Source organism: Zalophus californianus, chromosome 9 (genome assembly GCF_009762305.2).
Source record: "Zalophus californianus isolate mZalCal1 chromosome 9, mZalCal1.pri.v2, whole genome shotgun sequence".
Taxonomy (NCBI): domain Eukaryota; kingdom Metazoa; phylum Chordata; class Mammalia; order Carnivora; family Otariidae; genus Zalophus; species Zalophus californianus.
This window is the reverse complement of record NC_045603.1, coordinates 102,564,136-102,794,398: the sequence shown is the minus strand read 5'-3', so window position 1 is coordinate 102,794,398 and position 230,263 is coordinate 102,564,136. Positions and strand designations below refer to the sequence as shown.

The 230,263-nt window shown below is 45.9% G+C and overlaps 3 protein-coding genes across 10 annotated transcripts; 1 reads left to right on the top strand and 2 right to left on the bottom strand.

Moving 5' to 3' along the window:
* Positions 1-12,362: 12,362 nt before the first annotated feature.
* On the top strand, positions 12,363-89,032 carry NINJ2 (ninjurin 2). 4 transcript variants are annotated; one of them, XM_027593863.1, is made up of 5 exons: positions 12,512-12,551; positions 77,072-77,184; positions 87,179-87,410; positions 87,920-88,104; positions 88,634-89,032. In XM_027593863.1, the coding sequence occupies exons 2-4, from the start codon at positions 77,149-77,151 to the stop codon at positions 88,084-88,086; spliced, it is 435 nt and encodes a 144-aa protein (XP_027449664.1). In that variant the 5' UTR covers positions 12,512-12,551; positions 77,072-77,148; the 3' UTR covers positions 88,087-88,104; positions 88,634-89,032. The 4 variants fall into 4 exon arrangements, with proteins under 4 accessions (XP_027449662.1, XP_027449664.1, XP_027449663.1 ...); XM_027593861.1 differs by lacking the exon at positions 77,072-77,184 and having other exon boundaries at positions 12,363-12,551; XM_027593862.1 differs by lacking the exons at positions 12,512-12,551; positions 77,072-77,184 and adding an exon at positions 53,836-54,158.
* A 622-nt stretch (positions 89,033-89,654) lies between these two features.
* On the bottom strand, positions 89,655-186,175 carry B4GALNT3 (beta-1,4-N-acetyl-galactosaminyltransferase 3). Of its 3 annotated transcripts, none has more exons than XM_035721961.1 (20): positions 185,590-186,175; positions 115,098-115,201; positions 113,998-114,075; positions 106,971-107,066; positions 106,398-106,488; positions 105,881-105,981; positions 105,308-105,375; positions 103,589-103,688; positions 103,396-103,462; positions 101,589-101,732; positions 100,274-100,383; positions 99,202-99,302; positions 98,885-98,946; positions 97,418-98,207; positions 95,811-96,130; positions 94,983-95,136; positions 94,660-94,732; positions 94,108-94,261; positions 93,382-93,508; positions 89,655-91,937 (listed from the first exon to the last, which is right to left on the bottom strand). In XM_035721961.1, exons 1-20 carry the CDS (start codon positions 185,756-185,758, stop codon positions 91,829-91,831), a joined length of 3,018 nt encoding a protein of 1,005 aa, XP_035577854.1. In that variant the 5' UTR covers positions 185,759-186,175; the 3' UTR covers positions 89,655-91,828. The 3 variants fall into 3 exon arrangements, 2 of the variants coding, with proteins under 2 accessions (XP_035577854.1, XP_035577855.1); XM_035721962.1 differs by having other exon boundaries at positions 103,589-103,667; XR_003520194.2 differs by lacking the exons at positions 89,655-91,937; positions 93,382-93,508; positions 94,108-94,261 and having other exon boundaries at positions 94,659-94,732; positions 94,983-95,131.
* A 10,636-nt stretch (positions 186,176-196,811) lies between these two features.
* CCDC77 (coiled-coil domain containing 77) lies at positions 196,812-225,434 on the bottom strand. 3 transcript variants are annotated; one of them, XM_027595747.2, is made up of 14 exons: positions 225,351-225,380; positions 223,111-223,228; positions 221,779-221,833; positions 218,802-218,855; positions 217,081-217,324; positions 214,318-214,460; positions 208,971-209,067; positions 208,038-208,113; positions 206,778-206,869; positions 205,206-205,354; positions 200,336-200,555; positions 198,718-198,843; positions 198,464-198,616; positions 196,812-197,700 (listed from the first exon to the last, which is right to left on the bottom strand). In XM_027595747.2, exons 4-14 carry the CDS (start codon positions 218,837-218,839, stop codon positions 197,554-197,556), a joined length of 1,485 nt encoding a protein of 494 aa, XP_027451548.1. In that variant the 5' UTR covers positions 218,840-218,855; positions 221,779-221,833; positions 223,111-223,228; positions 225,351-225,380; the 3' UTR covers positions 196,812-197,553. The 3 variants fall into 3 exon arrangements, with proteins under 3 accessions (XP_027451548.1, XP_027451546.1, XP_027451549.1); XM_027595745.2 differs by lacking the exon at positions 223,111-223,228 and having other exon boundaries at positions 225,351-225,434; XM_027595748.2 differs by lacking the exons at positions 223,111-223,228; positions 225,351-225,380 and adding an exon at positions 225,272-225,327.
* Between the last annotated feature and the right edge of the window lie 4,829 nt (positions 225,435-230,263).

The window sequence follows — 230,263 nt, the reverse complement described above, 5'->3', positions numbered from 1 at the left end:
ATAATGCAAACACAGTATATAACGAATTAACTTCTCTCCTATGCTTCTAGTATGATACTAGTTATGTACCTTCCTTGGGAGAGTTGGTAAAATTGTTACTCAAATAATTATCTGTGCTCTGTAGTTCAGATGAAGGCTCTCATTTGAGAAAGGATGCTTGGAGTATAACCTAGAAGTAGATTGCAAGGTTTTAAAATATGGACATTTTCTACTTTTCTAGATATTGCTGAATTATTCTCTAAAACATATCTTGAAATTTCCATCAGATGTGTTTGAGAGTTCTCTTTTCCTTACATCTTCACAGCACTTGCTATTGTCAAACATTTTACTTTTGGCCAATCCCATGGGTGTGAAATAGTATCTTATTTTTGTTTTAAGTTGCATGTCCCTGATTATCAGTGAAATGGACTGTTTTTTTTTTCCATAGGTAGCAACTGACTTTCTTTTTTTTTTTAAGATTTTATTTATTTATTTGAGAGAGAGAGAGAGAGAGAACAAGAACAGAGGGAGAGTGACACCGAGAAGCAAGCAGAATCCCCGCTGAGCAGAAAGCCCGGCATGGGACTTGATCCCAGGACCCCTGGGATCACGACCTGAGCCAAAGGCAGATGCTTAACTGACTGAGCCACCCAGGTGCCCCAGCTACTGACTTTCTTTTCTTGTGTATCATCTCTTGAAATTCTTTGTCTATTTACTTTCTGGGTTGTTTGTGTTTTTCCTGTTCATTTATAGTAGTTCTTTATACGTTTTGAATCTAATGGTCTGGGGCACCTGGGTGGCTCAGTTGTTAAGAATCTGTCTTCCGCTCAGGTCATGATCCCAGGGTCCTGGGATCAGGCCCCGCATCGGGCTCCCTTTTCAATGGGAAGCCTGCTTCTCCCTCTCCCACTCCCCCTGCTTGTGTTCCCTCTCTCGCTGTGTCTCTCTCTGTCAAATAAATAAATAAATAAAATCTTTAAAAAAAATGAATCTAATGATCTGTTACACATGTAGCCATATGTAATCCAGATAACCCTGGTATATCTTCCACCTACATATCCCTCCCCACCACCAACACCACTAATGTCATTTCTATCTCTAACATTTTATGTATCCATGTCATGACTCCACACAAATATAAATACACATCCAAGCCTAGGAAATTTTAAACCAAGCTAGGAAGAGTTCTACTAAATATATAGATGCATTTTATACAGTCTTCTACCCCTAAGTAAACTCTTCCTTGAACAAAGGACATATTCTGAATTAGCCTAAACTGCAAAGAACTTTTGAATGGTAAGATCTGGACAATGCTATGTTTGGGTAAACACAGTTATTGTTACCCAAAGATCAGCCAGTCCAAATGGTCTCCTCAGAGAGACCTTCTTTGACCTAGTGGGCAACAGAACTGTTTAAAATAATCTGACCAGGGGCATCTGGGTGGCTCAGTCTTTAAGCACCTGCCTTCGGCTCAGGTCATGATCTCAGGGTCCTGGGATCGAGCCCCGCATCGGGTTCCATGCTCAGCGGGAGGCCTGCTTCTCCCTCTCCCACTCCCCCTGCTTGTGTTCCCTCTCTTGCTGTAAATAAATAAATAAACTCTTAAAAAAAATTAAAAAAAATAAGTTGACCAGTCCTTTATTTATTTATTTATTTATTAAGATTTTATTTATTTGACAGAAAGACAGCGAGAGAAGGAACACAAGCAGGGGGCATGGGAAAGGGAGAAGCAGACTCCTTACAGAGCAGGGACCCCGATGTGGGGCTCGATCCCAGGACCCTGGGATCATGACCTGACCCGAAGGCAGACACTTAACAACTGAGCCATCCAGGCGTCCTTAAAAGACATTCTAACTGCAAAAATAGAGTAATTACAGGAGTAAATGGAGAGTCAAATTTTTCCTAAAACATCATCATTTTTAAATTGCCTATGTGTAGGAGTGTGTTAAGATCATGAAGTTATGGGGCGCCTGGGTGGCTCAGATGGTTAAGCCTCTGCCTTTGGCTCAGGTCATGATCCCAGGGTCCTGGGATCGAGTCCCACATCCACTCCCTGCTCAGCGGGGAGCCTGCTTCCCCCCTCTCCTCTGCAACTCCCCCTGCTCATGCTCTCTCTCTCTCTCTCTCTGTATCTCTCTGTCTCAAATGAATAAATAAAAAAGATCTTAAAAAAAAAGATCATGAAGTTATTTATGGTATTTTCCCCTTCTCTCTAGTGCCTAAATATTCTATAATAGAATTATACTATATTAATAATTACAAAATCATAATGAGAACCAAAACCAAAATGTAACCACTGTGATTACAAGGATTCTCAGTTTCTCAAGTAGGCGTTCACCCTGAGTGGGGGGACACATCAAAGGCAGAAAAGTTTAAGGGTCTTTCCTATCTGCAAGCTTTTCAGAGTAAATTTGAAAGTGCTAGCAAACTGCAGACTTATCTAGGCTCAGGGGAGGAAGTGGCCAAATGCTTTGACGAATGTAGAGAGAAATAACTGGTGATGGAGTGGGGAACAGAATGGAGTAAGGAAGTAAAATGGTGGCTCAGCCAAGTTCAGAGGGATCCGCACATGGTCTTCCTTTTAACTACAGTTCACATGTGGGAAGAAGTATGTACAGTGATAGGCCTTACTCCTTCCCCAGTTCTTGATCCCAGGGACCACACACATGATTGAAGTTTTCATTGAGGAATTAAGGCCTCCAAAGAAATTTTAATTTGCAGTAACAGAAGGTTGGCTCTTGGCTTAGAAATCCCTGGCTCCGAGAAAGACCTACCTACTATGCCCTTTCTTTATTATGCTACCAAAGTAGCTCTTGAGCTCCATGTTACAGATGTGGCTATTGAGACTTAGTGAGATTAAGTAAATTTCCCAGAATATGGAGTGGTATATAGTAAGGCTGTTAATATTAAGTTCAGAACTGTAGCTCCATGATTGTTGAGGGGGAGAGGGTGAATGCACACTCTCTATAGGGATATTTGAGTGTGTGTGTATGTGTGTGTATGAGTGTGTGTGTCTAAGAGGGAGGTTCAAATATGCAAAGAAATCTTCTCTAAGGTGGAGGACATTCAGAGCAGGGGGAGTGAGGTGTTTATATTCCATTTATCAGATGGGGGTGGTTAAGTCTCTATGGCTACACGTTCCTGCTTTGGCCCGTTGGTGCTTTATATTTAATATAATCTTGCAATGGAATTATTCTCAGTTCTTTGTCATCTGGAACTTCACTATTTCTCACAAGTAGCTGCTATTTTTCTTCTATATTTAATGCCATAGTCTATGATCTGAATGTTTGTGTCCCCCACCAAATTCATATGTTGAAATCCTAACTCCCAAAGGTGATAGTATTAGTAGATGGGGCCTTTGTGGGGTGATTAGTTCATGATGATGGAGTCCTTATGGATGGGATTATTGCTCTTATAAAAGCACAAAGCTCCCTAGCCCCTTCTGCCATGTGAAGATACAAAGAAAACTCTGTGGCCCAGAAGAAAGGCCCTCACCCAACCCTGCTGGCACCCTGATCTCAGACTTCCTGCCTCCACAACTGTGTGCAAGAAATTTCTGTTGTTCGTAAGCTACCCAGTCTGTGGTGTTTCCTTATAGCAACCCAAATAAACTAAGACACAGAAGGGAAAAAAGCATTCATGATATAAAATGGAAAATAATGCAATATAAGATTTTATATATATTATAATCTCTATTTTATTTTTTTTAAATATTTTATTTATTTATTTGACAGAGACACAGCGAGACAAGGAACACAAGCAGCAGGGGTGGGAGAGGGAGAAGCAGGCTTCCTGCCGAGCAGGGAGCCTGATGCGGGGCTCGATCCCAGGACCCTGGGATCATGACCTGAGCCGAAGGCAGACGCTTAATGACTGAGCCACCCAGGCGCCCCTATAATCTCAATTTTATTAAAATTTTTTTTACTAGTTCATGTTAGTACCAGAAGCAGTGCACTGTAGTTGGAGAAAGCAAGGGCTTGCAATCAGAAAAACTAAGGTGTGAGTATGATCTCTGCACTAGCTATATAAATTCAGCGAGTCTCATCTGCAAAATGGAGGGGGATGGGGAAAAGAATTACATTTATTTTAGGGAAGCTGAATTAAATAAGAACTAATTCAAGTAAAATACTTGACACATGGAAAGCACTCAATAAATGATTTGATTACTATTTTGAGGAGGGAGTATAACGAGCCAGCTTCATGGTTGTATGACTGTGTAGTCACATAGGATATAAAGCAAATTGCTTGCCTGGTCCTTGGAAGGGCTCTGTACCTTGCTTGAATGCTCAGCTGTTGCCACCTTAAAATTTGTAATAACTTTTGAACAAGGGGATCTACATTTTCATTTGGCAATGGGCCCTGTAAATTATGTAGCTGGTTCAGGGAAAAGGCACACACACACACACACACACACACACACACGTGTGTGCACATGCACGCCCACGCACGCACACACACACAGAAGAGATTGAAAAGCAATAAAGCAAAATGTTAATAGTGTTTATCTTTGAGTGATTTTTTTTAAAAGATTTTATTTATTTATTTGACAGAGAGAGACACAGCGAGAGAGGGAACACAAGCAGGGGGAGTGTGATCGGGAGAAGCAGGCTTCCCGCGGAGCAGGGAGCCCGATGCGGGATGCGGGCTCCATCCCAGGACCCTGGGATCATGACCTGAGCCGAAGGCAGACGCTTAACGACTGAGCCACCCAGGCGCCCCTATCTTTGAGTGATTTTACAGGTTCTTTTTATTTCATCCTTTATTCTTCTGTATGTTCTACATTTTTCATACTTTAATCAGAAAAAAAAGTGAATACATGTTCCTTTAGAAACTGTTCTCCCCATTTTGCAGATGAGTGAAACCAGAGTAACAGATAGGAAATGAGTCACCGAAGATCACAAAGCAGTCGATGTCGCATTATGACCAGGGCTCAGGAAACTGCACTTCCAGTTCTGCACCCCACTGACGTGGGTCTGAGTTACCCAAAGTTTTTCTAACAAGAATCTCTTTGGGTGTCTGGGAACCCAACAACAAGCACACTCTGCAGAGAGGAGACCCCCTCCGAAGCCCGGAGTCACCCACTCTGTGCTCATCTGCATGGGCTGACTACCATGGGAGGTTCAGAAGTAGAAACCCCCATCCCTGTTCTCAAAGGGCTTATAGACTAGCTGTATAGGAAATAGTGGTATCAATACACTTGTGCGAACTCCAAATGTAAGAAGGTCGGGGGGGGGGGGGCAGGAACTGGCTGTCAGAGGGGAAACTGAGATCATTTAGCACAAAATCATTTCAGTACGGCTGTTTGTTCACAGAGCAAACATGAGGCGTGCTGGAGTTTTGCTCCTTTTGATTTCCCCCAGCTACTCTCTGCAGGGCTTTCCAGAGGCGAACAGTGTGAGGAGAGGATCTAAATGCACAGGATAATTTGGTTCACGTGTTTCATAGTTCACGGGATTAAAGGTCTCTTTGACAAACTCCCACTGAAAAGGACTCTTCATGTCCCCTTCACAGTAGCTCAAGCGACAGCTCACCCTGCACGTTGAGCTGATTTTTCCCTTCTGCGCTTTCTCTTGCCCTTCTGCTTCTCCCAGAGCCTTTTGTTCTGCGGCCCACCTTGAGGCTTCTGTGAACATCCACACGTTTTATCCCCGCTTCACCTATCCCTTCCTCCTCCAAGAACCAAACTTAGCACTTAAGTTCCTCTCAGCAGCACAGAACATCTTCATAGCTGAATGCCTTTTACCAGCCTCTAGAACTCACCTCTGGCCGAATTATGTAGTCCCAGACTAGAGGTTCTGGGCTGAGATAAAGGAACTCAAGAGAAAGACTCAGAAGTGTCATACAGCCAGGCTTATAATGACGATATTCATAGGAAATTTAATATTAGCTCCATTTTTAAAAAAGATTTTTCTTTTTAAGTAATCTCTCCATCCAACATGGGGCTCAAACTCACAACTCCAAGATCAAGAGTCGCATACTATACCAACTAAGCCAGCCAGGCACCCCAATATTAGCTCCACTGAATGAGTATTTCTTACTCTGCTCCAGACAGGCAATTTGCTTTACATCCATGATCTGACTTATTTTACTCCTCACATGATCTTTATAAATGAGATACTAAGATCCCCATTTTTACAGGGAGAAAGGAGGCCAAGTGACTTGCTCAAAAATACAGCTCGTCCAAAGCCATAGAGCAAATCCTAATGTACACTCTGGACTTTGGGTGATTGTAATGTATCTATGTAAGTTCCTGAATTATAACAAACATACCATTCTGGGCCCCCACACTGATAGGGGGGAAACTGTGCATGTTTAGGGGTATGGGGCATTTGGGAACTCTCTGTATTGTCTCCTCAATTTTGCTGTGAACCTAAAACTCCTCTATAAAATAAAGTCTGTATTATAAAACACACACAACTAGTAAATAGCAAGGCTGGGGTAAAAACTAGGTCTGTCTCCTTGGGTTGATGATGAATTTCTGTCATCAACAACATACTCAGCCCCACAGCATGGGCAGCAATAGCAATAGGGTGTGTGTGTGTGTGTGTGTGTGTGTGTGTGTGTGTGTGTGTGTGACATCTATCGTACATCACACTGGTGTATCACTGTGGGTGGCAGGGGTTGGGGGTGTGTGTTAAGTAGTACCATGTGGAGGAAAAAGAAAGGATTGGAAAAAAGAAATCTTGAATTGAGTCTTCACTCCATCACGTGGTGGCTGAGTGATCTTGGGCAAGTTATTTTGGTTTTAGTTTTGTCGATTGTAAATTGCAACTGGGTCATTGTGAGGGATAAATGAAATCAAATATGTACAGAGTTCCTTGAAATTCTAAGCCACTCTTCCCATGTTAGTTGTCATTCACACACTCCCACACTCACATGTATGCACCCCTGTGAATAAAAGGGTAACCAGGAAATTCAGTTTCTATTTCTCTAATTTCACCTTCACCACTAAGCTGCCTCTGTCATCGGTCAGGTAAAGTGCTGGGACCGCGACCTCCATCTCAGAGGGTTTGTTCCGTCCCTGAGCTCTGACTTTCACTCAGAACCCCCCTGCTGTGCCGCCGGAGCCTCCTGCCCCGCCCCCTCCTCCAGGCTTCAGAGCTGTGTGTGCCGTCCTCATGCCCCCTTCCCCCATGGCACCTTCCAGCCTTCATCCTCCCCACACACCCAAGCCAAAGTCCTTTGTGCTCTTTGGGAAATGGCGCAACAGCGACTCTCACTTCGCAGAACCCTGTTGGCCGAAAAGGCCCCATTGGCCAGCATCCCATGTGCTGCTAAGGTAAGCGGCCATAATTTTGACAGTGCTTTTTAAATCTTCTTCCTATGCTTTTATTTTTTTTAAATATGTCATTTCATGTGACCTAGGATTGCCCAGCCCTAATACACCCAAAGGCCTTTAGAGGCTTATAAACCAGCCCTAATACACCCAAAGGCCTTTAGAGGCTTATAAACTATGCCACCTGCCCGAAGATACCAGTGGTGTCCAAGAGGTCCCTTAAGGGATAACTTGAGAAATAGCGGGTGGGACAAAAGTGAATGTGACTCCAGGATCTGAGCAGCTTCATTTTAACCTGTCTTTTTTCTTTTTAGGGGTGGGGAGGGGTAGAGGGAGAGAGAGAATCTTAGGCAGACTCCACGCTTGATCTCCCATGACCTGAGCCGAAATCGGGAGTTGGATGCTTAACCGACTGAGCCACCTAGGCGCCCCTAACTTGCTTTATATTAACGTCCGCATAAGATTTCATTTTAAAAAGTGAAAAAAGAGTTCCTTGCTTTAAAAAGTTTGAAAACCATCGGTGTCTCTCTCCTGTTACTAAGAAGAGATCAGCTAATAGCCTCCCTTAAGCCACCAAGAAAGTGCGGGCACCTTTTAACTTCATCACAGAGGTGAGAGGTGGCCAGTGTTCCATATCAACATGAAGAGTCTCCGTTCTTAATCATTCATCAACGAGTGAGTCACAGTTAAAATCCCCCTACCCTGAATGCAAAAGAACAAAGGGAAATTTTACTCACCACAACCAAGAGCATCCCCGGGGCTCGTGGGGGCATTCCCATGAGAGCTGTGTGCCCTGAGTTCCTATTTATGTCAAATCAAGCTTTTGCTTAATGAACATCTATCAAGAGATGAGTGGCCAGAATGGGAGTGTTAAATATGTTATGGCCAATGTTAAGCAATGTGTTAAATATACTGTATTTTGGCCTCGAGCTCCATTGTCCAATATGGGAGCTGTTAGCTATTTAAATGTAAATCTATTAAAATTAAATGAAAGTTAAACTTTAGATCTTCAGCCACACCACCACATTTCATATGCTCCATACCTACATATGGTTGGCGGCTTCCAGGCTGAACAGTGAAGATGAAAATGTTCTTAACACTTGGGTCATTGCAGAAAGTTCCAGTAGACAGGGCTAACATCACCCAATCTAATTCTGAATTACCATTTGGCCAACCTGGGCCCCTCATCAATCCCTGAACTGGTAGCTCCCCAAAAGTTTCCCTTTCCATCCATCTTGGCTCTAGGGTTCCTGGAGCTGAGTCTGGAAGTGGGTGAAAGAATGTGTGAATGAGCATAAAGGATTTTGTAGGCATATTCTGAAGTGTGCCTTTAGTCTCACTTCTGTATCTTGTTTGTTCTATGTCTGCCCTGCCTGGTCTCATTAGCAGAGGTAACAGGGGTCATTTTTCCTAATAGTTTTCTTTTTTTCCTAATAATTTTCTAACTATATAAGTACTTCATTAGTGATCCTTAACTTTTACATATCAAAATTCAGACCAGGATCTGAGATGTTATATTGTCACGCAGGAAATGACTAATAGTATTAATAGAAACACACATTAGAAACAGACTTTTAAGAGCTAAAGGCATCTTAGGACGCATCTTTTTTGACAGCTTCACTTTTCACAAAGGAGAATATAAGACCCAGAGAAGTCGAGTGACTTGCCTAAGAACACACAGTGCCTCAGAGCACACAGAGGAACCTATGTCACCTGGGTTTCACCCTGGGGTTTTCCTCACTATTCACCATTGAGGATCTTCTTATTGCTGGTATCTTCAGTACACTGCCATTCTTTGCTCCTCCTACCTGGCAAGACACCCCTAGGGTCTCACTGTAGGCCACGCATTCCATGACTACTTTCTGAGTCGCTCTGCTCTGAGTGTTTATGCCTCTATCTGTTCAAACATACTCTAAAAAATATCCTCCCCAAGAGGCCGTTTCCCTAAAAATGTCCCCTGGGCTTCACACTGCAAAAGTCACCCTAGCAATAAAGAACAGCAGAAACCTTTCCTATCTAGATTGGATAACGTCCAGGTAGGGAGAGTTTCAGTACCACAGCCAAATGTCAGAGCACACTTCACAAAGGTTAACTTTCCATGCCTGTGTCTCACAAAGGCAGGCATTTTGTGATTTTATATCCCCATAGTTAGTGTTTAACATAGTATCCTTACAGTAACAGCTCAGCTTGACCTCTCAAGTGGGAATCAGGTTTAAAAAAAAAAAAAAAAGACATGGTCTGAAAGACTGGACATTGGTTGTGATAATTAGACCTCCAGATTCTCTTTCTGTTTATATTCTAGAACAGAAGTCAGCAGACTATGACCTGTGGGGCCAAATCTGGTCCACTATCTGTTTTTGTAAATAAAGTTTTATTGGAACACGGCCATACTCATTTGTTTATATACTGTCTATGGCTGCTTTCATGCTACAATTAGCAGAGCTGAGAAGTTGCAACAGAAACCATTTGGCCACCAAGGTTAAAAAATATTTGCTCTCTGGCCCTTTACAGAAAAAGTTTGCTGACCCCTCCTCCAGAGTCACAGTAGATCAACCACTTTCCAAATCCAAATTTACTTCCAAATGATACTTATGAGGTAGGGAAAGGTCCAAATCTGGAAAGGCCAAATCCAAGCCGTTTCCTTTTAAAATCAATAGGAAATTGGGGCGTGGGGGGTGGGATGGGAATATGTTCAGATGCTTTTCTGTTTGGCATTTTCTCCTTCTGATTTCCTCTCTATTTAGCCAGATGCATCCATATTATCTAAAGGATGATTGGGATTATCACAACGGGAATGCAAAGAGAAAGAAAGAATTGGTATTTTGCTTCTGACATCCAAAATGAGGTTTTCCAGCAAGATGATATTTTGGTTGTGTTTTGTCAAGAATGAGAATTTTGTCAGGTTTTGCTGAGAATGGGGATTTTCTAAATTTCTTTATTTCCTCTTAGAATTATTACCATAACGTTCCATATAAGGCATGTCCCAACCAAACAGGAAGGGAAGGAAGACAAAGGCCGCCTTTTCTGATTCTGGATTATGGGAATTATGGGAAGAACTAAAACAGAGAAAGAGAAAGCAGGTATTCAGACATGTGTCTCAGTCTCTCTTCTCTGAGCCAAAATCATGGATAAGAGCATGGGCTCTGAATACTAACTGCTTGGGTTTGAATCTCGGTTCAACCTCAGGCAACTTAACCTCGTTGTGCTACCGTTTCCTCATCTGTAAAACAGGGATAATAATATTACCTATCTCACAGAATTGTTATGGGAACTAAGAAAGTGATGTGTGTTAAAGTGCTTAGAATAGCACTTACCACATGCTGTAGTTTTGGGGGATGGGAGTGATGGTTATTACCCGTAGATCTTTGAAGGAATGCTGACAAGAGAGTTGGCTCCGTCTGTCACTCTTATTTTGGAGTCTAGAAAGAGATCACCTTAAAGGCTACGCTTGCACTAGCTGGAGCAGCCACATCAAAGCAAATTCTTTACCAGAAATGAGGTTGAGCTTGCCTCTCTCCAGTGTCAGTCAGCAGCTCTCAGTTCCCATGTACCTAAGGGAGAAGAAGAGTTGTAGCCCAGTGTCTGTCTGGTAGGAGAGTTTAGAGGGGATCGGCTTAGAGGGGTGCTCCACTGAGCTGGTACCACAGGGACGGGAACACATATGAGTCTTAGCAGATGTCGGGATGGTCCGCATCACCATGGGAGCTGAGATAGGGCCAAGTCAACAAGGGAGCCCACAGGGTCCTGACGAGCAGAGAGAGAACAGACCATGAGTTATCCTGGCCACAGACATCAGCCGCCAACAGGAGTGGGAGGCCCAGGAACAGGCCCAGGAACAGTGTCTCCCCAGCAGTCACCAACTCAGGGGCAGCCCAGCCCCATCCAGCAGCTCCATTGCAGAAATTAGCAGAGGCTCCAGGGTACATCGAAAAGCCATCACCCCTCCACCTCCAAGTCTATATAAACCATACCCCTGTTCCACACACCCTAGATGCCTTCTTTGGGGGAGAGGAGTGGAAATTGGAAAGGCTAAGCATTCTCTCTAAACTGGACTGTTTACCGTTTAAATTAAATCCAACTGTGTTTATCAGACTAGACTGAAATGTGATCCTCATCACATTTGGTTGGTCCGTTGACCAACCCTCCCACTCACCACATGTCTAGCAGGGAGGGGACATTACATCATTTAATAGAAACAAAGAATTGCACCCCCCCCAAAACACACATCTTGGGCAGCACATTTAAGTGTGGTGAGAGTCAATTTGTGACTCTGCTACTCTCCTTGCTCCCTTGAAACTCTGAATTGGATTATTCCCACTTAACACTGCCCCCACCCTGCCTCAGTCGCAGACATACCCACGCCCACACGTACACAAGCTCGTGTCTAAAACTAGCTTCAGGAACCAGCCAGAAGAGTTTTAGGCTCTAAGGTAAACAAGAGAAAGAAAACCTTTCCAAAAAAAGACTCACTCCTGGTAGCTTTATTTTAAAAGTAAGGAAAAATGCAAGGACTTGCATAAACAGAATTTGAAGGTATAACTTTTCCTGCTCTCTTTCTATTCAATCAAGGGAGAAAATGAGGACATCAAATAACCTGTCAATAAAAATGTATTGTTTACTCTGTAGAATAAGGCTTATGCTTCAGAGCCTATTAAGTCAACTACTTTTTTTTTTTTTTTTTTTTTAACTTTCAGGGATAAGGGGAACGAGAGGAAGAAGTCTCTAAGCCTCAGTCTTGGGAACAGGCTGGAGTCCACCCAACCTTGGAGACTGGCAACCTTATTCAGCTCCACCAGTGTGAAGTCGGACAGCATCCTCAGGCTGTTTTTCAATTTCCTTGATAAATCCACAGGGTTTCTATGCCATTAAGTAAAACTACTAACTCAAAGCAGGCTGAGTGACCTCGGCTGGCCCCTCTGGGGCTGGAGGGGCATTGGCACCACTAAAGAAAACAATGCTGTCACTACCAACTCAAAAGGCCACCTATCAATGTACCCCATGCCACCCCCAGGAGTGCACATGCATGCACGCGTGCACCCGCACGCACACGAGCACACAAGTGTATGCATGTGTATGCTTCCCTCAGGGGCTGAGGCTGGGACAGGCATCCCACATCCGATGAATGAATAGCAGGTCTGTCCCGCCAGCTGTGTGCTCTCTCCCACCCCAAGAAAGCAGGCGAGACTCAGACAGCAAAGCCGGGAGTAGCCCACGCAGTCTGTTAGCAGCGCCGGTGCGTGTGAAGGCACTTGAGGGCAGCAGGATGGAATCAGAAAGAGAAATCATCGACCTCCAAGTAAGTTCTCTCTGGGAGAGAGCAAGGAGAGGGTGGAGATGGGGAGCAGATGTAACGTTGAAGAAAGGAAGGATTAGTATTTTGGTCACTTGATATTCTCCCCCTACCCCCCCTTTCTTTCTTTCTTACTCACCCCCTTCTCCAAATGTTCCCTAGGCTTTGTCTCTTTATTCTCTTTCCGTTTCTCTGTCTGGTTCTTTGCTTTGTTTTGAAATATGTGAGAAAGGGATTGTTTAAATCCCTCTTGGCCTCTGCTTCCTCTTGTCAGTCAAAGAGCTAATTAGATTCGCGTTACCAGAAGATGATTTTACATTCGGCACAGATATTTCCTCCAAACCCCAGCACAGTCGAGACTTATTTGAGAGCTGCCGGGCGGTTCTCTGGAGACAAGGAAAGATATGAGTTTTAGAGTTAAGAAGAGAGGCAGCTGGCCAACTTTGCATTTTACAGGTTGGAAAAAACTGGAACCACTCCTCGGCTCTCTCCACAAAGCTCTGCTGTGTAGGACAGAGTGTCTTACTCGGCCAGGGCAAATAAAGGGAAGCCAGTATAATCGGCTAGGAGGAGGCAGAGATGTGTGTCCCTGGCTACCTGGGACAGGCTTGGAGGGCAGCAGATGTTCCGATCCATCATTGTAGGGGAAGGCAATGGGTGGTTCTGGTGAGAGAAGAGACAGGTCCCTGGAACTGGCATTCCCTGACTCTGTCTAGTGGATGAAGTCAACCCTTCTGTAGGAATCATAGAAGTTGTACGGTAAAGTTTCATAGAGTTGGACAATTACAGAGTGGAGAAGGACTTCTGAGACCAAGGTTTTTGATCATGGCATCTGTCCTTCAGGCAAAAGCTTCAACAACACCTCAGTGTATGCTTCAGGTGGAAAAGGAGATGCTGTGTGTTTTGGGCAGGGTGATGCGGGCCTGGCAGAGCCTCCGCCCCCAGCCCCACCACCCCTGAGACACGACCAGGGAAGTTCTAAGATCACCCGGAGTACTGTGTCAAAACCACTGGTCCAGGACAAGAGCAACACAGGGTCATTTTCCCTGACTGTCAGACAGCCCCAAACGTGGTCCCAACTCAGGGCTTGCTGGTCCTGCTGCCCAGGATACTCTTTCCCTTGGCTGGCTCCTTCTAGTACATTCAGATCTCAGCTCAAATGTTACTGTCTCAGGGAGACCTTCCCTTCACCCTCTGTAGAGGAACCCTCCTTTCAATTTGTCTTTATCACTTGCTTTATTTCTTCCATAGCCCTGCTCACTATTTGAAGTTACATTGTTTGATTACTTATCCAATCTAATCAATCTCAGAACAGAAATGCCATTAGAGCAGGACCTCCTCTGTTTTTTCCACTGCTATATCCCTAGTGCCCAGGGCAATGCTTGGTACACAGTAGTTGCTCAGAAAATAAGTGTAAGTGGTTGACTTAAGGAAACCATGAGTTAGAGGGGATCCCCAGAACCTCAACCCAGGTCTTCTGACCCTGGGGTGTATTTTTTTTTAAAGATTTTATTTATTTATTTGAGAGAAAGAGAGAGTGCGTGAGCTCACAAGCAGGGTGAGGGGCCGAGGGAGAGGGAGAAGCAGATTCCCCACTGAGCCGGGAGCCTGATGCCGGGCTCCGACTTGCTCCACAGTCCCAAGATCATGACCTGGGCCCAAGTCAGACGCTTAACTGACTGAACCACCCAGGCAACCCCCTGCGGTGTATTTTCTTTTTCCTTCCTCTAGTTCTTGTCTCCATTGGATCCTTAGTAGCTAAGGAAACAGTATTGCTCATTTTCAGTCTCTGAAGTACAAGTTTCTTGTGCACCATGAGTTAAACAATCCTGAGCTATTGGGCTAAGGACTCTACATTTGAAAGAACGGTTCAGAAAGAAAGAGGTAGGTGGAACTAAGGAGGAGACAATTACTGGCCAGGCCTTGATAAATGTCTCTATTTCTGGCAGGTAACTGAAGTGTTAGGGTGCCCTTCTCTTTGCTAGAGTTATGCTCTCTTCTCCTATTACACTCTTTTATTCTGGTATCTTATTCCCACCTTCCTTTGGTCGTTTATTTCTTTGGTTGGCCAGAAGGTCATCCATGAGTTTCCACATCTTCCTGTCCAGCTCTCTGGATCCGATTAGGTCTTGGACCCTTTTCAGGAACAGGCACTTCGATCTTCTGGGAAGAAGGCACGTGAGGATTAAGGAGAGGCGGCAGCACCTGTCCCCTAGTAGTATGATTTTACCCTCTCCTCACGTGGCAACTACCACAGGAAATCCAGAAGAAACACATATATAAAGACCCTAGAATATTATGTACAGAGTAAATACTAGTCCCTCTATTTCTGAGAAATGTTTTCCAGGGATGGTAAAGATATATTGACTGTAGCTAAGCCATTTCATTAACAGATATTTACTGATCAATGACTCTAGCTCCCTCTGTGCTGGCTAGGTATGGAAAAGTGTTCTTATTTCATGAGGTCATTATGGTGGGTTGAATTCTGCATGAGCTAAATAGTGTTACTCTCTTTTAAAGCCCCAAGACTAATTCTTAAACTTGCAAATGTATTTATTATTTACCCCAGGAAAGACAGCTAGAAAGTATGTGGATGATTTACTGTTTTCCACCCTGAACACCTCAAAACCCAAGTCAAAATAATGATGGCACAGTATTTAAACAGGGACAACTCTCTTTACCGTATAAATATCAATCTCCCTCTTATAATCCTGATCTTGGAGACTTCATTTATGTTTAGTATATAGATTAATTCCTATTCCTCACCATCCCATTACCCAGACAAACCAAACCAAAGGGAGAACAAATATTTATTGAGCTTCAACACTCTACGAAGCACCCAATAAACTATGATACCTGATCTTTGAAAGCTTATAATTAAGCGGAAGAAATATACACAACTTTAATATAGAGAAACTGTTCAGATAAAACAGTATTTCCCAAAAACGTGGTACAATACCACCAATGGGGACTACCACTGGCTGAGGATTTTTTATTGGAATGGCCATCTTTATAGTTTTCATGAGTATTACAAAAAAGGTAATGAATCCATCAAACCTGTGATTTCAAAATTTTTATTGCTCAGGTTGAGGCTAAAATAAGTGGCATGATAGGTTTTAAGACATTATTCAGACCTTATGAATGTCATGGGCACACCCTGAACATTTTAATAATTGTATCTGCCTTAACTGTTCAGAAGTGTCACTGGCCTGGATGATACGAATCCCAGGTGTGTGTGTGTGTGTGTGTGTGTGTGTGTGTGTGTGTACAACTGACATTTGGGAAACTCTAATCTAAAAAACAAAAACAAAAACAAAAACAGCAGTTGAACCCTTTATAATCAGTGTTGGAGGTGTTTCCGAGGTCCAAACCTGTGAGACTGGGATGGCTTCCTCTCCTTCCTCACCCTGAGGCTGTGGCCTCCAAACTTCTGCCCTCTCTCTACCCTGAGTGGCAGCCCTACCAGGGGGCTAAGGTGGCTCCTCTTCTAGGCTCTATACTTGACTAGCTTTCCATCTTTCCCCCACTCCCAGAGTCTGGATGTATAAAGGGTGGAAGACAATCGCTTTCTTCCCCTTCAACCAGTGTTGCAACCCCACCCCAAAGTATGGAGTTCAAGCCACTCTCCTTGCTCCTTCCCAAAATGGAGCTCTTCTTCTGCTGACAGATTTACCTAAGTAGATGCAGTCCGCTGGCCCTTTGCTTGCTGGATGTTGAGGGTCACATGAAGATGGTCAAAGATGGCCTCTTAGGAGGGGAACGAAGACTTGTACACACTGAATGCAAATTCAAGGTAGAAAGGGTTAAGTACAGCAAGAGACAATGCAATGGGAGTGGAGGTAAAAATTACGTATGAGTAGAAGGAGGGTGATAGAAAAAGTACTCTGGAGGTATTTCCAAATGGAAATTCCAGAAAACAGTTCGGTAGTGTATATCAAGAGACTTAAAAATGACCCAGAATGGGGCACCTGGCTGGCTCAGTCGGTGGAGCATGTGACTCTTGATCTCAGGGTTATGAGTTCGAGCCCCCATCGGGTGTAGAGGTTACTTAAAAAAATACAATCTTTAAAAAAGAAAAATGACCCAGTAATCCCACTTCTAGAATGGGCCTAATAATAAGACATGTGTTCAGATATATAAGGATGTTCACTGAAATATTGTTTATAGCAAAAACGAGTATCTAACAATGAGGGAATGATTAAATAAATTTTGGTACATCTGTAAGGGGATATCATGAAATAATTTTTTCCAGTGTTTGGCAATAATATTTAAAGGAATACCAAAATGTTAATCATATGTAAATCAAAAAAGTAGGATACAGAAGTATATAAACCTTTTATCCCAATTTCCTTTAAAAATTACATAGAGTAAATAATGTTCAGGAAAACTAGTTACAACAAAGACACCAAAACGTTAATACCGGTTATTTTTGGGTTATGAATGACTTACTTTCTTCTTTTACTTTACTTTTATTTTTACTTTTTATTTCCTTTACACATTTGCACCAACGCATATATTTAGAATAGGAAAAAAACCCTGTAGTTTAAAAAAGAAAATTAGAGAAGCAGATGTGCCTATATGCAAATGAGTAAATCTGTGACTATGAGCAGATATATACACACATATATATTTATTCCCGACTCTGATTACCATAGAAAATAAACAGCTGACTAGTCTTTTGTGTAAGTAGGCATCTCCTTGTAAGTGGCCATCCCTCTTTTTAAAAGTTTTACATAGTATCTCCACTTTTGTTTTTTATGTCTCAGCATGCTTCAAGAACAGACTTTAGGAATGTGAAATCCAGGGACAAACCTGCAGACCACTGAGTTTCTATGCAGCCCCTTCAGAGGGACAACATCAGATACAAGTAGGGGGTGAGGTGGTTGCATCCTGATTGAAGTAGATCTCATACCTGACAGCTGCAGTAACTTGTCCTTCTATCACCTGAAGAAAAATATACAATCATGTGTATTCAGTAGAGACACAGAATCAAAGATAATAGCTAGCTAACTAGCCGGATGGCAGAAGGATCTGGGATGACTTCTTGGAGGAGGTAGTCATTGCTTAAACTTTGAATAGGACTTTGACCAGTAGAAGATATTCTGGTGGTGAGAACAGCGACAACAAAGGCTGGAAGCAGAGCATCACAGGGTGTATTTGGGGAAGGACGAGTAGTCCAATTTGCTTAGGCTCCACAGTGAATGGAGGAAGAACAGTGGGAAATATGATTATAAAGGTAGGTGGGAACCAGATCATGATGGACGGTGAAGGCCACGTTACTCTCCTCAAGGATGAGCTGACCAGTGACTCTGGTGACTGATGTTCTTTGCTCCGCCGAAGCACCTGAGCTTGCAGGTGGGGGTCCTGGAAAGGGATGGGCAAGGAAAAGGAATGAGGCTATGCCTCCCAAGACCTAAGGTGCCTCCCAGTGTTGAGCTTCTTCCTCTGTGGGACCTGGAGGGGTCATTAGTCTAGTAGACCAAAGGCCTTATTTTATAGAAGAAAAAACTGAGTCCGGAGTTGTGATGTTTAACTAGGTCTTAGAATCCTCACATACAATCTGCCGAAAGTCGGCCATGACATTGGGCAGAATAGCCAATGGACAACAAAATCCTCAATCTATACTATATTTGTTGACTAATTCATAATTCAATTTGCCGTGAACAATGAGAGGCTCTTCCAAATACATGATGGAATCTAATCCTCCTAACAACCGTCCAGTGGTCCTTACTCCACCTTTAATGGAAGAGGAAATGAAGCTCAAAAAGGTCAAGTACAAGACAGCAGAGCAAGAAAGTGGCAGGGCGAGGACTCAAACCTAGTTTTTCCATTTGCTATACTCTAGCTCCGTGGTTTTCTTTTCTTTTTTTGAATTCTTGAATCATTTTTTTTAAATTCAATTAGACAACATGTAGTATATCATTAGTTTCAGATGTAGTGTTCAGTGATTCATCAGTTGCATATAACACCCAGTGCTCATCACATCATGTGCCCTCCTTAATGCCCATCCCCCTCCGTGGTTTTCCAACGTGGTCGCTGTAGCAGCAGTACCCCATCACGTGGGAACGGGTTAGAAATGCAAATTCTCGGTTCCCACTCCAGACCTACTAAGTCAGGAACCCTGGCGACCGGGGCCCAGCAATCTGTATATTAACCAGTCCCTTGGTAATTCTGATACTCTCTGAAGTTTCAGAACCACTGCCCAGAAACATTGCTGACTGGTGTGGGGGGTTGGGATGGAGGCTCCAAGCCTGGGCCTCCTTCCTCCCAGGCAATCCTAGATAAGCCAAAGAGTAGCACTTGTGCTGGACCTGGAGTAAGGCAGGGATCGGAATCAGGCAGGGTTGCCGGCAAAGCAAGAGGCCCAGGCTGGATGGGATGCCAGGCACGAGGAGCTCCCTGTCACTTTCTGAGAGCACAAAGGATCTGAGTCCCTTGTTTCAATATGGGGGCACCGCCACCCTGCCACATACCTGTGGGGATTTCTACCCACTTGATGAGAGATGGTGTGGGCTGACTCCAGCCTGGGGAAGAGCGTGTTAGACAAGCCTCGGGAGAGAGGAAGCGGAATGAAGGGCCCAGGTGAGGATGGATGTTTCTGTCCTGTCACCTGGCCTTGCCTCACACGGAGGGAGAAGAGCAACCGTGGGCAAGGGCGGGACTTGCGCACAGGGCACAGACACCCGGGGTGGAGGTGAGGGAGGACTCCCTTCCTGTAGGGGTGGAGCAAAGAGCGCACAAGAATGGGGGGGGTTGGGGAGGGGGCAGCCGCCAGGTGGGACCTAGCTGCATTCTGCAATCTGGAGCGTCGGGCGCGAAGGCTAACCCGAATCCTAAAGCCGTGAGCCTCAGAGCCGGCGGTCCACCAGCCTCCGCGCCAAGGGAACGGAAAATCCTGGGCCTCTGCAGAGGTGAATTCCGTTTCCAAAGCCCGGTGCAGGGAACTGGGACTGCTCAGCCCCAGGCGCAAGACTCAGGCCTTGTCTCCCAGGCACTGAGGCCCAGGGACCCATCTTCTGCCTGGGCACCCATTTTCCGTCCTCATCTGCACACAGCTGGGCTGGTGTCATTGCCGCAGTCACGACCTCCACTCCCACCGCCCTTCAGCGGCAGTTTCCTAGAGATGTGAGCCCCGTGATAGGATTCAAACAGGGCTGGGTCCCGTCCGAGGGAGAACAGGGCAGGGCAAGGCAGGGCGGGCAGTGTTGGGCCTTTAATGCCGAGTCCTGTCTGTGTCTGCTGCTTTCCACAGCTGTCTGTGTCCTTTAGTGCTCATCCACATGCCTTGCGCTGAACTCCCTTCGACAGGGTTTGGGGTGGGAGTGGGGAGCAGCTATCCTGCAAGGCCTGGGACTTGTCCTCGTTGCCACAGCAGAACCTCTGGGAACCGGATCCCGGGCTGCTCCCAGCAATCGCTGCCAAGCCAGCGCCTTCCCAGCCCCGTGGAAACTTCAAGCCGCAGAGCTCGGTGCTTTCAGGCCCTTGAGGAGCAGGAATTGGACAGGAGCCCCAAATCCTCTGTCCAAGCTGAGATCTCTCCTCTCTGCGTAGGAAGACATATCCCGCTGGTTGTGGGGGTACCTGAAGAGGAGGCCGGATGGGACCGAGGAGAACTAAGGGTGAGATGCGGTTTCCAGTGGCGTCCCAAACCCCAAGAGTTAAGTGTGGCCTGTGGGGTCCCCACGTGCTTTTCCCAAGAGTAGCCACTGAGACCTGGAGATGGAGAGATAGAGAGAAGCAGACAGATAGAGAGCAGCCCTGTTATTTTGTTTTCCACTCTCCACGTGATCTGCAGTACTTTTCCTCCTTCCCATTAGAAGTCGGCCTCCTCCCCTACCATCCTGATGTGACCTACTTATCTACTCCCTTTAAAGGGAGGTACTCTGGAAGGCATCCCAGTCTAGGGCGGTTCTGTCTGATTCGCAAAGAGACAAGCTGTCTCTTTAATAAGGGAAATCCAGAGGCGGTAAAATCAGGGGTGGGGGCGGGGTGGGGGTGGGGCAAGGTAGCAGGGAGGTTAGGGAAAGGGGAAGAAAGGCAATGGTGGAGCCCCAGGAGAGTGGCTCCGCGGTGTGGCTTTGGCATCATGACGGATTTGTGCCATGACTAAGGGAAATGGGTTCTGGACCGGTTAAAGACTGGTGGAAGCAGCAGATGTTGACGGCTGGAAAGAGTGCGCACAAAGAAGTAAAAATAAAACAAAATTCCAGCTCTTGCAGGTTTCCCACTTTCTGCTGCTAGTTCACTGAGCTATCTAATCTCTGAGCCCCAGTTTCCTTATCTGCAAAATGGGGATAATAATTTCTACCACAGAAAATGGATGAAAAGATGAAATTATTTATCCCAGCCTCTGTTCCTGCCTCAAGAAAACCCAACCAGGTCTCAGAATAATGGCACATATATGATTAACAGCTGCCTCTTGTTTAAAAGTACCTATTCTGTGGGAGGCACTGTATATAAAGTTTAAATTCCATGAGGAATGTGTTATACCCAATAGGGAATCTGAGGCTCAGAGAAGTTAAAGCACTTATGCAAGGTCACACAGCCAGAAAGTAGCAGAGCCGAGGCAGTCTGCTTCAAGTGTGTGCTCTTAACACACCTCCCCCAGACTGTAACAACCCTTAGTGAGAAGGGACTTGTCCCCAAATCTTAAGTAAATCTGGAATGCTGAGTCAGATAGGGGCTGGAGGAATCAAACAATAATTGGGTTGTATAAAGCTATCATTTTATGCTAATCTTGGCACCAAGCAGAGATTGTCTTGCAGTCTGGAAGTCTATAAACGCCTATCTGGTCTCCAGCCACTGGCCCTCCAGTCTGGCCTCCCTCGGATCCATTCTTCTTCACTGTAGCCACAGAGAACATTTTCCTGCTTCTATCAGTGGCTCCCAGCTGCCCCCAGGATTACATCCAAACCCAGTGTGGCCAGGGCTGTCTTGTCCTTAGTAGGCCCTAGGCTTGGGAGGCCCTACTCCATTTTTATCAAATGTATTAAAGTAGACCCCTATCGTTCACTAAATATGATTTTTTAATGTAAAAATTTTGAAAGGGTTTTTAATGATTTGAATGTTGAAATGACTCACTTAAACGCTCAGTTTTCGCATGTAGGTGCCAATACAGTTTTTTCAGTTCTCAAATATTTGGGGCCTTTGGAAAGCTCATGAGTACTACACACATGGTGTCTAACAGGTGAAGCAGCCCTCGCTGCAGCCCCTTGCCACTTTCCCTCCGTGCCAGGCTTTTGTAAATACTGTTTTCCTTGGCTTAGAATTGGGTTTCTTCTTCCACAACTATACCTGCTCACACCATTCCCCCCTCCCTCATTGCCCTGCAGTTTATTTGACCTTAGTTCATAAGTGCTTAACCTCTCAGCTTCCTTGTGTATAAAATAGGAATAGTGATACCTACTTTATAATGCCTTTAAGAGGGTAAAATCAATTAACACACCAAAGCCTTGCTATGCAAAGTATGATTCCTGCACCATCACAGGGGAGCTGGTTAGAAATGCAGAATCTCAGGCCCCACCCAGATGTACTGATCAGAATTCTCCAGGTAACAAGAGCCCCAGGTGACTGGAATGCACATTTAAGTTTGGGGAGCACTGGACTACAGCACTTAGAACGATGCCTGCTACATGATAAACAATACATACTAGCCATTGTTATTATTATTGCTGTGCTTCTTAAAGGTCAATTTTTTATAGTTGTCTCCAGTTTCCCTTCCGACCCTACTTTTAATAACCTCCAAACTCTAGTTCAGTACTTTTCAAATGGAGCCCCTGCTCCACACTTGCATCCTGGGAGCTGGACCATGCCTGGCATGTCAGCCAAATGCTGAGATTACAGTCAAGATCTCTTTCCTACTACACTCAGGTAGCTTCCCGCCATCTACAGAGGGAGATAGCTAAGGAAATTGCAACAGGCGGTGTCATAAGGACTACCAAAAAAGGGATACAGGGGTGCTGTCAGGGGCAGATGACCTACACTTACCTAAGACTTAAAAGGGGAGTTGGCCAGGGGTCTCCACAGTGGACTGACTGCTCCTACGGGGTAAAAGGGCCTGAAAAAGTTATCTTTGCTCTAGGGAATATCTACGGCCCTTGCCGTTTGCTCCCCCAAACAAACAAGGGAACCCATGGGGGTTTGAGTCTAGACACTACTTGGCGTCCTGGTATGAAGCCCAGTCACGTAGAAAAAAACTATGGTTTCGTTGCAAACCGGACCTTCAGAAGTTGTACAATCTCTCTCTCTCAGAAACTTGGTTTCCCCGTTTCCAGAACTAGAATAATGATACCACCCCGTCTAAGGGGGGTGGAGGGGGAGATTGTGAGGATTAGGCGAGAGGACAAAAGTCAAGTTGCGGGCACGTGGTCGGGGCGGGATCAAGTGTTCCTTCTCGAAGAGAAGGCGGATTTAGGCCTGAGGGCCGGAGCTTCCGAAAACCGTAAACAGTCCTGATACTTGCAAATAACCACCCTCCCTTCCCCTCCTCCAGCCCGGGCCTGGAGGCTGAGGTCCGCTGCGAGCGTGTTCCGTCTCCCGACTGCGGAGTTGGCCCGCAGCTGGAGGGGACGGGGTCAATTAGGGTCACAGGTGGGCTGGTTTGGGAGGGAAGAAAAGGCGCAGTGTTTCGGGGCAGCCCTCGGTGGATGCTCTGAAAGCTCCAGAACAGAGCCGGCACAGTGTGGCCACGGCGAGCCTCGGGGCAGCCGGCCTGCCCTTAAGAGGTGCGCTCACTGGCAGAGGCCGCCCTGGGAATGTGAATATTCCTTTCACGAGTAGGAGACCGCGTCCGTGAAGGGACCCCGGGAGAGCGCGCCGTCCCCTGCCCCAACTGGCCCGGGGGGGTGTGGGGGGGGGACGGCTGAAGAGGCCGCGCGGCCAGGCGGCCGCTCATTGGCCGCGGGGGGAGGCTCGCGCCGCGCGGGGCCGCGGGGCCGCGGCGTTGGAGGGGGCGGGGCCGGGGGCCGGGGGCGGGGCGGGCTGGCGGCGGCGACCGCAGGTCAGCTGACTCCCGCCGCGCCGGCGGAGAAGGGGGAAGCCGGTCGAAGGGCTCGCTTCCCCGTCCGGCCCCGGGGCCTGCTTGGGGGGACGGTTGGCCTTGAGCTTTTGTTACGTGGCTGTCCCTCTTCCTTCCCCTGCAGAAGGCCGAGGGCCGTCCGCACCCTTTGCTGAAGCAAAACACCCCCCTGCCCACCCCGGCTCGGCCCAGCCTCCGGCTCCGGTCCTGACGGTCCGGCTGGCTTCGGGTCCGGGGAAGGCCGAGGGGCCTCTTCCTGCTTCCCCCGCTCCCCGAGCGCACTTGCGGATCGCGGTGGGTGGAGCCGCGTCGGGGCTTTTTCGGTTCCTTCTTCGCCCGGAGTCCTCGGTTTCCTGCTGAGTTTCCCTTAGGCATCCCTTAGTTGCTAATAATAATAGCTACCGTTTTCTGAGCACTTTATATCAAGCAGGCACTTTACATACTTATTTTTCTATTTCAGAGCAACTTTGTAGTTCTCATTAACCCCAATTTACAGATGAAAAAACTTGAAGTTCAGAGAAGTTAATTTGCTGAAAGTCACAGCAAGCAAAGCGTTCTACGGGGATTCACATCCTAGGCTGTCTGACTCCATCGCTGGGCACTTACCCCCCACCCCCGTCATGCTCTCCGGGTGAGGCCTTTGGCAGGAGCATGTTGAAAACTGATGGTGGGCAGCCAAATTCTACCCTAAAGTCACATCGTCTTCAGAAACACTTTTGGGGGCTAGACTAGGAAATAACCTAGCTCTGGGGCAATATTAGAAAAGATTCCCCGAGAGCCTGTCTCTTCAGCACAGAGATCTAATCAAAACTAGTGATCTGGAATTCTTTCCTGACTTCCGTGAGAGGCATCCTGGCTTAGGGCACATTCCTCCTCCCTTGCGCTTACCCCTTCTCCCCTTCATCCTGCCGAGAGAGAACAAGCCATTGCCTTTGTCCAAAGCCTCTCCACTTGGAACTCACCCGTAAACCAAGCATAAACAAAAACAGTCTTGAGAAGGGGAAAGTGAGGCACCGGGAGCAACTCAATACAATCGTCTTCTGGTGCTCAGAGTGCTTGAGAAGGACAACAATCTCCCGGGTCCCATCCTCCTTGTGCTCCTCAGACTACAGACATCGCTTGTCCTCAGAACAACTCCTTCTCAGTGAGAGGGTAGGACTGTTTGAGAAGCAGCTTTGAAAGCCAGAGAGCATTATGAAAGACAAGGATTTTTGTTTTGATGAGACATCAGTAAGGCAAGGGCTGGTGTTTAGTATTTTAAGATAGAACAAGCAAATTGTCAAATAATTCCACCTCGTAAACATAATTACATAAGAGGGAAGCCTGAAACCCACCTGGAGGACCTATATCAGAAGATCCCTAGACACAGGGCATGCAAACAATTTATGAAGATCACTTCTCACCCCCATTTTCAACCTATAGCATCCATTCCTCTGCTACTGAAATTAGAACAAGTCTGCAGCAATGAAGCCACAGAGGGGGGCGGTGGGGATGATTTTTTTTTTTTTACATATGAGTAAACACAATACAAACAGGTCATTTAAAAATAAGGAATACCATTGAAAAGGGAGGAAGCGTTACTGACTGTAGCTGAGCACAGAAGGTTCTGGAACCATGAAAAGGGAGGTCTGAGCCAGCCAGCAGGGCTGTTTCTCTATAGTGTATTGTACTAGAAGAAATAAATACATTTTAACTTTTCTCCGGCCAGGAGCCCTGATATTTACCCTTTTTTAAAGCTTCAGTTTCCACATTTGGAAAATAAGGACTTTGGATGTGAGGGTTCCTAAGCTGCCCCCAAGTTTGGAAACTCCTGATTCTGCAATACCCAGATATTTTCATTAAGTGATGCTCAACTCCTCCATCTCAATAACATGTTAATCATCTGACTAACTGCTCAGCTTTCCGGCTTTATGAGATCATCACTGCCATTTCCAAGTGCATTTGGCTGCCAGAGAGCAAACATTCCATGTGTGAACTGGGGATACATATTGCTGTGATAATAGCTGGCAAATTTGAAGCATGCTGATTTAATCTGAAACAGCACTAAGCTCCAACACACACTGGGGACCTGGGCCTGGAGCAAAGCGTCCTAATTTGCTTTCAGGTAGCATCCGTCAGAATGCCTCACGGCTTTGAGAAGGTAAAATATGCCTACCTTCGATCCTCAAAAAGTTATCTGGTCCACGCCCCGCCTTCCATCAGGTAGGATTCCTTACACCTGGACCATCATCAGTCTTGCCTATGAGGCTGAGGTTCCGCCTGTGATGATCCAAAGTTGGGACTACCACCGTCCTCAGGAGGCACTTGCCAAGGAAACCTATGTATATCGCATGACTCAATACAGACATGGCAAATGGTCGTGATCTCTCAGTAACGGCCCACACATAGTTTCCAGAAGGCATCAGTACCTCCTTATAGGTACCTCGGAACTTCAAATCCATAGATGAGGCCATAGGTTAAGGTGGGGAAACGGGATTTTTTTTTTTTTCCTTTCCAGTTAATTCTCACACAGTGATCTGAGAGCCATCGTTGAGACATACCAAAGATGTAGAAACAGAGAAGGTAGGAGAGGGGTGGGGAAAGAGGCCATTGATCGGACACCTTTAGCATAGTGGTTAAGAATAGAGGCTCTAGAGCTGGACTGCTTGGGTTCGAATCCCGGGTCTTCCAGTTCCTCGGTGTGCTGTCTAACCTAAGGTAAATTCCTTAACCCCTCTGTGCCTCACGTTCTTACAGGACTATTAATTCCCGTAGAACACTAAGAACAATGTCTGCTTCGTGTCCGTGCTACATAAATGTGACATTATTGCAGCAAGTCCCATGTTAACTGCCTTATTAACATTAACAGCAGTTCTTTTTGAAAAGGAAATTGCTGAATTCTACTCCACTAGTTATAACAATGTCTTTGGCCAGGGGAAAAAACGAGGAAGGAAATAAACAGATATGTAAACCAAACGCTTGTTTCTTCTACTAGTCCCTTCTGCATAAAGGGTTTCATACTGTACCTGATAGCTTTTTCTCTTTTTGACACATTAATATGAATTGGAAGTCTCTCCATGTCGGAGAGATTCTTTTTAACTTCACTCTTTTTCACTGCTGTGTGGTAATATGGATATAGAACAGATTATTTACACAGTCCCATATATTTCTTGTGTATCTCGTGTTTACTGTGTCCAGTCCAAAATGTGGGAGGGACGCATAGGTGGTAAAGTAGAATAGACCGTAGTTCTCCAAGAGGCTGGTGGGGAAATTCGGGACTCAGACGAAATAATCACAGACCCAAACAAGAGGTTATGTAATAAAATACTAAATGGAATTCAGAACTAAGTGTCAATGCTTGTGATTTAATAGGAAATAACAATACATTGTATATCACAATGGAGCCTAGAGCCTGCCTCCTGGCTGGGATAGAGAGGAAATTCACCCATTAGTTCTCATTCTTCTAGCCTCATTGAAAAATGACTCAAGACGAGAAAGACAAGTCTACACTCCCTTAACAAGCTGCAACACAGTGGAACACGGGTGTCTCAGCTAGAGGTGGAATGCGGCAGGCCTACACGTTCTCTTGCAACTCGCTGGGCATGTGGGCAGAGCCTCCCTAGAGCAGTGCAGAGGTTTGTTCTCACCTCAGCCTCTGGTAGAGGCTCCTATTGTTCTCCTTGAATCCCAAGTGGTGCAGATAAGCTCTTTAAGGCACAGCGACTCTGCTCAAGGAACCCACGTGAAAACTTTTTTTTTTTTAAGTAGGCTCCACACCTGGTGTGGAGCCCAGTGTGGGGCTTGAACTCATAACCCTGAGATCAAGACCCGAGCTGAGATGAAGGGTCAGATGCTTAACCGACTGAGCCACGCCCGTGCCCCGAGAACTCCCTTTCTTGAGATCCTCAGTCCTTTGTTTGGCTCCGCTTCCTTTGGAAGAATTCACAGGGTTGTGAGAGCAGTTGCCCCATGGGGCCTAGTTAGGGACATTCTGTGCTTAGGTATTCATAAGCTTTAGCCAAGGCTGTATTTCTTTTACCCCACCCCTAAGCACCAATCACTACCTAAACCAGTAACACCTGGTTGCCACAGAGAATTAGATTGTGTCAAAGCCTATACTTGATATTCCTTCTGCAAGGCCCTACCCGGCATCATCTTAAGACCTTGGTTGGGATAAACCTTTTGCCTCTAGCCTTGACCACCTGTACTTCCATGCTTGCCTTTCTGTCTATATTGATGGGATAGTGGATAGTCAATTAATAGAAAAATATTTCTTAGGCGTTTTAGCTCCGTACAAAGCATGGGGTTGGGCATGCCGGCAGAGGGAGAGTTCTAAGAAAAGTGAGACGGGACACCTAGGTGGCTCAGTCCATTAAGCATCCAACTCTTGATCTCAGCTCAGGTCTTGATCTCAGGGTCAGGAGTTCAAGCCCTGCACTGGCCTCCACACCAGGCGTGGAGCCTACTAGGGAAAAAGAAAAAGAAAAAGAAAAAGTGAGACATGGCCTGGGCTTTGGGGGCTTAAAACACAAGAATGCAACACAGTAGATCCTGAAACGGTCAAGGAAGACAGCACAGATGCTATGTGCTTTGGGAGGGCGGAGAAGCAACCCCGGAAAGGAATGGAGGGCCCAGTCAAGAGTCACTGTTGTTGGGGCACCTGGGTGGTGCAGTCAGTTAAGCGTCTGCCTTTGTCTCAGGTCATGATCCCAGGGTCCTGGGATCGAGTCCTGCATCAGGCTCCCTCACCGGTGGGGAGCCTGCTTCTCCATCTGCCTGTCACTCCCCCTGCTTGTGCGATCTCTCTGTCAAATAAACAAATAAATAAAACTTAAAAAAAAAAAAGAGAGTGTTGCTGTTGCCAGGAGCATCTAGTCTCACCTCCCAAATACTCCATGCCAGCTTCTTCTGGCAACCCTGGGGAGTCAGTTCAGTAAAACGGAATAATCCACTGTGGCAAACAGATCAACATTTTGCTCACAGAGTCACAGAATGTCAGTGTTTCCCTGATCATTTGGGCACCACATGACTAGACTATATTTTTCCTGTAATATTTTATTTTCCAATAAAGAAAAGTAGAAAAACTGGACCAATGAATATTTGTAAACTCTTCCCCTACATTCATCAATTTTGCTATATTTACTTTATCTCTTTTTATAGATGCACCCTCTTCCCCATTAGAAAGGAAGTTGCAGACATCATCCTTAAATACTTTAGCATGTATCTTCCAAGAAGGGTATTCTCCCACCTAAGCCCAATGTTAATCATCACTCTAGAGAAATTTCACATTCATACACCATTTATATTCACTTTTCCCAATTGCCACACAACAATGCCCTCTAGAGCTCTTATACAATCAAGGATTAGTCATTGCATTGGGCGTCTTTAATCTGCCACAGCACCCTACTCCCTTTTTTTGTCCTCTCGTCATCTTGACATTTCTGAAGAGTGCAGCTGAGTCGTTTTGTACAATGACCCACATTTTTTTTCTTTTCAAATTTTTTATTTAAATTCTAGTTAGTACCCATCTTTCTATTATTATTATTTTTTAAAGATTTTATTTATTTATTTAACAGAGAGGTAGAGAGAGAGCACAAGTAGGCAGAGTGGCAGACAGAGGGAGAGGGAGAAACAGGCTCTCCACGGAGCAGGGAGCCCGACGCGGGGCTCGATCCCAGGACACCCGGGATCATGACCTGAGCCGAAGGCAGCCGCTCAATCGACTGAGCCACCCAGGCGCCCCACTACCCAACTTTCATCTAGCCCATCCCCCACCCACCTCCCTCCATCAACCCTCAGTTTGTTCTCTGTCATTAAGAGTCTCTAATGCTTTGTTTCCCTCTCTTTTTCTTTTTTCCCCCTTCCCCTATGTTCATCTATTTTGTTTCTTAAATTCCACATATAAGTGAAATCATACGGTCTTTGTCTTTCTCTGACCTATTTCATTTAGCATAATACACGCTAGCTCCATCATGGCATTGCAAATGGGAAGATATCATTCATTCTGATGGCTGAGTAATATTCCATTGTATATATACACCACATCTTCTTTATCCATTCATCAGTTGATGGACATTTGGGCTCTTTCCATCGTTTGGCTATTGTTGATAATGTTGCTATAAATATCGGGGTGCATGTACCCCTTTGAATCTGTATTTTTGTATCCTTTGAGTAAATACGTAGTAGTGCAATTGCTGGGTCATAGGGTAGCTCTATTTTTAACTTTTTGAGGAAACTCCATACTGTTTTCCAGAGTGACTGTACCAGTTTGCATTCCCACCAACAGTATGAGGGGGTTCACCTTTCTGTCACTCTTCGTTCTTGCCAACACCTGTTGTTTCTTGTGTTGTTAATTTTAGCGATTCTGACAGGTGTGAGATGGTAGCTCATGGTTTTGATTTGTATTTTTCTTTTCTTTTTTTTTTTTAGGATTTTGTTTATTTATTTGACAGAGAGACACCGCGAGAGAGAGGGAACACGAGCAGGGGGAGTGGGAGAGGGAGAAGCAGGTCTCCTGCCGAGCAGGGAGGCGGATGCGGGGCTCGATCCCAGCACCCTGGGATCATGACCTGAGCCGAAGGCAGACGCTTAACGACTGAGCCACTCAGGCGCCCCTTGATTTGTATTTTTCTGACAATGAGTGATGTTGAGTATCTTTTCATGTGTAAAGATTTTTTTTTTAAGTATTTTTAAATAATCTCTACACCCAACGCGGGACTCGAACTTACAACTCCAAGATCAGGAGTTGCATGCTCTACCAACTGAGCCAGCCAGGTGCTCCTGAATGACTCACAATTTGGGCTGATTATTTCCTCATGGTTGGATTCAGGTGCTATTTCTTTCTTTTTAAAAATTATTGTGGTAAAATATCTGTACCATGAAAGTTATCATTTTAACCACATTTAAGCATACAATTCAGTGGCATCGAATACTTTCATAATATGTACAACCATCACTACTACCTATTTCCAGAATGTTTTCATCATCCCAAACAGAAATCCCATACCCGTTAAACAATAATTTCCCGTGTCCCCTACCCTCAGCTCCTGGCAACCATCATTCTACTTTCTATCTCTCTGAATTTGCCTATTCTAGGTATCTCATATAGTAACATACAATACTTGTCCTTTTGTGACTGGCTTATTTCACTTAGTATAATGTCTTCAAGGTTCATCCATGTTGTAGCCTGTGTCAGAATTTCCTTCATTTCTAAAGCTGAATAAGATTCCTTTGCATGTATATACCACATTTTGTTTACCCATTCATCTTTTGACAGACAAATGGGTTTCCTCTAACCTTTGGTTATTGTGAATTCTGAATACTATGAACATTTGTGTACAATTATCTGTTTGAGTCCCTGCTTCCAATTATTTTGGGCATATACCTAGGACTGGAGTTGCTGGATCATATGGTAACTCTATGTTTAACTTTTTGAAGAACCATCATACTGTTTTCCATAGCGGCTGCATCATTTTACATTTTTACCAGCTTCCAATTCTCATGAGGTTTCCCATTTCTCCACATCCTCACCAATATTTTTTCTTTTTCTTTCTTTTTTTTAAAAGATTTTATTTATTTATGTGAGAGAGAGAGAGAGAGAGAACACATGAGAGGGGGGAGCGTCAGAGGGAGAAGCAGACTCCCTGCTGAGCAGGGAGCCCGACGCGGGACTCGATCCCGCGACTCCAGGATCATGACCTGAGCCGAAGGCAGTCGCTTAACCAACTGAGCCACCCAGGCACCCTTTTTTTTTTTAAATAATAGACATCCTAATGGGTGAGAAGTGGTATCTCAATGTGAGTTTGTTTGTTTTTAAAGATTTATTCATTTATTTATTTCAGAGAGAGAGAGAAAGAGGGAGCATGAGCATGAGGAGGGGGGAGATGGAAAGGGAGAAGCAGGCTCCCAGGAGCCCGATGCGGGGCTCGATCCCAGGACCCCGGGATCATGGCCTGAGCCGAAGGCAGACGCTTAACCTACTGAGCCACTCAGGTGCCCCCAATGTGATTTTGATTTGCATTTCCCTAATGACTAATAATATTGAGTATCTTTTTATGTGCTTCTTGGCCATTTGTGTATCTTCTTTGGAGCAATGTCTGTTCAAGTTGTTTGTCTGCATTTGAATTGGTTTTTGTTGTTGTTGTTCTTTAAGTTCCAGAAGTTCTTTCATTTTTTGTGTATTAATCCCTTATTAGATATATGATTTGCAAATATTTTCTCCCATTCTGTGGATTCTTTTTCACTCCCTTGGTAGTATCCTTTGCACAGAAGTTTTAATTTTGATGACGTCCAAATTGCGTATTTTTCTTTTGTTGTCTCTGCTTTTGGTGTCATATCCTAGAAGTCATTGCCAAATTCAATGTAAGAAGATTTTCCCTTTATGTTTTCTTCTAAGAGTTAGATAGTTTTAGCTCTTAAGTTTAGGTCTTTGATCCATTCTACCTTAATTTTTGTATATGATGTAGATAAGCATCCCATTTCATTCTTTTGCATATGGGAATATCCTGTTTTTCTAGCACCATTTGTTGAAAAGACTGCCTTCCCCCATTGAACAGTTTTGGTACCCTTGTCAAAAATCAATTATTTCCGGCTTATTATTTCTGACTCTATTCCATTGGTCTATATGTCTGCTCTATTCCATTTTAAGAAATATATGGTTTCTTCCAAACTCTTTCTTATCCTAGTACCCACTCCATCAAGGAGGGAATAAGGAGGAAAAGTCTTTTTTTTTTTTTTTAAGATTTTGTTTATTTACAGAGAGAGACACAGCGAGAAAGAACACAAGCTGGGGGAGTTGGAGAGGGAGAAGCAGGCTTCCCTGCAGAGCAGGGAGCCCGATGCCGGGTTGGATCCCAGGACCCTGGGATCATGACCTGAGCCGAAGGCAGACGCTTAATGACTGAGCCACCCAGTCACCACCAGGAGGGAAAGTCTTAAACGCAAAAGAATTAATTAATTAATTAATGTTATGGTGCCCTGGATTTGAATGCTAGGAAGAATGCAAACATTGTGGAGGTGCCCAATTTTCAGACTAGCATTCAAATTGTCAGTGTTGAACAAGCATTTTATTCTATTTTGAACCCATCCCTTGCTCTCTTAGGCACAACCATTCTTCACATTTTTTCCCCTGTGTTACAACCTAGAGGACCCAAAAATGTTTGCAAGTTATGCTGTCTTGAAATCCCATGTGATGGGAATGAGACTGATTCTGTGTGTGCATTCAGCCTTTAATTCATGAAAGAAGAATTGCTATTAATCAACAGTTATTCAGTGAGCACAATTTATGTGGGACACTGTAACATAAAATTTATATCCATTGTGGCTTTCAGTGTAATTGGGGAGGCAAAGAATATACCAATATAGATATAGATGATATAGATAGATAATCACCTAGAGATGGAAAAGATGAAAAAGGAAATCGCTGGCAAAATCTCCAAAAGTGGGGTCTTTCCGAGATATTTAAAGAGGAAGAGTAAGTTCAGATTCAGAGGTTGAAGGGGAAGAATACAGGTATTAAAACGAAGGCAGGAATGAATAAGCTATTTGGGGACAGTGAGAAGGCCAGCCCAAGTAGATCAGAGGGTGTGTGGGGGAGAGCACTAGTGGATAGGTGGGGTGGGGCTAAATTATGTAGGATTTTTAAATAACCAGGCAAAGGAGTGTGCGCTGGATTTAGTAAGACAATAGGATACCCTTAAAAGTTCTTAAATGACATGATTAATTTTTAAAATAAAGGATGGTGGTACTATTTTAGGTAGATTTGTCCAGGAGGGGATGTTTTTAGAGGAGAGGAATTGATTCAGTTATTATAAGACTTCCCTGGAAAGAAAAGTAGATCTTTGCCCCAAGTCCAATGTCAGATTGAGGTGTGTTTCAAAACCCTTGTTAATTGAAATTCACTGTTAGAAAATGCACTGGATCTAAAATCCTGTCAGGTCTTGCCTAAGTTCAAGTAGACCCACTAATCTTCCGTGTTAATGGCTTAAAATTTCCACTCTTGGTTCTGGTTTGGTTTGGCGCTCTACCCAGATTGCCTCACTGTGGTGCCATGTTTCCAAAACTACGAAGCTACAGGCAGGGCTGTAATTTAGTTTCCTCGTTTTTACAAAAGTCAAGTTTCCAGAGCTATGAGTGGATCAACTAGAATTTGTGTTGAAAAGGTACACAAGGGCGCCTGGGTGTGGCTCCGTTGGTTAAGCGACTGCCTTCGGCTCAGGTCATGATCCTGGAGTCCCGGGATATGGAGTCCCGCATGGGGCTCCCTGCTCGGCAGGGAGTCTGCTTCTCCCTCTGACCCTCCCCCCTCTCATGTGCTCTCTCTCTCTCTCATTCTGTCTCAAATAAATAAATAAAATCTTCGGAAAAAAAAAAAAGAAATGGTACCCAAAAACTGGGGACCCCTGCAGTTGACTTTTAGAGCTTTCACCCCACCTCCATTCCCCTAGATGCTCAGCAGGACCTAGCACTTTCTCTTCACTCAGCGCTCTCCCACAGCAGCTGAAGATGACCTGTGATGCGCACAAGTGGTTCAAGCTGCTCAGTCCCAGACAGGAATGTCGAGCCTTGCCAGTGGCCATATTGGGGGTCACAGGAAACGAGAGGATAAGCAAGAAGTGTCTCATGCGCTAGAATCATGGGATATGCAAGGACACCCCGTGAACATTCCAGAGCTCCGGGCTAGACAATGGCATCTGAGGAGCCATCAGGCTGATTTCCCCTGTGGTCAGAGGTTGGCTGCTTTTTTATCCTCCCTCCCCTGCCTGAACACTCCCGACACTGGAATTTCTTCAGATGGCTACTGTGTGCGGTTTTCAACCAGGACAAACAAACAACAAAAAAAAAAAAAAAAAAAAAGGAGAGAGAGAGAGAGAATTTGTTTTCCGTCTGCTTTTGCTGAATGGAATCTCTGATTCTACTTACTGGTCGTGCCTTGGATACCCTGGGGCCGGTGAGGACTTTAAACCCTGAGCACACAGAACTAGCTTTACTGACTGCTTTGCCACAGCCTGAGCCTGAGCACAAACTTCATGCTCCTCCTCCCCCACAGCGTCCCGTCAAACTATGGGTAATTCTGCAGCCAATTCCCAGCTAATATTCCACCCACAAATTGCTATTTCAGCTGAACTTCCCCAACTTGAGCATCCTTACCAAATATTTTGGGCTTTCTCACAATCGACTTTCTCATGTGCATACCTTTCTGGTATAATTTTGGAAGCGATGAAAAATTTCCCCTCATTTTTAAAGGGCATATAGTGGGTGGCTGGGTGGCTCAGTCGGTTAAGCGTCTGCCTTCGGCCCAGGTCAGGATCTCAGAGTCCTGGGATCGAGCCCCGCATTGGGCTCCCTGCTCAGCGGGACGTCTGCTTCTCCCTCTCCCCCTGCCCCTCCCCTTGCTCGTGCGTGTGCCTGTGTGTGCGCACACACTCTCTCTCTCTCTCTCAAATAAATAAATAAAATATTTTCATAAATAAATAAATACATAAATAAAGGGCATATAGTAAGTTCAGCCCCCCCCCCCCGCAAGAGGTGTTGCAGAAATCTGGAGTTCTACCCTCTTTATACCTAATTCCAGCCTTCCAGGAGTTTCAGTATAGAATTTCTCAAAACCTTTGTGCTTCGGTGTTTTGTTTTTCACCTCCTTTTTACCCTAACTGAAAATGGGGTGAGGAGCAGGAGAAGGGATTGTGGATCACTGTGATTAAAAAACAAAACACAGAGACAACTCAAGGAGAGTCTTGGCACTTCCTGTTTCTAATCCCAGGGAGCAGGAGGTAGAAGCAACTCTCAGGTGAGTAAATTTGCAGATGCCTATGCGTGTCCGGAACATTCCCCAAGGGTCATTAGAGACTGTCCAGCGGGGGCGTGGAGGCTAGTCTTCCGTTTTGGTTTTCTTTCAGAACTTTTGTCCAGAGAGCATCCTGTTCTGTTATATGCATACCCACAGCTGTCTCCAAATTGCTGGGTGGAGTACAAGACTCAAGTCTTGTACTTGAGTACAAGTGCCTGGCATTGAGTTAGAAAGAAAATGAGCTGGCAAGACGCCGGTCCCAAACCTGTGATGGGCTGTTGCTGAGTCCTCCCCGACAAGCCCTCTATACTTCGCCTTTCCTTCTTCCCCTCCAGAGCCCCAGGGCTCAACCCCTTCCTTGCTCAACAGTTGAAGACATTTTACAATGTTTTCAAATACACCCTTGATCCCTGCACACATTTAAGAAGCAGCTGCTTCCCCTCCGGAACATTAAGCAGAAAACTGACCCTCTTCCTCCTCCCTGTCTTCCCCAAGAGGGGACATGCCTGAGCTGGGGCCTCTCAGAGGGGAGCCTGCGGCCCAAGGTGCACACACAAGCCTTTGGGCAGGAAAAGCCAATGGGGTGAGGGGGCTGTGCCCATTGGGGATTTGCATTTTGCAGGTGAAATTTTATTTATTTATTTAGTTAGTTAGTTAGTTATTTTTAAGTGAACTCTACCCCCAGCATGGGGCTCGAACTCACAACCCTGAGATCTGCAAGAGTTGCATTGCAGGCTATACTTAGAAGCAGCTGTTCTGCTTGTAGAAAGCAGTGGCCCACTCTGGCTATAATTATCTTTTCTTTCTTTCTTCTTCTTTCTTTCTTTCTTTTTTCTTTTCTTTCTTTCTTTCTTCTTTCTTTCTTTCTTTTTCTTTCTTTCTTCTTTCTTTCTTTCTTTCTTTCTTCTTTCTTCTTTTCTTCCTTTCTTCTCTTTCTTCCTTTCTTCCTTTCTTCCTTTCTTCTTTCTTCCTTTCTTCCTTTCTTCCTTCTTCCTTTCTTCTTTCTTCTTTCTTTCCTTCTTCCTTCTTCCTTTCTTCTTTCTTTCTTCTTTCTTCTTTCTTTTTCTTCTCTTTCTTTCTTTCTTTCTTTCTTTCTTTCTTTCTTTTCTTTCTTTCTTTCTTCTTTTCTTTCTTCTTTCTTTCTTTCTTTCTTCAGCCACTTTCTTTCAGAAACTCGATTTTCAGGTGTTTACCATTTTCTGTAAAATGGAAAAAAAAATGTTGCCTTACAGGCACGTGGCCCCCAGTGCATTCTCAGTGTCCTGAGGAAGGAATGGGGAGCAGTTTGGTAAAATTTCACTCAATCTTAGAGTTACTGGAGGATAGGAACTGAGGTGAGGCTTTCGGGACGGCAGGGACTCAAGTTCTCTTTTTCATCCCCTAGACATTGGTGGACCGATTTAGAAGACAGGATTCCTGGGTTGTGTCCCCACTTTCCCCTCATCAGACCCATGCTACTTCCATCCAGGTAACAGCATGGTGGCCAATGGAGCCAGACTGCCAATCCCACATTACTGGTTGTAGGACCTGCTTACTAGTTATGCGACCTTGGACAAGTTCCTTAATAACAGGATCCGCCTCATAGGATTTTTTTTTTAAAGATTTTATTTATTTATTTGACAGAAAGAGAGATAGTGGGAGAGGGAACACAAGCAGGGGGAGTGGGAGAGGGAGAAGCAGGCTTCCCGCAGAGCAGGGAGCCCGATGCGGGGCTCGATGACCTGAGCCGAAGGCAGACGCCCAACGACTGAGCCACCCAGGCGCCCCTCTGCCTCGTAGGATTATTGTGAGCATTAAGTGCAAAGTTCTTAGCCTAAGGACTGGCATATATTGTGGAAGCATTCTTATGATTATGGGCTTTCTCCTCTCCTTGGCTGTAAAATGAGGAAGTGCTCAAAACGGTCATGTCAGTCGTTCTGCACTCCGGACAGGAAGAACGTCCACTGTGTGTGAACACTCACTGTAAGTATCATTCTGAGCACAGAACCATTTGGCTCCTACCCTCTGGGAGGGGAAGAGAATCCTCAGAGAGTTTCTCAAAGAATACTCAAAAAGGGAAAAAATCTGCACCCTGCTTTCCCTTGTGGAAAGTGTCATGACACAGAGGCCTGTCAGAGGCTTGGGGACAGTGGTCACTTCCCTGGCAAAGCAGTTTGTCAGCTGCGCCTGGGGATCGAAGGAAGCTGTGGAGGGATCATGCAGGCCTCTACAGGCTCAGCCTCGATCCTTGGACTGCAGCTCCCCATCTCAGTGCCTGGCCTGTCTCTGTGGACGTCTTCACACCCTGAGGCCTCGTTCTGGAACAGGATGTGAAAGAGGAGCCGGAAGGACAGACAGGACTCAGATTTTGGCCAGGATCCCTTGAGCAGCTGGTGAGCTCCGCCACTAGGCCCCAAATCTACCCCCAGGGGATTCTGGCTCCCCCTCTGGGCCCAGCCCCACACTCAGAGCCCGGGTTCTGGGCACACTGGCGTCCTCCCTAGTGCGCGTGGCATGCCACGGCTGTGCTCTCCCAGTCTCCCCTGCCTCTCCTGAACCCCCAGCCCATTCTAGGCTTTTAGAATCAGAGCCCTCTTCACTTTGCTTTGTCCATCCCAAGCCGCCCAACCTGCTAAGTTTCACTTCAACCTCACCTCCTCCACGAAGCTTTCCCTGACCCCACTGTCCTAGGGTTCCTTGTAGCGGAAAGTAGAAATGCCGTTAATTATATTCGCCCCAAATATTCGAGCACCTGTTTGATTGCAAGGCACTGGGCGTGGATGTTGGGGGGAATCTATAAACATGAAGGACAGGATCTTCTTTTATCGAGAAGGTCAAACTCTAGGGCGCCTGGGCGGCTCAGCCGTTGAGCATCCACCTTCGGCTCAGGTCATGATCCCAGGGTCCCGGGGTCGAGCCCCCCTCCCCAGTCTGGCTGCCCCTGCTTGTGTTCCCTCTCTCGCTGTGTCCCTCTCTGTCAAATAAATAAGTAAAATCTTTAAGAAAAAAAAAAAAAGAAGATTAACTCCAAGAGAATGGCCTGGAAAATCCCCTATTGCCTTGTTGCTTTTCAGGTCTGTTGTTATTATTTAACTTAATAACAATAATAATAATAAACCATTCGGGGAATCCTCACTCTGTGCCAGTACTGTGCCAAGAAGTTTACCTGAACTCTTTGACCCTTAATAGTACTCCTGTAAGGGAAATGCTATTATTTGAACCAGGCAGCTCAACTCCACTGTTTCTACTCTCAGCCATGCTGCCATATTTTCCCCATGTTTTACCTTTTCTGCTCAGCGAGCATGAAACTCTTTTGAAGCCAGGCGCCTGGTCTCGCCCTTCCTCAGCCCCTGCAGCACTTAGCGTGTCGCTGCCTTTGGAGGTGGGCCGCACACGGAGGTGGTGAGTCGTCAGTCAGGATCCAGGGATGCCGCGGTGAACAGGCCCTGTGGCCGAGAGAAGACAGTGCCCCAGGTTTCTTAGTTCAACAGAGCCGGACAAAGAGATGGGGAATCCAGGGTCCACATCCGCAGTGTCCGAACTCTCAGCTCACTCGCTGCTTCCGGGCCTAGACCAACATTGCCAGCGAGGCAGGCAGCTAGGCACTAGGTGGGCTTTATCTGAAGACCTCTGTACAGCATGCACGTAGGTCCATTAGGAACAGGCCCAGAGGTTGACACTTAATGTTTACCAAGACCAGGAAGTCCCCAACATTGCCTAGAACTAAGAATGTCCTGTCTTGAGGACAAACTCGTCTCATCTTTGAATCTACAAGCCTCTGGCCAACCTTAGGGTTTCTTACTGTATCTGCCGAGGTAGAGTGATTGTAGGTCTGAGAGCAGGGGCGCTTGGAGCAAGAGAATATCTGTCCTCATTCGAGGGGACAGATTCTCTGATGTTTAATGAAAATCTCACTCCCGTTCTAGTTACTCATCTATCATGTTATCTATTTCTTTCAGAGTCACTGATGGCCTAGTTAGTACAAGAAGCTATGCAAGGGGCGCCTGGGTGGCTCAGTCGGTTAGGCGGCTTCCTTCAGCTCGGGTCATGATCCCAGGATCCTGGGATAGAGCCCCCGCCATCCCCCCTCCTCCAGCTCCCTGCTCAGCGGGGAGCCTGTTCTCCTTCCCCCTCTGCTGCTCTCTCCCTGCTGTGCTCTCTCTGTCAGATAAATGAATAAAATCTTAAAAAAAAATAGAAGAAGAAGAAGAAGAAGCTATGTAAGCACTGAGGGCGCACACCACAAAACTGGTTTCCAGCCCTCCAGCAGCTAATAATCTCATGAAGGAGATGATTCTAGCTCTACACACACACGTATCTACAACACGAATCATATGATAATGATTATCATATCAACCATTTATTAATTGCTTACCTTTTGCTGCTATGCTAATAATGTTTTGCAGATGTAATCATGTTTAATCGTTATAACAAATCTAGACGTAATTATTCCCATTTTATGTATGATGGATAAAGCTCTGAGAAGTTGATTTGTAACAGAGCTATCATTCAAGCCTAGGTTTGTTGGACCCCAAAGTCGGCTTCTAACAACTACTAACAACTGTACCGCTCCCCTTGAAAGTTCCAGACGGTGAGTGCCAGTTGAAAACAGAGATCAAGGTCACTTTGGGCTCAGTTAACCAGAAGTCTCCTCCTCTGAATGATGCTTCCCACTGCCACCGTTCAATCTTTTGTTTCATCACTTTTGCCCCTATCTAGCCTCCACAGCACTACCAAATTAACCTTTTTTTCTCTTCCTTCCTTCCTTTCTTCCTTTCTTTTTTTATTTCTTTCCTTTTTTAGAAGGGTGGGGGCAGAGGGAGAGGGAGAGAGAGAATCTTAAGCAGACTGCACTCTCAGTGCGGAACCCCGACGCGGGGGTCGACGCAGGGCTCACGACCCTGAGATCATGACCTGAGCTGAAATCAAGAGTTGGATGCTTAACCAACCGAGCCACCCAAACACCCCCCAAATTAATCTTTCTGAGATACAGCTATGATCACCATGAACTCTTCCACTTAGAAAGCTTTAGCGATGCCCCTAAAATCCCGACCTATGTTTAAGCCTGACATGCAAGGTCGTCCACTGGCCAAGCGTATCCTGGGCTTTCTAGCCTTCACTCTTAATACTTCCGTTCCCTATATTCTTACCAAATAGAGCTATTTGCTATTCTGCATGTAGGTCCACCACTATTGCTTCCAAGTTTCTTTCCATGCCTTCTATCTAGAACGCCTTTTCCTCAGTTTGTCTCTCCAACTCTTACCCATTCCTCAATGTCCAACTTAAATGTCACTTGCTATGTGACAGTTACTAAGCTAGGGCTTAATATATACACCTCCATGTATTGTGTATATGTATATATATAATATATATATATATATATATACACACACACCTCCATGTATTGTGGCTTATTTTTGAGTCTTATTTCCTCTACTAGACAGCAAGTTCTTTGAAAGCAGAATCCAAATCTCATTCTTATATTTTCCCATATCCCAGTACCTAGTCTCCTAGTACTTCTTTATGTACCTAGAACATCTTTATGGTCCCTCATAGCCTCCATATCCTAATTAAATACATTCTCCCATATCCCCCATGTCCTAACCTAACTAGAGGTCCATAAATATTTATTAGATAAATTAATTTTCAAAATCACAGGATAAAATAATTAAGTGGAAGGATTTGGATGTATAGCACTTTCCTCTGCCCATCTTCCTTCGAAGTGCTCATACCCTTACACAAGCTGTGAGGATAGTCAGACAGCTAGAGGTTTGGAGTCCTAGAAAGCTGAGATAAAATTGAACCCAACAGGGTAAGATTATAGAGAACAATGGATCATTTGCGTAGTATATTGTAGAGGAAAAGGGCAGGACATAGAGTTCAGGGTGGTGGGTAGAGGAAGGGCTGTAATAGCAATGAATTTCATTCTTTGAAATATTGCCCAACATCCTGGTATTTGGAGAATTTACCTCCCTTGCCTGGTGCACACTGTGGTATCCTAGCCAAGCCTGGCAGCCCGGACTCTCATTGGTGGTACCTGTTGCTTCCCCACTCCCAACCCCCACCCAGCACCCCCAGATGTACTGCCCTCTCTGTCTTCCCAGAGCAAGTGTTAGATGCAAACTAAGGTTTAAGGATGGATGCTCTTGGGCCAACTGAGCTTGGGCTCCAGTTGGTTAAAAACCACTGGACTGGGCACCTGGGTGGCTCAGTTGGTTAAGCGACTGCCTTCGGCTCAGGTCATGATCCTGGAGTCCCGGGATCGAGTCCCGCATCGGGGTCCCTGCTCAGCAGGGAGTCTGCTTCTCCCTCTGACCCTCTGACCCTCTTCCCTCTCGTGCTCTCTGCCTCTCATTCTCTCTCTCTCAAATAAATAAATAAAATCTTTAAAAAAAAAAAACCACTGGACTTTCAGAATCAGAATGATGTTCTAGGTGGATGGATAAATCTTCCTTGATTTTGGCTTGTTCATTCAGGGACTCATAGGACTAAGCAGGCAGGTGGCCTCAACAGGAGGATGAGCCCTCAGACAAGGCACCTGAACACAGGATGAGAAGGCGGAAGAACAGTGGATAGGGGGCAGGAGGAGTGGAAGCTGGAGATCCTTCCCAGAGATGAGAGCAGCTTTCCATTTCAAGGACTACAAGTCTGCAGGTCCAGAGTTCCTAGACAGATGCTTGTAAAAATGGTCCTGTCAGGAGAGATTCTTGACTCTTAGGTGGCCTCTGTTCCTAAGCCCCTTTTGTGCTTCCATTCACCTTATTCCAGCTACCCATGGGAGCTAGCGTTGAGAGGAGGTCTCCATGTGCGATGCTCTGCCTTAGAGCATGCAGCTTTTTTTCCGAACCTGTCTTCCCAAGTCTAGGGAGCCTGTAGCAGCTGGGAAGTGGGACACTCAGAGGTCCCGTTAAAAGTCTGGTGAGACTTTTAGAGCTTCAATCTATAGAACACTAAGAGAAGGTAAAATTAAATTCATTGACAACAACCAGCACAAGAACAGGATTTCCTGACCTGAAGTCTAGAAATGCCCAGGGAGGTCCGTGGTGAATTCAGGGGGTGGGGAACCTGCTGAAATAAAAATTATATATGCACGTGTCGGTGTGGGTACCTTTTTTTCCGGTCAAATGAGGGCCCTTAACCTTTATCACATTCTTAAAGGGTCTGTGACCTCCTGAAGTTAAACAAAACAAAACAGAGCGTTTTTCTAGAGGATAAAGGTGGGAACTGGGTGTCAGGGGAATTTGGAGGACATTCCAACTCCTCCCACTTCCCATGTGCTGCAAACATGTGTGCAGTGGGAAACAGTGACAAATATAGGGAAGTGACAGGTCACTTTTGTAAAAAAGCCCTTCAAGCTGCTAGAGTCCTGAGGATTTCCCCGATTTTCTTATAAAGGTTGTCTTTCTCTTACAATGAGGCAACTTGCTTACCTGTCCCTCTTTCTTCCATTTTGTCTTCACTGTCACAAGAGCACCTCTTCTAGTGGCTACTATTTGTTCAAGGGGATTGAGGCTAGAAGGGGAGGCTTCATTTGTCAGGCTGGAATGAAGAGCCACAGTCCAGGGAAGGTTGAGTGTCCTTCACCTGATCCAGTAGGAGCCAAACTTGTCAAGCTTGTACCTCTTCAAAACTTCTAAAATGCTTTTGGATTCCTCCAAGTAAGTGTAATTGTACTTTTAGGGTCCCTGAATGAAAAACTGCATGCTGATAAAAAGCAACAGTATATGTGATATTCCTTCAAATATGTATTTTTAAAAATGACAGCAGCATCTCTGTGTGTTTGAAAAGTAGCTCAGCACCTACATGCGAGATGAATTATTTATTGCGTCCATAGGCAATGATCGGTGAGCCTCTGGATTCAGGAACCCCATACTGTAACTGAGGACCTTCTCCTCTTCCCACAAAGTGTGAGTCACCGGCCTAATTTAAGGTCTTCACTTTATAGATGAGGAGACTGTGGTCTAGAAACATGAGTCTCCTAGCGAGGTGGGTGGAGCACCTTCCAGAACCCGGTGGGCTTCCTTACTGTCTCCGAGGCTCTTTGCAGGACTCCTGTGTGGCCGCAGAATGCCCTCAGAGCCTCCAGTCTCCCACTGGCCCTGGAACTTTCCTCTCCCACACCCACACCTCCCACACCTCCCCTCACTGAGAGGGCCACCTCTCTGAAGGGCACCTGAGGGAAGAAAGGACTCTGGCCCTCTGACAGGCCCTTGTTGTTGCCATCCAGCACCCGAGCAAACTGCAGGATGGGCCTTTTTACGCAATTTGACAAGCAATCAGATTCTCCACAATCCCTTCAGATTACCAGACCTGGGAAACCATCAGACAAGAGAGTCAACCAAGCCGCACCAGGCCTTGGCAACAACCCAGAACACAATGGCAGCCATGGGCGGAGGGGCCGGCCAGGGGCTAAGCCCCACCTTACGTGATCCTTACCACACCCCTGTATTATTCTCATCCTCATTTTACAGATGAGGAGACTGAGGTTTGGAGAGGTTAATGGCAATGCCACACACTTACTAAGGGCTTTAGGGATGGGCTTCAATGCCAAGCCTAAAGCCAGAGCCTACAGGGGTAACCTCTATGCAGTACTCTGTTATGCAAGGCTGACTGGGCCCAGGATTCTTGGGTCCTCGTTAGGACTAAATGATTTTGCCACCCCTTTACTCAAGGAATCATTCTAAAGCCAGCCAGAGTTCACCAGTGATGTGGAGGCCCTTCTCTTCCAAGAGACTAGAAACCTATTTGCCACATCTTCCAGGGACCCAGGCGGACTCCACAAACAATGCTCATCCGTGAGGACAGAGGCACTTAATCTTTAAAATTCCAATTCTAGGGCGCCTGGGTGGCTCAGTTGGTTAAGCGACTGCCTTCGGCTCAGGTCATGATCCTGGAGTCCCGGGATATCGAGTCCCGCGTCGGGCTTCCTGCTCAGCGGGGAGTCTGCTTCTCCCTCTGACCCTCTCCCCTCTCATACTGTTTCTCACTCTCTTTCGCTCTCTCTCAAATAAATAAATAAAAAATAAAATCTTAAAAAATAAATAAATAAAATAAAATTCCGATTCTAGCTCACAGCTCATGCACAGAGGAGGTCAGAAAAGGTGAGTTCCTGTGCTCATTCCCGCCTCTGTCCAGGCTGTGCTCCACCCTGAAATGCTCCCTCCCCGTTCACTCACCAACTAAAGCTTCTAGGCTTACACAAAGATTTATTTCCCTACTCCATGAAGCTCTTCAGAACTATATGAATCCACGCTGATTTGTCTCATTCTTTTTTTTTTTTCCCAAAGATTTCATTTATTCAACAGAGAGAGAGACACAGCGAGAGAGGGAACACAAGCAGGCTTCCCGCTGAGCAGGGAGCCCGATGCGGGGCTCGAACCCAGGACCCTGGGATCATGACCTGAGCCGAAGGCAGACACTTAACAACTGAGCCACCCAGGTGCTCCTGATTTGTCTCATTCTTTCTGGAGTATTTTCTCTTTGGCCTAAACACAGCTTCTGCCTTTTGTCTCTTTTGACTCATGTGAGAGCCTTATTCCCCCAGCAAGCTCCTTGAAAGCAGGGGCCAAATGTATTCTGGGTCCCCTGCCCCAAGCACCCAGCACACTGCAGACTGCTAGTTAGTACTTACTAAACTGAATGCAATGGTCCTGAGAACAAACTTCCTCCCTCCTGGACCATTCATGCTGGTTACTTCTCCCCTCCAAAGACATTGCTGGCTCCCCACCCCTTACCTAATTCCCTTGAGGCTCATGACCTTTGAAAGTGCTGGGATTTGTTTTTCCTGCCTTGTCAGAAAGAAGCCTTGACCTTTCTGAGAATCTTTTGTCTGTGGTACCCAAGTGGCTGGGCCTGGAAGATGTGAGACCAGTTTTTCTGCCCCTGAGCAGGGCTCTCATCGAGTTCTAAGAGGCCATTCAAGGCCTTGGCAGCTCGGACTTTTAAAACCACCTGTGTCCAGACAGTGGGTTAAAGCCAAGGTTCAGAGAAAGGTGTGTGAGTTTTCTTCTCCACTAGTGTCTCTTTCTGAAGGGCTCTTCTCAACCAAGTGTGTTTGCCTTTTGCTATTCTGGGAGGCCGAGAACCTCTTTTCCTCTGCAGACGGAGACAGAAGTTCTGGAGCAAGAGACAATGGGTCAGCCAGGACTGCTCACTGAAGCCTGCTGGGAGCCTTGAGCCAGCAACACCCCTCTCTGAACCTCAGTGTCTTTATCTGTAAAATGGGGAAGGGGGCTGGGCATTGATCACCGAATCCCTTCCTGCACTAAAACAGCACAGCATTCTCAACGCTTTCCCCACCTCCACCCCACCCCCACCCTGCCACTGACTTCCCACAGGATTTTGAACCACACTGTGGTCAGGGCTGCACCTTGGCCTTGCCCAGCTTGGAGTTCCTATAGGTTGGGACAGTCCTATCGACAGAACAGGGCTCCTGCCATCCAGCGTCCTGGCAAAATGCAGAAGGGGACAGAGGGGTCTTTTATGCAGTTTGACATTAAATCAAGAAATGCTAGTCTCCCCTACTTACCTTAGGAAATGCTTTGTCCCTTTCAGATTACCAGCGTACCATTTTTCACTGAATAATTTTAATGACAATAATAATATCTGAGATTTTTACCTGTTCTTTACAGTTTATGAAATGGTTTTATATCTATGATCTCTTTTTTTAAAAGATTTTAATCATTTATTTGAGAGAGAGAGAGACGGAGAGCAGGAGCAGTGGCAGAGGGAGGAGAAGCCAACTCCACACTGAGCACAGAGCCTGATGTGGGGCTCGATCCCAGGACCCTGAGATCATGACCTGAGCCAAAATCAAGCGTTGGATGCCCAACTGACTGAACCACCCAGGCGCCCCAACAATTGCTCTCTTTTTTTTTAAGATTTTACTTTTAAGTAATCAATACACCTAATGTGCAGCTCACACTCACAACCCCAAGATCAAGAGTCTGCATGATCCACTGACTGAGCCAGCCAGGCGCCCCCATACAACCCCATGTAAAAGACAGGGATTATCATTCCCATTTTGCAGACCAGGTAAATGGGATGATCTACCTAAATTATCCAACAAGAATGATAAAGCTGAGAATGAATGTACTGTGTCCTGCAGAGAAACCACAGGGACCTAGAAGCCAGGAGCAAATGCAGACCTGCTTAAGGATGTTTACCTTATCATGATAGGACTCAGTGTGAACATTTGAAGGAACAATCTCTAATATATGCAAATAATATGTAAATCTGCCCTTGGAGATTTTGAACCAAGAGCTTGCTTGGTGCTTTGCAAAGGAACACAACAGAACTCATTTGATTCCTTCCCGCAAGCAAGAGCCCGAGAGAAAGCAGAGGAGATCGTGAGGGCAGAGGATATTGGGTGATTTCCAGCCTGCTTTGTTCTTTGATAATTTTTGTGGGGGAGACAGGGGGTGGGAAAGGAGGTAGAAAAAGGAGTAAAGAGCTCCCCGTGTTTGGTTCCATTCCCTTTACATGCCACAGCTCTTGCTCAGAGCTAGGCAGGATGAGAGAACCCTCTTGAGACCCAAGCTCCCTTCCTGCAGCCCCAGGGCCTCCCCCTTGGGAAGGGTAGTGATGAAAGCGCGCAGTGGGAGGGAGACGCAGGCTGTAATCTCTCCCACACGTCCCACCTCTCTGATTCATGTAGGTCATGCCCTGCCGTGGTCTGAGGCTCCTGGTAGAAAGTGGCAGAGTGTAATTCTTCTCTCCAGAAAGGAGAGGCTTTGAAAATGGTACCCAAGTTCAATTCGATCATCATCCTTCAACTGGGCACAGGAAAACAAGGTAATCCTTAAGAAGGTGAAACGAGAGCTTTGTACCCATGGCATGGTCTTGTCTGGAGAGGTCAATCCGTTGAGCCTCAGACACCTCTCCTGTCACTTTGTAGTCTGTCCCCTGGGCTCGGTCAGAAAGTGCAGCTACCCTGAAGCAGGAGAGGCACTGGGTCAGGCAGGAAAAGCCATTCATTTGGGCTATCCAAGGAAGGCTTACAGATCAGAATCCAGGGCCATTGTGGACAATGTTTCTCAGAAAAGGACACCACTTGGTTCGCACTTACCAAAGCCGAGGCACTTTGAATAAATTCTCTCATTTGATCCTCACATCATCTCTATAGGGGAGGAACTATTCTGAGCCTCATTTTATATGGGATGAAGGTCAAGGTCACACAGCAAGCCAGTGGCAGGTCCAGGATTCATGCACATGGAGGGTGACCCCAGAGTCTGCACCCCTGACCAGAGCATGACACTGTCTCTACCGGGGTGCCAGGTGTGGACAGGGGTGTATGAGACCTCTGAACAGCAATGCCCGGAGAAAGAGTGACCAGAGTGCCAGGGAGGGGAAGCTCTGGAGAACACGTGACTTCAGACCACCTTGTGAAGGAGCAGCCCTTTCCTGAGAAGCTGGGCCCTGGGCCTGCTGCCCCATAGTCATTGCCTAACCTCTGTGGCTATACAAAGAGAGCTGAGGTGAGGAAATCAGAACATCCTGGGGAAGGAGCAGAGAACAGAAAACACACTGATGCTGCGGGGCCGAGGGTGCCCAGGGACCAGGGCACCCTGTGAGCCTGGCTGAGGGCTCTGGGGTGGGAGCCACCTCGCTCAGCTGGCCGTGTGAGCCTCTACCGGCAATAACCACCTTGGAGAGCTCAGGGAACCGTGAGAAAAAGCACAGGAGCCAGACAGTTCCTTTTATCCCAAGGAGCTTGAGAGCCTCACAGACACCCCTTAATTACAAGCCCAGGAAGAAAGGGAAGGAAATGGTGCTTTGGCCAGGACACTTGCCTCATCAGCTATTGTGGAGACAGGTCTGGGAGGCCAAAGGAGGTAGATGCAGAGAGGCAGGCATCTGCAAGAGTGTGTCTCAACCCAGGGCCAGAGGTTTCCTCGGAGGCAAGAAGCCTGCAAAGCCTCAGCCAGACACACCGTGCTCCAGCTGCTGCATGCTCTCCCCTGGTGTCTTTCTGCCCATGTGCTCTTAGTTGGCACCGGTCTCCACTACGACAACCTTGCTGACGTGAGGGCAGGGGGCACTGCCCAACAGCAGTGGGTGGCTACAGCCTTGTAATGAAATGCGGCCAATTTCTGCATCGTGTGTGCCAGACACTTGCAGCATTTATTCTGGAAGGTAAAGTAAGGGTTAGTAATCCTTTACCGGCATAACTGGGGACTCTTGTCTCCAGAATCGGGTCACCTAAGGGCTGCCGTATGGAAGAGTGTTCCATTTTGGACAAAGCTTAAAGGTATGAGAAAGGAGATTGCTATGCAGTTTCCTTGTGCCACACAGAAGTCTGGCTTCTAATTTATGAGTTGGTAGATAGACCCACTTCATAAGTCCCTGCTCTTGGTATCTTGGCCTCCTGCCTTTTTGGAGAGGGGGTGGGAGTGCCTTTCCTGATGAAAACCCCTAACACCGTCCTTGTCATTGTCCCTGGGCCTGGAGCGATCACGTTTCACTGTAATGACACACAGATGTTTTCTGGCCTTCCATCCCTTGAAAACCTTAGGCTCCTATCACCCTCAGCACAATGCAAAAAATCTTGAGGGATAAACCATAGAGCGCTGAGTAATTTATAGGTACACAGTCTGGTTACTCCATGCATGTTGACAGCTAATCCCAATGACCAGGTTATTACCATTGCTTCGTTCCCTTTCCTCCTCTAACTTCCATTCCTGGTGAGGTCCACGTCTGCTCTTGCAGCTTTTTGTCTGTAGGCCTTTGTCTTCAACCTAGGCCAGGCAACCAATCAGAAAAGCAGGGTGGTCTTGGTTTCCCACCCTCGGAAATTTCCAGGAGCACCTGCATGGCTCAGTCGGTTTAGCGTCTGCCTTCGGCTTCGGTCATGCTCCCAGGGTCCTGGGATTGAGTCCCGCTTCAGGCTCCCTGCTCAGCGAGGAGCCTGCTTCTCTCTCTCCCTCTGTACCTCCCCCTGCTTGTTCTCTCTCTCTCCACCTCCTTCAAATAAGTCAATAAAATCTTAAAAAAAAAGGAAAGAAATTTCCTTGAACCAGTCCTTTACCTTCCCAGGAACTTCCTCTGCCCCCAACAAATTCTCACTAGTTCTTTCTAACCAATTGACCTTTAGCCCATTTAAAGTCCTCCTCTCTGAAGCCCTTCAGAGTAGATAAAAATCCCCTGTAACATAGACCCTCTCAGAGAATATTCCTCGCTTTTCTCTTCCGTCCTTTCTTCCCACATGCTTTCTACACCAGCACCACCTCTCTGCCAGTGAACAGGATCTTCTCTCGCCTGTCATTCGACCCTGAAATGGGTACAGGAAGTCATGTGAGGCACATTTCCCGTGCTCGCAGGGGAGCACGCACCCCTGGGGTGACAGTCTCTCACGTAGCCCTCGGTAATAGCCCATGGTACACGCTGTACTAGTGGGATGAACCAAATGCTTTGGGAGAACTGAGAAAGAGCGATCAATTTAGCCTATGGGGCTGAGGAAGGCTGCCCAGGGCTTTAAAGAGTAAGTAGAATTTCTTCAAGCAGAGAAAAGAATGGCAAGCAGTATGTCTTTTGTATGGGCGGAGTCTGTCCTTTTAAAAAATCATGCTCCTTTGGATAAATGTAAAATGTTCTCATTGATTACTCTGGTCCCCGAGATTTGATGAAACTTCCTAGTGGGGCCTGCACTTTTCCTCTGAGAATCACTCATTTACCAGAAGTGAGAGATAACTATAGATTATTGTTCCTACAATCCCCAACAAACCAGAGGTTTCCCTGCACGCACCCTTGTACACATTCACATGTTGAATTCACCCTCGATTCCTCAGAGAGACCGTGGAAGTGCGGAATCTTTCTGGAGTTCCGGCAGGGCCTCTGGGCGCTGTCAGGGACTTGAGTTTGTGTGCTAGATGGCGGAGGTCGACACCTCAGGCTTACGGACGTCATCCGCAGCCTCCCCAGGCCTGGCAGCTTCCTCGTCTTTGCACGACAGCTGTTTGTTTTCTAGAGGGTGCTGACAATGCTGACAACGCATGCCACCTGGCATGTGAAGACATAGTCCTGCCCTCAGACCTCTGGGAACCTGAGCTAGAGACTCAGCTCTGGGTGGGTGCAAACACAGCTTGAAAGGCAGGCAGGCTGAGCCCGAAGGTGTGAGGCCTTTGTTTCCTTCTCTGAGGAGAAAAAGAATGAGCTGCCTAGATGAATTCTCTGCAGAAGGGAGCACACAGGAGTACCCAAGACCTCCCTTTGTGGAGGGTAAGAGGGGAGGCTGGGGTCGCCTCAGTGCCCAGGCACTAAAGACTGCCTAGGGATGGAGAAGGGAAACACAAGCCTGAGGCAAGTGGGAAACAGACGGAGGCCAGCAGTGAGGGAGGACAGGCCCCAGAGGGGGAAAGAGAGGCCACCCTGTGAGAGGAGTGCCATCTGCTGAGCCTCCCATGGCCCCACAGGTCTCACCCGGCGCGCCGCCTCTCCCCCACTAGGCCTGGGGCTCACAGCCCCACACCCACTCACCTAAATCAAGCCCTGCTGAGCAGGTGCCCATGGAGAAAGCTGGAAAGTAAAGGCCGAAAGGACTGCTAAAGATGGAACTTCAGGAGGCAGTGTGACATCGTGTCAAAGACACAGGGTTTCGAGCCAGCCCAGCCAGGATTCCTTCCCTAGTACCATTCCTACCAGCTGTGTGTCTTGGGCAAGTTGCTTATTCCTTCTCAACTTCACTTCCGTCTCCTGGAAAATGGCTTCTTATAGGGTTTAAACGGAATAGCAATAACGTGCCGTGCACAAGCCCTGGGTACGCGGTAGGGGTACGCTCGTTACTCCTTCCATGGATGAGAAGATGTTTATTCTTTAAAATCCACAGTGAGATTTAGAATTAGAAAGAATGACCCAGAAAAAAGAGAAGAGGATCATTTTGCATTTTTCCTTAGGAGCCACAGAAAGGGCAGTTCGGACACAGCTGTCTTAGGGAGTTTGCTCATCAGCATGCGGGAGCTATTTCTGGTGTGTCAGAGCACCCCCCAAATCAATCAGCCTGATGGCAGGGGAGGTGGAATAAGCCTGGGGGGTCCAGGGCCAGGCAGGGTTCCAGGTCCAGGCCCTGCCACTAAACTTCCATAGCCACACTTTGCTTGATGCTTTTGGCCCCTTTCACTCCTAATTCGGTGATTCCACGAGGCCTGCTTAGCGTCCCTTGGAAAGTCCATGGATTGACCTGCTAACCTATCAACCAGGCAATTGATCTATCCATCCATTTATTTCACCTCAGACCCATTTATTATAATGATTAAAGGATCCAGTATGTCATGGAGTGGGCCGCAAAGGCGTGGGCTCCCTGGCTTGCAAGGATACACAGGTCTTTACAAGGATCCAAAGACACTTAGACACTTTTGGTTAGAGGTAACAGAAATGAACCTAAAGTATCTAAGACCAAAAGGGAGAATTTATTATAAGATGTCAGAGTCTTTCCTAGGAACCATGGGGAAAATGATCAGGGAGGCCATACAAAGGCCTGGAACCAGAAACTAGGAAGCCAGTACCCCAACCTAGGCAGCTTCTTTCACTCTGCCTTTCCAAGGATGACTGGCCTTTCATTTCTGCTTCTCCTTGTGTGTCTTAGTTCATGTCATCATCAGTGGTTGGACAGCAATAGTGAATCTCATTTGCAATTTTACGGGAGACAGAATCTGATTGGCCCTGCTTGGATGGGATGCCTATGCCTGGTCCACTCAGCCAACAGCCAGATGAGCCACGCATTCATAGATCACCATGATAAGCTTTCATAAATAGAACTCACTAGGCTGCTCCTGGGTGAGTAGAGTGGGGGAATCTCAGAGAAGGGGAGGTTGTGACTGCCCTTGTATCCCGAAGGGTGTTGTTTTAGTAAGGACAACAAGTTTGGCAGCTCGTCCAAGACCCGAGATAATAAGGGCTAGACAAGATGGAAGTTTATTTCTCTCCTGTGGGTAACAGTCTGAGTGCAAGCACTGCAGGGATAATATGTGGCCTCCCCAATGTTAGAATCCCAGGCTCCTTCTAACTTGTTACTATACTCTTAGGATATTCGTCTTATGCACACTGTTGAGGATGGCTCACCATAATGTCCAGTCCAACTGGACTGTCCTTCCTTTTAAGTTCATGATTGTTCCCGCTAACTTATTTTTTTTAAGACTTTATTTATTTAATTTACTTATTTATTTATTGGGTAGAGGGCAGAGGGAGAGGGAGAGAGAATCTCAAGCAAACTCCTGGCTGAGCGCAGAGCCCAACTCGGGGCTCCATCTCATGACCCTGAAAGATCATGACCTGAGCTGAAATCAAGAGTCAGACGCTTAGCCAACTGAACCACCCTGATGCCCCTCTTGAAGATTCCTATTAGCTAGAACTTGATCACGTGGACATAACTGCAAGAGAGATTGGGGAAGGTTGGCTTTAGCTAGGTGTTCATGTGCCTGGTCAAAAATCCTACCACTCTGTAAGAAGGTGAAATATATATTGGGGGATGACCTCCTACAACAAACAGTGGCCTTGGTTCCTGGAAGTTCACGGAAGTTTTTGTCCCTCCTGACTCTGGCCTGGGGAGGAGGTTCTTGCCCGGGAAAGATATGGCAGGCATGGAAGCATGGACACGGGAATGGTGAGGAGGATGCAACAGGACGAGTTTAGACTAATAGATGTCTAAAGCCCTTTGCACTCTTGCGCCACTTCGAGAAAGCTTGAAGATGATGTGCCTCTTCCTCTATCCTAACTTAGGGGATAGAAACGGAAGTTCTTGGGACAGATTGCGGAAGTGAATTGTATAACACGGCGTTCTTTAAAGAGCACATCTTCAGTGCTGCGGTTCTCCTGGTCATAGCTCAGCCGTGCTAAACAAGAGGGAGTTGAAATCATTTCCTTTAGGCACTAGACCCACATATTATGCTCCTGCCTAGCAACCCCATCCTGCAGCTGTGCTGGGCGGAGCAGTTCAGAACAGCTAATCCACCAGTAACACTGCACTGGGCACCTACTGCTTGCAGTGCGCTGTGCTGGCTGCCGCAGGAGAGCCCGGGGCAGGGGAAGGTGTGTTTAACAGAAGCTTGCGCTTACTAGCCCCTTCCTCTCAGCCACCAGACTGACCTTATCTTTAGCTGAGGACTTCCTGCGCACCATAATTACTTGACGGGGCAAGAGGCTTCAGTTCCGAGTCAGCGGATGGGCTCATGAGTCATGATGCATATGGTAGCTGCGGCTTTGCTGACTGTGCACTCACCCTCTCAGCTCTGCGCTTTGGGCTCTGCACAAGAAAGGAGGGCTGCCAGAGGGGGCTGATGGTCAGCTACTGGATAGCATTGACCCTGCGTCTTTCGGGGGTCCAGCCTTGTGTGTGTGGGCGCGCGCGCGTGTGTCTGCGCTTGTCAGGATGGGGAAGGCAGAATGGAGGTACAAAATGACTGGGGGAAGTGAGGAACTCAAAGAGGACTTTGTAGCTTTTAGTCACAGTGATGTCAGGATGAAGTGGGAGGGTCGGGAGCAGAGAGGGCCCCGAGCTAAGAGTCGCCCTGCGGTCACACTCTGTTTGGCTACAACTGAACTGAGTGTTCAAATATCATTTCCCCCATTTAAAAAAAAAGGGGGGGTAATGATGGCCTTGCTCAACTCCAAAGGAATTCTAAAATGAAAGGGAATTGGCCCGTTTAAGGTCTCTACTTCATTTGTCTGTGCCCTTCAGCACCTGGCATAGCGCTTTGTGCACCTAGTACATCTCCAGTGAGTATTGTCTAGACCCAATCACTGAAGTCACCTGTTCCACCTGATGTGTAAGGAAACCGACACCCAGGGAGGGACAGCGACGGGAAGATCAAACATGGAAAGCACCCAGTACCTGACCTGTGTTGAGCATTCAATCAACGTAAGTGTTCTTCCTTTTTGGAATGGCAGTGCCAGGAGTAGAATACAGATCTTTGACCTCTGACACCTCTGCTCTTGCCCCTCGCTGTGTTGCTCTGAGTTATCTGGCTAAAATCAGATCGCTTGTTTAAGGGGGTGGTGGGTTCAGTTTGCAGGAAAGCTGTTGCAGACACCTGCGCCCATGGTTGGTCTAAGTATGACGCATGGTTAAAGAACAGGGGCCCTGGAGCGGGACGGCCTTTGGTTTGAATCCCAATTCTGCCATTTACTATGTGACCTCATTTACTCTCTTTCTGCCTCAGCTTTCTCATCTGTACAATGGGGGCTGACATTGTATTTAAGCTCGCAAGGTTGTGTTGAGGATCAAATGAATTAAAATGCGTAGAGTGCTTAGAAAAGTGTCTGGCACATAGTAAGTGCATTATCGCTGCTTTTCATGAGAAATGTTAGGCTTTTGTCACTGAGATGGTGGCTGCAAAGGCGGTGCCTACACTCAGCCTTCACAAAGACAGCCATTTGATGATGGTGGAGTTTGTTATTTCTGAATAGGATAAGATTCCTGTAGATGTTTTAAAGGACTGGACACCCTACTGTGTAATTTCTTTGAGGGCTGAGGGTGCTTCTGCGGTAAGGACTCTCAAGGATTGAGTTCAGTGCCATTCAGTTGGTGGGCAATTAGGAAGCAATGATCAGTAAGAACTCTTGGGGAGGTGTGGATCTGGGGTCATCACGCTCTATCCACAGCACACTGACGGCTGAGTTAGGACACGGATTTTCTGCAAGCACATCTCCTTCCCTTCAAATCTCTCCAATCCCAGGCTTCATTGAGATTTGCTCAGCATTAGAAAGTCACTGGAACCACCCCCCCCAGCACAGAGAAGGTGGCTGAATGCCAAAGGACTGGAGCCAGGAAAACTATATGAGAGGCAGTCTTGCTCCTGCCAAGAATGGGATGCAATTTCCTACCCTTACCCCCGCAGTGGGCCCCCCAACCTCCTGTCATTCCCATTCCCCATCCTCCCCCAGTCCTACGAGCCACAGATTTCTGCCTGAAAAAGCAATTCAGTGCTGCTCACTTAGGATATTTCCTCCTGACCTACTTCCTGAGTGCTGGGGCAGAATGCTTGCCCTGCTGAGAAAGGCAACGTTAGCTCAGCATTTCCCCTGCCAAATGTCACCCAGATGATGGGTGTCTGTCACTCACTCCCAGCCAATTGCCACACTCGATTTTTTCTTTTGGTTTTTTCTTACTGGTTTCCCTTGTTGACACCTGGACTGACTAACCTGACAGGTTCCCTGAAGAGAGCTGAAAATTGTTTCCTGGTAGAAACGTACTTTTGCCTTTTCTGTTGTGTGCCTGTTTTTGTAATTTGGTTCAGAACCACCATTTACCGTGGACGCAGGGACTGAGACTGTCACTCCTGAGTGTTTCTAGTTCCTTCTTCTTCTTCTTCTTCTTCTTCTTCTTCTTCTTCTTCTTCTTCTTCTTCTTCTTCTTCTTCTTCTTCTTCTTCCTCTCCTCCCCCTCCTCCTCCTCCTCCTCCTCCTCCTCCTCCTCCTCCTTCTTCTTCTTCATATTCAATACCTTACAGAGTACCTACTACATGGTCAGGTATTCTACATATTACCTCTACTATGCCCAGTAGAATATTACCATAATTCTACATATTACCTCCAATAGGCCCAGTACTCAACCTTGTGAGGTAGGTATATTAGGACAGTGCTTCTCAGACTTTAATGTGCAGAGAGAATCTTGTTATAATGTGATTCTGTTGAGTAGGTCTGGGAGATGGCCTGAGATTCTGCATTTCTAACAAGCTCCCATGTGATATTGATGCTGTTGGTTCTAACTCCTTGAGTAGCAAAGGTATCCTTGCACGCACTTCATTGCTTCATTCTCCCTCCATCCCTTCCTTCTTTCCTATCCCCTCCATCCTGGTTAGGGCCAAGGCAACTTTACCCACAGTCTTGTGGATCCTATGTCTTCTGCTTCCTTGATTTACTGCCTTGGTTTGGTGGTGCATATCTTCCAGTAACTTCCTGGGAAAGAGAGCAAAGAAAGTAAAATGTTACTTACTAACATAACTGAAAATGTCTTTACACTGGATTGATAGTTTCCCCATGTATAGAATTCCAGCTTCCAGAGTGGCTGTTGTAATATCCAATACCATGTCATACCTCTGTCCTTTCTATCTCACTTCTGAAAGTTTTTAGATTCTTCTCTCTGACCTCCAGTGTTCTGGAAGTTCACAGTGCTGTGCCTTGGGATGGTTCCTTCCTCATTCATTATACTGGGCATTTGATGGGTCCTTTTGACCTGGAAACTTATATCCTTCTGTTGTGGAAAAAAAAAAATTCCTTTGATTATTTCTTTAATTATTTCTTCCTCTCTCTTTTTTTTTCTGTTCAGTCCATCTGGAGCTCCTGTTATCAGGATGTTGGATCTTCTGACCTGATCCTTTGATCTTCCTTGTTTCTGTATCTAATTTCCCATCCCTTTATCTCTCTGTTTTACTCTCTGGAAGATTTTATAAACTACTTTTTCTAACTTTTCTAGTTGAATTTTAAATATTTATATTTTTAAATTCTCAGAGTTTTCTTTTGTTGTTCGTTGAATATTCCTTTTTCTAATAGGCCACTGTTCTTTCACGGGTGTAACAGCTTCTCTTCTCTCTCCAGGGCATGATTCTTTTCCTTTTCTTGAACTTTCTTGTCTCTACATTCTTTTCTCTGCACTTCTTATTCCTTTAACTTGTTTTCTGTCTTTCACGTAGACTTTCTATTTATATTAAAGGCACTAAACAGTTTACCAGAAGGAAACGAAGAAGTAACTGACAGAAGACTCTTCATTGTACCCTTTTGAATCTTTTGAATTCTGAACCATATTAGTATAAAGCCTATTTGAAAAAACAAAAGGAAACTTTTACAAGTTTATTTTAAGCTTTAGGTGCATGGGTATAGCTTATCCATTGAAGAGCTTTACTGTAGTATGGTGACTAACATAACATAATAAAATTAAATTAAATTAAAAAAAAAAGAAGAGCTTTACTGTAGAGATATTGAGATGGGGTGTCAAGCAGCTTTTTACCTGAAGGGACTTCTAAATGTCAGCATTTAAAAGTCTCTCTGGGACATTAAGTCTTTTCTGATAGGAATCTTCTAGACTCGTGTCTGGGGAGAGGTGTTGGGGGAGGATATAAGCCTACCCGCCAATTTTCTTGAATGAGTGTGGGAGGAAGGCTGGATAGCCTATTGCTGAAAATGGAGCTTTTTAACCAGAAGCCTCAACCCTCTCCTAACTATACATACAATGGAGTCTGTCAGCCTCTAGAGCATGCTTCTCAAGCTGTCTGTGGTAAAGGACCAGTTTTTAAATTTCCGATCTGTCAGGGACCCACATGCAGTTCTAACGCACATGGCTAGTTCATATCTCCTATCACACATGACTTCCAATAGGAGTTCAAACATCCAAACTGGTCTATATCCTGTTGAGCAAGAAGAATCCACTGAGAACTCACTTGAATGTTGAGGCAATTTCAAATTTCTATAAAAATTCTAAACACTTATTCTTACTTTATGTGCTTATCTTATTAGGGCCACTAACAAAGTTTGTGGGCCTAAACCAGTTCATGAACCACAATTTACGTGCACTGCTCTAGAATAGAGCAGATCTCTAATCTCTTGCCTTGAAGCGAAGCAGGCCTTGAGGGGATGTGTGGGGATATCTGGAGTGTTGGACTTCTCTGCAAATAGACTTTTAGCTCATCCCCCATCTCAACTCTGCACTTCACTCCACATTCCTTGGTACCCTATGTTTCCAAACCCAGTGTCTTCCTGAACTTCTCATGTCCCATTATTGGTTCCTTTCTGCAGGCATCGGACCACAGCTTCTACTGCTTGGTCAAATCATTTACCCCTCCTTACTCTACTTTCTTCTCCCATTCTCTTTGTCCTTGCAATTTATACTTTAAAAAATCCCTTTCAAGGGTGCCTGGGTGGCTCAGTTGGTTAAGCATCTGCCTTTGGCTCAGGTCATGATCCCAGGGTCCTAGGATCAAGTCCCAAGTTGGGCTTCTTGCTCAGTGAGGAGTCTGCTCTTCCCTCTCCCCAACCCCTACACCCCTACTCATGCTCTCACTTGTTCACTTTCTCTCTCTCAAATAAATAAATAAAATCTTTTTAAAAAATGCCTTTCACTGGCTTCTCAGGGCACCTGTGTGGCTCAGTTGGATAAACATCAGACTCTTGATCTCAGCTCAGGTCTTGATCTCAGGGTTGTGAGTTCAAGCCCTGCATTGGGCTCCACATTGGGTGTGGAGCCTACTTAAAAGAAAAAAAAAAAAAGTCCTGCTGACTTCTTTGCAGAGTTGATCCTAAAAATATGGAATTTCAAGGGACCCAGAATAGCCAAAACAATCTTGAAAAAGAACAAGTTTGGAGGACTTACATAGCCCAATTTTTAAACTTACTGCAAATCTATGGTAATCAAGTAATCAAGTGTGATACTGGCATAAAGACAGACCTACAAATGGATGAAATAGACTTGAGAGTCCATAAATAAACCTTCAGATTTGTTTGATCTTTGATAAGAATGCCAAGACAACTCAGTGGGGGAAAGAACAGTCATTTCAGTAGGTGGTGCCAAGACAGCTGGAGATCCACACGCAAAAGAATGAAACTGAACCCTTACCTCACACCACACACAAAAATTAACTCAAAATGGATCATAGACCTAAATGTAGGAGCTAAAAATTTAAAACTCTAGAAGGAAATATAAGAGTAAATCTTCATGAGGGAAAGCTTTCTTAGGTGTAATACCAAAAGCACAAGTAACAAAGGAAAAAATAAATTGGACTCATGAAAATTAAAAACTTTTGTGTTCCAAATGACACCATCAAGAAAGCGAGAAGAGAACCTTCACAAGAGAAAATATTTTCAAATCATATATCTGATAAGGGACTTGTATTCAGAATAGATAAAGAACTTTTACAATCTATAATAAAAAGGCAAATAACCCAATTTTTAAATGGGCAAAGGATTCAAATAACATTTTTCCAAAGAAGATACACCAATGACCAATAAACTACATGAAAAGATGTTCAACATCATTAGCCATCAGAGAAAGACAAATTCAAAACTACAGTGAGATACCACTTGATACTCACTAGGAGGCTATTATCACAAAGATAGATAATAACAAATGCTCTTAAGGATGTGGAGAAATTGGAACCTCATATTGTACTCATCGGAATGTAAAATGGTGTAGCCGCTTTGGAAATCAGTTTTGCAGTTCCTCAAAAAGATAAACATAGACAATAGGACCCAGCAACCCCACTGTTAGGTGTATATGTTCACACAATGAATGAATGTTCAAAGCAACATTATTCATGATAGTCAAAAAGTGGAAACAACTCAACTGGTCATCAGCTGAAGATGGCTACATAAAATGTGGTATATCCATACAATGAAATTTTATTTAATGATAAAAAGAAGTGAAGTACCGATACACACTACAACATGAATGAATTTTGAAAACATTATGCTTAGCGAACGTCCCAAAGTCACAAATGCTTCCATTTACATAAAATGTCCAGAATAGGGGAATTACACAGAGAGAAAAGAGATCAGTGGTTGCCTAAGATGGAGTCCAGGGGATGGGGAGGAGATGGGTATGGAGTTTTTTTCAGGGTGATAAAAATGTTCTGAAATTGATTGTGGTGATGGCCGCACAATGCCGTGAATACACTAAAAGCCACTGAATTTTGCACTTTGGATAGGGAACTGTATGGTATGTGAGTTACATTTCAATAAAGCTGTCACAGTGGGATTTCTAGAATCAACCCAGCATGTCTAACTGCAAGTCTCCAGCATCATCACTCTTGGAGGTGGAAGTCTCCAGCTTATCTTATGCACAGTGCTCTCAATTTATCAACACATTAGATCAAATCTGAGGTGACACATTTCCTCTCAATCTGATGGTGACTTAAGGGATTGTTGTTGGCTTCATTAGGGGATGTACCGATATTGAGTCGGACAAATTAATAAACTGTGCCTAACTTGACACTCTTATTCCATAGAAAATAATTTCTTTGCTTTTTAAAAAGATATGCCCTGGGGCACCTGGGTGGCTCAGTTGGTTAAGCGTCTGCCTTTGGCTTGGGTCATGATCTCAGGGTCCTGGAATTGAGCCCCATGTCGGGCTCCCTGCTCGGCGGGGAGCCTGCTTCTCCCTCTGCCTGTCGCTCCCCCTGCTTGTGCTCTCTCTCTCTCATTGTCAAATAAATAAATAAATAAAATCTTAAAAATAAATAATAAAAAATAAAAATATATCTCCTTTTATTAACAGCAAATAATACAAAAAGCACCTCCCTACTTGCAAGCCTCAGAATGTGTTCTGGGGGGCGCCTGGGTGACTCAGTCGTTAAGTGGCTGCCTTCGACTCAGGTCATGATCCCAGGGTCCTGGGATTGAGCCCCGCATCGGGCTCTCCCTGCTCGGCGGGAAACCTGCTTCTCCCTCTCCCACTCCCCCTGCTTGTGTTCCCTCTCTCGCTGTGTCTCTCTCTGTCAAATAAATAAAATCTTAAAAAAAAAAAAAAAGAATGTGTTCTGAATGAGGATGCAAACCCAGTTTGTTCATTTATTCAACAAATATTTATAGAGCATTCACCATGTGCTGGCTGCTCTGGCAGGTTCTGCAAATGCAATAAATGGCAGACGAATTACAGAGAGGAGAGAGCTGAATATGTGGCCCTAAACCAGTCTGTCCTGAATCTCAAAGGACAGAGGAATTGGTGGTGGTTAACTATTGAGGGATTCAGGGAAATGTCTACAAATCTTTTTTTCTCTTGGAGAACTCAGGGTGGGGTTTTTTAAATTACATAAATATTAGAACAACACTAACGGAAATGGGGAACAAAAGAAAAGAAGTTTAACAACAGTTCTGCCCCCCACCCCTCCCCCGATTGAACTCATTTCAAACCGTGTCTCTGCCCCACCCAGTTTTGAAGATTCTAGCTCCACCTCTCCCTAACTTTGGCCACCGCCATTTCATGCCTCTCAGAGGACCCAGTTCAAAGGACCTTCCAAGACTCACTTGGAGAAAGTCAGACCTGAGGTGTTGAAGCTTGGTGGCAGCCAAGACCCCCCCAGTTGCTCAGGAGGTTGGGGCAGGAAAGGAGTGGATGTGAATCCCAGTGTCAATTTGCTTCGGGGCACATTCCTTGAGACTCAGAAGCCAGGCAGGGGAGGGCTGCTGAACATCAGGGCTCTGCTAGTCTGGCCGAAGGAGGGGGGCCACTGCCTCAAGGGTGTAAACCTTGGCATTGGAGGTGTCCTGTGTTCAGAGACCCGCCGTGTGAAAAGTGTCACCAGTGGGGGACATCTTAGGGAGGAATGTGAGCCCCCACTCAGGCGTGCTGGGCTGCAAGCCTGACCTCTCTGAGGAGGAGAGGCAGCAGGCCAGCCACCCCCCTGGGGGGGGCACTTTTCCACACTCTGGGGGTGCTGGGGTTCCTAGTGCCCAACCCTACTGCCGAGTGTTGGGTCCAAATGCCAGCAAAGCTAGAACATGCTGTGAGGTCTTGATGTGTCTCTTCACCTCTCTGAGCCCATTTATTCATCTGTAAATGGGGATAATAATCCTCACCTTGAGGAATGTTGTGAGGGTTAGCGATGGCAAGAAGCTTAACACAGCTTCTTCCTCTCAGTGCGTGACTTGCCATTGTGTCTAGGACACACCTATTCTTGTGGGCTACGAGCCCCCCTAAATTTCTAGGATTTAGCTTTGTTATTCTCATCTCTCAATAAATAGAATTTTTTAATATTAAAAGACTTATTGTACAACATCATTACAATGTAATACGCTTATTATAGAATCTTTGAAAATTTCAGAAAGACAACCCAAAATCAAAATAAGCCAATAATCCGACCCCTCAGAAATAACCACAGTTAACATTTTCATTTTAACTCTCAGTCTTTTTTTTTAAAAGCTTATAATTTTAATAGTGGTTCCAATGTAGTAATTACTTCACTACAAAGGTACAGCAATATAAGATATATCAATATCTTCTTATTCTTAAAACGAAGCAATCAGGAGCGCCTGGGTGGCTCAGTCAGTTAGGCGTCTGCCTTCGGCCCTGGTCCTGATCCCAGGGTCCTGGGATCGAGTCCAAGTCAGGCTCCCTGCTCGGCAGGGAGTCTGCTTCTCCCTCTGCCTCTGCCCCTGCTCCTAGTCTCTCTCTAATAAATAAATAAAATCGATAAAAATTTAAAAAAATTTTTTTAAATGAAGCAAATTCAGAATTTAGAACCTTTTTTTCAGTTTCAGAGGTAGAATTTAGTGATTCATCAGTTGCATATAACACCCAGTGCTCATTACATCAAGTGCCCTCCTTAATGCCCATCCCCCACCTCCCTCCCCTCCAGCAACCCTCAGTGTGCTTCCTAGAATTCAGTGTCTCTTATGGTTTGCCTCCCTCTCAATTTTCATCTTATTTTATTTTTCTTTCCCTTCCCCTATGTTCACCTGTTTTGTTTCTTAAATTCCACATATGAGTAATCGTATGGTATTTGTCTTTCTCTCACTGACTAATTTCGCTTAGCATAATACCCTCTAGTTCCTTCCACGTTGTTGCAAATGGCAAGATTTCATTTTCTGATGGCTGAGTAGTATTCCATTGTGTGTGTGTGTGTGTATATATATATATATATATATATATATCACATCTTTGTCCATTCATCTGTCAGTGGACTTCTGGGCTCTTAAGAGTCTCCCAGTCTTTTGATTTATGTAGTAGGGTCATGAAGTACACACATTTAGTTACTGGTTTGTGTTCTACTCTAAGTATCTGTCATCATAATTCTCATATAATAACATTTAAAGTAATTAGCATTTAAAATACTAATATCCCATAGTATGATTATACCATAATTCTTTAACCAACCCCCTATTGTCAGTTATGTCCTGTTCTCACTGTTTTAAATGGTACCACAGTGAGTATTCTTAAAGTAGTTCCATTTTACCTCTAACGGGAAGCACATTTTTAAGGTTTTTGAGACCCACTGACAAATTAACTACACAGGAACGACTTTTTAAATTTGTGTTTTATCTATTTACTTTAATATTTCTCTTTTTCTGCTTATAAAACAAGTACAGTCTTGTCAAAAAAATCAAACATTGTAGAAATATATATTAAAAAGGATTTTAAATTTCCCTTAATTCTATTGTCCAGAGATCATTGCTATTAAGTTTGGTGTACATTAGAAGTACCTCGAATGACTCCAATTAGGTACTTAGGTTCAACTGATGACCATTTTTTAATCATCTGCCTCCCTTTCTCTTCATTTCTTACAAGCCCAGGCTGAGTCATGAGTGAGCTCCTTCTTTGAAGGTGGCCTGTGGCCAGGTCTACACCATTCACACCCTTGGTACAGCCCAGTCTGGTTATCACGGGCAAGCTGAGGCAGCCACCCCAGCCTCTCTCCAGAATCCACTGTGGGTCCCCTCTCCCTGGAGAGGAAAAGCAGGAAGGGAGCACCAGAATGCGGTTGTAAACCTAGGTTCTGGCACTCACCCTCTGGATGCCCAGGGGGATGTGAGTGAAAGCACCTGCGATGTAGCCAAGTCTAGAATCATCCCTGGGCATTCTAGAAACAGGTCATTGGCAAAGTACTATCTGTACATAGCTACACACACAGCGAACAAATGTCTATGGGCTCACACACAATTCAGTGCCTGGATTCTGTATGTCAGCAGCTGTCTCTGCATCCATGAACAAGCTCAGTTCTCTACCCAAGCCTCATCTGCAGATGTTTGTGAGATGCGTTTACATGTGAGAGATTTAAGTTGTCTCTGGAGGGGAACTCCCACCTCCACAAGAGCCCAGAATTACAAAGAAAATCCTATTGGTGATAGCAGAAAGTCCCTTATAGTTGAAGAGTTCAATGGTATCCTAGGGGGTACAACAAGGCAGAGGCCTTGGGCCCTCTGGCCCCTAACAACACAGCATTCCTCCCATACTGACCACACCCAATCCATCCACACCTTCCGTTCAGATTTAGCTCTGTTTTCAGAGAGGCAAGCTCCTATGACACTTCTTAATGCTAACTGTTAATGGTAATTCCAACCAATAAATTCTCTTCTGTGGCTGCTAAGATCCTTAAAAGAAGATCCATGAAATCTTCTTGGCCAATGGCAAGAGAAGTAGGAATTTCACTTGGCCTTATTTCATCTCAAGATACATTTTTTTTTTGAGACTTCAATTCATCACGTCTAATAACTCCTTGGCTTTATGTAATGTGAATAGTATGCATTATCTTTATTCATTGAGTTGTCAGACCTATTTTCACTTATCCGATCCTTATAACATTTAAGTCTGTTGGTGTCAGACAATGTTCTCATGGGTTACAATCCTTAATATCCTGGCTCACAAAATGGAAGCTCCAAAAGCCCATCTGTAAGGAAATATATGATAATAATAGCAATACTGGGATTTATTGAACGCTGACTACATGCCAGTCAATGTTGTAACCTCTTTGCCTGCATCAATTCATTTAGTCCTCACAACAATTCTGTCAGGAGGACGCTATTGTTATTTTCAGTTTACATGTGAGGAACTTGAGGCACAGAGAGGTTAATGACTTGCCCGAGGTTACTCAGGTAGTAGAACCCAGACAGTACTCATAAGCTCACAGCCTATAACTGCTAACATTTTGGTGTTTAGCATTCTGGTTTCTTCCCTGTGTATATAAAGTCACTTCATTTAGCTTTAGAAAACTGAGGTCATGAATATATTTAACGCACATTAAGGGTGTCTTTGTTCAGGATATAAATTTGTGGCATAGCTTTAGATTTTATTTATTTATTTATTGAGAGAGAGAGTGCACGAGCGCACAAGTGGGGAGAGGGGCAGAGGGAGAGAGAGAATCCCAAATGGACTCCACACTGAGTGCAGAGCCCCACTCAGGGCTCCATCCCACCACACAGAGATCACGACCTGAGCTGATATCAAGAGTCAGATGCTTAACCAACTGAGCCCAACCGATTGAGCCACCCAGGCGCCCCATGTGCCTTTTAAGAAGTTTTACAAGTGGCAAAAGTTTAACATTTGTGATGGCTATTCATCTTTTCCTTGGTGATTTCTGTCACTTTTTAAAAGATTTTATTTATTTATTTATTTATTTGAGAGCGAGAGAGAGAGAAAGCATGGAAGCAGGGGGAGGCACAGAGGGAGATGGAGAGCGAGAACCTCAAGCAGACTCTGCGCTGAGCTCGGAGCCCAACTCAGGCTCGATCTCACCACTATGTGATCATGACCTGAGCCAAAATCAAGAGTCAGATGTTTAACCAACCGAGCCACCAGGCACCCCCACATTTTTTATGTTTGGAAAATCCTTCCCCATTACAGGATCACTATCTTGTCTACTGATTTTATTATTTCTTTTTTTACCTTTAATTATTATTTAAGTTATTTGAAATTTATTTGATGAATAATGTATCCCTTTCCCTGATAAGTCCGTATTTCCTTAACATTCATTACGTTCTTATTTATTCTAAGATCTGTTTCAAAGTTGACTGATCTGTTTATTTAATAGATGTTATTTTCTAGAGCATGTCTTCCCCTTTATTCTTTTTTTATTAACAACCATGCCTTAATATTTTGCCAAATAAACAATAGAATTATTGCATCAAGCAATATTATTGGTGAACCTAACAACTTAATTTGAGAAGTTGATATATTTTAGATATTCAGATTTCTAATTTTTTCCATTTTATTTTATTTTTTAAAAGATTTTATTTATTTATTTATTTGAGAAAGAGAGAGCACAAGCAGGGGGAGCAGCAGAGGGAGAGGGAGAAGCAGGCTCCCCACTGAGCAGGGAGCCTGATGCGGGGCACAGTCCCAGGACCCTGGGATCATGACCTGAGCTGAAGGCAGCAGCTTAACCGACTGAGCCACCAGGTGCCCCTAATGACAGCGTTTACCTTTAATACAGCTTTTACTACATTCCATAATATGTTTGATTCCCAAAATTAACTATGAAATCTGTAATTGATTTTTTAAAAAACAGCTTTTTTGGAATATACATGTATACCATCAAATTCACCTGCTTAAAGTGTACAGTTCAATGGGTTTTAATGTATTTAGAGAATTATGTAACTATCACCATCATCTGTTTCCAGAATGTTTTCATCACTTTTAAAAGAAAACCTGGGGGGCACCTGGCTGGCTCAATAGAAAGAGCATGTGATTCTTGATCTAGAGGTCATGAGTTTGAGCCCCACGTGTTGTGTAGAGATTTCTTAAATAAATACATAAGTAAATAAACTTTTTTAAAAAAGAAAGAGGGGCTCATGGGTGGCTCAGTAGATTAAACATTTGACTCCTGATTTCAGCTCAGGTCATGATCTCAGGGTCGTGAAATTGAGCCCTCCGTTGGGCTCTGCACTGGGCATGGAGCCTGCTTGAGATTCTCTCTCTCTCCCTCTGCCTCTCTTCCTCCCTGTAAAAAAAAAAAAAAAGAAAGGAAGAAAAAGAAACCCTGTACCTATCAGCATTACTTCTCATTCCTCCCTTCTCCTAGTCCCTGGCAACCACTACTCAACTTTCTACCACCACAGATTTACCTATTCTAGACATTTCATATAAATGGAATTCTGTAATATGTGGTCTTTTGTGTCCGGCTTCTTTCACTTAGGATAATGTTTTCAAGGTTCATCCATGTTTTCCCATGTATCTGTATTCCATTCCTTTTAATCACTGAATAACATTCCGTTGTACGGATATACTACATTCGATTTGGTTTTTAGGCCAAATGGACTGATGGACATTTGGGTTATTTCTGCTATGGCTGTTATCAATGCAATGCTGCTATGAACATTCATGTACAAGTTTTTGTGTGGATATATGATTTCCTTTCTCTTGGGTAGTATCTGGGAGTGAAATTGCCAAATCATACGGTAACTCTATGTTTAACCTTTGAAGATCTGTTAAGCTGTTTTCTAAAGTGGCTGCACCATTTTACGTTCTCACCAGCAAAAAGATTTCCAGTTTCTTCACATCCTCATCGACAGTTGGTATTTCAATGGTTTTTGTTGTAGCCATTCTAGTAGGTGTGAAATTGTACTTCATTTATTTACAATGATAACTAATGATGATGATTATGCTGAGCACCTTCTCATGTGCACTGTGGCCGTTCATGTAGCACTTTCAGAAAATGGTCATTTTTAATTGGATCATTTGTCTTCCTATTTATTGACTTGTATGAGTTCCTTATATGTTCTAGATATTAACCCCTTATGAGATACATGATTTGCAAATCATGTTCTCCCATTCTGTGAGTTCTTTTTTTCACTTTCTTGATGGTGTTATTTGAAACACAGAAGTTTTTAATGTTGATGAAGCTCAATTTATTGTTTCTTTTATTGCTTATGTTTTTGGCATCATACCTAAAATCCATTGCCTAACCCAAGGTCATGAAGATTTACTCCTATACTTTCTTCTAAGTGTTTTACAGTTTTAGTTTCTTAATTTAGGTCTATAATCCATTTTGGGTATTTTGTTTGTTTGCTTTAAGTTGATTGACTGATTGATTGATTTAAGTAATGTCTACACCCAATGTGGGGCTCAAACTCATTACCCCAGGATCAAGAGTCACATGCTCTACCGACTGAGCCAGCCAGGTGCCCCGCTATGATCCATATTGAGTTAATATTTGTATATGGTGTGAGGTCAGGGTCCAACTTCATCCTTTTACACATAAATTTACATTTGTCCCTCATTTGCTGAAAAGATCATTGAATTGTCTTGGCAACCTTGTTAAAAATCAATTAGTCATAAATGAGCATTTATTTCTGGACTCCCAGTTCTTTTTTATCGATCTATATATCTATCCTTATGCAAGTACTATGTAGTCTTGACTATTGTGTATTTGAATTTTTAGTTTATTTTTTGGAACATAAAAGTGTATTGAAAGCATATTTTTAAACTTTCAAGTTTTAAAAATTTTTTTAGATTTTATTTACTCATTTATTTTAGGGAGAGAGAAAGCGTGAAGGGTGGAGGAGCAGAGGGAGAGGGACAAGCAGACTCTGCTGAACACGGAGCTTGACGTGGGCCTCAATCCCCCAACCCTGAGATCATGACCTGGCCCAAAATCAAGAGTCAGGCACTTAACCATCTGAGCCACCCAAGCACTCCTAAACTTCCAAGTTTTTAGACACTTAAGCTTTAATATTCAGTTTTATGACATGTGGTCATTTAAGCCTTAATTTATAGTTTTATTGCACTTTGGTTAAGAAAAAATAAAGGTAAGAATTTCATAAAGTATGCAGCCCAGTGTGTAATTGTTAGGCTTATGAATTATAGTATTTAGAATTGCCCTGTCCAGTACAGTAACCACTAGCCACACGTGACTCTTGAGCAACTCAAAATGTGACTAATGTAACCAAGGAACCGAATTTTAAAATTTTATTTGACATTTTCATCACCCTCAAAAATTTCTTCATGCCCACTTGCAATCATATTCCATTCCGCTCTTGTGTCAGGCAATCTGCTTTTTGTCTCAATAGACTTGTCTAGATGCTCCTGGTGGTCTAGTGGTTAGGTTTTGGTGCTCTCAATAGATTTGTCTATTCTGGACATTTCATATAAATAGAATCATACAGTTTGCAGTCTTTTGTATCTGGTTTCTTTCACTTAACACAGTATTTTTGAGGTTCATTCATTCATGCTGTGGTATGTATCCAGACTTCATTCCTTTTTATTGCTGAGTAGTGTTCCATTATATGGATATGCCACATTATATTTCTCCATTTACCAGTTGATAGACATTTGGATTGTTTCAGTTTTATGTGATTTTAATTAATTTAAAATTTAAATACTGAAGCAGGTAAAATAGCTCTCCTTCAAGCCCAACTTTATTGCATTGGGAAGACTACATTTCTCTTGAACCTCTGAAAATTTAGTACCTGAATTAAGATGTGCTGTAAGTGTAAAATACACACTGAATTCTGCAGCCTTAGAATTATTAATATGCTTAAAAACATGAAGTAAAAGATTGAAAGAAGGAAGAAGGAACAGAGACTATCAAAATAAATTTGAAAAACTAACAAAAATCACAAATAGAGTTTCTAGAAATGGGGGGGGGGGCGGGGGGAAGCATTAGAAACTCACCTCTGAATACTCCAGGGCTGAAAGTGTCCCCTTGTATTATTTACAGGCACTGCACTATTTTACATGTATTCTCTCTTTTCATCTTCCCAGTGACAGAGGTGAGGTAGGGACTATCATTTGTTCCTATTTTGTGCTTGAGGAAACCAAGGCTCAGAGAACTTAGCTTGTCCAAGGTCACCCGGCTAGCAAGTAGGAAAGCCAGATTTGACACCATTCTGACTTCAAAGACCACATTTGTATCCATTATAAAGATCAATGGAAAGTTCATCAAGAATGCGAACCAGATATGTGTTTGGCTCCAGCCTGGCCTTTAGTTTTCAGGAACCGTTGGCACAATGAGCAGAGCAGGAAAGGCAAGGGGATGACTTGGTAAAAATAGGGGTCTCTTTGCTCAAAAGTGACAAGTTACTTCATGTACCACACCTGCCACCGGCCAATTCAGTCTTTCAGAAGGCTCTTCTGTTACACTGAGGCTCAGACCCTGCCCCCTCATCCCTGAGAAATTCTGGAGAAACACACTTGGCCTTCAGAGGCGGCTCCCACAAATCCCGGCAGCGCCCCCAGGCCAGCTGCTCGATAAGATAAGATGCCCAAGGGACTGGGGAAAGAAGCTAGCCTGGTGACGCTCAAGAGCTCCCTTGGTGACGTCTGTCCCCAGCAGACACCATCCCTCCAGGGACTCCAGGCTCAGCTGAGAGGCCTCTGGTTTTAAGACCAGCTCTATGGAGCTCTCATAACACTGCCCTTCCAGAACCTTCTGCAATCAGAATGGCCCCCAGCCTTCTGACCAAGCGTGCAGCCCAGTCAGCATTCAGTCCCAGGCAGGGGGTGGGGGTGGGGGGGATCCTGCATTTCTTAGCAGTACTGAGCAAGAAAGGTTCTTGCCTCCAGAGAGTCAGCAGCCCCAGCCTGCTGACATGTGCGGGCCTGGGCACTGTGAGTGTGACGGGGCTATTTTTGCCCCGAAGAGCACTGTCAGCAGGCAGGAGGTGAGGGGTGATGCTGCAGGGGTTGAGAGCTGGGCACAGTGCCGCTTGAACCTTGCTAAGGGATGGGGCCCCACCAGCCTGCAGAACCTAAAACCGCCTTCACTGTTGGTTCACAAGAACACTGGGAAGGTGAAGGGCCCTAACGACTGACCCTGGGAGCCATCACACCATTTTGAAAAGAGGCGTCAGGGGCGCCTGGGTGGCTCAGAGGGTTAAGCGTCTGCCTTTGGCTCAGGTCGTGATCTCCAGGTCCTGAGATCTCCATGTTGGTTGGGCTCCTTGCTCAGCGGGGAGCCTGCTTCTCCCTCTCCCTCTGCCTCTCCCCCTGCTTGTGCTCGAGGTCTCTTTCAAATGAATAACTAAAATAAAATAAAAAAGAGGACCTCATGAGGACCTCTTTTTCTCACCACTTCGCTGTAATCTTGATCATAATGCATTACTCGCCACCTGCTTGGAAGAGGTATTGTCCTGGGTTATGCTCAGCAGTAAGCATCAGTCAGGCCTCCCTTTTGGCCGGGACAGGCTTCCAAATGCCCTGCAGCAGTGGCCCGGGCAGCCTGTTGTAATGGGCACTAGGCAAATAGACCCGTGCAGAAGATTACCAGTGGTGCGCTCACTTTATGCAGGAGCCAGATTCCTGGAAAGTTGTCGTCAGGTTGAATCCTCCTGGGGCAAGATTCCAGACTGTGAATGTATAGGAGTTGCTGCCCTGCCAGACACACAGATGTCACCCTTTAATTAATTTTATCTTTGTATCTCTAAATATTTTATCTACATTTAATTTTATCTTTACTTCTGTTTTTCCTGATTATAAAAGAATGACCTTTTGGTTGTCAAAAATTCAAATTGAGGGGGCACCTGGCTGGCTCAGTTCGTAGAGCATCCAACTCTTGATCTCCGGCTGGTGAATTCAAGCCTCACCCTGGGTGTAGAGATTCCTTTGAAAATTCAGATTGGGAAAACATATAACTTCGAAAGGGAAAGTCCTTACCGTGATACGAATTCCTTCCATATTTTTTCCTATGCTTATACAAATGTATAGTAATCTAAAACAGACACTCTGAATTTTTTGTTTAATTTGTATCAGTATAGGATCATAGTCATATTCATAATGACTTTTTCCTCCATTTTATATCTCCTGCCATATTTATGCATAAAGGTCTAACTCATCCTTTTTAAAGACATACACAGTATTTCATCGTGTGGATGAAATGCACTCCGGAGAACATGTTCTATGAGAGAAACTCCCAGAAATGCACTTATTAGGTAAATGGATGAGAATATTTTAAATTTTAATAGATAATTGCTAAATTGTCCTTCAGAAAAGATTGTAGTAATCTGGGTACATTCGGTAATAAATTACATTTACATTCCCACCACGTGTATGAAAATGTTTGTTTACCCACATCGTCACCAAAATTGAATATTATCAGTCAGTTGAATCTTTGCCGCCCATGTAATGGGGACATGCATTTTTCTGCGTGGGATTTTTTCTGTTGGGTTCACTTTAAAGACCTCTGTGTATATCAGAGAAATCAGTCCTCTGTCCCATGCGTTGCCATCTTTTTTCTCATTTGTCTTTGTCTTCTGACATTTATGGTGGCAGTGCAGGGAGTGGCTAGTGCCCGGGGTCTGAAGGCCAACTCCAGCTTCCTCTCTAACAAGCTAGCCGAATGAACAGAATTTCGTTACTCAACCTCTGGCTCCCCATCTGTAAACTGAGGAATCAGAACAGCACTTAGCTCATGAGATTGTTACAAGACCAAAATGAGCGCAGGCATATAAAATGCTCGGCCTAGTGCTTGCATGAAATAAGCACTATAAGGGTATATGCCATTATTATTATTATTATTATTATGCATTCAAATAGTTTTAATTTTATGCAGTCAAATTTATTGATCCTTTATGGTTTCTGATTTCCTGTCATGCTTATGAAGGCTTTTCTCCATCTAAGATTAGAAAAATACTCAGGGCACCTGAGTGGCTCAGTGGGTTAAACAGTGGACTCTTGGTTTCAGCTCAGGTCATGCTCTCAGGGTTGGGAGATGGGATCCCACTTTGGGCTCATGCTCAGTGTGGAGTCTTCCTGTCCCTCTCCCTCTCCCTCTGGCCCTCTCCCCACTCTCTCTCTCTCTCTCAAATAAATAAATAAAATCTTTTTAAAAAAGAAAGAAAAATATTCACCAAGGGTGCTATTGAAAGGAGTCTTTCAATATGAATCCCCCTCCTCCGTTTTGCTCTCTTGTAAATTAATTTGCTGTTTGCATACCAGGATTTTTTTTTCAGGAAGATAATTTAATTTTTTTTTAAAGATCCATTTATTTATTTTGAGAGAGTGAGAATGAGAGAGAGAGAGAGAGTACATGAGGGGGGGAGGGTCAGAGGGAGAAGCAGACTCCCCGCTGAGCAGCAGGGAGCCCGATGCGGGACTCGATCCCGGGACCCCAGGATCATGACCCGAGCCAAAGGCAGTGGCTTAACCAACTGAGCCACCCAGGCGCCCCAGGAAGATAATTTAATTTAATTTTGCTTAAAATGGAGGCTAAAAGTCCAAAATCAAGGTGTCAGTGGGCCTTGCTCCCACCAAAGTCTCTAGGGAAGAATCCTTCCTTACTTCCTGTATTGTCCAGGGGATGCTAGCAATCCTGGGCATTCCTTGGTTTATGATGGCATAAATCCAATCTCTGCTTCTGTCTTTACATAGCCTTGTCTAAGTCCCTGTTTTTTCTTCTGCCCCCACCCAGTTTTATTGAGAAATACTTGACATACATCCCTGTATAAGTTTAAGGCATACAGCATGGCATGATGGTTTGATTTATATACATTGGGAGATGACCACCACAATAGGCTCAGCTAACATCCATCCTTCCAATGCAGTCTGTCTTGGTCTCTGTGGTGCAGGGGGGTGCTTCAGTTTTACCCCATGTCTTATTCTTGAATAGTTGTTAGCTGTTCTTCTTGGGAGAGCGAATGAAGTCAGGAAAAACCTAGATCGCCATCTTGGTGATATCACTCCTCAGGAGGTTTTTAAAAGGGGAGACCTACAGCATTTAGAGCATGTGCAATGACCAGGTCAGGTTGTCATTATGGTGCCTTGGTTTGGGGAATGGACTGTGCTAGCTTGCAGTTTTATGTCTAAAGAGTGGGCCTGGCAGGTCATACCACCCCTCCCTCATAAACTAAACAACTCCTACTTGTCAGAAGGGCCAGCTCCATGCCAAGGTCCCCGCCCTGAAGGAGTTCACAGTCCAATGAGAGAACAGAAGAGTCATCAGAGGGAAGGTGTCATCAAAGGCCTTATGATGGAAATAACACCTTTGATGGAAGAAAGAGCTTATTGGGTAGATAGCAAGGAGGGGCACAGAGGACATTCCAAACAGTGGGGACAAGACGTTCAGTCACTACTCTACAAATATGTACCTGCCTCCAAAGCATCAGACTCCCTTGTTACCACTCCACAAAGGCACAGAGATCGGGAGGACCACCTGTAGCATTGGAAAGAGGTGGGGGATGGAGAGTAGCTAGAGGCCAGATCACAGAGCATCAGAGTCAGAATTCTTGTCCCAGTTCTAGAACTTGACTAGTCAGGTAGCCTTAAGAAAGTGGCTTCCCTCCTCTGGGGTTCATTTTGCTGGTCCTTAATGTGCAGCCTCAGCTGATGTCCTTAGGCAGCCATGGAATTTCTGTAAGATTACGCATGTGTAAACGTTCTGTCCTGTGCAAAGTAAATATTTGACACCCTCAGGGCACTTTGAGCCGCTAATTAATAACTGGAGTGTTTCTTACCTGGGGGCTTCGCTGTGGGTTCAGCCTGTCTGCATTCCCTGGGGCCCCTGCACCTGCTTCCTGCAGAGAGGACAGCTTCCAGCTGGATCCCAACCTCCTTGTCCACAGCCCGCCCTGGTTTCCTGAGTCTTGATTCCTGCCTCTCCTAGTCTTTTTGTTGACCCAGGTCCCGACTCCAATACTCTTTGACCTTGACAAAGATACTCCACAGGAAGGTCTGAGCCTCCTCCCCTGATAGGTTGTTTGTAGCAGATTAGAATTTGCCCCCCCCCGCCCAGTACCTACTGTGTCCCTTTGGCTGTTTTTCCCAGACATTTGTTTAGGCACCTCTCCATCTCTGGCAATTCTACATCTGCCCATGAATAAGAGTTAAAGACATGCAGGTAGGGCAGATGAGCATCTTCCAGCCAGACCTCAACTTCTCTCCACACCGCTAGAGCCCAGTGAACTGCATCCTCCTAGAGGTCTGAAGACCACTGCAGAATGCAGCACCCTGCAATCTTAGTCCTGTGCAGAGAGCACGGAAAGGCAACTGGCCAGTAGGGAAAGGGCCCTTGATGGGAGTTTGGGAAAGTTGTGCTCCACTTTCAGCACTGTCTAGTTGTGGGAACTTGGACAAGTCCCTTGCCTACTCTTGGTCTTCAGTTACCCCGTTTACAAAACGAGAGGGCTGGCCATAGGGCTGTCCTGTTACAGACAGACGTTTGCAGGGTTTGAAGTTGAATGTCTCTGGGCGGGGCTGCACTTCCCCGGGAGAAGCATTTCCCACCACTTTTACCACTGAAGGCATCTGAATTTGTGTTCTTTGCTGCTCCCCAATCCTGGCTCTTGGGAAAGGAGCCAACAGCCCCTGGCCTTTTTGGCACCATTATTTAAGAGGCAGAACCCTGCACCGGCTACCAAAGGGAATAGGTAAGTACAGAACAGATCAGGCTAGGTTACCTCACCTTTTGGAGGTCAACCTTGACCTAAGATGCAAACGGTGAAGTAGTCACTGGGTTTCCCAAGGCCCGTGGTCCTCATGGCAGCAAGAAATCTTTCATCCTTTTCTCCCACACTTACTAAGAGGCTGGCCTGGCTTCACAGGACCTGCTCAGAAGGACCCAGCACCACAGAGGGTCCCCACTTGGTTTGGTGCTCTGATGATGCCATCTTGAAATTCTCAATAATTTTGAACTTGGGACCCCACATGTCCATTCTGTCCTGGGCCCTGCAAGTTACTGTGGGTTACATTATACCCATTTGGCAACCTTTTATCATGTGTCTACCAGTCTCTCCCTTTAGGGTACTGGTTCCTAAGACAGACTCTGTGATCACCAGAGGAAGAACATTCTGAAAGATTTTTCTTACCCTCGAGGTCCAGCTGAGATGGCATTGAAGCCCATGAGGTCTCCTCTGACGTCCCCAGTGGATGCTCTCCTACTTTCCCACTTTGTCTTTATCTCACGTGGCACCCATCCGTCTCTACAGTTTATCACCAACTCCCTGTCGGAATGAGTCATCTCCACAGTATGCCCTCTGGGCTTTGACTAGCTCCCAACAGATGCTCAGTAAGTGTTTGCTGACTGACTGGAAAGCAAACAGAGCTATCTCCTCGGTACAGAGTACGGGGCACTGCACACAGTGGGTGCTCAATGTTGCTGACTCATCCATGGAGCAGGCCAGGTAGTTACACCCCATGGCCAGGCCTCTGTGAGTCTACACCGTGAGGCTAGAACCCACGAGCGGGACTGCCCAGTTACAGGGTCTCCTGGTGTGGAGGTGGGAGCAAATTATCCCCTACCCACCCCTGCTGTTCCAAAGTGCCCGCAGGTGCCATTGTATTAAGAACCCCAGACATTTGCAAAGCTCTTCAAAGTTGGCAAGCTACTTTCATAGACATTATCCTCAAACCGTCCTGTAAGTCAAGACAAACACTTCAATACCAATGATGTGGTTGTTTTAACATTTTTTTTCTTTTACTGTTCATTGTTCATTTTCTTTTGCTGTTCATCTACGTTCATTGAGGAAAAATAAAAAAACTCAGAGAACACAAAAAGGGAAAGAATACTAGAGATGACACTGTTCATATTTAGTCCATAGCTTCTCAGATTCACCTAAAAATAGGATAACACTAGCACTGTTTCGCAATCACGTGATTCCCATTTTTCACAGGTGGCTAACCGAGGCCCCGGGGCCCATAGTGATCGAGGGGCAGCGCTGAAGCCTGACTCCAGGGGTCCTCAGAGGCCAGTATCCATATCCTGGAACCCAGCTGTTGTTCCAACTCCAAAGGGGCCGGAGAGATTCATTGCCCCTATTTGATGGCTGTTAGGAAAGGAACCCCAGCAACAAAGTGATGAGGGGAAAAGACACCAAAACTGTCCCGCTGCCCCACAGTTCAGCAGGGGTGAGGCTGGGTGGCGCCTGGTGGCCCCAGAGCTCCTACCGCTGCAGAAGTGGACTTTGCCTTGCAGTAAACAGTCCCAGGGATGACCCGCGTCGGCTCTCGGGCAGGGGGCCCGGAGGGAGCAGGTGCCAAGTGGCAGGATGGAGCCCGTATACGACTGACCCCAGACAGCAACTGGATATCTCTTTGGTAGCCTTGACCAGCCCATGTCCTTTGTATTTTTAGAAAGGGAGCGAGGGCACAGTGGTGACCCAGCAACCCCCTCATTGCCCTGGGGCATTGCCCCGGGCTGTCGAAAGGGTCCTTCCAGGCTGGGTCTGGGCCCGCGGCTCAGGGCAGGGATAGCCTGCTTGCCTGCCGGCCTGCCTTTCCTCCCTCCTCCTTCTTTTCTTCTTCCTTCCTTCCCCAGCACACACCACCGGTCAGATACTGTGTCCGGCACCAGAGGAAAGGTTTCCTCAGAGATCCGGCCTTCCAAAGCTAGACAGGAGGCTTACAGAACAACACAGTGGTTAAGAGTTAGAGCTCTAGACTCAGACAGACCTGGGTTCAAATTTGGACTCTGTTCTCTCTAGCTGTGTGACCCCACGCACGTCACCTAGTCCCTCCGAGCCTGCGCTTCTCCCGTAAGGCTTCTACGAGAAGGGAGAAGATGCATAAAAACGCTCAGAAGAGTGACTGGGACACGGTGAGTTCTGAACAGATGCAGCTATTAAGAGAGAGGCTGCGAATCTGGAAAACTTCTGGAGTTTGGGCCGTTTAACACATTTAGCACCCACGGTGGATCTAGTTCTAGAGCATGTCGGGGGGGGCTGGGTGAGAACCGGCCTGGACCCACTGGACATTTTTGCTAAGGGTTTGGCAGAGTTTGGCAGAGGTTCATTCCTTCCACGTCTGTAGACTAGACAATGCTCTGGCTCCTCACAATTGGGGGAGGGGGTCCTCTCGTTCTACAAAGGAGGAAGCTGAGAAACAGGGAGGTTGCAGGACGGGCCCCAGGCCGCAGAGAGAAGAAATGGCAGCCAGGCTCAGTTCCGATCCAAGCTCAAGGCCAACCGTTTCCCCAGCTCCTGGCCCATGGCGTCAGAGCCGTCGCTCAGAGTGGGGTTGGGACGGTGAGAATGCGTGATTTTGCACCTCCCTTCCACATTCAGATCCTGAGGACGGAAGGGAGAGCCGGTGTGAGGCGCCAGGCGGGGTCTGCAGGGTCTGAGGGGCCTGGTGGCAGAGCGGGGCTCCGGGGGCTCGGGCTGCAGCTCTCCCCGGCGGGCTGGCAGGCCAGAAGTGAGGCCGCCACCTCTTTGGACTGGGTGACGCCGTCAGGGGGCAGTGACGCAGGGCTGGCGGACCCCTGATGGCAGATTCTACCCTGGCTGCGGTCCCTGGGACTCTGCGCCAGGGACTCCTGTCTATCCTGATCGCATCTGCCTCTGGGGCTGCAGTGAGTGTAACAGCATCATTCCCTGCCAGCAGCCAGTCTCATCTATGCCAGGACCCAGGCACTGCGACCGCAGGGACAGTAGACACACACACACAAGCACACACACACACACACACACACACACGTGTGCGCTAAAGCTGTAGGGAGGACGAAGGGGGTCAGGAGTCGACATGCCCATGTAAGGGGCTCCACAGAAGAGAGAAACCTGGGGAGCACAGCTCACCATGCTTCTGCCTCTCAAACCCCATCTGAATGAATATAGGGGTGACAAGTGCATCATTCGTTCATTCAGCCTGCCGGGCTCTGGGATACAGCAGTGAACAAGACAGAGTCCTCGTTCCCATGAGGTTGATCTGCTGGGGTGGGATTGAAAAGGTCTTTTGATCTCCTGGCTCCCCTCCCCCCCCCCCCCCCCCCCCCCCGCTTTATACACTTTATTCTCTGCTAAGCCTTGTCATTTTAGGGGATTAGAACAGGGATACGGGGAAGACAGGGATCTCTGCACATGGTAGGGACCGAAAACATGTTTGTTGAACTGAACTGAGTAGGAATCTTGGCAGGCTTTCCCGGCAGGCCTGGGTGGGGTGGGAAATGCACCACCTTCCCTTTTCCCACCTCGCTGTCAGATAGGATCTGCTTCATGAGGTCTCCTCACCTGGACTGTCGCCAGAGATTGTGGGCTCAGCTCTTACTGCTTCTTATTCTAATTACCTGAAATCCCAAGGAAATCATCCTCACCTTTGAGAAGCGTATCATCTAGTGGGGACAGGGGCGCCTGGGTGGCTCAGTCGTTAAGCGCCTGCCTTTGGCTCAGGTCATGATCCCAGGATCCTGGGATGGAGCTGCATGTCAGGCTCCCTCCTCAGTGGGGAGTCTGCTTCTCCCTCTCTCTCCTTCTCCCTCTGCCTCTCCCCCTGCTGTGTGCACTCTCTCTCAAATAAATACAATCTTTTAAAAAATGTATAATCTAGTGAGGACCTTAAAAACTCACACACACCGTCATGTGGAATGTTGATATTTTGCTTTATGATTCATGCCAATGCTTCCAGGGACTATATGGTGTCGTGGGTAAGCACCCAGGCTCCAGAGCCTGCCTGGGTTCAAATCCCAGCTCTAATACTTAACAGCTGGGTGAGCCCGGGCAAAGTTACTGGATCATTCCTAGTCTCGATTTTCTCCTCTGTAAAATAGGTGTTGTTAAAAGCATCCGGTCACAGAAACAATACAAAAGGGTCCAGCACTGAGCTCAGAGGACAGTAAGCACTAACCGTGGCAATTTGGTAGCATGGTGTAGACCAGTGGCCCTCCAGCTTGAGATCGCGGGAGAATCCCTTGAAAACACAGATTGCTGGGTTCTGCCCCCCACTTTCTGATTCAGTAAGTCTGGGCTGGACCCTGAGAATTTGCATTTCTCATAAGTTCCCAGGCGCTGCTGCTGCTTCCCGAGGGACCACCGTGAAAGAACCACCCGTATAGAAGAGAGGGTATCAGTTTAGGATTTTGACACTAGGACCATCCCGTTGTATACGGGGGCTTTGGGTAGATGATCTCGTAGAGCCTTGATGACTTCACCTATAAAACGGGACTGTTACCACACACTTCTGGGTTGGGGGGGGTGTCTGGCCTACAGCATTATCATTATTATTGTTCACACTTTAGCTCAATTTCTTGGCCCTTGAAAGACGAAGAGGCTTGCAGTGAGTGGAGATGGGTGGGGTAAGCCTGGGGAATGCTGTGGAGAGCCCCAAAGTCAACGTGGGGCCTAGAGCAAATGCCAGATGGGTCTGGAAGCCCCAGAGCAAAGTGCTAATTCAGAAAGTACTCTCGTTGAGGGCATTGGGAGAGAGCGCAGAAAAATTCTTTGGAAATTTCTATGTGGCAAAGCCATGATTAACTTTGGACTCTAACTGAGATGACAGTGTTTCCTGAAAGCCCCTGACAAGGTGACCTCTTCCAGGGTAGGTGGAAAATCCTTCCTAAGAAAGAGGAAACAGGTCCCATTGGGGTTCCTATCACAACCCCTATGCCTTCCTGTCCCTCCCTGCACACTCTCTTCCTTTTATATATAGCCCCCTTTTGTTAGAAAGCAGCCCTGTCACCTCCTGAACTCACAGAGGGATCAAAAGCACTTGGGCTCCTGGCCCCTGGCAGGTGGAGCTAACCCAGGGTTCCCAGAGCTATTTCCTGGAGTGGGGGGCCCTGGTGGACAACAGTAGTACTGCAGACCTTCCCGGTTGGGGTACGGGGGCTCTGCCCACGTGGCCGGTGTTCCTGCCCTAAAGCCGGGGTTTGCAGCCTGGGCCAAGGGCTGGAGCTTCTCACCAAGCCTGCACCCAAGGCTTGGAGATTTCTGGGTCAGCTGAGTAGTATTATTATTACCGGAAGAGCATGCAAGACACCCCACCCGAGGTGGTTTAGAGACTGTTGATTTTTAAGAGTGATATCCACTGCTCTTGGCACGGGGAAGCCCTCGGTCAGAGCGCCTGCCCCAGATGGAGGCCTCAGGGGTCTGGGCCTTCGCAGGTTTTGGCCTAAATATCTGTGGCAGCTTCCAATCTGAGTCATTCACTCCCTGAGGCTGGATACCAGCCAGGGGGAAAGGGCTATCCCTGATCAGGGGCTTTTCTTTTAAAGGCAGATTCACTGTCCAAACACTACTCCCTTCGCCCAGAAGTCCTCGTGTGTGAAATCTCACCCTCAAACAGCCCTTCTTTTTACCTTTTCAGAAAAAAACTCAGAAAAGAAGTTCAATGTTATCATCCTTTACTGTGCATTGAATGTGGGGCAAGTCACCGAGCTAGGCACTGAGGGGACCCAGGTATACTGAAGATGAAATCCCTACAGTAAAGTAGGTGGCTGGAGGAGCCATCTAGAGAGGTCTAAACAAAGCCTAGGCCAGTACAGAGCAGGGCAGCCTTTGCCCAGGGTCTGGGCAGAGCGTGCCCAGGGACAGGTTCTAGAAGGGAGGGGAGGCTTGGTGGGTGGAGAGGGCTTGGGAAAGAAAGGCCTTTCGTCCTAGAGCTGAGCCAGAGCAGGCCGGGAAGGGTGGGGTGTGTTCAGGGAACAGTGAGTAATCTGGTATGGCCCAGGGCTGCTGAGCATCACTACGCCTGGCACGGGCCGAGTGAGCGATCATAAGTAAAGGTTAGCTCTCTGCCCTCTCCTGGGGGTGGGAGGAGGAGCAGGGCACCGGGCTAGAGAGACGGGTAGACGGAAGCCAGCTGCGAGGGCCTGCCCCACTGGGTCCCAGCAGAGACCCCAGAGACCCAGCATAGGTGGGCTTGTCTGAGAATTTCCCTCCCTGACAGATGGGGCAGCTCGAAGGTGAGGCTCCCTGAGGTGAGGACAGAGGTGGCGGAGTGGGCAGAGAGGGGCATTTCAAAGACCCTAGAGGTGGCTGGGAAGACGAGTGATGCCTTCCTTCGAAATCTGGGCTGGGACAGGCCCTGAGTCACAACATATTTAAAACGCCTCTAGGCCCACAGGTGCAAGTATCATCCTGAGTGGGAGAGACTGCTCTCTCATCTCTCTGAATACTTTACAGTTTTCAAAGCCCACTCACCCACTTTATCTCATTGATCTTTTTAACAGCAGCTTTGTGCCAAACAGGGCAGACATTACTCCCATTCCACAGATGGAGAAGCTTCTACTTTGTTTTAACCATTGGCCTTGTTACAGTGAATATTTGTTTTTGTCTCAAATTTATTATTATTATTATTATTTTAAAGATTTTATTTATTTATTTGACAGAGAGAGACACAGCGAGAGAGGGAACACAAGCAGGGGGAGTGGGAGAGGGAGAAGCAGGCCTCCCACTGAGCAGGGAGCCCGATGCGGGGCTCGATCCCAGGACCCCGGGATCATGACCTGAGCCGAAGGCAGACGCTTAACAACTGAGCCACCCAGGCACCCCTCAAATTTGTTATTATTTGTTAGATAGTTCAAACATTTAAATGGTTTAAAATTCAAAAGGTATGGATACAAGTCTCTCTCTTAACCCTACCTTCTTCCCCCTTGCCTGGGTCACCTCTTGCCAGTTTGAACCCAAGCCTTTTTCTTCCCCCTTGCCTGGGTCACCTCTTGCCAGTTTGAACCCAAGCCTTTTGACCTTGAGGCTAGTACTCTTTCTGCCACATGGTACAGAGGCTCATGGACACTGCAGGCTCAGGAAAGCCTAAAGGCAAGTTTCACTTGCTAAGGGTGTTTTACCTCCTCTTAGCAAGGGTGCATATGTATCCTTGGGGACAAATTGTCTTCTTTCCTCTTAATCCACATCTTATAATTTTCCAGTCTAAACTCCTTGGGAAGCAGGAGGATGCCTTCAACTTCCGGGAGGTGGAGGAGTGGGGATTAACATTATAGGGTCTGGCACATAGAAAACTGGGATACGAACTGTGCCATGTGAACTTGCGCAAGTTGCTTGGACTCTCTGAGCGTCCAGTTTTTCAACTACAAAGATCATGCCCTCACCAATTTCCCAGGGTTCTTGTGAGGACTCAGTAAGATGACTCATGTCCCACGTTCAACCCTGTGCCAGGCGCGAGGTATGCACTCTGTCAGTGGGAACAGGGAACTGAGTTTGTGCACAATATGACAAACCCTAGGCGCCCTTTCAAACTTAATTCTGACAGAGGACTAGGGATCTCGGGAACCTAATTAAAGGCACATTGACATAGTAGGCCACCGCAATCCAAACATTTGAGCAAATCATTCTTCCTGGGCTGGGATCCACCCTTTCCCAAACCAGCCTTCCAAAGTTCTGGCTCATCCCCATCTGCTTTTCAGGAGAAGACTGGCCTTTCTGGATAGTCAGTCATTTTGAGACCAACAGAAGGGCCAATGGGCAAGGGCTCCTCTGGGCCTCTTTTGTCTGCAGCCTTGAGTACGAGCGGGTACACAGGAAGATGATACACACATATGGCTTTTCTCAGGGCTGACAGTAATGACTCACTGGAGGGTCACCAATGCCCTTGAGTTGCCTGGGGCAACGTGACTCACTGGATCTGCCTCTGGGCCTTGCTCCACAGCTGCCTGCCTCTGCCTCTCGCAGAACGTCCTCAACCCCTGAGACTCTCAGACAGGGGGCTTCCCCACTCCTACATCACTCTGTGTTCAGAGGGACCCAAGGAATCACGTATTCTCACCCTCCACATCTCACAGAGGAGAAAAGCGGCCCCGTGGTGGCGATCGGCTTGCTCATACTGCCAGCTTGTAGCAGACCCAAGATTTGAACCTGGGGCCCGGGTGCCCTCTGTTATACCCCCCTGGCTGCCACAAGGCCCTGCCTCTTGGCCTGCTCCTTCCCCGCAGGGCACTCCCTGCCGGACTCAGGCTCCCGGTCCTGAACACACCATGGCTTTGTGGTGGGACCGTTACTTACCCCTTTGAAATCTTGTTTCTATGAAAGGACAGAATGATCTCTTGGAGCCTGTGGTTCCCACTGACCATGATGTCAATTAACAATGTAAAAATGTGTTTACTTTTCTGTTAAAAGAGGCATCCCTTTCCCATCCAACTCCAGTTTTGTAAAGCAACAAAAGTATAGGTCATCAAGGATGAAGGGACACAGAATTGTCTGGCAGAACGATGGCGCAATCGGTGACTTCCAGGGATGGGATCCACACCAGCCTAGGGAGCTGCAACCTGGCAAGACAAGCAGGGTGACAGGGCAGTCTGAGTTGCGACAAGGAAGAGAGAAGAAATGATTGTGCTGGGGCAGGCCCAGGAGGCGGGCAAACCAGGAAATCTATGGAGTGGATCTGGGCTGTCCCCCAAGCCCCGCCATTCCATCCCACCCCAGTCAGCAAACCCATGCCCTCTCGGTGTCCAGAACCCCATGGTGCTCCAGCATGGGACTCTGGATCCACCCCCATCTGCCCCCACGCCCACCCCTGCTCCAACTTCCTACCAACCCCAATTCTCCTGGTGTTCAGGTGTCATCGGCTGGCCGGATTTTGATGTGTCGCCTTTTCCACAGGTATCCTCATTTTAAACAGGGACTCTGGCATCTCTGGTCCCGCCTGTCCTCAAGTACAGGCGGAGGGGTTGAATGGGGTGGGATGGAATAAGACAGAAGATTCTGAGAGGGTCATTGAAAGACAGATCCCAGCCTGAAGGAAAACATAAGAGCTTGGAGTTCTCTTTCCTCTGGGGAGAAACAAAGACGGAATGAGTTCCGTCTCCCCATAGCCTCCCCCGGCTCCAGAGAAGGGATTTTCCTCTTCTGCCATAGATGTGGAAACTGAGGCCCAAAGTGCCAAGCGCGGAGGCAGAACCGGGCTCAAAGGCTGAGAGTGCTAACCCCCAGGCCCTGCTCTGAGGAGCCAGATGAAAGGGACCAGGAGCTGGGGCGAGGGCGTGTGGGTTGGAGGGAGGGGAGGCTCGGACAGACCGGCCTTGCAGGCTGCAGCAAGGGGCCAGGGGCCGCCCCTGGCCAAGGCCAGAGGAGGGAACAGGCAAGAGCCAGGGATTCCCAAGTCCCAAGAAATGTAAATGACTCACGCTGGGTGGCTCTGCAGGCCGGCCCAGCCCACATTCCCGGGCCTTTGTTCCCAGCCAGCCTGGGCCCGGCCTTAAAGGGCCAGCTCCTAGGGCACCAGGCAGGCCACCCGGCGCCACCCCCACCCTCCTCTTTAATCCTGACCCTTCGCGGGGTTGCTCCTGGATGCTCCTGGACTCCGGGCTGTGGGTAAAAAGGGTGCCAACCCGCAGGATTTAGGGGTTCATCCAGTTGAATCCTCAAGCTGTAAGGGAGGGCCGTCAGGTCATTTCATCCATTCCTCTGCCTCTGCCCCTAAACTGGCCAAGAAGGATTAAGAAAATCCTTGCCCTGCTTTTAAAAGATGTTACCACGAGGGGACCCTTTTCAAAGCAACTTCTTCCTGAGTCTCAAAGCATCTCCCCTCTAACACCAGCCCCCAGGCTGCAGTGTGGGCTAGAGGCCCCTCTCCCCCCGGGGGGGGGGTAGGGGGAAGCGGGCAGGGGGTGTCCCTGTTATCGCCCCACCCCACCCCACCCCACCCCGGGCCCTGTCAGTATTGGTTTTTCCTTGAGCTCTCGACGCATGTGTTTGCTGGGCTTGGGGTTGGCCTAGCCAGACTGGCGAACCCGGCTCCCCGTGCCTGGCCTCCGAGGGGTCCGGTTCCGGGCCAGTCCGGTCTTGCCCGCGGATTCCTCAGAGGGAAACACCGTCCCGGTGCCAGCACCTCCGGGCTGCCCCCAGGAACTTCTTTGGACCTCGTACGCCACCATGTGGACACTCTGGGGATCGGGAGCCCTCTGCGGCTTGGAGGGGGCACCCTGCAGCTGTGCCCACTGCCACCCAACCAGACACTGAAAAAGCATCCTTAGCTAGAAAGTAGCACCGAATTAGCACAAATCAAAATAAGAGCAGGCCCTAGGTTAGAGAGGAAAAGACAGGCTTGCACCCTCTTCTGCTCACTGTGATTCATACATCCTCTATGAAACAAGGGCTTTCTTAGAGCCATTTAACAACAGAAGCCTAGCAGCTCTGTTAAAACTTAGAGCACCATTTTTTGTTAAAACTTGGGAAGATCTTTGTGTCCCCAAGTAAACCACCCCCTCTATCCCCCAGCCCCTCACACACTTTTTGGGCAATGCTCAGAACACAACACTAGAGCCTTGGGTTTCAGGTTTGGTCCACTGTTCATAGGCAGATTTTAAAAGAAGGGGTCTCCTTTGATGCTTATGCAGTAATTTCAAAGTTTCTCAGATCTTGAACTGAGAGCCGGCTTTGGAGGGAGCAGAAAGTGCCATGCCTGTAGCTACTGGGCAAAGTGGGGGGCGGGATAAGGAGAGGAGGGGTGGGTATGGCCGACAGGAAAATCCATGGGCTGGGAAGTCTGCTCACAGTCGTCCCCCACTCAGAAGCACTTTGAACCGTGGTGAAGCCTGGGGGCTGCTCCACAGACTCTATCACTTAATAAGTGTCCCTTGTACCCAGGACAAACCTGTACCAAATGGGCTAGAACCACAGGCTGTGGTTTTGGGGCCTTTGTCGGGCACCGGCATTCGCATCCCTGGCCCTAATCAACCAGGCCAGCGGGCTCCAGATAAACCCAGCATCCAGAAGGAGCTTCCAGAACCCTCTGGGACTGCCCCATCCACTCAACCATCCATCCATCCATCCACCCCCCCACCCCACCCCCACCCCCGCCACTCAATAGATAACCTCTGTGGTCATCTGCGGGGTCAGTTTCCCTACCTCCAGGCTGTGACATCTTTCAAAACTCCCCCTTCCTCTCCTTTCTCGCTTGCTCGGGTTCAGTCCCTTGTCATCCCAACCCCAAATCAGACCATAATCTTTCAACGGGTCTCCCTGCTTCTGGGCCCTCCTGGGCCAATCCATCCTGAGTACCACTCCTAAATTAATCTTCCGACAACATACCCAAGTTCTCTTGAGTGACTGCAGATTGCCTGCAGCATCTGGTCTAAATTTCTGCACCCAACCCAGAGGCCCACTCCATGTGTTCTGTATCGTCACTCCATCTTTCAGAGTTGGTGACTGCTTGAGAATACGAGCTTTGTTTTATTTTTCAAAATCAAATCAAATGTAAATTACATGTCAATAAATCCTAGCCAAATAATAATTTAAAAAAAACAAATTAAATGAGGTGCTTTTCACTAGTACACATTGCTGTATGCATCCATACACGCATCCAGACATGCATTGTGATGAGCACGGCTGTGGTCTCAGTGCCCTTGGCCACGGGGTTGAGTGGGATCCAAACACAGCTCCTGACCCATTTACTAAGCCATGCACCCCGCCTTGGGGCCTCATCATTTTGGGAGAAGAGATGCCTTTCCCATTCCACCCAAGCCTCGAAGCTCCTCCTATTGTCTTTGAGATGCTTTCCTCACAGAGGAAAATCGACAGGCCTGAGGCCAGGCCTGGCTCAGGCAAAATAGAGAATGAAATGAGGGTGGTACCTCTTATAAGCAGCTGACAACTCCTCCCCACCGCCCCCTACCCTTCTTCAGATAGATGTGGGAGACTGTAGGGAAACATAAATGACAACATACCATCGTTTCAAAGTTCAAAGGTCCGTAAGGGCTTTCTAGTCCAACTCTTTTCTTTCGGGCCATAAAACTGAGGAGGGTGTTACTTGCCCTCAGTTCCTCACCCAGTTAAGGGAAAGCTCGAAAAGCTCTCTCCTCTTTCCAGTCTCGACTGCTTCCCTTCAGGAGCCTCCTAGGTCAGCCTGCGCTTTCTCTATTACAGCCTGGGAACCCCAGCTCCGGGAGGAGCCAGCCCATCAACCTGAACCACTATGCCACTAAGAAAAGCGTGGCAGAGAGCATGCTGGATGTGGCCCTCTTCATGTCCAACGCCACGCGTCTGAAAGCAGTGCTGGAGCAGGGACCATCCTCCCATTACTACACCACCCTCGTCACCCTCATCAGCATCTCTCTGCTCCTGCAGGTGGTCATCGGAATCCTCCTCGTGGTCATCGGTGAGGACCCTAGGCCCGGAGTGGGCCTCAGTGGCCCCTGGTGGAAAGAAAAGCCCCGACTGCTTCCCTGAGCCCCAACCCCCTGCTTTTGCCCATGCCAACTTCTCAACCGTCTGCTAACCTGGTGGTAGCCCTCCGCACCTACAAATGCCCAGCTAACAACAACTACATAGTGAGAGCAGGCTCCCTGTCCTACCTCCTGGTCTCCCACATAGTGGTCCCTCCACGATACCTGCTGAATGACTCTCTTCACTTACTTGTAGCAGAGGTCCTTATGGCCTTTTGTGTGAGCATGTATCCCCACTCTTAAGACCTGGTATAAATGCCCAAATCCCGATTTCTTGATGTACAGTGTGGATGCCGGCACACTGGTCAGCGAGGGAGAAGGCTCAGCCCGATGCCTACCACCTCCCTTGCCTTCTGCCACACGGGGCTCCGAGGTGCACGAGGGAGGTTTTGGGCTGTGGCCCCGCGCTGAGCCTTCACCCCCCTCCCCCACTCGTCCACAGCACGGCTGAACCTCAATGAGGTGAGAAAGCAGTGGCAGCTGAACCAGCTCAACAATGCTGCCACCACCCTGGTCCTCATCACGGTCGTCATCAACGTCTTCATTACAGCCTTCGGGGCACACAAGACGGGCTTCCTGGCTGCCAGGACCTCAAGGAATCCTCTCTGAACACAGCCTGGGACCCAGGTGAGGGAGGAAGGGAGGCCCCCGGGGCCAAAGGCTCCAAGGGACCCTTCTCCCAGCTCTGGGGGTTTGGGGTAGGAGCAAGATCTTTGCAAGTAACAGGGACAAGACAGATCTGAGGCAAGGAGGGGGTCTGAGAGAAGAGCTTGGATCCGGGCCCGGGAAGGCCCCTCCTGCTGCTAACGGGGGACTCTTCCTCAGCAGTCAGGCTGGGGTTCTATAGCTTGGGATGGGTGGGAGGCAGTGTGGTTAGTGCTTGGCTCTGCCCCTCTGGCAAAAGGAAAGATGCAGTATGGGATACCTCCCTGGCACTGCCCAGCAGTCCTTGCTACTCACACTGCAGTCCATGGACCAGCAGCAACACCAACTGGAAGGTTGCAGGAAACATGGGCTCTCCAGCCCCACTTCAGATCTCCTGAATGGGGACCTGCATTTGAAAAAGGTTGCTAGGGGAACTGTGTGCACAGTAAAAGTCTGAGGACCGCTGGTCTGGCCTGCCCTCCTCACCGTCTCTTCTCTGCTTCCCCTACAGGTCCCAGGTCTGGAACAGCTTCCGCCTCTTTCCTCCCCGCTCTGCTAGGCTGATGGACACTTTCCACAGCCCCTGGGAGAGCTCCGAGAAGGGCAAAGGAGATGCCCTTGCTCCCTACCCAGAGCATCTGAATGAAGACGTGCAATTTTACTAGTCTAAATGAATCCCATCTTGGTCTGGAGTCCTGAGCTCAGACTGGGGTACTGCCAACCTTGCTTTCTGGTAGCATCTCCCGCACCTTAAGGCATGTCTACCTAAGGCCAAGCCTGCCCAGCTTCAGAACTTCTTAATCCACCTCATTCCTTCCCTCTGACCTATCCATTCCCTCGGCTCCAGGCCTCAGTTTTCCCTTTTTGTAAAATGGAATGATCTCTATCTATAAAGTTTTCTGCAAATCCACTATGAGTCAATATTTATGCATCCGGGCTGCACTCTGGATGCCCTCTCCAGCTGTGTTCTGGAAAAGGCTTGACTGCCTCTCCTCTAGGTCCTGCTCTGAGTCAACTTTCTTGGCTCCATATGCCTTGAGCTAATTACCATCTGCTACATCAATGGCAGATTAGTCAATTCTGGATTGATCCATGTATATGCACAATCCTTTTTGAGAACCTGTCATAAACCTATCCTAGCTTTCAAATTAGCACCTTCCCTTAGGCATGTGTAAGGCATACAAACTCATTTTGATCTTTGCCTTGGCCAAATAGAACGAGGAAGATAAATTTGTACCTGTAAAGCATCAACCGGGCATCCCTAGCTCTAACAGAAATGATTTTTAGATTGTCTGCTACTTTACCACTGCTCCCCAAACTATCCTGGCACTGCGTCTAGCTTTCTTCCCCCAGCGCTTCCATCAACCCTTCTCTACTGGAACCACCAATCTGCACTAACCTGCTGAGCAGAAAATGCCCGTCTGCTCTCAGACGGTGAACTCCTTAGGTATCTCCCCACAGGGCAGGCACCAAATGAATGGTAAATGGTGGAGGGTGGTGTGGGAGGGTCCTTGGCACATCCATCAGAGGCCTGACAACTGAGGGACAGAGATGCGAAACCTAGGTCCTCAGCCCACCCCTCTCCCATCTTTATGGGAGATGAGGAAAACACATGAGCCACTTTGTTTTCTAAGAAGATGCTGTATTTAATGATTTCCCTCCCCCCCCCGACACATTTCCCTACAGGGTAGGGTCCATACTAGGCACTCCCCCTTAAGGCAGATGGTGTGGAAGTTTAACAAACGAAGGCAGGCACTGGCCAGGGTCAGAGGAGCCATGAGCAGGGCAGGGTAGGCTGGGTTGGCTCCTGTCATTAAGAGGATAGAGGTGGCAGAGCTGTTTGGGTTGGCTTGGGCCTACCAGTACCACGGCCAAGGGTGACAGTGGCCCCAGAAAGCAAGCCAGCACCCCAGCCAGCCAACTGTAGCTCTCACCTATTCCCTACAGCCCTTTCCCAAAGGTGGTAGGCCTGAGCAAGGGCCCAAGGGGCAGGTATGGAATCCAGAAGCCACAGCCCATTAACTGGAAAGTCTTTGCCCTTCCTGATTTCTTAAGAGTGGAGCAAGGGTTCTCTTCAACCCCCAGAAGGTTCTCAATGGGCTCCATTCTCCTAAATGCCAAGCGTGTGCTCTTGGCGTATGCAGGGCCCACTGGGTAGACGCTGAAGCTCCAAATGCTGTGACTTGGACTCTATCACAGCATGGAGACTGGGCTCAGGGGACTGGCCTCCCAGGCCCTGCCGCACCCCCGTGAGTGCTTCCTCACAGCGGGGAGCCCCGTGCTCCCCTCCTTCGCTGGATGCTGGAGCGCCAGAGCCAACGTCCAATGCACCATTGGTCAATTCAGCAGCGGCGGCGTAAAGATCCCCGGCCCCAAAGGCACCTGGGGATTTTTAGTGCAAGATTAAGTGCGCGATCATCAGGTGTCAGGGAGGGTGGCCAGAGACTACAAGGGCAAGGGCTATCTTCCCTGAAATGGCTCCACTTTCCAGTTCCTCCTGGACCCACTCCCCTCCAATTGGGGAAGAAATCTCAGGGTGATGCCCTTACCTACCCAAACCCACGGCCCTGCCCCTTCCCACCCTGTTCCTTATTCCTCTGTCTTGTCTACACCCCTTCCTCTTCCGGGCAGGATGGGGCTGGGGATCTCCCTGCAGGAGGCCAAGTCTGTGGGACAGCGGGGCTGTGAGGCCTTAAGTTTCCACTTCCCTTTCCTCCCTTCCTGCTGGATGGCAACCGCTGTTCCCGTCTAAGCCCAAGGCTTTCTTACATCTCCATCCTCTTTCCTCTCTGCTTCATGTTCTCCCCCAAGGCTTTAGCCTACAGGTGGGCCGGGCCGGGGGCTTGCCCTCCCTCCTCCTCCACCATGCCCGTCCTGCACCGCCTCTACGCCAGTCACTGGGGGATGACGAGCCCACTGCCCGCCCGCGGGGGCATTGTGAAGATGACGCCAGTCTGTACTTCCGGTCAGGCTGGAGTTAGCACCGCCGGCTGTTCAGTGGCTCCCTGGGAGAGATACACGTGTCTCTGGAAGGCACGGGCTGGGAATAAAGCTGAGAACGGATCCATGCGGTGCCAGCTCCTCTGGTTATAAATCAGCTGCCGGGTCAAGGACCGAGGGACACGTAGCACTACACAGGAGCAGGTCTGAGGTACGTAGATGGGGACATGCCCTAACTGCATGACTCCATTCTCATCCTCATGACTCTCACAGTCAAGGCTGGGTCTGGACTGGTACAGTTTTGGTTTTCTGTTAGAAAAATAAAAACCCCAATAAAATATGTCCAAGAGAAGGGTTTCCAGGTCGTGGTCACTACTCCCCGGAAGGAGCTGGAGGGGATGCTGAATGCACCTCACAGATAGGTCGGGAGCATGCAAACAGGTCTTTCCTTCCTTGAGTGAACTGTGCCACCTTTGCCAGGAGCCGGTCCATCTCTGTCAACTGAGTGAACGGCCCCTCCCGGTCGTCCCTCTCCCAAGGTCCTCCCTTCAGCGGCCCCCAGAGTAGAGAGAGGGGACTTGGCAGCCATCTGTGTGAGGCGACAGCTCTGGGTGGAGTGATGCCGTTCGCTTTGAGGCCTCTCGGGGCCCAGCCATGGCTTCTCCCCGCCACCGCCTGCTCCTCCTCAGCGGCGAGCAGGGGCACTGGGAAGCCAGTGCAAGTCAGGGAGCGGGAAGCGGTCAGTCCAGCGGGCCGCCCCTCGGGATCACGGCATCTTCATCTGACGGCGGTTCCACATGCCTCGCTTGGAATGGAAGTGATGGAAGAAATTCCTGAGGGAGAGCCGTTCCACTTCCAGGCCCGCTTGGAGGATCCTGCATGGGGGAGGGGGAGGGTAAGTAACAGAAGCATAAGAGGCAACTGGGGACCCCACCTCCCACGTCTACGTCACCCCCCGTCTTCCTCTGTTTACCCCCATGGAGCACGGGAGGAGGCCACGGCGCACGGAACGTGGGCTTCGGAGCCAGCCAGCCTGGGTTTGAATCCCAGCCCTATACCGTGTAACGCATGTCACCTTTCAGAGCCTCAGTCGGCCAGTCTTTAGAGAGAGGAGAACAATACGCAGTTGACCCTGGTCCTTTCTTCCTTCGATGTCTTTCTCCCTTTCTCTCTTCTGCCCCGTCTCCTTCAACCCCAATCTCAAGTTATCGCCCTCTTTCCCTCCCCTTCTCTTGGCAACAAATTTCTTTCTTCTGTAACTTTTACTTATTAAAAAAGCTCTACCCCCAAATGTGGGGCTCGAACTCACGACCCCGAGATCAAGAGCTGCATGCTCTCTCAACTGAGCCAGCCAGGAGCCCCTCGTGGCAGCAAATTTCTTTTTTAAAAAAAGTAAATTTCTTGGGGCGCTGGGTGGCTCAGTTGGTTAAGCGGCTGCCTTCGGCTCAGGTCATGATCCTGGAGTCCCGGGATCGAGTCCCACATCGGGCTCCCTGCTCGGCAGGGAGTCTGCTTCTCCCTCTGACCCTCTTCCCTCTCGTGCTCTCTATCTCTCATTCTCTCTCTCTCAAATAAATAAATAAAATCTTTAAAAAAAAAAAAAGTAAATTTCTTGAAAGAGGAATCTTGTACCAACAGCTCCGGCTCCCTCACCACCCTCCCTCACCACCACCACCTCCCGGCCTGCCCACTCCTGCCTCAACACCCTCACCCACCGCTTGCCAAGTCTGTGGCCTGTCCTGGGTTCTCCTCTCTCCTTCTTCCCAGGGACTATTTCCTGCTCCTTGAAACTCCCTTCTCCTGGGCTTCCAGGGCCCCAGGACCTCCTGGATATCTTATTGCTCTTTAATGACCCCCACACTGTCTCTTTTGCTGCCCCCAAGTCTTTCCTGACCCTTTATCTGTCTCTGTTGTCCATGCCCCAGCCTCAGCTTCCCTGCCAGGCAGCGGTGCAGGGGTGGAAGGCTCTGATCTGGGAGAACGCAGCCGTATATCGTATTCTCCATGGCACCGGGCTTGCGCTGAGAGCATCAGCACTTACATGCGTACAGTCACTGGCTTTTGCTTTACCCTGACAGCCCACCATGCACTCTGCTCTCCAGGCCAACCCTGTGACATAGGCGGAGGCAAGATCATCCCCCTTCTAATAAACGCACAAACTGCATTTCAGCCAGGCGAGTAATATGACCCCCCTGTGAGTGGCAGGGCTTCCTCTGAGTCCAGTGGTCAGCAATCTGCTGCCCCGCAGGCCCGGCCTCGGCTGGTCTAGCCCTGCTCTCACCCCGTCGCCCCTCTCAGACGCCCTCCTCCCCGAGTCACCTGTCCAGCAGCTCCCAGTCTTCCCCGCCCCAGCGGTCTCGGAACTCCTTGGTGTTCATGCCGCCGATTCTGTCCAGGTCCGACTTGTAGATGCCGAGCAGTCCAAACCCATTCACCTCCCAGTAGCCTGTGGCCAAACAAGAAGCCCCCATGAGATGAGCCAGGGGCCAGGAGGAAGCAACGAAGGCTGCTAGGCTGCATTCCCAGAGCCTTCTCTGAAAGACAGGGGACGGGGTGCCTGATGCTGAAAACTGTCTCATGTGAACAAGTCCCTGCCTGTTCTGGGTGGAAGCCCCCCCCCCCCCCGCACTCAGGTCAGGGTCTGATGGAAGCTGCGATCCTACCAGGAGGGGACTACAGGCCCTACAACAGGATCTCACAACGGCAGCCACTGGGGACACAGCTGAGCATGCTTTCTGTGTCTGCTTCCCTCTCCAGAGGCAGAGGGCCTGTCTTTCCATTTTTCTATCTGCACAGGGCACAGAATCTGGCACACAGTAAATATGACTGAATGAAGAGAAGGTGGGGAGGAAATGTTCACCGTTGCTGCTGCCGTGGCTGTGAGCACAGCCCTTGGGCACCTCTCTGGTGGGCTGTCTGGGTGGGCAGAAGGAGCAGGGGGAAGAGGGAGGCTGCCACGGTAGACACGGCTGCTTCCAGCTCTGGGGTGAAGAACCAAGGCCAGAGAGGGCTTTCCTACCCGCCCTAGCCCAAGGCAGGGCTCACCCTCAGGCCACTGGGGGGTGGCCCCGCAATGCAGCCTCATCACCACGGGGGCAAAGGCCATCTTGCCCTCCACACAGTGCTTCCGGATGCTATCGATGACTCCAGCTGGGAAGTGGATGTGGAGGTCACAGAGGAAGATGATGCTGTGCGGGTCCTGAGGACACATCAAGGAGGGTCAGCAGACCCCACAGATCAGGGTCAGGCCACTCCCAAGGACAATCCTCAGGCTCCTTCCCACTCACGTGATGGACAAACTTCCACAAAACAAACTGCTGGGCAGATTTCCACAGTACTGGGCACCAGAGCGCAGTAGTCAGAGTCAGAGAATGAATTCTGACCCCTCTCCTTCACCCTTTATGGATGGCAAGGCCTCTGGACAAATGCTCCATGGTCATTTGCTCAGCCCCACCCTGGCATCCATCCTGCAGCAGAGAGGACCTCCATGTCCTCATTCCTTCCTCCCTGAGGAGCCGGCCACCTCACACATCCCAGATGTCTCCACCTCTTAACCAGTCTGTAACCGTGGCTCCCAAGCCTCTCCCAGGCTATTACCTTCACCAGGTCTATGCCAGCCTGAAGCCCAGCCGAGCGCTCGAAGTTTCCACTCAGTTTCACATACTGGTAGCTGCAGGGAGAGGAGAGGAGAGGGGGCAGAATATGAGGGCTCGGCGGCAGTGGTCCTGGAGGATGCCGGCGGGCCCGGAGGAAGGTGATGTGTGCTCCTAGGATGTGTGCAGGTGAGTCGTCTGGAGAAAGCCAGACAGCGGGACTCAGGAAAGCCAGGTGGGACTTCGGGCTCTGCCCAGCACCCAGCAGTCCCAGGACTCTAGAAAGCGGGTGGCTCTGGCCACGCTCTGGCCGGGGAGCCTCCTCACCTCCGCAGCTTGGACCTCTTTAAGGCCATCTCGATGTCCATGTCCTCACTGCTGTAGTCAGTGATGATGATATTGAAGTGTGGGTCGCCGGTGGCCCGGAATAGCTTTTCCATGTCCCTGATGAACTGCTGCACCCAGCGCGCCTGGTTCTTTACTACCGCAGTGGGCAACGGGAAGAAAGAAGCGGTAACACTGAAAAAGGCAGCCCCACTACCAGCTCCCACACGAGTTGGGGCCCCAGCAGACCTCTGCCGCTGCGGACCCACCAGCAATGCAGCGGGGGGGGGGGGGGGGGGGGGGGGGAGGGTGCGGCCAAAGGCAGAGGGACAGCTGACCCGTGAAAGGGGCCTCTGCACCCTGGCACCCACAGAGCCTCCGGGCAGTGCCTCATGGGAAGGTCTGGGACCGGGGCTCGTCCTCAGTTCTCTCGGAGTGACCGGACTGTGCTCTCACACTCAAACCCCATTATCTGCCCCTCCTACTAGCACTCTTGCTCTCCTGTCCCAGCCCATGGTTACACACATCTGCTCCATGCTCCTCCTTCCCACTACAGAAACCAGCTAAGCCACTCTATGTCTCGTTCCCCAGAGCAGTTGCAAACCCCGGTACGATGATGGCCCCCCACCCTGAAACCTGGCGCAACAGGGAGCACGTGGCCTTCGAGTTGGCATCTCTGCCAACCGCAACGCTCAGCCATGTGACCTCGGGTCCTCGACTGTTGAGTGGCCTCTCCCACGGGTTCTCGTGAGATCACATCAGTGAGCAGTGACCTGGGTGCTGCTGGATCCCCACTCTGCTAATAATGGCCGGGCTCAGCTTGAGGCTCACCAGGCACAACGAAGTGGACCACGGCTCGGTGATTCCAGGAGAAGCCCTGGGGCCAACACAGTTTGGGCTCTGGGGCCCGGACATTCAAGACATGTCTCCGACGGTTGTGTGAGCCCCAAACCAGGCCCTGCAGGTTCCGGGCCTCGACCTCTTCCCCACCAGCTGGATCGATGCCCTGCCAGCCTCGTGTAGACACATACTCGGAGAGCCGCACTGGGCGCTGGCCTTGTTCCAGCAGCTCAAGCTCCAGGAGGTAGCGACCTCCACGTAGCTGGTCCTGGCGCTTCTCCACATTCACAATGCGCTGTAGCTGGTACTTCCTGTGGCAGAAAGGGTGGGCAGCTTGAGTAACTCCTTCCCCCACTGTGGGGGGTAACATGATACGTAGAAGCCTGTGAGGTCAGAGGTCAGGAGACCCTGATTTTTGTCCTAGTGTTGCCATTGGCTAAGATGCTGACAGCAGGGGCCCCTGGCTGGCTCAGTCAGTAGAGCACGTGACTCTTGATCTCAGGGTTGTGCCCCACGTTGGGTGCAGAGCTGGAAGGGAGGGAGGGAGGGAGGGAGGAAAGAAGGAAGATGCTTCCACCAGATGTTTAATCTCTAGTGTTCACTGCCTCCATCTTTAAAAATGTACCTACTGACCTGCTCTAAAGTCTGTTATAGCTCTAAGATCCTAAGTATATGAGGTGAACATGTTTCCTTCAGAAACTGACCCTCATTAATAAAATATTCTACTCCCTCACAGTCCATAACACACGATGGGTTATTAGAGAAATTGGTTAGATTGGTTAGAACTCAGTATCATGGAATATTATACAGCAGTACAAAGGAATGAAGCACTCAATACATTCTACAACATGGCGAAGCCTTGAAAATGCTTTGCTAAGTAAAAGAAGCCAGAGACAAAAGGCCACATACTACATTTACACGAAACGTAACTCCATTTGCATGAAATGATTATTATAGGTCAATCTATAGTGGGAGAAAGTCAAGCAGTGGTTGCTAGGGACCTAGAGAAGGAAGAAATGGAAGTAATACTAACAGGTATGGGGGTCCTTTTAAAAGTGATGAAAACGTTCTGGAATCAGATGATGGTTGCACAACATTATGAGTATGCCTAAAACCACCAAATTGTACACTCTAAAACCATACACTCTAAAATGGTACATTGAACGTTATGTGAATTGTATCTCAATTATAAGAATGTTGATTGGTTAAATGAATGAATGCGAAAACAAAGAAGTCAGGCCCTGCTTTTTGCCCTCGCCCTTCCAGCCCACGCTGGGGTCTTATCTCTTTTAGTCTCAGTTTTGCCTGTGCTATCCCTTTACTACTAGCTCCTTCCCTGAGAAAGGGGACCCCATCTACCAAGCCTTCCCGGTGCTCAACACACGTCCCAGGCCAGGTGCCAAGGGATGTCAGAACCTTGCCCAAGGGTGGACAAAGACCTGACAGGTAGAGCTCATTCTCAGGAACAGGGGGTCCCAGGCGTGTGATCGTCCAGGGAGCCTGCAGCAGGGGAACGGGCAACAGCCCCCAGGTTCCTGCCCCCAGGCCAGCTGGGTGCTGTGCCCCAGCCCCGGTCCCAGGAGAGCCCTTTACCTTACCCCCGGCTCCTCTGGTTGAGCTTCTTCAGGAAGACCCGTGTGACCTCGAGAGCCTCCTGCTCTGGAAGCAGCAGGTTGCCAGACGTGTTACAGTTCAGATCGATCCAGTCGGTCCGCAGGGCTTGGAAGTCAAGGTTGCGAGCACTGAAGGTCTGGTCCCAGTTTACCACTGGGTCAAACGCGGGCACGTCCTCGAATACCTCACTCATTTCCTCTTCCTCGTCTTCGTCCCCCTCTTCTCCCTCCATCCGCCCTTCCTGGCCTGCAGCAACCACGATGTCTTCCTCACCATGCCAACCCCTCCCGGGGGCTGCGGGCTCCATCCTGTCTCCCCTTCTCTGCTCTGCGATGTATGTCTCAACTTGATTCAGCCACTGGGACTGCCCTAGTGTCTTCCTGGGACGGCCACTACTGAGCCTCGGCCCCTTGACAGCAGGCACTTGCCCCGTCGGATGCCCCGGGGGCCACTTCTCAGAGTGAGGTGGATCTTGGCTGGGCTCGGGGCTAGGTCTTCGCTCCCTCTTCTCTGGTTGCTGGACTGGGACATCGCTGGTCCTCCCAGGGAAAGGAGCTGTGGGGTTCTGCTTGGAAAACGCTGCCAGCAGACCCTCCCGGGGCTGAGCGAGGAGCTTCCGCAGGCTCCGGAGGTGGTAGTCAGTGACATCCTGCCCGGGGGGAAAGGTAGGCACTTGTCTTCCCTCTGGCATCCTGGCATTCTGGACATTGGAGGCAAGGGTCTCCTCTGCTGCTTCTCCATACTGGGATTCTTCTAGAAGGCTTTCCTCAAAACCTGTTGTTAATAACAACCACCATTCCTCACATCAGAGTTTCCAACTTTCCCAAACAAGATAGATAAGACAGCGGTTGATCCTATGAATGACACCCAACGAGTGTCAGATGGGGATTGCACCTGGGCTCTGCCACTGGCTTACTGTGGGCCCTTGGGCAAGTTACCAACCTCTAACTAACCCCAGTTTCTTCTTTTGCATAAAGGGAATAATCATGCATCTTCCTTAGGGCTGTCGTGAAGATGGAGTGATATAAAATACCCAAAGTGCCTAGCAGGTGCCTGGCACACACGGGGCCCAACAAATGGCCCCGGCATGCCCTAATCCCTCTAGAAGAAAGGCCACAGGACGACAGTGCTTCTCTCAGAAGAACTTCCCCAGTAACGTGCCAGGGAGAGCGATCCCTCCAGCAGTCCAAGCAATCTCCCCTGGGGCTCTAACTCTCCTCCAGCTGACTGCAGCACACTGTTAAAAACAGTGTCACTTTCCACATGTGCCTGGGATGGAAAAGGAAGGAGTACCACTGTCTCCTCCTTTGGGTGTGGGGGCGGGGGGGGCTGTGTGGTTCGGATTTTAAGCTCCTCAGGGGCAGGGCTGGCCTGGTCTGAACTTCCTCTAGAAACAGACCATGCTCATCCCTCCCAGCCTGGCCCGGCAGCCTCAGCTGTTACTCTGTTACCTGGATGCTCCGGCCCCTGCTTCTCAGGCTGGTCAATCTTGATGTACTCCTGAAAGCTGAACCTGCAGGAGGACGGGAAAGGCAGACTGGCACCCAGGGCCCCCATAGGCTAGCACGTGAGGCTCTGGGGGAAGGGCCAGCAGCAGTATGGAGTCATGCCCCAGTCTGGAGGGCAGGAGTGTGTATGTGTGTCTGTGAGCATGTGGCATGCCTGGGAAAGACCAAGACTCCTCGGGCTGGAAGGGCATTTGCCACCCTTCTAGTCCCGCGGAGCCCCTCTGTAAGGCCATTCTCTTGCCCCATTCAGTGTCACTCACTGGTCCTGGTAGTACGAGTTTTCCTGGTAGAAGCATTTATTATGTGTCTCCATGTGGCTCAGGCGGGTATAGTCATTTGGGTAAACGAAGGACAGATGCACCTGGAGGCAAAGAAAGCAGCAGCAGTAATGAGAGGGTGGGATCTCAGTAAGAAAGCCGACCAGGGTGAAGCCTGTGCCTGGCTGGGCCCACACAGGGCTCACGGTGATGGGAGAAGGGCTGCTTTGAGCTTCGGCTGAAAACATTTGTTCCGCAGACCGGGATTCCATTCCACTCTTCAGGGCTCCTCTCCTGGACTCTCTAGACCAAATGCAACCCCGGACTCAAGCTTCCCAGTGTGCTCCTCACCTCGCATCCTAGCTGCTTCTCCCCAGCTGCAGCCAGCACCATTCTCTCCTCCTCCTGCCACTTCCAAACCTTCACCTGCAACCTCCCACGGCCCTGGGACAACCCCCCTTTTGTTACCCACTCCACTGCTTCCTGCCCTCCTTACAGCTTCAGGCAATGCCACCAACCAATTTCCCAGTTAGACCCCACCCATTCTCCACCCAGAGGATGACTCCTGGCCACTTCTTCCTGCCTTGAGCACTCTCCTAATCGTTTCTAGATCTGGATATATAGTGTGCCTTCTGCCTCTGCAGTTTCCACCTGGGCTATAGGTTCTCTAGAGCTAACCTCCCCTCCACAGTTCACTTTCCCCAGGGCCTCATCTATGAGTTTTTAAGAAGTACTGCTGGCTGGTCGCCCGGTAGGACAACCCAGGTAGGACAGGGTGTGTGGCTAAAGGAGCTGAGCGTATAAGAAGCCTCAGGCCAGTCCGCCTCCCATCACCGTCATCACTGTGGCAGAGCTGGAGTTGGAGTTCTTCCTAAAGCCGAGCATTTCTTCTCAAGGTTTATAAGGCAGTCCACTGGGCCATGGGCAACGTGGAATGCAAGTTCACCCAGCCCATGGACCTGTGAGACCGTCCTGTCTGCTGCTATGTGGCATGGGGAGGAGGAAGAGTCAGGCCCGGCACCCCTCTATCTCAGCCACAGGCTGCAAGCCCCCACTGCCCAGCCCCCAGACTTACAAAGCGGAGTCCCTGGTAGCGCTGCAGGGGGAGCCCATCCACCAGGTAGCTGGGTTTATAGGGACAATCGGGCAGGACGTGGCGGAGATGAGTCTTGGGGATCAGAGGCACTGAGGACAGTAAAGGAAGAGGGATGAGGGTGGGGACGGGAGCCTGGAACGGGCTGGCTTCGAGGCACAAAGGCTCTCGGCTGAGCGGGAGGGCCGAAGGCCTCTCCTCTGAGCAGGCACCTTTTTGTATTCACTCATAGCAGCCACGGGCAGTCCAAGTGCATGAGCTGAGGTTGCCAAACTAAGGCTGGCACCACTCTTCTGGGGTGGGTGCATTCAAGGAGCCTTGGAGGCCAAGGATTCGGCCGCAGTCCCCGGTTCATGGCATGGGGACTGCTGTAGAGGGCTAGCCTCAGTAAAGGTTTAGAAACATCCAGGAGGCCACCGAATCTCATCCTAGCTCAGGGCCAATAACTGAATTTCCATCCAGTTGTTGTGGGGATTGGGGCTCTCTCATCTTTTAAAATGTAAATGCTCCCAAGAATTTAAGACTCCAACACCTAGGGCGCCTGGGTGCCTCAGATGGTTAAGCATCTGCCTTCGGCTCAGGTCATGATCCCAGGGTCCTGGGATCGAGTCCCGCATTGGGCTCCCTACTCCTTGGGAGCCTGCTTCTCCCTCTGCTCCCCCCCAACCCATGAATAAATAAATAAATAAATCTTAAAAAAAAAAAAAAGACTCCAACACTTTGGTGGGAACATATTTCTCTCACTGGAATAAGAGCTGGGATCAAGGGGCGCCTGGGTGGCTCAGTCGGTTGGGCATCTGTCTTTAGCTCAGGTCATGATCCCAGAGTCCAGGATCAAGCCCCGCATCGGCTCCCTGCTTAGCGGGGAGTCTGTTTCTCCCTCTGCCCTTCACCCCGTTGTGCTCTCTCTCGCACGCGCCCTCTCTCTCTCTCGCAACTAAGTAAAAATCTTTAAAAAAAAAAAAAAAAGAAGAGTTGGGATCCAGTAGAAAACTATGATATATGTGATTGTGGAGGGACACGTACAGGATTTCTGGGCTCTAGTTCTACTCCCTGTCCTGGGAGGTGGTTACCCAATGTTTGCTGTGTAATGATTTGTAGAACTGTAAAACTGCACATAAATATTTTTGTACTTTTCTGTACGCATATTATATTTTACACTCCTAAGGGAAAAGCGAGATTCTCTGACTTTGGAGTACTGTGGTAGAAGTGACAAGTCCGCGGAGTCTCCTCTACTAACACCCATGGCAGTGTATGGTCCCCAGACTGGATGAGATGTGAGCAGCCAAGGCTTTACCTCGATAGAGGGTGTCTCGAGGGTCGGGCCGCAGCATGTCTGCAAGGGGCAGCTCCTCTCTGGGAAGAGAGTCTCGGGAGCCTGCATGGCTGGCTGCTGTCTGAGGGATATGGCCCACGTCATCCATCCTTAGGACTGTCTCATCTGGGCCCAGGGAGGAAAGAACAGAAGCAGCTGTGGGTCCTAGAGCAAACCCAGAACCCAGGCCCCCTGCCCCTCTGAGAGGCCAGGCAGAGCCAGAGCCCAGGCTTTTGTACCCTCCCCCCCAGGGACAGTATATGGGGTGTGCATGACCCCACTCCCCTCTAGCTCTGCCCTCTCACAAGTTGTGGGCTCAGCTACTGATCTCCTTTGGACCCACTCTACCAGCCTCATGGCTACCACACACCACAACTTTGTGTAAATTGGAAAAAGACACTACTTCCTCAAATGTGTTACTGCTCTCTGCTGGAAATCTGTCATTTAAGTCTGCTTCATTTATCTCACAAACATGTACAGAGCATTTACTAAATAACCAGCCAGGCACTGTTCTAAGCATCTTATAAATATCAAACCACTTCATCTCCATAAGCACTGTATACCTTAGGTGTTTAGTGACTATTCCTACTTTACAGACTAGGAGCTTTGGCAACGAGAATCTAAGTCATTTGCCGAAGATCACACAACTGGTCAGTGGCAAAGCTGAATCTGAACCTGGTCAGTGTAGTCTCAGCCTCCAGGTTATGCTGCGTCTCAGACAGACAAGCCAGCAAGGTGGACCACGGCAGGGCGCCACCTTGCCCCCTCCATCACCCCCAGGCTAGTATTCTCCCCTCCAAGTGGGCCAGGCCTCCCCCTCCCCTTTTCTAACTGCCCTGGTTGCTCCCTGCTGTCTGGATTCATCTGTCTTCAGCCCCAGGTGGAGCTCTCCTTCTATACTTGGGGCTGGTTACCTCTGGCTCATCTTACTAGTTTCTTCCCTGAAGTTTATTATGGGCCTCTTTCCTCTCGTTTCACATTGCATCTATGGGCTCCAGCTCTCCCTTCTTCCTCTTGCACCAACTTAGCAGCTCACGACCTGCCCCTTCTGCCTTGACCTTGTGGTCTCTAGCTTCGCTCACCATCAACCGCCCCTTACCTGTGCTGCTACTGCCACGCTGCCTCCCCGGCCTGCCCCACCCCGCCCTCCTCGTCTCTCTCACACTTTCCACTGCCTTCCCAGTCTCCTCCCAGCACTCAGCTTTCCCTTCCTCCCTCTGGCCCTGCCTACTCTTCCTACACGCGGGCGCACGTGGCCCCACTTGCCCGCCGGTGATTTCTCAGTGGGGCCTGCGGATGCCTAGGAAATCATGAGCAATACATAGTACGACTGAAGAGTTCGTTTACTGCAAATCTAAAGCAGGTGAGAAAGTTTCTTCAGCTCTGGTCATGGCTTTGCAAAGAACCATGGGACCCTCGACTGTGAAATAGGAAACTGATCTCACTCAGAGGTGTTTCATCTGGAGTGAGCCTCGTGGTCTCTGGGTGCTCCTGAAATTGTACACAACATATTGTGTGTGGATGGACAAGGGCGTTCTTCTGGGGCAAGATCTCAGCAAGCTTCCGGCAGGTTCTCAAAGGGGTCACTGACCCTTGAGAGTTAAGGATCTCTGACCTTAGGGTCCCTTTAAGTTCTGTTCCTTGTTCTGGACCCCCTTTCCACCCACGTTCCAAGCACCTTGAGCTTTAGCCTCCAGCCCTCCCTTTACCAAATCCCCTCAGCGGACTGAGCCCCACACGTTGGCCCCAGCTCACCTCTGTCTCCAGGGGAGGGGCAGAGCCTACTCACTTGTGAAGAGGGACAGGGAAGGGGAGTCAATAATGGTGAACTTGGCTCCAGGGTCATTCCGTCGCCACTGGAAGAGGAGAGAGGGTGGATGCGGAGGCTTGGAGGGAGCTGGATTTAGAAAAGAGTTCAAGGGACAAGGGGTGAGGTGCGGCTCCGAGCTGAGCTGGGGGGGCAGGCAAGGTGGGGCTCTCACCGCGACTTCCACATGATCCGTGCCCTCGTTGTTCTGTTTGTGCAGCACCTCGAAGTAGTACCTCTGGGAGGCCGCCAGGCTGGCAGGAGAGAGCAGAGACCTAGAAGGCTATCTTCTCGGGCCCTGTGGCCACCCGTGACCCACTCTTCCGCCATCCCACCTTGCTTCCGCCATCTGCAGGCTCCCCTTGTCTTTTTTTTTTTTTTTCTCTGCTCCCAGAATCCCAGGAGCTTTGCTTTTAATGCTGGCCTGGAGTTCCCACGCTACCTCTTACTCACAGTGTGACCTTAGTTTTCTCTTCTGTAAGATGGCGGTACTAACAGTCCACACTTCACAGGAGAATCAGGACAATCAAAGGAAATACAGATCTTCCTCAACTTGTGGGCTTACGTTCTGACAGACTCCTCTTAAGTTGAAAATATTGGAAGTCGAAATGCATTTAATACACTGAACCTCCCGAACACCATAGCTTAGCCTGGCCCACCTTGAACGTGCTCAGAATACTTGCATTAGCCTACAGTTGGGCAAGATCACCTGACACAAAGCCTAGTTAAAACAAAGTGCTGAATATCCCATGTAAGTTACTAAATGAAAGTGAAAAACAGCATGGTGGTATGCGTACAGAATGGCTGTATCGGTTGTTGACCCTGTGTCATGTAGCTGACTGAGAACTGAGGCTCACGGCCACTGCCCAGCATCACAAGAGACTATTGTACCCCTTAACTGCTAGCCTGGAAAGAGATCCAAATTCAAAATTTGAAGTACAGTTTCCCTTGAATGCATATCACTTCTGCACCATCGTAAAGTTGAAACATCGTAAGTTGAGCTATGGTAAATCTGGCCATCTGTAATAGTAACCCTTACAGAGTTGTTAGTATGTGCCAGACGTTGTTCTAATGGTTTTATACATACCAACTCACTTAATTCTTGGTTATAGATGAGAACCTTGAGGCACCGAAATCTTGGGTAATTCGCCCAAAAATCACTGAGGTAGTAAGTGGTGGAGCTGGGATTTGGACCCGGGCAGTCTGGCTTCTGGGTCCATGATGTTAGCTGCCATGCTGAGTTACGTGTAAAGTGCTCACCACAGAGACTGGCAAACAGCAAGCGCTGTTCGCAAGCTAGACCGTCTTATTGTTACCAACATCACTATTATCACCATTAAGCCAATGCATGTTCTTGCTTATGTGTGCAGGCCACCAGGTGGCACTCTGAGGTTGGGCTAAGTTCCCCTTCCAGCATGTTAAAAGCAATTCCAGCCACTACAGGCTGGGAAAGGCCTGGTCTCCCTCCAGTCTCCCAAGGGATCACAGCGATGAGGAACTTTCCGCAGCACGGGCAGTGTCCAGGCTGTACCACTGTGGACATCTCCAGGGATGGAGCAAATGGGAAGGGCAAGGACTGGGAGAAGAAAGATCTATTTTGTTTTCCAGTCCTGAGTGTCACTAAATAGCTGTGTGACCTTCTCCCAGTCACACCCCTCTCTGAGCCTCAGTTTCCCCATCTGTAAAATGAGGAAGGATAGGCCAAATAGTCTCTAAGTCAAAGACTTCATTTATCAGAATGCACGAATGCCCAGGCATGCTGCATCTCTGGATAAGGAAGGCTGGAGAAAAGGGAAGGTACAACTGGGCTCCCCTGCCTGGTTTGACCTCAGCACTTGAGGTAGGTTGGGTTTTTTCTGTCGCTCACAGGAATGTCATGAGACTCCCTACTCACCTCACTGGCTTGGAAATTTGGCTCCGAAATTTCCCAAACTCTCCAGGGGCGGTCCACTCTTTTCCAGTCTAAAGGTGTGGGGAGAGTGAGAAGAGAAGGAAGGAGGAAGATGAACAATATGAAGGAAGGGAGGTGGGGAGTGAAGAAGACAAGGAAGGAATGGGGAGGAGACATGTGGCAGAAAAGAAGGTAACCCAGGCAAGAAGCACCTCCGCCCATCCTACAAGGGGCCCGAGCAATCAGGCTCCACGGCGTTCATCCTTGGCACCATGCTAAGGACGCTGGAACCCAAAAAGGGGACGTGGCCCAGTCCTGGCCCAGAGATGAACCTTCCTGAGGTCCTTCTGTGGCCTCAGGCTAACTCCTCATTCTTCCCCAGTCTACACTCTGTCTATCCCCTTGTAAAACGGGGCAGGGGTGAGAGGGAGGATGCTCCTCTCTCACGCCTTCTTCCCTGGCTGTCATGCCAGAGAGACTAATGGTAATGAGGGTTTCCTGATGCAGGCAGGTGCCTCTTCCATGACCTGGCTCCTGGGCCCAGGGGGAAGAGTTCTGGAGCTGGGTTGACCCTACCTTGCCCACACTGGCCAGCAGCTGAAGGCCTGACACCTGGTCGTCCCGGCTGAGCCAGAACTCAGCGTTGTCATCTGCAGCAATGGCAAACTGGATCTTCCCTGGGCAGTGGGGGAGAGAGTTTGCAGATGAGAGCAAGAAGGGCATTAGCATAAAGGGCTGAAGGCCTGTTTTATGTCTTAGCGATTACATTCTCTTCAGGGGGCTTGGTGCCGTGGCTTCCCTCTCTGTAAAGTGGGGGTTCCACATCCTAGGAGACACCATGAAGACAGAGAAGACTCCCAGGGAGAGATAAGCTAGTGCCAGACTCTGCAAATCAGGGCGTGAAGTGGCAGCTGGGGGGCCACTGGATGAGACCTCACCATGACTAAATTTCCCCTCTCTCCCCAGTGATGGACTAACAGGGTCCAGGCAGCCTAGCGTGGACTTACTTCTCAACTACAGGCTTATGTTCTCTGGGTACCATAAAGAACGTGGAGCAGGAAGCAGGAGGATGGGACTTTGGGGCCGGCCTCACCATCGGTGAAGGGGTGCAGGTAGCCAAAGATGCGGAGGCCATAGTTGGTCCATTTGGGGGACACGGCCAGCTTCCTCAGGGTTGTGCGAATCTATGCCAAGAAAGGGGAGGGAAACCATTACCCAGAAGAGGGAAGAGGAAACTCAAGCAATTGGTCCACTCAGGGCTGGTGGGAAGACCAAGGTGGGGAGGGAGACAGGAGGGACTGGGGCATGGCTTGGTGAGTGGAGTGTAGGCAGGATTTCCACTCCCACTTGCTTCTTTGTTCATGTGACCTTGTACAGTGCACAACCAGCCCAAATGTACGTGGTGGTTCTGGCTAAATTGTATCATGAGGTACAATGAGAGCCTGAAGCTGAAATGATGCAGAAGATGGCAGAGAACTCAAAGGAATCCTTGGGAAGGGAGCAAGAGTAACAACTGTGGGCAGAAGAAAAGAGGACCCAAGATATAAAGGAAAGGAAATGAACCAGAAAAGAAGCCAGGACAGATGAAGAAGACAGAAGACAGAGGGAGATGAGACACAGGAGTGGGCCGAGGGAGGGAAAAGAGGCGCACCCAGCAAACACTCACATGGGGGTACAGTGGGAAGTGGAGGTTCCTCCTGAGCTGCTGAATGGAACTGCCACACCAGTCCTCAAACACATGCAGGTTGGCGCGGCCCCGGAACTGTACGGGGCAGAGAAGCAAGCAGGTGAGTCTGAGCGCCCCGGCACCCGTCCGGCCCGCGGCTTGAGGACGCCGGGTGCATAGACGATGCCCGGGCCGCCGCAGCCCCAGCCCGGGTGTTCCTCTCACTACTGAAGGTCACGGTCCAATTCAGTCCCATCCCATCCTCACACCCAAGGCCTCTTTCTCCAGCCTCATCCCCACTGCTTGGCCCTAAAGCCTGGGTCTGTTCTTTTGGCCATGCTTGTGCGCGCGCGCAGTCCCAGCTCTTTCCATGCCGGGAGGGGGTGGTTTGCATTCCCCAGGCAAGGGGCAGTAATAGCCATGACAGAAAGGCAGAGATGACCGAAAGAACTGGAAGGAGGGCCAGCCTGGGGTTTGAGCTAAAGACTTGCTCTCCTCCCCTCCCCTTCCCCTTCTGCCTAATAGTAAGCTCCACAGCTGTCTGCTGGTGAAACCTTATCTACCCAGTAGTCTTCATGCTTCTGGCTCCCCTTGTGGGGAAGCAGCTGGGAAAGCGCTGCAGGAGGTCTTTGGGGGCCCCATCCGGCAGGACAGCCTCGGACTGCTCCCTTAGGAGCTGGAAGCCTCTCTCCCGCTCTGCGCGGGCCTCTCCTGGCATGACTACCCAGGCGCCTGGGACTTGGGCAGCCCTGGGAAGCTAGGAGCAGAGGATGTATGCTCTCTCCTCCTTGGCTGTGGCATCGGTGGGCAGAGACTGAGCTTGGAGGCCAGAGGCAGAGGGCCCCCTTCAGAAGAGAGGGCCTTAGAGCCAGTGCTCTGAGTGGGTGGAAGTGCTGGGCGTTTGAGAGGGGAGGGGAAGCGTGGGGATCCCGTCCCGATTTATCCTGACAAAGAGTTTCAGATTACCCCATCTCAGCAATTTTCTCCTCCCCCTCCCCCCAGCTTAATCTCCAGGTTGTGGGAGGTGGGGCCTCAATTACTCTATACAAACAGGCCCTGCCCTTCCCTCCCCACTGTGGCCCATCAGATATCAAAATCTGAGCTGCCCTGAGGAAAACAGAGGAAGAAGGGACACCCAGACTGGAAGCCCAGATAAAAGGAAGTAGCACAAGGTCTTCAGCGAGCGATCTGGAGGGACAGATGGTTGGGAGGGGAGAAGTCCTGCACACGAATGCCAAAGATCTGAGGTGCGGCCTCTGAGGAAACAGGACCCCACAGCTGGATCCAGAAAGGACACAAGAGAGCCTGTCACTCCCCGTCCCTTCAGCAGCCTGGCACTTCCTGGGCACACTGGCCTGGTCAAAGCTGCCTTGGGAAGCAGCCATTCCACCAGGGAATATGAGTGGGGGGCTGGGATGGGTGGGAGAGAGAATGTGGGCTGGGTAGGCGGGCGGGCTGAGGCTTCTTGGAAGGAAAGAATGGGGACATTGTGCTATTTCTGGGGAAATTCCTTAAATCCAGTTTACAAGACTCAGTTGTCTCCTACAAATGACCTCTTCTAAGCCCCCCCTCCGGGAGACTTTCAGGGCAGTGTGCTCAGATCCACAGCAAACTGCCGAGGGAGGGCATGCCACCAGAGAAATCTGTTTTATTCAGCCAGGAGGCCAGAGGCCACGGGGGGGGGGGGGGGGGGGTTGGGCAGAGGAAGGAGGGAAAAAGGAAGGAACTGGGCTGGCCACCTCCTGCCTCCCACTTAGGGCCTTGCTTGCTACAGCAAGGGTAGCTTGAGATGCTCTGGAGAATGGAAGGCAGGGGACATGAGGGTGTAGGAAGAGGACTAGCCCTCTCCTCTGAGGTCTAGGCCCTCACTCGGCATCACAGTAGCCTTCAAACCATGCTTCATCCACTCTCAGGCTGTAGGCGGGGGTCTCTGCAGGACCAGTGGGCACCATCTTCCTCCCAGGCCCAGACTGGCAACCCCCACCAGGATTTGCGTCTCTCCAAGTTTTGGAGATTTTGTATCTGGCAGGGATGAGGGATTCCAGCTCATCAGCCTGCCCTTTGCCCACTCTCTCCATTGTCCAGCAGGGGCTAAGGCCCAGGGAAGGACACAGGTTACTCCTATCACCAGATTTGGCCAATGACGGATTTGGAACTTCCAGTCGTAAGTAGTGGAGAAAATACTTGTTGGAACCCTCTCATTTTAGAGGTCAGATTATTGAGGCCCAGAAAGGTAAACTGACTCCCCCAAAACACACAGCAATTAACCCTGTGGAAGTGGGGAGTATGGATGCAGGAGGGGAAGGCCAGCCTGGTGGGTCCTCAGACAGGAATGTCCACTGTCTTCCATTCCCACAACACTGCCTCTACCAGGCCCCACTGGGCTTGCCAGGCCTGCTGTAGAGCCTCCTCACTGGAAGGAAGCTTCTCTCCCTCCACTTATTCTTCACACTGCCTGCAAGATTGTCTTACTAAAGCATAGACCTGATCGTGTCACTCTGCGGCTTCAAACCTCAGGAGACTCCCAAAAGGCTTCAGAACAAAACCTCACCCTGGCATGTGAGGTCTTTTCAACTGACCTATCTTCCCAGCCTCACCTGCCACTCCCTGTCATGCACCTGCACGGCACCCACACCCATCTCCCTGTCTTTGTCCCGCTCCTTCACCTCTCCACGGCTTTACAAACACTACTCCCCGGTGGGAGGGCCTTTTCCTTTCTCCCCCACCTGGCAAACGCTGGCTCAGCCTTCTCTGACTTCCTCACCAGAGTTAATAGCTTCCCTCCTCTGTGTTTCCAGAACATCTTAATTATTTTAATGAACAAATGCTTGCAGAAGCTAAGCTCGTAACCGTATGTTCCTTCATTGATTCGATAAGTGCCGAATGTCTGCCTTGGACCAGTTAGAGATGCAAGGAGATGTGGTCCTCCAAGGAGAGAGACGTGTTAACAATCGGTGTCACCTGTGCCAGGGGCTATTGCAGAAGGGTCAGGGGCACATGGCATGAAGGCAGGAGCAGTCACCTCTGCCCCCAGGAGACACAGGAGCCGATCACAGAAAGTACACTCGAGAGTGGGTAAATAAAATGTGGTACGGCCACACAATGGAACAGTACTCAACCATAAAAAGAAACGAAGTGCTGGTAGAGGCGACCGCATGGACGAGCCTTGAAAACGTCATGTTAAGTGAAAGAAACCAGACACAAATGGTCACATTGTCGGATTCCATGTATATGAAATGACCAGAACAGGCAAAGCTAGAGAGACAAAAAGTAGACTACTGGGCACCCTGGTTGGCTCAGTCAGGAGGGCATGTGACTCTTGATCTCAGGGTCGTGAGTTTAAGCCCCATGTTGGGCATGGAGCCTAATTAAAATCATAAAAAGTAAAAAAAAAAAAAAAAGCATTCCTTAAAAAGAGAAAAGTAGATTATTGTTTGTGTAGGGCTCGTGGGATGGGGGGGTGATGGCTAACGGGTATGGAGTTTCTTTCTATGGTAATGAAAGTGCTCTAAATTAACAGTTATGGGTGCGTAACTCTATGAATCTAGTAAAAGCTATTGAATTACACACCCTAAATGAATGACTTATGTGGTATTTAATTTACATCTCAATAAAATTGTCACGGAAAAAAAAAGGTAAGCCTGAGAAGAAGATTTTGGGTCTCAGCCCTCTCATCAAGAGACAGCAGCTCACCAAAGCCAGGGAAAGGCTGACTTGCTTTGATCTTATTTGGATTTACCAAATTTCTTTCTTGTTTTCCAGATGGAACATCCTGAGCATCAGACAGTGTTTTGGTCAATGGATGCAAATGAATAAATTGGCATTGAGCTTTGTTAATCAGTGGGGTTTGTGAACTAGAGTTTTATGATTTGGGGTGCCATGAATAAGTTTTTGAAGGCAGTTACCCCGTGAAGCCCAGTCCCACAGCTGTCCACTCTGACAGTCTCTATGACACAGCAAAGAGAATGCCTATGGCTGCTTAGCTTTCCAGAGTGACTTCTGGCCTCAGAGACCCTGTGTTGCTGGCTAAAGACTGGGGCAGGGAGACAAAGAAGAGACCATTCATTGACAGCTTTCTTATCCTCTGTCCTTGCTCACTTTCAGGGCAGGGCTGTGTCCTAGTGATGCCACCTGGAGGAAGTGAACGAGTTAACCCCTCTCTGAGCCATTACCTGCAAAAGGGGGATAACAGAACCACCTGACAGCTCTTGACAGCTAGATGTTCAGTAAATAACATGTATCATTAACCTGCTGAAGCTGTCTGTCAAAAGGGCAGGAGACAGGGCGCCTGGGTGGCTCAGTCGTTAAGCGTCTGCCTTCGGCTCAGGTCATGATCCCAGGGTCCTGGGATCGAGTCCCACATCAGGCTCCCTGCTCCGCGGGAAGCCTGCTTCTCCCTCTCCCATTCCCCCTGCTTGTGTTCCTGCTCTCGCTGTCTCTCTCTCTCTGTCAAATAAATAAATAAATAAAACCTTTAAAAAAAAAAAAAGGGCAGGAGACAGGTAAGGAGATAGGAGCAGAGAAGCACCGGTGGTGGGGGCAGGGATCACCACGCAGCTCTGTGGCTGCAAATGTTAGTTATATAGCCTTTCAAAGGGGCCTTGTTTTCTTTGTTGGTGAAATAAGATGATTGGATCAGTGATTCCCTGAAGATCTATGAAGATTGTAAAGAGGATTTTGTAAGATTTTTTTTGGTAAAAACTACTTTTTTTAAAAAAGATTTTATTTATTTATCTGAGAGAAATCAAGAGAGAGCACGGGCTGGGGGAAGGGCAGAGGGAGAGGGAGAAGCAGGCTCTGCACTGAGCAGGATCCTGGGATCTTGACCTGAGCCCTGAGCGGAAGGCAGACACTTAACCAACTGAGCCACCCTGGCATCCTGGTAAAGCTACTTTTAATATTAAAAAAAAAAAAAGTCAGTGGAAATCAGGCATTTATCACCAAAAGGCCATATACACTTATTAAAACATCAACACTTTCTTTAAAAAGTTAATCCTATTTTAATCACTATTTACTATTTGTTCACTGTTTTAATCTCATAATATTTCCATCCTTGATTGGCCAAAAAAAAAAGTGGGGAAATTAATGATTAATAAAGGCAGAATGGGGGCATCTGGGTGGCTCAGATGGTTAAGCGTCTGCCTTCAGCTCAGGTCATGATCCCAGGGTCCTGGGATCGAGCCCCACATCGGGCTCCTGGCTCAGCGGGGAGCCTGCTTCTCCCTCTCCCTCTGCCTCTCCCCCTGCTCATGCTCTCTCACTCTGTATATCTGTGTCTCAAATGAATAAATAAAATCTTAAAAAAAAATAAATGCAGAATGTTATACAGCCATAATCTTTAGAAAAAACGATCTGGGCACCTGGGTGGCTCAGTCGGTTGAGTGCTGGACTCACGATTTTGGCTCAGGTTGTGGGATCGGGTCCAACGTCTTGCTCAGCACAGAGTCTGCTTGGGATTCTCTGCCCCTTCCCCCCCAACCTGCCCCGCTCTCTCTCTAAAATAAATAAATAAAATCTTTAAAAAAAAAAACAAAAAGAAAGGAAAATGATCCCAACTGTCCTCAAAAGATTGAAGGCTAGATCATGGGATCAATGGTCTTTAAGGCACCCTCTTTTCAAAACACTCCAGGTGGGGTGGGGCGTAATCACCTGATGACATCACCTAGTACAGCTGTGCCAGTGTTGTAATGTGCCCTCTCTCAGGGCTTTAAACAGAGGCAGTTTCACGGCGTGAATAACCTAACATCGTATTTAGCACGATGCTACCTCCTCTTCTCCTGCCCCACAGCAAATAGGTGGATTGGAAATAAAATCATGCAGGCTGAAGAGCTCAATCTGTGATAGGTATGGATAAAGACAGTGTGGGCTGGCCAATACCACCCAGCCAAAAAAAATAATACATGTCCACAGGTCTCAGGACTAAAAGGCACTGGGTTATGGGCAAGTTGTCAAATATGCAGCCCAAATTTAAAATTTTCACCCCCAAAGAACCATGCTACTATGGGGTCTCAGCATAAGCATTTATTCAAGGTAATCTTGAGCATGTTAATTAACCTCTCTGCGCCTCAGTTTATTTACCTAAAGAAAAGGAATCTTTCAGATCCTATATAAGTGAAAGGTATCATAGCAACTCTTATTCACATGTTTAACCACTTCCTATAAAAGTTTTCTAAAGCATTGTTTCCTAGAGTATTTTCCTCAAAACACTAGTTTCATAGAATATTAAGAGATATTTCATGGGGAAAAAAAACAAGGCAGGAGACACATAGGTTTGGTACCTGCTGAGCTAAATAAACCAAGTTAAACAGCTCACTACAGAACTTCTCAGAACCTTTCCTATGTGAATGTGTATTTCCAAGAAGTGGATGTAGTATATAGTTTTTATGCCTTATTTAACAACAGGCTCCTTTCTTCCTGGAATACCTTATGAGACTTGCTGTCCAAGAAAGTTTGGGAAGCCTATCTTTAAGAATGATGTGGATGTGAAAGTCAGGTGGCTTTCCTGAGTTCTGTTTTTCTCACTTATAAAAATGAGGACAATGATACTATCTTACAAGGTCATAAAACTGATAAGGGATGATATGCAAAAACCAGCACACAATAGGCTCAGAGCAAATGCTCTCCTTCTCTAAAAGAAGAAAACTGAATGAGCCTGAAGACCTTTTTTTTTTTTTCCAAATTAGGTGAAAAAAAATTCTGGGGGGCTAAGGGGGAAAAGAGAGGGCAAGAGTGTATGCAAGTGCTAGGGGGCTGGGGAGGGGAAGACGGGCAGAGGGGGAGAGAGAATCTTAAGCAGGCTCCAAGCCCAGCGCAGAGCCCAACCTCAGGGCTCAATCTCTTGACCCTGAGATCCTGATGTGAGCCAAAATCAGGAGTCAGACGCTGAACCAAGTAGCCACCCAGGTGCCCCTAGGTGAAGATTTTTAATAACAATCACTAGAAGAATATTTTCTGTGGTCTCTGGAATTATCTGTGAAAACTATGTTTTGACCATCTCCAAGAACAGGGACAGTGACAAATCCCTTACCTCCGAGAGCCAGGGGACAGGCTTATTCCATTTCAGGTAGCTGTAGTTACCACTCTCACCTTGCTCCACATCTTGGTCCTGGTAGAAGAATGAAGAATGAACTGGGTGGGAATATTAGGATTGGGGGCCCCTTGAAAGTGCCTATGGGGAGGCAGAGGCCCAGGAGACCCTGCCACTGGGGAAGCTTATCAATAAGAGACACTCCCATTTATGATTCACCCTGTATCCCTCAGAAAGACACCCCCTTATGGTTTCGTCAATGCATACTCTCCTAAGGTTCTTTTACTTTCCTGAATTTTCTGTCTTCCCATATGGCTAAAAACATTTTTTCTTTCTTTTTTTCTTTTTGGAAAAATAATTTCTAAATCGATCAGTGTTCTGAGAACAGGAACTTGCCTCAGTCTTCGTCTACATCCCCCCCAGGACTCTGCCCAGGTCTGTCACTCATTTGTCCTGACAAGGGGAAGCTCCCTGGGGACATCGCAGGCCTTCCCCTCCCTACCATGTAGGTTCATGGGTTCAGTTTGGTTCTGCTCCAGCCTTGGAGATCCATGTCTCTTCTTGGCTCAGAGGCTCAATCTTAGGGTTCCAAACTGAATTAGAACCCAATTTCCCCAGTTCCCATCCAGAGCTCCTCCTACCTCCCTAGGGACGACTGGCCCAAGAGACACTATAGAAAAAAATGCTCCATTCCAAATCTGTCCCCCAGCCATGTGCAGCTATATATGATGTCTACCTCATCATCTCTCTTAGCAGTGAGCATCTGGGATTATCACTAAGGCACCAGCCTAGGCCTCAGGCCTGCAAGATGCAGGATGTGATGGTTCTGCTTTAAGCCCTTTAAGATGAAGACCACATGCCTGGAACAGTTCAATTCTGGGCCTCTTGAGCTGCCTGAGGAAGGCTTTGAGGAGGGCAGGATGGACATCTCTATCCACCCAGCTAACAAGATCCTGTGATATCCGAGTACAATTCCAGCAAATCTCTCCTTGAGCCCTCTTACCACAGAAAAGTAGGGGATTCCCTTAATAAGGTCACGGACAGGTGAGGACCCATGTTAATGCACTAGTAAGAGAAAATGGGCTGGCCCCACCACATACCTTGGGGCCCAGCCTCTGGGGATGATAAAACTGGAGATTTGGATCCACAGCCGGAATGTTCCTGTTGGCCAGAGCCTTGGCCAGTTCTCGCCAGCTGCCATATCCTATGGAAGGGACCGAAGAGAGAAACAAGGTCAACAGAATATGAAGACCTCATAGGTCTGTAAGACTTGGGGGGAATAAAAGAGTTAAGCTTCTTCTCTTCTGCAGCTCTTCATACCTCTTCCTATGGTGGGCATGAAGTGGGAGGAGGGTCGGGAGATAGTTACAACCTTGGCCAAGGTCAGTAGTGCAGAGGGAGAGGAAAAGAGCTCCTAGCACATTAAAATTTGCTGTCTTCCATAATCAGAGAAGGAGCCAGGCTAGGTGAAGATGAAACACGTCCATTTGTCCATGGAGTGTGTGCAGCACTACAGGCTGAGTCTTCCCCAGTTGCCTTTTGAGGCTGATTTCTCCCCAAAACTGCTGTGGGGAAAAGGTTGTGAAGGCAGTGAAACTAAGCTTGCTCCCTTTCCAGCTCGGTCCCCTTCCTCCGCATCCAGGGAGAAACTGTTGGGGTGCCAGCAAAGAGTCAAGAAGCAGAGCGCTGTGCTGAGGGTGAGGCTGCGGGAGTCAAGGTTCAGGGGTCAGCACGGCCACACACTGAGGGGTCAGAGCCCCCCACGTGTCAAGGAGGCCACTTGGGCATGACTGTCAGACTTTGAATATGTGAAACCAAACCACTACTGGCCATGAACCCAAATCATAGACGATCAGGACCTAGGCTAGCAGAGGCTTTCAAGGTCATCTGGTCCTCATTTCAGGTGAGGAAAATGGGACCCCAGCCGGCCAAATGACTTCTCTCGGCTCACTTAGCAAATAGTGACAAGGCTAAGACTGGCACCCAAATGTCCAGATCCCCCACTGGGCTACTACCCTGTCTCCAACAGCTCCATCAAGATGCTCCCAGGGTGGTGGGTGCTGCACAAGAGGAGTCAGACTCATGCTCACTGACCGCTGGGAGCCAATAGCTGACCCAGAGCAGATGTCATGAACCCCGATGTGAGTCCAGTCGAGACACAGCCAACCAGACACAGAGGAAAGAGCTCAATGTATGAATGTGGCCAACAAAAGGTGGACACCACCATTTTGTGGGAGTGTTTATGTAACTGACTCCAGGAGGGGGACTGTGGTGGGTAGGGGGATGCTTTTCTTCCAGTTCTGTTTGATGTGGCCCTTTAGTGCTTACTAAGCATATCACAGGAATTATCTCATCTGAGTCTTGTAATACGATTCTTGTGAGAGAGGCGCCTGGGTGGCTCAGTCGGTTAAGCGTCCAACGCTTTTTTTTTTTTTTAAAGATTTTATTTATTTGACAGAGAGAGACACAGCGAGAGAGGAAACACAAGTAGGGGGAGTGGGAGAGGGAGAAGCAGGCTTCCCGCGGAGCAGGGAACCTGACATGGGGCTCGATCCCAGGACCCTGGGACCATGACCTGAGCCAAAGGCAGACGCTTAACGACTGAGCCACCCAGGCGCCCCAAGCGTCCAACTCTTGATTTCAGCTCAGGTCATGGTCTCAGGGTCATGAGATCCAGCCCTGCATCGGGTTCCACGCTCAGCATGGAGTCTGCTTGAGGTTCTCTCCCTCTCTCCCTCTGCCCCTCCCCCGCATATGCATGCGTGTGCCCCCCCCTCAAATAAATAAAATAAGTAATTAAAAGACTTGTGAGATAGGCCAGGTCTGACTACCCCTATTTTACAGATGGGGAAAGAGCAGCGCAGAGTTTAAAGTCACAGAGTGACTTGTTTTGAAGCCACGATCAGAACAGAGAGCCTCCCTGTCTCATGAGCCAGTGTTTTCTCATTCCGCCTACATTTTCCCCTGTGGGCACTTTTTGACACAAACTTTGAAGAGTCCCAGGGGCAGAGGCCTCAGCTAGGGATCTGTGCCTCTGGGTTTCTGCACAGACATTAAACCTCTGCTCATGTTATGTTTATGGGGACTTCTGCAGGTTTATCCCTCTGCCATCAAGGTCTCTCCTGTTTCCATGGCTGGCCAGCTGGCAGGCGGGAACAGGTCAGACTAGTTCAGTGCAGGGGGATGTCCTGGGGAAGCCAGATTCTGGGGCCAGTGAAGTGAGGTGAGGATATGGGCGGGAGGAAGAGAAAGAATGCTCCCAGACCTACACCCTGCATTTCTGGATGAGCTCAGGAGAGAGCTGTTTGCTCATCTGTTAATCCTGACTCAGGCACATCCTATTTAAGAGCCCCCACCCTTCCCAAGTCCAGGGAGCAGTTGGCTAGTGGTTGGGGAGCTCAGGTGCCTGGGTGATGAATGAGTCACATGGTGGGGTGGGGTGGGGAGGCTCTGCCTTGCTTCTGCCTCTGAATGATTGGGTTGTCTCTTCCTTTACTTTGCTCTTACAACTACAAGCCATCTACTTCTAGACAAAGTTGTGAGGAAATAATAATAAAAACACTACTTCCCCTATCCATGGGAGTTACAGTATGTCTCAGATGCAATTCTTTCTCATAGACTAGTTTTCAGCACCAGAAAAATTATTTGACTCTTGGAAGTCACATCAAAGTGAGACAACCCAAGGTCAGGGAACTATCCCTGGCATTTGCTGGAAAGTGATGAAGACTCTCTCCTTGACCAAATTTTAGACAGGCTCTTCTGAACCCTCCTTCTGAGCAGGCCTTGTCCTTGGGCCCTGTGCTTGGCTGGCCCAGCCCAGTGTTGAGGAATAATCCTATTAAGTCTTTTTAGTAGGAATCTCCACCATCTTTGATACCTGATCAATTCTTCATCTTCCCAGCCTTGATGTTTAAGTCCTCAACCTGCCTTTGGTTAAGAATACTGTTAGGCCAGTTTAGCAGCAAGAATCCCCCTACCCAGATGTCTCCTCTGGGTAATTTTCCATCTCCTGGCCCCCTCACTCTGCTTGCTGGCTATAAATCCCCAGCTGTCTTTGCTGTATTCCGAATTGAGTTCAGTTCTCTCCTGAGGTCTCTTTCCTATATCATGATAGTACTGAATAAAATCTGCCTTTAATCACCTTTAACTAGTGTCTGGCTCTATTTCTCTGTATAAGAAGATAAGAGGTGGTTCTCTCAGTAAACAAGCACAAATCCACTGGTGGGGATTGGGCGGGCGGGGGGGGGGGGGGCGGTGATATAGGTGAGGTTAAACCCAACCAGGCCCTGCACCTGGTCCCAGGTGTCGAGATGGCTTTGAGATACTTAAGAGACTGGGGTAGTCAACAGCCCAGCCTTTAGTAAGTTCAGGAGTAGGAAATTCCCTTTGCAGACTTCAGAGTAGAGGAGAAAGACAAGCAAGGCTTTAGAGTCAGACCTAATTGTCTAACTACCACTTATAAATGGTGACTGCTTAAGCAAGTATCTGACACACTGTAAGTATTCAGTAAGCACTCCTTCCTCAATGAGTTTGGGGTTCCAGACCTGGGAGTCAGATATGAGTTCAAGCCCCTTTACAATCTTGTAAACCGCAAACGGCCAGTAGTTCTTACTCTCCTCTTTCTCTCTACTTACTGACTAGAGAAGTGGACTGTGATCCAGCAGGGACTCAGCGGAAGCAGAGCAATGGATGACAAACGCCTCTCGTCCATTCCTCCCCGTTGCCCATCCATCCCCCCTGTGAACATTCACTGAGTGCATATCAGGCATCAAGCAGTGTGCTGGGCATCTGGTAATTCCTCTTCCTGTTTCTTTGCCTCTGTATTAACCCTGCCAATGGATCCCCAGGCATTGCTCAGGCCCCTGGGGGAACCTGGAGCTAAAGAATGTGCTGATTCAACTATTGACACTTGTCACTTGCCCTCTGATAAGTGAACTCCTCCTGCTCCTGGCCAGACCTCTCCTCCCAGAGTGCCAGCTGCCAGGGCCTGTTTCTCCTGCAACAGGTGTCACATTTGTGCCAGGAGACAGACACCCTGATCTCAGGTGACAGATAAAGCACCACCATGGGCCTCACATTCTGCCCTCACAAAGCCGGGCTATCAAATTCACCATCAGCTGGAATTTTGCCAACATCTCTCTTCGGTGCAATGTGAACTCTTCAAAGGCCTGAAGATGATCATGTTGGCTCTTTGCTGAAAATATGGGATACATATATCCTTTGGTGCTTTTTTCAAAGACTCTCACGTACATTATTTCACTGGATCCTCACAACCTCCCCGTGGACTGTTGTCATCTCCATTTTAGAAATGAAAAAGCAGAAACAGACAAGTGAAGTCATCAGCCCAAGGTCACACAGTGAATAAGATAATCCACGTAAAGGACTTAGTACCTGGCACATAATCAGCAATAAACAGGTTGCAGTTTATGATTTTATTATTCATCACAATGTGGCAGGTCTGAAACTTGCATTCCTTTTTCCTGACCTCTGGCCTGATTCCCTTGGCAGGGTGTCATGTGGTCAACAGGGATATTTACACCAGAAGGAAAGGAAGTCCCTCGTGTGGCTTGGGCATCTTTTGGATAGATTTTTTAAGGATAGCTGACACGCTTTGCTCATGGATTGGATAGGAGGAGAGGAATCAAGAATGATTTGAAGACTCTGACCTGGGCATTTACTTAAGCAGGGGAGCCTAGGCTGGGGTGTCCCCGGGAGAGGTGGAGCTGAGAGTAATGTCAAGTAATGCAAGACGGGAAGAAGACTGACCCGGACCCCACTCCAGGGCAGTGGGAAGGTCGGGCTGAAGGAGGAGCCTAGGAGGGCTGGTCCCACCGGCTCCATCAGATGTAAGGGACCCAAAGATCCAGGGCGAATGCAGAGGATTTGCTCAGAAGTCCAGCATCTGTCCAGAGAAGAGGTGATGAATCCAGAGGACAAGAGTTTGCCAAGGGAATGCGACGTTGTGCCACCCAGGGCACGGTTCCACAAATGTCAGCAACCAGCACTGAGTCCTAGGACAAAAAAGCAAGACTGTGGCTCTGTGGCTCTGACCTTGGAGTGCCCTTTAGGGCCAGTCACATGTCCTCAGCCGAACAAAGCCCCTATGTCTAGAAGCCAGCAGGGCCTGGACCCCCCCTTCTCCTCCCCACCCCCCGCCCCCGCCAGAAATCTGTGGTGACACAGCCAGTCAGGGATGAAACCTGGGACCATCACCTGGGAGGAAGTCCCTGAGGCAAACACAAAGCTCCAGTGGCAGAGACAGAACTGTGTGGCTTAACCTTTCCTTCCCAGCCCGTGACACCATGATGCAAGAGAACTTATTATTCACGTAACCTTACCAGTTAACACTGATGTGTGAGGCATAGCGATATATATATATATATATATATATACACTCATATTAAATGAAATATAGAATATTTCAGGAAAACAAGGCTTAGAGGTTAAAAATCTTGCTGAAAGGGTGCCTGGGTGGCTCAGTCGTTAGGCGTCTGCCTTCAGCTCAGGTCATGATCCCAGGGTCCTGGGATCGAGTCCCGCATCGGGCTCCCTGCTCAGCGGGAAGCCTGCTTCTCCCTCTCCCACTCCCCCTGCTTGTGCTCCTGCTCTCGCTGTCTCTCTCTGTCAAATAAATAAATAAAATCTTTAAAAAAAAGAAAATCTTGCTGAAAGTCAGAGGTCGTAAGTGAAAGAGGACCAAAGCCTGTGTCCGTAATTCTACTAGTCTCTACTGAATCCACTTGAGAGGTTCTGTCCACCTCTACCATCATCATAATCACCTGGTGTCAGGCACTCACTTAGTCACCAAACTATCTGTTCCCTTCTTACTTCCGCCTCACCACCCACACCTGCCAACCCCCAACCCCCGACTCTTTCTTTACTCTTTTCTAACTTGGCCACAAACGCCTCTCCATATAAGCCAAAGAAAAGCAAGAGGGAGTGTGGAGACCCAAGTATCCCAAAACAGCTGAAAATTGGACATGAAAGCATCTTCATACAGGCCTGCTCCCCTCTTCCTGGTTTCTGAGCCTCTTCCTTCCCAACATGAAGGTAAACAATCCAGCATTGTGTCTGCCAGCAGGGGTTGGCCCAGAAGAAGATTAGAAGTGGTTTGCTCAGTCTGCTCACTCTCCCTCACAGCACAGGTGTGTAATGCGGGTAACGAGGACCAGGAGAGAGGTGGGGTCCAGGTGTCTCCCCAGCTCCTTCTTGACGAGCTTCTTCGACCACTGCCCCCACCCCCACCCCAGAGCTGCTGCCGCTTAGAGCCAAGCTCAGGAACCAGAACAGCCCCCTGCTCCCCAGCTCCCTGCCAAGTTAGCACCTGAGCTGCTATAATGGTTTTGGCTGCCAGCCAGCTGAGACTTGCCAGCAAGACGCAAGGGACTGTCCCTACTGCCCTGTTGGGTCCCACCTAAAGGGGGCCCAAAAGAAGGCACCAGAGCTGTGCCAAGTATGTGCTTGTACATTTCAGCTCTGCTTTCAGTACTTCCTGTTCACTCAAACATCCAGACTCAAGCATAAAACTTTAAGGGGGTAGATGAGGAGAGGAGCTAGAGGGGGCAAATGCCCTTCCTACGGTGCTGCCACCGCTCCGGGAACATAGGGTCTGTCGGCACGCAGCCTAGCTTGTAACTTTCCATTCCCCGAGCCGTGGATTTATCGGTAGAGGCCCCAGAAGGTTTGCCAGGTCCCAAGGCACCTCTAGGATATCGTCATCATCATTATTATAAAACAAAAACAAAAACAAAAACCCCGACAACATGGAAGGCCCCATTTGCTAGTCGGTATCGACAGGACAATTACAGCCACAAACACAGTTCTGTCCAAGGGGAATCCTGACTGAGCACCCTTGATGCAATCCATAGGATGGGTTCAGGAAAATCTACAGGTAACAGGGTCCAGGACTTCTAAGACTGAGCCAAGCCAACTGAAGAGGTGTTTTCATCCTCTGGTGGACTTGACAAGGACCACTTATTAGGTAGTTTTAAGGTCCCTCAGATCATGATGGAAGCCACTAGGCTTGTTGTTTCCAGTCTTCTTTCTGGACTGGGACACAGACAAGCTTCTGAACATGGAGGAAAATGGGGGACAATCCTTTCCCTCCCTGGCATCTTTCAAAGAGGATGTTTAGTGGTGCTTAAGAGTAAGCAATTAGCAGGTTGGGAAAGAGTGAATAAATGAATCAGTGAACCAACAAATCAGCAGGCATGTATTGAGCACTTGTTGTATACTCAGAACTCTGCTAATTGCTGCAATAGATAGAAAGGTACAAACTGAGGGGTGCCTGGCTGGCTCAGTGGGCGGAACATGCGACTCTTGAGCTCGGGGTTGTGAGTTCGAGCCCCTGATGGGTGTTGAGATTACTTAAAAATAAATCATTAAAAAAAAAAAAGACATGAGAACCAACATGTCTGTGGACTTGTGTGTGTGTTCTGGCACTCACACCTGTGTGCACATGCAGGGCATGTACAAGCCAGTTCTGCTTTATGCAAACAGACCCACATTAGACAGCTAGGCTATGTTGCTTGATGATTTTCCAGACTTGTAGGAACCTCAGGCAAGATGCTGTGCAAACCATTCTGGGATAGGGGAACTGGTCTTCAGGGTCCCAAAGAGTTCAGGAGAAGCAGCACAGGAACAGGAAAACTCTGGTTCTGTAAAATGGCAATGGAGTCATTTCAGCAGAAATATCCCCAGGACGCACCTGAAGGTTGACACTGCCTACTTCCGGAAGCCCTGACAGGTTGGAGCCATAGTGGAACAATAGCCCAGGAGCTAGTCAAAAGGCAGTGCTCTTTCTTCTACTTCTTTTCAGGTGGGAGGAGGGAGCAGTAGAGGCCCAAGATCCCAGAACTCTTTCCCAACTAGGTGGAGGTGGCCCCACCCGCCCCTTGAGGGAGAGGAGTGGTTTCCATAGTTAGAGGTCTTGGAGGACCTTCAGGCACACAGAAGGTGTTCTAGAAAGAAAGAGCTGGAACCAGAAGGAAAAAAACAAAGCCTGGAAAAAAACACCAGGAGGGGAGAAGAGCTTTGACAAAGAGAAGAGCGAGTGCCACCCAGCCAACTAATGAGACAAGAGGGGAGACGTGGGAATATTTGATAATAACTATGTTAACTATGAAGATTGTGGGGTTACTACAGTGAAATGCCAAAAGAGACCTAGGCGGGGAACAGCACTGTTGACAAAGCCCTCCTCCATGCATTAACCCACTCAACCCACTAAACAGGTTAGTACCAAGTACATTTAACAGAGAAAACCCACAACAGCTAAGATCTGTGCACTCGTTCAGGCCAGTCAGCGGGCTAAGCATTCACTCATTAGATCCTTCCAGGTAGATATTAATATTATTCCCATTTTACACATGAGAAAATTGAGGCCATGGGCAGTGAGGAGGGTACATATCTGCCCAAACCTCACAGACTCTAGACGAGAGAGCTATTTTCAAACCCAAGCACTTGACTCATTAAAAAAAATTTTAACAACTATCTTACACACACCCTTTTGTTTGCTGAGTAAAAAAACAATGGGATCCAAATGAAGCAGGGAGAGAGAGGAGCCGGGAAGCCAAGAAAGTTTTCTAGGGCCACACAGGGACTGGGTTTGGCAACAGAAGTCAGGGGCCACACCTTCCACCCCCCTCTCCACCTGATGTCTCCTCTTAGAACAACACACTTTTTTTTAAGCATCTTGCTGAGCCCCCATCTCTTTTCTGCACCAGGCCTGAAAACCAATCAGATGCATTATCTGATCTGACGGGCTGCCAACTGCCGGATTTGGGAGGGCTGATGAAGGTGACTTGCCAACACCAAGCTGGGGTTGTTATGACCTGTTTGGGGGAAGGAGAGGTGATAATGGGACAGGGAAGGCATGGATGACAAAAGAGAGGAATTCGGGGACTCTACTTTCCTCCTTTCCACAAAACATCCTTGTAACGCAACCTCACAGGTTGGACCAGCTGATGGTAGAGGCCTGGGTTCTGTGTTTGCCCCCATCCCTGCATCACCATCCCACCACAACCAACCCAGCCCATGTTTTGTATCAGAGCTCTTTCACACTCTTGGTCTCATTTTTACTTTTACCCCCATCCTGGGAGGCATTTCTGTGTGGCCGAGGGGACACAGAGACCCACAGGTAGGTTAACAGATTTGTTTAATGTCTAACAGAAGCCAGTGCTAAGGCCAGGCTGGAGCCTAGGCCTTTGATTCTTGGCTCAGGGCTGCACATCATGGCACGGTGCAGATCTGCAGCTGCTGGAGTTCAGTGGCACTCTTGATGGAGTCCACGCGAGGAAAGGGCTGGAAATTAGCACTGTGTTGGCGGGAGCTAGGTCTTGTTCATCATTGTACTCCCACTGTATAAATCAGCTGAAATTAGCAGTTTTAACACATCCCTGCTTCAGAGAGGGGTTAAACTACCTGGGTCTGATTTTATATTCCCATTGTCGAGATCAGGCACTTCATGCATACAGAATGACTGACTGACTGACTGACGGACTGAATGATAAGGAGGGTGACAGGAGGGGCCTGGTATATTTATCATCGTAGAACTATTTAGGGGTCTTCTGGCTACAACTCTGGGCTAGAGCCTGAATGAACTGACACACACCGGCCCCGATGTTCCAAGAAGTTAACCCACTGAAGGCTTTCTCAATATCTGTGGGCACTCACAATGGCACAACCCAAAGCTATCTCTAAGAAAGCTCTCTTAGGGCCCTCTCTCTTTTCAAAACTTTAATTTCCAAATCTGTGTGTGTGTGTGTGTGTGTGTGTGTGTGTGTGTGTGTGTGTGGTAAAATATAATTAACATAAAATTTACCATCGTAACCATGTTTAAGTGTTTCGTGGCATTAAGTACATTCATGTTGCTATAAAACCACCACCACCACCGTCTCCAGAATTTTTTATCTTCCCAGACTGAAACTCTGTCCCCATTCAACACTAACTCCCCATTCCTCTCTGCCCCAGGTCTCTGGCAACCACCATTCTACTTTCTGGCTCTATGAATTTGACTATGCTAGATACCTCATATAAGCGGAATCATGTAATATTTGGCTTTTTGTGTCTGGCTTACTTAGCATCACGTTTTCCAGGTTCATCCATGTTATAGCATGTGTTAGAATTTCCTTCCTTTTTAAGGCTGAACCATAGTCCACTGAATGAATAGGACCACATTTTGTTTCTCCATCCATCCGTCAGTGGACATTTGGGTTGTTTCCACCTTTTGGCTAATACAACAACTATGAACATGGATGTACACGTACCTGCGTGAGGCCCTGCTTTCCTTTCTTTCATAGGGCACTCTCTTTGAAACAGCTAAAAACTTTGTTCATTCTTACAGAGATAGGCCAAGGGGTCCAGGCTGCTGTCCTCAGAGTAGAGACATGGTGGCAAACTTCTTGTTCAATGGAGAATACAAGAAGTCTGGGGACAGTGAGTGGAAGGAGGAGGAGGGGTGGGTGGGTGGGATCAGGTTGGAGCAATCCCAGCCAACAAGTTAGGAGGAAAAGCAGAACTTCTGAGTGGGGTAGGGGTTTTCCTAGGAACTGTCCGAGTACACTAGCCTATGGAGAAATTAGCAGCTTTACACATCCTGGCTTCAGAGAGAGGTTAAGTTTCCTGGGCCCCTAGAAACTCCAGCTCGGTGCTGATGCTAGTCCTCAGCGAGATAGGTACAGAAACTCTGAGCAAGCATTTAGAACCTGTTCGAACATCAACATGGGACAGTGGAGTCATCTCACTGAACATGGTATATAGATCATTTTTGGATGTTCTGAAGGCTGCATCCTGGCAAAATGTAGTATGACCACATCAGTCAGTGACAGACTGGGAACTAAAACCAAAAACTGGAAAAAACTGGTCCTTCACTACAGTTTGTTCCAGTTAGCATCATAGACCTGCCTGTCTTACTTCCTTCCCTCTCTTCCTTCCTAACTTAGGCCAGAGGTCTGGAAAAGACTGGAGAGTAGCTCACAGAGCCAGAGAGAATGACACAACCAGGCCCCAGAAAGGCCAAGAACCAGGGTAGGACCTGGAATCTCAGCAGCCGGCCCAAGACTCTGCTCCAAACACCTTCTGTGTGTCTCTGCTCAGAATTCAAATTCCCAGGAAAGAGGAATCTGAGTGGTTTTAGCTTAGGTCCGGTGTCCCCGCGGTGGTGGATGGGTGGGGCATGTTGTGCGGAGTAAAGGTGAGACCCCTGCGGCTCTGTTAGAAGAACAGGTATAGGGAGGGGGCAGACATAGCATGGGGATTTTCTGAATTTTCCATGTGAAAATAGCTTAACTCTCAACAATTGACTTTTATTCCCTTTTTAAATTATTTATTTAAAGTAGGCTCCACACCCAACTTAGGGCTTGAACTCATGACCCTGAGGTCAAAGGGTCACATGCTCTGCAGACTGAGCGAGCCAGGCACCCCTGACTGTTACTCCTAAGACAAAAGTGGAATTTCGGGCACCTGGGTGGCTCAGTCAGTTAAGCGTCTGCCTTTGGCTCAGGTCATGATCTCAGGGTCCTGGGATCGAGCCCCACATCAGGCTCCCTACTCAGCGGGGAGTCTTCTCTCTCTCTTCCTCTGCTGCTCCCCCCGCCAACTTGTGTGCTCTCTCTCTCTCTCTTTGAAATAAATAAATAAAATCTTTAAAAATAAAAGTGGAATTTGTCAGAGAGTCATTATATTTTTAAAGTAGGGGCACATAAAATGCAGAGATAGCTGAAAGTACAAGAGACACACACATGGAGTTAGTTCTGCAATACTTAAGAGACATTACAGAATATGTAAAAGATGGGAGAGTTGATTGTTTAGAATATCCTCAGGAAAAGTTCCAGACTCATACCGAGAGACAATGTTCAAAACACATTTCTTAGAAAGAGAGGTAAAATAATCAATTTGTTGGAGACTTTGAAAGTGATACTCCATCGAATTCATTTTAACCACAGTTTTAAAAAAGAGAGAGAGAGAGTTGTCGTGTGGGGGAGCTTAGACATCACCACTTCTGGAGCCTAACAGTCTTGGATGCATTATCCGTTGGAGACTAAACAGTCTCCAACGGAAGAGCACAGCACCAAAGGCTTGAAGACTGGGGACCTGCCTGAGGTGGCAAAGCAAGTTAGAGGCAGAACCAGGACTGGAATCCAGGTCTCCTCTCTTCTGGATCAGGAGTCTTCCGTTCAGACCACAGAACTACTGCTAATGCGTGACGCTGTTCCCAGGTTGTGAGCCTGCTGAACAGACACACAGCGGTATCGGGGTGCTGATGTAGCACTTTGTCGTTCGGAATCCGAGGACTGAGCACAGCCGCTCTTGTGGAAACGGTGAGGTGCTCTAAAGAGACAACCTGTGGAACAAGTTTCTCTTGAGTTTCTGAGAGCCTGCTAGTTTGGGTCCAGACCATTCTAAATCCAGAATCTATGACTGTTTTGTTTTGTTTTTTTTAAAGATTTTGTTTATTTATTTGACAGAGAGAGACACAGTGAGAGCAGGAACACAAGCAGGGGGAGTGGGAGAGGGAGAGGCAGGCTTCCCACCAAGCAGGCAGCCCGATGCGGGGCTCGATCCCAGGACCCTGGGATCATGACCTGAGCCGAAGGCAGACGCTTAACGACTGAGCCGCCCAGATGCTCCCAGAATCTATGACTGTTTTATAAAGGAAGGCTTTTGAGCTTTTCCGAAACAAAGGCTGTATCACGCTTCGCTTTGACCCTCCTGTAGGCACACATTTAAATATGGAAGATGTTCAATAAATGATTAATGGATTTCACTGAAATACCTTTATTGTTTTTATTATATTTTGTTCTCTAATTATTTTTTTAAGTATTTATTTGAGAGAGAGAGAGCACGAGCAAGGGAGGGGCAGAGGGAGAAGGACAAGCAGACCCCCCCCCCCCACTGAGCAGGGAACCCAATGTGGGACTCGATCCCAGGACCCTGGGATCATGACCTGAGCCGAAGGCAGACGCTTAACCAACTGAGCCACCCAGGTGCGCCTGTTCTCTAATTATTAAAAAATACTTAACCTATAACTATAAGCACCTTAAATACTACTTTGCCATGCTATCTATTAACACTCTACATGGAAGGAAAAAATGCTCTTTTCTCTGGGTTAACACCTACTTTTAAAATAAATGGACAAATATATTTGGGAATAGGAAAAAATTTAGACTCAATTAGTAAAAGGCTGAGTAGGGGCACCTAGGCGGCTCAGTTGGTTAAGTGACTGCCTTCAGCTCAGGTCATGATCCCGGAGTCCTGAGATCGAGTCCCACGTCGGGCTCCCGGCTCAGCAGGGAGCCTACTTCTTCCTCTGACCCTCTCCCCTCTCATGCTGTTTCTCTCGCGCGCATAAATAAATAAATGAATAAAATCTTTAAAAAGAAAGAAAGAAAGAAAAGAAAAAGGCTGAGTAGAAGCACCAATAGCTCACTTGATATTATTTGTCTTCTACCTTCACAAATAATCTGCTACCTGGACTGCAGTGTCATTATTATAATATCTACTTTAGTTTAGACACTATTGGTCATAATATGATCATTCCATCAATATGATCATATGGTCATTCCATCAATACCATAGAATTTCTACCAGTCTACTCTTATCTTCACAAGTGCAATAAAACATTGACTCTTAGGATGGATGATTAAACTATTTAGTATATGGTTTTTATATCCCATACAATCAAAGCACCAGCTCTATGTCTACAGGGAAAAGTACAATAAGTAGAAAAATGAGTATTTGATTAAATCAACTGGTTATCTGATGTGTCAGTGACCATATTTTCTGAACCCCAAATCAGGATATGTGGTGTAACCAAGGCAACAGAATGTCTGAAACAGTTAATCTTTCCTGGAAACTCAAGCCAAACAGTCACATTGTTTATTTGACACTAAATTATCAGTTTTACAGACCTCTATTGTCCTCAGCCTCCCCAAATTTGCTAAATTCACTAGCGAAATGGCCAACCATGACTGATCCATACAACTCTATCGAGCCCATTTATAGCCAGATTAACAAGAGGACTGCCTAAAGATGCACAAACGCTCGAGAGGATTAAAAGGTCATTCTGAGGCCCTCCATCTCCCACCTTGCCTGCCCTTGACCCCCCCGCCCCCCAACAAGTTCTTCCAGGACTCCCATTCCCTGAGCCAGCAGGCCAATCTGCACCATGCCTGGACACACGTGACTGGTGGCCCAAACCATACACATTAGTGGAGAGAGCACAGAATCACGGCTAAGCCAAATATATTTTGAAATCCCCCCACATAGAGGACATATGGAGATGGGGGGAAAGCCAAAAATATGAAAGTGACCAACTTGGCAAATCAAAGAAAACTTTCAACATGATCACGAGCACTACTGGAAGTTTAGTGAGTGGCTCAACTCACCCACTCTTTGCCTAGTAGACTTTGCTAAGAAGCCAGTCACTCAACCTGAATTTGTGTGCCTGATCTGGCTCAAAGAACCTCAGTGAAACAACCAATCAACAGGGTCTGGTGGTAATCAAAGAGGAACTCAAGGAGAGCTAAAGAGATGAGCTGATAAAAACTGCTCAGAAATCGGGCGGACTACTCTGATCCTTTACCAAAAAAGGAAAAAGTAACAGTCAGAGCGCTTTGGAGAAGCTGATGCTACAAGAAAGCTCCGAAGATTAAAAAAGCAAGTGGAAGACTTACTACCCCTGAGCCCCGTGCCGCTAACAGTTTAATATTTCCCACATTTCCCATGGGGAAACGTGTGACTGTGTGATTCTCGTTTTACCTGTGTGATACCCAAATGGTTTGGGGAACATTCTTTTACTTGAGTACTTGTGAAGACAAGTGAGGCTCAGAGAACTTAGATTATTTTTTGGCTTCCTGAGCGTAAACTTTGATATTTAATGACCTGTGATAGTAGTCGGTATCCTGGTAATACACAAAACCCTTGGGAATCTATTAACTGTTTAGCATTCCTGGGTCTTAAGGGAATATGCTTTCCATCTTTCAAAGAGCCTGTTGTAGGCCGTTTGTGGAGTAAAATGCAAATATTCCCTTGAGCGGGTGGAGGCAGCGAGCTAGGTCTGCCCGGAGCTCACCAGCGGACAAAACAGATCCAGATTTCTCACAAAGCCGGCACAGTCCGCTATTGGTTTTGAACTGGCTTCTTGGATCTGTTTACTAAAGTTATAATGGTTGCACTAAATGGCTCGTAGTGGGAAGGAAGCTTTAAAAAGAGAGACCTGGGGACGGAAAGAGGCAGCTGCACGAGCAGTCCGTTAACTAGGTTTACTGAGCATCTAGGATGGAGATGGTGCTGCCTGGCCTGGCTCTGGACGGGCGGCTGACCACATACGCGTTAAAGAACTGTGTTCGGAGTCAGAAAGATCTAGAAATGAATCCTGGCCCTGCCACCTTCTATCTGTGTCACCTCTGGCAAGTCCCTTCACCTCTCAGAGCTTCAGCTGTCTCATCTCCCTGCTCCCCCGCCATTCGGTTAGAAAGATTAATTCAGTCCATGAATGAATTAGGCAGCTCCTTGACTGTGGTACTAGCTACTTAATGATTAACCAAACCACTGACACTGCCAGGGAATTTTACATGGGTTAATCTCCAAGAGGCAATAACCCTGTTAAGGTAAGTACTATTTCCCCCATTCTCCTCATAATAAAACTGATGTTTAATGAGTTTACATGATTTGCTCAAGATCCTGTAAACAGCTGAACTGGGATTCAGACTGGTTCTATTTGGTTCGAAAGTCCACAGTCTTTCCACTGCTGCCCAGTTAATCCTCACTGCCACCCTGCACAAACCAGTATTCTGGAGGCCCATTTACGGTAAGGAAATGGAGCCAAATGAACCCACCCAGGTCAGGAGTGAGAAGTCACTGCCGACAGCTCTGCCATCTCTGCTAATGTACCCCTGAGCTGGATTTTCACACCCAGGTCTGTATCCCCCCACCACCGCCCCGTGCTTTTTTCCATGACATAACTGCTCTACACATGCAGGACGGGTTTGGTTAACATGACATGGTGCACAATGAATCACCAAATAAGGCTCCCGTAATGTCAAGAGGAGGACCTGGCGGTCGGGGAAGACTTCATGAAAAAGCAGGTCCAGAGTGTGTTTTGGGAAGTAGGTGGAGTTGCTGGGTCTGGGAATGGAAGTCCGTCACTGCCCCTAAGGAGACCTGGACTTTACAGGGCAATCTGGATTGTTTCCATTTGCCCTCTCCAAGCCCCACCCAGTTCCCTGACTGGAACGCAGAAGCTTTTTTCTGAAATAAAAGTAGCATATGAACACCCTACTCCCCCAAGATCACAGTACAGACGTTTACGGAGCAGAGAGTGACCATCCCCTGTACTCCCCACTCTCCTCCCTAGGGGCCACCCCTCAGTCCTTTTGCTAGATGCTCCTCATTTGCCTATCTTTACCCAACGTATAACTTACCTCGGGGCTTAGTCTGTCGACTACTTCTTTTTCCAATCTACACTCTGACCCTTGGAATCTCTCCTGATCTTTTTGAATACCATCAGTCTGTCCTGCCTTCCCTAGTTTTAGCCCTGACCCTCCCTGAACTCCACATTTATATATCTCATTTACTTACTCACTTCCCCACCTGGGGATCTGAGAGATATTTCAAACTCAACAGGTCTTGGCTTTTCCTGCCAAAACCTGCTCCTGCCCATCCTCCCCATCTTCCCCATTTTCGTGAATGGCGACTCCGGCCTTCCAACTGCCCAGGTTGGAAATCTGTGACCCATTCTCGATTCCTCTCCCCATATCCCAATTCATCGGCAAGTCCTGTCAGCTGTCCCTCAAAAACTATCCCAAATCTGCCTACTCCTGACCCCTCGACTTCTACCACGCCCATCATACCCATTCTCCTCTAGTCTCTGAACGCACACCCTCATACCCTACAGTCTAGAACAGGAGTGACTGCACTAAAATGTAAGTCAGGCCATGTCAATTCCCTGCTCAAAATCCTGCAAATGCCTTCCCAACGCACTCAAATAATAATCCAAGTTCCTCTGGATCACCTAGGAGTAAAGTTTGCTGGGGACGGCAGTGTTATCAACAGCCAGGACTCACTTTTCCTATCAAAAGTGTACCAGTTTGGACAACAAATGATACAGTCACCCAGCTAAGGAGGCCCTACAGATTAGATAAATCCTTGCCCTGGTCTCATCTCCTATTCTCTTTATCATCATTCCGCTCCAGCTGTGCATTGCTGTTTGTCCCACACACCAGGTATGCTGGACCTCAGGGTCTTTGCACTTCCTCTACCTGAAACACACTCCCCTCGGGTATTTACATGGCACCCTTGCTCTCTTCACTCCAGTCTCTGCTCAAACATCAGAGGCCTTCCTGATCATTCCACCTATACAACAGACGCTATCTACCCCCAGCCCATCTTTCTCCCTTACCCTGCATTACCTTTCTTAATAGCACCTACTACCGCTTGACATATTATGCCTGCATATGTATAAAATTTATCTTCTCCCTACATGTATTTTGTTCATTATGGCTAGCACAAGCAGACACTTAGAGAATGACTATGTCACTGTTAATAGTGTCCATACACTTTCACACGAGGGTTAAAAGCAAGAACTCTACAGGCAGACGCGATGGTACCTAGCTATGAATGTAAACTTAACCTCTAAACTTTGGTTTCCTCCTCTAAAACAGTGATACTAGTAGGATTTACCTTACTGGGGTTATTATGAAAAATCAAATGAGAGTAGCATATAGTAAGTGCTCAATAAATATTGGAGAGAGGGCGCCTGGGTGGCTCAGTCGTTAAGCGTCTGCCTTCCGCTCAGGTCATGATCCCAGGGTCCTGGGATCGAGCCCCACATTGGGCTCCCTGCTCTGCGGGAAGCCTGTTTCTCCCTCTCCCACTCCCCTTGCTTGTGTTCCTGCTCTCACTGTCTCTCTCTGTCAAATAAATAAATAAAATCTTAAAAAATAAAAATAAATCTAAAAAAAAAATACTGGAGAGAATACTAACAGTTAATATATTGACACTGACTATGTGCCAGGCAGTATGCTAAGCATTTTACAAATATTGTCTCACTTAATTCTCATAAAAACCCTTTGAGATAGGTACTATTATTACTTCCCTTTTATAGATGAGGAAATTGAAATTCAGAGAGGTTAAGTAACTTCCCAAGGCCACACAGCTGGCAAGTGGCAGAGCCAGGATCAGAACCCAAGGTCTCTGGTTCCAGTGTCTGTTCTCATCCACCATTCTGCTTTGATTACAAACTCTTTCTATTGCAGAGTTCCTCGTTTCCTAAAAATTCCAAGTGTTCACCACAACAAGCGAACTCTAGGGACATATTTTTTTAAAAAGTATCTCATCTCCTCTATCCCTCCCACCATAACTAATGTTAATAGTTAAGTAAACATCCATACCTTTCTACTTGCTCACACACTAGTAGAATTTATTGGTTTTTTTTGTTTTAGAAAACAGGTTCATATTGCATACATATTACTCTGCAACTTCTTTTCTTACTCGCAATCACAGACATTTCTCTGGGTCAAAACATAATTTTTTTTTTTTTTGACAGAGAGAGAGACAGCTAGAGGGAACACAAGCAGGGGGAGTGGGAGAGGGAGAAGCAGGCTCCTAGCTGAGCAGGAGCCCGATGCGGGGCTCGATCCTAGGACCCTGGGATCATGACCTGAGCCGAAGGCAGACACTTAATGACTGAGCCACCCAAAAATATTCCATAGTATGGCTTTAGCACAATTTCGAAAACCAGTTTCCCACTGATAGACATCCAACTGTGTCCAAACAATGCTTCAAGCACGTATGGGTGCTATGGTTTCTACAGGTCAAGTTCCAAATTGAGATTGGGAGGCAAACTGCATTTTTAAAATGTCAGTAATTGAATATTACTTTTTTTTTTAAGATTTATGTATTTATTTGAGAGAGAGAGAGAGCACAAGCAGGAGGGGCAGAGGGAGAAGGAGAGTGAATCTCAAGCAGAGATTGAGACACGGGATCTCACGACCCTGAGATCATGACCTGAGCCAAAATCAAGAGTCGGATGCTTAACCAACTGAGCCACCCAGGCGCCCCTGAATATTACTTTCTAAAAAGGTCTGAAAACAATTCACATTGTCACTAGCGTTATTTACCCGTTTCCAGGCAACTTCATCAGCACCACATATTAATCTTAAAAATTTTTGCCAATCTGATGGGAGTGTACATTTTTAAAACATAGATGGGCTTATACTACACATCCTATCCTGCAACTTGCTTTTTTCCCCTCAACAATAGTATCGTGGACGTCTCTTCAATAGCTTAAAAATGTTGCTGTTTATATCATACAATTCACCTCCGTGACCTGGAGCACGTTTCTTTCTCACCTGGAACAGCTGATCTATGATTGAAATGGGGATGACAATGTTGACCTTCCTGCATTGACCAGAGAAGGTAGAAATTATTTCAGAACAAGTACAGAAGCACTCCATACCCACTAGGATAGCTATCATCAAGACAGACCGTAACAAGAGGCGAGGAGGGCAAGGAATTGGAAGAAACTGGGACCCTCATATAGTGCCGCTGGGGATGTAAAATCGTGTGACCTCTGTGGAAAATGGTCGGGCAGTTCCTCAAAACATTCAGCATAGAGTTACCATATTTCTACTCCTTGGTATATGCCCAAGGGAAAGGAAAACATCATAGCAGCATTATTTATAATAGCCCAAAAGTGGAAACCAGCCCACCATCCATCAGTTGACGAACAGATAAACAAAACGTAGTATACTCATACTATGGAATATTATTCAGCAATTTAAAAAAACTGAAGTACCAATATCTGGATGAGCCTAGAAAACATTGTGCTAAGTAAAAGAAGCCAGACACAACCCATCACATTTTGTGTGATCCCATTTTTATGAAATGTTCGCAATAGGCAAATCCAGAGAGATAGAAAGCAGAGTAGAGGTTGCCGGTGAGGGAAACAGGGAGTGACTGTTAAATGGGTGCCGGTTTCCTTTTGGGAATAAGAGTGTTCTAGAATTAGAGGGTGATGATGGTTGCATCATCCTTGTGAATATACTAAAACCACCGAGTTTTATACTTAAATGAACAAATAACACTCCCGCGGCCTTTACTTCTCTTTCCACCTCAACATCTGGGTCTCTCTATTCTCCCTTCCACCCCCCACCCCAGCATCTCCACCCCCAGTTTAATTACCTTGATCCCTAGAGAGCAGGCAACAGGTTTCTTTTCAAAGCTGCCTAGGTAGTGTTTGTGCACTGCCCCTCCCTCACAGACCCAAACCCCTCCTCTTTGTACCCAGATCATTTACTTATTAAACCAATTAGATTAGATGACTCCCGTTGCACCCTTGGACCTGAGGCGGGATAAACAGCTCACAAAAGAGTCTGACTTGCACTTGAAAGGGCCTGCTTCCTTCTCCTTACCCTTCCCAGCCCCTACCCACCGCCCCCCACCCAAGTTGTTCCCCAGCTTGAAGAAACCTGAGGATCAGGGGGCTGCTGCTACCCCTACCCAGTGTGCTCTCTCACCCCCAAGGAAGGCCACACCAACCCCTCAAAGAGCTGACACAATAGTCTTCTTTATATCATTGCTTACAAGGCCAGCAGGAAACCAGCTCAGCAACTGGGCAAATGTTTGCAGAGTTCCCGGTTCTTCAAAGGCTGGTCATGTGCAAGATTGCCAGGAGGGTTTCTAGAGCCCTCTTGCCTGCCCTTTGCTGCCACATCTTAGCCTCAAACAGCGGTATCCCACTTTGGGTGCTCCATCCCTGCCCAAACTCGCTTAAGTTGAATGCCTTGGAGATGACATGCAGCTAACTCCTGAAGTAATCTGGATGTAGGTGAAAAGTAACGGTCAGGGTCTAGATCATTTCTCCAGGCTCTAAGACTGGTGAATTTTCAGTTCAACCAAACACAAACTAAATTCTCTAGGTCCTGGAGGGAACAGAAGTCTGTCAAACAAAGTCTCCATCTGCAGGGAAGACTCGGTGGTCCAGAAGGATAAGAAAGGACTGACACATAATCATTTTGATATAATGTGGCAAGGGATGAAATAGAGCACAGAGGCTCTCCGGGAGTGTGGAAGAAAGGTTTCCCGGTGTCCTTTCCTCCCTGCTCCCACCACCCCATCCAGATTGTACTTCTCTGCCCCTGCATCCTCGGGCACTGGCAGGACACCCATTATCGAGGCTGTCAGGAGCTTCTCCAGGCAAGGGTTAGAACCACCAGCTCTGCTCTCACACCTCCTTCCAAATACCACCTCGGAGGCATCCCTCCTGACAGCCTGGAATCCAGGAGAGGTGTGATTTGAGTCAGATCCTGTCCTGGAGTAGAACCACATCCTCTTGCCACCCCCCAACCCAGGCATTTCCGCCTTTGTATATTTATAAGACTTTCTTAAAATAGGTCCCAGCAAACAGGAGCACAGACCTGATTTGGGTCAATGAAATCAGCATTTGAGAGAGTGAAGACTCCCTCCGGAGAGTAAAGTTGCTATTTTTTCTCCTATCCCATATCCGGGTTTCAGTATCATCCAAATCCCCCAGGAAGCCTCCCCCTCCCCCCCACTCAGGGTTGCTTCCTGAGTTTCTCCTGCCCTGGAAACCTCCCTCCCTCCTGTCCTCTCAGCGCAGATGAGTCTCCTAAAACAGTGACCCCAGGCCACGTTCTAATGTTCTTCTTCTTCTTCTTATTTTTATTGACAGAGAAGGGTGTGAGGGTGAAGGGGGGAGGGGCAGAGGGAGAGAGGGAGAATCCCAAGCAGGATCCACGCATGGGGCTCGATCTCACAACCTTGAGATCATGACCTGAGCTGAAATCAAGAGTCAGAGTCCTTGCCTTTGGAGCGACTGCCTTTGGCTCAGGTCATGATCCTGGAGTCCCGGGATCGAGTCCCACATGGGGCTCCCTGCACAGCAGGGAGTCTGCTTCGCCCTCTGACCCTCCCCCCTCTCATGTGCTCTCTCTCTCATTCTCGCTCTCTCAAATAAATAAATAAAATCTTTAAAAAAAAAAAAAGAGAGAGAGAGTCTTGGGCGCCTGGGTGGCTCAGTTGGTTAGGCGACTGCCTTCGTTCGGTTCAGGTCATGATCCTGGAGTCCCAGGATCGAGTCCTGCATCGGGCTCCCTGCTTGGCAGGGAGTCTGCTTCTCCCTCTGACCCTCCCCACTCTCATGCTCTATCTCATTCTCTCTCTCAAATAAATAAATAAAATCTTAAAAGAAAAAAAAGAGAGTCTTAACCAACTGAGCCACCCAGGCGCCCCTAATGCTCACTTAATTAAGCAATTACACTTTGCAAAGTACTTGTCGGCTGTCATCCCTTTTGCTCAACAAGCCCATCCACCCACTCCTAAATGGGGTCCGGGTTCCATAAAGGAAGGGGAGAAAGGGACAGCGGAAGGTCTGTGGGTGCAGGTGTCCTGGACCTACACCTTCTGCCCCAGGCCAAGTTGTCCAGCACCTTTAAAGTGTTGGAAAGCAGGCAGAGATGGGGAAAGAAGTATCATGGGAGTGTGTCCCAGATACCTGCAGAGACCTGGCAGAGATTCTGTGTTGGGTGAGAAAAACCAGCTGAGTGTGTTGTGTCTACACCTTTTCCAAGTGGAGCAACTCCCTCTCAAGTCATTCGGAGCCTGGTGCCTCTGCCCAGCTCGAGTCACACGCTGTCCTGTCCACCTCCCTAGGCTGCGTGGCTCCTTTCTGAGAAAGGACTGATTCTATTTTGCAGTGTGGGAAGCCTGCTGGGGGGCTCTGTGGAATGAGACAAAAAGGGCTGTCTAGGTGTTTCCTTCCTCTGGCTTAAGTCTCAAGTCAGAGAAGACCAGTCCTGGAAGTGCGTTTGTAAGCCCAGGTCGGGGGAGGACAGCTCTGGAGCTCTGTCAGAAACAAGGGGTCTAAGGAGGAGAACAGGGGGCCTGGATGGTGGTGAATGTTTAAGTCGGAAGGTGTGAGGCAGATCAGAGGCTATGATGTTCCCAGGGACATCTGCAGAAAACCAAACCTCAGTGAAACAGGCGAAACGTTAAACAGTTGTTTCAAAGTATGTACTAGCCCTTCTGAGGTGACAGAAACAATCTGTGAAGGATGTGTAAGCTTTGTCTTCATCAGCTCATATCAATGGGATGTCCAGCCTGCACGGCAGGGGAGTGAGAGAAGACGTTCTGCCTCCACTGGCTACGGGCCCCAGGCTACATGATTTTTTGGATCTTTCTGGTTATAATTGATAATCATCAGAAATCTCCCTCCCAGGTTCATACCAACCTTCTACTCAAGCACTCCTGACAGGTGGCTACCAAGTCATTGCTAGAAATAGCCAGGAACAGGGAATGTTCTGCCTGCAAAGGTAGTTGCCCCACTGTTGGTTCATATTGTTAACGAAATTCTTGTGTTTTGCAGGGCGTCCCAGAACAAGCCCTTCATGGCAAGGGGCTTCAACCAGAAGCGTCAACTCTCACACCCGCAGAGGCATGGGTGACTTTCTCTGAGCTCTGTCAGTCCACTTCCACCTGAGTTCTCTGCCTCCGAGCATGTCAGAACTCTGAGACAGCAGGAAGTGTCTGTCTAATTCACAAGCAGCACCTAGGCTCAGGGACACTGTCTGACAGGTGCTCTCTGCCAAGGGCAGTGTAAAATGATGGGGTAGAGCCCTGCCATGGAAATTTTAAAGGTGGGCAAGACCTCACTCACTAACCCAGAAGCATTTCAAAACATATGGTTATGTGAAAAGAGTTGCCATATAATGTTATAAAAGTGAAGTGATCTAAAAAGTTTTTTTTTTTTTAAACTGTCACAGCCAAGAAGAGCCTAAGGAGACATAGTGAATATAATGTGATGATGTGGATGAGATGCCGGAACAGAACAAGGACATTTGAAAGGGAATAAGAATAAAGTACATACTTTAGTTAATAACAATGAATCAATATTAGTTTATTAATTGTAAGGAATGTACCATACTAATGTTAAGACATTACAGAAGAGGGCGCCTGGGTGGCTCAGATGGTTGAGCGTCTGCCTTCGGCTCAGGTCACGATCCCGGAGTCCTGGGATCGAGTCCCGCATCGGGCTCCCTGCTCCTTGGGAGCCTGCTTCTCCCTCTGCCTCTCTCTCTCTCTCTCTGTTTCTCATGAATAAATAAATAAAATCTTAAAAAAAAAAAAAAGACATTACAGAAGAAAATGGGTGTAAGGTAAATAAGAATTCCCCGGGGGGCACCTGGCTGGCTCAGTTGGTGGAACAGGGGACGACTGATCTCAGTGGTGGTGAGTTCCAGCCCCACATTGGGTGTGCAACCTAAAAAAAAGAAAAAAAACTCCCTGTACTATCCTTGCAATATTTTGTGAATCTAAAACTATTCTAAAAGAAAAGGTTTATTTAAAAATGCACTTATGTCAGGGTGCCTGGGTGGCTCAGCTGGTTAAGCATCGGACTCTAGGTTTCAGCTCAGGTCACGATTTCAGGGTGGTGGGATGGAGCCCCGTGTCGGGCTCTGCGCTCAGTGTGGAGTCTGCTCGTCCCTCTCCCTTTTCTCCTCCCCCAGCTCACACTTTCTCTCTTTCTAAACATAAATAAATAAAATCTCTTTTTAAAAAATGTACTTATGTCTACAAATATAGGGGTTTATATGTGTACATGTATCATACAAGCACAGAGGAAACTCAGGCAGGCATATTAAACTTTTTATGGTTACCTCTAGGAAGACAGTTTCCATTATATACGTCTAAATTTTTTTTAGCATTCTTTTTTTTTAAGGTTTTATTTATTTATTTGTGAGAGAGAGAGAGAGAGAGAGAGCAAGCAGGGAGGGAGCGCACCAGGCAGAGAGAGAAGCAGGCTCCCCGTTGGGCAAGGAGCCCGACGCAGGACTCGATCCCAGAACCCTGGGATCACAACCCAAGCCAAAGGCAGACACTTAACCGATTGAGCCACCCAGGCATCCCTACACTTCTTTTTATTTTTATTTTTTTTTTTTAGAGATTTTATTTATTTATTTGACAGAGAAAGACACAGCAAGAGAGGGAACACAGCCGGGGGAATAGGAGAGAGAGAAGCAGGCTTCTGGCTGAGGGAGCCTGATGCAGAGCTTGATCCCAGCACCCTGGGATCATGACCTGAGCCGAAGGCAGAAGCTTAACAACTGAGCCACCCAGGCGCCCCCACTTCTAAATTTTTTAAAAATGTATTTAAGTAGCAGAGATATGAATGAAAATATAGGAGAATCAAAACTGGAAGAGCACGGGGCTAGGTGTCAGGAGGCCAGGGTTTTGGTCCTTGTTCTCTTGCTAGCTTTGTGATCCCAGGGACCCTCTCACACCGTCCGTTTTCTCACCTATAAAATGATGACATTTAGGGGCAATTCCAAATGTTACCCTCTGTGATTTGATGATAAACACACACAAAGAAAAAGTCTCCTGTTGCTAGCAGATCCATCATGGTTTCCTTTAAATAACAAAGCCCCCCTAATCATTCAAAGTATTTCAGCCCCTAAAAAAAAATCTGAACCACATAGAATTTTTCAGGGATATATCTACAGGTACACTGTAGTTTTAGAAGTTAAAAAAAAAAAATGAGGGAGACAAATTGGGTTACAGACTGATTTTTAAGAAGAGTATTGGCTGATGCTTAACTGGCTCGAATCTATGCAAATGAAGGAAGACAAAAAAAGATGGATGGAGTTGCAAATGGCAATGCTCCCACTTGTCACCGATCTAGGGCTCTTCATGGGAGAGGGTTGAAAGTCCTTGGCGGGTTCCACAGAGCTTTGTTTCCAGTTCCCCATTCACCTCCCCCAACTCCTATCAACTCCAGATGCAGGACAATTTGAGAGGCAGACCTATTCAGACCCCTATCTCTCTGAAGATAGCAATCCTGGACCTGGTAATGTGAAACAAGGGTCTTCAGGGCACCATCCCCCATGACAGCAGTGTACCAGGGAGAGAATATCTCATCCACTGCGAACATTCTGAAAATGGGACGAGAAAGCATGAGAAAGGCCAGGAATCACAAAAGCCAAACCTAAGGATGGGGGCAAATTTCTCCCCCAGGCAAATTTCAGCAAGAACCGAGTCTTGATTTGGGGTTTATCCAAAGCAACTCTCCAATCCAAGAAGGATGGGGACGGAGGGGCCAGTGTAGATAGTACCCTCCTTTCCCTGGCTGGGCTCTTGGGAGTCCAAGGTTGGCGGCTGCAGTGGGCATCAACAGAGAAGAAGGCTGTTGTGAAAGCCACCGGTGCTGTTGCCATTTCTCTGGGTAAAGTCAGCATGGTGGTCACCTGTCCCCCTCTTTATTTTTTCAGCTGATGTTAATTTATTCTAGGAAGACAGCCAAACCCCAGGATGTCTCAAAGCACAGCTACCAAATAATTAGTTAATTCCCTGGTTACATAGTGTAGAATATCTGTTAAATCCTATGATGACGTCTTCATAAGACCAGAGGGATGTGTATATGCACATGGCGGGAGGGGTGTGGGGTTTGAGGGCAGAGGGTAAAGAAAGAAATAGAAGGTTTAGGAATTTATCCTAACTTTAAAGAGTTCTTATATCCTCAAATTTGAGAACACTAGACTAATATGAAGGAAAAAAAAATATGCTTACAAAAGCACCAGGAAATACAAACTAGTAAGTAGACGGTACACTAGTAAGTAAACGGTACACATGAAATAATGGAGTGATTAATACTGAATGGAGTTAGTCTTTGGCTTCTGGAAAGTAGTAATTTTTTATAGAAGCCCAGTCTAGGCTCTCCCTGAGGTGAATGTACTAACTCTGGCATTCAAGGCAGACAGGACTTTGGATCTGTAAGTCAGACCCACACCTTCATCCTGGTTCTGCCACTCACCCATGCTGCCACCTTTGGTGAGTGGTGGGCCATTTTCTGTTTTGGCTTCATGTCATAAAATAATAACTACTGCCCTTTCCAGGAGTTACAAGAATCAATAAAAAGCCCGTGCACCCACACACACACACGCACACACCATTACATATATAATCTGTGCTCTGAGGTCCACAGAGGTAAAAAGTGCCAAGATCAATCCAAACCAGGTCTGCTTATTAGTTTCCAATGTGAAATAAGAGAGATTTCAAAAGCAAACCGAACAGTGGTCTGTGTGGATGTAGTCCACGCTTGTGCATATGTCCAGCCTGTGCATATATCATATGCACATGTCAGCAAATACAGTAAGTCTATCAATGACCCACCACTTGGCACAAAGAGGGGAAGAGACCGGCTTGGCAGGACACCAGTTCTGCCCACTGTCTCAACTAGCTTCTCCCTTATCTCAGCAGGACACCCAAAGCCTACTCCTCTCCCCCTCCACTGCTGCCAATGATTTTACAACTGTGGCTGGGCACAGCCTTTAATTGCCTCCTTCTTCCTATAAAACCTATTGCCTTCCGGCAGCTGTTAGATTTCAAAGATACTAGAGGCCTATGGCTGTAGCAACAGCCTTCTCTAGAAATCGTTTTCTGTCTTACTCCTGGTCTTCCTCAGCTCCCTTCTTTCCCTGGAGTGGCATAGGAGACTCCCCCAATTTCTGACTAAGGGGGTCCAAAGGAGAGAGGGATGGGTATGAGGGCAGTGCTGTGGGAAGCAGAGACATGGCTTTGTCTTGTTATCCTTAGCTGCTCTGCAACAAGTTAATCTTACTGTACCTTTTCTCTGTAACTAACTTTGCAGATTGGGGGGTGGCGGGCATTAAAATCTCATTGTCTGGGGCGCCTGGGTGGCTCAGTCAGTTAGGTGTTCAGCTCAGGTCATGATCTCAGGTTCATGAGATCGAATCCTACATAGGGCCCCACACTGAGCATGAGCATGGAGTCAGCTTAAGATTCTCTCCCTCGCCCTCTGCCCCTCCCCCAACCCCCTTTCAAAAATAAATTTAAAATCTCACTGTATAAGGGCTGCCTGCTCAGCTTTAGGCTAGTAGTACTTGATGATATAAGGCAGGCTTAGCTGTCACCTTGGCCAAACATCCGGGGTACAAACAAATGGGCCACATTTAATGATCCTTGATTAATGACCCAGTGACGGGCTGACAGAGCCTCCAGGCAAAGTGCCAGAGAAAGGGACGTGACTCAGTGAATGGGCTTTAGAGTCACACAGACCTGCATTTGACCCTTGGCTTTGCCACTTATCAGGTATACATCCTTGGACAGATCCTTACTCTCACTGAGCTTTGGTTTTCTTAACCGAAAATTGGAGTTAATAAGATATAGCAGAATGGAACTGAAAGAAAACTTCCAGTGGAATCATTGAACCAGACAGTATTTTTATTTTATTTTATTTATTTATTTGACAGAGAGAGACACAGTGAGAGAGGGAACACAAGCAGGGAAGTGGGAGAGGGAGAAGCAGGCCTCCCACAGAGTGGGGAGCCCAATGCGGGGCTCAATCCCAGGACCCTGGGATCATGACCTGAGCCGAAGGCAGACGCCCAACAACTGAGCCATCCAGGTGCCCCGAGACAGTATTTTTTTTAATTGAAGATCACAGTGGTCCATGAAATCAATTTAGTGGGTTGCAAAGAGTATCTTTAAAAAAATGATAAATATCACAGTATCCCCCATAGTTGCACTAAGTATTGTGTTGTTAAGTTTTTGTTCCAGTTATATCTATGATGTGTTAAGTGTGTGTGTTTGTGCTGGCAATGTAAAGTGTACTTCTTTGGTGGATAACAAGTTTGAGTTCCTGACATGGAAGGATCAGCAGAGATCTGGAGAAGAGGCAGCTGATGATGTCGCAACTGCTTCCCACATGGAATAACCTGTCTGAACCTATTAAAAGTTGACCTAAAATCATTCATTCATTCTTCTTAAACTAACGACCCAGCCTGCATCCCCACACATACTCCCAGAAGTTCTCTTTCTGTGTCTTCCTCCATGTCCCTCCCCAGACACTGGGCCTTTGGCTCAGCATCTGTACTGCAGGTCCACTGGGTGGGGCTTGGCTACATCTCCCCAGTCAATCCATAAGCTCCCCAAGAGCAGGCTGGTGAAGGGCAACTGGGTCCCTTTAGAATCGGACTCAACAAGCACTGTGCTGGTGCTATTTCTGACATCATATTTAATTTCAAAGGAACCCCATGGGGCAGCAGGAAGGTCATGAATTATTATTCCAATTTTAAGGGTGAAGAAACAGGTCCACCCAACAAGGAAGCAGCAGAGATTTGAATGCTAGTACAATTTTCTTATTACTAACTCATTCATGCCTTCATTTATTCTTTCAACAGATACTTAATGAATGCCTACTATATGGTAGGCATTGTGCCCAACAATGAAGACATACACATGAACAGTCACTGACCTCAACCAAATAAGAGGTAACAGACATTTAACACCTGAATATGGTAAATGCTTAGAAAGGGGGATGAAGAGAGGGGGTTGAATTGGAGACAAGCTTCATGCCATATGCGGGAGGTGAGAAGACTAATAACAGTTTTTATATTTTACTTAAATTCAACTCTACATGTTGGATTTTCTTTTTCTTTCTTTTTTTTTTAAACAATGAGCATGCATTACTTTTACAATCTTAAAAAGGAAGTAGGTGGTCAACAGCATCAAATGCTGCAGAGGTGAGTGGGATGAGGTTGGCGAATTGGGGTCTACCAAGGTTCACAGACCTCAGGTGACTTGCTTTGGTAATCAAGGGCTCACCGGCCTGGTAAACGCCAAGAAACACCAAGAAAGGAAAGAGCAGAATTTGGTTCAGGGGTGAAGGGGAGGTGGGGTGGGAGGAAGAAAAGTAGAAGCTGACTGTGGCACCTTTCATCTGACAAGCTCCACGCTCCTTAAAGAAGTCAATTCACTGCTCCACACAGCAACGAGGAGTTAGCAGTGAGCCTGAGACTCATTTCACAGGTCAGAAATCTGAGACACAGACGGGAAGGAGGCTTGGTGCAAGAGCGGGCAAAGGATTTGACACCTGATGGAAGAGAAGTCATGGCTCCCAGGAAACTCTTGAGGGAGGTGGCGGTTGGAGGGAAGAAGATGGTGTGTGAGCACACTCAGAGCCCTGCCTGGTGGTGGAGAAAGCACGGTTGAGGACCTCTGAGATAGTGGGGCGTGGTCTCTGAGTGGATGGTGGATAGGTGTGTAGGTGAGAGAGAACAGGTAAGCAAGGCCGAGACTGTGAAGCAGGGAGGCCTTGCGGTCATGTGAGTCACTGCACACACACCCTACAATTCCCAGGATCTCACTGCTGGGAAACATCAGTCAGTGCTTGCAAACCCCAAACATCCTACCTATGGCTTCTACTGAGTCACGGCATCTGTCTAGGGGTTCCTACTCAGGAACTTTTTTAAACAAAAAGGAAACAATGCTCATGGATGTCACTCCTCCTCAAATAATAGCAAGGACTTACACACTCTGCACATGTGTGCTAAGAATACCACTCACCTCTTCATTGGCTTCCCAGATTTTAACTTCTCTCCTTAGGTCTTTCTTGGCCTCTCTTCGTGGGACTGTTTTCTGTCACTTCCTCTTTTTTCTGTCTCTGGTTTCTCCTTTCTTCTTCTTCCCATCTCTCTGGATCTGTCTCTCAGCCCTCTATCCCTATGCGGCCTCCCATGTCCCTATCACTTGGAACTAATGCAGCACTGGGAGCAGAATTCTCAAGGCAGTGCTATAATATTCCACCACCAAGGAAGGCCCCCCAGGGTATAATTATGAGGCACCGAGTGCAGCTGCCAGGCAGAAGAGGCGCTCAGCAATGACAGCTACTACAAGTCAGAGCATCTGACGAAGACAAGGTGGCAGGAGGGTGCTGGAGGCCCAGTTCAGGACACAGGAAGCCCTGTCAACAGGTGGCTTGAACAAGGTCAGCCAACTGGGTCCACGCCCTAAGGGGATATGATGGAGAAAATACTCATAAACAAGCTCATCTGCCTAGACCGGATGTCCCCTCCTGGGATGGAAACCCAATACTCGCCCTGTGTGTTTAGTTTATCTTGAAGCCCAACGAGATCCCTGTGCTGCTTCTCCCCTTGTCCTTTGTGATCAGCCTTAGGGGACACCTAGATCCCACTGGGGGAATGGGACAAGCTCTATGACAGGGGAAGCAATAAAGCATGGGGAAAAGGCCCCCAACCCAACTGGCTAAGGAACACTCATCCGTTCACACTGGCCCATCAGACAATGCTGTGCACTGAGCACCTGATGCAGGTAGACTGTGGCACTGGGTTCTGTGTGAAGAGGCAGAGGCACTCACCTTGATGAGAGAATAGGATAGTTCCTGGATCTGGCTGCCAATCGGGATCATCTAAGAGTACTTGATAAAAATAGTGATTCCTGGACCCCACCATACCTCCAGAATTAGAATTTCATGAGGGATCTATAGTTAACCACTCAGTGATTCATTAGCACCGTCAACTTTGGGGACCCAATGGGTCACATCACTGTGCAAACCCCCGGCCTCTAGTCTCTGACCTCTACTTCTCTAAGCTCTGTGTAAAAATAAGGTTAGAAAGGATGCTGTTTCCTGCTTAGAATATGGAAAACAATAATAATAGGAGCCTGATCTCAGTTAATTTTCACAACAACCCTAACCAATAGGGTACTATGAGTAGTAGTATCTCCATTTTGTGGATGAAGAAAGTTAAGGTGAAAGAGGTTAAGTAATTTGTCAAGGAACACTCAGCTCAGTAAGAAGTGGAGCTAGGATTAAAACTCAGGTTTACCTAGGGGTGAGTTCCAAATACTTGACCAGTGCTATAGCACCAGCCTTGATTACTGAGAACACAGATGCCGGCCCTGGCAATGGAGCATAGTACTGGAGACTCACTAATGGCCGGGCGTCGCCTCTTTGGTTATTAGACTGAATGGAGGTTTAGACAGTTGGGGGGGAGGGTGGGGGAGGGGAGCGGCACCCAGGGGATTCAGGGCAGCATCCATTTACTTCTCAATGCAGAAATATTTCAATATTGATGCATATCAGCTGAACACCCATGCTCCAAATCCCTGGCTTCTTCCACGACACCATTCTGCCCAGTTCAGTTATCCTGGCCCCCTCCACCTACCATTGGAGTTTTTTACAGGTAGAACTTGATTCACACAGGAAGACATGGTAGGAACCAAGCCACAAGTACAACTTAAGTAGTCAATATCTTAGATTTACCTCTTCCCATGAGTCTCTTTGCTCTGAGAACCTTTATTCAGCTTGATAGGTGCATGAAAACATTTTGAAGAGATACTTCTCCTATAACCTTGTGCATGTGCTAGATCAAAAGCTGTAAGTTAGGAGTTGCAAACTCCTTAGAGTTCATGGTGCTTTAAATAAATTTGAGCCAATACTTAAAACTTGGGAAATTTCACATAAAACTCCAAATTTCTAGTTTCTCCTGAAAAGTAGGGTAAACTGGCAGAACAGGACCCATAACCAAATGGAAATAAAGGGTTGGAGCCAAGTAGTGGCCACCCCCCCCTTCGTTCATTCATTTAACAAATGAATTTCTGAGTACCTGCCATAAGCAAAGCACTATTTTGTGTACAGAGAGCATGTGCTATTGAACTGTGGGCCATCTAACTCACACAAAGGTGTGTTTGCACTTACAGCCTGTCTTCATTTACTTAAGTCACCTGGTTGGACATAAAACTTCTGACACCCCACCCCCACACTCTGAACTAAATGTACAAAGGTCAGAATGGCCAACGCCAGGTAGGCAACTCTCATAATGCTATCCCTGCACCAGCTCAAGCTTCCTGAAGGGAGACTATCAGTCCCTAGAAGCTTCTCCAGTGCCCTAAAATTAGAGTCCTGTACTCAGATTTTACGTTGTTGGGGTCTCTGGGCTCTGACCCAGACTCCTACCAGATTTTGGGTCTTCTCTCCACACCAAAGCTCCATTGTTGTGCCCCTAGATTCATCAACTTGCCATTTATCATTGGATTTCCCAATTCTACTATCCAGGTGACACCATCATTGAGATTCTTTTCAGGGCAGGGCAATGCACCCTTGACTGTCCAGCTTGCTGGAGGGAGCCTCTTTAAGGATGGACTTGGGAATATCCAAGAAGACAAAGTTATACACGCTGCCTTATCAGTATAAATTCCTCTAGTTTGCCATTCTGGGTCTTCTAACCCAGCCCCACATGTCTGCTTTCCTCAGCTCATTATTCCAATCTGAGAATTTTCTTTTTCTGTAGCTGCCATCTAGCCATACCTGCCTCTCCTGCCTACCTCAAGCATGTCATCTTACACATGTACGAATCCTTGCTTCCTGAGAACTAATTGAAACTCACAATGTGGGTATATATAAACATACAAGAAACGTATCAAGAACAAAGTAAAATCAGGAAGTCAACATTCAACAGGGTCACAGATATAGTTATTTAAATTCAACATGGGGGGCGCCTGGGTGGCTCAGTCGTTAAGCGTCTGCCTTCGGCTCAGGTCATGATCCCACGGTCCTGGGATCGAGCCCCACATTGGGCTCCCTGCTCAGCGGGAAGCCTGCTTCTCCCTCTCCCACTCCCCCTGCTTGTGTTCCCTCTCGCGCTCTCTGTCAAGTAAATAAATAAAATCTTTAAAAAATAAATAAATAAATTCAACATGGGTCAGACAGCATCATTCTAGTGCATGGCAGGGGGCAATGGTTTGGAGCATCCAAAGCAGCATAGTGTAGCCTAGCAATGACCTGTAGCCTGAAGTGTCTATTCTTTGGGTGGCAACTGGACTTGGGTGGAAATTGTGGTATGGGAGCTGGGGAATTGAGCATCTCATTCAAAACTACCTCTAAGCAGTAACAAACATGAAAGTTGGCTTCACGATACCCAATCAGAAGCAGCATCAAATAGGAAGAGGGAAAAACAGTCTCTCTTCGAGGTAAAGGTAGGGCACAGGTAAGGTATTAATAAGGCCAGGAGAAAGCACAGAAGATTTGGCAAATGGCCAGGGTAGGGAGGGTGAGGAGGGCATAAAACTAGAAAGTAGAGGCAGGTCTGTTTATCTGTTATTTAGCCCCTACTACACAGGAAATTTGGGGTGGGTGTGGAAGAGGAGGGGTGAGGGTGGGAAGAGCTAAGTAACCCAATGTGCACTGTCCCCAGGAGGGGACTTAAGGATCGCAGTCACTGGAAACAAGCTAGGAAGTGCTTAGAGTAGAAAATCAAAACACTTGGAGGATGGTTGTGCTATTGAACAAGAGGCATGACCAGAAGATGGCAAGAACAGCTTAGGAACGGTGGGTTTGGGAACGCTGGTGATGAAAACAAGAAAAATAAAATGTCTACATCCTGACTTGGAGATAAAGTGAGGTGTAGGAATGGAGAGCGCGAGGGGCGCCTAGGTGGCTTGGTGGGTTGAGCATCCAATTCTTGGTTTTGGCTCAGGTTCTAATCTCAGGGCATGAGATTGAACCCTCTGCACTGGGGTCCAAGCCCAGTGGTATGTCTGCTTGAGATTCTCTCTCTCTCTCTCTGCCCCTCCCCCAGCTCGCACATGTACTTGCTCGCATGCTCTTTCTCTCTCAAATAAACAAATAAATCCTTGGGGGAGAAAAAAGGAATGGAGAGGGAGAGACCAATCAAGACAGAGAAGAAGCTACTACCTGGTTCAGTGCAACAAGAATGGATGAAGGCAGTTCCTCAGAAAATTAAACACGTATTTATCATACAACCCAGCAATTCTACTCCTAGGGGTATCCCCAAGGGTTGAAAGTGGGTATTCAAAGAAATACTTGTATATCAATGTTCATAGCAGCACTACTTACAACAGCCAAGGTAGAAGCAAACCAAATGTCCATCAACAGATAAATGGATAAACAAAATGTGATATATCCTGCACAAGTGGAATATTATTCACCCACAGAAAGGAATGAAGTACTACTAACACGCTATGATATGGATGAATCTTGAAAACATTATGCCAAGTGGAAGAAGCCAGACACAGAAGTCATATATGAATTCATTTATTATATGAATTCATTTATACAAAACATCCAGAATAAGTGAATCCAAAGAGACAGAAAGCAGATTAGAGGTTGTCAGCGGCTGGGGGCAAAAGGAATGGAGAATGACTGCTTCATGGGTACAGAGTCTCCTTCAGGGATGGATGAACATGTTTTGGAACTAAATAACATTGTCAACGTAAAAAATGCCACTGAATTGTACACTTTATTATTTTTTAGAGATTTTATTTATTTGTTTGTTTGACTGAGAGAGTGTGTATCAGTGGGGGGCAGGAGCAGAGGGAAAGGGACAAGCAGACTCTGCACTGAGCATGGAGCCTGATGCGGGGCTCAATCCCACGACCCTGGGATCACGACCTGAGCCGAAATCAAGAGTTGGACACTTAAACGACGGAGTCACCCAGGTGCCCCCTGAATTATACACTTTAAAAGGTCAATATTATATGAATTTCACCTCAATTTGAAAAAATGAATGAATGAAGGCAGCAAGGGAGTCTAGAGAACAAGGCTTAGAGATACTCAAATAGAAAAGCAGGAACCAGAGGTGGGCAAGTGACAGAGATACTACCATCTGTTCTCTAGTTCTGGAGCTCTCAATCCTTTTTCTGCCATGATCCTTGACAGGTAACAGGGCATGATGTATCTATGGGCATATTTTAGAGTTCTTCACAATTCTCAAGAACCTAACAAATTCCAACCTTTTCTCTACCCCTCAAGAAAAGGGTATTGGAATACACGCGAGGGACAAGGATGTAAAACTGCTTTTACATTATAGATACATATACAGACACAAAATATATACTATCAGGGGATGCCTGGGTGGCTCAGATGGTTAAGCGCCTGCCTTCGGCTCAGGTCATGATCTCAGGGTCCTGGGATCGAGCCCCGCATTGGGCTCCCTGCTCAGTCCCCTTCTCGCTTTCTCTCTACTGTTGCCCCTGCTTGTGCTCTCTCGCTCTGTCAAATAAATACATAAAATCTTTAAAAAACATACATATATACATATACTATCAGTAAAATATAAAATAAATGCATACTTTTAAAATTTAAATCATTCATGGGCACTGGGTGGCTCAGTCAGTTAAGCATCTGATCCGGGGGTCCTGGGATCGAGTCCCACCTCGGGCTCCCTGCTCAGTGGGGAGTCTGCTTCTCCCTCTGCCCTCCCCCTGCTTGCACGCTCTCTCTCATAAATAAATAAATAAATAAATAGATAGATAGATAGATAGATAAATAAATAAATAAAATCTTTAAAAAAATTTTTAAATCATTCATGAACACATATTCCTGTACTCTTAAAACCAAGTGGCCCCTGCTTCCATTATTTCATGGCGATACAATTCTAAGTAAAGATAAGATAGCTACCCAAGGGCAAGATTTACCCCTGAACAGCTCTAGCACAGTCACGTCCACCGTTAGTCTATTTAGTGTCTTTGTGCCCTTCCTGCAGGCATGCAGCTTGGTAAGTAGAGCTCATGCTACATTTTGGTTCTCACTCACACCCTCGTAGGGGAGCACCTATGCAGTATACAACTTGTACAACTGTACATAATAACCCCTGGGCACAGGCCTGGAAATACAGCGGGTACTTCCAAGTGCTGAAAATAGGAACCAACCTTAGAGGTAACCGTATCTCATCTATGGCACTTTTGAGGTCTATATGACTCTTCAGTTTCTTATTTCAGATAGTGTATTTGGGGAAGGGCACATTGATCAACTGAATTAAGGTTTACAATGAAAGTCAAAGTGACTAAGGGGAGAGAGAAAGTCCGAAGAATTCAGGAGAGAATGAGGAACCTCAAAGAAGGCAACCGGAAATCCTCCCCCAGTAAGGTGAACCCCCAAACCAAAGGTAATCCAAAATCACTTTAGAAGAGCAGGTATACTAAAGTAATTAGGAGCATGGGTTCTGAAGGCAGACAGACCTGGTTTCAAATAAGGACTGGTAAATTACTTAACCTTCCTGATTCTCAATTCATTTACCTGTAAAAGAAAAACAATACCTACTTTGCGAGGAAGCTTTGAAGATTTTAATGGGCTACTGCATGCAAAGTACTTCACACTGGGCCTGTACATAGAAAGTGCTCCACAAACACTTATTTTTTTTTTTTCCAGAGAGAGAGCACGAGCGAGAGAGCAGGGGGAGGAGCAGAAGGCGAGGAAGAGAGAGAATCTTTTTTTTTTTTTAATTTTTTTTATTGTTATAGAAGAGAGAGAATCTTAAGCAGGCTAGTGTGGAGCCTGATGCAGGGCTCAATCTCACAATCCTGATATCAGGACCTGAGCCAAAATCAAGAGTTGGAGGCTTAACCAACTGAGCCACCTAGGCACCCCCACAAATACTAATTAATACTAAAATTCCAGCACCATGTTTATGCCAGATCCTGAAGCTAATTAAAACTCTGCATCTCCTTTCATACACCCAGATTTTTAAATTCCTAACCAAAGGGGCTATGTAGGGGCTTTCAAAATATCCCCAACATAGCAAGTAAAATCTGAGTCTAAATCCTGAAAATGCTCTGATTAATGACTATCTGTTAACAAAGAATAAAGACATGGGGCACCTGGGTTCCCTAAGGTCATGATCTCAGGGTCGTGGGATTGAGCCCTGCATCAGGCTCCCCGCTCAGTGCAGAGCCTGCTGGAGATTCTCTCTCTCCCTCTTCTTCTGCCCTTCCTCCCACTTGTGTGTTCTATCTCTCTAAAAATAAAATAAATTTAAAAATCTAAAAAAAGAATAAAGACACCCCACCAACATTAGGCCATAGCCTGTCTTTCCAATGTACTCTCCCATCACTGCCCTCAGGAGCTCTGTGTGCTCCACTTTTTGCTGTTCATGCCACTTGCTCATCGACATGGCTGGTGACAAGGAGCCGATCTGCTGGTGTTCCTACATCCCTGTACTAAAGCCTCAGCTTCTAATACTATTCATCAGTCTCTGAAACAGGAAAACCATATCCTTCAGGAAGTTCTCCCAAGCCATACAAGTTATACTTGGGTGTTGTTCCAGCACCTTCAACTACAGTCCCTTCCAATCCTACATGGCTGCTATGGAATGGTGGAAATGGGAGAAAAGAGAGAAGAAACTCCAGAGCTCAAAGACCACTCTCCTGAACTCTTGCCTCTTAAATTCAGGTTGAGGGTTGGTTAAGGAGAAATCAGTTTAATGTATGGAGTTGGTTGTTTGAAATGCCAGGGCCTGCAATGGAGCTCTCTGACTGATGGTGCTAAGATCCTTTACATTTTAAAGAATAGACAATAAGGTCCTTTCCTAAAGATGACCTATACCCATGAAGACGAGAACTTCATTGAGAAGGTATCCAGATGAGTGACCTATGACCTATGAGGACTCAGCTGATGTTGTGTCATCAGTTTCAAGAGATACAGAAAACCTACCACCCATCTCTATGGCTACTATAACTTTTTATTATTTTTTAAAGATTTTATTTATTTATTTGACAGAGAAAGACACAGCGAGAGAGGGAACACAAGCAGAGGAAGTGGGAGAGGGAGAAGCAGGCTTCCCGCCGAGCAGGGAGCCCAAATGCGGGGCTCGATACCAGGATCCTGAGATCTGACCTGAGCCGAAGGCAGACGCTTAACAAATGAGCCACCCAGGTGCCCCACTTTTTATTATTTTTTTAAACTGCTTCCAAATCTTGATGATTCATGTTTAAATGAGATGGCAAATGTACCCAAGATTATGTAAAAAGCTAGTGGGTAAAGGCAGGAACTACTAAGGAAAGTGGCTGAGATGCTGACATAGCTTTTAAAGTCTTACTAGAAGGGCACACGGCTGGCTCAGTCAGTAGAGCATGTGGTTCTTAATCTCAGGGTCATGAGTTCAAGCCTCATGTTGGGCGTGGAGCCTACTTAAAATTTAAAAAAAAATAAAGTCTTGCTAGAAATAATGGTGAATTATTAAATGCTTTCCCTCTAAGATCAAAATGACATTGTGTTTCAACATTGTACTGAAGGTCTTAGCCATCACAGTAAGACAAGAAAAATAAAAGGCATGACTGAAAAGGAAAGAATAAAACTTTCATTCTTAACTTAAAGATTATGTATTTAACCCAAAGAAATTGAGAAAATATTTGAATTAATGAATTACTTAGAAGGGTTGCAAGATAGAGGGTCACTAAACAAAAATCAATTGTATTTTTTATATACTATTAATAAACAACTGAAAATGAAATTTAAAGTGGTGTCTGGGTGGCTCAGTTGGTTAAGCCTTTGGCTCAGGTCATGATCCCAGCATCCTGGGATTGAGCCCTGCATTGGGCTCCCTTCTCAGCAAGGAGCCTGCCTCTCCCTCTCCCTCTGCTGCTTCCCCTGCTGTGCTCTCTCACTCTGTCAAATAAATAAATAAAATCTTTAAAAAAAAAAAAGAAAAAAGAAAATGAAATTTAAAATGATACGATTGGGGCACCTGGGTGGCTCAGCCATTAGCGTCTGCCTTCAGCTCAGGTCATGATCCCAGGGTCCTGCGATCAAGCCCCGCATCAGGCTCCCTGCTTGGCGGGGAGCTTGCTTCTCCCTCTCCCACTCCCCCTGCTTGTGTTCCCTCTCTCGCTGTCTCTCTCTCTCTCTGTCAAATAAAATCTTAAAATAATAATAATAATAATAAAATAAAATGATATGATTTACAATAGTATCATAAAACATTAAGTATATTGGAATACATTTAGTGACAGATGTATAAGACCTTGACACTGAAAACTATAAACCACTGCTGAGAGAAATGAAAGAAAATTTACATAAGTAGAGAAATATTCCATTTTTATGGATTGGAAGATTCAATATTACTAAGATGTCCATTCTTCCCCAATTTCATTCCATTCAAAATACCAGCAGATTTTTTTCTAGAACTTAACGAGCTGATTCTAAAATGTAATGGAAGGCTGAAGGACCATAAATAACCCTGACAATCATAAAGAAAAAGAACAAAGTTGGAAGACTTACAAGACTTCAAAACTTACAATAAAGCAATAGCAATTAAGAGAATGTGATACTAGTGTCAAATCTGGATTAACAGCCTAACAGAGAATCCAAATACATACACACACACACACACACAATTGATTTTCAATAAGGATTTCAATACAATTTAACGGAGAAGGAAAACAGGAAAATCTTTCCAACAGAGTTGGTACATATCAATATTTGTACGGAAAAAATTAACCTTAATCCATACCTCCCACCGTACACAAAAAATCAATTCAAAATGGATCATAAGGGGCGCCTGGGTGGCTCAGTTGTTAAGCATCTGCCTTCGTTGGCTCATGTCGTGACCCCAGGGTCCTGGGATTGAGCCCCACATCGGGCTCCCTGCTCAACAGGAAGCCTGCTTCTCCCTCTCCCCCTCCCCCTGCTTATGTTCCCTCTCTCACTGTGTCTCTCTCTGTCAAATGAATAAATAAAGTCTTTAAAAAAAAAAAAAAGGATCACAAACCTAAACTCAAGCTAGGGCACCTGGGTGGCTCAGTTGGCTAAGTGTCTGCCTTCGGCTCAAGTCATGATCCCAGGGTCCTGGGATCAAGCCCCATGTCCAGCTCCCTGCTCAGCAGGGAGCCTGCTTCTCCCTCTCCCTCTGCCCCTCCCTCCCCAACTCATGTGCTCTCTCCCTCGCTCTGCTCTCTCAAATAAATAAACTCTTAAAAAAAATAAAACAGCCTAAAAAAAAAACAAAAAGGAACTACTGATATAAGCAACAATAGGGACAAATCTCAAAACCACATCTAGTGAAAATCCCAGACAAAAGAGTACATATTGTATGACTCCATTCACATATGAAGTTCAAGAACAGGCAAAGCAAACCTACTACAGAAATCAGAAGAGTGGGTACCCTAGGGAGGAAATTATTAAAAAGGGGCTTTAGGGAATATTCTGAGGTGGCTGAAAATATTCTGTGATTTGGGTAATGGTAGCATGGGCATATACCCTGAACTATGTGTGCAATTAAGATGCAATCTACATGCATATTACTGCATGTAAATTATTCCTCAATAAAGAAAAAAAATACAGGAATACAGAGACCAAATACAAATGGGTCTTTTGATGGGTAGGATTTTACTGGGAAAACAAGATGCACAGCTTTTATGGAGGCCTTGTGGAGAAAATGAGGATGTAAGATACACATAAATCAGATCAGGGTACCATGAATCCTCAAATCACTATGGAACTGAACTCCTTGCTACTTAAACTTGACTTGTTTTTTCAGAAAGAGCTATCATATTTAGAGAATGGAATTTAGATGAAGTTAGTCTAAGAATCTGAGAACACAGGTATGGTGCAGCCTAGGAGGCTTATAAGAGAATAGGTTAAGGAAGCTGAGGATAATGGCTGGAAAAAATGTCAGTTAGGTCTGGTCAATAGGAGGCTTCATGTCCAGTCCGTTTACATATTTGTAAAACAAGTAGGTTTGCCCAGATTATCTTTGAGATTCTTTCTGCTCCAAAATTTTTAACTTATAAGTGGAACCCCTAGCTGTGGATAACAATTATCCAGGAAACTTTTGGAAAATGCTAATGCCTGGGTCCTGCCCAGACCAAATAAATCAAAGTACCTGGGGAATGGGGGGGGTGGAAAACAGCAATTTTTTGTTTGTTTCTTTAGAACTCTAGACCTAGGGGCATACACCCCACAGACCCCTCCCACAATTTTTTAAATTAATCAACTTATTTTTTTAAGAGGAATTTTAGGGTCAAAGCAAAATTCAGCAAAAAGTACAGAGTTCCTATATACCCTCATCCAAAATACCCACAAACTCCCCAACTATCAACATTCTCATCAGAATGGTACATTCATTACAATCGATGAACCCATCCTGACACATCATTATCACCCAAAGTCCATAGTTTATGATAGGGTTACTAGTGTCTCTCTCGGCTTTGTACGTATTGTGGGTTTTGACAAACGTATAATGACATGCAGCCACCACTGTGGTATCATACAGAGTAGTTTTTACTGCCCTAAAAATCCTCCTTGCTCTGCCTATTCATGCCGCCCTTCCCCCTAGCCCCTGGTAATCACTCACTTTCTTATGCAGCCATAGTTTTGCCTTTTCCAGAATGTCAACTAGTTGTAATCACACAGCATGTAGCCTTTTCAGATTGTCTTCTTTCAACTTAGTAATGTGCATTTAAGGTCCTTCCATGTCTTTATAGAGCTTGATGGCTCATTTCTTTTCAGTACATTGTCTGAATGTACCAGTTTATTGAACCATTCACCTACAGGAGGACATCTTGATCGCTTCCAAGTGTTGATAATTATAAATAAAGCTGCTATAAACATCTGTGTGCAGGTTTTTGTGTGGACATAATTCTTCAATTCCTTTGGGTAAATACCAAAGAGCATGATTGCTGGATTATATGGTAAGAGTATGTCTAGTTTTGAAAGAAACAGCCAAACTGCCTTCCAAAGTGACTGTACTATTTTGCATTGAATGCTCCATATACTTGCCTGCATTTGGTGTTCTCCATACTTTGGATTTGGCTATTCCTACAGTGTGCGCAGTGATATCTCACTGCTGTTTTCACTTGTAATTCCCTAATATCATATAATGTTGAACGTATTTTGCTTATTTGTCATCTGGATATGTTTAGTGAGGTATCTGTTCAGGTCTTTTGCCCATTTTTAAATCAGGCCATTCTTTTTCTTATTGTTGAATTTAAGAGTTCTTTGTACATTCTGGGTAACAGTCCAGTATCAGATGTGTCTCTTTGAAATTATTTTCTCCCAGTCTGAGGCTTGTCTTCCCATTCTCTTGACATTGGTTTTTGCAAGTTTTTAATTGTAATAAAGTCCAGCTTACCCATTATTTCTTTTATGGATTGTGCCTTTGGTGTTGTATCTAAAGAGTCATTGCCAGGGCGCCTGGGTGGTTCAGTTGGTTAAGCGGCTGCCTTCGGCTCAGGTCATGATCCTGGAGTCCTGGGGATCGAGTCCCACATCGGGGTCCCTGCTCAGGAGGAGTCTGCTTCTCCCTCTGACCCTCTTCCCTCTTGTGCTCTCTCTCAAATAAATAACTAAAATCTTTAAAAAAAAAAAAAGTCATTGCCACACCCAAGGTCATCTAGGTTTTCTCTTATGTTATCTTCTAGGAGTTTTATAGTTTTGCTTTTCAGATTTAGGTCTGTGATCCGATTGAGTTGATTTCTGTGAGAAGTGTAAGGTCTGTGTCTAGATTCTTTTTTTTTTTTTTTTTTTTTTTCATGTGGCTATCCAGTTATTCCAGCACCATTTGCTGGAAAGACTATCTTTGCTCCATTGTATCACCTTTGCTCCTTTGCCAAAGATCAATTGACTATATGTGGGTCTCTTTCTTTCTTTTTTCTTTCTTCTTTTCTTTCTTTTTTCTTTTCTTTCTTTTTTCTGTGGGCAGCAAAGCAAGGTTTATTGAATGACAGCAAAGTGATAGTACAAAGCTCCCAAGGAGAGAGGGGACCCAAGATGGTTGCCCTATGTGGGTCTGTTTCTAGGATCTCTATTTTGTTTCACTAATTTGTCCATTTCTTTCTTTTTGTTTTAAAAAAGATTTTATTTATTTGAGAGAGAGAGAGAGAGAACGAACAATGGGGAGGGAAAGAAGGAGGGAGAAAGGGAGAGAGAAGCAGACTCCCGCTGATCAGGAAGCCTGATGTGGAGCTTGATCCCAGGACCCGGATATCATGACCTGAGCCGAAGACAGACATTTAACCAACTGAGCCACCCAGGCACCCCTGATTTGTCCATTTCTTTTCATCAACACCACATTGATTACTACAATAGCTTTATATTAAGTCTTGAAGTCAAGTAATGTCAATCCTCAAACTTCGTTCTTCTCCTTCGATATTAATTGGCTACTATAGATCTTTTGCCTCTCCATATAAATTTTAGAATCAGTTTATCAATATCCATAAAATAACTTACTAGGATTTTGATTAGGATAACACTGAATCTATAGATCAAGTTGGGGAGAACTGACATCTTGACAATATTGAGTCTTCTTATACATGCACATGGACTATCTTTCCACTTAGTTCTTCTATATCTTTCATCAGAATTTTGTAGTTTTCTTCATATAGGTCTTGTACATATTTTGTTAGATACCTGAATATTTCATTTGGGGGCATTAATGTAAATAGCAATGTGTTTTTAATTTCATATTCCACTTGTTCATCACTGGTGTATAGCAAAGAGATTGACTTTTGTATATTAATTTCGTGTCCTACAATCTCACTGTAATTGTTCCAGGCGTTCTTTGTCAATTCTCTCAGATTTTCTATGTAGATGAGCTTGTTATCTATGAACAAAGATGATTTTGTTTCTTCCTTTCCAATCTGTATACCTTTTGTTTCCCTTTCTTGTCTTATTGCATTACCTAGGACTTCTATTGGAAAGCAGTGGTGATAGAGGACATCCTTGTCTTGTTCCTGAACTCGGCAAAAAACTTCGAGCTTCTCACCATTAAGTACGATGTTAGCTGTAGGCATTTTGTAGAACATTCCTTATCAACTTGAGGAAGTTCACCTCTATTCCTAGTTTGCTGAGAGTTTTTATCATGAATAAATGTTGGATTTTGTCAAATGTTTTTTTCTGTATGTATTTATACAAACATGTGATTTTTCTTCCTTAGCCAGTTGATGTAATAGATTAAATTGATTTTTGAATGCTGAACCAGCCTTGCATACCTGGGATAAATCCCAATGGCTGAGATGTATAATTATTTTTATTAGTTGTCAGGTATGATTTGCTAATATTTTGTTAGGGATTTTTGTAGCTATGTTCATGAGAGACAACGATCTGTACTTTTATTGTAATTTTTTGGTCTGGTTTTGGTATTAGGGCAATGCTGGTTTCATAGAATTAATTACAAGTATTCCCTCTGCTTCTATCCTCTGAAAGAGACTGTTGAGAATTGGTATTATGCTTTCTTTCTTAAATATTTAGTAGAATTCGCCAGTAAACCCATCTGGGTCTGGTGCTTTCTGTTTTGGAAGGTTATTAATTATTGATTCATTAATAGATGTAGACCTATTACAATGGTTCATTTCTTCTTGTATAAGTTCTAGCAGATTGTATCTCTCAGGGAATTGGTATAGTTCACCTAGATTACCAAATCTGTAGGGAGAATTATTCATGCTATTCCTTTATTATCTTCTTAATGTCCATGGAATCTGTGATGATGTTCCCTCTTACATTTCTGAGATTAGAATATAATTTGTGTCTTCTCTTTTTTTCTTAGCCTGACTAGAGACTCATCAACTTTATTGATCTTTCCAAGGATCAACCAGCTTTTTTTTTTTTTTCAAGATTTTATTTATTTATTTGACAGAGAGAGACACAGCGAGAGAGGGAAGTGGGCGAGGGAGAAGCAGGCTTCCGGCAGAGCAGGGAGCCCGATGCGGGGCTCGATCCCAGGACCCTGGGATCATGATCTGAGCCAAAGGCAGACGCTTAACGACTGAGCCACCCAGGCACCCACCCGGATCAACCAGCTTTTAGAACATTTTCTCTACTGATTTCCTATTTTCAATGTCATTGGTTTCTGATGTAATTTTTATTATTTCTTTTCTTGCTTACTTTGTATATAATTTGCTTTTTTTTCTAGTATCCTAGAGTGGAAGCTTAATGATTTCAGATCTTTCTTCTTTTCTAATAAATGCATTCAATACAATAATTTCCCTCTAAACACTGCTTTCACTCTATCCCACAAGTTTTGGTAAGTTGTATTTTCATTTTCATTTAGTTCAAAACATTTTAGAATTTCTTTTGAAATTTCTTTGACTCATGTGTTATTTATAGGTATGTTGTTTAGTCTCCAAGTATTTTGAGATTTTCTAGCTATCTTTCTGTTATTAATTTGTAGTTTAATTTCACTGTGCTCTGAAAACAGACACTGTATGATTTCTATTCTTTTAAATTTGTCAATGTGTGCTTTATGGCCCAGAATGTGCTCTACCTTGGTGAATGTTCCATATGAGCTTGAGAAGAATGTGTAATATATGCTGTTGTCAGGTGAAATAGTCTATAAATGTCAATTATATCCAGGTGATTGATGGTGCTGTTAAGTTCAACTATGTCCTTACTGATTTTCTGCCTGTTAGATCTATTTGTGATAGAGGGGTGTTACAGTCTCCAACTATCATAGTGGATTCATCTGTTTATCCTTGCAATTCCATCATTTTTTGCCTGATATATTTGATGCTCTGTTGTTAGTCACATACACATTAAGGATTGTTATGTTTTCTTGTATTTTACCCATACATAATGCCCCCTCTTTATCCCTGATAACTTCCTTTGGTCTGAAAGTTTCACTCTGTCTGAAATTAATATAGTTACTCCTCCTTTCTTTTAATTAATGTTAGCATGGTGTATCTTTCTCCATCCCTTTATTTTTAATCTATATGTACCTTATACTTAAAGTGGGTTTTCCGTAGACAACATATAGTTGGGTCTTGTTTTTTGATCAATCTGACAATCTGTCTTCTAACTGGTGTACTTAAACACTGATATTTACAGCATACTTAAGAATATGGATAGGTATACATAATCAAATACATTGCTGCTGTTAAATTTTGAACTGTTGTCTGTTAAATTAATATGAAAAATTAAAGTTTTAATCTTACCTTCACATATTCCTTATTTTTTTTCTTAAAGATTTTTTTACTTATTAGAGAGCGAGAGAGAGAGAAACAGCATGAGAGGGGAGAGGGTCAGAGGGAGAAGCAGGCTCCCTGCTGACCTGGGATCCCGATGCAGCCCAGGACTCCGGGATCATGACCTGAGCCGAAGGCAGTCACTTAACCAACTGAGCCACCCAGGCACCCACACATATTCCTTCTTTAATGCTCTTCCTTTCTTTATATAAATCTGAGCTTCTGACCTATATCATTTTTCTTCTCTATGGAGAACTTTTTAATTTTATTTATTGAGAGAGAGAGAGAGCAAGCACAAGCAGGGGAAACAGCAGAGGGAGAAGCAGACTCCCCCACTGAGCAGGGAGCCCAACATGGGGCTCAATCTCATGATCTGAGCCAAAGGCAGATGCTTAGCTGAGCCACCCAGGTGCTTCTGGAGAACTTTATTTTTTTTTTTTTTAAGATTTTATTTATTTATTTGTCAGAGAGAGAGAGAGCACAAGCATGGGGGAGTGGCAGGCAGAGGGAGAGGGAGAAGCAGGCTCCCCGAGGAGCAGGGAGTCCAGTGTGGGGCTCGATCCCAGGATCCTGGGATCATGACCTGAGCCAAAGGCAGTCACTTAACCAACTGAGCCACCCAGGCCCCACTCTGGAGAACTTTTTAAAAACATTTTTTGCAAGGTAGGTCTACTGGCAATAAATTCTCTCAATTTTTGTTTGTCTGAAAAAGTATTTCTCCTTTGCTTTTGGAGGATAATTTCACAGGATGCAGAATTTTAGGGTTTTTTTCTCTTAACACTTCAAAAACTTTACTCCCCTCTTCTTGCTTGCATGGTTTCTGAGATGACAAATATAATTCTTATCTTTGCCCCTCTATAGGTGAGGTGGGCTCCCCCCCCCCGCCCCCCCGCCTCAGGCTTCTTTCAGGGATTTTTCCTTATCTTTGATTTTCTGAAATTTGAATATGATTGGGGAAGGGAAGCCTGTTTTAGTGTTCTCCAAGCTTCCTGGATCTGTAGTCTGAGGACTGACATTAATTTGGGGAAATTTTTGCTTCAAATATCTCTTCTGCTCCTTTCTCTCCTTGTTCTCCTCTGGTGAATATTGTGCATTTGTTACACCTTCTACAGTTGTCCCACAGTTCTTTGATAGTCTCTTCTAGTTTTTTTTTTTTTTCCAGTCTTCCTTTGTTTGTTTGCTTTTCAGTTTTTTAAGTTTCTACTGTCATATCCTCAAGCTCAGAGATTCTTCGGCCATGTCCAATCAACTAATGAGCCCATCAAAGGCAATCTTCAGGGGCACCTGGGTGGCTCAGTTGGCTAAGCATCCGACTCTTGATATCGGCTCATGTCATGATCTCAGGGTTGTGAGATCAGGCCTGTGTCAGGCTCCATGCTGGACATGGAGCCTGCTTAAGAGTCTCTCCCCACTTCTGCCCCTCCCCCAAGTCCCTCTTTAAAAAAAAGGCACTCTTCATTTCCACTACAGTGTTTCTGATCTCTGTAATTTTGCATTCTTTCTTAGAATTTCCATTTCTCTGCTTATGTTATCCATCTGTTTTTGCATGTTGCCTACTTTTTCCATTAAAGCCCTTAGCATATTAATCATAGATTTTTTTTTAAAGTCCTGATCTGATACTTCCAACATTTCCACGTTATCTGACTCTGGTTCTGATGTTGGTTTAGTCTCTTCAAACTGTGTTTCTGCCTTATAGTATGCCTTGTAATTTTTAATTGAAAAGTAGACACAATAATACTAGGTAAAGGGAACTGCAGTAAATAGGCCATTAGGGACATGACAGTAAGGGGAAGTATTCTAGAGTCCTATGATTAGGTCTCAATCTTTTGGTGAACCTGTCCATCTGGACTGTGACCTTCACTAGTGCTTCTCAATTCCCAGTCCCTGCCCTGAGGTGGGACAGAATGACTAGAGAGGACTGGATTTGGGTATTTCCCTTCCCCCAGGTAAGTCAGGCCCTGGTAAAATAGTTTCTCTGTAGGGCAGGCCTTGTTAAGTAAAACAGACTGCTCTGGAGTATTTCATAGTAGTTCTTTTCTCTTCCACCTGGTGGAAGCACAAGGGTATTTTTCTCCCGTATCCACTGAGAGGACCTGGTAGAACTCCTAGAAGTAAAACACAAAAGTGGGAGGGCTCCCCTATGAATGGGTCCCCCTGAATTTTTTTTTGTTTTTAGAGATATAATTGGCTTACAATATTGTGTAAGTTTAAAGCACACAACGTGATGATTTAATACATTTATATACTGCAATATGATTACCACCGTAGTGTTACCTAACACCTCTATTGTGCCACATAATTACCATTTTTTTTTGTGGTGATAACAATTAAGATCTAGTCTTAGTTACTTTGAAGTTTATAACACGGTATTGTTGACTATAATCACCACACTGTGCATTAGATCTCCCCTTGAAGTTTTTAACTCTCAGACTTGTCCACACTGAGCCTCAAGCAATTTGTCAATTACAGTTTAGGTCTTCCTATGCTGGCACTGGTTCCCATGGAAGCTTCTGCTCCAGTATGTTTTGTTTTAAAATTAACTATGCTTAAGTGTAATTTGTATACAACAAAATGTACCCATTTTAAGTGAACAGTCCTCTGAGTGTTGACATGTATGACCCTTTTGTGTCAATTATTTTTTAAGCTTCCTGGATGACCCAGTATGTAGCCACGGTTGAGAACCACTGCTCTGCCTTTCTTCCTTGCCAACCTAGGCCCTGGGACTGCCAATCCTGAGGTTATTCACTTATTTCTGGGTCATGGTTTCTTCACATCTTTTGTTCCTAGATCCAACACTTGTAAACAACCATCTCACCAGAAGGGGTCTCAATTTGCTGACTGCTCATGTTATAGAATCAGGCTCAAAATGGAAATATAAAATTCATTTAAATGATCAAGTGATTCATCTATCCTTCATGTATCTCTTGAGCCTGTACCCATTTCCCACAGCTGGTTCCTTCCTCCCTTTCTCTCAACTTGAGCTGCCCTTGGACTACAAGGACCTCTTTCCCCTCCCTGGCCACCCTCCCTAAGGAATGTAGTAGCCTCTTCTATCAGACCAGGCTCTTCATCATGCCCCTGGCAGATCCTTTTTGTTCCATCTTCAAGCTCCTTTATCTAAGCCCTCTGCACCATTTAAGTCCTAATTCAAATCCCATCTCTACCACAAAGGCTTCCGCCCCTAGCTAGATTTTATTTCTGTTACTTCTACCAGGCACTTGAGCACATAATCATGCTCCCAATGTCCTTACAGCTCACCTTGCTTTACTTGTTTCAAATAATCAAATTCAATAAACAAATATGGAATCATTTGAGGGCTTTCTTTAAGTGGGCATAATGCTAGGTTCTGGGTGATAGAGTGGTGACTAAGACACAACACAGACATGTTTCTTGCCTTACATGAAAGACTCTAAAGAAGTGTACTAAGCTCTACCCAAGGTGAAAGGGTTTCTGAATACTGGAGAGAGCACTGTCAAGGGAATACATTATTTCTGACATATACATCCATCTGTGCAAGAACACCATAGCTCTTGGAATACTAACTGGGTGGAATTCACACTTCTATATATCTCCTGCAATTCACACATACCACATGATCAAATATTTATTGGGTGAAACAACTCATGAAACAGGTACTATTGGAAAGGTATGGGGTCATTACAGGGGGCAATGTAGCATCCTCTAACACCAAGCATTTTTTCCCCCATTTTCTCCTCTTTCCTTTCTACTTCAGTGTCTCCTTCCTTCTCTGTTACTTGTCCCATTTCCAGTCTTCACTGGCCTAATCCTGGATCAGCCTGGGGCCCAGGGCATTCTGGGTCATTGCTTAGCTTTGTACTCCCTTATCTTTTCATCATCCTTTATTTCTTAGCTCATCCCATCTGGAGAGAAAGTGCAGATCTAAGTTGTTTTTTTTTTTTACCTTGGCTACCCATTAGAATCATCTGCAAAGCTGATGCTTCATTCTCCCTCTTCTCATACCTAATTGACTGACTTGAGGTGAGGTCTTGGTATGGATCGTTCTTAAAGCTCCCCAGGTGATCCAAATGTGCAGCCAGATTGAGAACCACTGGGACAGATTAGGGATTTCAAAGCCTCCACCTTGTCAGCGGAGGGTGATGGCCCCTGGGATAACCATGGAAGCTGGCATGTGCCAATAGTGATATGGCTTGCACTTGGGATGGGGTAAGGACAGATGCTTCGTATCTCTAGCATCTCAGCCCTGGAATGACTGCCACTGACAAAGTGAAGCCAGCACCCTGGGGAAGGCAGGGAGAGGAGATTTGTTAATAGAGGAATGCTGAGAGCAAGGAGGCAAACTGCCCTGTAAAATAGCAGTCATGTGGTCTTGATGGGGTCAAGGGAAGGGAAGAGGTAATACCCGGGGCGCCTGGGTGGCTCAGTTGGTTAAGTGACTGCCTTCGGCTCAGGTCATGATCCTGGAGTCCCAGGATCGAGTCTCACATCGGGCTCCCTGCTCAGCAGGGAATCTGCTTCTCCCTCTGACCCTCCCCCCTCTCATGCTCTATCTTATTCTCTCTCTCAAATAAATAAATAAAATCTTGGGGCGCCTGGGTGGCTCAGATGGTTAAGCATCTGCCTTCGGCTCAGGTCATGATCCCAGAGTCCTAGGATCGAGGCCCACATCGGGCTCCTGGCTCAGTGGGGAGTCTGCTTCTCTCTCTCTCTCTCTCTCTGTGTCTCAAATGAATAAATAAAATCTTTAAAAAAAAAACAAATAAATAAGATCTTTAAAAAAAAGAGGTAATACTTGAAAAGTAGCTGGCATAGCATTCGTTCTCAATCAATGCCAGTTTTTACAGTGATATAGTACTTTTATATTCATATTCAAAGTGTTTACACAAGAAGGAGCAGCAAGTAAAATGAGTTCCATTTTATAGATGGGAAACAAGTTTAGAGAGATTACCCCACCCCCACAGGCCAGCTCACTGTGCAAGACAACTCACTTGCATCATAGTGTGCATTGGCTAAGATGTGAGTGCTCTCACTTGACTGCAAAGATTATTCGCCACAAAACCCTGAACAAGGTAAGTAACCTCTCTGACCTTCAGTTTCCTCATCTGTAAAAAGAGGATAGGTTCCATGCTTTCCGGGTTTCTTTTCAGTATAAGTCTACAAGTACCCCAGGAGATGTGTCCTGGGGCTGGGGACTTGGCACGCTGCTGAAAGAATATGTTTCCCACCTGCTGCGCCATGGCCTTCTAGTGGGCTTCAAATGGGTAACAGACGTGCCAAGAATCAACCCCTTGGGGTCCTGGGACAGTGGAACTCCAGGGCTGGCTGCATTCATCCATAAATACCTTTATCTCTTTACCCTCATGTGGGATACAAATATCTTTTCCTGTCACTTTCTTTGTGTGCCAGAACGAAAAAGGCTGAGATTCACTTGGTGTTGAGGGGGAGGCTGGATTTAGTCTATAAATCCAGGACAGTTTGGGGACATGCTCTTCTTAATGCCTCCAGCGCCCCTTTTCAGAAACCACCAGCCCCCTGTGGAGGTGCTGTATCAATCACCTGGAAAGGGATAAAAGATAGAAATATCTTAATGCAAGAGGCCTTGGAGGAAGTGGCAGCTTCCAGGCCCCACCCTCCATGCAGAGGAACCCGAGTCCTGGGCTTTCCCTGCAGCAAAGGCAGAAGAAGGAATGTGCCCGGGAGCAGACCTGGAGGGCTGTGTCCAAGGCTCCCTGCAAGGAGCCTTAGAACTCCCCGCAGGCAGCCCAGCCCAGCTGCCTGGGCCCAGCCACAGCTGCTGGCAGGGAGTCTCCAGGTCTAAAATTAGCCTCCGGCTCTCCACCCAGGCAGTTCCACCACTCACTCTGGCAGAGGAGGCCCTGCGGTGAGGTAATGACTGGGAGCCTGTCTGGCCCAAGACAACAAGGGGTTAGGAGAAGGCAGCACAGAGCAAAGTCCCACGTTCCCATCATGGTCAGCCACAGGATGGAACTGGGGAAACGGGGGAAGCAAGAACATCCATGCCTGTGGGCCTTGACTTTTGCTTCGCTTCTGCTTTTCCTCCGTGTCTCTACCTATGGGGTCTTCCCTGTCCTATTCTCACTCAAGGCACGCCAAGGAAAGGAAAGCAGAAGTTTAAGATGTGCCAGGTTTTCAATTTGCCACCATAACCTTATGAGGTCAGGATCATTATTCCCATTATACTGAACACCACAAGGATGCTCATCAAATTAGTTGACCTAAGTCAGTGACCCTGTGAGGAAGAATCCAAGTATCAGTCCCCTTCTTCTGGAGGGGAAGTCTGCTTCCTGGAGGGGCACCTCTCCCTGAGGCAGGACCTGAGCCCATGACTCACTGACCCCCACGTCTAGGTCCCCCAGCTTCTGATGGTCTGGTCAGGAAGCCTGTGGTTGGAGCTGCTAAAATAAGCAGCCAACGCCCGGGCCAATCCCTGGGCACAAGTCCCTCCCAGCCCTGGGCTGAGCTGCAGGGGCAGGGGGTCCGCAGCTCAGAAGGACACAGGAAGAGTAGGTGGGAGGGCTATGGGAAAGATGACCACAGTCACTTGGGCCCACAGAAATGTCCTGCAGAGTCACTAAGCCTCTCCAACCAAAGGTTCCCAGAGACCCTAATGATCATTAGCTGCTAACAATCATTGCCCTGGGCTCATACCTCAACCTCTCCTTCACTGTCCCCACCTATGGAACCTGTCCTTCCCAAGTCAGGGGAGGAGGAGAGAAGGAAGGTGGAGGTGGGCATGGGTCTCTGGGATAAGAGCTGGGCCCAGGACCCAACTCCCAGTCCTGCTTGAATGAGAAGGCAGGGTTCCATAGCAAGCTACTGGAGCCAGGATTCGAATCCAGGCATCTCTCCGAATCTCTTTTTTCCAATCTTTCTCTAGCCACTTCCAGCTCGGAATCCTCAATGCTGGTGCAAATACCACTTTCTCTGGTAATAATGTTGGAGCCAGAGGGGACCTCAAGGACCGAGTAGCTAAGCCTTCTCATTTATGAATAAGAAAATTGAGGCCCTGGGGCACCTGGGCGGCTCAGTCGGTTAAGCATCTGCCTTCGGCTCAGGTCATGATGCCAGGGTTCTGGAATCGAGCCCCACGTCGGGCTCTCTGCTCAGTGGGAGCCCGCTTCTCCCTCTCCCTGCCGCTCCCCCTGCTTGTACTCTCTCTCTCTCTATCAAATAAATAAATAAAAATCTTTAAAAAAAAGAAAGAAAAGAAAATTGAGGCCCAGAGGCAGAAATGACTTCTTCAAAGTCAAAGAACCAGTTCATATCAGAACGAAGACTGGAACCCAGGTGCCCTGACTCCCAGCCCAGGATTCTTAGCCCTAACCATGTGCCTAAAAGTAAAAGACCTCCAAGTTCTCTTCTAGCCCAAATACTCTCTGATTCTATAACCTGGTTTCTACTCTCCCCCTTCTGTTACAACAGATCTCAATTGATCATGCAATTCACCAGTGACTCTCCCCGCTCCGTGGGCAAATATGCTGGTTTCCTCTCAGGTCTCATCCTTCTGGACCTTTCATCTGCACCTGACACTGTTGCTCACCTTTTTCCTTATCAAGACTCCTTAAGGGCACCTGGGTGGCTCAGTCAGTTAAGCATCTGCCTTCAGCTCAGCTCATGATCCCAGGGTCCTGGGATGGAGCCCTGCATCCGGCTCCCTGCCCAGTGGGGAGTCTGCTTCTCTCTGCCCCTCTGCTCGCTCATGCTCTCTCTCTCTCAAATAAATAAATAAAATCTTAAAAAAAAAAAAAGACTCCTTACAAGAATGACTCCCTCTTCCACATTTCCGTAATTGCTCATTTTGTCTCCCTTATTGGCTAGTTGCAGGCAACCAAGGGTCCCCCCTTGCCCTGCTGGTGACCAGACTCCACTGTGTGCTCTCTCTACCCCAGTTTTGACAATCCAACGAAGGTCAGCTAGCTGGTCTAGGGGAGGGTTCTGGGCAGGGCCACAGTCATGAAACAAAAGGTTAAGTTACTCAAGAGAGATTCTAGACTGCACACTGAGGCCTGCTGAGCTTCTGGGCCATCCTGTAGCCCTGACCTAGAGCTGAGAGCCAGCACACTGGAGTGAACTTCCTTCCTCAGCAGGCTTACAGGTTTGTGTGTACCTCTTGCCACCTCTTGCCTTGGTTTTCCCTCTGTAAAGTAGGCAGCAGGCTGCACCTTCTGTCTTCCAAGTAAACTCCAGCACTCATCACGCTGGATGAGTATCATTTCCCACCCACATTGCTCCATATGCATCCTTAGACCATGGCAGAGGACACCTTTCCAGACAGGCTGAAAGGAGCAATCTTTCTTCTGGGAGAAGTAGCAATCTCTGATCCTAAAATGTGGATGCAGCCTAAGTTGCTCCAAGTTCCCAGGAGAAAAGTTCCTTGTGAAAACAAGGTACTATTGTTCTCCCTCGCCTTCCACTGCTTCCCTCACATGAGTGGATCATGAAACCCCTGCCAGCTGCGGAGTGTTCACTACTCTGGAACTTTCTAAACCTTTATTAAGAGATAGAAAGGGGCAGGAAAATATAGAAAAACAACCCCTTCTTGAGGACTTTTTTTTTTTCCGTTTTAGAAGAAACAACTTTGGTTTTTTTTGCCCCCCCCCCCCACCGCCTCTCAGGCTTTCCAATTTCTAAATATACCAAGCATAATTATTTTGAGCAAACCAAGTTATGTATGACATATGTTTATCTTGCTAAACTAACAGAAAATGAGTTTAGATCTGTAAGGGGCACTAAAAAATTTCGTAATTGTTTCCCTAAAAATATTACAATATATTGCCATTTCCCAGAAATTGAAACTCTCTAATTTTTGTATCAAAAAGTCCCTTAGGCACTTTATTATGCTCATTTCTTTCTCTCAAAGTAAATACCAACTTCCAGTTTAATACTTCTTGCTTTGATAAATGTCATCCCATGACAGACAGGTGGTATTTCCTGAGAAACATAATTAAAGCTTCACTATTGTAGAATGTTCCTTATGCAAATATTTTTCCAACCTTCATGCATCAGAACAAAGTTGAATTCTTATTCAACAAGTTAAATCAAACTTGAATATTAATTTTTCCACCTCCTCTCTATAGGCTTCCAAACACATTCTGAACCCACTTATTACTACCTCTCTGCAATTTATCTTCAATTTGTCATCCATTTCACTTTTTACCCCCACATAGAATTGCTGGCAGTGGACTTCCATTTGCTAACAAGGGCTAGCATTATGAAAACATCAGCCCTTATCAGCTTTTATCTTTCTCCAGAGATGGGAATAAAGGAGATGACAACATCTTTTAAAAATATGTACTTTTCTACCAGAGGATCTCATGATTTATATGTTTCAAGACTCTTTTGATTTACCTTATTTTTTTTAAAGATTTTATTTACCTATTTGAGAGAGACAGAGAGAGAGCACGAGCAGAGAGAGGGAGAAGCAGGCTCCCCGTTGAGCAGGGAGCCCAACACAGGGCTCAATCCCAGGACCCTGGGATCATGACCTGAGCCAAAGGCAGACGTTTAACCAACTGAGCCACCCAGACACCCCTGAATGTTTTTTTTTTTAAGATTTTATTTATTTGACAGAGAGAGACAGCGAGATCAGGAACATAAGCAGGGGGAGTGGGAGAGGGAGAAGCAGGCCTCCCACTGAGCAGGGAGCCTGACGCGGGGCTCGATCCCAGGACCCCGGGATCATGACCTGAACCGAATGCAGACGCCTAACCGACGGAGCCACCCAGGCGCCCTGTTTTGTTTTTTTTTTTTTTAAAGAAGCTCTTTACTCCTTTACTAGAAGGGGCTGTTCTGAGGATAAGAGGGTGTAGGAAACAAAGGTACCTGCTGGATGAGAAATGTCACGTCTTGGCCTGCCCTTTGCAATATGAGAATTCAACATCAACAAGAGCCTCTTTGCAGGTTACCCTCAGCTATCAATATCAATTCAGGGTGTCACTAGAGAAATTTCAGAAAACTCACACAAGTCACCCCACAGCAGCTGAGGTGGGCCCACAATCCACCCCCACCAGGTGACAATAACTTCCGCTCATTCACTGGCAAGAAAGGTTAAATTAACAGATCTGAGAATGGTTTATATGCCTGCTTCGTACCTTGGATGGGTAGGAAAAAAGGACCTCATGAAACTCAGACATGAAAAGAAAGCACTCTCAGCAAATAAAAAGGGAACAAGTAATGGCAGAAAGGTGAGTGGCATGGTATGCTGTAAAGCGCACTGCTCAAGCATCAGGAATCCTGAGCCCAACGCTGTGCTCTAGGAAGGTTGCTTAAAACTCTCTAAGCCTTAAACTCTCTATTGGTGAAATGAGGAGTTTGAGCAGATTATACTTGAAGAGGCAACTTGCCACTGCCTGATGAGATGTGTTGAGAAAGATTTTGAGACTGCATCTGGGCTTAGTAGAAGAATTACATGATCTACTGAAGATGTCTGCCATTCGCCTGGAGTAAAAATTGCAGGTATTTTCCATCTCAGAATTTAAAAATCTCTGAGATCCATTCTGCCCCAGGATTCTCTATGATATGTGAAGGACAGCTCCCAAAAGCCAGTCAAAAGAGAAACAAAGGGGCTTTAAAGGCTGATTAAATGATTTAAAAAAAAAACAAGAATTAAAAAAATAAGACAATGATAAAAACAAGCAGCTAACATTTATTAAACATTATGTATCCAGAACTATTCTAAGTACTTTGTATGTCTTATATCACTTGACTGCCACAACAAAAACCCAACAAGGCAGAACTATTAATATTCCCATTTCACAGATAAGTAACTGGGGCATATTGAAATCTTAGTACCCTGCTCACTTAAGCACAGCATACCGAGAACTGGAGCTAGGATTCAAACCCAGGTAGTCTGCCTTCAGAGACTTGCTCCTGACGACTATGCTATGACAAAGGAAGAAAAGGAGTAGGGGGTGGGTAGAGACACTGGCAGATGGCACAGAAGACACAACAGCAACCTCCAGAGTTAAGGTAGAAAGGATGGCTGTATCCATATGGAGGAAACGTGGGCACAATGAAGCCTGTGCCCACTCAATTCCAAGTTCACCACCCACCTCTTCCAAGCACTTCATTGATGCTTGTGGGAGGGGTGAAGCCAACTGCCATCACCAGATCCTCTGGAGCCATCTTTGGCTTCTCTAACAACCTTAGTTGGAGTACATAAGACCAACCCAGACAAAGCAGAGATAAAAGAAAATATCTAAAATAACAAAACAGGGGCACCTGGGCGGCTCAGTTGGTTAAGCGCCCGACTCTTGATTCCAGCTCAGGTCATGATCTCAAGGTCATGAGATCGAGCCCCCGCACTGGGCTCCGTGCTGGGCATGGAGCCTGTTCAAGATTCTCTCTCTCTCCCTCTCTCTCTGTCCCTGCCCACCTGCCTCTCTCTCTCTCTCTCTCTCTCTCTCTCAAGAAATAAATAAAATAAAACAAAATAACAAAACAAAGTATCAACATTTGAGTTGCAGAAAACTTAAGTGCAACAGAAGTTCCTAAAAGGGTAAGGTCAGCCGAAAGAGAAACAACTGAGGAAGGCGTCAGGGAAGAGATAGGGTTGAAAGAATGGGCAGATCTTTGAAAAGCAAGCACAAGGAATATCATATGAGACTGGACAGCAGCATTTAAGAGTCAGGGAGAAGACCAGCCCAAGAGGGAGGATACACCAACTCTGACTCTGCGGGGACAAGAAGTGACAGCGAAGCTATTGCTCTCTGGATGGTTACTTCTAGTTTGTACACGCTCTTCTCCATCACCTACCAGTGGGACTGCTTCCTGGCTCTCTTTTTCCCACGTAACATCTGTCCCCTGCAACTAGAGTAAAGGGATTTAACTGGGAGATGCCCCCAAATCAATCAAACTCTGGGAACTTACTGTGTACCAGGTATTGGGCAAATCACTCAGGCAGAGTTCCTGACTAGAGATCCACGGATAGGAGTCAGGGGCCTGTGTACCTCCCCAAAATAGCATGCAAAACATTCGAGGGGGCAGGCAAATTTCTGCACAGATTTCCACAGTTTCTTCTTCAGATTCTACAAGTGTATATGAGCCACAAAAGGTTAAAAATCTCTGCACTAGGGAGACAAAGGGGGGGGAATGCCCAGGTCCAGCACTCTAGAAATTCACTATCCCGTGGGGGAAGACAGAGACATAAATAACTTTGATGGAAGGCAGACTTTGATAAGTGCACTAATGGAGGTACAAAAAAAAAAAAAAAAAGAAAGAAAGAAAGGAAGGAAGAAAGCCGTGAGGCAAGGGGAACAGAGGTGGAATCCAACTGCGTCTCCCCCCATCCTGGTTTTGGGATCCAAGTCTGTAACAAGGAAAAACAACCACTATTTTTTTTAAAGATTTTATTTATTTATTTGACAGAGAGAGAGAGACAGCAAGAGAGGGAACACAAGCAGGGGGAGTGGGAGAGGGAGAAGCAGGCTTCCCACGGAGCAGGGAGCCCGATGCGGGGCTCGACCCCAGGACCCTGGGATCATGACCTGAGCCGAAGGTGGACACCTAACGACTGAGTCACCCAGGCGCCCCCAAAACAACCGCTATTACTTCTCCTCAGGCCCAGACAGAGCCTTTGGCTAGCCCCTCTTTCTCACTCCCAGTGAAAACTGAGCCTAAGGCTGACCCTATTCCCGCCAAGGAGGCGAAGGAGGACATTGCTTTCAGGACGATGGGAGGCGGTAGCAAGGAGATGCTTTCCTCAAAATGAGCAATGACTCTGTTCTACATTTTCTCCCTCTTCTACCCAGTTCCCATTCTCTGAACTCCTGAGGTACTCACTCGTTTTGTGCTCAATTATGTCCTCTACCCATAGCTATCTATTTTGGGTAAGTCACTTCTCAGAGACTCCACTCCCCAAGCTAGTCTTACCTCTCACCCCTCTGCCTAGAAATTTTGTGCCATTCCCGTGTCTCATTTTCTTCCAAGAACTAATCACCATCTGAAATTCTTGTGTTTGTTTACATATTTATTATGGGTTTTATTTTTTTTTTTTCATGAAATGTAAGCACCGTGACAGCTTTGAATTTCTGGTTCCCTTCAATATTCTGACACCTAGAACACCGCCCGGACATAATGAGGGTGCAATGACTATTTGTTGAATAAATGAGCGTCTGTCTCCTGTCCCTTTGTATTGTCCTGCAGGACCAGCACAATATCTAAATCCCAAAGAGGAAGCTGTAAGGAGAAATGAAAGCACAATTTTCCTCATGAGAACATCTTCTGAGATGCTGGTTGTACGGGGTTGCCCATAATTAAACTGATCATAGCAGCGTAGCCAGAGAACCGTGTGTGAAACTCACGACCCAATATGTCACCTTCTACATCAACTCTACCACCAAATTCTGTCACTTCTTTCTTTGACAGGTCTCATCTATTCTCTGTCACCCTTCTCAGCTAGACACTCACTGCCCACACTTTAGGTCACTATGATAAGTCACTGAGTGGCCCCTCTCTCTCCACACCATCCTGCAAGCTTCCCACAGTTCCATCTACCTACAGCCACAGTTCCCTAGGACATAAAAGGTATTCAACAAACGTCTGAAGAAATCAAAGTAAAGTCGGTGGATAAAAAATAAGAAAACACTGCCTTCATCACATCAAATCCCTGCTTTAAAAAATGTATGTTGCTTTCCATCAAATCCAACCACAGCAGCCTGGCACTTGAGACACCACAATCGTGTCACAACCGTTGTCCCAACCTCATCTTCAGACCATGTGAGCCTCTGTGCTACAGCATTTGCATTCCCTCCACGTTTACCGAGCTTCTACTATATTCCTCAAATGGGAACATTCACCTTTGCTTACACACACAACTCCCAATAATCACAGGCTATCGGGGCTGGAAATGGTCTTAAACATTCAAGCCAAAGGACTTCCTTTTGGGAAATATAGTGAAATACTAAGAAATGCTGGACAAAATATGACAAACTTTTTATTTACAGAGAACGCTTAAGTTCCATAAAGCAAAGGAAATCTCCAAGGGCCAAAATATAAAGAATTGAGGGGCGCCTGGCTGGTTCAGTCGGTAGAGCATCCGACTCTCGATCTTGGGGTTGTGAGTTCGAGCTGCATGTTGGGTGTAGAGTTTACGTTAAAAAAAAAAATGAACTGAAAGAGCAGCAAGCAGATACTAACACTTTGGCAGCTTCAACTTTAGATAATAGATTAGAAAAAATTAGAATAGATTATAGTGACATATTTCTAAATAGAACAATATAGTTTCTAAATAGTATTCTTAAAGGAACCAAATTTGAAATCAAACCAAATAAAACTTATAGCTTTGAAAAACAGTCACTGAACCAACTGAGAAAATGGGATAATGTCTCTCTCTCAATTTCGCCACTTCATTGTGCTGTACACTTCCCTGCCTTTTCCTGGAAGCTGTTCACCTGAGATCTGCTCCCCATCATCCTCTCCCTTTTTCCAGGCCCTCAGCTCAGCTGGAACAAAAAAGACCACCAAGAACTGAGATGCTCCATTAACACTTAGTCCCTGGTTCATGAGGAAATCCTCAGTGTCCTCACTCCTCCTGCCAACCCTTGACTCAGAGGCGGTGGTGTGTAGTCAGGAGACCAGCTGTTTGGTGAGAGGAGGGTGTGTATGTACACATGCCTGCAAGCATCCATTTGAACCCTGGGTTGGCAGGCAGGGTGGAAAGCAGTGGGTCAGAGGATTTGTAAGAAGATCTCAGCAGAGAGGCCTTTAATCTTTGAGGCAACTGCTTGTATGGAGACCACGTTGTCAGAAGTGACCTTGGAGACCAAGTAGCCAGAAGCACTGGGATAGCTGCCACCTCTCAGTTCAAGGCAACTGAGTCATGAAAGACAAGTGCCAGAATGGCAAAGATTGGCTGTCCCCTTGACACCTCAGTGACACCGGAGAGGTTCCAAACCTACTCCTGAAGGGGGCATCTCCTTCCAAAGACTGTGAAACTGAAGCCCTCAAAAGAAAAGGCACTTGCCCAAGGACCTCAATAAGTCAGTTACAAAGGTAGGATTTTTTTTTTTTTAAAGATTTTATTTATTTATTTGACAGAGAGATAGAGAGCACAAGTAGGCAGAGTGGCAGGCAGAGGGAGAGGGAGAAGCAGGCTCTCTGCTGAGCAGGGAGCCGGACATGGGGCTCGATCCCAGGACCCTGGGATCGTGACCTGAGCCGAAGGCAGCTGCTTAACCGACTGAGTCACCCAGGCGCCCCTACAAAGGTAGGATTTAAACAAAGATAAGTGCCCAGTGTTTCTGCCTTCCAGTCCCAGAAATCCTCAAGAGTGTGCCCAGGGACATGCAGCACAGTGCCCGGCTACCACTTTCCCATTGCAGAGCTCTTGTGCCCTGACACATCCCCAACAGATCTCTCATTCTCAGCAAAATCCTTGACTTCTGACCCGCCCCTCCCACCCCCTAATGCAAGTCTTTGCCTGGGATGGGGATAGAAAGATGGGGGAGGCGGGGAGGGTGCCTGGGTGGCTCAGTTGGTTGGGTGTCTGCCTTCGGCTCAGGTCATGATCCCAGGGTCCTGGGATGGAACCCCGCATGGGGCTCCCTGCTCAGCGGGGAGCCTGCTTCTCCCTCTCCCTCTGCCTGCCGCTCCCCTGCTTGTGCTTTCTCTGTCAAACAAATAAAAAAAACCAACAAATTTCTTAGAAAGATGGAGGCGGTGCTGAATATCACAGAAGGAAAAAAGGAAGAACATGTATTTGCTGGCACGTGCTGGACATAGATGGCCTGGGGACTGCTGAGGACCAGGCACAGCTGTGTCATGGACTGAGATGCCAAAGAGACACTGGCAAAGGGCTAGCTGAGGAATGTATCTACCCACTCCGCCTGCCCAGCCATTTTCCAATTCCTACCAGACTATAAACTCTCAGGGGGCAGAGATGGGAACTAACAAGCACTGAGCTCTTAAAATGTGCAAGACTTATGTTAAATCTAATTGGGCACCTAATATGTGCTAGGCTCACTAAATCTTACTTAGTCATAAGAAAAGTTCTACAGGGAGGGCATTATAACCCAACCCGCCAACCCTCCCTTATCCAGATGAAGCATCTGAGTCTTGAAAAGGGCTAAGTACCTTATGCAAAGTCCTGCAACTAGTGAGTAATAGAGCTTGGATTTGAGCCCTGCCTTGTCTTCAAAGTCCATAATTTTTTCCAGGAACTATCAATGCTTTTTACCCCACTCAGTCCCCCACAAAAAAGTAAATGCTCCATAAACATTTTAAGTTTGAAAATGAATCACCTCTGCAGCCACTCAAGATTTGCAAAATAAATAAAAATTGAAAAATACACATCACTCAACTTCTGGGCATTTACATATAAAATCCTTGGTCTGTTTGGAATGTCATTTCTCTATCCCCACCCCCACCTGTCTTTCTCCTTTTCCTATCGGTGGGCTCTGGGAAAAGGTCCTGATACTAGAGTAGGATGCATGCATAGCCTCTGCTAGGCACCACATGAATACGGTTCACAAGAAATTAGTAGAGGAGGTAGATACCATCTCTTCCCTGGACCTGGTTTCTCATCTGTTAGTAAAGGGACTGGATCTCTGATGTTTGTAACTTTATGCATCCATAACCACAGGCTGGGCAGTGGCTACAGGTCTTCACGCTTATGGTCTCACCATTGGTCTGGCAGGGTAAGAATCCACATGACAAACTTGAGGTTCCTGGCCTTCCTGACCAGTCCCCTCAGTTGCTTTATCAGTGGTGATGGGGCTCCCCAAGCTTTACTGAATTTTCCTTGTATTCATGTCACTGTTCTCAATGACACTGGCTTAGGCCCCAACATCTGTCAGTAAATTCTAAGCTTTTAATGATACTCATAAAGAGGTGAGAATTTATTTTTGAATGCCATTCAACTTTTCAACACCTAAATAAACTAAAAAAAAGAAGAAGAAGACTGGGAAGATTATTTTTTGGCTTTTTTTAATCTAGAATTTTTGTTTAAGGTATTCCAGAATCCAGCATCTGGTTATCACAGCTTATTATACTTTTTTTCTTTTCAATAATCTCTAGGTCAAAGGAGTGGGATTATAGGTTATTTTTAATTTCTTCTTCATACTTTTATATACACCATAGCACTTCTCTTGACTTCTTTTATGCCTTGATTTGCTCCGAAAAAGTTTAAGTGATTTACAAGGACCACAGAATGTAAGATGACATAAACTAGAAGTCATTGTGGGGGGAAAAGGAAAAATAAAGATATAGGAGGCATAAAATTAACCAAGAGGCAGATCATAAAACCTTTTACACTTTTTTCCAGATGGACCAAAAACTGAATAATTATAAAGCTTTTTAGTAACCAACACAAAGGGAAAAACCTGGTATTTATACAATTTATATGGCCAATAAAAATTTAAACAAACTGACTACTCAAAAGAAGCACAGCTATTTCTAATATCAAGACCAGAGAAACATTTTTGGATGGTTCTCACACACAGGATAAGCAATGTTTCTCAACCCCACCCTGGTAGCAGTTCTAATGAAGAATTTCACGGGGCTCTATCTCATAGCTTTTAGGTCCTAGTCTTCACTGGCCACTCCTTAAGTTATTCTATCAGTTGTAATGGGGTACCTACAGCACAAAAAAGTGATTTTACAGGGGTTAATGTGGTCCAGCTACAAAGCTGTCATCTGGTATAATGAACATGCACTATTTTTATAATCGTAAACATCAACTTTAAAATAAAGCACGTATTTAAAGTATAAAAACAGGCTAAGTGAATCTGTCCTGAGGGTAATGACTGAAAGGGAATTCAAGGGGGGCTGCTGGGGGGCTGGTAATGTTCCATTTCTTCATCAGGCTGCTTGTTACACAGGTATGTTCAGTTTGTGAAAATTCAAGCTGTATACTTATATGTGTGCTTTTCTGAACATATATTTCAATGAAAAGTTACAAAAAAACAAAACAAAACAAAACAAAACACACACACACAGCCAGGGACCACAGGGATAATTTGTATCCTTATTTTCTAAAAAAGTTGGGTTAGTAGTTAAAAAAAAATAGCATAAAAAATAAATTACATACAAAAATATCACAAGGATAAAAATAATATTCATTTTTGCTTGTCTCATGGATACTTATAACACTGAAAGCAGCACTTGTTAGAACCTAAAAGTCTGCAAAATTTAAAGAGCTATCCATCATGCTTTGCTTAGAATATATAACATATTCAGCCCAACGCCCTTTATATACACCATCCAAACTGTTCTCACCTCTTCCAGTAGTATTTTTTTTATATCGGGTAACACATAAAGCTATTAATTGTGGATCACAAGGTTAAAGGGGTCTGAAAGCAAACTATAGAGCTGGCCTGGTTTAGACCTCACCTCCTTGGATATAAGGAAAAGTATTTGTGGAAAATAAAAAGAGTAGATTTTGAGACTGGTGGAACTTGGTACAGAACTAGGCTCCAAGAACAGCCTCTAGGCCCCCTTCCAAAGCAAACTCTGCTATGGCGGCCGCTCCGCTCTGCTCCATAAAGCTCAGCACTAGAGGGCAAGACCAGCAGGCTCTGTGGCCTGGAAAATTACTGCAGTCCGAGTACCAGCAGCTCCTAAAACCAGCACAGAAGTGGTTGCTTCAGAAGACCTGGTGCTGCGAAGCAGTTATAACCATGCAGGGCGTCCAGACAATTCCTGGACAGGGAGCGGTAAGGAGCCTTGGCACCCCGAGCAGGCAAACCCTCAACTCGGACTGAGGGTCTCTGGGCAGTGTGGGCAGGAAAGATGGCGAGGTGTGTTGCCACAGTTGTCCTGGCCACGTCAGAAGGAGAACGGAAGAGACCAGGGAAAGGAGATGCCAAGTCTGGGTAAGGTCTCCTACTCTCTGTCACACACGGCGTTCTGGGTACAGACGGTTCCGGGTCCAAAGAAAACACTCTTATATAAAAAGGCATTGATGGCTTAATTCTCACCCTTTGCATATGTGTTGAAAGGCTATTGTTGTTTATACGTATTACGGTACAAGGAACAAGAATTCCTAGGTTCTATTCTTGGATCGGTCACTGATAAACAAAGTATCTGCCAGTGGAAAATATCAGGTGCTTGGAAATTCAGAGCTTGCCATCCATAACCAGGAGGTATTTATTCAAGTGCCTAGTGTGTGCCCAGAATGGAATACTGATTTGAAGATACACACGGCAGCCAGGTGGCCAGGGTGGCAGAGCATAAAGAGACGTAAGTAGGACACAGGAACGTGAGTCAGAGGTTCCACGGGAGCGAGGGGCAGCCCGGCCAGAGCAGCAGGAGACATGGTCCCAGGCCACAGGGAGCACAGAAGGAGTCGTGTTCCCCTGCAACACTCACCTCCGCTCTGAGTGTCAGCCCTAAGCCACGCCATGCCCGCTCTGCCCACACACCGGTCTCATTTGTTCCCCCTCTCTCCCTGCCTGCAGCTCAGATTACTGTTCTGCCCTGAGTTACCTCTGCTATGAAGGGTTTGTATCCTTTCCAAACCAGCGTGGCTGTGGTGACCCCAGGAGCTCAGATGCCTGCCTGACATCTGTGGCTGTGGCTCCCTCAGCCCATTCAAAGTCCCCCGGAAGTCACAGGGGCCAACCAGAGAGGTGTAAAGCTGATTCATTCCTGAGCCTGAGAACACTTTGGAGTTCAGCAGGTAAAGCTGACACTTAAAAATGGGGACACATTGGAACCGGCCTTGTGAGATCTCGAAAGAGGCTGGTGCATGCTATCATTCTGCCCTGGCTCCATGCCCAAATGCAATCTCTTGACTCCAGCACCAAGTTGGTCCCAGCAGTAGGTCAATTATAGAGCAAAGAACCTAGAAACCATTTTGGTCCAGACCTCTGCCCTCGGGCAGGATTTAGCTAATCCAATCTGAACGAATAGGTATAACTTGTTAAAACCTGCCAGGATGGAGAGTCTTTAACCTCCCCTAATAGTCTGTTCCCAGGGCTGCTTTTCAGCTGGTACACTCCAGTACAGCTGTACCAGTTATTAAGCTACTGAAAGACTTATGAACATGGTGGCATATAGTGACTGCCCCAAGCCCTCTGAATGCTCCACTACCACCTTGACCTGTCCCCAGGAGAGCTTCATGACTCAGCAGCTAAAAGGCTCATGCCAGCCACAGCGAGAGACCCTCAGGACCCTATTCAGGCATCCTCCATACCACAGTATCATAAAACTGCTCGACCCTGGCTGACTCCATTCTACAAGGCTACCTACCCTATTCTTTTTTTTTTTTTTTTAAGATTTTATTTATTTATTTGACCGAGAAAAAGAGAGCGCACACACAAGCAGGGGGAAGGAGAGAGGGAGAGGGAGAAGCAGGCTCTCCACTGAGCAGGTAGCCCCATGTGGGGCTCTATCCCAGGACCCTGGGATCACAACGGGAGCCGAAGGCAGATGCTTAACTGACTGAGCCACCCAGTTGCCCCTACCTACCCTATTCTAAAACTGCCTTCTCTTATCTACTGAATAAATGCCAGTCTTTTTTTTTTTTAAAGATTTTATTTATTTATTTGAGAGAGAATGAGAGATAGAGAGCACGAGAGGGAAGAGGGTCAGAGGGAGAAACAGACTCCCTGCCGAGCAGGGAGCCCGACGTGGGACTTGATCCTGGGACTCCAGGATCATGACCTGAGCCGAAGGCAGTCGCTTAACCAACTGAGCCACCCAGGCGCCCTAAATGCCAGTCTTTAAGGTTGTTTTCAAAGTCTTTCATAATATAGCACCATCCTATATTCTCCCTCCTACTCTCTGCTTCATCAAACCCAGATGCTCGACATTCCCAAACTCTTAACTTTTCCCTGGTCTTTGTTTATACTGCTTTCTGTCTGGAATAGCCTTCTCTTTCCATATCCATTAAAATCTTACCAGCTCAAGATCTCCTGAAATGTCACCACTTGCATGAAATATTAGTTGAAAGAGCCCTATCCCATTTCCGGAAGTGTCACAGCAACATCTAGGTTCCCCAGTTGTAAAACTTAATGATTATTCCATATTACAATTATTTTTATATATGCACCTGAACTCCCCTCCTAGAGAGAAAGCTGCTGAGAGGGCTAGAAACCATAATCTATTCATCATTATATCTAAGTGATCTAGCACAATGCCTTGCTTGAGGTATGTGCTAAATAAATACTTGTTTAAATGAGTGAGTGAACAGCTCTAATTCTTTTGTCCAAGGGACTCGTTTTCTATCTGTTAAAGATCTGGGTTGTTTTTCTCTGAAGTTACTCCAATTGTGGTTGTATCTCTTTCTACATATGGAGCCCAAATTGCACATCGTCCATATCTTAAACTACTGGGTTATTCCATGAAGATGAAGCAGGAAGCACGCTCCCCTGTCATTACTTTCCCACCCTGGAGTTTGTGACTGCCATTTCTCCATACACTTCTTCCAGCGTCAGATCAATGTACCCGTCACACAGGGACAGGCAAATGAAAGGTTTTTGGTAAAGGAGGCCGGCCTTACAGATAACAGGAAGGCTGCTGGTAGTGAGCTGGCAGGGACTGCTAGAAAGAGGAGGCAGGGTGGCTTGTTGGGAAGCTGAGCCAAGCTGGGACTCTGGTTGCTGTGGTAAAGGCCACGGGTGCAGTCCTGGGAGGGGAAGTTCTACTGGTTGCTGTTGGTATGCCGGGGTGTAAAGGAGGGAATGCGAGCAAACCTTTCCGTACCTCTATTCTTTAATTCCCCCTCCCCTGCTCTCCCCTCAGAGGAATAGCTCTGAGCTGGGAATAAGACCTATAGGACAAGAGAGGACTTTGATGAAAGACGTCTGGGCTTCTTAAAAACAAAGGATGGGAGACAAGGAGCCAGAAACCACAGCCACTGTCTAAACCTCACTCCAAAAGGAAATCCAGGCAAGAGTAGAATACAATGAGACAGCCCAGCATGAAAAGTCACCCTGCAGAGCAGATGGGTCTCAGGGTTCTAGGAGGCTGAGATGAGGAAGCGATGACCCATCAGTGCCTGGGCTTGGGCTCTCGTTAAAAATGATGGTTAGACAAAGATGTTGCTGGAATTGGAAGCTGGGAACATCTTTCTGGAGAAGGGTCAGTTTGGAAAAGGAAACAAAGAATAAGGAAACCCAGAGCTAAGATTCATCTAGAAGGGAAACCAAACTGACCCACGAATTGATAGCTAAGGATGAGACAGCCAACAGGAGTCAGAGGGTAGGAGCCAGAGCGTGAGATTATGATGATGGCAAACTGGTTCTGGTCTCTGAGAAGAAAGCACACCTGAGGTAAAGGGAAAGTGTATTGGGGTGGGGGCGGAGGGTGAGAGGAAGACACTAATTCCAGCATCACAAAGCAACTGCTTTCCTCTGTTTTTAATCTGTGCAGAGGATCCCACTGGCTACCACATTAACAAAAAGGTGGCCACGTTGAGAAGGGGTGTCCCAAGGAGGAGAGAAGGGAGATCCCTTCCCAGGGCCTCCCACCTGCACACACTCCAACGGGGCTCACCAACTTGGGACTGAGCAGCCATAGTATGTACGAGCACTGTCTTTCAGAGAGAAGAACAAGGCTCAGGGGAGGGCAGAACTAGCTATGGGAAGGCAAATTTTGGTCATCAGAAGGAAGAACTCTCCTATTTAGAGTTGTGGAGCTGTGACTAAGCAGAGCGTCTTCACGATGCGCTCAGCCCTCTGGCCCCGGAAAAGCTCAAGCAGGGGCGATCACACAATCTAAGCATCCAGACTCAAAGGGACCTTGGAGGTCATTTAGTCCAACTTCCTCCTTCTACCTGAGAAGCTGTCATTTTCCCCTTTGATCCCCCAACTCGTTAGTGGCAGAACCAGGCCTGGAAGCCCAGTCTCCCTACTCACAGTCAGAATTACTTCAACAGGGAAGTTCTGCCATAAATATATGTCTCTACCCTGAACCAGCTCAATTACTGACCCTAGTAATTCCCTCTCTTTGGCCAGAGGAGGAGGCAAAGCACCACACCCAACTCTGGGCAAAGCAGTTGACACAAGGACATGTCGAAGCATCTTCTCACCAGCAATTTCATCACCACATAGACCTTCAGAATTTCCTCAGTGGGGGAAGTGAACGCATGGGAGACAATGTGCTCCAACTATGAACCTCCACTCCTCAGGCTTGGGCAGGGAGGCTCCTCTCTGGGAGTTTCTCCACTTTTTGCTGCTGTTACATTGACCTTTTACAGTCCCTGACACTTTAGGAATTTTACTTTGTTAGCTCCATCAATAGTAAACTGAAAATGACGTCGCATAGCCATGGGTGTCGAAGGAAAACGAGAAAGAGACCGTTCCCACATATTTTCCTAGGAGGAAACTGAGGCACAGAAAAATTAAGTGGCTTTGGCTACGTTAAAAAGAGAAGTAGGAATCTAGCCACTGCCTGGTCCACTGTGCCGTCCACTGTCTCCATGACCAGGGTCTGGTGAGTTAAGGATGTTGCGAAGGGTTCCAAAGAGAGCCTCAGGTAACTAGCTCGAGGGGTGGCCAGAACTAGGAGAGGGGGCCGGCTCAGTAAGGAAGAGGAAGGGGGTGGCGGGGGAGTGGTGTAGGGGAAGGGGGAGGTGAGGGGGCTCTCGAAGGTATGGTTAAAATAAAGAACCCCCAGAAAGCGCAGCGGGAGAGGAAACGTAGCGAGCCACAGAGCAGGCAGCGAGCAAAGTTTGGGCCGCGCTAACCGGAGCGCGCCTCCTCGGGGTACACACGGCCGACGGCACCCCGGGCACAAACCCCGAGCCCACGACTGGACCGCGCGTTTCTCTCGCTGGGGGCGGCCGCAAGCCTAGCGCGCGCGAGGTGCCCCGCGTCTCGGCCCGCACTTCCGCGGGGCAGGCGGGAGTCTCTCTCCCCGCAGTCCTCTCCGAGGGGAGCAGCGAGCAGCCCCGAGGATGCCCCCGGCCCCATACGGTCCGGCGGGCAGGCCCGGTCTCGGAACTCGGCGACCGGCCCCCACGCCCCCCTTCTCTCCCCGAGTAGGCAGCGGGGCGGCGCCGGGCACCTGGAGACGAAAACGAGCTGGAAATCGGGTCTGAGGATGAGAGGCGGGTCTCCCCAACCCGGGAGCCACCGGTCCTGCCTCCTCCCACCTCCGCGCCCTCCCCGTCCCCCTGGCGCTACTTACTCCGGTTCAGAGGGTTCCCGCTGACCTGGGCCGACGCCACCAGTTCCAGATAAAGAGTCCAGAGCCCCACGGACACCAGGGCGAGCGCCAGCAGCAGCCGGAAGCGCCTCCGCAGCAGCTTGACCGGGCGCAGGAGCAGCAGGAGCAGCGCGGCCCGAGGGCTCCCCATGGCGTGGCGCCCGGGCGGCCGCCGCCAGCGCGGGCCGCTCCGCACCCAGCCCCCGCCCCCCTGCCGGGCCCAGCGCCCCGGGCGCACGGTGGCCCAGCCCCAGCCCAGCGTCTCAGGGCTGCGCCGAGGCCGCCTCCCCCGGCCGCTCTCCAGCCGGGCGCCGGCTCATGCTCCGCGCGCAAGGGGTCCCCCCGGCTGCGCGGGCGCCTCGCGCCGCCTCTCAGGTCTCTCTCCGCGAGCAGAGCCGGCGCCTCCCCCCACGAATGTCCTCCGCGCCCGGCTCTCCTCTCCACGCCTCTCCTCGTCGCAGGCTCGCCGCCTCCCGCCCGCCTCCTCGCCCGCTCGCCGGCTCTCACTGCCCAAAAGAAGGCTTCCCTAGGTGCGCGCCTGCCCGCCTCTCCTCCGCCGCCTCCCGCTCGGGCTCTTCCTCCCAGCCCAGGGCGCGACCGCACACCCACCTGTCCCGCCCCCGCCCAGGCCCCGCCCCCGGGGCACAGGTGGGCTCCGCCCCTGAGAAGTCCCGCGGAAGCGGGGAGAGCTCCTGTTGGCCTCCCTGGGGAAGCGAGAGAAGCGGCCAGAGATTGCCTGGCGCCTCTGCCGACTCAGGACCGTTGGGGTGTTGGAGGGGGCGAGTTCTGATCCGAAATCTGTGTGACCGAAACAAACTGAGGTACCGCCCAGGCACTTAGTGGTGTTGCGCCCCAAGCAGAAGTGAAGTAGAAGCTGGATAGAAGGCGGGGCGCGGAGTGGAGGAGTCGGGGGAGCCGTCACTCTGGGGAAGAGCTGGGGGGTGACGCCGAGGTTTGGCTTCAGGGCCTCTCCGGGCCAGTGACGACCCTACTTCCTAATTTAAGTAATAAGAGTAGACATGGTATTAGTTGGGAGGCAGTGGCCACTTAAATCAGCCAGTTTCTTCGTCCGGGCTGGATTTGAAGACCATTCCATCCCAGCCTCAACCACCTCAACAAGAAACTCTGGGGAAGTTATACGCACCCCGGACTGAATCCCAAGTGGTTTTTCCCAGACTGGGATGAAATAGCTATTGGGGGAGAGCAGATGTTGGAGAGTTCTGAAGAATTAAAAATCAAAAAGAGGGGCGCCTGGCTGGCTCAGTTGAAAGAGCAAGCTACTCTTGATCTCCCTGTCGTGAACTGGAGTCCCACGTTGGGTACAGAGATTACTTAAATAAGTAAATATTAAAAAAAAACAACAACAACAAGTAAACAAGAAAGGCACTCAAAGAGTTGAAAAGATCATCAAGATATTCCGTATTCCAGTGCTCTGCCTTCCGGCAGGTAAAATTGTTATCATCTGATTTAAGTGAGATAAGGTCCAGTGGAGCAGAGTGAGTTGCCTTAAGGACAATCATAGTACAGTTTTCTTTCCACTCTCCTGCGGAAAGTGGTCAGGAGACTACAAAGAAAGCAAGAATCAGAGAAGCATTCCCAGAGATTTTTAACTCAAACAACATGCAAGTAGTGTTCCAAAACAGAAGTTCACAGCATTGAGTGCTGTGTTTCCCATTCTCTCTGCTACCACCTTAGTTGGATGCTCAATAGTCCAGTGATCTCTAGGGACTGTTTAACTTTTCCCAACTAGCACCCGACCCCCACCATCCTCTCCTGTACCACCAGATAGTCTATACAATTCTTTGACACATTCATACACATGCTCAAAAACATTTAATGGCTTCCTAGTGCTTACTAATTAAAATGCAAACTGTAAATCCGGAATTCAAGGCTTTCCAAAATCTTTTCCAACTTTATGTGACCATATGAAATCTGCTTGAGCTAAAATGAAGTCATTTATTGCCCCTCTCCCCCCAATATATTTTCTTTTTTAGTTAGTCTGATTTGACCCTTGCTTCAAGGTCTATTTCAGACTCTCTGAAGTTTTCTTGGACCAACCCAGTCTTGAGCAACCCTATCCTGCTTGGAGTTTTAGTAGAACTGACAGCCTGTCCCACGGATATGTACACACTCCTCAACCTCACTGCAAGGCTTCAAAAGTGGGAACTTTTTTGCCTCTTCAATAGGTACACAATGTCCATTTTAGTAATGTTTGAGGATGAAGACAGCGCTTGGAGCAAACATCGGCCGGAACTTCTGGTGTAGTTCTTTAACAAAAGGTAGATCTAAAGAACAATTCTCTAATGGCCCCAAGGAAATGTCTCTACAAATTTCCAAACCAGAGAGGTGTACACTTGCCATGTTTTTCTTTCTCTCCAAAAGGCTGAGAGGCAAGAACAGCCTGCATGGACAACCTTGGCTGAGGCAGATGCGAGGTGATCAGGGTCTCTGTAAATACAGTCTCTTTATCTCTCTCTCTCTCTCTCTCTCTCTCTCTCTCTCTCATTGAGAGCAACCAGACTGGCTGTTAGGCTGAGTCACTTTCAGGTGCTTTGTCATGGAAACAGGTGGCAGCCCCTACTATAATCCTCTCCTCAAGATTGTTCCTCCTAAGAGAACACATGTAACCACTTCCATCAACCAAACGCTTGAAGTATCTGCTATGTGGTAACGAGGAGAGATAAAAAAACAGCATGCCATTTAATTGAGGAGAAAAGATATTCCACAGAAAAAGAGATCTGACAATATAAAGGCTAAGTTTCTAGTCCAAATAGTAAATTCCAAAGAAATTCAGAAAAGGAAAGAGATCACTCTGTACATCTCATTTCTTTGCCTTCCTCTTCCCACTCTATGGTTCTTATACCTTAAACAGCTCATTTCTGGGATGCCAGGCTGGCTCAGTTGGAAGAACATGTGACTCTTGATTTTGGGGCTGTGAGTTCAAGCCCCACGTTGGATGTCGAGATTACTTTTAAAAAGTAAATATATAAAAAAATTCTTAAAAATCCTTTTTTCTCTACTTATGGTGAGAGAGTGCAGGGGTGGGCAGGGAGAAGGAGGCCAGGAAACCCTTGTGGCTCTCCCTCTTCTATGTCCTCAGCACTGAGATTTCCCTCACACCCAGATGCTGCTTTCAGACAGCTTGCTCCAAATCCCCTATTGACTGCTAATATCATAGCAAAGCAGCATCCAGACTTTTGAGACCCAAATTCTTTTTTCAATCATTTGAGCTAGCTGTCATTCTCCCTCCGGTCCAGAGTTAAGTATATAGGTTGAGGTATAATTTTAGTGGCACAATATTGCCACCGATGTCTGTTCATTGTCATGTCAATTTATCTGGATACTCACTGGTTCTTCTGATGACTTTCACTGTCCTTTCAGTCTCCCACTTCAGTGCTGGCCCCTGTCCAGAATGGCCCAGGGTCACATTGCACAAATCACACCTGAAAGGAAAGAGCATTTCCATCATGTCACCTGTAATATGGATGGGGTGGGCTCTGGTCTTTGGCTTGGCTAGGATGTCAGCATCAGGGTCAAACCACAAAGTCTCTTCTCCCAAATTGCAGAGGCTTTGTGAGAGAGGTCAGTCGAAGCTTTCTAAAATGGGCTGAGGCTAGCACAGGGGCCAGAAAATCCTGCTTTGTAGAGAATTCAAAAGGGAAATGTGTACAGTGACCAGTAGGTGTGGTAGCAGAACTCTTGTGTCCAGAGCAATACTTATTCTAGTCATAGGGATGGCAGCTTATACTAAGTAACTCCCATGATCCCAGGGCCCCCTTCCCATTTCCTCAAACCTGACACCTATATTATAATGTGGCACCTTGAGCTTACAGAGCATTTTTACATCTTTATCATATGTGTTTTCTTTCTCACAACCACATGAGAATAGCAGGACAGGTATTCTCCTCTATTGACAGATGAACTGTGCAAACCTCAGTTTCTCCAAGGTGATCTGCACCAAGTTCACATGACCACTGCAGTGGTGGAATCAGAACTAGAACCAGATCTTTAGCCTCTGGTTCTCTTTCCATTGGACCCAGAGAACTCCTTCTCTGACCTGACATTCCATATTGCCTTCTGCCCATACAGACCCTCGCTCTTGTCTTTTACTTCAGGAGCTTCTCTGCTGTTCAGAAGTATTTTATGGAGATATCTTAGCGGGAATTCTGATGCTAATTCAGTGAGGGTTTCTGGGCCATTGCTAAGTCAATGTCTTAGACTGTGACAATGCAGAGAATTCCATTCTCATACTCTGAGAGAATTCCTAAGAGAGAAAAGGACAGTGCTGAAGCTATCTCTCAGTGCCATGCCCATCTTAGCAAGCATTTATTTATCTCTTTCAGCTCATGTAACACATCATGCCTATAGATTTCACTAGTTCCATTTTACAGATAAGCCGTTAAGTAACTGGTTCAAGGTGATGTAGGTGACTTGTATCTTAGATGGCACTCAAACTCAGGCTTTCTAACTTCAGATCCAATGCCTTTTTTTTTTTTTCCTTTGCACATATTTCCCTGGAAGTTTCCCTGGAGCAATATATTCACCCTGGAAACTCTGAGCTCACTCTCAGCACATCCATAACTCACTGAGCCACATGATAATAATTCTCCTCCTCCCCACCCTCTTCAGTGCTGCTTGCTCTGCTCTTTACAGAGGAGGTCCCTTTTTCCTCTCTCTTCCTTCCACAAGTCCATCTTCTACAGGTCTTTTTGCAGAGTTTGCTACTGTGGAGGCGAGTCCCAAGGTGGAAACCCTCACTGAAGGCTTCTTATTGGCTACTTCTCTTGATTGCCAGTGTAGTTGGGTCCTTCTCTCTGGATGGTGGAAAGAATTGTATGAACTCTGGCCAAGCCCCAAGCCTTAGTTTCCCTCCGTTTGTGGTCCTAAATAATTTTGCATACTGGATGGGGAAACAGATGAATATTTACCATCTTTATAGAAGAATGTGTACAAGATTGCATCATAGAGAGCCAAAGGAACCAGGTGAAAAGAGTCAAAGGAAAGACAAACAGAGGGCAGAGATGTTATGTGTCAGAACAAAGCTCTTTAGCTTTCAGGAAAGGATCCCAGGCAGTTCACATACTGAGAGCTTATGGTTTCATCTCCCTCCCAAGCAAGTGAGTTGTGGATTCGATCTTCAGCAAATGCAAGGCATGACCCAGACCGGAACTATATGCTTCAAAGCTTAAATTTGGCATCTATTGCTAGGTCTTGCTTCTCTTTCCAGTCTGCAGTGTGAATGCCTCCAAATTACTACAACCTTTCTTCCTGCCTTCCTCCCCCAAGGAAAGGGATTCTCTAGCAAGTCAACAGACAATTATCTAAGTCAAAAAATTAACTTTGACTTGTTCTGGCTTTTCAACTGAGTAATAGCAATTATTCCCCTGCACTCAGATTTGCTTTGTTGCTGGGAAACCCACAAGAAGAAAGGGTGAACGGCACTCTTCGTTGCTCATTAGTTGGTGCTGAAACAGAGGCTAAATGAGCCTTCCCTGAAGCTCCACCTCCCATCTCTCTGACCACTAAACCTCACTAGAAAGACATTCTCGGGCGCCTGGGTGGCTCAGTTGGTTAAGCGACTGCCTTCGGCTCAGGTCATGATCCTGGAGTCCTGGGATCGAGTCCCACATCGGGCTCCCTGCTCAGCGGGGAGTCTGCTTCTCCCTCTGACCCTCTTCCCTCTCGTGCTATCTCTCATTCTCTCTCTCTCAAATAAATAAATAAAATCTTTAAAAAAAAAAAAAGAAAGAAAGACATTCTCTCCTGTCTGCAGTCTGCTACTGCAGATAATGGTGAGGGGCTTTGTAACTGAAGCTAAGGCATAGCGACCCCCAGCTCTGAGTAGCTTCTTCCCCACTCCCACGTCCCGGTAATGTTTGATGTCTGAGAACTATGTGGCTTGCCATGGCTTGAAACCTCTGACCCACATACCTCTGCGTGAACTCTTGGTGCTTTCTTCTCTTCTCCCGAGACACATCCCATAGGCTTGGTCCCAAGTACAAATACAGGTGTATACACACACTCCCCTTTGGGGGCGCTGTACAGATGGTAGACTCGGAGACAGCTTTCTTGCCTGACTTAGCTCTCTGGCACCACCTTCTGCAGCGCTGAGGGTGTTCTCAGCATTTTCAGAATAAACTATGGGTCTCTAAGCCTCTGAGGGAAGCTGGATTTCCGACCTCTGTTCTTTCATCCTGAAGAAACTCTTCCATATACATCTACCACTCCAGACTTCACAGCTTCTCAAATCCCTAATGGGACTTGTCAGTGACCACAACCTGTACTCCTTCTATAGCATCCAGCCCAGAAGTCATTCTGTAAATACTCTGTAATAATGGAAAGTGTTCTTACTCTCCATCCTAGGAGGCTCTGCCTTCTCTTCAGCCCACTCATTTAAGGATGGCTTCCTCTATTAAAGCAAAAGTGGGAATATGGATGTTCCTTCCCTTGCCTCAAACACAATCAAATCTACTCACCTGCTGGGAAAGCTGCAGGCAACCCAGGCAAGTGGAAAGCAGGCTGGATTAACCTACCGTATGGCTTTGCTAGGGAAGAACAATGATCCTAACGGCCGGTACATGTGCAGAGTGCCACAAAACAGCTCCAGTGCTCAAGCCCCAGACAGACTTTCTGAAAACCTTCTTTGTCTAAGTTCATAGGTCCAGGCTATAAACTCTGGTGAGAGCCCCAGCCATGCCACTTAACACTCAATCACTGTGGCATCTCAGCAGCATGTCTCGGTTTCCAGACGGTGATGCTGGGCACTGATGAGAGTCAGAGCTGTTGGTTTCAGGTTTCTCAGCTGTGTTATCTAAGGACCGGCTGCTTGGGATTTGATCAGGGCTGGTTTGGGAGAGAGGCAGACGCCGTCTTTTCCCCAGAACAGACTACCCTTTGAGCTCTGCCGCCACCCGGACTGGGGATGGAAGAAAGAAAACAAAAATCCTCACTGTATGTGGTTCTCCGGAATTTAACTTGGCTCTGGAGAGGGGAAGTTGAAGAGCAACACTGCTCATCCACTCTCAACGCCCTCTGCAGGTGGCAAGCGCTGTGAACGCTGAGGCTTGTCAGGAGCGGGAAGGGGTTAGAATGAGGACAAGAAGGATTTCTGCCCCTCTTGGTGGTGGGGGAGGCTCCCACTTCCTTCCATGGTCAACACTAAGATGTTGAGGAGGGGAGTCTGATTTAAAGTCAGTTTACAAGAACCAGCCCTTTCATGAAGATGGCACCGAAGGCGAAGGAAGAAGCCCCTGCCCTTCCCAAAGCCAAAGCCAAAGCCAGGCCAAGACAGGGGTGCCAAAAAGCGTCCACAGTCACAGAAAAAAGATCTGCATGTCACTTGCTTTTGATGGCCCAGGACACTGTGTCTCTGAAGGCAGCCCAAATATCCTCGAAAGAGCACCCCCAAGAGAAGCGAGCTTGACCACTATGCCATCATCAAGTTCTCCCTGACCCATCGACTGAGTCAGCCGTGAAGAAAATAGAAGACAATAGCACATTTGTGTTCATTGTGGATGTCAAGGCCAACAAGCACCAGATCAAACAGGCTGGGAAGAAGCTCTATGACATTGTCATGGCCAAGGTCAACACCCTGATCAGGCCCGATAGAGAGAAGAAGGCGTACGTTTGATTTAACTGGCTCCTGACTATGATGCTTTGGATGCTACCAACAAAACTGGGATCATCTAAACTGAGTCCAGCTGGCTAAATCTAAGTATAAATTTTTCACCATAAAAAAATAATAAAGTCAGTTTCCAAGAACCAATTGAAATAGAACATTCTCATTGGGCTAAGCTATGAAGAGAGGAGATAAACGCAGTCTAGTGATTTGGGACAAGGACAGCGCAACTAGTCATGTGTTGAGGTTTTTTGTTTTGTTTTCCCGGCCCTTCATATATTCAACACATTCACAGTGTGTGTGTATGGTGGTAGTGGAGGGTGGTCAGGGTGGGTGTTGGGTATAAGGAAGCACTTTTAGAAAATGTGAAGTGCTGAGTCTTCCTAAACTTTTATATTCCCTAGAACTTCTAAAAAAATTCTGCTTTGACAAAGATTCGCTCTTCAACCTGACATCTTACCCTCAAAAGTGGGCTGTCGGGCGCCTGGGTGGCTCAGTTGGTTAAGCGACTGCCTTCAGCTCAGGCCATGATCCTGGAGTCCTGGGATCGAGTCCCGCATCGGGCTCCCTGCCTCAGTGGGGAGTCTGCTTCTCCTTCTGACCCTCTTCCCTCTCGTGCTCTCTATCTCATTCTCTCTCTCTCAAACAAATAAATAAAATCTTTAAAAAAAAAAGTGGGCTGTCAGTGCAGGTCAGCGAGAGATATGCATGGAAAAACCTGCATTCCATCATCTCAGATCTTTTTAGGGGACATTTCATGCTCTGTTTTCCTTCAGATTATTAGAATGTGAACTTGGGGACTTTAAATCAGTCTCTGATTTATTTTTCTCATCGGGGTTCAGTCACTCTTTGCTATACATTTTCCCAACCCAGTGCTACCTTGGCTTACTACGTGGAAAATTTTGCTTTCAGCTACGTTTTCCCTTAAATTCCATACTGTTCTTGGGGTACCTGGCTGGCTCAATGGGTAGAGCATGCAACTCATGAGTTCAAGCTCCATGTTGGGTGTAGAGATACTTTTAAAAAATAAATAAAATAAAAAAATAATAAAAGTTTCTTAAAAAAAAAATTCCACACTGCTCTCAAGGAAGACTACTCCTGCTTTTTGAGAACTCTAGGAAAGAAATCCCACAACATTCTCATCATTAGTTGTTGGCATGATGGAAAAGCATGAGATCACCTAGGGAGGATCATGCAGGTGACAGTCCTGGCAACACTTTGTTGGGGTAAGCAGAAGAGAGTCAGACAAGGAGCGAGCAAACCCAGCAGACAGAGGAGTCAGGATAGAGGTCTACAAAGCAGGGAGAACAGGTGAGGACAGGGTGGCACCCTGAGATGCCAGTGCTCAGGAGGTGAAGCTGGGAGACCAGGTGTGACACACAAGGAGAGGGGCAGTGTGAATTCAAGAGGTTTATGGTCAGGCTGAGTAGAGGCAAAATATAGAATCCCGAAAATGTTACAGAGGACTTGAGCAGAGAACATACAGAGAAAGAAGAGTTTTATAAGGTCATTTTTTGGGGGAAGGAACTCATTGCTTTGACACAAAACAAGAAAGAGAACACAGCTTTTGGCACACAGAGAACATAGCTATTTTCTGCAGAAGCTTATCAGGTGCTGGCCTGGTGTAGGGAGTGATATAAGAGCTGTAGGGCTGGAGTGGAGAATCACTCTAGTTTAAGTAAAAGAACTGCAGACAGACCAGTTCGATCTTTACTGATCATGGAGCTTGGGGCCAAATGAAATCTTAATAGAAATCTGTATGACAATACTACAGTACTACATTACTCAGATTTTAGATCCCTCTATTTAATATTTCATTATCCCTTTCTAAACGTCAAGGCGAAAAACAGTCAGCAATAGCAGTATCAAGATTGTACGAATTTAAAATTAGCACTGATATGGTTAAATACTAAGATGCTTAGTGGGTAGGACAGTTGTGAGCCAAAGGGGGGGAACAGTCACAAAACCAACACAAGGCCCATCAGAAACACTGTGGTCCTGTTTGGAGTTGGCTGGGATGCAAAAACTGTAGACTAGCCATGTCAAAATGGAGTGGTGCGGGAAACTGGACAAAAAGGATCACTGTATGATTTCTTATAACCACATGTGAATCTGCAATTATCTAGATTGACATAGGTATCAATAGATAAAGGTAAATGAGCTAACTTTTCAAGCATAGGATTTTATAATAAATATTTAACTAAAACAAATATATATTTAGCACACCAACTTGACTTGACTCTATGATCATAACCTAAATTCCAATATTTAACTGGGCCTATTTCTCCACTTCATATTCTGTGCCACTGGTTGGTCTGTTCATGTGTCAATACAACACATTTAATTAAAAAAAAAAAAGAAAAGGCGTGGCTGGCTCAGTTTTCAAAAAGAAGCCACGCAGTCCAAGAAGCAAAGAGGAAGAGCTACCAAAAAGATCTGCAAACAAAAGCAGTAATCACTGCCATTTGACAGGCCAACTCCCAGAAACCTGCTATGGCAAGGGCGGTGGGTTTCTTAGTAACAACTTACTCCATACACTTATGTTCCACTTAAGATGTGACTAATATCATCTGGTAGTTCAGAAATAAATTATGTCATTTCCAAACTGAGAGCTACCCCGTACATAACATGGGTAGACTGTGATGCCACCTTAGAAAGCGGAGTAATCAAGTAAGTGCTTCAGAGGTCGGTTGTGTTCACACTTGCTTTTTGTAGGACTAACTAGAAACTAAGCTACCAGTCAGTCTAGGAGTGGACTACTTCACAGCTTAGACCCATAAAGCAATGTAGAGGCTTAAAACAAAACAAAATAAACAAAAAACAAACCTTTCGGAGGCTGGTTCAGTTGGTAGAATGTGTGACTTTTTTTTTTTTTAAGATTTTATTGATTAATTTAAGAGAGAGAAAGAGAGAGCAAAAGCAGGGGGAGAGGGAGAGGGAGAAGCAGGCTTCCCACGGAGCAGGGAGCCCGATGCGGGGCTCGATCCCAGGACCCTGGGATCATGACCTGAGCCAAAGGCAGACGCTTAACGACTGAGCCACCCAGGCGCCCCCACCTATATCCTTTTTTAAGCAAATTGCTGTGCATCTGGGGCAAAATAATTGCGTATGTCCCTGGACAGCCTCTGGAAAGTTAGGGGATCTTAGCTTAGTATATAGCATCATTCTGATTCACCCAGGACAAAGGAAAGAACTCAGGTTTTCACATTTGTATTAAAGGAAAATGGTGATTGAACTGCCAGTAGGAGATGCTTTTTTTTTTTAAGCCTATGACAACAGATCACATTTTTTTTCATGAATAAATCCAAAAATTCCCAGAGGGATCAGTCTTGGGCTTTAGAGGGACATATATAATGGATGGTTCTTCCTTTTGTTCTAACACTTAAGGAACTGACTTTTTATTACAGTTGCTGTTTTGATGCTACGCATCAAACAAAAAGGTTATTAAATCATAAAATTTCAGAGTAAAACTTTAATACTTGTACAAAACTGCAGAGACCATAGAACAAGTAAGTAAACCAAGTCATTAACAAAGTTATAAATGTGGTTTTTAACAAGAAATTACAGGAAACTAGAATCTTTTCCCAATTGCATTTTTATTGAAAAATAGTTGATTTAAAATATATATTGTTTTTTTAAAAGCATGTTATTGGTAAAATAATGATCTTTCATATAAGGATCACTGAAGTTTCACTCACTCTTACCAAAGTGGCACCTTTATTTTCCTAGATGAACATTTTGCTTAAAAATAGGGTCTCTTAAAAAAAAGAAAAGAAAAAGAAAAAGACAAGACTAGGGTCTCTAGTGCCCTCTGGTGAAACTTCCTGAGACTGGGTATCCAAAAAAGTAATTCAGCTCATGACGGAAGAAAGTTAAATAACAGAATTACTACCTGTTTACATGTGACAAATTGTGATTTGCTGCCTTGGGCAACCTCAGAGGATGCCTTGATCTCAGGCAGTTTCAACTACTGACAGTCAGTATTTTCTTCCGGAATTTTCATCATCACTGCCTTCTTAAAAAAACAAAAACTGTCAATATATCACAAATGGGAGAAATAATATGGGAAAGTCTCTACGTAATTCAGGTAATTCAGTAATCCAGACCAAAAACACAAAAAAGGTTAACAGGACAGCAAAAATGATAGCTAAAGCTTGGCATGCAAGAAGGGCTCTTTTAGTGCTCCCTAATTCTTAGCCCTGTCTTCTTAATAACGGATATCATGATTCTAGCCAACTCTCTGTGTAGTTTCTGGGAGAAGAGGACCTTTTCCTCAGATTTCAGGAAGCAGACCTATTCCAGATGAGGGCCATGTCTAAACGTAAATATCAACAGAGTCTAAGTTCATTCTCCAGACCAAAGACTTTGGACTTAAGGTTCTTTAGTTCTCCTTGTAGCTTATGTGCCCGTCTATTGCTGTCACGCACCTCACAAAGAATGGCAAGATCCTGGTTTGCCCGGGCATTAAGTGTTGCCTAGAGATTTGAAAAAAAAAAGAAGAAGAAATGATTATGGCACATGCTAGGGAAAAGAAATCATAAGGACTAGGCTATGCTGGCTCCTTTTTGGGAGACTTCTAGCACATAAGAAAAATTCAATCCTTAGCTTGCTTAGTGACTAAAAGAAAGAAAATGTAGAGTAGAATTAAAGCAGAAAAGGCATGAGACTCTGCTTTCCTCTACGATAGTAAAGAAGCCACAGGATAGAGATCAACAGACAATAATGAGTAAAAAAAAAAAGAGATCGATATAAACATTACTGATAAATTTGCCAAAGAATGAAAAAAAAAGTGTCTCTTCTATAACTAACCTTGTTTGGCGCATAGCAATCATTTAGGATATGTGGATGACTGGTTAAATCTCTTTAAGAAGGATTCTGAGGCAACCTGAATTCTAAATAAAGCTGTGTTTGACAGGGAGAAATTACTTCATTACTTACTCACTCTCCCCATTGGTAAAACAGACACAGTTCTTTTCATCTACTTCTTGATCTGGGAAGGATGAAGCTTTCCAAGTTTAACTCAGATCAAAGTACGATGGTGCAGGCTAGCAATGATTTCAGTCTACTTGTCCTCTCTCCTGTGTGTACTTAAGCTAATTTTAAAGAGACTTAAAGGATGGTAATCCGCTAGGGTCTACCATCAGGGAAACAGCCCATCTTTCTTCTGAGGAGCCCTCACGACCATGTTTCCTTACCTGCACCCCTCCTCCCCCCCGGTAATTCAGAGTCATCAATTACCTTATAGAGGATTTGCTCCAAGTCTTTTAGCTTCTGCCGGAGAATTTTAATATCCGTCTTAAAGCCTTCTACTTCCAAGATACGCCGATTCTCCAAGGCCTCATAGCGTCTTGTCATCACCTGTAAACGCTTCCCCATCTTGTTAGTACGATCCTAAATATAGGGACATGGCAAGGCATTTGTGAAGATGAGGGAAGCATTCCCAGAGCATCTGTGCTTCTCACTCAAGTCAGAAGTGGAAGAGAATTTTGTACCTTGAAGATCTCTCTCCTCATTCCCTCTTCCTCACGAATTCGGGCAAGTTCCTCTTCTAGGGAAATGCACTGCTCTTGATACATGTTGGATAATTTTTTCTCTTGTATTAACTTATCCTTTAGGGACTGCAGGTCAGAAGGAAAATAAAATTACAATTTTGGTAATTCAAGTAGTACTTAGGCAACGAAAGAAAGGAAAGAAATGATTTCCATTAAGTCTAAAACAAGTTAAGGAACAAGATGGCAAGGAACTTTGGAGAACATTTGAAACCCCCCTCTTTCTAGATGATTCTCTTAACCTTTTTCTTAGGTGTCCATATTAGAAATTCTTTATTTTTTTTTTTTTTAAAGATTTTTTATTTATTTATTTGACAGAGAGAGACATAGCGAGAGCAGGAACACAAGCAGGGGGAGCGGGAGAGGGAGAAGCAGGCTTCCCGCGGAGCAGGGAGCCTGATGTGGGACTCGATCCCAGGACCCTGGGATCATGACCCGAGCCAAAGGCAAATGCTTAACGACTGAGCCACCCAGGCGCCCAGAAATTCTTTAAAATAAAACAAATATTTTTGGCTCTGAGACGGGTAAGATAATGGAACTCAGAACTGTACCAAGTACGTGACAATATATGTTTTGGGACACACTTCTAAAGCCCTTCTTTAAATAGAAACAACAAGAACACATAATATATATGTTCCATTGAGCAGTGGGAATGATCAGTAAAAACCTTAATCAGATCACATTTCTTCCTTACACACAATCCTTCAAAGACATACAATGTTTAGAGCTAAATATTCTTACCAGGAAAGTAAAGGCCCTGTAAGGCCCTCCATGACTGGCTGCTGCCCACTTTCCAACCTCTTTGCTTACCACTTCCTTCTTGCTTATTCCTCTATGACCACACTGATATTCCCCCTCTTCCCTGAACATACTTTAGACTTGCTCTTCCCTCGGCCTGGAATGCTCTTCCTCTAGGTCTTTATGGCAAGCTCAGTACCATTTTATAGGTCTCAGCAACAATATTAGACTTCACAGAGGGTCCCTGTGCTTCCCTACAAAAGCAGACTTTCAGCAACTATATATAATCTTCCTGTAATCTTTTTAATTCCTTAATACCACTTTTTAATAAGCTATCATTTTGTTTTGTTTCTGTACCTTCTCACCCATTAAAGTTTTTATTTATTTATTTATTTATTTAAATAATCTCTACACCCCATGTGGGGCTTGAACTCATGACCCTTAGACCAAGAGGCACATGCTCTTGCTACTGAGCCAGCCAGGTGCCCCTCCCCAACCTTCTCACCCATTAAAATGTAAATGCCATGAAGGCAGACCTGGTCTAATTTATCTACTGCTATAGCCCCGGAGCCTAGCCCATAGTAGGAGTGCAATAAATATTTGCTGAATGAATAAATGAACCAATCAATAGTTCACTTTTCTAAATCCCCAAACACTATAATGATAAGCTACTCTTTGAAACCCATCTCTTGAGGGTGCTGCTACAACAGCTTCCTGGACTGAATGGATCTTGTATGATAATTCTTGGGTTCTTTGGAATTCTCTGAGTTCTTTCAACTTTTCTAGAGAAATTAACAATTTCTGTAAGACATAAGAAAACTACCTTAATATATTCATTTTGGTTATGATGAGTCTCATGAATGACTGGCCAAACTTTTCCAAGTTTATCTTCTTTCTTCTTACACTGCATGCTGTATTGCTTAATCTTTGACATCAAATGATCCTTTTCAAGCATCCATGACTTCTCTTTATTTTGGTTTTCAAATCTGAGTTGCAAAAAGTCTTTTGTGCTCTCATAGAGAAGTTCTTGGGTGTGATGGAGACTATGAAAGAAAGTACAAATGTGGACACCAAGATGCTTACTAGTACATATGATGCATAGTTACCCAAACAAAGGGAAGATACAGGTTCTTTAAAAATGGTACAATATATAAATTCTAAAAAATATCATTAGCAGTATTTAAAACACAATCTGATCACTGGCAAACTTACATGTTTTACTGGACAAAGTATAATATACCTACCCATGTGCACTAGTTCACAGACTGGTCTTTTTTTTTTAGATTTATTTATTGGGCACCTAGGGGGCTCAGTTGGTTAAGCCTCTGCCTTCGGCTCAGGTTATGATCCCAGGGTCCTGGGATCAAGTCCTGCATCGGGCTCCCTGGTCGGCAGAGAGTCTGCTTCTCCCTCTACCGCTTCCCCCTCCTCATGATCTCTCTCAAATAAAAAAATTAAGTATTTTTTAAAAAGAGAGAGAACATGGGATGCCTGGGTGGCTCAGTTGGTTAAACATCTGCCTTCGGCTCAGGTCATGATCCTGGGGTCCTGGGATCAAGTCCCACATCTGGCTCCTTGCTCAGCAGGGCCCTCCCTCTGCCTGCTGCTTCCCCTGCTTGTGCTCTCCCTCTGTGACAAATAAATAAATAAAAATCTTAAAAAAAAAACAAAAAACGAGAGAGAGAGAACATGCGTGCATACAATTGAGCGTGAGGAGGGGCAGAGGGAGAGAAAGAATCTCCAGCAGACTCTCCACTGAGCGTGGAAAACAATGCAGGACTTCATCTCACGACTCTGAGATCATGACCTGAGCTGAAATCAAGTTAACTTGCTTAACTGACTGTGCCACCCAGGTGCTGAACATAGACTGGTCTTTATAGATATTTTCCCAATGCTAATTCCAGGTTATATAACTAAAAGATTTATAGAAATATCTATATATAGCCTGCATAAGTATGGACTATTCCCTGACTGAGGGTGAACACAGGTCCTAAAATGTCAAAAATAGTTTTGATTTTCTTTATGCTGTGCTCCACATGTAAACTGCCCGATATCAAATCTTGTCCTTTTCTCAAGATCAGTTTCCTCCATGGAGAGATCGTGATAACCTTAGCCCATTTAGTTTCTCCATTCTCTGAAATTATCAGTTTAAATCTCTACCCCTGTGTTGTAATTTGACACTTGCTCATACACTGTGTCATGTTTTGTTTATTTTTTTAAAGATTTTATTTGAGAGAGTGAGTGAGTGAGAAAGCACGAGCGGGGCAGGGGGGGGCAGGGAGAGGGAGAGGGAGAAGCAGACCCCCGACTGAGCAGGAAGCCTGACTCCAGGCCCGATCCTAGGACCCCAGGACCACAACCCAAGCCAAAGGCAGATGCCTAACTGACAGCCACCCAGGCGCCCCTGTCATGTTTTAACTGTCAAAAGGCATAGTTTCATTTCTTTTTTTTTTTTTTAAGATTTTATTTTTAAGTAATCTCTACACCCTACGTGGGGCTTAAACTTACAACCCCAAGATCAAGAGTCACATACTCTACTGACTGAGCCAACCAGGCACCCCAACATGCATATTTTTTAAGTGAAAGCATATCCCTTATTTATCATTTACTTTTGCCCTGCTACGATCAGATTGTCAAGAACAGTACCAACTACTAAACACACAGAGTACTAAACAGATTCCTGCTGACTACTGAGATTTAGGAATAGGCAAATGATGTTTCTATCTTCAAAAAAGGATATCCCTAAAAGTTAGCAACTCATCAGTTTAACATCAACACTTTCTAGAAAAATACTGTATCAAATGATCAAACTGCTTGCAAGGAGTATTAAATACCATGAGGGAATCACTGTAATTTTCCACTGACTAAATAATGTCAGAAAAACTTAGTTCTTTTCATGAGTAATAGGATACATAGATAAGGGAAACATGATAGCATAATGCAGGCACAAAGCAGGGTAACTGTCACCAAACGAATGTATATATACTCAGGTATACATGTATGTGTATAAAGAGATTGATTCAGTTACCACAAGATCTCTCTTGCTTTCAATGAGTTATTTTATTCTATTTTACATTATGTTCTCAATTACAAACTGGGCAAGTAATAGTCTTGTTAATGTATAAATGGTTTGAAAGTGAGACCCAAAGGATAGTCATTAAAGGCCTTGGATTTCATGCCATTCAATATCCTTAGGATGATCTATCTAATGTAAGGGACTGATTATATGCTCAGATGTACAGATAATGCCACACCAGGATGGTTATTAAGATTCTAGAAGACACATATAAAATTACAAATTACTCTGACCATTTAAAAACACTGTTTCCTGGGGCACCTGGGTGGCTCAGTTGGTTAAGCGACTGCCTTCGGCTCAGGTCATGATCCTGGAGTCCCAGGATCGAGTCCCGCATCGGGCTCCCTGCTCAGCAGGGAGTCTGCTTCTCCCTGTGACCCTTCCCCCTCCCATGCTCTCGCTCTCTCTCTCATTCTCTCTCTCAAATAAATAAAAAAATAAAAATAAAAAAAATAAAAACACTGTTTCCTTAAAAACAATTAAAATCCAATGAAAAGTGAATATGCTATGTGTAAGCACAAACTACCAAAAATAAAAATAAAGATGGCGACGTGCTGGCCACATGCAAACATATTACACTGTGTTAAAAGAAACAGAGCCTACAAGAGCCAGAAGGCATTTTCTATCCTGTATTGTTTAGAGATCTTAATTTAAGAATCACAACCAATTTTAATCATCACACTTTTTTTTTTTTTAAGTAGACTCCACGCTGGGCCTGAAGCCCAACATGGGGCTTGAACTCATGACCTTGATATCAAGACCTGAGCTGAGATCAAGAGTCGGACGCTTAACTGACTGCGCCACCCAGGTGCTCCAATCGCCATACCGCTAAGTGGAGGAAGAGGCACTAGAGAAGTTTAAGACGACAGTAAAAGAAGATAAAAGGATGTTAAAAATGCAACATGAAAAAAAATTTTAAACATAGAATGTTTAATGCAAAAAGAAGTAAGATGGAGCTTGATAAGGATCACCAAGTGTTAGACAAATGTTTATTGTGTGCCTGTTATGCATACATGGCAGGGCAGAGGCCATAGCAAACCGCTGGGGAACAGACGTGACTCTAATAGGTGGCTCTAAGTGCCACCGGGGGCAGGCGAGTCATCATAGAATGTGGAGGAGGAAAAACTGAATTCTGCCTGGGGAAGTATTCAGAGAAGAGGTGAACATGCACAGCAAAGTGCCTGCCACACAGCAAGGATCCCACAAGCAACAGACATTAGTAGCCAGACTGAAGGACAGGGTAAAACACAGCAGTAGAGGAAGAGCTGAGACTGAAAAGGTTAATTTGGTGCGAGATGACGGAGGTTCTAGTAATTCATGCTGAGGTAGCAGGACTTTATCATAAGTAAATGGGGAGCTATCGCATGTTTTTGAGCTGTTGGTAACTCCTAAAGGAGGCGCTAACTCATAACAGTGAGGAAGACTGTGGAAGGCAGTGGGATCAGTAATAGGAAGAACAGTTAGATTACCACAGCAATGTAAACAAGAATAGAGCTGGGGGACACCTGACTGGCTCAGGAGGGGGAGCACACGACTCTCTGATCTCAGGGTTGCGAATTCAAGCCCCACGTTAGGGGTAGAGATTACTTAGAAAAATATAAATCTTAATAATAATAATAAAAAAAGAATAGCTTGAACCAATGTGACAAGAATGAGAGGGAGAGAACGGACTGGAGAGCCTTCCCAGGCTCATACTCAATAGGGCTTCGGATTCAGGAATAAGAGAGTGCGGAGTTGAAGATAACTCTAAGGCTGGGCAGCCTGGGAAATGGGATGGATATCATTAAACTAAATGGGAAAAAGAATGTAGTAGGCTTGACATGGGACAAGGGGGTGTTTCTTGGGAAAGAAAAACTGTTTCAGTCGCGGTAAATTGGAGGTGTTCAAACATATTCAACTGAAGAGATCTGTACAGCACAGTCTAGCCACTGGAACAGACAAAAAGCCGAGGCAGGTCAGACAGGTAGAAGAATCAAGACAGGTGTTCCAGAAATCAAAGGGAACTAATTTCAAAGAAAGGGTGGTTAGAGGTACCAAATATGCAGAATGATACTAGTTACAATGAGGACTGGAAAGAGATAACTGGCCATGGGAATTAAGAAGTCACTGATGACCTGAGAAAGGACATGCTTAGTAAAACGGTGCAGATGAAACCAGACTGCAGAGGAAACCAGCCTGCAGAAAGGTGAGGAAAGGCAGGTGAGGAAATAAAAGCAGTGAGGACAGAAAGGTGGTTTTTGCACAGGTACGTAGTCATTTTTCCCACATTCATGAAAGACCAAACAAAAGAAAAGGTCCCTACCATACTGGGCCGAGTCGGATAACCTGTCAATGGATAAGAGAACATTTCTTAACCACTAAGATCAAGCTAAAACTCTAAAGTGGGTTAAACGGAGCATGTGGGATACTTGCCAATACTTCAAGAAAAGAATCAACAGCACTCCTAGAGAAGCCTGGACACCCACCTACATAGAGGCAGGGGTGTCTAACGAAGACAAATTTTTCAAGGTCTCTTTCAGTTCCACAGTCCTATGCTGCTAAAGGACAGGACTGTTAACTTTTACGCCACTCAGAAAAATTTACAAATCTGTCAGGTACAGCTTTCTTGAACACTCACTTTTTGGTAAGCTCTTTGATTTTGTCCTGATTTCTCTGGTGATGAACTTGTATTTCCTCAATGCGAATCCGTCTATCCTCCATGAGCCCTTCAACTTGCTCTCTAGAAAGCTTGGTCTGCTCTTCCAGCTGAGCCTGCAGTGATTCCACCTAGACAGGCCAAAAGGGGTGAAGTATCCACTCCTGTCTTGCTTCCACTTATTTCTTACCTCGAAAAGCGAGTCTTTCTCCAGAAAACTTTAAAAAATAAAAAAAAAATCCACAAACAAAAGCACAGCAACAAAACAAATAGAAGAAAAATCTTAAGTGTACTCCTTTTTATGTAATGTCTTATAAATGGGGTTAGGTTACACAAGAGCAAGCTCTGTCCACACTAAACAAAGCATCTGCATCACACACAAAAAGCTAGAAAACCCAGTTTCCTCTACCCTAACAGTTTCAGCTTTTCACTATCTCCCCTTTGGGATTCTTAGGACTATCTCCCTTCGAAGACTCCCTGGTTGCATAGAAATAGAATGACTCTTTTCTTCATTTTTTAATTTAAAAAAGTGGAGCAAAATCAGTATCATGTAATTTCCTTCTCTGGTTCTGGCTGTCATGACTCCAAATGGAGATACTGGCCACAGGTAGAAACTGTCATTTAAAGCAACAGACTCCTCTTGCACCCCTGTAAGGACAGGAACTTGAGTGCACCTAGAAAAAAAATCATGGTTGCAAATAATACACAATTACCAGGTGGTAAAAGGATGATTGAGGACTTTAGAACACATGCACTAAATAAATGGATATACCCCTACAGGTTAATCTATCAGAAGAGACAATTTTAACTGTGTGTCTCCCCTAGGCCAACCACAAAGGGAATTCTTACTGTATGACAGTTTTGTTGGGTAGGGCTAAGCATATAAGCTGAACGAACATAAGGTTCAGAATAGCACTTCTAGAATGGCTGAACAGAGAATAAAGGTTTTAAAACATAAAGTCTTAGAAATTAGGAACAACCTAAATTTTCTTAATCACTTGATGCCTAGATATGTGTGCAAGGCCATCAAAAAAAAAAAAAATGAAATCTTGCCATTTGCAACGATGTGGATGGAACTAGAGGGTATTATGCTAAGCAAAATAAGTCAGAGAAAGACAATTATCATATGATCTCACTGATACGTGGAATTTTTTAAGAAACAAGGCAGAGGATCATAGGGGAAGAGAGGAAAAAATGAAACAAGATGAAATCAGAGAGGGAGACAAACCACAAGAGACTCTTAATCTTAGGAAACAAACTGAGGGCTGCTGGAGGGGAGGGGGGTGTGGATGGGGTAACTGCGTGATGGACATTGGGAAGGGTGTGTGTTGTAATGAGCACTGGGTATTATATAAGACCGATGAATCACAGACCTGTACCCCTGAAACAAATAATATATTATATGTTAATAAAAAAAAAGAAATGAAAACATATGCCCACACACACACACACAACAAAGAAAAAAATATGTGTGCAAGGAGATACTTATATGATAACAAAGATATGTTACACAAAGCTAAACTTGTGGACAGAAACTGTTCTGGTCTGCTTTACCTGTAGGATAAGTGTTTGTACGTCTCTTTGGTATTGCTCAGAACTTTCTTCCTTCTCTCTCATTGCTGGTTTTCTTTTGTTTACTTTAGACTCTAAAATAGAAAACAAAAATTAATCAAGACCTTTACTTAGTTTTTCTTTTGGCTATTTGAGCATCAGCAGCCCTCTGCAGTGGAGGTTTCATTTACCTAGAAGAGAAGGAAAGGAAAAAAAAGGAAAGCATACAATGACTATAGTAATACTTTTCCAAATGGGAATCTCTCTAAAGGAATTCTGCCAGGAGGTCTCCTGGATAATAATATTCATCTTTCTAAAGAATATACTAAATTTTCCTTCAGAGTTGTATCTATTTTCTTCATAAAATCTTATTTAATCAGAAAAGGTAAGGAATAAGGAAAAGTATGTCTAAACATTTGGTTATGATGGATCACCCAATTTTCAAAAGACAAGATTATTTTAAAAATAAGCAACACTAAAATTACACTGAACAAAATTCCTAGGATGATTCAAGAAGCTTATGCTAAGAGAATAGATCTTAAAAGTTCTCATCATGGGGAAAAAAAAAAAAAGTTCTCATCATGGGGCGCCTGGGTGGCTCAGTCACTGAGCGTCTGCCTTCGGCTCGGGTCATGATCCTAGGGTCCTGGGATCGAGCCCCGCATCGGGCTCCCTGCTCGGCGGGAAGCCTGCTTCTCCCTCTCCCACTCCCCCTGCTTGTGTTCCTGCTCTTGCTATCTCTGCCTCTGTCAAATAAATAAATAAAAAATCTTAAAAAAAAAAAAGAGTTCTCATCATAAGAAAAACAAATCTGTAACCATGTGTGGTGATGAATGTTATCTAGATTTATGTGATGATCATTTCATAATATATACAATTAGTGAATCCTTACATTGTATACTTAAATGTAATGTTATATGTCAATTATATCTCAATTTTCTAAAAGAAGGCAAAGAAATAAAATTGGGATTTCCATTTAAAAAAGAGAGGAGACTGAGGCTTAAAAGCTAATTAACATTCTGTGATCCCAGAAGTTATCCAAATCTGTTCTATGACTTATCATCTGTAAGCATGTTTATTATGTATTTTTTATTCTCCTTTATTAAAACATCACGGGAAGGTTAAAGGAAAAAAAGCTCAGTGAGTTCTTAAACCGGCAGAGGCATCATTATGAACATTTATTATTATTACATAGTGGAAACAAAATCTAATTATTTGCACGTTTTTGAATTCTGCATTGAGAATTTATAATATGGCTGGTACCTGCTCTGAAAGCTGAGGAAGATTCATTCTGTTCACATATACCTACAGCCTGGATAGTCTTTGAGTGAATGCTGACCTGAAGAAGCAAAAAAACCCAAAAAGTATAGAATTAGCTTTCCTATAAATGTCGTATTTCACTTTTTAGCTTTACTTCTGTAGATCAAGACACTATTCATAAATCCAATTGGTCAAAATTACCATAATCATGTAAGGATGTCATGCTTGGGAGACACCAAAGTGGACAAAGTAACAAAGTGGATAAAACTCAATGCTAGTGATATAAACTAAAAAATTGAATTTCAGAGTTATTTAATAATATCTGCTAAAAGAAAGGGGCAGGGGATCTTCGGCAAGGGCCTTTAGGAAAATAATGGGAACACAAAAGCATGCATATGTAGATACGTATAAAGATGCTCACTGAGGCAGTTTATAGAAGAGTAAAACTGGAGACACTATATATACACACATAGATATTTCTATATGAATGGAAAAAGAGCTTTATCTCTGGGATAAAAGAGACTGCCACTTTTATATGACAGATTTCTGAAATGTGTCTGTTTTTAATAAAGACCATCATTACTTTTGTCATCAGCATAAACTAAGATTAAAAAAGAAACCTGAGTATTGCAAACTTGCTCCCATACTAAGTCAGCTCCTGCTTTCCTCTCTAATCTCACCCAAAACATCCACTCCTCTGTGCTTTAAGGTTTCCAAACAGTGAAATGGGGTAAATGATGTTTTTTTTGGGAAAAAAAGAGTAAGTAAAAGCACAAAGCTCTTTGTACGTATAGAAAATGCTTTGAAGACTTAGAGACCATGACAGCTAATTCTCTTCTATCTTCTTTAGCAAGTACCAAAATTGCTCTTATTCTGGACCCCAGCCTGCATTTTGTAAAAAGTCATGCTTACCATGCTGTACCAAAGATTACTTACTTTGTTTGGAGGCTCCTTATAAAAATAGGTCACTTCTCCAGTGTCTGTGCCCACAAGAGCCAAGAGACTCTGAATCTTTTTCTTGTCTTCTAGCTCCCTGCAATTCTCATAGAGAGTAAGCACACATTGTGTTCAGAGGAAGTAAAATTTTCTATTTAAAGGATCTCCTTTCTGATTTATTTTTAAGACAATGGCAACATCAAATTAAAATTGAATAAGATTTATTGAGACCTTAGCTCTAATTTTTAAAACATCAGATATTTATATTCAGGAATTCAGAGAGAAGGGACCAGAAAATAATTTCTTAGTTGGTCCTATAAGAGAATTATAGTGGATGCTGGGGTACACCGCTCAGATTCTCCTCTTTAGCACTGATGGGTTCATTCTTCCAACTGCCAGCAATGTTGCAAACTGTGGCTCACAGCTGAATCTCTCTCCAGAATTGTCCTCAGTCAAGAGGGACTGCCTTAACTAACTGTATACCCAATGGACAGACTGCACCCAGTGCCTGGCTAATGAGAGGGCAGAAAAGTCCAATCCCCTTGCCTTAATTCAGGATATCTCTGAAGGGCCATCTCAGCTTCAGTGCACCCTGTGGCATTGGCTGAGGTCTTCTGAAATTAATTAAATAGTTCAACTGCTGCCCAATCAAGACTTTCCTTATTCCTTCATAGGTGGTTATTCCTGAGGGCACTCGCCAATAAATCTCCTGCAAGGAAATATCCACTGCAGAGTCCGTTTTCTTGGGAACCCAACCTGAGACCATTGATATCAGAAATGGACCAAGGAAGCAAACTCTAAGACGAGATTTCAGAGCCTGTGATATGGAGATCCTTAATAGAACATAGTGTTCTTGGGGCGCCTGGGTGGCTCAGCTGGTTGAGCATCTGATTCTTAATTTGGGCTCGGGTCATGATCTCGGGGTCATGGGATCCAGCCCTGCATTGGGCTCTGTGCTCAGCAGAGAGTCTGCTGGAGATTCTCTCTCTCCTGCTCCCTTTACCCCACCCCCCACTTGTGCTCGTTCTCTCTCTAAATAAATAAAATCTTTAAAAAAAAAAACATAGTGTTCTTAGGAGCAAGACAGATGGGTGGTTAACAGGGTACAGCTTAAAAAATTAAAATAAATCAAAGATGGGTGCCTGGGTGGCTCAGCTGGTTAAGTATCCAACTTTTTTTTTTTAAAGATTTTATTTATTTATTTGAGAGAGAGAGAATGAGAGATAGAGAGCACGAGAGGGAAGAGGGTCAGAGGGAGAAGCAGAGTCCCTGCTGAGCAGGGAGCCCGAAGCATCCAACTTTTAATCTCAGCTCAGGTCTTGATATAAGGGTCATGAGTTCAAGCTCTACATTGGGCTTCATACTAGATGTGGAGCTTAATTAAAATGAATAAATAAAATAAAATAAAATAAATCAAAGATGGAGGGAGGCTAAGGGCAGCACCCTATACAAAATCACAATCTCTGACCCATCTTCCACACCTCAGCCAGTTTTAAGACTATTACTTGACAAAGAAGCTGGGTCCCCAGGAGGTAAGACTGGGTAAGACAGCAAGTGTCCAGGAAAATGAGTCCCCTAGTCTTTCCCCAAAAGACCCACGGCCATTTATTTAAGTAATTATACACCGGAGGAAAGGAATTACCCAGGTAATTCAAGAACTGATGGATCCAGGGTCTGAAATGACATTGATACCTGCCATTATCATGGCACTGGAGTATATAGGAATCATGTAATCAACAGAACTTTGTTCCAGGTCCAGCTCACAGTGGGTCCACTGGGTCCAGACCCAATCAATGGTCAGTTTCCCCATCTCCAAATGTGTAACTGCAATGGACATATTTGGTAGTTGGCAAAACCTTCAACAAATTTCTTGGCTTTTGGGTTAAGGTAAGAGGAAGACTCTGAAACTGCCCCCTCCCTACCCCTGCCAAGATGGTAAATAAAGACTTAAAGGATGTAGGGGTCAAGGTCACCATCAAATCCCCATTTAATTCACAGGATGACCTATGCAAAACCAGAAGGATAACAGTGGACTACTACCAAGTAGTTCCAATTTCAGTTACGGTGCTAGATGTAGTGTTTTTGCTAGAGCAGATTAACTTGGTTTTAGGTACATGGTATATGGATACTGATTAAGTAAATGTATTCTTTTCCATTCCTAACAGGAGCGGAAAAAGTTCTCATTTGTGTGGGGTGAACACAGTATACTTTTACAGTTTTTCCATAAAACCAGGTTAACTCTTCTGTGTGCTATCAAGTAAGTCTAAAAAGACCTGGATCTGGCCATACCACAGATCTCATCAGTTCACTACTAATGACATCAGATTAAATTAGACTGGATAGACAAGAAATGGCAGATGTGTTAGAACCCTTGGTAAGATACATGTGCTTCAGAGAGTTGGAGGTAAACCTTACAAAGCACATCAGTGAAGTTTTAGGGGTCTGATCTAGGCATGACAGGACATTCCCTTCAAAGTAAAGGACAAATTATTGTGCCTTACCCTTAACCAGGAAGAAAAAAAGACTCTTCAGGTCTCTTCAGAGAACATATTCCATACTCTGGAATACTGCTCTGACCCAAATATCAAGTGACATGAAAGGTGAGCTTTCAGTGCGGCCCAGAGTTGAAAGGAAGTTCTGTATTAGGTCAAGGCTAAAACTATTAAGGAGATTGAGTTGGTAATCAAAAACCTCCTGACAAAGAAAAACTCGACCTGATGTCTTCACAAGTAAACTCAAACCAAGTATTTAAAGGACAAACACCAATAATTCTCAAACTTTTAAAAAATTGAAGATGAGGGGCACCTGGGTGGCTCAGTTGGTTCAGTGACTGCCTTTGGCTCAGGTCATGATCCTGGAGTCCCGGGACTGAGTCCCGCATCGGGCTCCCTGCTCAGCAGGGAGTCTGCTTCTCCCTCTGACCCTCTTCCCTCTCGTGCTCTCTATCTCCCATTCTCTCTCTCAAATAAATAAATAAAATCTTTAAAAAAAATAAAAAATTGAAGATAAGGCAACACTTACTAACTCATTCTATGAGGCCAGCATTGCCCTGATACCAAAGCCAGACACACATTACAAGGAAACTACTCTAGACCAATATCCCTCATGAACACTGATGTAAAATCCTCAACAAAATACAAGCAAACCAAATTCAGGAGCATTTTAAAGGATTACACACCATGATTAAGTGGAATTTATTTCTGGAATCCAAGCATAGTTCAGCATATGAAAATTGATCAATGTAATACATATTAACAGAATAAAGGAAAAAACCACAATCATCAATTTATAAAGAAAACTCATATAACAACATTCAAAACCCTTTTATGATAAAAACACTCAAAACAAACTGGGTGAAGAAGAAAACAATCTCTACCTATTAAGAGCCATGTATGGAAAACCCATAGCTAACATCATACTCAATGGTGAAAGACCAAAAGTTTTCCTCTATGATCAAGAACAAGACAAGGATGCTCACTTTCACAACTCTCATTTAACCCAGTATTGGGCGTGGAGCCTACTTAAGATTCTCTCTCTCCCTCTCCCTCTGCCCCTTCCCCACACCCACTCATGAGCACTCTCTCTTAAAAACAAACAAAACAACTATAGTGATATTGGATTTGGCAATGATTTTTTGAATATGACACCAAAAGCAGATGCAACAAAGGGAAAAGTATACCAATTGGACCTTACGAAAATAAAAAAAAGTTTTTTTGCATCAAAAGGATTATCAACAGAGTAAAATGGCAACACTCAGAATGGGAGAAAATATTTACAAATCACTTATCTATTGGATTAAAGTGGATTAAATCCAGAATATATAAAGAACTCTTAAAAACTAAACAACCGTAAAAATCCAAGAACCCAATTCAAAAATGGGCAAAGGGCTTGAACAGACATTTCTCTAGAAAAGACACACAACTGGCCAATAAGCATGTGAGAAAAGGCTCAATATCACTCATTGTTAGGGCAGTGCAAATCAAAACAATGAGATACTATTTCACACCCATTAGGATAGCTATTATTAAAAAACCCAGAAAACAAATGTTGGTATGAATAAGAAACTGAAACTCTTTTGTACTTCTGATGGGAATGTAAAATGGTGCAGTCACTATCAAAAACAGCATGGTAGTTCCTCAAAAATATAGAATTAGCATTTGATTCAGCATTCCACTTCTGGGTATATACATAAAAGAACTGAAAGCAGGGACTTGAATAGGTATTTGTACACCAATGTTCATAGCAATATTATTCACAATAGCTAGAAGGTGGAAACAATTCAAATGTCCATCAATGGATGAATGGATAAACAAAATGTGGTAAGTACATACAGTGGGATAATATTTGGCCTTAAAAAGGAATAAAATTTTGATACATGCTACAACATGGATGAACCTTGAAAACATTATGCTAAGTGAAATAAGCCAGACACAAAGGGACAAATACTGTATGATTCTACTTCTTTGAGGTCAAATACATATACAGAAAGTAGAACAGTGGTTACTAAGGGCGGGGGGGGGGTTGATGAGGAGTTATTGTTTAATGGGTACAGAGTTTCTATAAGGGACAGTGGAAAAGTTCTAGAGCTGGATAGTGGTATGGCTGCATGATAACATAAATATACTTAATACCATTGCACCATACACTTGAAAATGACTAAAATGGTAAATTTTATGTTAAGTATATTTTACCACAATTAAAAAAATTTAGTAGTGGATGCTGTGGAACACTGCTCAGATGCCACCTTCAGGACCAAGCACCCATCACCCAAGAGCTGAGTCCTTCTCCAGGAACTGCCCTAGGCTGAAGGAGGCTGCCTCTCTCAGGTTTACATCCCCTCCCTGGTGACAGCCGACACCCAGTGAGTATAAAAGGTCAACCCATTTGCCTCTGAATGGCTGTCTTGGCCTCAGAGCTCCCTGTGCGGTTGGCTGAAGCCTCTGCTACCACGGAATCACAGTTCAAATTCTCCCTCTGCCCAAATCTGCTCATAGATGTTATTCCTCAGAGTCCCCCTACTAACTATCCTCACATCCATCTCAGAGTCTGCTTCCTGGGGAACACAACCTAAGAGGACCATAGAGAAATGTATCTTGTTTAGTGTAATTTATTTTTTTTTCAAAGATTTTATTTATTTATTTTACAGAGAGAGACACAGCAAGAGAGGGAACACAAGCAGGGGGAGTGGGAGAGGGAGAAGCAGGCTTCCCGCGGGACTCGATCCCAGAACCCTGGGATCATGACCTGAGCTGAAGGCAGACGCTTAATGACCGAGCCACCCAGGTGCCCCTTGTCTAGTGTAATTTAGGAAACAGAACCCCAATATTTCCCTTCTCCCACTTGGTACCTGATTCTCAGTCGGTCGTTTTCTGAGTAGAGGCGTAAAACATGCTCCCGTTCCTGGAAGAGGCAGACCTGTATATCACTTAGAGCTTTCTGCAATTCAGCAACCTCTTCCTCCCTCTGCTGCAAATCCCATTCTAGTTTATGCTGGGGGGAGGAAAAAAAGGTAGTTGAAAAGATATTGCACTTTACAGGAGTATCTCTGATTGGATATGGTGGATCAGTTCATGCAGAAATATTACAAAGTGAATGGTTTCACCAACACGGAATTCAAATGACAACAACAGGTTGTGTATAGACTTGAGTTTAAAAGCTGAAGGATGAAACAAAAAAGCTACAGGGTGAGTGTGATGTTTGCCTATAACATCAAAGCTCTATCTTTCTTTTACAGATTACAGAACCCTATAATGCCATATGATTTACCTGTTCTAGTCACACTTCTTTTTTTAATGCTTTCTATGTAATAAGGATTATATAATTTTGGAAAAACAAAGATAAAAAGGTATGATTCTTGCCTACAGAGTTGGAAGGATTTTGTGGGGGGAGAGACATGCAAACAATTAAAATAAAATAGTTATTTCATGAAAGAGCATGCATAGTAAAATGGTAGAAGGGAAAGTACAGCAGGAGTAAAACCTCTGCAGGTATTGGGAAGTCAGAGAACACAACCAAAGTTGGAACTTGAAAGATGAAAACTACTAGAGACAAGCAGAGGGCGGGTACTCTTGGGAAAGAGAAAGAAAGAACCATCAGAGCCTTAAGTGTCTGGGCAACCCCAAGTATTTCAGTGTCACTGGAGTGGACAGAGGCAGAGTGGGGAAGTATGAGGCCACAGGCTGGATACTGGTAAGGAGGACACTGTAATAGTTCAGGGGAGACATAATGAAAGTTGGAACTAGTGTTGAGGAAACAGTGACTAAGTTGTTGGAATGCATGAAGTGATATTTAGGAAGCAGAACGAAGAGGACTTACCAAGTGACGGAAGTAGGGGCTGGGGAGAACTGTAGGCAACGATACCATTTACTGGACGTGGAATAAAGAAAAAGTGAAGAGATAAGGAATGGAGGGAGGGGAAATGTTCGTGGTACAGATTATGTGTGGGTAGGTAGGAAAGAGGAGAGTAGTTCAGACACGGACAGGTTAATGTGGAACTCAGGAGAAAAGTGCGGTAGTTATTTGGTGTCATCATCTCAGATGTAGCAGTAGAAGACATGAATACGATGAGACCATATATGGTGGAATCTAGAACTTTGATATTTAAGACTAAGGAAGGGGGGCTGTTGATGGAGACTGAGAAGAACTGGTCAGAAAGGTAAGACAGAAACTGGGAAAGGGAAATGACACAGAAATCAAGAAAGGCCAAGTCTGCAGAAAGGAGAGATCAATAGTGACAAATACTGCAAAGGCCACGAAGAGATCATTTTGACTAGCAGGTTCCAGAGACCATAGGAGGTGCACTTTTAGTGGAGCAATGGGGACAGAGACCAAACTGTAGTCAAGAGGTCACTGAGTAGGTGACAAACTCAAACTATTCTACAGGTGTGGCTGAGAAAAGAGCCATCTACATAAGAGAGTAGTTAGAGGGAAGCACAAGTACAGAAGAAAGACTTGAGTAGGTTTATATACTGAGGACAAAAAGCCAACATCAGGCAAGAAGTTAAAAACAGAACACACAGAAAAGAGAGATGATGAAGCAGGGTTTCTGCGGAGGAGAAAGGAATGGGGGCTAGGGGGACTGTTGGATCAGTGCAGCTTGAACAGGCAGAGATAGCTTGTCCCTGAAGCAGTAAAAAGAAAGATGGATATAGACGTAGATGACCTGTGTGGATGGGCAGGAAGGGAGCGCATGTGTGATAGCCGGTGTCTCCTCCGCGAACTAGGAAACAAGCTGGCCTGAGAGAAGAGCGCTAAGAAGGCTTGCAGGCTGGTGGAGGGGGAAGGTATGGCACAGATATGCACAGGCAAGAAAACTGCTGTATAGTGACTAAGGATACTGATGGACACGTTTACCATGAATTTATTCTGTAATGATATGTAACCGTTCTAGGACAATGGTTCTCAACTGGGGGCGATTTTGCCTATGCCCCCAGGAGAAATTGCGCAACGTCCACAGGCATTTTTGATGGTCATGACTGGGGGTCGGGGGGATGGGGGAAGAGGTGTGCTACTGGTATCTAGTGAGTGGAGGCCAAGGATGCTACTAAACATCCTACAATGCACACAACAGTCTTCACGACAAACAAGTACCAAGCCCCAAATGTCAATAATGCCTAGGTTGAGAAATCCTGCTCCAAGAGAAGAGGTGGTGGTGAACTGGATGAAATTATAGCGTTTGTGCTATGCAAGCAGGGTCAGAAGAATAAGCAAGGGGTCCCATGCAGACAGTACAGTTACTGAAGTGAAGCACAGCGGAGTTTGGGTTAGAAAGGAAGGATGTGAGGTCAGAAGCTGGCAGGCAACACTGAGAAAACTGAACTATCAAGGAGTTACAGAGCTAACAATGAAGTTAAATGAAGTCAGGTGTAAGGGGGTGAAAGAACTAGAAGTATAAAAGAGACCTCTAAGGTTTTAGAGGTCTAGCAGTTGGCAGAGATTATAATCTAGTGAGGGACCCAAAGGGCAGATAGGTAGCTATGCTGTGGTAGAAAGGAATAAAAAAAGAATTTTTAAAATAAAATATCTGCTTATAATATGAGCTGGCACTTCTCTCAGGAATGAATAGACTCAACCGGAGTCCTAAAAGGGTATAACACATCATCCCTTTCACCTGTGCATCACAAGCTGCTTTGTAGAGTTCCAGTTTCTTCAACAGGTCTTCATTTTCTTCCTCACACTCAGCCATCTTCTTTTGGTAATATTCCAGAAGCTCCTGAGAAGGGCAGAGGACAGCCAGACGATCTTCCGTGGAAGGCAAGGGAGTTGACTCCATCGAATCCAAGAAAGACATTCCCTTCCACTTGGTGGGACCACTGAAGTCACAGGGAACATCATGTTTGGAGACAGTTGTTGGCCTGTAAGAAATCAGAAAGGACATATTCATTAAACTGTTTGAACATTTACGAGACATTATAATTTTTTTTTTAAGATTTTATTTATTTGACAGAGAGAGACATAGCGAGAGAGGGAACACAAGCAGGGGGAGTGGGAGAGGGAGAAGCAGGCTGCCCCCTGAGCAGGTAGCCCAATGCAGGGCTCAATCCCAGGACCCTGGGATCATGACCTGAGCCAAAGGCAGATGCTTAACAACTGAGCCACCCAGGTGTCCCGAGACATTATAATTTCTTAAATAAAAAAGTTTATGTTCTTGAAGTGCTATAATTAAGGTGCTCATAAACCTTCAAAGTTTGATATTCTGGGTTAGTGACGAATTTTATGAACTGGTTTCCAAGTATTAAAGGCTTAAAGCTAGATTCAAAATATATGTTAAAAAAGTAAAAAGATCATTAAAAAATGAAATATTTCCCAAGTAAGACCAGGTAAAAAGAGAAAATTTAATACTATTAAGATACATAGCGAAAGAACACTATACACTGCTGATGGAGTCTAACTTGACACTACAGAGAGTAATTTGGCAGAATCTAGTAAAACCGCTATTCCTCTTGTCCTAGAGAAACTCATGCATACGTGTACAAGGTGACACATACGAAAATGTTCATAGCAACATTATTGTAATAACAAAAATGGTAAACCTTCCAGACATCCACTCAGTAGGGTAATGGATAAATTGTGGTATATTTATATAAACGGAACATTACTCAAAGTCATTAGAAACTATGCATTAGAGATATCCAAATATGAATGAATCATCCAAGCAACATTAAATGGGAAAATGTGCATAGATGCATATGTAGAAGATATAGACAGTGTGGAGAAACTTTATACTGGATGCCCAGAGTTGTAGTTAACAAAGGAGATGGTCAGCACCTTTAATAAGTAGGCATGTATAGAAGAGATGTTAACATTTACTTTCAGCTAGCATGAAGGAAAAACCCCTAGCATTTTCTCAATCACTAAAAGCTCGTGACAGAAATGTTCTTTTACTTAATGTTTCATGTCTTCAAAGGGAGTTGCATTATAACTACTCTGGGAAATAGATCAGTAGATGAACGAAGAGGTACTGCTGAGATTTTGCAGTTGAGAGTCGTGGCAATGAGGATGACGATGTCTCTCATGCGGGAAGTTGATGGCAGAACCAGAATTAAAAGTCCCCTGTTTGCATGCTGGTTGATTGTTTCCTCTGTAATCCAGGATCCACGGGCACTATACCAGGCCCATTCAAACTGCCTGGATTCGGGTATTCACACTTAATATGTCCTAGTTTTAAAACCAAATTGCACATAATAAGAACAGAGAAATAAGGCCTAATATAGTTCAAATCCAGAGTTTGGAAACACACTTCTAAACCCTTTCTAGTTCCTAAGCTAACTTGCACTTACGGCTACAGAAGTCTTGATTCTTTAACAACCTGAAAATAAGCAAATGTCTTACTTTCTGCAGACGGGGGTACGCACTGGGGTAAAGTTCATGGTGTCCTTTTCACACCTGTCAAATACACGAAAATTCAGAATGAAGGGTCAGGAAGAGACAAAAAAAAAAAACCAAAACAGTACAGGATACACAGACATGTTCCCTTTCCACCATCACCAGATGTACCTACTGGTGAGAATGTGATGCTCTAAAATGTAGGATTCTTTATAGTAGTCCCAAATCCTGAAAATCAATGACTTTTGAATTTTCATAAGGCGTTCGTTCGTCATTACTATTTTTAAATAAAATCAGAATGGCATCTAATGTTTGGATAGATAAGCACACACAAAAGAAAAGCCTCCTTAACAACAATGCAAAACGAATTTACAATCCTTTTGCTGAAAGAGGAGGGAGATGCAGAAAAGTTTCTAAGAAGTAAGGGACAGTAAATGGAAATTAAGGTAGAGGGCCAATTACACTACATTTAAAATAAATACAAAGCCACTGACGTGGTGAGCTTTATATATTGTTTCATCTTAAAGAAAGAAAAAATTACAAGCTTTCTAAGGTCCATTTACAATCTCCATTCCAATAGCTAACATGGAGCTTGGGTTCCTCTATTTGAATAATCTCATCACAGAGATTTTTATGAAGATAACCTCATAAAGCAGGGAGGGAAGAGGAGAAGAAAGGGAGAGGAGGGAGGAGCGGAGGAGGAGGGAAGGGAGAGTTTATTTTATTAGCTTTAGGGAAAGCTGGCTTATCAAGCATGCTTTGTCAACCCATTCTGATTTTGAGCACAATGATGTAATATTCTGTTCCTGTACTCTTTTAATTGGTATGCATCTGCTTATAATCTTCAGTCCTTTGGAGAAGAATTTTGTGAACAAGAGTGAAAAGAGATAATCACTTTTGTTAATTCTATATACCATTTTCCCACTCGGAACCCCAGAATGCCCCTGCTCCTCCTCCCTGAAACCTTTTCTTCATTTGACTTCTAGGACACCAGAGGTTCCCAGTTTTCTTTCCTCCTCACTGGCCATTAATTTTCAGTCTCTGCTAGTTCTTCTTCCTCTTTATCTATACTTATTGCCTCGATGACTGCATGAAGTGTCAGTTTTAGGGCGACTGACATTCTTATATACACACTGATAGTTTTCAAATTCCTACCTCCAGTGCTGACTCTGCCCTCCACTCCACTCATACCTATCTCACTGCCCTATTCCCTATCTCCACTTGGATGTCTTACAGGTCTCTCAAGCTTCACAAGTCCAAAACCAAGTTCCTGATAAACACCTACCACCACTAGTGCTTCGGCAGGGGTGGGGGTGGGGCGGAAATAAAACAAAAGAAAACAAAAACACCTACCACCAAAACCTGCTCTTCTCTCAAAATTCTACATTCCAGGGGCGCCTGGGTGGCTCAGTCGGTTAAGTGGCTGCCTTCAGCTCAGGCCATGATCACAGGGTCCTGGGATCGAGCCCCGTGTTGGGCTCCCTGCTCAGCAGGGACCCTGCTTCTCCCTCTGCCTCTGCCTGCCTCTCTGCCTACTTGTTCTCTCTATCTCTCTGTCAAATAAATAAATAGAATCTTTAGGGGCGCGCCTGGGTGGCTCAGTCGGTTGAGCGGCTGCCTTCGGCTCAGGTCATGATCCCAGCCAAGGTGCTGTGATGGAGCCCCACGTCTGGCTCCCTGCTCAGCGGAGAGCCTACTTCTCCCTCTCCCTCTGCCTGCCACTCTGCCTGCTTGTGCTGTCTCTCTATCTGTCGAATAAATAAATAAAATCTTTAATAAATAAATAAATAGAATCTTAAAAAAAAAAAAAGAGTTCTACATTCCAGTAATTACTACCTCGATCGTGCCAGTTGCTTATGACCAAAAAACTTGGTCGGAGCAATTTTACTCCTCTTAGAGTAGTCTTACATGCTATACTCAATCCATGAGCAAATCCTATTAGCTCTACCATCAAAATATCCAGAATCTGACAATTGCTCAGGCCAATACCGCCCTGGTCCAACCCACTAGTCTCTTGCCTGGATGACTACAAGAGCCTCTTTAACTGGTCTCTTTGCTTCCACTCTCAAATCTAGCCCCTGCAGTCTACTCTCAACACAGCAGTTAGAGTGATTATTTAAAATGTAAGTCAAGGGACGCCTGGGTGGCTCAGTCATTAAGCGTCTGCCTTCGGCTCAGGTCATGATCCCGGGGTCCTGGGATCGAGTCCTGCAACAGGCTCCCTGCGTGGTGGGGAGTCTGCTTCTCCTTCTCCCTCTGCTGCTCCCCCTGCTTGTGTTCTCTCTCTCTGATAAATAAAATCTTAAAAAAAAAAGACCCACCATGAGATACCAGTACACACTCTCTAGTGTAACTAATATTAAAAAGAAATAAAAAGAGAGATAATATCAAGTGCCGACAAGGATGTAGAGCAAATAGAACACACACTACTAGTGCAAGTGTAAAATGTTACACCTATTGTGATGGTTAATTAAACAAAAATAAAATGTAAGTCAAAACACAAAACTCCCCTGCTCAAAAGCCTCCTAAGACTTAGTTTTAGTCAGAGAGCCAAGGTCTTTAAAATGGCTTCCAAGGTCCTACGTGATCCGCCTACCCCAGGACTTCTGTGACCCCACCTCCAACTCTCCCCCTGCTCACTCCACCAACAACATTGGTCTCTGCTATTCTTCAAACATGCCAAACTTTTACTTCAGACTTCAAACTTCTACTTCATTTATGTTCTTTTCCCATTTATCTATATATGGCTTGCTCCCTCTCCTTGAGGGTTCTAATGTCACCTTCTTGGTGAAGTCTTCCCTGATCATCTGGCATTCCCTTACCCACCTTCTCTGCTTTACTTTATCACTGCCTGACATAGCTAGAAAATCAGTTTCTGCTTCTGTCTTCCATTAGCTTTCTTCTGCCAACCAACCCTTCGAGTACACCATCTCTTTTTCTTACTCTCTCCTTTAAAATGACTACTCTCCTCCTTTAAACTCACCTCCTTCCACAAAACTTCTTCAAATTGGGTGAATTTGTCTCTTGTAGAAAACCACCTAGAAAATAAAAATGGTAATTGGGTTGGTATGGTAGGATTACGAGTGACATTTTTAACAGCTTGAGATATAATTATATAATTCACATTCCATACAACTCAAAGTGTACAATTCAATGATTTTAGTATATTCAGATACGTGCAACCCTCACAATTACAGAACATTTTCATCACTTCAAGAAATCCTGTATCTTTGGGTGCCTGGGTAGCTCAGTTGGTTAAGTGACTGCCTTTGGCTCAGGTCATGATCCTGGGATCCCGGGATCGAGTCCCGCATCGGGCTCCCCGCTCAGCGGGGAGTCTGTTTCTCCCTCTGACCCGCCCCCCTCTCATGCTCTCTCTCTCTCAAATAAATATCTTAAAAAAAAAATAAATCCTGTATCATTTAGCCATCACCCCTGTGCTCCACCTACCCCCAAGCCCTAAGCAACTACCAATCTACTTTCTATTTCTATATATCTATTTTGGACTTCCATATGAATGAGATCATATAGTATGTGGCCTTTTGTGATTGGCTATGATGGATTTCTTTCACTTAGCATGATGTTTTCAAGGTTCATCCATGTTGTAGCATGTGTTAGTTCTTTATTCCTTTATATGGCCAAGTAATATTCCACTTTGTGAATACAGGTGATATCTTAAAGATGAAGGTCATTGTTCTAAAACTAAGAATAACTTGAACTTTTTTTTAAAATAATCTTTTGAGTTATTTTGTTTGTTTTTTAAGTAATCTCTGCCCCATGTGGGGCTCAAACTCAAGACCCCAAGATCAAGAGTTGCATACTCAGGACCCTAGGTGGATCAGTCGGTTGGGCAGCCAACTCTTGGTTTTGGCTCAGGTCATGATTTCAGAGTCCTGGGATTGAGCCCTTAGAGTCAGGCTCCATGCTCAGTGGCGAGTCTGCTCAAGGATTCTCTCTCTCTCCTTCTCCCTCTTCCACTGCTCATGCCTGCTCTCCCTCTCTAATAAATAAAAGATCTTAAAAAAAAAAAAACAAAACGAGTTGCATGCTCTGTCAACTGAGCCAGTCAGGCGCCACAGAATAACTTGGAACTTTAAAAGAGCCTTCTAACAACCTGTAACCTCTCTTCTTCCTCATAATTAGTGACTGTCCTCACTCCTTCACTTTCCTGTGACTACTGCACATCAACAAAAATGGTGTCTACATTCACATCTCACTTAGTTTTATAATCTCTCAGAATCTGACTTCTACAACATCTGGAAGGCAGCTATGCTGCCTATGCCAACGCCTACTACAACATCTGAATTGAAGTTACTTTTCTTGGTCAGCAGACATCCAAATGAATAAATTCAGCTGCTTTCTTGGTTTCCCATCCTCCATCCAGCAAGTCACTCCTTGATTTGTATCCTTAATTTGACAGTGTTGATGATCACCTTTTTAAAAAATATTGTAGTTCAGAGCTTGGGCCCTGAAATCAAACAGACTTGGGTTTCAGTCAAAGTTCTATCCCTATTAGCTGGTGTGACAAGGCAAGTTATTTCATCTCTCTACAATCCAGTTACTTATTAAAAGATGGGGAGAATATATCATAGGTTGGTGTAAGGATTAAATGAAATAATGAATAAAAGGGCTGAGCACAGTGTCTGACACATAAGTGCTCAATAAATGGCGATTATTATTTTTAATAATAATTTTCCTCTTTGTTCAAAAGGTTCTGTCTTCAACTTTCTTTTCTATTTCCTCCATCCATTTCTGTGGGAACATCATTATTCCCACTGCTTTTATGATTACCTCTATTATCTAAAACACTACCTGGCACAGAGTATTGTGTGAATGAACTTATTGAATGAACAAATGCCATCTTTCAATATCCTAGCTTGAATTTCCAATTACATAATGGACATTTTCACCTATATGTCCCATTGGAGCTTGAAATGTCTAACTCAAAAAAAGTCTAACTTAAAGGGCGCCTGGGTGGCTCAGTTGGTTAAGCGACTGCCTTCGGCTTGGGTCATGATCCTGGAGTTCTGGGATCGAGTCCCACACCGGGCTCCCTGCTCAGCAGGGAGTCTGCTTCTCCCTCTGACCCTCCCCCCTCTCATGCTCGCTCTCTCATTCTCTCTCTCAAATAAATAAAGAAAATCTTAAAAAAAAAAGTCTAACTTAAAAAAATCACTCAAGTCACATACTTTTTTAGCATTTCAAAGCTAATTCAGCATCTTCCAAGCAACCTGGACTTTAAAATCTAAAGTCATCATTTCATTACTCCTTCTCTTGACCTTCATCCAACCATATGAAAATCCTGTACATTCTATCTGGGCAATGACCATGTTAATTCAAGATTTCCATATCTTCTTACCCACTCTACTACAAGGGCTTAACTGTTCTACCTACCCCTTGCCTCCTTTGGACCATATTCTTAAAAACCATAAAATTCATCAGTAGCTCCTCATAGCCTAATGAATTGAATCAAACTCAGACTAGACATCATGGCTAAGAATCAAACCTACCTCTCCTAATTTCCCTCTACTCCCCTAAACGTACACCCGGTTGCAGATAACTTTCTTGCCTCCATGCCCTTGTTGGTGAGCTTCCCTCCAACTGGAACATAACTCCCTCCACTGTCATAATTTCACTTAGTGGAATCCAGTCAGTACCTGAAAACTCCATACTATCTCCTTCATCTCTTTCCAGAGTCTCTCCAACCAAACTGATCAAAATGCGCTAACTGCAAAAGAACCCCATTTGTAATTCTCTAAAAGTTAACATAATAGACTTCTTTGTTACTATCATTTCTCTCATGATGGGTATGTTCCTTGCAGAAAAGAAAATGGGTTTTACTCATTATTGTATCTCCCAAAAGAACAATGTCTTTGTTTATAGATAAGTTAATGGGTTTCAGGTAGCTTCTACTCCTCTATCTCCTGTGGTATTTTCCTTTAGGGTTGTTGTTTTTTAATATAGCCTTATCCCTCCTTACAATTAAATCTTTTTTTTTTTTTAAAGATTTTATTTATTTATTCGACAGAGAGAGAGCAGGCACAAGCAGGGGGAGCAGCAGGCAGAGGGAAAGGGAGAAGCAGGCTCCCCGAGAGCAGGGAGCACGATGCGGGGCTCAATTCCAGGACCCCAGGATCATGACCTAAGCCGAAGGCAGACGCTTAACGACTGAGCCACCCAGGCGCCCCACAATTAAATCCTGATTAGCATTTTGACATTTACTTTAATTACCCCCACAATAACTGTCAAGTATTTTTATTATTCCTTAATTCTACAAATGAGGAAATTGAGGGCTTAGACTATCTTGGGATGAGGGAATATTGGAACGCATTTCCATGACCTCCAAATTCTATACTCCTTTTTACATTTCATCCCGTTGTCGACTCCTTCATTGCTATGGCTCCCCAATCCTCCAACACCCCCGAAACCTTTCACATTGCACGTCCTAACTTCCCTCTTCCGGTCCCCGCACTTACTTCTCCCTCACCACGTTTTTTTTAGCCCAAGGTCCCATTCCCTAACCCCAGTAACCTAAACCCAAAACTCTGTACTCACGCCACACTAAGCCTTCGAGTCAGAGACCCCAACCGAAAAACAAATCTTAAATCCGGTAGCGTCGCGGCGCCACTGAGCGTGCACGAATCCGTCCAATCGCCCACGAGTTTACACCGCCCTTTGGATTGCGCACCAATAGGAAGACTATTCACAGAGACACGCCCCCCCCATTCCCCGCCCCTCCTCGCTACGCGTCTAACCGCGCAGAGATCGCCGGGAAGTGTAGTCTTACTTGTGTACATAGCTTCCCTGGGTGGAGCATGTAAACCAATTGAAACTCAGCCCATTCCAGTACTGGCAGTGTGATATTTGGGGTCAGAACGCAGTAGTTCTGGGCATACCCAGTTTAAATTTGCTCAACTAGTTTGTTTTCACGAAAAATTACGCAGGAACGCGATGCATAATTATGGAATGGATCACGGGATTAGTATGTGTTGCAATTTACAATCTTATATCAAGATGAAGATTCTAAGAAGATAGAGTTTCTCCTTCAATGACCTGGTAGCCTAGAGCCAAGATAGGACCTGTGGTTCAATTTCTACAGTCAAGAGGATTATGTATATAAATGCTACTATTTTTTTAAGATTTTTTTTATTTTTATTTATTTGACAGAGACACAGCGAGAGAGGGAACACAAGCAGGGGGAGTGGGGGAGGGAGAAGCAGGCTTCCCAAGGAGCAGAGAGCCCAATGTGGGGCTCGGTCCCAGGACCCTGGGATCATGACCTGAGCCAAGGCAGACGCTTAGCTGACTGTGCCACCCAGGCGCCCCGCTACTATTTTTGTCAGATAGCAGACACTACTTCCTTTTCCTGAAATTTGTGAAAAACTGACTTTAATCATATTAAACTAGTTCAAAACTCAATTGTAGTCTCATCCGTCCAGAAGAGCAAGGTATAGGGGTAGGGGAAAGGCACTTCAGTCTCAGAGCTGCAGCTACTGCTATGGAAAAGCTGGAACTTCTTGCCGGTGTCCCTTGACATCTCCTAAATTTACTTTTTTCTATCTTGTGATTTTTCTCTGTTAGTTACATCAAGATCTTCCCAGACATTAAAAAAAAAAAAAGATCTTCCCAGACATATGAACTCAGTATTTTTGTCTCTCTTTCTGTCCTTACATTTAAAAAACAAAACAAAACAACAACAACAAAAAAAACAAAATCGTGGTGATCTTATCTTCATACTGGCTCTCAAATATTATATATTCTATAAGATATTCTTCCTATTTATTTCTACTCTCTGTCTCATTACCTTTCACTTGGGCTACTACAATAGGTTTCTAACTGGTGTTTTTTTCCTTCTCCAATCCATTCTGTAAAAGGTGATTACTTTTTTTTAAAGCACACTTCTGGACATGTCACAGTCTTGCTCATAAACTTTTGGTGACTCCTGAAGAGTAGAGAGTAAGTGCTGATAGTAATATGGCATTCAAATACTGAAACAATCTGACCCCTACTTATCCCTATTATATAATAATTAACTGGTTCTTTTCTTTTTTTTTTTTAAAGATTTTATTTATTTATTTGAGAGAGAGAGCATGAGAGGGGGGAGGGTCAGAGGGAGACGCAGACTCCCCTCTGAGCAGGGAGCCCGATGCAGGACTCGATCCCAGGACTCCAGGATCATGACCTGAGCCGAAGGCAGTTGCTTAACCAGCTGAGCCACCCCAGGTGCCCCATTAACTGGTTATTTTCTGACTGTAGCATGGACTTCCTAGCTTTGGCTCATACCCTTCCTTTTATCTTGATTGACCATTTCCATGAATCTTTACCCATAAAATCCCTACCAAGGCCAAGACAAATACCATCTCCTTTACTGGAGGTAATCTTTTCTGTTTTGATACTCAATTAGCAATTGGTCATTTTATTCTTACAGCATAGCTTCTGTTCAAATGTCATCAATCTTAAGCCCTTCTCTGACTACCCTATCCCCCCTTACCACCCTTCCACTCGCTGCCTTTTCTACTTTTATGAGATCTTATGAGCACCTAAAATCATATTTATTGGCTTGTACTTAAGCTCTGTGTCTTTTTGTTGTTGTTCATATCATATATCCAGCATCTGGAAGAGTGCCTGGCACATAGCAGGTGCTCAAAAGTTGTCGCCAAATGAATAAATGCGTACGTAACATTCCTCCCTACACACGTATTGCCTCTCCTGTTAGATTGCTCTTCTTCTTCCATTCTATGTCAAGGTTAAAATGGGTCATCATTCATTCAAATGCCAAAGGGTTATCTTCAACCCCTCCCTCTCTCACAACCACCTAACATCAGATTTATTTATTTTTTTAAAGATTTTTTTAAGATTTTATTTATTGGGCGCCTGGGTGGCTCAGTTGGTTAAGCAACTGCCTTCAGCTCAGGTCATGATCCTGGAGTCCCGGGATCGAGTCCCACATCGGGCTCCCTGCTCTGCGGGGAGTCTGCTTCTCCCTCTGACCCTCTTCCCTCTCGTGCTCTCTATCTCTCATTCTCTCTCTCTCAAATAAATAATAAAATAAAAAAATCTTTAAAAAAAAAAAAAAAAAAAAAAAAAAAAAAAAAAAAAAAAAAGATTTTATTTATTTGACAGAAAGAGACACAGCGAGAGAGGGAACACAAGCAGAGGGAGTGGGAGAGGGAGAAGTAGGCTTCCTGCCGAGCAGGGAGCCCGATGCGGGGCTTGAACCCAGGACCCTGGGATCATGACCTGAGCTGAAGGCAGACGCTTAACGACTGAGCCACCCAGGTGCCCCCATTTGTATTCTTATTGTCATGTGTAGGTTGGTACATAATAGTGAATTAGGTCTGTGTTATCTGTTCTCTATGAAGGCATCTGTGATATAGAATATTATTGATGAAGTCTTTGAAATAAATTTGAGCTAATCCAAACCAAATGTGAGAGAATACTTCACCCAGGTTTGTTTTTTTGTTTTTTGTTTTTTTAAATATGGCATTTGACTTTATTCTTAAATTCACCCAGTTTTTCAGGATAGAAGCTCTTGGTACATTACTTCACAAATTATGCAAATATCTTGGTAAACACAGATTTAGAGATTCAAATGATATGTTTTGCCTGGCTAAATTATTTTTTACAGTACATTTTGAAAGTTCCACTAATTATTCTAGGATATAAATATAATTTTTCACTTACTACCTTTTGGAAAAGAGGATATCAAATTAAATTCCAGAATTAAATCATAACCCAGGAAAGACAGCAAAGGACCTTATAAACTGAAAAATACATTATATTATTAAATTTTATTTTTTTATGTAACCTCTACCCCCAGTGTGGGGCTCAAACTCACAACCCCAAGATCAAGAGTTGCATGGTCTTCCAACTGAGCCAGCCAGGCACCCCACATTATATTATTTTAGAAGGGGTTACAAGATGTTCTTAGAAGGATATTCATGGTTTTACTACTGAACAGAACAATTTACAATGCACCTAAATTTATTGATAATCTTGTGCCTTGCCTTACAACAATCCTTTATCTGCTAAGTACATAAGAATAGATGATTAAGAATCCATTAAAGGTCATATGAGTATAAGTCATATTCAAATAAATAATACAAATATCTTGGGCAAAACAAGCTGTGGGTACTTTGAGGGAATGTAGACATAGACTAAATAAGACTGTTCAAATAATCTGATTGGAAAGTAGTTGTTGATACTTTAATTAAGGGAGGACAATAGAGAGTGATAATTTATAAGTAGTTTCTTCTTAAAGCAGGTCTCTTTCAGCTCTTCCATTGTTTATGTTAATTCAAATGATAGGATAAACCAGCAGTCCCCAAAGTGTGGTCAACAGATCTTGTTTGTCCCCAGGCCCATGTTGGTCCCTGAGATACTTTCTGAAGGTCTTGAAGTCAAAATTATTTTCATATTAATACTAAGATGCTATTTGCTTTTTTTTACCAGTGACACTGGCATTGACAGTGCAAAGCAATGGTGGGTAAAACTACTGGTTCTTTAGTGACACTAAATTGTACTTGCAACCATTGTCTTCATTACACACACTAATGTTTTTTTTTTTTTAAGATTTTATTTATTTGACAGAGAGAGACACAGTGAGAGAGGGAACACAAGCAAGGGGAGTGGGAGAGGGAGAAGCAGGCTTCCCGCTGAGCAGGGAGAGCCTGATGCGGGGCTTGAACCCAGGACCCTGGGATCATGACCTGAGCTGAAGGCAGACGCTTAACGCCTGAGCCACTCAGGTGCCCCCCACACACTAATGGTTTTAAAAAAAAAAAAGCCACTTTCATTTAAGAATGTCCATGATGAGGCAGTAAAAATGATTAGTTTTAATAAACTGTGACTCTTTTTTTTTTTTTTAAAGATTTTACTTATTTATTTAAGAGAGAGAGAGTGCACAAGCAGGGGGAGCAGCAGGCTCCCCGCTGAACAGGAGCTCGATCCCAGGGCCCTGGGATCATGACCTGAGCTGAAGGCAGACTGTTAATCGTCTGAGCCACCCAGGCATCCCAATAAACTGTGATTCTTGAACTTGTCTTTTTAATAATCTGTGTGCTGAAATAGGAAGTACAAATAAAGCAGTTCTACTGCGTAGAGAAGCAGGAGGGTTTCCTCAAGGAGAAGGACTTACAAGCTAAACGAGCCACTTTTTTCATGGAATGCCTGAGGGTCTAACAGATAAACTACGGCTATTTCGATCTAGATATTTGACATTTTTTTGAAAATGAACAATGTAAGCCCATTTATTCAAGGGAAACAACTGATGGTATTTGTTGACAATGAAAATTTGAGCTTTAAGTGAAAATTATTTTTTGGAAAACTTGTTTCTGTTACTCTGAGTTTGACAGCTTCCCAATTTTCTGAGAACATCAATGGTGATATTCTTATGATTTTTAAATATTATAATTATGTGCATAAACATTGGGAATACCTGTATAACTCAGTTATAATATTGAACTAAT

Excerpts from the sequence above, each read along its gene's own strand:
- NINJ2 (XM_027593861.1), top strand. The coding sequence starts at position 12,378 with ATGAATAGCAGGTCTGTCCCGCCAGCTGTGTGCTCTCTCCCACCCCAA. Across the intron at positions 12,552-87,178 it reads GAGAAATCATCGACCTCCAA|CCTGGGAACCCCAGCTCCGG; the intron begins GTAAGTTCTCTC and ends TCTCTATTACAG. Across the intron at positions 87,411-87,919 it reads AATCCTCCTCGTGGTCATCG|CACGGCTGAACCTCAATGAG; the intron begins GTGAGGACCCTA and ends ACTCGTCCACAG.
- B4GALNT3 (XM_035721961.1), bottom strand. The coding sequence starts at position 185,758 with ATGGGGAGCCCTCGGGCCGCGCTGCTCCTGCTGCTCCTGCGCCCGGTC. Across the intron at positions 98,947-99,201 it reads AACTCGTACTACCAGGACCA|GTTCAGCTTTCAGGAGTACA; the intron begins GTGAGTGACACT and ends GTCCTCCTGCAG. Across the intron at positions 94,733-94,982 it reads AAGAGGTCCAAGCTGCGGAG|CTACCAGTATGTGAAACTGA; the intron begins GTGAGGAGGCTC and ends CTCTCCCTGCAG.
- CCDC77 (XM_027595745.2), bottom strand. The coding sequence starts at position 218,839 with ATGAACTTTACCCCAGTGCGTACCCCCGTCTGCAGAAA. Across the intron at positions 209,068-214,317 it reads AACGACCGACTGAGAATCAG|GGAGCTAGAAGACAAGAAAA; the intron begins GTACCAAGTGGG and ends TGAGAATTGCAG. Across the intron at positions 208,114-208,970 it reads ATAAGGAGCCTCCAAACAAA|GTCAGCATTCACTCAAAGAC; the intron begins GTAAGTAATCTT and ends TTGCTTCTTCAG.